General features: G+C 43.6%; 2 protein-coding genes across 7 annotated transcripts in view; both read left to right on the top strand.

The window, feature by feature from the left end:
- The window catches only part of TDP1 (tyrosyl-DNA phosphodiesterase 1), a 120,577-nt gene extending 36,205 nt beyond the window's left edge, over window positions 1–84,372 (top strand). For all 5 annotated transcript variants that reach the window (XM_039535091.1, XM_039535093.1, XM_039535089.1 and 2 more), the window contains 4 exons: window positions 4,171–4,278; window positions 44,281–44,383; window positions 55,541–55,655; window positions 83,831–84,372. In XM_039535091.1, coding sequence (XP_039391025.1) covers window positions 4,171–4,278; window positions 44,281–44,383; window positions 55,541–55,655; window positions 83,831–83,904 — 400 coding nt within the window. In that variant the 3' untranslated portion in view covers window positions 83,905–84,372. The remainder of the gene's footprint in view (window positions 1–4,170; window positions 4,279–44,280; window positions 44,384–55,540; window positions 55,656–83,830) is intronic.
- A 26,525-nt stretch (window positions 84,373–110,897) lies between these two features.
- KCNK13 (potassium two pore domain channel subfamily K member 13) lies at window positions 110,898–256,378 on the top strand. Of its 2 annotated transcripts, XM_039535094.1 has the most exons (3): window positions 110,898–112,586; window positions 242,853–243,741; window positions 254,101–256,378. In XM_039535094.1, the coding sequence occupies exons 1-3, from the start codon at window positions 112,250–112,252 to the stop codon at window positions 254,114–254,116; spliced, it is 1,242 nt and encodes a 413-aa protein (XP_039391028.1). In that variant the 5' UTR covers window positions 110,898–112,249; the 3' UTR covers window positions 254,117–256,378. The 2 variants fall into 2 exon arrangements, with proteins under 2 accessions (XP_039391028.1, XP_039391029.1); XM_039535095.1 differs by lacking the exon at window positions 254,101–256,378 and having other exon boundaries at window positions 242,853–247,088.
- Window positions 256,379–288,358: the final 31,980 nt, after the last annotated feature.

Raw genomic sequence — 288,358 nt, 5'->3', positions numbered from 1 at the left:
TGTGTGTTTTCATATAAAGCCCTTTTGAATTCTCTGTTTGGGTGGTTGCCCTTTCTTCTCATTTTGTTTTTGAAAGCATGAATTCTGAATGGAACAAAAAAAAAAGTTTTATCCAACAAACTTGACGTAAAAGAGCATCAAGTGTTTGAAACCCTGCAGGTGGTTATAACAATTGCAAATGAGGGTTATCACCATGTAACGCAAAGGAGTACATACGTGTTTTCTTCTGTTTTGAAGCAAAGATCTGCATTTTGAAATAACGCTACCTATTATAATATGATTTTGCCTAATTGGCATATCATCTTAAAGACTTTGTTCATTTCCTTGTGTTTAGCTGATGGAGGAATTATCTCATTGGTCTTTGGTAAACTTAGAAGAGCACAAACTTGTATCAGTCTGACCATATTTTATTTTAGGCTATGCATTAGTCAGGTAAGCTATAGTTGTAGTGGAAATGTAGAACACATACGATGTGTGGCTAACCCAGTCACTTTTTCTAAATGGGGTAGAATTAAAATTGCCTTCTTAAGAGTAACTTTTCAAAAATTTAAAGTGGTAGCCAGGAGATGACTTATTGCATTAGACCATAACAGAAAGATTGTCTTGTACTCCAAAATGCATGACACTGTAAAGATGGAGAAGACTAAATAGCCCACATACCAAAACATCACTCGCTCTTTGAACAACATGTACTTTGTCAAGAATTAACATTGTTAATGTGCTACAATATACTTATAATACTTTACAGAAATCTTTAATTTCTTCAGTTGGAGTAGGAAAACAAGCTAGCATTTATTTCCAACATACAAATCAAGCTGAAGATGGAATTATGAAATAAAAGCTGACAAATAAGACAGATGCTGCTGTACTACAAAATCTGTATACAATGGAATTAGCATGAAAAATAAGAAACCTCTACTAGAATCTAGAAATTATGGAGATTAGAATCTAGTGGGCAAAGTAAAATGATGGGATGATTTTCATACAGTACATAGAATGTCAGTAGAGATGGGAAGAAAAGGTGAAAGGGTGATGCTACGTATCACAAGGATTTATAGCACCTCCACAGCAGTGGAGGTGGTGGAGAAATACTTTAGGGAAAGGTACAAGGAATTAAAAACAAAAGTTGACTGTGGCACCTTGTAGTCCATCAGGGTATGAGAAAAGCCAAAATAAAAAAAATTATAAGGCCTACTCTTCAGTCACCTTGTATTGCAGTATGCTGTACTTGTGGGGGAAGGTAGGTAGGTGGTGGGTGGGAAATAGTCACAGACACATCATCATATTGGTTCCTAAATTATATAGAAGGCAGCTTCATAAAGCAGAAAGTAGTGACTCCCAACTGGAGAAAAAACATCCATTATCTGCTTACTGTTTGGGAATCTGGATAAATATGGAATCTGGAAACCAGGAGCTACTTGACTTTAGAATAATAGAGAATGAGATCACGAAATGCACACTATGAGGATATAGCTTTCAGGTAAGCAATTTTTGTGAAGTGAAAAAATAAAGGATGCAATTCTTCAAAAGTGCCTAAGTGAATTAGGAGCATAAATCCAGTTGACTTTCAATTTGTACTCCTGAATCATTTAAAATCTCACCCCTAGTGAGTAAGGAGCAAATGATGCTATTAAAATCTGCTGGCATGGAAAAATGCAGGTGAATCTCAAAAGACACTTAACAGTCTACAATTCTTCAGAAAAAAGATTGTAAGCATTAAGTAGGAGGAAGAATTATTTAGAACCGTATCTAAAAGTAGTGAGATGAAACTGAGCAAAGGAAAAAAAGGCTAAAGTCTGTTGGAGTTAGTCTTCCAAGAGATGTGGTGGAAGCCTCAATTCTCCAGTCATGTAAGACTGGACTGGACAGGATCCTCTGGAATATATTGTAAGAAATCATTCTTGAATGGCACTGAGATGGAATAGCTGGTTAGTGTAGGAAGTATGTATGTCTTCTGTTCTAGGGTTGTTTTGAAGGAGGTCTGTATTGATTGATTGAAATTTTAAAGAACACCTAGGGTTGTGGTGGTGGGGAAGTCTACCCCATTTTAATGCAGCAGTGATAATTTGGCAGTCTGCTAAAATAGCTCTGTTTTATTTATACTTTGTTGATGCAGCATATAATTGAGACACATGTCCCTTAAAGACAGTGTGAATAGCAGACTGCCAAATGAAACAAGTGTTCCCCTACAGAGGTGGAGTAATAATATAATAAATGAGCAATGGGCTGTTAAATGTTGCAAAATCTCAAGAGAAAAGGAAACTGCGATAAAGTATTGGCAAAAGTGACAGGAGGAATGGGTTTCCAGTTTGAAATTAAACTGCTACTCAGGGTTACAAAGAACTCTAGTCTTTTTAAAGAAGGGGATAATAGCAGAAATTGGTTGGTTGTAATGCTGATTACATAATTCCAATAAGCAAAGATGTTCACACAAAGTTCCTTCCTCCCCCTGCCACGCATTCCTCAGCCTTCAGTTCACACCTTAACATAATGTTTTTAACTTTCAACAAAAATAAAACCACAGCTTGAAGTAATTAATTATAATAATCTCTCAAAGCTAGTCCTTTTCAACTTTCCTAATTTAACCCGTAGCACATTGAACAGATCTGAGGTTGTTATGGTGGCACGAGATCAGCCTTTAACCATACTCAGGGCTAACTAAATTGTGATGCAGATGTGTTTATTGCCCTAAGATATTTAACAGGAAGTAACCCTCAGGTTATTGTTATATTGAAATGTACTCTCTGTCTTTTTCTTCCTTTTCAACCTTGCTGCCGAAGAATGATTTCCCCCATCTTCTGCAGTCAGGTTTAGAATTTGTTTTGGCAGGATTTTAAAATATGCCAAAAAACCCCACTGTCAACTTGAAATCTAGTCAATTTCAAACATGAGTTAAACAGATACTACATCTGCCCAGAATCTCTTGCCAATTACTTTGGTTTTACAGTTCTGTTATCCAATTTTTAAAAATGTTTTTCTCCCTTGTTATGTAATATATTTAGGTTGACAGAATTCTTTTTAAGATCCTCTTCCAATCTCCCTTTCCATGTTACTAAACTCTCCAGTGACTTTTTTTTTTTTTTTTTAAAAGTGACTTGAAAAATAAGTTTAAAAGAAAAAATTGAGTGGAGAGTTTGAGACTTCTCCTTCCTCTTCCTTCCCGTCTACCCTCTCCCCACAAAAAAATCTGTGCTGCCCTTTCAAAGGAAATTCTTAGCCATACCAATACATTTCCCTTTCTGATAGCTCTAGTTATTCATTTTTGGAGAAACACCACTATCTATCTAGGTCTCTTGGGCTGTTAAGTGGATTTACTGTAGTTAGATGATTCTGGTGCTTAAATGGAAAATAATTGATGTTCCTCTTGTTAAAATACAATAATTATTTTGTTGGGAGAGGCAGAAGGAAAGTGGACATAGGTGATCAGTCAAAAGGTTAAATATTAGCTCAGTGAACAAGAAGAAGTATGGTCCTCTAGATTTTGGCGGAGGAACAGAAGTCAGGAGATCTGGGTTTCATTCCTGACTCTACCATAAACATCTTGTGTAACTTTGGGAGAATTACTCAATCTCATTCTGCCTTCATTTCACCACTGATTAAAATGGAGATAATGCTTGCCCCACTTAACAGGATTGTGGAGACATAATTCACTAATGTTTTGTAATGTGCTTTGAGGTAATCTTGGAACATGCCAAAGAAATGAAAAGCACTGTTGATGAACTCCTGATTGAATAAGTCCATTTACTAGTTCCAAAGGGCACTTTATCCTCTTCTACTTGGCTAGAAGTTTGGAATCTGTTCTTAAAGTGTTTGGTGGTGGATAACTGGGGTGGAGGAATGGAATGTTTCCTCAAGGCATCCTGAGGCACACAAGAAATTTATCTGTTTGTGTAAAAAATAAAAATAAAAACCTTGTAATATATAAATATGGCCTGACTTCCCACTGTGTTGTGCAGTGGGCTTTAAGCAGTATCTAGATGCGTAATTGAAAGATTTCAAATTATTTGTTTTCAATAACATGCTAATAAGAAAATATATCAAACTTGGACTGCTGGAGCCACGTGCCCAACATAGGTACAGAATTACTTACTTGTTATATGGTACAGTGTCTTTGGGAGCTACAAAACTAAAGCTTATTATTTGAAGTAAATTCCTTTTTTTGTTTTGCAGCAAATGGTCAGCAGAAACCTCAGGCCGCAGCCATGCTATGCCTCACATTAAGACTTACATGAGGCCATCTCCTGACTTCCAGAAGATTGCGTGGTTTTTAGTTACAAGGTAAATGAACTATACATTCATAATTCCTGCAAACAAAGACTGCAGACCATATTTACATGATGAAGGACTCTGTCTTGGGAAGCAATAACTCTGGAAAAAGTTTTGGGGGTTGTGGTAGATAATCAGTTGAATGTGAGCTCCCAGTGCAACCCTGTGGCCAAAAGGGCTAATACAATCCTTGGGTTCATATACAGTATAGAATCTCTAGTAGGAGTAGGGAAGTTATTTTACCTCTGTATTTGGTACACTTCTGGAATACTGTGTCCCATTCTGGTGTCCACAGTTCAAGAAGGATGTTGGTAAATTGGAGAGGGTTCAGAGAAGGCCATCAAGAATGATTAAAGGATTAGAAAACATGCCTCATAGTGATGAACTCAAAGAGCTCAATCTATTTAGCTTAACAAAGAGAAGATTAAGGGGTGATTTGATTACTAGAAGTCCTACATGGGGAACAAATATTTAATAATGGGTTCTTCCATCTAGCAGAGAAAGGTATAACATGATCCAGTGACTGGAAGTTGAAGCTAGACAAATTCAGACTGGAAATAAGTTGTAATTTTTTTAACAGCAAGAGTAATTAACCATTGGACCAACTTACCAAGAGTCATGGTGGATTCTCCAACACTGGCAATTTTAAAATCAAGATTGGATGTTTTTTCTACAAGATAGGCTCTAGGCATTTGATGTGGGAAATTCTATGGCCTGTATTATACAAGAGGTCAGACTAGATGGTTATAATTGTCCCTTTTGGCTTTGGAATCCATATATCTATAATTAAAGCTAATATTAAATGTATGCAGATTTCATTTTTCTTGTAGGGCTGTTTCAACCATCTTTATAATCTTTTTGGGTACTTAAAAAAGCAATAATATGAAAAGTTGTATGTAGAGTCCACCTTGTCTTGATCCATTTAAGATTTCTTCTGTGCATTTATGGAAGACTGTAATCTCTCATAAATCTGTTCTCACTGAGTTCAGTAAGAGTTTTGCTACTGCAATTGTGTGGAAACAGGATCCGGTCCAAAGAGCAGAAATTAATGAGTGGTGATTCATTCATTCAAGAAAAGTACTTTGTAAGAAATTAAGTGTTTAAGTACTAAAAATCAGTAAATTGTACCGTGTGACAACTTACATTAAATCAAAGCATCTTTTATGCATTTATTTTTTGTGGCAAAATGTTTGCATAGTAAGTCATCTCAGATATTTCAAAGTACCGTGTAAAAAAAAGATGTCTAGAGGGATGCTAGAAATGTTTGAAACAATCCCTTGAACAATGTGTAGGCCTATATACAAGCTAATAGAATAAATTCATTGCTATGGTGTACGTCCATGATACTTCCATATAAACATATTTATTATTCATGCATATTACAGTAGTGCCAAAGGGCCAACCAAGAGTGGCACTCCATTGTGGTAGGCCTTGTACAAAAACACACATTCTTGGAAATTTAAATGTCAACTTTAACAATTCATTTTTATTGTGTTACCATTAATTAAATGGAAAATTACTTGCCTTAAAGAGCCACTGATGCCTCTCATGGGTAAATTTTAATCTGTATAGAAACAGTTCTGTTGCAGCTGTATTTTTCTGCCTCTGTCCAGACTGGTAAAAATGGCTAGGTGACTAGGATGCACAGAGGAGCTAGTGTCTTTTCACCCTCTTCTGTAAAAGCCCAGCCTCTCCTCTCCATGAGACAGGTGTCCTGGTTTATAACAGCATGACCGACTCTAACATCCTAAATAGTGATGCAGGGCTCCTATGATATTTAACATCAGTTGTATTGTGTTAGCATATACAGATCCCAATCCAGGTTGGAGACCCATTGTGCTAGGCACTGTACAAACATATAACAAGAAGATTATCCCTGCCCTAAAGAACTTGGAATCTAAGATGAGATAATAGGTGGAGGCAATAAACAGATTAGGGAGGGCTGGGGTGAACAACGTAACAAGAAGACTATTAAGAGTTGTGTATTATTATTTTAATGATCAGAACGAGAAGCAGCTGTGAGTTAGTTTGATATCTGGGGTATGAACCATGCATGTTATGGATCTTCGTGTCACCAAGGCTTTGATCCACAGAATGACCAATATCCAAAGTATTGTCAGTGGAAAATGTGAAAAGAAATACAGTAATTAATTTAACTCCAATGGGAGGAGAGGCAAAATTTTGTGCTGAATTTCTTGCCTGAACAGAAGCATCCTGTTGTAATGTTTGTACAAGGTTTTGAAAATGTTAAGTGCAACAGTCTATGCACTAGGCATCACCCAGGGAAATTCTGAAGTCAGCACTTGCTTTTTTTGTGGTGGCTAGAGCTGAGGGTCTGTTTTTTCCCTTGTGTACATAGTTTACCTGATGAAATGCATAGAAGTCTTCCACCCAAGCTTCTATCTTTCCAGTTTGTTTCAATTATATGTATCTTCTTGAACAGATGACCCTTATAATTACAAGTAAATAATTTCTGTTAGAATAAAAATAGGCTTCCCTGCTGCTCAGAACAAATTTTTGACTTACCTAGGAAAGCAAATGGTGGTATATGAGCGTATGCGGAAGTTGTCAAAAATTCAAGACCTAATAATACTTTGCTCTTCTGTAGCATCTCCTAGCTGCATATATCGACACAATTTACAAACATTAATCTTCACAACACCCCTGGAGGTGAGTACTAGCTTCAGTTTACAGATGGGAAAACAGATGCTAAATGACTTGTCCAAAGTCACATGAGTTAGTAGCAGAGCTCAAATTTTTTAGTTCATTGTATTTGTTAATTCCTTTATGTTCTATATTCAGAGTCGCTAGAAACCCTTCTTAATGTTGATCCAGTGTGGGCTTTGGGTGCTTTATTTTTCTTTCTTCTTCCTTGGATGGTGAGATGTCTGTTAAGCTCTCCCAATGGAAGTGATGAAAGCCGCAACATTTTGGACTTAAAAGCAAACTGGCCAAAGAACTACAAAATGCACTGTTGGGAACAATCCTGCACTAGCAAAGAGATGGACTAGATAGCCCTAACAGGTTTCTTCTAATTTCTGCACCAACAACTTGCAGCTGATTTATGCAAGAACACTAGCTGAAGAACTCTTAATCTTAAAATGGCAAATGGCTGTTAAGCCATGAGCTCATGTAACTTCTACTCTGAGAGTTTATTATTTTCTGCCCGATGACCATGAAAAGTCAGCCATCTCATTCACAGGTAAAGGGAGGCTATTAAACTCTTGGAGTCTCTAACGGCCTTTTCTTTAAATTTCAATGGTTGTGTTGAGAAGTAGTGGTAGTACAGTTCTGTGATAGGAAAATATTCTGAGTTTTTATTTATTTATTTATTTATTCATCTTTAAAGGGATTGCATGAACTCACCACTCCATATGCAATAGTTTATGCAAAAAACTTATTAGCCATGCTCTAACTCCCACTGCAGTATGTTTTGGGAGGCTTTGTGTTGCATAGTTACCATAGCTACTGCATCACTGGGCAGCAAAAAATTCCATAGAGAAACCCTGCCCTTTAAATGAATCTCATTTTAATTGAGTACTTTGATTGTATTGGTTTTTGTTTCTCTCCAGCTGAAAATGGAATGTTATATATTCACAGCAATATAGAAAGTCCCTTAGTTTTATGAATCTTAAGTGGATTATCCCTGTGTAAATACTTATTAATGTGGTATAGAACCTAGGAGTGACTTTGCATTCTCTTTCAGGCCTGTCAAATTGTAGCTAGATCTAGACTCTGGTTTGCCTGTTGATTGCTCTATTTTTTCTAATTTGTGAGTACCTCTGAATAATGGCATTAGTTTGAACCTCTCCTAGTGCAATCGATGTTCTGTGTAAATTTCCTACGCAGCTCTGCCATTGCAATTTAGTCCTGACATACACCCCTTCTCCTGTTCTAATCCTGGATGTCTCTGGAGGCAGCTAATCTTATTCAATTGTTTATCTTTGTGATGCGTACAACTAGAATGAGGATGAGATCATCAAACACCTTTCTGCATGTGAGCCAGGCCTTCACTGACAGACTAGTGCACCGAAATAACTGTCCTGCTGCCTACACTATATAAGAGCCAAATCCTACTTTCTGCTATAGATGTGCAATCAGTTTGAAGTTAGACTGCAGTTTATTCTTTGTGCTAAGGTCCCCGTATCTATTAGAGGTACTGTAGTCTGCTTGCAGCTTGGAGCAGAACTAGAGCTGCCTCCTGAAGTTCCCTCCAATTATTTCTGCAGCCAGCCATGGCTGGTGCAAAGGGAAATTCCAGACTTTTATATCAATGTTTTAGACTAACAGTTCAGATCAATGTCTTATTCCCAGCCATGCCCCAGAACTGCAGTTGGTTTCTGGAGAGTGTCTCTCTGCAGCTCCACTTCCTCTTTGGAGGCATTTTCAGCAGTTGATATTCCTGCAGATTTCAAGGAGCAAACAAAGCTGAGAAAAGTCAGAGGCAAAAGGAAGGGTCCTTGGGTACATCTACACTGCAGCTGGGAGGTGTCATTCCCAGCTCAGGTAGACATACACATATCGCTCTGCTTGAGCTAGAAAGCTAAAAGTAGCAACGCGGCCATGGTGGTGCAGGCAGGTACCCAGCAGATCGGGCATGACTGTACTCAAGTAGCTAAGCCAAGCCTCCACAGCCACACTGCTATTTTTAGTGCATAGGCTAGTGTAGCACTGGCACCGCCCAAGCTGGGAATTACACCTCCCAACTTCAGTGTAGCTTCAGCTTCTCTTCTCTTCCCCCCTCCTCCCCCCCAATCAAATGTTTTGTTGGGGAGCTTGGCTGGCTCTGTGGGCAGAACACAGTTTTCCTTGCAGTCCCATCAGGGCAAGCTCGCCTTGAGGGCAGGAGGCAGGATTGGAAAAGAACTGGCTCCGAGGAAGGCAGCTCACCTTCCCTCTATACCATGAGGGGAGTGAAGCCAGAAGGGCAGTGTGCCAAATGGAAGATCATGCCTGAGTCCCTATAGCCTGCACCAGCAGCCACATCTCTGATCACAGAACTTAGCAGTCTCCTCCTCCTCCCCTTCCCTGTGGGTTGTGGATGGAAGGCACGGGACACAGCATGAACATTTATGGGGGGAGGGATAGCTCATGGGGGGAGGGATAGCTCAGTGGTTTGAGCATTGGCCTGCTAAACCCAGGGTTGTGAGTTCAATCCTTGAGGAGGCCACTTAGGGATCTGGGGCAAAAATTGGTCCTGCTAGTGAAGGCAGGGGGCTGGACTCAATGACCTTTCAAGGTCCCTTCTAGTTCTAGGAGATTGGTATATCTTCAATTATTACCTTATTGCCAGGGCCAGACTCAGGCCTATGGTCAATTTCACAGCAGCCTCCCTCTTCCGTGTCCCTATTGGGGTCCCTGTGGTGTCACACATAGAAGGGGCTCTTTGAAGATAAGGAGACTGCCACTTGAAGTTTATTTGCAGCAGTTCTCTGAGCCCAATTTTACTCCTCCTTCTGAAGCAGGGTTGTGGGGACAAAAGGGGAAATAAATGAATAAGAAAATTGGTGCCTGGTTCCCTTGCTCACTTTCATAGAGTGCAGCATGGGAGAGGAATGCAGAAAAGACCCTGGCCTCTGTTTTATAAGGCAAGATGGTTCCTCGGTGTGCACCAGTCAGAATTTAACCTGATATCACTACTAAAGATAAATGTGACTATTTTCCCTAGTGGTCTGGGAATCAGCATTTCTAACTGGGGGGAGATGTTTTACCTGAAAGAGTGGCCTCTTCACAGGCATTCAAGTCCCAGCAGGCATCATCTCAGCCCCTCCTTTGGGCATAAAAACTCAGGAGGTATCAGGGCAATAAAAATAATTTATGAACTGTCATCTGATACTTGACATGCCTGTACATGATTTCAAAAGCATTGCTACGTGTGGTTCCTCTCAGCCTAAAAATCACAAGGCCTGAGGTCTTGTCCCTCAGGAAGAGGTTAAGGGGAATTGGATTCAGATTGGTTTCATGCAAGTATATGGGGCTTTGGAGTCTGAGATCAGATGCTCATACAAATCAATTCTCAGGTGTATTAGTGATAGAGGGGGAAGTCTTAAGGAAAGCTGAGACTGTTCGGTCATCAAAAAAGTTGTCTTGCATCCTGACTCCTGTCAGATGCTATAGAAAGGAACAGAGGTCATGGAAAGTTGAAGCAGTCTGTGAAATACAGCAGAAGAAAACACCTCTTTGCAAGTGGTAACTAGAGCACATGCGGGACCAGTATCGGCCATCTGTTGCTTCAGAGCTATCTGCAGGTCTCCCAACCAGCCCTATGTGCAGTTAGACTCCCAATTGGTGCCAGGCTGTCTCAACTGAAGAGCAAAAGGGCTGCCGATAGCCTTGATCAAACAAGGTCATGGGACATTGTCAGGTACCCTGTGGAGCTGTGCAGGAATTTCAGGAAGAGATTTGCCCCATTCTCAATCTCAGCAATCCATGGAAAGACATGACATGAATGGAATGAACCATAATCTACTTCAGATCAGAGCATTGCAATCTGCTGCCCATCTTATTTCTGTCCTCAGAATCAGGTACAAGCAGAACAGGCCCATATATGAAACATCTAAATATGCTCTAATGGAGGCTTGTTTTCAAAGTATTCCTACTTTACTATCATCAGACAATTTTTCATGTTTTGCCGATGGATTGCAGCATTTTTTTTCTTTTCCCACCAGTAGGCCACTACCATTTGGTCTCACATGTGCTCCCATGATCTCTTGAGGATTGTGGTAGCAATAATATTGGCTTTAGAAAAGAAAGAAGTTCACCTCTCGCTCTCTTCCTGGGCAATTTTACCAGTGAGGGTTTCTCTACAGAAAGCAAGCCGATGGAAAAACACATACAGTTTCTGGAGTATCATGGATTCAGGACAGACATGTGGTGTCTGATGTCAGTTATGGGCCTGGGCTGGGGATGAATACTATTAAGAACAAGGTCTCATCTCAGAAGAATGTTAACATAAGATGGCCATAATGAAAAACAAGTGGTATCTCAAACAAAAATCCATTTCTTATTGGACTCTATTGGGAATTCTGAACTTCTATACAAGCATGTTTTAATGATCTAATACGTATAACACCTATCCACTAATCCCCTCTGCATTTCACTCTGTCTGATCTGTTGGTAGAGATCTAGCTCCAGTTGTATATTCTCCACTCCCACAAGTGATAAATATGGAGAATCTTGCATTTTCTTTTTTAAGGGATCTTCCTAATTCACTTCAGAAAAAGAGAACACGGCATCCACGAGCTGGAAAACAATCATCCACTGAGGTCTCAGAGCACTGTTCCCTTCGTGGATAACAGACCTCTCTGACTGTCATGACCAGAAATGTGTCTGATAGAATTTTCATAATGCAATCATCCCTAGACCAGAGAGAAATTCTCCTGTCCTGGTCAGAGCAAAGTTTTCTATCTCTATATGCAATGCCTGCCAAATGGAGATGAACACCAAGATTTACGTGGCAGACATCTGATTAGCAGAGTGGAATTTGCATCAAGAAATATTTTGGCTGATCTTAAATCAATTTTGGTGGGTTAGTGATTGATCTTTTTAACATAAGAACATAAGAAAGGCCGTACCGGGTCAGACCAAAGGTCCATCTAGCCCAGTATCTGTCTACCGACAGTGGCCAATGCCAGGTGCCCCAGAGGGAGTGAATCTAACAGGCAATGATCAAGTGATCTCTCTCCTGCCATCCATCTCCATCCTCTGACGAACAGAGGCTAGGGACACCATTCTTACCCATTCTGGCTAATAGCCATTTATGGACTTAGCCACCATGAATTTATCCAGTCCCCTTTTAAACATTGTTATAGTCCTAGCCTTCACAACCTCCTCAGGTAAGGAGTTCCACAAGTTGACTGTGCGCTGCGTGAAGAACAGCTTCCTTTTATTTGTTTTAAACCTGCTGCCTATTAATTTCATTTGGTGACCCCTAGTTCTTGTATTATGGGAATAAGTAAATAACTTTTCCTTATCCACTTTTTCAACATCACTCATGATTTTATATACCTCTATCATATCCCCCCTTAGTCTTCTCTTTTCCAAGCTGAAGAGTCCTAGCCTCTTTAATCTTTCCTCGTATGGGACCCTCTCTAAACCCCTAATCATTTTAGTTGCCCTTTTCTCAACCTTTTCTAGTGCCAGTATATCTTTTTTGAGGTGAGGAGACCACATCTGTACACAGTATTCGAGATGTGGGCGTACCATGGATTTATATAAGGGCAATAATATATTCTCATCCAGAAATGGTAAATAAAGTTACTCCTGGGCGAATTTTGCACCAAAAAGTTCTGTGCAAAATATTTTTAAATTCTGCATATTTTATTTGTCAAAATAACTGTATAATCACATCAGTTTCAATTATTTTGGTAATTTATTTCAAAATACCTGTCAGCAAGTATGTCTGTAATTCCGACACAGAAATAAATTCCCCCAGAAGTAGAGAGTTAAAGAAACCCCTACAACAACACAAGTCTTGTTTCTCTGCCCCTTCCCTCACAGAGCCCAGCAGGGGGGCCAGATACTTACACCTCTTCCTTCCCCCCTCATCCCCCCCCCCAGAGCCCACCTCTGAGTCCCTCCCTGGCCCAGACAATCACATCTTCCTACCCCCAGAAGTCAGCTGCTTCCCCCCCCCACCCCTGGCGGAGACACTCACACTCTCTACCCCCCAGAGGCCAGCTGCAAAGCCCCCACCCCCCCGGCCCACACAGCCGCACCCCTTACCTTCCAGTAGGGTGACCAGACAGCAAGTGTGAAAAATCGGGATGGGGGTGGGGGGTAATAGGAGTCCATATAAGAAAAAGACCCAAAAATCTGGACTGTCCCTATAAAATTGGGACATTTGGTCACCCTACCTTCCAGAGGCCAGGAAGAAACAGCCTGATGCTGGGTCCCTGGCTTGCATGGAGTTTCCTGCTCGCTGCCATCTCTTTCCTTTAGGGCTTGCTGGGAACTGCAGCTGCTGGGAACCGTCCAGTTTCCTCCCGTTCCCCTCATGGCCTTGTCTTCTGTTTGCGAGCTGGGCTCTGCCAGGTCCAGCAGCCCCTAGTGGCAGCCAACATCTCTGAAGCCCATTTCTGGGTTGGGGGGAGGAAATTCTGCACACACAAGATTAATTTCTGCAAAATTCTGCATGGCACAGAATTCCCTCAGGAGTATAAAGTGCCCTGTGTGCCTATGTAGCAGGACCTCACATGTAAAATATTGAATGACGTCTTGCAAATATAGGCAAGGTACCTGCTATGTGTCCTCCTACCATTTTTAGTGCTCCTCAGGGCATCTCAAAAGATAACCAAGAGTGTGGCAGTTTATTCTTTTCTGACTCGAGGCTATGGCTGTCAATCTAGCATTGTAGTTTTGCATGACCTCATCATCGCCTTTTTGGTGGATCAGCACAAAGAGGCTGAGACCCAGGAGCTCAGTAAACAACAGAACACGTATTTATTACTGGAGAGGGTACAGAGGCAATTCCCCTCATGCTAACTCCAAAACACTTTCTTTCCCCAGGCAGGAAGCTACAGCCTCTAGCGGCTGTCTGTTGATGTGCCCCAAACGCAGACCTGGCCAGCAAAGTAACACAGTTATTGTATCTTTGAATGTCTTTATCTGACAGAGTTGGTCTGCTATTGCATGACCAGTCTTCCATCCAGGACCACACATGTTTAAAAATGAATATTTGGATGAAGTGACTTTTGGGGTCCATAAAAGCAATAGGAGAAATCAACAAGTAGAACTTACTCTGCTGGCTGTCCGGTCCATAATTTAGTTACCATTTTAAACCAATTAAACATAGCTTTGAATGATTGTAGCCCCCGAGGGGTTTTTTCATGGATTTGAGTGTCTAAGCAAAAAAAAAGTAGTCTCATCACTGGCTTACAGGGTGACCTTGGGCAACTTACTTCATCTCTCTGTGCCTCAGGTTTTCCATCTGTAAAATGGAGAGAATGATGCAGATGAAAAGCATTATATAAGAGCTGGATGATGATGCTGTTGTTCAATAAGGACTTCCTCCTATTTGAGTCTGCTTCATCAAGGGATCTATAACCCATGCTATCATATAGCAAATGAAATAGAGCTTGTTGCCTGTAAGTAAGGACACCTAAGATGTAATCCTGGCTCTTTCACTGACTTGCTCTGTGACTTCGGGCAAATCACTTCACCTCTGTACACTTAACCTCTGTGCAGTTTCTCCATCTGAATATTGGGTATACTTCCTTGGAACGGTGTTGAGGCTTATTCAGTACATATCAAGTGCTTTGAAATCGATTGAGATACAAAAGGCGCACTTAAAGATGATAAAGTCATTGTGGAGAAACTAAATGAATTCTTTGCTTCAGTCTTCATGGCTGAGGATGTTGGGGAGATTCCCAAACCTGAGCTGTCCTTTGTAGGTGACAAATCTGAGGAATTGTCACAGATTCAAGTGTCACTAGAGGTGGTTTTGGAATTAATTGATAAACTTAACAGTAACAAGTCACTGGGATCAGATGGCATTCACCCAAGAGTTCTGAAAGTACTCAAATGTGAAATTGCGGAACTATTAACTATGGTTTGTAACCTGTCCTTTAAATCAGCTTCTGTACCCAGTGACTGGAAGAAAGCTAATGTAATGCCAATATTTAAAAAGGGCTCTAGAGGTGATCCCGGCAATTACAGACCAGTAAGTCTAATGTCACTACCAGGCAAATTAGTTGAAACAATAGTAAAGAATAAAATTGTCAGACACATAAAAGAACATAAATTATTGGGCAAAAGTCAACATGGTTTCTTTAAAAGGAAATCATGTCTTACTAATTTATTAGACTTCTTTGAAGGGGTCAACAAACAGGTGGATGAGGGGGATCCAGTGGACATAGTGTACTTAGATTTCCAGAAAGCCTTTGACAAGGTCCCTCACCAAAGGCTCTTACATAAAGTAAGTTGTCATGGGATAAGAGGGAAGATCCTTTCATGGATTAAGAACTGGTTAAAAGACAGGGAACAAAGAGTAGGAATAAATGGTAAATTTTCAGAATGCAGAGAGATGAGTGGTGTTCCCCAAGGGTCAGTCCTAGGACTAATCCTATTCAAATTATTCATAAATGATCTGGAGAAAGGGGTAAACAGTGAGATGGCAAAGTTTGCAGATGATACTAAACTGGCTCAAGATAGTTAAGACCAAAGCAGATTGTGAAGAACTTCAAAAAGATCTCACAAAACTAATCGATTGGGCAACAAAATGGCAAATGAAATTTCATGTGGATAAATGTAAAGTAATGCACATTGGGGAAAAAATAACCCCAACTATACATACAATATGATGGGGGGATAATTTAGCTACACCTAATCAGGAAAGAGATCTTGGAGTCATCATGGATAGTTCTCTGAAAATGTCCACGCAGCGTGCAGCAGCAGTCAAAAACCAAACAGGATGTTGGGAATCATTCAAAAAGGGATAGAGAATAAGATGGAGAATATCTTATTGCCCTTATATAAATCCATGGTACGCCCACATCTTGAATGCTGTGTACAGATGTGGTCTCCTCATCTCAAAAAAGATACTGGCATTGGAAAAGGTTCAGAGAAGGGCAACTAAAATGTTTAGGGGTTTGGAACGGGTCCCATATAAGGAGAGATTAAAGAGGCTAGGACTCTTCAGCTTGGAAAAGAGGAGACTAAGGGGGGGATATGATAGAGGTGTATAAAATCACGAGTGGTGTCGAGAAAGTGAATAAGGAAAAGTTATTTACTTGTTCCCATAATATAAGAACTAGAGGCCAACAAATGAAATTGATGGGCAGCAGGTTTAAAACAAATAAAAGGAATTTCTTCATACAGCGCACAGTCAACATGTGGAACTCCTTGCCTGAGGAGGTTGTGAAGGCTAGGACTATAACAGAGTTTAAAAGAGAACTAGGAAAATTCATGGAGATTAAGTCCATTAATGGCTATTAGCCAGGATGGGTAAGGAATGGTGTCCCTAGCCTCTGTTTGTCAGAGGATGGAGATGGATGGCAGGAGAGAGATCACTTGACCATTATCTGTTAGGTTCACTCCCTCTGGGGCACCTGGCATTGGTCACTGTCGGTAGACAGGATACTGGGCTGGATGGACCTTTGGTCTGACCCAGTATGGCTATTCTTATGTTCTCAGATAGAAAACACAACATTAGTGCAAAATATTATTTTTTTTAAAAAGTACAGTGCTAGGATTTCATTTCAGGATCGAGTAGGAATAGAAGCTGGGATGTAGGAGTGTTTTTCTGAACATTGCTAACTCTGGTAATTGGTAAACAAGATAAGTTATGAGAAATCTGTGTGTGTGTGTGAGGGAAGTAACAAAACACTATCATTTACAACTGACTGCATGCATGTGGTGGAACTGTTATGGTTGCCTAGCAATCAGCAGGCTATATATTGTGGAACCAAAGAAATGTGACTGAGCAAAAACATTAATATAGTTTTCAGATGGGTGAGAGAGGTGCATTATCTGTCTAGGTGTTCAGACTCTTGTTGAAGTGCCTTTGTAAAAGGAAAAAGGAATTAAATTAGTTATGGCAGCGCTGTTGCGTGGGCATCAGCTGTGCCCTTGGGTACTATATAGACTGCAGAACAATGTATGAAAATTATTAAATATTGTAATGGAGTTCAGTAGTGCTACTTAAATTAGCCAGATCGGAGGTTCTTACAAGTCTAAATCTAGATTATTTTTTTCTAATTGAAAATTGCTTGATACTGAACAGAAAAAACTGAATTGTATGTATTTCCCTGTCTTGAGATGTTCCCTTTAGGTAATAAGATCCCCTGTTGAAATACTATTTTATCCTTTCTTAAAGCAGCAGTTGGCAAATAACAAGAGGAATGTAAGTCTCTTAGCAAAACAGTTGCCATAGCACAGCCTGAAGGAAAAATGCAATGTTGAGTCCTAAACTATAACAGTAGTCCTACTAGTATCTCATTGTTGGGAAGCTTTTCCTGATATTTAGCCTAAAATGTCCTATTTGCAATTTCTTCCAAAGATTTCTAGTAATACACCCATGTACAATGCTAAATAATGTCTCCCTCTGGGGAGTATTATCTCTTCAAATAGTTGTAGAATTCATCTTAGTCTTTGCAGACCCCAGATCAAGACCTTGTGTGTTCTGTGATTCTGTGCTGCAGTATGTGTAATGGAATTCACCCCATACCACAGAGTTGTGTGTCCGAATATAAGCTTTAATTTAAAATAAATGTTGCTAACTATTGTTGTAAAGAATCTTGAGAATGTGAATCAAGCATAAATCATTACAGGAATATGTGTGGCATCTATACCCTCACTGCATTTTGGGAATCCCATTGCTGCAAAACCATCCACTATGTCCTGCACATTGCTCAGAGTCACAGTTCTTTGAAACAGGATGCAATTAATAGTTCTGCACACTTGCATCACAGCAAAGAATGAGGTTATCTCTAGCTTGCTTCTTGCTTGCTTATATATACCTGCCCCAGGAAATTTCCACCACTTGCATCCGAAGAAGTGGGTATTCACCCACGAAAGCTCATGCTGCAAAACGTCTGTTAGTCTATAAGGTGCCACAGGATTCTTTGCTGCTTTTACAGAACCAGACTAACACGGCTACCCCTCTGATACTTGACGACTTGCATCACAGTGGATTTCCCAGCTCCAAATTGGTTCCCGGCTGATCGGTAGCAATCTGGTCTTGCAAGCTTCCACACAGCGATCACCACTCACTTCTCCACTGTCAGTGCAGCTCCCATTTTGGTGTCACTGTGCCAGAGGGCTAGGGCAGGCTGTGCTCAGACATCCAGGAATGTGGTCTTGCATAGCCGAAGTTCTCCAGCCACTGCTTGTCATCCCATATCTGCATACCAATACAATCCCACCACTCACTGCTTGTTTCTTGGACCCAGAACCAGCTCTCCACCATCTGCAGCTGTTCCGTGAATGCCAACAACCACCTTGAACTGTTTCTATGTCCCACAGTAAGCTAGTCTCCAAAGAATCATCCTCTTCCCTGCGACTTCTCTGTTGGATCTGCAAGTACTGCAGAATCAGCACACAATGCCCACAACACTCATCACAATAATGCAGAGTTGTGCAGGATTCATGCTTCTCAGACAGATGGCGGACACACGTTTTTGCGGGGCTTTTGAAAAGAGATGAAAAAAATTATGGGATGAAGAAAACTGCATCATGTGATATTGAAACTGTGTTCCCAGTCACCTCTGCTTTACTCATTTGCCCCCATTAGGCATTGCGAATGCTTCCCAAAACAGGTTCTTTTGTTGTAAATGATGGTGTTTAAAATAACACTTTATGCTTTGTGTAAAACCAGAACTTTCCTCTTTTTGAAATTGTATTCTTTTAATTGAGGGAGTACTCTTCAGGAAAAGAAACTGCTGAGCAGAAGGCAAAAATCTGTGATCCCTAATGTCTGTAACCCAGCTTGTTTTCCTTAGTCTCCTGCCTATAAATAGGGCAGTGCTGCTACCATCTATTTCTAATGCATCTTGCTTGAAGATAAATGCATCATTGGAAAATTTGCACTGTGGTTTGACATAGTGAATCAAAAGGATTTAATTCAATTCCTAAAAACCTATAAAAAAGTATAAGCACGAACCCTCTGCCTTTGGGGCATGTAGTAACCCAACTGCTTTGGATCAGGAAGAAATTTATTTAAGAACATTGAGGATTGGCACGGAAAGATTGCACTCAGTTCAGGCCCCATTGTGTTGAGTGCAATACAAATGTATGAGAACATACAGTCCCTGACCTGAAGAGCTTAATCTTGATTGATAAAAGATGCAACAAGTGCATATGACAAACATTAGGGAAGAGTCCCAGGGAGAATGAAAGTAACAAAAAGGTCAAACTTGATAACACAACTTGATAGTTTAAGGATAAATAAATGTTAGTAGTGTTCCCCATCTGCCATGCTACCTAGCCTTCTTTGATAGGCTGATTTCTTGTATGCATCACAGCAGAAGTGGGTATTGAGGAAGAATGCTATAGAATTAAGTGAAACAATAAATAAAGTGGGGAAAAACCTTTCAGTACAGCTGCTTGCAAATATTTTTACCAAGATAAAATTGTACATGGTGTTTTTATGGGACTGTAGGAGTGATGGTAAGGAGTTGGACCCATTGCAAATGCATAATTAAGTATTCATGAGAGACAGTGCTAGCAAGTTTATTTAAATCTTTCACAAAATACTAACTGGTAACTACAGTACCTGACATTTATTTTAAACATTATGGTTATTGAATAATCTGCAGCAATGATGCCAAGTTACCTCATTATAAATTACAAATAACTGTGCATTAGACTTGCGAATTAATATGAAAATATGGATTAAAAATTCTATATAATTGCTGGTACTGAGTGCCAGAACTGTGTTTTCTGCCTTTCCCATTCCTGGTTGGCATAATAACCTAAGAGGATGAAATTGCAAGTCATTCAGCTAAGTTAGTGACAGTACTGCTAGCCAGTTAAGTCAGTCCTGCCACCTTAAATTTGCAAGATTGCTACTTAGAGTCCTTTGTGAAGCTTAAAGGGACAATGTCAACGTAGGGCTTTTTTTATTTTTATTTTTATTAATTTCCAGAAGTCCCAGTTTATGGTGTCACCCTTAAATACTATGTCTGTGCTGTTTTGTTGTTTATAAATGCTTTTCTGCTCTCTTGACGACACTTAAAGGGTTTTTTCAACAAAAGAGAAATCTACTATTTGGGGAAATAGTGAAACTGACTATATACAGACAGCTGGGAAGTGCACATAAACTGAAAAAAAAGATGATTTGTTACTAACTTTAAGTTCCAATAAATGTGTGTGTTACTTCTGTTATAGGGAAAGCTGGTCATGACCCCATATTTATAAAATGCTTCCTCATACTTTCCATCATAAAAGATTCTTGCAATTTCTTTTTTGAAAGAAGCTCCAACGTTTCCACTGTTTTGTTGGCAGATCTTTGAGATTTAGCAGGGTCAAAGTCCTGGGGTGAGAGATGCGCCTTTGGCTTGGCTTATAAGATTCCATTCAACTTTTGCTGAGTTGTAAACAGTTTAAAATGGCGGTTTCTGTTCTTTCACATGCGATCTTCAGGGAAGTGTTGGCAACATGCCAAAATAACACTAATGTTCCAAAGAACTGGGCATCTCTCTCCCAAACCAGTCTCTCCCCCCCTCCCAATCCAGCTCATGACCCCAGGGTACCACCATCCCATCTCTGGGGAGACAACACATTTTGCTTTAATTTTGATGACTTTGTAAGGAGGGGGCGGGGAGTGATCACTGAATGAGAAGTTGGTGTTTACCTAGGGGCCAGTGGTTATGACCTGATTCACATTCAGTATAGGTGAACAGAGGCAGTACTAACCAGATATAGATATGTGGTGTTTTCCAAAACTGAGTGAAATTGATGATTTTTTTTTTGTTTAATTATTTTTCCTTCTAATGTAAATTGTGTGTTCTTTAAGAAGTCATCAGATGGTCAAAAAGCCATGCTTCCACATTCAACAAAGAGAAATGCTTTTGGTAAAAGCCTATCCTGTTTATGAGAGGATGGCCACAATTAGAAATAATTTAAACAAATATATAACATGGGAGGGGAAGAGGGAGTAGAGAGCATCAGTATAAACTAGAAGTTGTAAAGTATAGAAAATTTAATAAAGGAAGCTAAAGACATTAGGGAAGAATCCATGTCTGGCAGGACTAAGGTCAATAAGGAGTTTTTTAAGTATGTCTGGAACAAAAGAAATACTAACAGTGGTATAGGCTAATTACTAGATGGAGATGGTTAAATTGTTAATGAGGCAGAAAAGGTAGAAAAGTTTAATAAAATTTCTGATTCTTATATAGAAATAAGCAGGCTGGTGTACTCGTATCACATGAGGTTGATTGATTAATTTCCAGTACATGAGTAACAGGAGGATGTTAAACAACATCTACTAAGGAACAGTTCTAACTCAACAGAACCTCATAATTGACACCCAAGAATCTTAGGAGGTGTCTGAGAAAATATCTGGCTCACTAATGTTAATTTTTAATAAATTGTGGGCTAACAGGGAAAATCCAGAAGACTGGAAGTACACTAGTATTGTGCCAGTATTCAAAAAGAGCAAGCAGGATGAACAAGATTAACTTGACATCAATCCCAGGCAAAAGAATGGTAAAGTTGATACAGATTGAGTCAGTAAAGAATGAAAGGATGAGAATATGCCAGTCAATGTGGTTTTATGGAAAATAGGTCTCATCAAACAAACCTACTTTCATCCTCTGAAGAGATTACAAGTTTGTTTGATAAACTTAACTGCTTAGCTGTAATATACTTAGATCTTTGACTTAGTACTGCATGCGGTGTTGTTATAGCCGTGTTGGTCCCAGGATATTAGAGAGACAAGATGGGTCTTGTATTTAGCTGTGTCACTCTTAGTACCTTTCCCAGACCTGAAGAAGAACTCTGTGTTGCTTGAAAGCTAGTCTCTCACCAACGGAAGTTGGTCCAATAAACAATATTATCTCAAAAAGCAGCAAAGAATCCTGTGGCACCTTATAGACTAACAGACGTTTTGCAGCATGAGCTTTCGTGGGTGAATGCCCACTTTGTCGGATGCAAGAGTGGAAATTTCCAGGGGCAGGTAAATATAAGCAAGCAAGAAGCAAGCTAGAGATAACGAGGTTAGATCAATCAGGGAGGATGAGGCCCTGTTCTAGCAGTTGAGGTGTGAAAACCAAGGGAGGAGAAACTGGTTCTGTAGTTGGCAAGCCATTCACAGTCTTTGTTTAATCCTAAACTGATGGTGTCAAATTTGCAAATGAACTGAAGCTCAGCAGTTTCTCTTAGAAGTCTGGTCCTAAATTTTTTTTGCTGGAGGATGGCCACCTTAAGATCTGCTATTGCGTGGCCAGGGAGGTTGAAGTGTTCTCCTACAGGTTTTTGTATATTGCCATTCCTAATATCTGATTTGTGTCCATTTATCCTTTTCCTTAGAGACTGTCCAGTTTGGCCGATGTACATTAGCAGAAGGGCATTGCTGGCATATGATGGCATATATTACATTGGTGGATGTGCAGGTGAATGAACCGGTGATGGTGTGGCTGATCTGGTTAGGTCCTGTGATGGTGTCGCTGGTGTAGATATGTGGGCAAAGTTGGCATAGAGGTTTGTTGCATGGATTGGTTCCTGAGCTAGAGTTACTATGGTGCGGTGTGCAGTTACTGGTGAGAATATGCTTCAGGTTGGCAGGTTGTCTGTGGGCGAGGACTGGCCTACCACCCAACGCCTGTGAAAGTGTGGGATCATTGTCCAGGATGGGTTGTAGATCCCTGATGATGTGTTGGAGGGGTTTTGCTGGGGACTGTATGTGATGGCCAGTGGAGTCCTGTTGGTTTCTTTCTTGGGTTTGTCTTGCTGTAGGAGGCTTCTGGGTACACATCTGGCTCTGTTGATCTGTTTCCTTATTTCCTCATGTGGGTACTGTAGTTTTGAGAATGCTTGGTGGAGATTTTCTAGGTGTTGGTCTCTGTCTGCGGGGTTAGAGCAGATACGGTTGTACCTCAGTGCTTGGCTGTAGACAATGGATCTCGTGGTGTGTCTGGGATGGAAGCTGGAGGCATGAAGGTAGGCATAGCGGTCGGTAGGTTTTCGGTATAGGGTGGTGTTAATGTGACCATCACTTATTAGCACCGTGGTGTCTAGGAAGTGGACCTCCCGTGTAGATTGGTCCAGGCTGAGGTTGATGGAGGGATGGAAGCTGTTGAAATCGTGGTGGAATTTTTCCAGAGTCTCCTTCCCATGGGTCCAGATGATGAAGATGTAATCAATGTAGCGTAGGTAGAGAAGGGGTGTGAGTGGACGGGAGCTGAGGAAGCGTTGTTCCAGGTCGGCCATAAAAATATTGGCATATTGTGGGGCCATGCGGGTGCTCACAGCGGTGCCACTGATCTGGAGATATATATTGTCATCAAATTTGAAATAGTTGTGTGTGAGGATAAAGGCACAGAGCTCAGCAACCAGTTGTGCTGTGGCATCATCAGGGATACTGTTCCTGACAGCTTGTATTCCATCAGTGTGTGGGATGTTTGTGTAGAGAGCCTCTACATCCATGGTGGCTAGGATGGTATTTTCTGGAAGGTCACCAATGCATTGTAGTTTCCTCAGGAAATCAGTAGTGTCACGGAGATAGCTGGGAGTGCTGGTGGCGTAGGGTCTGAGCAGAGAGTCCACATATCCAGACAGTCCTTCAGTGAGAGTTCCAATGCCCGAGATGATGGGGTGTCCAGGATTTCCGGGTTTGTGGATCTTGGGTAGTAGATAGAATAACCCTGGTCGGGGCTCTAAGGGTATGTTGATTTGTTCCAGTGTTAGTGTAGGGAGTGTCCTGAGTAGATGGTGCAGTTTCTTAGTGTATTCCTCAGTGGGATCTGAGGGAAGTAGCCTGTAAAATTTGGTATTGGAGAGTTGTCTGGCGGCCTCCTTTTGGTAGTCAGACCTGTTCATGATGACAACAGCACCTCCTTTATCAGCCTCTTTGATTATAATGTCAGGATGGTTTCTGAGGCTGTGGATGGCATTGCGTTCTGCTCTGCACGACTTAGGTTGTGAGGCAAGCGATGTTGTTTTTCCACAATTTCTGCCTGTGCACGCCGGAAGCAATCAATGTATAGGTCCAGACTGTCATTTAGACCCTCAGGAGGAGTCCATGTGGAGTTCTTCTTCTTGTGCTGTTGGTGGGAGGGTAACTGTGTATCAGTGCGCTGTTCAGTGTTGTCCTGAAAGTATTCTTTGAGTCGGAGACGGCGAAAGTAGGCTTCCAGATCGCCGCAGAACTGTATCATGTTGGTGGGGGTGGCAGGGCAGAAGGAGAGTCCCCGAGATAGGACAGACTGTTCTTCTGGGCTGAGTGTGTGGTTGGATAGATTGACGATATTGCTGGGTGGGTTAGGGGTACCACGGTTGTGGCCCCATGTGGCAGGTAGGACTTTAGACAGCTTACAGTCCTTTTTCCTTTGTAGAGAGGTGAAGTGAGTAATGTAGATCTCCTGTCTTATTTTAGTGAAGTCCGTTTGTATGGAAGTTTGGTTATAGATGAGAGTCTCCAGGTTGGAGAGCTCTTTTTTGATGTTTTCCTGTTTGCTGTATAGGATGCTGATCAGGTGGTTCTTCAGTTTCTTTGATAGAGTATGGCATAATCTCTCACTGTGGTCTGTGTAGTATGTAGATAGCAGTGGATTTTTTACCTTTAGTCCATTAGGTATGATGTCCATCCATTTGCATTTGGAAAGGAAAATGATATCCGTCTGTATTTGTGCAAGTTTCTTCATGAGGTTGATGGATATTATCTCACTCATCTTGTTTCTCTTAGTACTTCATATGACATTCAGATTAACCATTATACAGTATCAACGAAGCACACGTTAAATGGATTAAGAATCCCCCCCGCTTATCCGCTCCCCGCTTCGCCTGCCGCCCGCCCGCCCGGCCCCGCTTACCCGCTCCCCGCTTCGCCTGCCGCCCGCCCGCCCGGCCCCGCTTACCCGCTCCCCGCTTCGCCTGCCGCCCGGCCCGCTTACCGGGTCCGCTTCTTTGGCTGCCCGGCTCCGGGTCCCCGTCCACGGCCGCCCGGCCCCGCTTCCCCGTCCCGCTTCACTGGATCCAGCCATGTGCAGGCACCGCGGTAAGGGGGCAGGGAGGGGGTGTTGGAGAGAGGGCAGGGGAGTTCAGGGGTGTGGGGGGGTGGATAGGGGTTTATCTCGATCATCGGTTATCTTGACTATTTTTGGCAAACCCCTAGGCCGGCGACATAACAGGGTTCAACTGTAATAGTAAATGTGATTTTTGTTTGTTTGTTTCTGTTCATTCAAATGTTAGATTATTATTTGACATTATATTGTGAATAGAAAATACATCTGTGTGGACTACAGAATCAGGACACTTATTTGTTTCGTTGCTCTAGATTTTTGTCCATTTGCCTCTGTTTTAAAACATTTGACGTAATCCTTTCCTTATGGTCTCTCTTTGTGAGTGCATTGGTCCTAGAAAAAGGTTTGCTCAGGGCTAGCGTTTAATAGCCTATAAAGATGAATGGAGGGTGTTCATATCTCTCATTGCTATTGTTTGAGTTAATATGGCTATAGATTTGAACTGTCTACACTAAATAAAAGCACCACTGCGGGGGAAGGCTGTGAAAATTAATTAAATTTTTGCAGAATTTAAGATTTCAACATAGGAGCTGGAATAATTTTATGCCACTTGGGGATTTAAGACACATACAACTGGTGTGTGCTCTAGTAGGTACAGGAGCAGTAACTGTTACATTAGTAATACTTGGTGATTATAAAGCTGCTTTTATCCAAGGATTTTAACACACCACAAATTTTAATCCTTAGAACATCCTTGTAGTGGTATTCTCATTTTACCAATGGGTAAATTAAGGCAGAGAGTGAGATTGACCTGAGGTCATGCCATGACTATGGCAGATCTGATTTCCTGACACCATGTCCCATACTCTAACCCAGGGGTAGGCAACCTGTGGCACGCATGCCAAAGGCAGCATGCGAGCTGATTTTCAGTGGCACTCATACTGCCTGAGTCCTGGCCACCGGTCTGGGGGGCTCTGCATTTTAATTTAATTTTAAATGATGATTCTTAAGCATTTAAAAAACCTTATTTACTTTACATACAACAATAGTTTAGTTATATATTACAGACTTATAGAAAGAGACCGTCTGAAAACGTTAAAATGTATTACTGGCATGCGAAATCTTAAATCAGAGTGAATAAATGAAGACTCAGCACACCACTTCTGAAAGGTTGCCGACCCCTGCTCTAACCCCTAGCCAACACAGCTATATAATTAGATTAAAGGTTTAGTCACACAAACAAATAAAAGTGCAAATCTCCAATTCTTGTTTTGCCTCCAGTTGTATCCATGGTTGCAGTTTTCCATCTTTAAAAATATATAAACCCTGACGTTTCCCCTACCCCCTAGAATTTCTTCCCTGCTGCTTTTTATTCCAGATCTTCACCTACTGCTCTGAAACTGCCAGCAAGCTACTGCTTTACAGGAACACTTGCTTTCAGCAGAAGCAGTAAAGCAGCAGCTGATTGGAACTGTCTTATTTAAAAAAATAAACAACATTTCTTTACTGGAGTGACATCCATGTGACTTCGATTTTCACTATATTTACCCAAAGTCTTGTGGCTTTTAACTTCTCATTTTTTTAAATTAGAAACAAACAAAAACTATTGATTGGTATAAAGATGTAATGAGGGAAAAGATTTTTGAGCTATAAATTAGCCTGTGTTACAGGGTACTCCTTTTTTTTTATTTTTTTATTTTTTGAGGTATGTCAAATACAGAAGGTAGAGTCAGCTTTTGAAGGGACTAGAAGGTATAGAAACAATCTCAAATACGAACTCACAGATGGGAGTATCTTCCTCTTTAGTGCCTCTTTCAGATTTCCGGTCATGATGCTCCTTTTATTTTTTCTGTGACTATTGTTAAATTTGGAAAGCAAAATAATAGATCATTAGAGTCCTTTGCCCTTGCAGAGTGATAGATAGCGAAGCTTCTGCTCCAACCAACCCCCAGAGAGAATATATCCAGTTAAAGAAACTGATTCTAAAACTCGAGAAATTCATCTGTGTATATATTAGTGTGTAGCTTTTCTGGTCATCCTCATCAAAGGAGGCAAAGGATTCTCCAGTCCTACCACAGGATACAATTGTATGTATCCTTCCCCGATGTCATCCATGTTTCCAAATCTATGTTTGTGTGAGGCAGCATTCAGTTCAGTCTTTTGGACAGTGGCTAATCAGTAGGGTCAATATCCAGTCCTGGTTTATATGAGTGCATGTTCATTGGAGACGGGGGGTAGGATTTTCAGAAGCACTCAGCATTGCCTTAATTCTGTTCCCTTTGGTTTCAGAGAAAACTCTCATTGACACTGGTGAGAATGGAGTTAAACCAATTCTGAGCAAATCTAAACCAGTTTTGTTTATTTGTTTATAGTAATAACTCTCTGGCTGAGCAGTTTAGGATAATTCTGGGATCATATTTAATTGGATGCCGTCTATGAATTTTCTTAAATTGGCTAATTTCAAAAGAGTTAACTTTCCAATATATCAGTAGTTTAAAAATATTATCTTGGTATGAAAAAATTTTCAGTGCTGCTAACTTTTGAGGTTTTATTGTGAGTCTTAAAATTGTTTTCCTTCTCACCTTAGAAGCTGGAGTCTAGGGATTTGATAGTGTTAGCTTTTGGTGTGGTTGTACGTGTGTGAGAAGAGGTAGGAGGTATTTTTAAAAGAAGTTTCTAGCCCTCATGGTTATGGAGAAAACTTGAAAACATTACCTTAGTGTATTCTAAAGACTCAGAAAACAAAAACAACCTAAAATCTATTTAAAATATCTCATGATTTTTCAGCCAATCCAGTGATTTGGGGGGGGCATGACTTATTTTTGGCTTGCTAGCTTTGGCAGTGCTACATATTATAAGAATTTTTCTGCAGACAATAAAATAGATCACTTAACCCCTTAACTATTGCTTTGAGATTATTTTTCTTTTTTAAAAAAAAAAAGATCCATAGGAGCAAACTTGCAACCTCAGAAATGCAGTGTGAGCTTTGACTATTCTCTTATGCAACAGGCCCCTGGAAAAAGTAGAAAAAAAATAGACTAATTTTGGAAATGTCTTATTTAATTGTAGCTTTCATTTAACTTTTGCCTCCTTTGGAGGAGAAACAATAGGTAGGCTTGGAATAATTAGATTTTATTGGTAAATGTTGGTGAATGTCAATTTAATTGTGCATGCACAAATCCACAAAAAAGTCCATTGATAATCAAAATTTACAAACACATGTTAAGTAAGAAAAATACTGCTTGAGAACTTACTAGTTTGATTTATTGATTTGCTTTGTATATTTTGTAGGGCTGTCGATTAATCACAGTTAACTTATGCGATTAACTCAAAGAAATTAATCGTGATTAAAAAATAAATTGCAATTAATTGCAGTTTTAATTGCACTGTTAAACAATAGAATACCAATTGAAATTTATTATATATTTTTGGATGTTTTCTACATTTTCAAATATACTGATTTCAATTACAACACAGAATACAAAGTGTACAGTGCTCACTTTATATTATTTTTATTACAAATATTTGCACTGTAAAAAAGTATTTTTCAATTCACCTCCTAAAAGTACTGTAGTACAATCTCTTTATTGTGAAATTGCAACTTACAAATGTAGGGGTTTTTTTGTTACATAACTGCACTCAAAAACAAAACAATGTAAAACTTTAGAGCTGACAAGTCCACTCAGTCCTACTTCTTGTTCAGCCAATCACTAAGAAAAACAAATTGGTTTACATTTACAGGAGGTAATGCTGCCCGCTTCTTATTTACAGTGTCACCTGAAAGTGAGAACAGATGTTCACATGGCACTTTTGTAGCATTGCAAGGTATTTACATGCCAGATATGCTAAACATTTGTGTGCCCCTTCATGCTTCGGCCACCATTCCTGAGGACATGCTTCTATGCTGATGATGCTTGTTAAAAAAATAATGCATTAATTGATTTGTGACTGAACTCCTTGGGAGAGAATTATGTCGTCGTCTCTGTTTTACCCACATTCTGCCATATATTTCATGTTATAGCAGTCTCGGATGATGACCCAGCACACGTTGTTCATTTTAAGAACACTTTCACGGCAGACTTGGCAAAATGCAAAGAAGGTACCAATGTGAGATTTCTAAGGATAGCTACAGTATTCGACCCAAGGTTTAAGAATCTGAAGCGCCTTCCAAAATCTCAGAGGGATATGGTGTGGCGCATGCTTTCAGAAATCTTAAAAGAGCAACAGTCCGATGAGGAAACTACAGAACCCGAACCACCAAAAAAGAAAATCAACCTTCTGCTGGTGACATCTTACTCACATGATGCAAATGAACATGCATCTGGCCACACTGCTTTGGATCATTATCGAGCAGAACTCACCATCAGCATGGACACATGTCCTCTGGAATGACGGTTGACGCATGAAGGGACATACGAATCTTTACTGCATCTCGCATGTAAATATCTAGTGATGCCGGCTACAACAGCACCATGCAAACACCTGTTCTCACTTTCAGGTGACATTGTAAATAAGAAGTGGGCAGCATTATCTCCTGCAAATGTAAACAAACTTGTTTGTCTTAGCGATTGGCTGAACAAGAAGTAGGACTGAGTAGACTTGTCAGCTCTAAGGTTTTACACTGTATTGTTCTTGAGTGCAGTTATTTTTTGTACATAATTCTACATTTGTAAGTTCAACTTTCATGATAAAGAGATTGCATTACTGTACTTGTGTTAGGTGAATTGAAAAATACTATTTCTTTTTTACAGTGTAAATATTTGTAATAAAAATAAATATAAAGTGAGCACTGTACACTTTGTTTCTGTGTTGTAATTGAAATTAATATATTTGAAAATGTAGAAAATATCCAAAAATATTTAAATAAATGGTATTCTATTATTTAACAGCGAGATTAATTGTGATTAATTGCGATTTAATTTTTTTAATCGCTTGACAGCCCCAGTAGTTTGATGTGATGTTGACAATTTTTGTCTTAATGGTGATAAAGCTTTAACTTTTTGAATCTCAGCATCCACTATCATTAAAAAATTGTCAGGCCTCTCCCCATAATTTCCTGCAACAGTGAAAATTGAGATAAAAATTGAAAAAATGCATGACCTTATGGGTTTTAAGCAATTGTGAATATTTAAATAATCTTTAAAAAATGCTTAAAATAAATATTAGTATTATCCACCAAAATTATTTAAAAAAAGAATTCTTCCACGCTTAACTGTAGTAAGTGTCATTTTGTACATAAGGAAGGCACACAGGTGTTGGGTGTAGCTTTTTAAAGAAAATTTTGTGTTTTGCTACACACAGGGTAGTCATCCCAGAGACTGGATCAATTAAGATAAGGTAGAAAGTAGTTTTATGAATAAAAGTAAGTAAGTTGAAAGGAGCACATTAGGGTAACATAAATAAGAAATCGTGATGTTATTCTGTACCATGATTAAAGTCTTTGGGAATATTAATGTGTCAAGTAGATGAAATCTTTATTTGTTTCGTTTGAAGAGTATATCTCTGCAGCGCATTGGGCTGTATACATGCTGAGTTGCTAATAGCTAGTCATGTCCAAATATTTGTCATTTATGATTTCATTGCTTGGAGTTTAATATTCCAGGCCCTAAGCCCCCACACAAATGTATTTCTGGTGCTTTGTGTGTGTGTGGGGGGGGTGTATTTGGGGAGAGGAGGGTATTCATATTTGTTCAGCTTGTCCTGATTTAAATAGTATGCTCAAAGGGCAATTTTAAAAAGTTTAATGGTGCTCAGTAAAACTGAGAAATGTTAGCTGGTATGTATGTCTCCACTAAAAGTCCAGTATTCCAATGAAAACTTGGTATATTTCAAAGAATGCTGATGAAAGTCACTGCTGCAGAGAGACAGTGACTTAGTTCTGGAGTGAAGTTCAAAATAGTGTACCCTTTTTTAACTAGAACAGAATTTTCATGTGAAATATTGAGGATGTGTGCATGTGTCAGCAATGGTACAAGCTAATATTAGCTAATGCTATGGAGTTGCTACTGTTGTATGTTGTGCTTGCTCCTGATGAGACCCTCTCCTTAGCAAGAGATCCCTATGGAACATCAGCATATTCAAATCTATTAACTCTTGATAGTACACCTCTACCTTGATATAACACTGTCCTTGGGAGCCAAAAAATCTTACCGCGTTATAGGTGAAACTGTGTTATATTGAACTTGCTTTGATCCACCGAAGTGCACTGCCCCACCCCCTGGAGCACTGCTTTACCGCCTGAAATCCAAATTCGTGTTATATCGGGTGGCGTTATATCGAGGTAGCGGTGTATAAACTAATACAGTCAAATAGAATGTGGATTATAACTCTAACTGGTAGTTCAAAAGATTTGCTAGAGACAAGTTCTTATTTTTTTCCTACTGTAGTTTAAATTGGGTGTCATTCTATGATTTTCCTCGCTGTTAACAATTAGAAGTAACTTTTAAACGTAGGTCAAAATTGTGGGCTGGGGGGGGGGGCGGGAAGCTGAGCTGTAAGGCTTGCTGTGTATAGAAAAAGAATATTGAACATCAAACTGTTAAGCTTTGAACACTGATGCTACTGAAAGGGTTGGCTGGCTGTACCTGATGAATAGTCAGATGCAGCCCCTTCATAGTGAGGAATGGACTACGTGAACGGCTGCTCTCTAGTCCCAAATTTCTACATCTTTGTTTACTTCTTGAAAATTACAGTAAGAACTGATAGCTGAACTTGGAATTTGGGATTCCTGGGTCGTGGATCAGTTTTCGCATGTCTGTTCCCTAGGTTGGTGGACAGCAGGGCTGACATGGAACTGATTAAATTGATCTCCTCAGGGGTCTGTCAGCCCTACTGTTAGCCCACCCCTGCCATTCGTGTCATTGCAAAGTGTTGATTGCTGCCTGTGCTGATAGGGAAGCACCTTAAGTGGATTTAAGGTTTGGAAGGGGACGCTGGAGGAGTGGTGGCTGTAGGGGGAAAATAGTCAACAGCATAAGTTTAGGAGTTTTGCCAAAAATATTTAATCTTGTTTTGTTTTTTTTAACTGTTCCTTTCTTCCAGATGCCTCAATTTATTTTTTGCTTGTTCTTCTCCTTCCCATATCAATCCTCTTTAAACCTTAACTTCATTCTCAATTGACTCTCTCTCCTTCTCTTGGTTTCAAAATCTAGGGCTAGTTTTAGGCTGAAAACAAGGATTTCGCTTTTTCAAACATTTACCTTTGGGCTCATTTTCTATGCATTATCTTAACCCAGTACTGAATAGTGCTTTTTACCTGTTATCATACTTGGCTTTTATGTGTCACATTTCAGCTGTAGAGCTCAAAGCACTTTACAAAGAGGGTAAATATGATTATATATTGCATTCCCTCATATAGACCCAATCCTGCGCACACTCTTGCATGCGTAACTTGACTACATGAGAAGAACCATTAGAATCAGTGGGGTTACACATGAGTAAAGTTATACACATGGTAAAGTGCCTTCAGGATAGGGAACATAGCATGTGAGACGTAAAAGCACTGTATAAATGTTAACTTAATTAGACACCCTAGATTAAATACTGTGTTTTTTCCTATACCTTGTACAATCCCACCAGTACAAGTGCAAGGGAATAGGACAGGAGAGAATTTCACCAGTGTCTTTTTGGTTTAACATAATGTATCTAATGTGTCCACTGTCTTTTCTTGAGAGAAATTAAGTTATATCCCAGCTAGTGTGTCTCTTAATGTTACATAATTCCTTTAAAGATATGGTGATGCTTTGAGAGTTCACCCAGAACAATAAGAGGTTGTCCCTGCCTTTTCAGTAAACCTGGTGCTTCTGTGTTTTTGCAGCTTTGGCTCAACACCCTGTTATCAGCATTCTGCTTTTAAGCACAATGGCTTCACCCTGGCTTCCACCAGCATAAGTTAATCATCCATTTAAGAAGTAATTTAGGAATGTAACTGAATGAATATTTAATAAAAATAAAGCATGATGACCATAACCAAAACATTTTTGCAAATGGAAATAACCACTTACAATCAATTAAATGAGGCTTCCCACTATTCAGTGCAGAAATCGGTGAAGGGGAATAACTGGTAGTTAAAATTCTTCATTAATTTTCCCTTACTTAGTACTGTTTTGTACAAAATACATGTCATATTTGGCAAAAAAGAACAGGAGAGAAAATTTGGACAGAACAAATGAATTCCAGTATACCACTATTTTCTTACTCTCTTTATCATTATCTTTGTATCACAAGGGGAAATCAGTAATTTGCCTTATCTTATTTGTTCTTTTAAGAAACAATTTATCTTTCTATTTGATATAGACAGTCATTCCCAGTGCAACAGTGAAAGTAAATATACAAAATACAAGTGTAAGGAGTATTTTCAAGTATCCATACTGTGGTGGGATAAGTTAAGAAATGGAAGTAATGTTCAGTACTTGCTACTGAATGGCTTTTAGACATTTTAGGAGATTTACCATTGAATATAAGGGACTAATTCTTGCTGATTTGGTGATTTTTTTTCCAGATGTTTCTCTGTGATTCTTGGAGATGATGTAAAGGTTGTCCACAGAAGTTGATCAGTATTAATTCATTTCTACCATGCAGGACATTTGTGGGGTTTTTTTTTATAGCTCTGTCACTGTAAAAGGGAAATTTTTCATTAGGAATTTGATGAGGTTGGCTATTTCTGTATCTGTATCAAGATAGATATATGAGGAGATGCTATATATCTAGATCTATCTCCTCATATATCTAACTGGTTTTTCAAGGTATTTCATCCACATAGATCTCATTCTTGGTGCACAGGAACCTGTGTGCATAAGATCAGTGTCTTTTGGCTGCTAGTGTCCACTGGGGCTGCATTCATGCCCTAGATATCCTTTTGCCTCACCCCCCCACCCCCACTCCCAAGGACATTTAATGAAGGGAACATGCCCCAACATCCCATAGGACTTCTTAATAGCAGGGAAGGAAGTGGGCCATGGGAGCCATGTGGACAAAACATCTCAAACCACAGTTACTGTAAGGTATGTAACCATTCCTTCCTCTTTGAGTGATTGTCCACGTGTATCCCACTCTTGGTGAAAGCAGTTATCTGTTTTCTTGGAAACAGGTAGTCCTGTCTAAACAAGGATTATAGGACAGCTCCATCAAAATGGGCATCTGACCTGGAAGCCTCCAGCAAAGAATAGTGTCTAATAAAAGTGTGGACTGAGCTCCACACAGCTGCCCTACAGCCTCTGGAAATAGAGACAGTCACCAAACAGGCAGCTGAGACTGCCTGAGGCTTAGTGAAATGAGCTATTATATGGCTAGGTAGGTCTAACCTGGCTAGCTCAAAATATGTTGTTCTACATTTGAAGGTCCATTTTGTTAATCTCCGTGAGGATATTGCCTGACCCTTAACCATCTCTGCAAAGGCCACGAGCAGCCTAGGTGTGTTCCTGAGTAATTTTGTCCTGTTAAGATAATATGGTAATGCCCTTATTGCATCAAGAGTATGAAGTAGCTTCCCCCAAGGTTGAGTGAGTGTGAGAGAAGACAACTGAGATATTAATTAATTAGTTCATATAGGATTCTGAAACAATTTGGGGCAAAAACTTGGGATGAGGCCTGGAAATAACACTTTCTTTATGAAACGTATATAAGGGGGACTCTCCCCCGCCAGTCAAGCTGATGTAAAGGCTACTAAAAAGTCAGTCTTGATTGATGGTATTGGAAGGTTGCTAAAGTCCCAAAGGTGGGGTGGGTGGTTCTGGAAAACAGATCTTGTCAAACTAACTTGTACTCTCGTCAAAAAAAGATATCAAGTTTGAGAAAGATAATAGAGTTGATGTAATATTCTTAAGCTTCTATAAGGCATTTGACTTGGTACTGCATGACATTTTGATTAAAAAAGTAGAACAATACAAAATTAACATGGCACACTTAAATGAATTAAAAACTGGCTGATGTGCCAAAATGTAACTCTAAATAGGGAATCATCATTGAGTGGTTGTGTTGCTTGTGGGTTTCCACAAAGATTGGTTCTTGGCCCTACGCTATTTAACATTTTTACCAGTGACCTGGAAGAGAACATAAAATCATCAGTGATAGTTTGCACGTGACACAAAGATTGGAGAAGTGATAAATAATGAAGAAGACCAGTTAGTGATACAGAGCGACCTGGATCACTTGCTAAACTGGACTCAGGCAAATGATCATGAATTTTAACATGGCTCAATTTATACACCTAGGAATAAAGAATGTAGGCCATACATACAAGATGGGAGACTTAGGAAGCAGTGACTCTTGACAAAAGATGTGGAGGGGACTGGGGGGTAATCCGCTCAACATGAGCTCTGAGTGTGACAATGTGGACAAAAGGGCTAATGCCATCTCTGGATGCATAAACAGGAATCTCAAGAAAAGAGTAGACAAGTTATTTTACTTCTGTATTTGGTACTGATGCAACCCCTGCTGGAATACTCTGTCCAGTTCTGGTGTCCACAGTTCAAGAAGAATATTGAAAAATTGGAGGGTTCAGAGAAGAGCCACAGGAATGATTAAAGGATGAGAAAACATGTATTTTAGTGACAGACTCTAAGGAGCTCAATCTATTTACCTTAACAAAAAGGAGGTTATAGGGTGACTTGAACACAGTCTGTAAGTGCTTATATGAGGAACCCAAATTAATTATGGGCTCTTCAATCAAGCAGAGGAAGGTATAACATGCTTCAACTTCCAGCCATTGGATCTAGACAAATTCAGTCTGGATATAAGACTTTTTTTTTTTTTTAAACAGTGAGGATTAATTAACTATATGGACAATTTATTGAGACTCATGGTATTTGTAAATCAAGACTTGATATTTTAAAAGACAGTCTCTTGTTCAAAAGGAATTATTTTAGAGAAATGCTATGGCCTGTGTTATATAGGAGATCAGACTTAGGTGATCAGAGAATTATCTGGCTTGGGAATCTGTGAACCCTGTTAGCATTATATTGAGGTCCCAGGAGGGAAGGGCTCCCATTCTGTGAGAAAAATGTTAAGAAATCTTGCCACTGTCAGATGGGAAAAAATGGTGTTACCTTGGATAGGACAGTGATGTGCAGATATTGCTGATAAATTGACCTTTATGGAACTAATAGAAAGTCATGAGTGTTTCAGGGCTAGTTAATAGTCCAATATTGATTAAATGGTGTTATCAAAGGAAACTGCTTGTACTGAGATGCCCATTGGAAAACTTCTTCCACTTAACTATGTATTGGCATAGTTGAGGCTTTCCTGCTTTGTTAAAGAAAGCTCTGAACTTCAGCTGAACATCTTCTTTCAGTGGATGTCAAACAGCCAGTATGTGGGCTGTTAAATGTTCTGGGTATCTGACTCTTGTGCTGTGATACTACATTGAGTAGAGCAGTTAAAGCTAGTGGGGGCTGCGTTGAGACATTCACAAGACCTGAATACCAAACTGTCTGGCACATGCTGGGCTATCATGATCATGGATCCTGCATTTTATTTTAGCTTATTCAGAACTCTCAGTATCATGGGGATTAGCAGAATGACATACATCAGTCCTGGTGTCCATGCAGATGGCCAAGACATTTGACAAGGGAGCCCAACTGGCTTGACACTTGTTCTAATCTGTGTCAAATAGGTGTATGGATGTGTATCCCTCCTTGTGAAAGATATTCTACATCACTGAGTTCTTAATGAATTATTTGCACATCTGAAGTGTGTCTTTGTACGTGTTTAAAGAGGAGAAGACTTCTTGTGGGACCATGACCAGCATGTGGTATTTGTTGGGTAGATATGTTGATTTCAGCCACCTTTGTATGGCACATTGGCAAAGTCTGGTAAACAGTGTCACATAGCTGCATGAGGCTGTGTCTCCCTGAAGTCAGAGGCATGCTCTCATTGAGGTCTTTGGATGAGTTTGAAGGTGGTTGGTTGAGGTTTGCTATAGCTTGGAATCTTTTTCTGTAGAACTTAAGATCTCACTGACCTAAAAATCTAACATGGCTCCTGTGAATTCTTATCTGTTGACTTTGAGATCCATTGTGGCAAAGAGCTTTAAGGTTACTCAAGTCATCTGGTAATGTGAACTCCCCTGGATCAGCCAGTGAGCAAGATACTGGTAAACCTGGATCCCTTGTCTGCTTAGATGAATTTCCGTGACTGCCTAGCGTTTGGTAAACACTCTTGATGCTGTGGAAAAACCATAGAGCAGGACCCTGTACTCAGAGAGAGATGTTCCTACTAGGAATCTGAGGCTTTATAGATAGATGGAAATAGGCATCTTGAAGTGGAGAGCCACAAGCTAGTCTTGATCTAATGAAGGGATTATGAAGACCAGAGTCATCCTGAACTTGAAATGACATATAAACTTGTTGAGACGTCAAAGGGCCAAAATGTGATACCAACCCTTGTTCCTTGGAATGAGAAAATAGTAGGAATAAAAACTCCTACCCCTGAATTCTAAGGGCACTGCCTCTACTTTTGAGCTATTGAAACAAGAGGCTCACTCCCTTTTAGAGAGAGATCCCTGATGAAAAGGGATGAGGAAGGAGGGTAAGATGTAGGAAGGGACTGGAATTGAATTCAGTACCCACTGCTGATAAATGGTAGAACCCATTGGTCTGAGGTGATCCCTTTTCAGACTTCCCAAAAAAGAGATGGTTGCCAAAGGGTGGGGGGAATGGAAATAAAGATCCCCAGGACATTCTGTTGGGCTTGCAAGGCATTAGTTTTACTGCCAGGAGAAAGATGCTGATGGTGCTACAATTTAGAGAGAGGCACAGGGTTGTCTGCACTGAAACCCCTGCTTCTTCCTTGGTGGTTCCAAAGTCCTCTGAGGATTGTAGTAGTATTGAACAGACTGATGCTATCTGAAGGAGCTCTTGGGTCTGTCTTTCTTAGAGCTGGGATGTACAGGCTCAGGGAACGCAGGGTATCCATGGTTCTTCAGTGAGTGGAATGCCTTATTGATCTTTAAAAAGGTCATTGCCCACCAAAAGAAAGTCCTCAACTGTGATTTGGACCTCCTTCCATATTCCCGATGCTTGGAGACAGGATAACCTCCTCATCGCTTCAGATGTGGCAATATTCCATGCTGCTGTACATGATGGATCTAGTGCTGCTTGTAGGGAAGTGTAGGTTATCAGCTGTGAGAGGAATAGTGTGAGTGAGAATACAGACTTTGCACAAATGTTACTTATTTTTATTTTGAATGGGTTTTATCTTGATAAGCTTTAAAAGTAAAATTTACCCTCACAAGATGGAAATTTCCAAAGAGATAAGCTGCATATCTTACGAACCAGTTCTTAGAACTGTTGCCAGATTGTCTTGTCAAACATCTGTCATAAGATGTCCAAATTTATTCTTAACATTACTGATGGATGCATGTTGAATTGCTTCTGTTTTTGCTACCTGTTTTTTTCATAGAATTTTGATGGCCCGTTTTCCATTAATAGTGCCAGATATCAGTGCAAGACCTTCTCATCCTGAGTGGGGGCCTTGTGAACTTCCTCAAAAGTGGTTTTGTGCCTCTTTCATTTTGATTTTTTGTTGAGGATCACAAGTGCGTGCGTGTGTGTGTGTGTATATATAATTTATTTTAAATTGTTGGCTTAAGCATGACTTTTCCAATCCAACACTAATCTAAATATTACCCATCTCTAACCTGACTGGGCAAAGCTGTCTCTATCCAAGTCATACTTCTCACCACTTCTCTGAACTCACTGAAGAGTTCTGAAGGCAGTGCTATAAAGGGGAGCAGTCAAGACTCTAAATGCATAAAAATGAAGGTCCATTATCCCTTGGGTCTACAAGCCATTTGAGTGAAGACTGATGCTACTGATACCCAAGGCTTGCCTCTTTAGGGGAAACAAAGTGAAGATGGCAACCAACAGGCTAAGCCGGTCTGTGACTAGTCTGCCAGCACCTGAAGAGCCCGCTAGCATGAAAGTGCTGTGCCCAGCTATATCTCCTGTTCCCCATGAGCCCAAAGACTAGAAGAACTGAAGAGTTCCAACACCTGTTACCTTATTTTTTTGTCTTTTGTTTTTATTAACTGGGAGATATCTCAGCCTTTTGATTTTTTTTTTTTAGGGTTTGAAAGTATGATTGTATGCGTGCATGTATATATGAGCATCTGTAAAGTCCACATGGGAAAGCACCAGAAAAAGAGTTTGCCAAGTTTAAGCAACCCCTAAACATAGTCTTTTAAAAGATACTCATTGGATGTGTGTTTCTTTCTTTGTGTAGAATCAAACTGTCAACTGTGAATTGTTATGTGAAAATGTCCAAACTTCTGCTCATTAGTGTACTATTCAGGTTTGTATTATCTGTGATGGGGGTTGGGGGAAGTCATGAAATAGTTGGGAATCACATAACCGTGAAATCTAAGGAGGAAGATTTAATTTATTTCAATATTAAAATACTCAACCAGCTAAATTCTGATTGCATTGCTGTGAGTTTCTTACTGGATGTTTTACTCTTGGGGGAATTCTGTGCATCTGCGGGTGCACAGAATTCCCCCATCTTGCATAATTTTGTATTTTCCCTCATAAAATACATTTTGCCTAAGAAGTGCTGCAGTTCTGCCTTTTGCCCACCAGAGGCAGCTGTAGTGCCAGAACACCCAGCTGCGTTCATGCTGGCTGTTCTAGCACTACAGCAGTCTCTGGTGGGCAAAAGATGGAACTGCAGAACTTCTTAGGCAAAATGTATTTTATGTGGGAAAATACAAAATTCTATATCCAGTGTTGCAGAATTCCCCCAGAAGTAGAGTTCATCACAGCTTCTAGCAGACCCAGGTTAGAAGAGAGTGGGCCACACAGGGCTGCTGGGGTGTCACAGGCTGGGGTTAGACTTGAAATTAGGTGAAGGTTTCTAACCATCAGAGGAGTGAAGTTCTGGAACAGCCTTCCAAGGGGAGTAGTGGGGGAAAAAGACATATCTGTCTTCAAGACTAAGTTTATGGAGGGGATGGTATAATGGGGTAGCCTGATTTTGGCAATTAATTCATCTTTGACTACTAGCGGTAAATATGCCCAATGGCTTGTGATGGTACGTTAGATGGGGTGGGATCTGAATTACTACAGAGAATTCTTTCCTTGGTGTCTGGCTGGTGAGTCTTGCCCACATGCTCAGGGTTTAGCTGATCGCCATATTTGGGGTCAGGAAGGAATTTTCCTCCAGGGAAGATTGGCAGAAGCCCTGGGGGGTTTTCACCATCCTCTGCAGCGTGGGGCACGGGTCACTTGCTGGAAGGTTCTCTGCACCTTGAAGTCTTTAAACCATGATTTGAGGAGTTCAGTGGCCCAAACACAGGTTTGATACAGGAGTGGGTGGGTCGCACTGTGCAGGAGGTCAGACTATATGATTATAATGGTTCCTTCTGACTTTGATGTCTATGATTCTATGATTCAGAATGGCTAGTGGGGGGACAGACTAGAGCATGGGCTCAGGAGCTAGTGGGGTGACAGCGTTGAGCCTTGGGATGGGGAAGAGGGGCTGCAGGAACAGAGACAGATGTGCCTGACTCAATGGGAGAGGCTTGGGGTCAGTCAGGGTCTGCATGGGGGAGACTTTCCAACACCCTAACAATCCCCCCTCCAATAGAAAAACCTCCCATCCACACCCAACACCCTCCAGGTTCAATCCTAGGCTCCTTCACTCTCCCTCAGCTCTTCTGTTACCCCGACTCCCCAAAGCCTTTGCACTGCTTCTGACAGGTGCAGGGAATACTGTTCTGAGTTATAATTGAAATGAATTACACAGAGTTCTGTATTAATATGCCTAGTAAGGAATCTATTTGTCAAAATTTTTTTTTTGGTCTGTATTGTTGGACATACTTGCTGACAAATATTTTGAAATAAATTACCAAAATAATTGTAACTGGCATGATTATATTGTGTTATTTTGACAAATACAATATGCAGAATTTTTTGAATTTTTTGGCACAGAATTCCCCCAGTAGTAGTGTTTATAACCAAATAGACAGAACCTCCTTGAGATAGATAGATATCTATTTTTATTTTTAGGATTTATAAAGATTGCTTATCTGTAAATTATAAAAAGGAGTCTGAGTCATCTTTGTTTCAATAAGCAATATGGGTCAGAATCATAGACAATCTGTGTGGATGTGAACCAGTTCACCTAGGAGCCTGATCAGCTCTTTAAATTAACTTTTCATTTTCACACAGCTTCCCTTCGTTCATTATAGATTTTAGTTTTTCCCTGTGTTCCAAAATAAACCTGTTCATAAACTGAGACTAGTGTAAATAATTATATTTTCTGAGAAGCGCTTGGTAATTAGCTACTAGCATCTGGAGACTGTCTGACAAACAGACTTCATCCAAATAGGTCCAGCTTTAAGGTCTTTCTCCCTAAATGTCGATTTGGGAAGCCCTTGTTTAGGATTTGGATCCTTGGAGAGTAGCTACAACAAGAAATCCTTGTTACAGGGGGAGAATAAAAGTACTCAGAACCTTTGGAAGGGCTTGATAACTTTTTGTTAGCACATTTGGATGTGGCTTGAATTGATGCAGGAGGTCTTTTGGAAGCTCCAGTAGTCCCCTTATTTATCAGTATGGCAAACCTACCAAGCAAAGAAGGGAGAGTGCAGAATATCTAGCAGTTTGTGTGGTTTCTCTTGCATCTCCTCCACTGTTATGTCAAGAGCCTCTGCCATGCATTTAATATATTGGAATGCCTTAAAATCATCAACTGGAGAAGACATATGAGGCAATGAACCCCTCATAGGGAAGGATAATGGAATTGTGGCCAGGATTAATTGTTCTCCCTCATCTGCCTGGTATACACTTCTCTCTTCCTCCCATCTCTTTGGTATCTGAGGCTGTATTAATTGACTGAGCTGGAAACATCTATATTGCCTCTTAGGGGAAAGGAGAAGAGGACCTAGCCCTGCAAGTGGGGGGCAGTAGCTACTGGCTTGCAAGTATGGCGGTTGCATACCCCAGGGTGCCTAGTAGGGCCAAGGTTGATAGGCACATGAATCGTGGATTGGTGGAGGCAGAGAAGGATACTGTGGGGCTGGTCTCTGAAGTCCATGCCTTTTCCTGCTGAGAGCAGTCCCTAAAGTCCCTCCTGGATTCCCATTGTGATCCTTGTGAAGAGATAGGAGGGTGAGTGGGAAAGGAACCCTGCTGTGCACTGATGGGAAGTATGAGAAGGAACACACCATCTCCACAGATGAGGCTACCCTTTCAAGCATACATAAGGCACTCTGATGTCACTTATACTCAAGTAGGGGATAGAGTTGGTATTACCTATTTTGTTTGTGTTACCGAGGTCTCATGACCAGGAGTCTGACCAGCACCACCTTCAGCCTGTCCAGCAAGGTGACTCCTGTATTGGGCCCACAGCTAAATCACCCAGTACACACACATGCTCTAGGTGCCAATACGGATGATGCTGAGGAACTGGCTAGTGAGGAGGTCAGTACTAGAAGAAGGATGATCAGAGGTGCAGTGGAGATACTATAGGCATCTGTTTAATAGCTGGTACCAAGGCACCAGAGGGTTCTTTCTCAGGATGCTGGCTGCCCTTTGAGTTTTGAGAAGAGTGAGACCTATGGTGATTTTTATGTCTGTTTTTCATAGGCACTGGGGGAGGGTGACCTGTGTCTCAGCTCAACTCTGGAGCGATGATCTCTCCTGCACCTTTTCAAAGCTATTGTGACAGAGATTGAAGCCCGTGACTGGCGTCCAATGTTTCCCTGGAGCTTGGGGTAGAATCACAGCTCTCCAGGGCACTCATTAAGAGGGACTGGGCAGGAGACTGTGCCTTTGTTAGGTCCTTCCTTTCTGTGACCAAAGAGGCCTTCCTGGAGCACTCCAGAAGGAATAATCCCAGGTGGGCTTCATGGGCCTTTGGAAAATGAGTGGCAGATGGAGCAACATTCTGGAATGTGCCCTTTGCCTAAACAAACAAGCACCTAGAATGCCCATCACTTAGTGGTATAGAAATGTCATACGAGGGGCAAGATTTAATCTCTGGATTTTCAGCACAGTGGTTTAGTTTTTCTTTATTGGTTGCTAGGAGAGCAAGCGGACAGTGCAGCGGTTCAGTCGTGCTGCCATGGGTGGTAAGAAAGAACTGAGAGACCGTAGGGACTGCACCTGCCCTTTTATACTCCGGGGTGATGCGAGGACTTGTAGGGGTGTGGCCCCAATGGACCTTGCTGGCCAAAAGAATCCCGTCTCACATGGATGAGCACCAAGAGAGGGATCCATGTGGACAAATACTCAAAGATGAAACATGATTTACTCATTTCCCAAACTATAAAATTCCTTCTCAAGCCTATCTTCAAGAAAACAGTCTTTATTTTCCCAAAGACAAAAGAATAATAGATTAATAGAAGAAAATAGATTGTTTGTCAGCATATCTTATACATAATATTTATGTCCATATCCTTAGAGGTCAAAATATTAGAGAAGTACTTGTTTTCAGTTTTTGTATAATGGCTTCTAAAATTCCTTCCTTGTTTGGTGAGGATTCTTCAGCTGCCCTTTTCTGTAAACTCCTCATGAAGCTCTGGCACTGCCACTGTCAGACAGATTACTGGGTTAGATAGACTATTGGTTTGACCCTATATGTCAGCTCTTATGTTCCAACCTAGGTACTGATCCAGCCAACTCAGATCACTAATGCAAAATCAATCTCCCTCCTCCCTGCCCAGCTAGAAGGCATCTACTATGTGTTTATCAGTTCAAATTTAATGTGAACAAATTTTGATAATGGAACCGCATATATTTTCTTGATTCAGATTCAATTTGAAAGCTATTCCCTGGCTGATAAGGGAGCAGGGACACTATGGGCTGAAAGTATAATGTAACATTTGCTTTAAAAATAATTTGTTTTATAAAGTAATAAATCTTCATGGAGTTTATCAAAGGAGAAAATGTCAATGAGGGAAAATGCCTTATGCTTTATTAATTTTCCATACATATTCATTGATAAATGTCTCAAGAAATGTAAAATAATCCCAATTAGGAAGAGATCCTTTCATCTCCAAGGATGATAGATAAGGGAAAAAGCCAAACGTGGTTGATTAGTCACGATTCCTTATTCAGGTTCCCAGGTAATAATGCAAAGGCTGAAGTTGGTTATTTGCACATTGTGAATCTGAGAGTATCAACTATCTTAAATTCATATTGAATTTCATAATACGTAATATTTACCCATATATGTTCTGGACGACTGCCCTGTTATGTGGCACTTACACAGTTCCCCACTGCACTGAGGGAATAGTAATGAGGAACAAGGCCCTATTTATTCTCTTTGTGAAAGGACTTTCTGGTTGGGGAAAGGTTTTACTTCTAATTCAAGTACATTGTTGTTGCAGCTGTAGTATTTGAGTGTTTTGCTGCTGTGAAGATTGTGCCACACTGACCTGCTGTCTGTTTCTTTGCAGTGCCAATCTTTCCAAAGCTGCCTGGGGAGCTCTGGAGAAAAACGGCACGCAACTGATGATTCGTTCATATGAGCTTGGAGTCCTTTTCCTGCCTTCAGCATTTGTAAGTTCATAATTCAGCAACGAAAGACTAGATACTGTGACAGTCTGCAGATGCTGATATCTTACAAAAAAGGCATTATTCTATCCCATTGTATACTTGTTTGTTATTTCTTTAGTTTAAATTTTTTTGGGGGGTGGGGAGGTTAGTAGTTTTTTAGAGTTATAGAACTTAGTGCTTTAAAGAAAACCCATATGTTTACCCATACATCAGGCAGGAATTTGGTACCTAAACAGGTTTTCATAGTCTCCTTATGGTAAATACAGTAATATGCAATACTTTATGGATAAGATTCAGAATCTTTTGCTAGCTCTGCTCTGAGATTACTCTCTGAGTCTGGACTGAGACTCTGTGTAACTCAGCAGAAATGTGAGTTGTCATACTTTCAGAGCTAATTAATCTCTACTTTTAAGATCTTTTGCTGCATCCATTTTGTTGAGTACAATGTCCTGTGGGTTCAGAAACAGAGAAGCTTATTTTGCCACACACAAATTGTCATTTGGAGCTGAAAATAAAAATTCTAATTCCCTCTGATCACTCACTTTCCTGAAATCCACTGGTGATGGCCATTGGACAGTTCCATCTTGCCCTTTCCCAGACTCACTGCTTTATAAGTCTAGTTATCAAAGGCAAAATTGGAAAGTTGAAGCATTGCTACTGGATATGCTCAGTAGATAAAATCTCTGTTCTGAGAGATAATATGAGGGGAAAGAATAGAGCAGAGTACTGCGAGTTAGGAGGCCTGGGTTCCTTTCTTACTCTGCTTCTTGGCTCATTGTAGGGCAAATAGGCAAAAATGTTCAAGTATATCCACTAAATTTGTGTGTCTCAGTTTTTAGTTACCTTAACACATAATGGTCTGATTTTTCAGAGAGATTAGGCATGCACAAATCCAGTTGAAGTCAGTAGAAGTTGCATGTACTTATCACCTCTGTCAATCAAGACTTAGCTATGTCTGGTGGGTACCCAAATTTAGAGAACATGTGTTTGAAAATTTTGGCTTTTAACCTGTGTGAGCCTCAGTTTCCTCATGCAAAGCAGGGATAGGTTTGTAAAGTTTCTGAAATCTTCGGGGGGGAAGGATAGCTCAGTGGTTTGAGCATTGGCCTGCTAAACCCAGGGTTGTGAGTTCAGTCCTTGAGGGGGCCACTTAGGGATCTGGGGCAAAATCAGTATTTGGTCCTGCTAGTGAAGGCAGGGGGCTGGACTCAATGACCTTTCAGGGTACCTTCCAGTTCTATGAGATAGGATAGACAGGTAAAAATGCAATATAATTGCAAAGTATTAGTATGTTGTTATTGCTGCTTTGTGTTCTACTTTTTTGTAGATGAGCACGCTAAAAATAATTCCTAGGTAGAAAACAAAACAAATCCTCAAAGGCTGGATAGTGCTACATGAATCTGTTGCTATCACAATGAGAGCAGCATCAACAGTTGGTCTGTGTTCAGAAAGCATTCAAATTCCCTCCTGTGTAAAGGCCTACAAAATTCATCCCTATTCAGGGAGATGATTCTCTGGCTGCCAGAGAAAACAATCTATAGACTAAAAATTCTTAGGTGTATCTTCCATGGGAACAAAATTTCTCTTCATCCCTCGAAGATCATGTCCACCAAGCACATAATTTCATCATTTAATTTGACAGTATATAACTAACCAACAGAGCATTTTTAAAGAATGAGATTTTATGAAAATATTTATGCATAATAATTTGGTAATAGGCAGTAGATTCCTGCTCTGTTTTCTTGCTTTGCCACATATATGCATTTACCAGTCTTAAAAAACATAGTTAAAAAAACACAGGTGGGGACTAGCAGAAGTAAAAGTCCCCTCAGCCTAAGGGACTGTGCTTATTTCAGAATCTGATGACTTGAGTAACAAGTGGAAATAAACTGGTTTCTCCAGGGCCACTCAATAATAATAACTAGCTGACAACCCTATCCGTTGCACATGTGTAATTCGGAAAGTCATGTGTCTCCCTATGCCAATATGTTTGGAACATAACCAGAGCTGGTGGTGTGGGATGGAGCTGGAACCTGTGACTGTGAGGAACCTGGTGTATGGGCTCCCTTTGAGGTGGAGCCTGTGTCTATGGGGGAGCAAAATGGAGGCAGAGACAGGGAGTAGCAGGACCCCGTGTACCAGGTTGTAGCGCAACTCAACTTTGGCCGGCGCATCGTCTGTCCATCATGCCAGCAGGGAAGGGGCTCTGCCATTACACAACCCAGTTCTGCTAGTTACTGTCTCCCCTATTGCAGAGGAGTGTCCTGACTTGCTCGCAACCAGGAAGAGGGAGGGGCTGCCCACAGTCAGTCAGTTTTATTGTGAGAAAGGGGAACCAGTGGGAAGGCAGGACCAAGAGCAGGGGGTGTGGGGCAAACCCCCTCCTTCATGAGTGATGGAGAGAACAATTATAGTGGTATTTAGCAGTGACCACTCAGCTTTTCCAAGCACATACTTTTTACTCTATTAATAAATATATTACAGAGGAAACCTAGTCAAACAAACAAACCAGATTTAAACCCACACTAAACCAACCAGAAATCGCCCGTCTTCCACAGGAGGAGTCTGATAGCCCAACATCCCTTCCAACCCTTCAGTAAAGGTTGGGGCCACCTCCTGTTGCTTGAGAAAAGACAGTCCCGTGAGTTTCCTCAGAATCTGCAAAATCCAAGTGATATCTTGTTTTGAGAAGGCTGTAGCCCTTACGGTTGCAAAGAAAACCCTGCAAATGTGAACATAACACCCAACACTAGTTTCCAATATCTGCTGCAGACACAGGGCTTGAAATAGTAGCTGTAAAATAAGTGTGTTCTCTTTCCACCGGCTGCTTTAATTCATTGCAGAAGGGTAGAAACAATTTATTCACAGGCAGGAGGTTGAGGATATATGAGTCTGTTTCTTCACAGAATAGGAACCCCAAGGAACCCAATAGAAACTCAGATCCTTTGTTTATGCTAGGAAATTTTCCCTAAAATTGCTTACTAATCCTACCATGTAGAAATTTTTGTTTTGTTTTGTTTGTTTTCATGGAGAAAAGAGGAGAATACAGGGGATCATTGACATGAGGTCTGTCTGGACATGAGGGAGTTTCCTTCACTGATGCTAGCAATGGTAGGATGGTCTCCATCCCATCCTGAATTCTAGCTCCAGGCAAGCAGCATGCTTCTCAAGTTTCTCTCTCTCTGCCCAGCTTAGTGCAAACTTGCTGAGGGTGCAATCCATCCCATCATCCAGATCATTAATGAAGATGTTGAACAAAACCAGCCCCAGCACAGACCCCAGGGGCATTCTGCTTGATACCGGCTGCCAACTAGACATTGAACCATTGATCACTACTCATTGAGCCCAACAATCTAACCAGCTTTCTAGCCACCTTATAGTCCATTCATCCAATCCATATGTTTTTAACTTGCTGGCAAGAAAAATCTGGGAGACTGTATCAAAAGCTTTGCTAAAGTAAAGATATATCACATCCACCACTTTCCCCATATCCACAGGGCCATTTATCTCATCATAGAAGGCAATCAGATTGATCAGGCATGACTTGCCCTTGGTGAATCCATGTTGATTGTTCCTGATCACTTTTCTCTCCTCCAAGTGCTTCAGTATGGATTTCTTGAGGACCTGTTCCATGATTTTTTCAGGGAGTGAGATGAGGATGACTGATCTGTAGTTCCCCGGATTCTCCTTCTTCCATTTTTTAAAGATGGTCACTACATTTGCCTTTTTCTAATCGTCCAGGACCTCCCTCAGTCGCCGCGAGTTTTCAAAGATAATGGCCAATTGCTTGCACTCATATCAACCAACTTCCTCAGCACCCTCGGATGCATTGCATCTGGCCCCACGGACTTGTGCGTATCCAGCTTTTCTAATTAGTCCTTAACCTGTTCTTTCACCACTGAGAGCTGCTCACCTCCTCCCCAGACTGTGCTGCCCAGTGCAGCAGTCTGGGAGCTGACCTTGTCTGTGAAGACCAAGGCAAAAAAAGCATTGAGTACTTCAGCTTTTTCCACATCATCTGTCACTAAATTGCCTCCCCCATTCTGTAAGGGTCCCACACTTTCTCTGACCTTGTTGCTTACATACTTGCAGAAATCCTTCTTGTTACCCTTCACATCCCTTGTTAGCTGCAACTCCAGTTGTGCTTTGGCCTTCCTGATTACACCCGTGCATGCTCGAGCAATATTTTTATACTTCTCCCTAGTGATCTGTCCAAGTTTCCACTTCTTGTAAGCTTCCTTTTTGTGTTTAAGCTCACCGAAGATTTCTCTGTTAAGCCAAGCTGGTCGCCTGCCATATTTGCTATTCTTTCTGCACATCAGGTTGGTTTGTTCCTGCACTCTCAATAAGGCTTCTTTAAAATAAACCCAGCTCTCCTGGACTCCTTTTCCTCCCTCATACTAGCCTCCCAGGAGATCCTGCCCATCAGTTTCCTGAGGGAGTCAAAGTCTCTTTTTCAGAAGTCCAGGGTCCGTATTCTGCTGCTCTCCTTCCATCTGTCAGGATCCTGAATTCAACCATCTAATGGTCACTGCAGCCCAGGTTGCCACCCACTTCTACTTTCCCTACCTATTCTTTTTTGTTTGGGAGCAGCAGGTCAAGAGGAGCACTTCCCCTAGTTGGTTCCTCCAGCACTTGTACCAGGAAGTTGTCCCCAACACTCTCCAAAAACATTCCAGATTGTCTGTGCACTGCTGTATTGCTCTCCCAGCAGATGTCAGGTTGATTGAAGTCCCCCATGAGAACCAGGGCCTGTGATCTGGAAACTTTCTGTTAGTTGTCTGAAGAAAGCCTCGTCTACCTCATCCTCTTGGTCTGGTCGTCTATAGCAGACGCCCACCATGACATCAACCTTGTTACTCTCACTTCTAAACTTAATCCAAAGAGACTCAACAGGCTTTTCTCCAGTTTCATACTGGAGCTATAAGCAATCATACTGCTCTCTTACAAATAGTGCAACTCCTTCAGCTTTTCACCCCCGCCTGTCCTTCCTGAACAGTTCATACCCATTCATGACAGTGCTCCAGTCATGTGAGTTACCCCATCAAGTCTCTGTTATTCCAATCACATCATAGTTCCTTGACTGTGCCAGGACTTCCAGTTCTTCCTGCTTGTTTCCCAGGCTTCTTGCATTCGTGTACAGGCATCTAAGATAACTAGAGATTGCCTTATTTTCTCAGTATGAATCAGGAGGCCTCCCCTGTTGCACCCTCCTCCTTTTGTTTCCTTCCGGTATCCCACTTCCCCACTTACCTCTGGGCTTAGGTCGCCATTGCCCGGCGGGCCTAGTTTAAAGCCCACCTCACTAGGTTAGCAAGCCTGCCTGCGAAGATGCTCTTCCCTCTCTTCATTAGGTGGGTTCCATCTCTTCCTAGCAATCCTCCTTCCTGGAATAACATCCTATGGTCGAAGAATCCAAAGCCCTCTCTCCGACACCACCTGCATAACCACACATTTACCCCCACAATTCGATGGCCCCTACCTGGGCCTTTTCCTTCAACAGAGAGGAAGGACGAGAACATGACTTGCACCTCAAACTCCTTTATCCTTCTTCCCAGAGCCACGTAGTCTGCAGTGACCCGCTCAAGGTCATTCTTGGCAGTATCATTGGTGTCCGTGTGAAGAAGTAGGAAGGGGTAGCAATCCGAGGGCTTGATCAGTCTTGGCAGACACTCCATCCCATCCTGAATTCTAGCTCCAGGCAAGCAGCATGCTTCTCAAGTTTCCCGGTCTGGACTGCAGATTGATGACTCCATCCCCCTTAGGAGGGAGTCCCCAACCACCACCACCCATCTCCCCCTCTTGGGGAGTGGTGGTCGTGGAACCCCCTGGGACAATGCATTCCATGCCTTCTGGTCAATGTGGTCTCCTTCTGATCCCTTCCCTCAGATGAGTGTTCCAAACCATTCTCCATTGTAGTACTGTGCAGAGAGCCTGAAAACGGTTTCTTACCTCTATCTGCATTGCTGGTACATGGATACTCCTCTTTCTTCTTCTAGAGGTCACATGCTGCCAATTTTCTTCCCCATTCTGCGCTGCTCTCTCTGATTCTTCAGCAGCTGTGCCTGCCGTACCAAATGCTGACTTCTATCCAGAAAGTCTTCATTTTCTCTGATGCAACGCAGGGTTGATACCTAGGTCTCTAGTCCTTTAACCTTCTCTTCCAATATGGAGACCAGCTTTCACTCCGTACAGACGAAGTCGCTTCTATCCTCTGGGAGAAAGACAAACGTGATACATCCTGTGCAGGTCACAACAGCTGATCGCTCACTATGCATAATGTCTTCCTTCTAAGAATCACCTCAGATGTTGTATTTACTGCTCACAAAAGCCTGAAAGGCCCCCCAAAAAAAATAAAAAAAAAACCCCACTCTGTGGGAACCGCCTGCCTTCCTCTCCCGCCCTTCCCAAGCGAACTCTCAGGCAAACTCCCTCGGTTTGCTTGTGCTTGGTTCACAACCAACTGCTTTTTTATAAGGCTCCTGGCTCGAAGCAGTTGGCCCGGCTCAAAGCCTTCCCTCCAATCAACCACTCAAGGCCCACCTGTAACATGGCAGGTGATATCATGACTCTGAGTTTTTCTCAAGTATTGAGTCAGAGAGAGTTTGGCCTGTTTTATTTTATTTGACAAGAGTAGTGTGCATTGGATTAGTTTGGCTGATGGTCATACTAGGATTATGAGACTATTCACCTAGAGCTAACAGCAACATTAGATATGAAGAGTATCCACTTGAAATACATCATACTTTTCATAAAACGTTCTAGTTTGACTATATGTTGAAAAGCATGGTTAAACTGGATGTAAAACAAAAACATTTCCTATGAGTAAATTCAGAGAGCTTCCTTTTCCATCCTTTTGTTTTGGTTTTCTCTGTGTATATTCTGGCAGAGTGAATATATGGGTATGCAGTCTCACACTCCAGGAGATTTGCTGTGTATTTGTGTGTCAGTGTAGATGCAGCTAGACCTGTAGTCCACTATGAGCATTCTGAGAAGACCAGGCCAAGAAGTACATACATCTAATACTTGCTTCATTATTACAGTAGCTTTATATAAAAGTTCCTGGTTTTAAATGATTTTAATGTTACCTATTTTCATTTCCTTTTCTCTCTCTGAAATGCTAGACATTAAGTGCTAAAATCTGTAGCAATAAGAAAAAAAACTGTAGATTGAACTTTCAAAGCTATTATTTGATCCAAGTTGTGCTTATTCTTAAATAAATGACTCATCAGCTTTCTGAACTGTATGTACTTTTTGTTCTTAAAGTGACATGAGAGAAAATGCATCGTTTACAAATTATACACTTATCTGTTAAGTTAAATGTACCCATAAGGACCTGATATCTATGCTACTGGTTGTGAAACAGCCAGTGGATACATCTGATAAATTCTCAAGAAGCCAACTGACTCCCAACAAGTGAATTATATGTATTTTCTGTTTCTGCTCCTTTCTTGTCCCTGGATTTCCTGCACAGAGCCCTAGAATAAATTGTCTAGATCTGGGGACTCTCAGACTTTTTCATAATGTGGACCACATATTGATAAGAGTATCTCAGCCCTCCTATTCGCAGTTGCGCAACTTCTTAATGGTAACTGCAGCAATTGTTTACATGAGAAACAATTAATTGTTCCATTGGTAGCTCCACTCCCTGAGAACAAATCTCTCCTCTTCTTAGCTGTCCCTAAGGGTACCTAATTATGCCGGTTCTCCCTCCTTTTTTCCAGGTGCTTTTACAGGCATCCAGGTTCATCTATAGAACGAAGATTGACACTTAGAATTTCAGTGGTGAATGCAATAGAATAGTGGTTTTCAATCTTTTTTAGATTTGCGGACCCTAAAAATTTTCAAATGGCATTGTGGACCCCTTTGGAAAACTTAGACATAGTCTGTGGGTCCCCAGCGGTCTGCAGACCATAGGTTGAAAACCACTGTTCTATATTAACAGCAACCTTTCGTGGACCCCTTAGACATAGCCCAGGGACCCCGGGTTGAAAACCACTGATATAGAAGAAACTAAAATAGATAAATAGAGACTCTGTAGAAGCAGCTATGCTCTGCCTGTGATAGCCTTTATGGTGAAACCTCCTCCCTCAGTAATCATGGCCTCTATCTTACCAATATTCATTCTTAATGCAGCGCACTCAAAACCAGGTTGCCACTGTTCATAGTTGGCTTAGTTCATAGAGTCTCACAGTCTTCCACACATATCACTAAGTCATCAGCGAACAGCATGTTTCAAAGCAGCTCTCATTCTGTACTCTCACTTATATCCTTAACAGCAAACAAAAAAAGGCTCTATGCTGATTCCTGATGCAGACCAATGTTCACTGGACATTTTGGCACAAGTCTGTCTCCGGCTCCACCAAACTAGTTCTCATGATACGCTATTGTACACCTTCGGGTCCACAAAGACCATACCCAGTTGCTGTCCATGTTCTCTGAACTTCTCCATGAGAATTTGTAGAGCAAATATGGCATCAGTTGTACTCCTTCCTGGCATGAATCTGTACTGACTCTTCCAAGTTTCAACCATCCTATGCAGTACTTTACTTTTGAGTAATCTTCTCCTGTACTTTCATAGCATGTGGTGTCTGCTTAATTGGGCAATAATTAGCACACAGTGTAGTAAGTGTAAGTAGTCTCTTGCCCTATCCAAGGCCGGGATCAAGTGTCTTGATGTTTTTGGCCTTTTGGCCTCGAGATGAAAACCTTGTCTGTGTCTCTGGGACCTTGAGGTAAAAATATTATCTAAGTTATCTCCATTGTGTTTAAAAATAGGCTCCACAAGACTTTAACAGCATTCATCTGGCATTTTTCCTTTCTTGAGAATACCGTTGTACAGACTTGTAAGATACTTGATGCCTTTCCCTCCCAATTACTTCACCATAACCACTGGTACTTCATTTGGCCCAGGTACTTTCTCTGTTTTCATTTTTCCTAAGTGCCTTCTTCCTATATGCAGTATATCATGCTGTGGTTCAGCTTATGTTCTTAATTCCTCCCTTGGATTCTCCTCATGCATCACTCTTCCAAATAGTCACTCCAAACTTTGTTGATTGATTTACCGTTCATTTGCAATGCACTATATTCATTTCTAATGTTAACAAACTCATTCACATCCCTCATCATTTTCTCTGTTACGTTGATGAGTCTATAGATGGTCTTCTCGCCCTTATGTTCTCCTAGTCCATTATATAACTTGGTCACTGAAACTTCTTCCAGTCAGCATTCCTACATTCCAACTTGCGCATCTCAGCTTACTCACTCACTTCCTTAGCTTTAGTGGCCCTTGCCCAGTTACAACAATATACGTTGCTTGCGGGGAATGCCCTAGCCCTCTGGGGTACATTTGTCATGGACATTGGTTCATGTAAGCATATTTGTTGGACAAACTTTTCAAGTTGGCTTTCCAAGACTGACACCTTCGGTTTGAAATCAGAGTTTTCCTTTTAAATCAAAGCTGCCTATCTGCCCCAAGGGCCTTGTTTTGCCCTCCTTTATTAGATAAAAGTGTCTATCACCACTTAGGCACCATCTCCTACCTTCTTGCCTTCCATCTCCATAGCTCATGGATGCTCATTACTTCCAGTCATGGGACAAAATAGACATCTTCCTCCAAATTAAGTTCTACATTATTTCATGGACTGGCCATCAGGAGCCACCCTAGTGTAACTTTCTTTCCTCCCTTCTATTACTAACTGAGATGAAGTGTCATGAATACCTTCAGAGTTTCCAGAATATCAAGGAAAAAAAAATCAAAGACCACTTTTCTACCTCAGTCTTCCATGTTACAATATAATGCATGGTAATACATACCATTCATTTTTCAAAACAGCAACATTTTGATCAAGCTACTGTCATTTCAACCAATAATTTCAGTTAATTATGCCATAAACAAAGGTTTAACTCAAGGGCTTTTTGACACTGTGCTTGTATTGTTACAGAAACAATAATCCAGGAATCTAGCAAAACTCAGATAATGCCAGATGTCAAAGACTAACAAACAGCACAGCTATGATGGTGTTTGTAGAGGGCTGTGTATGTCAAAAGGATGGAAGTTTATTCTCAGTATTAGAATATTCTCTTCCAAAAGTATTCTTGTTGTTTTTTTTTCAAATATTTAATTTTTTTTAGATTAGTTTCATTTAAAAAAAATAGACTGATGCTATTTTCACACAGCCCAAAGGAGTCTCAATTTCTAAAAAGGTTGGCTTTGAGTAATTTGTTACAAAAGTCTGATGATGGAATTCCATTGACCTGATAGCTAACCTAAGAGCGTCTGCCAAATTTATGTGAAACACTTCAAGGCCACCTTGTCTTCCTTGTACTGCATACACGGATATCTCTTCCCACCCCCAAAATCACTAACCTCTAAGCGTCCGTGCTGTATAGTGATGCCGGTTGCCAAACTTTGTAATACACTTCAGAGGTTTCTTTTTTTCATACCAGAGTTTTCAAAGCTTCAGTGAACTTCACAGCATAACAGTGCTATATTATCCAAAAGTGCCTGGGAGATTTGTCTTTGAAAAGATGTTTGTGTCCTCATTACAAATGTAGTGTGTTTATTTGGATTTTAACTCCATACTGAATAACACACACTTCTGTCATCTAGATGATAAGTTTGTGATAAAATTAAGCAGAGGAAAGAAAGGAGAAGGATTTTCTCCACATTAAATTTTTCATAAGACTTCTATGTCATGTGACCATGACTCGGTTTACATGCAAAACCATCTCTTCAGGCTGTGACTGGATACATTGCCCATCTAGGTCCTACAAGATTCTCAGGCAGTTTGTACGGGGTTTCCCAGGTAAAGACAACTCCCACAGCCTTGTTTTCCCTGCTTGAGTATAGAATTACTGGTAGATTAGTAGAGGCTTACGTAACAAGGTGAGTGGGTGCAGATAGGACTTATTCCACATGCAGGGCCAAGATGGTGGTGATCAAAAGAGGAAGAAAGGACTGGAGCAGGGAAGGGAGACTGGGCTCTCAAGATAGGAGCAGGCTTTGGTACGCTATTTATACCCCAGAAAGAGAAGGAAAACATTTTGTGTTTTAGCTACTCTCTTTGATGGTGAGGGAAATCCACACTGCGATAAATTGAACGTTTTACTTTCATAAAACTAACAAGTCAATCATTTCCTTCTGTGTATTTTTCACAGGGATTGGATACAGGTTACTTCCATGTGAAGAAGAAAATGTTTTCAGGAAGTAATGAGCCAGTGGCATCTTTTCCTGTCCCTTATGATCTGCCCCCAGAGCAATATGGAAGCAAAGGTAAGACGTACCGCTTGAAGAAGGAAAAAATGTGAATGCTACATTGAGGCCAAATTGTTTTGTCCAATTTCAAACCCGGTCACGTGCTCTGCATCGCAAAGCTTCACTCCAACATTACTGTGTTGGCATTTCACTTAGGACAGCCCTCCAACATGTTGCTTTGTGGCTTGAAAGCAAGGGATTAGGAATTTTTTGTGGTGTTACTTGTGAGAAGATAGAGCATGAGGGGGAATATAGCAGGGAGATATAAGCCTGTGGAAGCAGGAAATAAAGTCAGTCTTGTATTCACTTCTAGCATGGTGTTCAAGGCCTCTGTAAACTTCACAGGGGGGTTTGTTTTGTCTTGGCAGATTTGGTGTTTGTTTTTTTCTTTTGTTTGGACAGGTGAGTTAAAAAGTCTTGTGATTCCCCTTCTCATAGTAAGGCTTGGGAAGTAGATTTTGTTCCCATGCAGATACTCTGTTATGATGATTTTGCAATGCTGCCTCAAGAGAGTCTAGGAGTTATGTGAAATCAAAGACTTTGGGAGAAGGAAAACAGAGATATGGAGGAGAGAAACAATTACATGGTGACTGTGAAAAATGATGCACAAAAAAAGTTCAGCGAGAATGTGAAATAAGGAAAAGAAGGTGAGAACTAAAATTCAAAAGAAAAAATAAATCCATAAGTAGGGCTACGTGTCTGTCATGGAGATCACGTAAATCGTGGATTCTGTGACTTTCCACGACCTCTGTGACTTCTACAGTGGCCAGTGTGGCTGACCTGCTCAGTCACCCCCAGGGACAGCCACACTGGCCACTGATGGAGCAGCTCTGGAGCCAGCTGCTCGGACGGCCCTGGGGCCTGCTTGGGTGGCCCCCGGGACTGCCTGAGCAGCAGTCCTGGGGGTGTCTGGAGCAGCCCTAGCTTGGCGGCCCCCAGCAGTGGTCCCAGGGGCAGCCGGAGCAGGGGGACAACTGGCGTAGCCGCTGTTCTGAAGTCCCTGGAAGCTGATGCCTCTGGCCCTGAGCCCACTGGACTCCCCTGAGCAGTGCCTCCCCCAAGAGTAGCAGCCCCCCAGGTAAGTTTTAGTCAGGGGCATTTATAGTACAAGTCATGGACAGGTCAGGGGCTGTGAACTTTTGTTTATTGCCCCTGACCTGTCCATGACTTTTACTAACATACTCATGATTAAATCATAGCCTTATCCATAAGATATATATGCTTGTATCAGCCTCCTTTCAATGCTTTCTTCAGTCTTTCATGTATAGCCCAGGATTTAATTTAGTCAGGAGTAAATTTTTTAAAACATTGAATCTCCCTTCGAAAAAGGGATATAAATTGCAGAGGAGAAAGGGTTATGAACCCCATAATAGTATGAGACACTTTCAAAATCTAAAACTCTACAAGGCTGTGACCCTAAACATAGAACAGATAAAGCAGTAAACTGATATATGCATGATGCTGCAGGGCAGGGATAGTTTGAAAGCTTAGAATATACTGAGAATTATGGTGATGTTTCAGGGAAGCCCACAGAATCTGGTAAAAGGTATTTCTTTGGGTGCTGTCCCTATTTATTCCATTTCTGGATATCCTACAGTCTGTGAGATCCAGTCAGGTTGTGCTCCCGGTAAATGAAGCCATACCAGCAATGGCTGAATGGCACACACTGGCTACCTACCCTGACTCCCAAGAGGGTAGAAAAGTGTTACTCTGTGCCAGGTAAGGGAATGGAATTCATGTTCATCCACCCTGCCCTGAACTCCTTAGTGGTCCAGGCAGCTATGAAAATATCCAGACAGCAACATCCAAGCATCACCCCTGCCGATACGGAAGCCAAAGTCTCTAGATCTTGTGGAGAGGAATGTGTTCACATCTACCAGCCTTCAGTTTAGAATGTGAGACTATTGGGCCCTTATCACAATTTCCTGAATTACTCTTAAGTTCCTGGACTTTAGGGACAAGTTATCTCAGGAGGACAGGGCTCAATTTCGAGCCTTTATTGATGAGGGCAAACTAGTGGCCAAAACTTTATTATAAGCTATGGATGATACAACAAGAAGATTCATGGCAACAACCAGTGGGAGTTGTGCAGTGGGAATCATGGCTGCAGTCTTCAGGGTTTTCCATGGAGATGAAAACATTTTTAGGGACTTGACCTTTGTTTAGGCTCATTCAATGAGAAGAGAAATGAGTCTTTACACTTGGTGAAGGACTCCAGGGCAGCCCTCCGCTCCCTGGGTATATGTACAACTGTCCTCAAAGAGAAAATGCCATGAACAGCCATACAAACCGAGGCACTTACTTCAGTCTTTCTATCACCAGCACTCTTATGAGCCACCTCACAAATGACAGAAAATGCAGAGGCCAAGATATCTTCCACTTCAACCACACACCCCCAACCAAGAGATATTTTTGACTAGATGCCCGAGAGCTGCAATACAATATTGATGACATCTCTACCTGATTCTGAGATCCACTTCGGGGGATGCCTAGCAAAATTTTCACACAATTGGAGGGTGATAACAGGCAAGTGGGTGCTGGATATCATCCATTCCAGCTATGCTATTGAGTTTTGCCTCCCACTTCCTCCAAAACCCCATTCCCTGTCTCTTTTCAGGGACCATTCTTAAGAGGGTATTCTCCTTCAAGAGAGAGAATCTCTTCTCTAAAAGGAGCAATAGAGCAAGTACCCCCTCAACATTGTGGGGAAAGGGTTCTATTCAAACTACTTCCTAGTTCCCAAGGAGAAAGGAAGCTGGAGACCCATTCCCAACTTGGGTTGACTCAACATTGTTATTTTCAAACTGAAATTCCCTGTGCTTACAGTGGCACCAATAATACATCCCTAGAAAGAGACACATGGTTTACCGCTTTCAGTATGAAAGATAAATATTTTCATGCAGATATTCACCCCTTCCACAGATGATTCATCAGGTTTGTGATGGGCTCCCACCACAGCCAATACCGGGTCCTCCCATTTGGGTTAGCTACAGCTTCCAGAGTCTTCACAAAGTGTTTTCAGTAGTAGCAGTGCAACTCAGCTCAGACGAGGCAGCTCCACCATCTTCCCATTCTTGGATGACAGGCTTTTGACTAGCAGGTATTGCATCACCTTCCACCACCTGTGGAAATATGCGTAAACATGGAGAAGTCTACCTGTACTTGGATGCAGACCACGTAATTTATATGAATGATACCAGATTCAATCAGGATAAACCTCTACCTCCCCAAGGACAGATTTCACACTGTGGGCACTCTGATAGACTTAGTTCTGCACAGCCCTCGAACATCAGTTTGGATCTAGCTCACTCTCCTGGGTCATATGGTGCTATATATTTAAATGATGCAATTCACCAGTCTCCACCTTCCTTGCCTACAAGCTTGGCTCCAAACAAATTATATGTTGAATAAGCACAGCACGAACACCATAGTAAGATGAGGGTCTCACTGACATAGTGGAGGAACCCTGGACACATGTGCATGGGAGTTCCCTTTCTATCCCCCACACCTGACAAAACGATAATTACAGATGCCTCCCTGAGAGGCTGGGGAGCCCACATGGACAAGCATACAGTGGAGGTCACTTGGTCTACTTGGGAAGCCAGAATGCACATAAATCTTTTGGAACTGAGAACAGTAGCAGAAGCTTGCAAAGCATTCCCACCATTCATACAATCCCAGCATGCCCAGATAATGTCAGACAATGTAACAACCAAGTAACCATAAACAAGCAGAGCAGGGCAAGATCCATCCCATGAGTTGACTGTTTCTGTAGATGGAGGAACTTGTGTATCCGGAACCATATCACTGTATTGACAATTTACCACCCAGAATTCACTGGCAGACACCTCAGAAGGCATTTCATCACCAATTGTGAGCGAGAGTTACATGATGGTAAACAGCATCTTCACTCAGTGGGGAACCCTCACTTGGGAATTGTTTGTTTCTCAGGCAAAGAGGAAATGCAACATATACTGCTCCAGGGGAGCTCAAGGACAGTACTTCAGAAGCAATTCTCTCCTACTGCCTTGGTCAGATAGCTTGAGCTGTGCCTTCCTTCCCATCCCACTACTACCTCAGGGTCTAGGGAAAATTCAGCTGGGGAGGGCGAAGATGGTAGACTGTAAAAAAAAAATAATAATAATAATAATTTGGGGTCTAAGTGTGTACGAACCAGTATTTTTATAAACTAGCTTCTAGAATTCAGACTAATACAAATATATCTACTTAAAAGAATTATAATGCAAACAGTTATCATGAGCTTCTTGAAATCTTTCAGGAGCCCCTCAGAAATGTAGTGGTGGATTCCTTAATAGTCATGTTCTCCTCCCAGCCTTGTCTTCTTGACTTGCTTGTTTTAATTCACATCCACTGCAGTGTTAATCATCCACAAAACTGTGATCACATCAAATTTGATCCTGCTCCCATTAAATCAATGGAAGTTTTGCCATTGAATTCAGTGAGAGTAGGTTTGAGCCCATCATCCTAACACACACAGGGTTAGAGCATTTCACCCTGTTTGTATAATGTGCTAGGAAAAGCTAAAAGGAAAAAGGGTTGGTCTGCTGTATTAAAGAGCTCTTCAGGACTTCATTTTCCCCACATACTCAGATATGTTCTTAAGTGCCATTTCAATTTCCCTGGTGACAATACAGACTTAAAATAGAAATGCAGATGTAGCCATATCACTAACATTGTATCGAAGAGTAGTATACAGCACATTGTCCATGGTAGTAGTAAATACTACTAAATCCGTTCCTCTTTCAATATAGCGGTAAATTATTAACTGAAAGGTGTAGCATTTATTGTATGATGTTTACCATTAATTAAATCTAATCTCTTCTAATAAATCATTAAATGGCAAATACTAACTGAAGTTCCAGTAGCAACTGCACATGCCTACGCATGCAAACAAATTAAACTCTTATTTGCAGCCAGTTGATGATGTGCTTGGGGAAATCTAGTTGCTGATGCCAAGGACTTAACTGACACCCAGTATATAAAATAATTCATCCAAGCAATGCCTTTCTAAAGATTTCCTTGAAATGTGGTGTTCAGATTTGTCATTTTAAAACAAAGATTCAAATTTAAAATCCAGATATATGTTTAATCATAAACCTACTAGATTTATTTTCCTCCTCTTTAAAAATTCCTAGCTACTTAATTAAGATTTCTCCCTCTCTCTCCCTCGTCTTCCAACTACTATTCTGGCATTTTACCTACCCTTTTAGTGGCATTATATTTAATCAAAATACAGTATATTTTAAAACCTAACCAATGCCAAAAGGACTCTTGCCCTTCTACCTCTGTACACTGTGATTTGTTTCTTTAAAGAATACTAGTTTGACTGGATTCCTATTCTTGTTTCTCAGCTATTTAGTATGAGATGGGCCAGAACTCACCTCTGAAAGATGTGTGGTCTTTGGTGGCAGAGGCAAGCCAATCTCATTCTTAGACCAACTACCAGTACCTCAGTGTGGCCTTCTCTTTCCTCTATCCACTCCAAGAACATTCCATTTCAGTTCCTTGATGGGCTGGAAGTAGAGAGCTCCTTCAGTTCTTATTGGAATAGATGCCCAAAGAATATTTATAGGATGGGATGGAAACATCACCAAAAAAAATCAGTTATTGAGACTGTTACCTCCACTCCCTAACTCTGAGGGGATGTGATTGGGTAAATAGGGATCCATTCAAATGAAATCTTCAGATAAAGTGACATATGAGTGGGTAATTATTCTTCCTCTAAAGAGACTATAGTGACTGGATTCCTACTCCTGGAGGCAAAAAGGCTCAAAAGGATTTTCCTAAGTGGACAGATTATCCAGTCATGGAGAAGCCAAAGACCATACAAGGCACTTTCATATAACCAGAAAAATCCCCATCAATAACAGAAGATGAGGGAACTGAAGGAAATATAGAACACATGGTAAACAGTCAGAAGCACGGCCATATGGCTCCCATATAAGATTGCTGTTAGAAGGTTGATATACAGAAGAAAATACATTCTTTCATATTAGTACAAATTCAGGTCTTGGACCAGATGTGTGCAAAGTGGTCCAGACATCTGGACCCCTCATATCATAAGAACAAATGTGAAAGGATCAGTTTAATAAAGAGTCTGCAAGAACATCCTACCCAAGAAAAAGTAGTTCAGGAAAACTACAGCCTGTTGGAGTATCTTCATCTAGTATATAGGTCAAGCCTCAGACAACTCAACAAACAGAACCTAGACTCCAGTTTAATAACAATTCTGTTAACTTGTGGGAGCTGTGGGCCACTTCCACTATGTATAGTGAAAAGCTCTTCAGCAGATGAGTCCCATAGCAATCTGATTCCATCTACAGTAATATTTGATCGAGCTGCCCTTAAAGCCAATTAAATTCAATAGCAGTAGCATTTTGGTCCCTATTTCCTTTTCTAAAACTATTTTCCCATACATCAGGGATGATAAAAGTGATTATAGCAAATTTCTGTATAATTCTTAACTTGATCACTGAATCTGAAAAATGTGCCTGATACTTCATTATATATAGACTCAACAGACTTCTAGATTCACAGGGAAAACCTGACTATCTGAGGCTTCTGGACTCTTTCATATAATGGATTTCAATGTAAATCCCAAATTCAGACAGATCAGATGACTTCCAGAATGCTTAGAAACTGATCTGTCCTAGCTATGTCTTTTTTTTCCTTCTTTTTCAAGGCTTTCTAAGTAGTACAGATTGCCAGATTCACATGAGACAGATAACTATTTTGTTTCTTATTATTTTACCTCCCACAGAGATTCATTATCCCACTCTGACTGAATAATCATGGATTGAGATGTTGCTTTGTTCGCTGAGAATTGTGTTAATGTGTTTGAGGACACTGATATAGCAATAATGAATGAGTACATTTTTGTATGGCACATAGCAAATTTAAAATACTTCTGTTGCTTTCCCTTAGCTTTCAGCTGTATTTCAGTATGTCTTTTGCTCACTCTTGAATGGAATGGAAGTTAGGTTTTCCAAAGTTGGTGCAGGGTAGTGTAAATTATACCACCTTTTGCTATCCAGGATCCCTGGGAGGATTCCCTTCAAGGGAAGGCAGGATGGTATTGCTCTTGCCTGTGCTCCGTTGTGGTTTGCAACAGTGGAGTGGCTTTAAGTTGAGGTAGGAACTCTATAGGAACCCACCAGTGAAGCCTGATCAAGAATATTTTAATACCAAGTGCTCCAATTACATGGAGTTTCTTTTTGTTGAGAAAACGAGCATAAAAATGGTGGCAATTCTTGAATTTCAAAATTGCTACCAAACAATGGTTATGGAATTGACCAGCACTGGGGCAGGAGATAGGTGAGAGAAAGAGAGGTAACCTAGACCTTGGTTGACCTTTAATTTTAAGAAGCTTGTGTGCTCTATGTTGCTTTATACTTTGTCACACCACTCTTATCTGAAAATCAGCTTGGTTCATTTGTGGATAGAACTGAGTGGATGGAACTGCTCTTGAATGGCTTTGTTTTCTTTCTGAGAGAATGCAAAGGATGGCTGTAGGCAACTGTTCCTCAGCCCCAAGAGCTCCATCTCTTGTAGGGTGTCACCATGATCTGTAGTGTAACCTCTTTTCTTCCCTGTGTTTGTGAGATGGGTAGGAAGGTTGTTGACAGCTAGCTGTATGTCTCCATCACATCTGACTAGCCAGATCAGTGAAATGAATTGCCCACTGCCTAGATAAACTTGGGGCTTGGGTAAGAAATAGCTTAACCAGGTAGCTGCTGTACCAAGACCACATTTTTCTCATCTGCAGCTGGAAAGACATGTCTTTTCTCTCCAATGTTGGGACCTGGCCACCATTACCCACACTTGTACAAGATAACCCACACAAGCTCCTGGACATCTTACAGACCTCTGGCCCTGCCCTTTCCATTATTGAAGCATTGCTGGAATTGGCCCAAACCCTCTGGCAGATGCCAGCCTCTATTCTACCCACTGCCAAATGGATATCTAGGCACTAGCAGGTTCCTCAGCAAGATTTTAACTGTTTCTTTACCCACCAATCCAAGACTCCCTTGTGACTACAGCAGCTAATGAGCATTCCAGGCAGGCTCACCCTAGAGCAGGGGTGGGCAAACTTTTTGGTCCGAGGGCCACATCTGGGTATTGAAATTGTATGGTGAGCCATGAATGCTCATGAAATTGGGGTTGGAGTGAGGGCTCTGGCTGGGGATGTGCACTCTGGGGTGGGGCTGGGGATTAGAGGTTTTGGGTGCAGGATGGTGCCCCAGGCTGGGACCAAGGGGTTCGGAAGGCATGAGGGAGATCAGGGCTGGGGCGGGGGTTAGGACATGGGGTGTTGGCTCAGGGGTGCAGGCTCCAGGCAGTGCTTACCTCAGTTGGCTCCCGGAAGCAGCAGCAAGTCCCCGCTCCGGCTCCTACACAGAGACATGGCCAGGCGGCTCTGCTGCGCGCTGCCCTGGCCGCAGATGCCACCCCTGCAGCTCCCATTGGCCAGGAATCGCGGCCAATGGGAGCTACAGGGGTGGTGCTTGGGGCAGCATGTGGAGTGGAGACCCCTGGCTTCCCCTACGCATAGGAGCTGGAGGGGGATATGCTGCAGCTTCTGGGAGCCATGCGGAGTGGCCCCTGACCCTGCTCTCCGGCTGGAGCGCCAGAGCGGGGCAAGCCCCAGACCCCGCTCCCCAGTAGGAGCTCAGTGACTGGATTAAAACAGCTGGCAGGCCAGATGTGACCCACGGGCCATAGTTTGCCCATCCAGGCCCTAGAGCCGCTCCAAAAGACAAGTTCAAAAGGCTGGATTTATATGGCAGGAAGGCTTATACTACCACCAGCCTTCAAATGAGGGTTTCTAATTACCAGGCTCTGTTGTCTAAATACACACTTATTAATTAGTCAGCAATTTTCAAATCTGCAAACAAGTACTTGAGGAGTAGAGAGAACAGTTCTCAGCCATAATCCCTGAAAGGCACCTCACTGCCTGAACATTGTTTCAAGTGGCTATTGATGCTGCTGATGCTGCCTCATGCTCCGTGGCTACAGCCATCTCGATGAGACACTCCTCTTGGCTGCAGACCTCTGGAATTCTAAGAGAGGTGTATTTTTACAATGGAAGATTTATCCTTCAATCAGTTAGAACTATTTCCCCAGAAAACTGATGATGCCATTCACACTTTAAAAGACTCCTGTGTGACTCTTCATTCACTTGAGGGTCTCCACCTCAGTAACAAACAGTTTAAATCTGTCATGCTACAAAACCTCTTATCAGCAAAGGTTCCAGGATATCTTCAATAGAAGGCCTGGACCTCCTAGATCTTGCCAGACAGTATTATCCACAGGAATCCGTTCTTGTCAGTCTTCAGCTTTCAAGCAGCCATTCTGACGGGATGGACAGCATACCAACCGTATCTCATCTCCCTCCCTCTGGAAAGCATGTATCTCTCTTTTGCAGTGGTTGGAAAGAGATTACATTGAACAAATGGGTGCTCAGCACAGTAAAGGAGGTGCATCCAATTTGCCTCCTTCCCCTTTGCCAACCCACGTTCCCTGTTCCTTTTCAGAGACCCATCTCACAAGACCATATTGCTTCAGAAGCATGATCTCTTTTGGAATTGGAAGTGATAGAGGAAGATTTCTTTACTAACACGGAGGGAAAGGTTTTTATTCCCAGTTTTTCCCAATTCCCAAAAGGACAGATCACCTGCATCTCATTCTAGATCTAAGCAAACGGAACCAATTCACCAAGAAAATCAAGCTCAATATGGTCACCCCTGCTTCCGTTATCCCTTTCCTGGAAATTGGTATGCTGCTGTCACTTTGTAGGACATGTACTTTCTTGTGGCAATACGTCAGTTCATAGCAGGCAACAACCAGTACCAGTCTACGATTCTTCCCTTCAGGTTATCGTCAGTCCCAAGAATGTTCACCAAGTGCATGACAGTGGTAGTAGCCCATCTGTACCTCCTATTTCCTTATGTGGACAATTGGCTAGTTCATGGAAAATCAAGAACCAATATAAAAAACAGCACCCTCGCATCAGACATCTATTGTCTAGACTTGAAACTAAATATGGACAAACTGACATTACAACCAACACAACAAATAACCTTCATAAGAGTGGACCTAGACACAACTGCCATGGCTTACCTCCCTATGGACAGGTTTCAGTCCATAGTGTCTCTCTTGCTCGCTCTCTCTCTCTCTCTCTCTCAAGTCCAGTCTGGCGAGAACAGTTCACTTCTAGCTACAACTACTGCGCCATGGAGCCTCGTACATGTACGTGACTCGTCATGCTAGAATTCACTTCAGCTGTCTACGGGCCTTGTTATATTGACTGAGCAGGCATCCACTGGACATGCTGATTAGCATACCTGCAAGAGTGCTTCAGTCCCTCAAGTGGTGGTTAGACCCTCTCTAAATGTATGTAGAGGGATTCCCTTTCTATAATGAGAACTGGCTATGACTCTCATTACAGACACATCCACCAAAGGTAGGGGGGCCATCTTGATAATTTCAGGAACAGGCTTTTTGGCCATCTCAGGAGGTTTCACTCCATATAAATGTGCTGAATCACTGAACTTTTCATCAGGCCTGCAAGATGCTTATGTCCACCATCAGGAATCAGGTGATTCAAGTCCTCACATACAACACTACTGTTATGTTTTACCTGAACAGGCAGGGAGGTACAAGATTGCCTCCACAGTGGCAAGGAGTGATCTACCTCTGGAATTTCTGTTTAAGGAACAATATCTTGTTAAAAGCTTTTCACCTTCCAGGATTGAAGAACACTATCACAAATTCCCATTGTGATGCTGGCAGACCAGGTACCAGCATATGCCAGGGCCCCTAGACCTCAGCTGAACATTGACCAATACATAACTGGAAACCAGTCTGGCTCAGCTGTGTGTTTAGCATTATTAAAATAGATCTTAAGTTGTTTAGTGTTCTGACTTTATGAAATGCTTATAGGATGCTGCATGTAGTAATCTCACTAAAAACATCTGTACCCTATGTTATAAGGTTATAGTGCATGTTTGATTATTTACACAATTACAGAAATTTATGATGCAAACAGATCAGCAATTGTAAAATGCTGGCTTCCTACAAAAGATGTTAGGTCCTGCCCACCAAGAAAGACCATTGTAACCAAATGAGCCATTGTGAAACATCAAAGAATAAAGACTTTAATTACTCACCTCAACACCCATGAAGATGTCATCCATGTGAAATTGTCCCATCAGCTTGAATTTGGGGGGAAGGGAATAAATATTTATAAATATATCAGAGGGATAAATATCAGGGAGGGAGAGGAATTATTTAAGCTTAGTACCAATGTGGACACAAGAACAAATGGATATAAATTGGCCATCAGGAAGTTTAGACTTGAAATTAGATGAAGGTTTCTAACCATTAGAGGAGTAAAGTTCTGGAACAGCCTTCCAAGGGGAGTAGTGGGGGCAAAAGACATATCTGGCTTCAAGACTAAGCTTGATAAGTTTATGGAAGGGATGGTATGATGGGATAGCCTAATTTTGGCTATTAATTCATCTTTGACTACTAGCAGTAAATATGCCCAATGGCTTGTGATGGGATGTTGGATGGGGTGGGATCTGAGTTACTACAGAGAATTCTTTCCTGGGTGCTGGCTGGTGAGTCTTGCCTGCATGCTCAGGGTTTAACTGATCGCCATATTTGGGGTTGGGAAGGAATTTTCCTCCAGGGCAGATTGGCAGAGGCCCTGGAGATTTTTTGCCTTCCTCTGCAGCGTGGGGCCGGGTCACTTGCTGGAGGATACTCTGCACCTTGAAGTCTTTAAACCATGATTTGAGGAGTTCAGTGGCCCAGACACAGGTTTGATACGGGAGTGGGTGGGTTGCACTGTGCAGGAGGTCAGACTATATGATTATAATGGTCCCTTCTGACCTTAAAGTCTATGAGTGAAAATCCCTGACAAGAAGAAACTGGAACTGTATGCCTGGACTTTGGGAGGGCAAGATTTCCAAGCATAAGCAAAGGATCCCCAGCTGCTTGGCATGCAGGACTTACAGAGCTTACTTATTATAGAAGCCTCTATCACCCTTTGGAACCTAAGACTGTAACTAGTTTATGTGTATGTTTACCTACTTTAACGTTGTAAATAACTCTCATTTCTTTTTCTTAAATTAACTAAGATTTATTGACTATTATAGGATTGGCTACAAGGTAGTCTTTGGTATAGGATCTAAGGTGCAATTGACTGGGGGTAAATCACAAAGGCAAGTTTGCCTGGATGGCAAGATAGACTGGAGTACCCAAGGGGACTGTCTGTGACTCCATGTTAAGGCTGTTATAGTGCTTGAGAAGTTCACACTTGTTATTTGGTTGGTGAAATCTCAGTATAGAATTCACAACCTGTTTGGGGTTTGTGCCCTGGTTTTAAGTCTGCCCTGAGATTGGTACCCATGCTTCTGAGCCATTCCAGACAGTTTGACACCCTAGGCAGGGACTTTCTCGACCACCACGAGTGGACAGTTAGGAAAGACATTCTCCTCCAGATCTTTCACCCCAGTGGAGATACCTGGTAATATATTTATTTGCAGCCAAGCTCAATAGCAAATGTAGGAGGTTTTGCTCCAGTGCAAGCCACTGCCTGGCCTCCGTGACAAATGCCTTTCTCTTTCCCTGGTTGAATCATCTGTTGTGTGTATTCCCTCCTGTCCCTCTCATTCAGAGAGTGCTCAGGAACTGAAGAGGGCCAAGGCAACCTTAAGTCTCATGGCATCGGCTTGGGAAGACAGTATTGGTTCACAGACCTACATCAGCTCTCCGTAACTTTACTCCTAGTTTACCTCCTGTCTCAAAACCAGGACAGGTATCTGCCTCCCAACCTCTAATCACTCCACCTCATGGCATGGATGATTCCTGGTTGAGTTCTCACAAGACATTTACGATCCCAAGTTCTCAGGGCCATCTTGGTGAGCATCAGGAAGGATTCCACCAGAACCACCTATTCAGCAAAATGAAAAGGTTTTAAATTTGGCCGGAACCTTACAAGTTATAATCAAATCCTACTGAGGCTAGACACATACTGGACTACCTATTGCATTTGAAATCCTCTGACCCGTCTGTTAGTTCAGCAAGATTCCACGTGGCTTTCATCTCAGCAATACACCATCCAATGAATGGGTTTTTTGTCTTTTCTTATCCCTTGGTCTCCAGATTTCTAAAAAGTCTCCATATTATCCAACCTGGTACCTTCATGGATCTAAATTTGGTACTATCCCATTTAATAGGTTCCCCCTTGAAACCTCTATTTCAGTTCATTTCACATTCAGTTTTCTGACTCCAATAAGCTTTGCTATAATCTGACTAAAGTTTCTCCTCCACCAAGGATAAAAGCCCACTCCACCAGGCCTCAGTCCACTTCATCAGCTTTCCTGAGCAACATTTCTATAGCGTATATCTGCAAAGCAGCAATGTGGTTGTCTGTACAAACCATCTCCAGACACTACGCCATTACTCATGCTTCCTGAGGTGACACCAACTTTGGTAAATCAGTGTTGCAGTCTCTATTTAAGTAACCCCAAAGTCCTGCCATTTGTAAGGGAACTAGCTACCTGCAGTGGGACATATATTCACACTATAACTCAAAGGAGAAAAATTCTCCCAGTGTCCCTGCTACTTTGGGCATTTATAGACAGTGATGCAAAGGAATGAAGATGGAGACAGTGACCATGTCCCTCATATTCCCTCATCTTAGTACATGAGGAGAGCAGGGGTGCATGAGCTGCTTAGTGGCACTGCTGGCAAAAGTCTTGGCGTCAAGTGCATTGGGCGCACATACACCTACAGTGGAATGTATACATGCACAACACGTGTCGAAGAACAAAAATTACTGTAAAGTTAAGTAACAGTTTTATTTGAAATCTGGAAGTTTATTTTACTGTTGCCTTTATTTACTCCAATAATGTTGTTCTTGCTGTATGAAGTGGCTGTCATTAGTTCTTAGCATCTAATTTACAGATGAGTATGTGACTAAAGCTTATTTGCGAACTCTTTGGAGATAAGTAGCTATTTTTAACAGTACTGAAGTCCTTTTGTGGGCAACAGTTGATGTTGACAAGTTTATCACTAGTTTCCATACACTTGTGCCAAAAACACTTATTACAGAGTTTACAAAAGGAATTCATATTGTAGACATTGCTACTGCTTTAATAACATGAACAGTTCACCTGTCATCTTTGCAGGTATTAGTTACTCACATAACTACGTGTGTTTGTTTTTTAACCAATAGGCCATTTAAACAACAAAAGGACAATATTATAGCATATACAGCATATGAAGTTCTGCATGATGGTACCACTTTGAGAGTCATCCACTCAAAACTCAGATAAGTAATGTAGGCAAAGATCCCCCTGGACATTTAAAAAAAAAAAAGAAAAAAAAAAGATATAGCCTAACTCAATCTGGGAGATGTACACATAAACAATAGGCTGTTATATTTTTTTCATCCATTCTCCTAGTGACATTGATGCTTGATTCTCTTAGGATACTTTCAGATGGATGCCAGATGTTTTATTTTTAAAATGCAACTTCAGTTGCAAACTCTTTGTCATATCTCACCTTCACCCTCTCATAATTCTGTAGACAAAGTGTAGTATCATTGAATACAAGCATTATGAAATCAGCTCTGAACTCACAGGTTTAAACAAATTGGGGAAAAACCTAAGTCTTGCTTCTGCAAAAAAAAAAAAAAAAAAAAGGATTATTTATTCTTCATATAACAAGGTTTCTGTTTCTCTCCAATGAGGAAAGATGCTCTTTCACCATTACTAGTTAACTTCACTTAAGGAGAGAGAATTATCTTGTAGTTAAGGTATAGGACTGGATTTAGGAGATCTAGGCCTTGATTCCCCTATCACACATATTTTACCCCAGTGTAATGTCTGTCATTCCAGTGGACTTATTCCTAATTTACACTAATACAAATAAGAAGATAATCAGGTGCCTGGGTGGAATTCTTGGCTCTGCCACAAGATGCTTTTTATCGTGGGCTGGTCACTTGATTTCTCTGTGACTCATCATAAAATGTGTGATAATTCTCACCTACAGTATCTCAGAGGGGCAGTGTGTGCCCTAATACATGTTTGTAAATGTCTTTCAGCTACTTGGGTGCAGGGCCGGCTCTAGGTTTTTTGCTGCACCAAACAAAAAAAATGTTGGCTGCTCCCCGCCCCCCCACACACACTTTTTTTTTTTGCTTTTACATGTTTGCACTTTGCAGTTTTGTTTTGACTGTTTAAAAATTAAAAAAAAAAAGAAAACAGAGAATTTGTAGTTAGTGAAATAAAACAATTTCCTACTAGTGTAATTTTAACATTTAATTTTAACAAAATCACAATTACAAACAATTTGGGTTCAACTATACACTAATGAAAAATGTTAGTGTCTTCCAGTTTCTCATAAATTAAAAGAATTTATATGAACTGAATTTTTCTGGTTTTTAAAATGCAAGTACTTGCGTAGTCTTTTAATAAGTCAGTGAAATCTAAATTTTTTGCAGTAGTACTTTCAATTGAAATTAGTGTGAGTCCTGACAAACAATTTTGAGACATGGTGGACCTCAAATAATTTTTTAGTAATTTCAGTTTTGAGAAACTGCGCTCACCAGAAGCCACTGATACTGGTAATGTTAAAAGAATGCATAATGCTATAGCAGTGTTTGGAGTGAAAAAATCATTTCTTGCTATAAATTCTAATACTTTTAGAGAAGAAGTTTTAGGACTTATTAGCTCAGATACAGCTGTTAATTCATCATACAATTCTACTGCATCAATGTCAGCAGCATTATCAGTACTGAGTGCTAAATGTAGGTCTTGGCAGTGCTTCATGAGGTCTTCTTTGGAAAACTGATTTTTAATATTTCCAATATCGTATAAAAATTCAAAAGTATCACAAAGACCATGCAACTGACAACATATTTCTTCAATGGAAGTTATAGCTACATCCAAAATACAATAGAAACATTCAACTCTAAACCTTTCGTTTGGATCGAGAATAGGATCATCATGAGCCTTGTAACAAAACTGTCTTGTTTTTTTCTGAGGGCAAATGAATTGTTGAGGTGTGAAAGTCGGTTCAGAATCAAGATCCTCTGCTATTGTTGTTGCTTCTTTGACAGTTTCTTCAAATCCTTCATCTTAACAGTATTTTTTTAAATATTCCAGCGTTTCATTCAAAATTGTCTTTGCCTTGGATATGTCTATGGTTATGTTCTGCATAACTTTGCTGGTCAAATTAATTTAATTTAGAATATTATGCCAAATAACCGTGCAACATGAAAATTGAAACTGCATCATTTTCTGAGCCAATGTTTCAGCTTCATGTCGAAATGAAGGATCATACGACAAGTCCTGGCTTATTTCGAATAGTGCATCGTAAATCTCTCCTGATGAATATCGGAATGATCTAATAGCGTCTATCCTGCTTTCATAATCTAGTTTGACTTAGAGGTTTAAGTGTGAGGTTTTGTTCAAGATGCTTCTTCAAGACTGCCCAACAGTGTGTGGAAGCACTAAAAAAGTTGTAAATTGCTTGCACTGTGGTAAAATATGAAACGGCATCTTTAGATGATTTGGTGGCATCGCTAACAACGAGATTGAGCGAATGCACATGGCAAGGAATGAAAAAAACTCGATTGTTTAAATTCAGTATTCTTTGCTGTACATCCGCATGTCATCCTCGCATGTTTGAGCCATTATTGTACCCTTGGCCGCGCGTATTTTCTAAAGGTATTCCATAGTGTTCCAGTCTCTGTAGAATTACATCTGTGAGGGCTTTCCCAATAGTTTCATTCACTGGTATAAATTCTAGAAAGTGTTCACAAATTTTCATCATTTTTCAGAAATCAGAAAACTATTGACATATGCTCGGTTTTGCTCAGATCTTGAGTACAATCAACTATAATTGAGTAATATTTGGCATATTTCAAATTCGATAAAATTTCATTATGCACTCCATTAGAAATTAATTCTATAATCTTATTTTGTGTATTTTTACCCAAATAATGGGTGTAAACCTCGCCATCTTTCACTCTTCGTACATGCTCAGCCATAACATTATCAAATTTTGCCAATAACTCAACTAATTTTAAGAAATTTCCATTGTTGTTCTCATATAAAATATCTGTGGATCCACGGAATGCAAGGCACTGTTCGGCTAGGAAATTAATGATTGCCAGTAAACGTTCCAACACAGCTTGCCAACGCAGAATTTCTGAATTTAGTTGATGTTGCTGTATCGCATCAATTGTTGTACTGGAATGTAATCTGTTTGACAGCTCAATCCAATTTGTCAATGAGCATAAATGATTTTTTGATGTTTCATGTTCTTTCAAATGCTGATGCAACTTTCGCCAGTCATTAAAACCTGCAGTTGCCAGAAGAATGTCCGAGTTACAGAACAGTTTGCAGCAAAAACAAAAAACTACATCTTTGGTCTGTGAATACACTAACCACGATATATTAACTTGTTCTCCATTTTTCATTTTTTCTTCATGCTGGATGGCATAAATTGACTATTCGACTCAAATGGATATTCAAATGTAAGATCTAGTTTTGAAGGACCTTTTTTCACAATAATCATTCGCATTGCATGAGTAATTATTGTCGGCCATGTACTTGGATCCGATCCTATGTCAGTCTCTCCATCTTCCAATAATTATTCTTCAGTTTTAGATTTGGATAACAGTTCTTCATTTCTGGACTCTTTAGCTGAAGTAGTAAATCTTTGGATGGATTGTGATTGTTCGTCTTTATCAATTAGCGAAGATAATCTTTGGTCAGATTGTTGTTCATGTTTATCAGTTGATAAAGGTAATCTTTGGTTCGATTGGTCTTCATCAGTTGATGAATAATCACCTTCAATGCATTGCTTAGAGCTTTCTCCTTGATTGTCAATTTTGTAAAACACTTTTTTGAAGTACGAGAGAGTTTTTCTAATTCTTTTTGCCATTTCTCTCTTTGTTGCCGGTAGGCAGCACCGGAAAGTCATTTTAGTTTTTGTCCCGGCATTTTAGCCCTATAACCACTGGCACCGAAGCAAAACGGAAATTAGCGTGAATGGCGCGAATAGGGCAGCACAGTACACACACGTAATCGTGATTTGAGTGACCGTGTCACAACGTGACAATATTTTTCACATCACGTTCCTATTGCACTACTGTACTTTCCGTAGGTAAGGCGCTAATCATTGTGGCAAGAGAGCTTCCCACGAGCTTGGATACACACTGGACCCAGCCCTGCTGGCGTTTTCCCAGCGCTGAGGCTGCCCAGCTGGGAGCCCAAGGGGCATGCAATGGAGAGAGCTCTGGGGATGGAGGAGCCAAGGAAGAGGTGCTGGGCTTGCTGGACAGATGCTGCCCCTCTCTGTCAGGTTGGTCGCCCCTTGCAAGGGGGGAGGCAGAAGGAGACTCCAGGCACCGGCGTGCTGTGCGTGGCTGGGGAGGGAGGTGGCAGCCTCTGGGGCTCCTGCAAGCAGAAGCTCCCCAGGGATCCTGGGGACCCTCCTGCCCAGCCTGACTTGCTGCGGATCTGGCCGAGGGTGGTTTCATCTCCTGTCGCCGCTGCTGCTGGATCCCAGGTTGGGGCTGCTGCTGGATCCCATCCCCACTCATCCTCAGTCTTCGCCTTGGCCCCGGCACGAGTTCATTTTAGCCCGGGCTGCCGCTCCGCTCCCCTCCCCTGGCAGGAGGCAGAGGTGGGGACAAGCCGAGGAGGAGCGGCCTGCCCGGGCCCCATGTTCTGCCCGTCCTCTGCAGCCGGGGCAGGGCTGCACTACCGGCTCCCGCAGTGGCCACCCCCCTCCCCAGGCAGGAGCCGATAGCCTGGCCCTGCCCCAGCTGCAGAGGACGGGCAGAACATGGGGCCTGGGCAGGCCGCTCCTCCTCGGCTTGTCCCCACCGCACCCCCTGCACCCCGGGCAGAGGCCTGCCCGGGCCACGTACCGCCCATCCTCTGCAGCCAGGGCAGGGCCGTGCTACCGGCTCCCGCCTGAGGGGGATGGTGGCCGCTGCCCGCAGGAGAGTAGCAAGGACACGCTCCCCACTTAGCCGGCTCTCTGCCTCTCTGTACCCTGGTGGCAGAACAACGCACTGGTTATCGCCCCCTGGGGCGGTCAGGATCCAGCCCAGGACGCTGTCTCAGGTTTGAGCTGGGGCCCCAGCATTATGCCACCCCATATATTTTCCACCCCAAGCACCTGCTTGTTTAGCTGGTGCCTAGAGCCGCCTCTACTTGGGTGGAAGGCCTGATGCAAGTGCAAAGTATTATTTTATTATATAATTTCTGAATGTAGCCAGATTTTACTGCTGCATATTAGCACAACTTGTGGAGAAATGGTTGCATGACAAGTCTTTAAAGGCAAGCTAAGAAAGTTCACCCAGATGTTTAAACGTAGTTTTATATTTTACTATTTTACCAATATAGAATTAGGTTCTACATTGACACAGGTTTGTTAATGATATTTCTTGTTAATGAGCCATTACTGATCTCTTCATTCAAACTCTAACATGAACCAGTTTGTGAGAGGAAACTGTATATCAGTGTCTGACTACACTTTGGATCCTCTGGAGACTAAGCTGCAAAACACACTCTTCTAACTGAGATCATAATGACAGAAGGCTCTGTCTTTCAGAATACAGGGAAACCTGTCACAAGCAAGGCTGGCTCTAGCTTTTTTGCTGCCCCATGCACGGCAGGCAGGCTGCCTTCAGCAGCATGCCTCCAGGAGGTCCCCAGTCCCACGGATTTGGTGGCTTGCCTGCTGGAGGTCCACCGGTCCCGCGGATTTGGCGTACCTCTCACCAAATTGCCGCCGAATCCGCGGGACTGGCAGACCTCCCACAGGCAAGTCACCAAAGGCTGCCTGACTGCCACCCTCACAGGGACCGTCAGGGCGCCCCCCGCGGCTTGCCGCCCCAGGGACACGCTTGGAGCACTGGTGCCTGGAGCCGCCGCTGGTCACAAGCAACACGCTACCAGGGTCTAGTTTATATAAAACAGTCTATATACAAAACTATGCATCTGTGTAGATATATAGAGAGATACATGACAGTCAATTGCTTGTGGGAGTAGCCACTTTATACCCTCTTCCCCCCCCTCCATTTTCCTCCTCGATTTTTCATTTTCTCTTTTCTCCTTCCATATCCCTTGCATTTTTTAATGTCCCTGCTTTCCTCCTTCCTAAAATTGTACCTATGCTAGTGCAGAAAGCATTCCCCCAGTAGCACCCGCAGAAGCAATGTGAAATACATGGCCCTGGTCAGTTTTGTCCTTTGCTAGTGCAGAGCCATTGGGGAGGACTGGTGTAGGAGCAGAAAAGGTATTATTTGTCATTGTTTGTGGGAGGACTCCCATGAAATGGAGAGGAAACAGTGTCTCCTTCTCCCAGCAACAGCTGAAGATAACATCTGTGCTGTTCCTGGACATGTACATCCCCCAAGGTTCCCTAGGAGACGGTGAAACTGACTGGGAAAGTATTTTGTATAAGAACAGCTCTAGAAGTGCAGGTATTTGCCAACAGCAGAATTTTGTACCATATTAATTTACCTACCTAGCTAGAAAGGGATGAACATTTAGTTCAGGTAAAAACAAAGAAACAAAATACAGGGATAATTTAAAACAGTTTAAGATTGGGGTATTTCCTGTCACACTCACCAAACCGAAAACTTTAAAAACAAAAAATCCCACCACAACCAACCCCCCCCCACCTCCATGTACTTTTGTAAAACTGAATACCATTTTATAGAATTTCTGTTATAAGTCACAACTGTGATGCTGAATGCTTAATTGGGATTAATGACCAGCTGGGTGATAATGGCCAGTGACTCCGCTGAGTGCGTCATTTATGCTTAAGTATAAGGTAAATGGAACATTGTAAAGTACGTTGCACAATCCAGTTGACTAATGCGCTATGTATTAATGATACATTTTTGATGAACAGCTTGAGTAGTTGCTCGTATAATGAGAATGAGCAAGCCTGATGCTTTGGAGAAAAGAGATTTTTTTTAATGCTTCGAATAATTAGAGTAATTTTCAGAATAAATGGAAAAAATATTTGATTCATGGCACAGTCACAGAGGCTGATATGCTTAATTCCTTTGAATTAACAAATTATTTAGGGAAAACATTTTAAGATAATTATTTAATCAACAGGGAACTGAGAGCCTCTCATAAGTTATCTATTTCAACTGTCAATTATATGGTTATTTAAACGGTATTTTAAACTTGTACAGCACTATTCTTCCAGAGGGATCACAAAATGCTTTGACTATACATACAGCTATCTCTGAGTGGAGGATAACAGCCAGGTAGCCTGCACTCTACACAATAATAGGCTGAGGGTAAATTTTGGCCAAGGATTTTAGGTCAAACCTGAAAAGCACCACAGCATCTTTATTATCCCAAAGAACAGGAAGGATCTTGGTTTTTAAGGTCTTCCCTCCTTCCCCCAAGCCCCAATAAATTAAAAAACAGACACCTGCAAACTGCTTAAAATTAATTATACCAAGCATGGCAGGATCACAGCTCAGTAGAACCAGTAGGCACTGGAACCTTTGGATTCAGTGACTCTGGGTGTTCCAAACCTAATGCTTAGAAGTATAAGCCATCGCCTTCACTTTTTCTTTTTCACAAAGAAATGCAATGTGTGAGAGTTAAGGTATGCATTTGGGTCTGAGAGAAGTTGAATTGAATTAATTAGCAAAGCAGATAGAAAACTATTTTAACATTCTGTGGAATTTGGATGTTCACTCTGAAAACGTGCTTGTTTATAAATTAGCAGGAAATAAGATCAACTATTATTCAGTTGTGCTCCCGATTTAATCACTCATAGTTTTACAAGGGTCTGGTGCAATGGAAAGAGGACCACAGAGATGCAGTAATTATATTTTGTACTTCATTCTTTCTGAAGCAAGCTCTATTGTTTTGTGTCTTTTCTCTTCTTGGCTGTACATTCTGTACCACCATCTGTCGTGCTTCATGAGAACATGAGGTTTCCAAAAGGTTTCTGCAGGTTTTTGACATATAATACAATGTATCATGTTAGTAAAATAATAAGTAGCAATTTGCAGCAAACTTAACACGTATTATTGTCAGCTCATGTTATCACTTTATAATACAGCATTTCCCAAAGACGTATCCTTTGTTCTCCAGAGTCTCAGCTTTCAGGGATAGCCTGTTACAGTTGTGGAGAGAACCTTCCAAACATGACCCAGTTGTAACTGATGCAGTATCATCTGTCTGAAATTGCAGAGAGCCTTGAACAATAAAGTTGAGGTGGGCACAGCCTCATTCATCTTTATGGCTGCTAACTTAGCAGCCAATGATATTTTCAGTGTCAGTGTTGCTCAATCAAAGCATGAAAGAATTCTAATCAAATTCTAATCAAAGCATGAAAGAAAGGAGAGGAACCATCGAGAGTATGAAGAGCTATACCAGTAATTCCCAAAGTATAGGAGACACTCCCAGCAAGTTGCAGGGAGCTTGGTTCAGGCCTAGGTCTACTCTGCAGTCGCTTTTGTGATAACTGTGAAGGTACCTGTGTTTCACTACAATGTGCCTCAACGTTTCTATTGCATAGTAAGGCTGATGGGAGGCAGCATATGGAAGGCAACAAGGTGGTGTGGAACAGCTATTTTATTCTTAACACTGAAGTAGTGCTGGGTCAGAGTTGTAACTAGGCGTTTTAGCATGCTGGGCAAGCAAGCATATTTGCTCCCTTCACCGTTTTTTTTTAAGATGATATGAGTTAGGATATTATAGTGTAATGATAATGCATTTATTTTTGTGTACATTACACAGACATAAAAGCTATTGTATGATTCTTTTAAATGCCACATTAATTTTCACACAATCCTTTAACATCCCTATAGTATCCTCCTGTATACACCTTTAAGTAAACTCGTTGATAGGTGCTAAAAAAAATTGACTGAAAATAATGGTAAGGTAAATATGGATACTGCACTGACTTAATGGCATTAAACATATTCAGAAAGACATAAAATTGCATTTCTGTTTATTTAAAAAAAAGTGATACTGGTCGTTTTACATCATCCCACAGTGAGACTGTGGCTAGAATAAACAGCCACCTCGCTCAGTGACACAGCGAAGAATAAGTGGGACTCAAGAGTAAGCAAAGAATGAATTTACTGTGGAGGTGGATTATCTAGACATTGAATTACCAACATAGCATCTGACTCTGTATAAGCAGAAGCCACGCTTTCTCTGGCTTTTATAGGAGGGAAACAGACATTTTGGGTGGGGCAGGGGGAGGTTGTAAGATTTCTGGGTTTTACCTTTTGCATTGTGATTTTATTTTTCTAAGAAGAGTATTGATTATTGTTTGCTTCCTGCTACAATATTATGGTTGGCTTATATCTGATCATTTCTCAGGCTGATTCCTGCCAAGCAAATTGCGGTTATGCCCCTTTTAATTATAGCAGTATGGCTTGTTTGTATATGGCCAGTGTGGGAAGTATCATTCAGTTGGGAAAGCTATGTTGTGACAGCTGATAAGCGGCATGACACATCTTGGCAGGAAGTTAGACTAAATGATCCTTGCAGTCCCTTCTGACCCTATGGTTCTATGTTTGACTTCTGGCCAGACAAGTCCCCTGACACCTGTGTGTGGAGACAGAAGAAAGTATATGGCTGTGATGACTGTGAAATCATATTATGCTGTGCTTCAGTGTGAGGCAGTGCCAATGCCATAGTTAAAATGGCTAGATGAACATATCGAGGTGATGGCCCCGGTCTCATAGAGAAGGGTGTCAGGAACAGACTGGCTGGGTCACAGCCCAGAATGCTACAAGCACAGGTCACAGTGGACATGCTTCTTTGCCGGTGCATATCTCACCAGCAGCCCCAAACCAGATCTGCACCCATTGTAGATTTCCCTATTGGTCTCTTCACCTGTACAGTGAATGGCCTGTATTTTTATCTGTCTGGGCACAACTGAAAATTGTCCTTAGCCCAAAATGAGAGGCCTTTTAAAAGAAAAGCCAAGATGTGGTTAGCATTCTGGGCCAGTCTGCCCTGATGGTGTCAATTTCCTGATGCGTGACTGCACCTTGCTGGCCGTTAATGCACCCCTGACCCCGGCTCCTATCCCCACCCCCCCGTTTTGCTCCTTGGCCCCTCTCCTGCCCCTCCCTCCAGCTGTTTGACACCCCTTCACGCAGTCAGTTTCTGCCCCCTGCTCGGATCCTGCCCATCCCTCCCTGATTTGCCCCCCTTTAACTTTTTTAATCCCCAGCAAGGGCAGCAACTTCAGCAGATGTTACTGAGCAATGAGCATGCTCATAGGAGCCAATTAGCACTCAGTGCCCTTCCCGCCTGCCGCCCTGCCAGAGTCCTAGTGCTGTAGAGCCTGCTCCTGGGGGGTCGCTAGACCTGCAACCCTGCTGGGAGCTGGAGGGGTCTGAGCATCCTGGGCTCCGCCTGTGCCCGATCCTGCAGTGGGGGGATGACACTTCTGGGCCCGATCCTGCACGCTGCCCCCATTTTTTTCCACCCCTGGCAGTTCTGCACCCTGGGCATCTGCCCCGCTCGCTCCACACTAGTTACGGCTCTATGCAGGGTTTTCAGGCATAGACTTGATATAGTGGATAAGTGTGTTTAAAAATGGTTGGAGGGGTTAATTGACTCCATTTTTTTGACTGATCCCTTGTACAATCTCTGGATTATCCTTCAACTAACCAATGAGTTCTAGGGAAAGATTTTCAGAGTGCATTGAAAGTTAGGTGCACAACTCACATTGACTTTCACATTGAATGCCTCGCTGCTATTTATGCTTTTGAAAATCACCCTTTCTGCCACCACCACCAGTGCTGCACTGTCTTGTGGCAGATGTAACGCTCCTCAATAGGGCTTCCTAAATTTAAAATGTACAGAAACTTTGTAGTTCAAGAAAAGATTGATTTACATATGGCCTAATCCAATGCCCCTTTAAGTCAATAGAAAGAGTCCTATTGACTTCAGTGGGCATTGGATCTGGCCCATGTTGAAAAAAGATAAAAGTTTGAGCCACAAAGTTTGGATCCAAATGCAAACTTCTGCAAAGTTTTGGGGTGCTCAGATCTAAGGAGTCATTTCTGTCAACAGTATTGACATGTCACCCTCTGAAGTGAAAGTAAGGCAAACAAGATACATTGATATTATTAGACACACATATGAACTTTGCTGCATTTTATATTTCTGTTCTTTTTTCAATCAAATCCCCATTCCCTTCCATTTTCCAGTATGTGCACACTTACTATTTTGCCTTTTACAGAGCCCAAAATAAATACAGAACTACAATTCTCCTCCAATGATTAACTTTTATTCTAGAAGTTTAGGGTTACAGAAGTACTTCATCCAGTTATTTTCCCGCTTTTTTAAATTGGCTTGGCACGTGGTAATCTGGGGTTTCTGAACCCAAAACTTTTGATAATTTTTACTCTTTGAGAGGCGCTGGCAGGAAATAAATCAGTGAGGACACGACCATCCGCTGATGGATGGCTGATACAAGCAGTATAACACAAGAGTGCTCTTATTAAAGCTGTGCTGCTACAGGTTAGTAAAACACTCCAACCCCCCACATTTACCAAGGTCTGGAGTGGTTTTTGAGCGGTACAGTGGCAGCCTTCCGATGACCAATCTTCTGTCTGCCAGAGGGGACCCTCTGATGCGTCCAGGGAGAGAATCCTGAAGAGTTCAACTACCACAAACTTTCTTCCCTTATTTATTTGTTAGTATTACAATGACATGTCAAAGAAAACTTGTTAAGGAAGCAATTTCAAAAGTTAAGCAAGAGGTTTCATTTTGATTATCAATTAGCCAGATGTGTTTTTGCAGAGTCCTCATGCCTTCAGGCCCTGATAAATACATCCTGGAGGGCAAACATAGACAAGCTTCCTTTTTTGTCCCCTAAAACCTATACCTCCACAATTTGGACAAAGTTCTTATCAGGAAGGGTGGGGGGTGGGGGGAGGTGTCAGGCTGTCCTCAATGGGGTCACCCAAACCCCCTCCCCTCCTGACTTTTCATCATGCTAAGACTGCTGCTCAGGTCCACTAAAGTCCTCCTAGTTTGGTTGCTTTTGGCAATAATAGTGATCCAGGCACTTTACTGGTCCTCCAGGATCTGCCTGTACAGTGTCTCAGTTGTTATAAAACATACAAATGACTACCTCCCCTGCTGTTGTCCTACTCTTATTTCTTGCTGTTTAACATTGTTTTTTAAGGGAATCGTAGCTGAATCCCACAAAATTAAACATTACATAGTCATTACTAGAAAATCTACTGATACATCTCAGTGTTATTAGAGTCGTCTCACTTGATTGTCTATTTAGATCTTCCACATCCAACAGCGTCACACATTACTGCACTACTTTAGATACAGAGTTGCACAGAAAAACTACTCATTTAAAACCCCAGATATATAAGTAGATCAGGAAATGTCTAGGAAGACGCGATTAGGTTTATCCCTTTTATTTCGTTATGGCTTTTGGATTCCTCTGTGCTAACCCCAGGTGCTTTTGTTTTGCTTGCAAACTTTAAGCTGGACCTCAAGAAAGCTATTCTTGGTGCTTAATCCTTGTAGTGGCTCTCTTAAAATCTATCAGTAGTCTGAGTTCCCAGATGTATTTTCTTTTTTTTAATTAATAAAATTTACCTTTTTTAAGAACAGAATTGGATTTTTGTGTCTTAAGAGGTTTATGTACATGTTGTTTAATTAGCTGGTGGCAACAGCTGATTTCCTCTTTTTTTAATTTTTTTTTCTCAGCTCTTCCCTGGAGGGTGGGGTGAAAGGGCTTGAGGGTACCCCCCAGGAAGAAATTCCCAAGTGCGCCCTCCTGAGCTCTCAAAGGGATTCTGCACTTGGATGGTGGCAGCATCTACCAATTCAAGGTCAGAGAAAAGCTGTAACCTTGGGAGTTTAATACAAGCCTGGAGTGGCCAGTATTAATTTTTAGAATCTTTGTGGGCCCCCACCTTCTGCACCCGAAGTGCCAGAGTGGGGAATTAGCCTTGACAAGAGGTCTGATAGAAAATCTGTGGGGAGCATGCCATGGATTGTGGCAGCTTCCTGACTCGACCCTTTTTTATCCACGTTCCATCTTAAACTCGTATGGAACCCCAGTCTTTTTGAAAATCTATTGAGGAATTTTGGAGAATTGGAGAGAAACAGAGGAGCATGTTGAAGAGCCAGCATTCCCACGACTCTCCTTTCTATCACTTTACTTTCCTTCCTCCTGCGAGGGTGGGTTCTGATAGGTTTGTCTCCTCTATTTTTGGAAGCGTAGGGAGTGACTGTAAGACTCTGTGTGACTTGCTGGTGGACATACAAAGTATTAATATTAGCAGAGGTGAGACATGAACTCAGGCATTCATGACAGGTTTCAGAGTAGCAGCAGTGTTAGTCTGTATCCGCAGAAAGAACAGGAGTACTTGTGGCACCTTAGAGACTAACACATTTATTTGAGCATAAGCTTTCATGGGCTATAGCCCACTTCATTGGATGCATGCAGTAGGAACACACACACACACACACACACACACACACACACACACACACACACACACACACACACACACCATGAAACAATGGGTGTTACCATACACACTCTAATGAGAGTGATCAGTTAAGGTGAGCTATTACCAGCAGGAGAGAAAAAAAACTCCTGTTCTTTTTTCAGGCATTCATGTCATGCAAGTCCACTCTCAGATCTCTTGACAACATCTTCTCTTCCCAATATAATCATGGCTGCCCCCAGTGAAAAATATTGATATCTCCATGTTGTAATCTTCCTTTTATGCTGCTGTAGGATTAAAATATTTGTGCAATACCTGATTTTCACTGGATGGACCAAAGCAAACTTTGCAATATCGAAATATTTATAAGATCTGTATTAAATGTAATCTCCATCATAGTTAATGGACAATGGTCAGGTTGCAATATCCACATTTAAAAGAACAACCCATGGGGAAAAACAACGGCCTTTTAAAATGTATCTTTGTATCTCACTGCTAGCAATAGCTCAGTAAATTTTATCAGTAAGTTGAACTTCCAGTTGGAATGAACCACAATAAAGTCAATGGGAGTTTTGCCATTGACTTCACTGGGGCCAGCATATTTTTATTTCTTACTTATGTATTTATTTTTGCTTGTTTTGTTTTGCAGATCGCCCATGGATTTGGAATATTCCTTATACCAAAGCACCTGATACACATGGAAACATGTGGGTTCCATCATAAAAGCATCAAACCCACTGTGAGATTTCAGCATCTGACGCTGAGCCTCCTACCATAGCTGTGAGACTAATTATTTCTGATTTTCAGATGTGGAGTTGTGCACTGGATAACTAGCTTCTTATTATGTCACATGTCAATAATACTGAGGAATTGTTTTGGGGAGGAGAGGAAGGGAGAATCCTTGGAGAATATGTAGCCATATTGATCTTTATAGATGTCCTAAAAATATAACACTGTAATTTTAAACTACCATTTTATATACTCTTATTGTAGTGGCCATTGCATTTTGGAAGGTGTTAAAATGACAGTGTAAGCTTATGTTCAGAGGTTCCCACTGTTTTTAGCCAGAATTATATTCAAATCTGTTAGTATTCTTTTGGACTGTTTTCGGGCCCCTCTTGACCATAGTAAGAGATTTGTATGTACATTTTGAAGTTAGAAAGTGAATAAAAGGCAATTTTGTTAATTTTTCATCAACATGAAACCAACGTCTTTGGTAATTACTGTCCTCTCCTGTGAGAGCTTAACAGAGTTGAATTCATTTCCTACCCATTTTTTCCTTCTCGAAAGCCCAAGTTCTGTCCAAAACACTCAGTGCAAGTAGCTGGACTTGAGTGCCAGGGAGCTACATGAGGCAATGAGGTCACATGCATCAGAGCAGTTCTGCAATTGCTACTCCAGTCGAAAAGCCCAACAGTACAGTGCAATTCTTCCTGTACAACCCCCGCCATATCCCAACCAAATCAGGCAGGGTAACTGTTCCAGTTCTGTCATTTAGTCTTTGTGATCCCTTTTGGAGGAGGATGTTGCAGAGTGCACAGGGTAATTTACAGTAGTAATTTAATGTTCCCTTTTCTGCAGAACCAAAAGAAGAGCTGCTACATAAGCCCTCCCCCCACATTCAAGTCCCTTCGTAATACTCACTTCTGCTGTGACACCTACATAAAATTAACCAAGTTAAGGCATCCATTTAGTGAAAACAAACAAAACACCTCTTTGCTAAGGCAAGCCAAGTACCAGCCCTTTGAGTAACCCTGTAAATTGTTACTCCTGTCCTTGCCCTTTCTATTGTCTTGCTTCTCCTTCATTATTCTCTATGTCATTCTGGGATATATTAGCAGTAGTGTAGTAAGCAAGACACAAGAAGTAATTCTTCCTCTCTACTCCACATTGATTAGGCCTCAGCTGGAGTATTGTGTCCAGTTCTGGACGCCACATTTCAGGAAAGATGTGGACAAATTGGAGAAAGTCCAGAGAAGAGCAACAAAAATGGTTAAAGGTCTAGAAAACATGACCTCTGAGGGAAGATTGAAAAAACTGGGTTTATTTAGTCTGGAGAAGAGAAGACTGAGAAGGGGACATGATAACAGTTTTCAAGTATTTAGAAGTTGTTACAAGGAGGGAGAAAAATTGTTCTCCTTAACCTCTGAGGATAGGACAAGAAGCAAATGGGCTTACATTGCAGCAAGGGTGGTTTAGGTTGGACATTAAGAAAAACTTCCTCACTATCAGGGTGATTAAGCACTGGAATAAATTGCCCAGGGAGGTTGTGGAATCTCCATCATTGGAAATTTTTTAAGAGCAGGTTAGACAAACACGTGTCAGGGATGGTCTAGATAATACTTATCCTGCCATGAGTACAGGGGACTGGACTATATGACCGCTTGAGATCCCTTCCTGTCCTGTGGAGTCTGTAAGCTCCTTGGAGCCGTTATGGTGCCCTCTCTGTTCTGTTTTGGATGCCAATGAAAATAATGTCATTTAGGTGCAGGGGGAAGAACTGCACTGGCCAGACCCCTTGAGAGGTGGCTACACAGTGGTGAGGATAACTTCTACAACCTATGTCCATACCACAAGAATTGCCTATTGCTGATAATTGCTGCTAGCAATGGATGCGTTTGAACTGGTTCAAAAGCAGGCATAGCCTGGGACAAAGCATGGCTAACACATACTCAGAGTTGTTAGGAATAAAACATGCTCAACTCCCAATAGCTTTGAAGCACATTCTCTGAAACTGTTCTGAGCACAGTTTGTCCTGGATCCGTACTTGAGGTTGGGTTCAATTATACCCACTGCTGACACCTGTTGTCAGCAATGCATAGTTCCTGTAGTGTTCTGCCACTATCTTCTGGATGACACCACAGAGTTTTCACAGTTTTGTTCTCCACTGTGCACCATGGAGAGAGGAATGTAGGTGTTCAGATCAAGGATCTTGTCCCACAGATCTATTCTCTAGGGCCAAATTGAAGTCAGAGGAGTGCCCTATTGTGCAAACAAGATTTTGACCCTTTTTTACTAGAATCTGACCACTTAAACTTATTTAATGTCCCTAATAAACATGTATCCTATTCTGAGAGTTCTGCAACTAACCTACCCCCGAGCAAGGGGCAATGCATTCGTTGTGCTGTCCCTGGAGCAAGCTCAAAGACAGATCATGATTCAGAGAGTCACAATCTGCCTTCCAGATACCCCCTTGCTCTAAGGGGAAAGTACCATGTGTCAAGTCCATAAATGGTACAGGGTAATTCTGCCCTCCCTCCCCCTGCCCTGGTACACAGACATAGCTACAACAGACAAAAATATAGCATTTGAAGTTGAAACATTCCTACCCAATTTGTAATTTCTTATTTCTACTTGCAGTCTATTGAGAGAGAATTTTAAAATGGCACAATCTGTCTCTAAGCTAATTTTATCTGTGTGCAGTGACTTGACACTTCCACTGTTGGGCCTTTGGAACTACAGATAAAACTTCAGAGGGGTCATTATGTACTAATGGCTTATGACATCCAAAAAGGAAATGCAACGTGACAGATGGTGTATATTGCAGTAATAACTCTGCCCTATGATTGTTTTCCATCTTCTGTTCTTAACTAAATACTGTCACTGAGTTAATTACATTCACTATATACCAAAAGGTAGGAGTGGTTAACATGGAAACAAGCTAATTTATATAAGTAGTTGAACTATTGATTAACAGATAAAGAAGTTATTAAAATGGACTTTGATCAGTGTCTGGCTTCAGTTTTAATTCTGAAAAGTTAATAACAGAACAGCAGGGTCTTTCCATGGTAAATCTCTGGTTTTAAATATGGCCTTGAATGTGTAGTTATAGCCAGTAAATTAATATATTTTTTAAAAGCCACTTGTATATTGTAAATCCTATCTGTTTACTTTGCTGACTAGATTGTTCTAGTCTAACTTAAATTACTGTTTTACTCCAGCTAGCCCTGCAGAGCCAACACAACTTTCAGTGAGTGAATTGGATTTTAGTCTGATTCATACATCATTAGAATTGTTGTCTAAGTTCCATATGTTTAATTTTTACTTCTTATGAAATAAGTGCTAGAAAGAATCCAGTTGCACTCTCACATTCCATGTTGAGTTTGCAGAGATGGAAGTCAGGAAAAAGTCTTGTAAATGGAGCAGATTTGCTCTGAAAATCATTGAGACATAATAAACAAGAAATCTTGCACACACAAAAAGAAATCACCCAACACAAAACCTCTCAACGGTTACTTACCTGTTATGTAGCCGCCATACTTTGAGCTGTGTGTGCAGATGTTTATTCCACTTAGGTGTGTTCGGTGCACCAGAGTCAGTACCTGTTGGGGTAGCGCACGCACCCTACGCATCCTCCTGGCCCCTCCCAAGGCAATATAAGGGCTGCCACTGCCCTAGCCCCCCATCAGTTCCTTCACAACAGAGCAGGTGGATTAAGTCTCCAATATAGAGGGGACGGAGGGCAGGTCATGGAATACATATCTGCATCCACAAGTGGAAGGAAAACAGTTACACAATAGGTAAACAACTGTTTTTTCTTGTTTGCGTTGTTGCAGGCATGTATTCCACTCGGGTGACTCCCAAGCAGTACTGTTTGGAGGTAGGTTCAGAGCCTACTTGAATAATGATTGAAATATGACTTTGCCAAAGTTCACATCCGATCTAGAGGTGGTGGTGACCACATAGTGCAAAGTAAATGTATTTACTGAGGCCCCTACAGATGTCCAGAATGGGAACATCCCCGAAGAAAGTAATGGATGCAGCCTGAGCCCTTGCAGAATGGGCCAAGAGTCTTTGCAGAGGTGGAATATTGACTGCTCTGTATGCCATTGTAATGCAAGAGGTTATCCAATGAGACCTCATGTGTGCTGACACCGCCTTGGCCCTTCATGTGATCTACACAAGACACACAATGACAAGAAGACTGTGTGAAGGACTTGGTCCTATCCTAGTTAAAAGCCAGTGCTCTCCTGACATCTAACTTACGTGGATGTTCCTCATCTCTGTTAATTTGCAGAGTGGGGAAGAAGACGAGAAGTATTGTCTGGTTTAAATGAAAAGCTGACGCAACTGTAGATTAAAAACTTCAGGTGTGGTCATAAGGCTACTTTGTCTTTGAAGAGCACTGTGTAAGGAGGACCTGCCTGTGACACTGGCAGATCAGGTGCCAGCTTATGCCAAGGTCCCCGTGCCTTACTTGAATACTGACAGACAAATAGCTGGACTCAGTCTGTTTCACCTGTGTGTTAGTATTGTTAAAATAGGTATTAGACTTATAAACATGTTTAGTGTTTAGACTTTATTGAATGCTTGTAAATTGCTGCATGCATTAATCCCGCTTGTAACATTTGTATGCCATATTGTAAAGTAATATTTGAGCATTTGCATTGGAAGCCTCTGTAACCATATAAATAACCAGACAGGAGAGAGACATTAAGTGTGAAATACTGTCCTCCAACAGAAGGTGTTATGTCCTGCCCCAAAAGGAAGGCCCATCGACACCAGACAAACTGTTGTGAAACATCAAAAAGGACAAAAGACTTTCTTGTTTGCTCCTGCGCCTCTTCCCTCTCCCCCACAATGAAGAGGAGACGTACAAAAGCATTGTTCCCATCAGCTGAGTTGGCAGTTTGAAGCAGTATGGGGGAAGGGAGGAACACCCCCTAACAAGGAGGAACTGCTTGGACTCTTGAGGACAAGGTTTTCTGGGCATAAGCAAGAGATCCCTGGGTTAGCCCTACAGGACATATAGGGCTTGCTTATTATAGAAGCTGCTATTACGTTTTCAACCTAAAGATTGGAACTCATTTGTGTGCATGTTTATTTACCTGCTTTAATGTTGTAAATAACTCTCGTTTCCTTTTAAATAAAACTTTATATAGTTTATTACCTGATTGGCTACAGACATTGTCTTTGGTGTGAGATCTAAGATCCAGTTAACCTGGGGTAAATGTCTGGGCTTTGGGACTGAAAGTAACCTGAATTATCCTGTAATTCATGGTGTAGGGGACCATCTATCACAAAGGTAAGATTGCCTAGGTGACAAGATCAGAGAACCCAAGGAGACTGTCTGTGGCTCCATGGTTATGCTTTTATAGTGTCTAAGGAGTTTACCCTTGATATATTTGGCTGGTGAAATATAAATATAGATCTCTCAGCCAATCTGGGGTTTTACAAGCATTTCATAGAGTCTAAACATGAAATACATTTTTGTAAGACTAATACCTATTTTGAGCAAAACTAACATATAGGTGAACTGGACAGTTCTCCAGCTATGAGTTTGACAGTTCTTAGTTAATGCCTGAAATCTGGACAAGAGCTGGCATCTGGCTTGCCAGCATCGCAAGCTCTACTTTACAGGTGGGGAGACTGAGGCAGGGACATTAAGTTGACTTGCCCAAGGCTACACAGCAAATCCATGCCAGAACCATGATTAGAAATCAGGTGTGCCTGACTTTTACCCTGGTGCTCCATCCCCTGAACCATAATAATATGCATATTAGCTTGCCTAAACCTTGACTTCTCCTTGCCAGTTTTAGGTCACACACAGCAGTGGGGGCGGGCACAGCAGACTGCACCCCTGCAATCTCTGCCTCGCAGTTTGATTCCCCCAGTCAGCTCACAGGAAGTCGTATCCAGTTCAAAGTTCCTTTGTTCAAGAGTTCCCACACAAAGATCTCCTAAGGTTTCCAACGGGCTACCCCTGATCAAACTGGTTTATCCAGAAAGGCTTGGGGGGTAGTCTCTCAATAATGGATTCACTAACACTGTATTGTCCATTTGAACACCAGGAAACTGAATGAAAGTCAGTGCCAGGTTGTTGGAGACTTTGAGAAAGCTCCAGCTGGAATTTAATCCTTAAATTCCATAGTGCCAACCACATCACAATACTCAAACAGAGATGCACACAGCATTGATAAAAACAATACAGATATATCCACATTATTCACATTTTTGCTCCATGCTGGCTAGTTCTTACACTCCCTACTGAGAGTGTAAAGTGCTCCACTTGTACTGGAAGTTCTGGGTTTGGGACATCTCTCTCTGAAATTCATCTTGTAGGAACCAGTGCTTAAACATTAAAGTGTTGCAATACTCAGAAAAGAGTCTGTAAAAATGGTGGTTCTTTGAGTGGTTGCAGACATGTATTCCACTCAGGTGTGTCTGCTTTGAGAGCACCAGAGTTGGTGACTTGTTTCTTTACATCAGTACCTGTTGGGGTGGCACATGCATCTTATGCCTTGTTGCCCCTTCCAAGTTTTCAGTTCCTTTTTACCAGCAGTAGACTTAGGCCTGATCTACACTGCGGGGGGGCGGGTGTTGATGTAAGATACGCAACTTCAGCTACGGGAATACCGTAGCTGAAATCGAAGTATCTTATTCCGACTTACCTCCTGTCCTCACGGTGCGGGATCGACATCCGCGGCTCCCCCGTCGACTCCACTACCGCCGCTCGCTCCGGTGGAGTTCCGGAGTCGATGGGGACCACGTTCGGGGATCAATATATCGTGTCTAGATGAGACGTGATATATCGATCCCCGATAAATCGATTGCTACCCGCCGATACGGCGGGTAGTCTGGACGTACCCTTAGTCAGAGCTTCTTGTGTGCCAGTTTTCGTTGTTTTTTTTTTCTTTCTGTATCACATTTGCATTGCTGGGACTTGTCTTATAAATATTTTTAATAGTACCCATAATTTAATACAGATTTAGTTAGTTTAGTTATTATAGTAATTTGTGGTGCTTAGCACTATAGGGCATGCAGCATTCGCCAGGCTTCAAACACTGCCCATTGTGTTGTTACCCCCAACACCAGAATTAAGGTTCCCCTAGGATAGTCTACCTCTTGTCCCTCCTGTGTTAACTAAGGAATCCCTCGAATGATTGACACAAGCAGTGTTCCCAAAGAAGGCACCTGTTTATTGGTGCAAACAATCCCATACACAATAATAATCTAAAAACTAGGGCTGTCAAGAGATTTAAAAAATTAATTATGTGATTGATTGTGCTGCTAAACAATAATAGAATACCATTTATTTAAATATTTTGGGTGTTTTCTACATTTTCTACAATGTCAAACTTTAGAGTCTACAAGTCCAATCAGTCCTACTTCTTGTTCAGCCGATCGCTCAAACAGGTTTGTTTACATTTGCAGAAGATAATGCTGCCTGCTTCTTGTTTACAGTGTCACTTAAAAGTGAGAACAGGTGCTTGCATGGCACTGTTGTAGCCGGTGCCACAAGATATTTACATGCCAGATGCCCTAAAGATTATGTCCATTGATGCTTCAACCACCATTCCAGAGGACACGTGTGCATGCTGATGATGGGTTCTGCTTGATAACGATCCAAAGCAGTATGGACTGACGCATGTTCATTTTCATAATCTGAATCAGATGCCATCTTCAAAAGGTTGATTTTCTTTTTTGGTGGTTAGGGTTCTGTAGTTTCCGCATCGGAGTGTTGCTCTTTTAAGACTTCTGAAAGCATGCTCCACACCTCATCCCTCTCAGATTTTGGAAGGCACTTCAGATTCTTAAATCTTCGGTCAAGTGCTGTAGCTATCTTTAGAAATTTCACATTGGTATTTTCCTTGTGTTTTGTCAGATTTGCAGTGAAAGTGTTCTTAAAATGAACATGTGCTGGGTCATCATCTGACACTGCTATATCATGAAATATATGGCAGAATGAGGGTAAAACAGAGGAGAAATACAGTTCTCCAAGGAGTTCAGTCACAAATTTAATTAACGAATTATTTTTTTAACTAGCATCATCAGCATAGAAGCATATCCTCTGGAACAATGGCTGAAGCATGAAGAGGCATATGAATCTTTAGCGTATCTGACATGTAAATATCTTGCAATGTCAGCTACAACAGTGGCATGTGAATGCCTGTTCTCACTTTCAGGTGACACTATAAATAAGAAGTGGGCAGCATTACCTCCCGTAAATGTAAACAAACTTGTTTCTCTTAGTGATTGGCTGAACAAGAAGTAGGACTGAGTGGACTTGTAGTCTCTAAAGTTTTACATTTTTTTTGTTTTCGAGTGCAGTTATGTAACAAAAAAAATTTTAAGTTGCACTTTCATGATAAAGAGATTGCACAACGGTACTTGTATGAGGTGAATTGAAAAATACTATTTTTTACAGAGCAAATATTTGTAATAAAAATAATATAAAGTGATCACTGTACACTTTGTATTCTGTTATGTAACTGAAATTGATATATTTGAAAATGTAGAAAAACATCCAGAAATATTTAATACATTTCAATTGGTATTCTATTGTTTAACAGTGCAATTAATCCTGATGAATTTTTTAATCGTGTATAATTTTGAGTTAATCGCGTGAGTTAACTGTGATTATTTGACAGCCCTACTAAAAACACAAATCCCTTACAAGTTAAAGAGCACTCCAAACCATATTGCCTTATAATTTGAACGGATGCTAAGTGATGTGCCCTGCTTCAGATGGCCAGTCTTCCACAGATCGCTGACAGCAGTTCTTAGATGTTGTTTAGGTCTTAGATATATATAAATTCTTCTTACAATCAACACAACACACACATTCATCTTTACTAATCCCACCCTCCCCCACATATACATGATAATACTATACTATAACTGTGACTATAGCTATAACTATAACTCTGTCTGAATACTTGCTCTGGTGACTATGCTGCACTGTCTCTCCTGTGTTCTCCCTCAGAATCTTGGTTTCTTTCCCTCTTCTCAGCTGTCTCCTCAGCTTGTCTCTTTAACCTGCCAGCTGTTAACTGACACACTCACCTTTATGTTGTTTTTCAATTCTGTATTTAGACACATCATCCTCATCCTACTTGTTTACCTTCTTTTGCTACAGCCAGTTCTATTTTAGACTTGAAACTTACTTACCTCATGTTATGATCTGCAGTGTTGTTTACTACCTTTTCCCCCACCAATTTGGTTTTTCTGCCAAGTTCATATTTAGCGCTACGTGACCTGCAGCTTCCATCTAATGGTGGAGTGACTCTTACTTATTCTCATAGCTGGAGAACAGTCCAGTTCACCTATATGTTAGTTTTGCTCAAAATAGGTATTAGTCTTACAAAAATGTATTTTGTGTTTAGACACTATGAAATGCTTGTAAATTGCTGCATGCATTAATCTCACTTGCAATATCTGTATTCCTGAACTTGTATTCCTGAACTTGTGAACCAAGGCATAGGAATTGTCGTGCCCCCCCACCACACACACACACTCCATGCAGGAGTACTATCAAAACGTAAGTCGGCCATTATAAGACAAAAGGTTTGTTAATTACCCCATCCACCCATGGAGAAGTACATGCAGAAAGCCTCATCCCATTGCTTTGAATGCTGGAAGAGGAAAATAAAAATAGTTGACATGAAGATTTTTCTTCTCATTGCTGTTTGAACTCTCACAGGGTCAGAGAAACCAAACAAGCCAGAGATCCCTAGGGGTTACCTCATGGGTCTGCCCTGAAAGGCACTTTGAATTAACAGATCACTTTAATTCTGTTACTCTTAGGATCCCATTTGTAACTCATTTGTGTGTATATGTTTGCTTGCTTAAAACTGTGAATGATTCTGATTTCTTTTTCCTAGTTAATAAACCTTTAGATAGTTTATTACAGGATTGGCTTCAGATATTGTCTTTGTTGTAAGATCTAGGGTACCAGTTGATCTGGGGTAAGTGACTGGTCTCTTGGGACTGGAAGTAACCTGAATATTATGTCAAGTATCAGGGGGTAGCCAGGTTTTTTACCCATGAAAGCTTATGCCCAAATAAATCTGTTAGTCTTTAAGGTGCCACTGAACTCCTTGTTTTTCTGAATATTATGTGATTTTATGGTGTAAGTGACCATTTATCACTAAGTCCAGTTTGTCTGGGTGGCAAGATAGCTTGCAGAGTCTAAGGGGACTGTCTGTGACTCATGGTAGGACTTGTTATAGCGATCCAGGAGTTTATATTTGTTACTGGCTTGGTAAAATCTAATTAGAGAACATACCACCAGTTCAAGTTTTCTGCTGTGTTTTTGACAATCTGACCTGAGGTGGGCACTCATGGCCTGAACCACTCCAGACAGCGTGACAGGGATAATAATTAAGGATACAAGTTGATCACAGAGGTCACTGATTCCATGACTTGACATGACTCTGCGACTACAGTACTGGGAGCTCGGTCTTCCTGGATTGTTTATTGCCTGTGTCCAGTCTGTAACTTTTACTAAAAAATAGCTGAGACAAAATCTTAATAATACTTACAATTGCCTACCTCATATGGCTGTTGTGAGAATTAACTAATATCTGTGAAGTGCTTTGTAAACCTAAAGAGCTCTCGCATGGCTAGCTAAAGTCCTTGTATTGTTTTAATCTGTTTTTCCTCTCTGTTGGTGACGTTCCTATGGACAGATAAATCACACTTGTTTTGAAGAGGCTGTCCTGAGTCACTGCAATGTCATGCTGCTCACAAGATACCAGTGAGAAGACTATACAACAGGGTCCAAACTTAGATGGGCCTGCTGAGGTGATACCAGAGCTGCTCAGAAATATTCAACAGTATGTTTTTCTGTGGTAAAATGCTGATTCATCAGGAGCAAAACATTCCATAGGAATGCATCTATTTTAATTAAATTTCAGCAGGACCCTGCCTGGTTTCTTGCTAACTCAGCAGCCCAGCTCCTCAGCAGTCCAGCCTGCAGCCTTGGCTCTCAGGTCTTCCAAGGTCCCTGGCTCTTTTACAGCCCAGAAGCCCAGGGAGCCCCAGCTCTGAGGCTACCTGAGCTGGCCAGTTCCCTGCCTGGTAGGCTGACAGGGCCCCAGGCAGCTTGGAAATCTTTGGACATGTCAAAATGAAATGTATTTCAACTTTTTCTAAATGAAATTTTGGAATTCCTATTCCATGAGAAATTTTGGAATTTCATTTTTTGTTCCATTTTGGTTTTTTTTTATTTCATATTTTTCCACAAAATGGGAATTCCAGTTTCCAGACAGCTCTAAATACAGTTGGTAGAAAGGGGGTGTTGTAGCCTGGTCAGTGGGGTGAGGTGCACGTTTCCACTCTGAGAGAAGCATCAGTATAGACCTGTCATTTGGAAGGGGTATGTGCAGAGAGGTTGAGAGAGGGCAAAGGTACAGCTCAGCCTTGCAACAGAAGCTCTCTCCAGGTCAGGTTTAAAACACATTGCTGAGTTTATATGGGGAACTCAGACTGCACTTCCCATACTGTATGTGCTCTGTGGATAATCTGTTATCTATTGCTATCAACCCAACATCTTTCCTCTAACTCTTATAAAAATCACTTTAAAAAAAAGGAAATAAAGCTGTTTCTTTGACCAGTTGTGGAGAAACTATTACTCAGCATAATATTTTTACTTGATAAACTGCAATTGTTTCACCCCTTTTCCCACTTGTAATGAACTAGTTCTTATACTAGTTCAAAATAAAAAATATTTCTGATAACCATGTCAACAAAAGGATTCCTTGCTCCTTATAGTCAGTTTGTGCCACACGGTGGACTGGATCCTTTAAGAGGGCATTTGTCCAGTATACCTGTGCCTCATTAACAGCCTTGTGATGGAGTCTCACAGAGGGCAGCTGATCCTTAGAAAGAGCAGCAGGAAGCTGCAGAGAACAGGGGGGCCTCTCAAGACACCAGTGTGGAATGGAACTCTTAGAGAAACCTGGAAGCTGTGAAGAGTAAGAACATTCCTGCATGCTGTAGAGTCAAGAGGGCTTCAGGACAGATTTGAATACCAGAGGAACAAGACTCCAGCCAGCTCTGGCTGAGAGCGGCCTGGTAAATTGAGTTGGACTTTGTGGACTTTATTTTTGGGACTTTGAATTTTGTTCTGAATTTCCTTTTATGTTAAGAAACCCAACCCTAAGGGGAGGGCTTTTTGCACAGAAAGAAACCTCTGTGGAGTTATTGGGGAGTTTGAAGGGGAAAACTGAGGCAGGCTACCTGTAGAGTGATCTCAGGCCAAGAGGTAGTGCTTGGGAGGCAGCCTACCCTATGACAGCTGCTGTTAATGCATCTACATTCTGCACTGCTGCCTGTTACTGCATTGCTAAGAAAAATAGCAGATGCCGTTTCTAATGACTTAACACAGAAAGCTGAATTTCATAAAAGCTAGATCAGCACTAATCCTGTGTGACAATGCAAGGGAACCTAAGGTTCTCTCTTATTCTCTTGTGTGAGTCACCCATACTACAGATCACAGCATAGGGGACAGAGAGGGAATCAGGCTTTGCAGAACTAGTGCTCTCCTGCAGATGACATAAGCTGTGCAGGGTTTAGATCCAAGACATTGTATCTTCTCCCCAGCGCAGGGGTGAAATTGAGAGAGTGTGATTCTCCAGACTCAGTTTTCTTCCTGGGTGGCTCCTGGGGCAGCACAATTATGCATTGTCACTTAGTTCAGGACATAAGCCCTCTTGAAGGCCCTGATCCAAGGCCCCATGAAGTTGACTGGAGTCTTTCCTTTGCACTTTGAATAGAAGCCAGCAGCACAAAAGAAAAAAGCAAGACCCTAAAGATATAACAAATGTTTCATCCTACATACAAAAATGCCACATATTACAATAACTTCATTGTCTGCTGGTGTTGCTAAATGGCCACTGTGCTTTCTGAGCCAGTGCTTCCAGTCCCACAATACAGTACATTAATTCATTGTATTTTGTGGTGTTGGAACTTTCACTCTATGGAACTTCTACATATTGATGCCTCTGCAGATAAACACAGTAAATATGAACAAAACAACTAGAAGAAATTACTGTACATGGAGTAAGTCTAAATAAAACCAGCAGCAAAATGCAGGTGATCTCAGTTCAGATGGCAAGAGCCTGATTCCAAGCTGAATAAATGAGTGTAATTTAGATCTTACTCCTTTTTCTAGCTGCCCATGTGATACAAATTTAGGACCAGATTCTGATACCCTTGCTCAGGGGGAATAGTACTTTACTCAGTGAATAGTCCCACTGATTTCAGAAGTGTGTGCGGAGTAGGGTACTACTCATTGTGAGTAAGGGTATCAGAATCTGGCCTTGAGACTCTCAGCCACCATCTTTGTGCCCGCTGCATTTGGCCCACTTAAACTGCTGTAACTCTCATCCTGAGGGGCTAAAGACAGGAATGTAGCAAGAAAAGCACTAATGAGGTTGTAAAGTTCTGTGAGTTCAAATAAACTGCCTCACACTTCAATTTACACCTTCTGCCAGCTCCTTGTGTTTTTCCTTTTAGTATGCTACAATTTTGCCACTTCAAATGTCTCACAATTACTGTCTCTCTTCTTTCTCTGTAAATTAATTCCCCAATTACTGCTTTCCATGTGAATGTGTGCAGCTTTCCACAGTGCCATGTACCCTGCATGAGTGAAAAGTAAAAAATTTACCTCTTCAGTTGAAATAAAATATTCTCTGGTGCTTAGAACATAGAAATGAGAGCTAGAACTTCTGGGGTTTATTTTTTACTCTGCCGCAGACTTACTGTGTGACTTAGACAAGTTAACTTTCCTGTGCCTTAGTTTCTCCTTCTAAAATTTGTATCCATATGGACCCCACTCTGTAGAGGCAGAGTTGGGAGCTTAATGAATGTTTGTAAGCCACTTGGAGAGCCTATTCTACTAGGTGCTATATGGACATTATCACTTAAGTGTTTTTTTTCAAATACCAATCATAGGAACTAGCCCAAATTGCTAGCATACAGTGACAGGACTGTTTCAAGAGAACCAAAATGATGCCATGTGACATGCAATTAAATGAATCTCTCTTATACCTGCCTACTATATTTTCCCCTCCATGCATCTGATTAAGTAGGTTTTAGCCCATGAAAGCTTATGCCCAAATAAATTTGTTAGTCTCTAAGGGTGCCACAAGGACTCCTCGTTTTTTCTCTTAAAATAATCCTGTTGCTGTGTGCAAGCAACTTGGGCTTTGTTCCTGTGATTTTCAGTAGAAACCTTACTGACTTTTCACTATTTATGCAAACTTGTTTATATTGGAATGCTCATTCATTAATTCTGCTTTTCTTCCTATTGAATTATTATTAAGAAATGTGTCAGCAATATGTTACCCTGTTGGTTGGTTCTGCTACACAGCTTAATTGATCTACTTGCTACTTTTAATAGTGTATTACTTTCCCATCTAAACACCACTAAAAATTAAAGTTTATTTCTCTACTGTGATAACTCTAGGGAGAAGGTGTCCAGTTGTCCAAGCAAGCGTGGGTACAATTTATTCCCCAAACTATACTCATGCCTTTTGTTCGTGATCTGTTGATGGGTGTTTTTTTCCCCTCTGTTATATAGGTCCCTTGTCTTGGTCTGCCCTCATGGACTCTGCTGTATAACAACTGTTCCTATTATAACAGTCTCAGCTACAGCTGTTTGTACACTGAGACATTCAGCATCTTTTTCTGTCCTGTTACATATTTTCAAGGAAAGCAGTCCATCTTGCAAAAAAATGAATGAAAAGCAGTTTTCCTGACCTTATTTATATTCTAAAAGTGTCAAAAAACGTGACTTTATTCTCACCAAATGCATTGTTTTTCTTAAGCTTTTTAACTTGTGCACTTCATATGGGTGATATTCATGTTCATTCTCCATATTTGCAAACCATTCAGTTCCACAGGGGTGAGTAGTCTGCTCCAGTCTAGTGTGAATAGTAGATGCGGGTTACTCCTCCTTAAGAAGCAAAAGGATATGTAGAAGAAGGAACTTGAAGGATGGCTGTGAACACCGTAGAGAAATCAGCAAAATAAGATGGACACTGTAAAAGCCCTGGAGGAAGGAGGCACATTCAGGATGTCTATTTGGAGCCACTTGGCTACTGGAAATTAAAACAAAACCATTGTACATTGCGTGGTCTTGCTATCTTGAAATGAGAACAAAAATAACTCAACAGCCACTAGATAACACAACACATTTATTGCAGTGATGTAGCTGCTGCACTGTGTCATATCAGTTTCTATGGTATATAATTGCATGGACACAAAAAAAACCCTGCTTTGAATACTCATCAGAAAAGGTTAGAGTTAATCAGTAGATTGATTATTTGCCTTCCAAAAGTGGAGGAACTCTTTTTGAATGTGTTGGTGTCAAAGTCAGAAGGGGCTTTGGTCAAGTAACTTCAGCTCTCTGTATCTGTGCCTCAGTTTCCCCAACTGTAAAACTTCATTTGTAAAACATTTGGAGATCCATCAGTGAAAATGTGCATATACTTTGTTCTAATTATTAAGTAAATATTTGCCCTGATAGACAACTTTCCATGCCTACAAGTATTTTATTGAAGAGATAAATACCACTGACACTGTTTTTAGTAAATGACAAGGAAACATGCAGATCAGTATAGTCACCATTTGCTTAGCATTGGAAATGGAAGATACAGAAAATGTTTACATTTCTCACTTCTGAATCATGCCTATTTTAATTATAAAACAAACAGATCCAAGCTGTACAACTTCTGTGTTCAACTGGCTTTTACTGACTAATAGATGTGTCCACTAGTTATGGGCCAGATGCTGCATCCCTTACTCACGCTAAGTAGTATGTACCCACATGCATAGTCCCTTTGAAGTCAATCGAACTGCACAAATGAGTACTCATCATAAGGGTTGCAGAATCTAGCTGTAAGTTATTCTGGATATCCCAAATATCAGATATTTCAGATAAAATTCATTTTTCAAATTAGTTTGCCAAGAATCAGGGTTATTTTTAAGGTTCAACAGAAGTCTTACTTAACTTCAAAGGGAATGGAATGCTAGCTTGTTTGCTTCTCATGCAAATTATGCATAAACTTTGGGAGTCAGTTGCAGCTCAGAGGTTTAGGCATCTATGTCCCAATTTTGCCTCCCCTGCAATCCACAAAACTCCCACTGAACCCTTTAAGAGCCTAAATTCACTTGGCACCTATGGATATGGCTACACTGCAATTAGATACCCACGTCTGGTCCATGCTAGCTGATATTGGCTTGTGGGGCTTGGGTTAAAAGGGACTGTTTAATTGCAGTGTAGACATTGGGACTCAGGCTGGATCCCAGGCTCTAGAACCCTGCAAGGTGGTAGGGCCCCAGAGCTCAGGCTGGAGCCCAAGCCCGAATGTCTACACCTCAGTTAAACAGCTCTTTAGCCTGAGCCCTGCAAGCCCAGGTCAGCTGCAGGTGTCTAATTCCAGTGGACATACCCTATGTTTCTTTCTCTGGGCATGCGCACTGCTGCCTCCCTCTAGGTGTTTGGAGGCCTATCTCCTGTCTAAGCCCCGGAGGATAAGTCTTCACTTTGGGTCCCAGAGACAGGGCTCCAGCCTGGCCCCAGATTTTCGTGCTGAAGTTTTATAGCCTTGCAGCTTGAGCGCCACAAGCCTGAGTCAGCAAACAGGGCCTGCCACAGGTTTTATTGCAGTCTAGATATAGCCAGAGTGATTCACAAACCAGGAAAGACAGGCGTTCGGCTGCCTAAGTCATATCCAGGGACCAATCCAGTAGGTGTGCTCAAGCAGGAGCACTGGAAGCTCCCTAGAAGGAGGGGGGACGGGGCGCAACAGTGCCCAAACCAGGGCTCCATCCCTGCTCCGCCTTTTCCCCAGAGACCCTGCCTCCCGCTTGCTCCACTCCACCTCCTCCCCTCATCACTTGCCCTTAAAGTATGTTAAAAAGTGGGAAAGCATAGCTCTCCCACTTTTAATAATGATGAGGCAATGGTCCCCTAATCTCCCCTGTTCCAGCATCCCTGGCTCAGAGGCCATCTACCAGATCAGGCACCACTGAAAAATCTGACTGGAGAAGGTGGTGTTACCATCTACGTTATAGCCTTTTGTCCACAGGTTAGAGCACTCATCTGGGACGTGGCAAAAGTGACTGAGGGGGAGAAAGGATTTGAACAGAGGTCTTCCCTACCTACCAGGAAAGTGTGCTAGCCACTAGGCTATAGGATAGTCTGATGTGGGGAATCCCTCAGTCTCTCTTGTTGAACCTGTTCAATTGTGGAGCTATAATTAAAAAGTGGTTGGAACAGGGGTCTCTCAGGTGGGTGCTCCAACCACTGGACTGCAGAATCATCCCCATTCTCTCTCTCTGGCCCTCTGACTATTTAAGTATTTATCTACAGCAGAAGAGCCAGCAGTTTAGACATTTTCCCACCTAATGTGCTGGCTTTTGTGGATCGCATTCTTAGGTGCCTTTCTTCCCCCCATTTTTTGTACAGGGACCCTAGGATCACAGTCCTGTTCTTGTGATTTGTCTAGGTGTCCAGAAGTTAGGCGCTGTGATGCTCAGTGTTGCAATGCTTAATTCCCTTCATAGATCCCACCCAAACTTCCGATTTTGGTTAAAAGAGCACCAGTTTAACTCTTCCAAATGTGATGCTTAATTAAAAATCATCAGTGATACTATCAATGAGACACACTAACTAAATATCCTCAGTGAGATTGTTCCATGTTATCTACTGTGCCCTAATGATGGCATTATTCTGGCAGGACATATTTTTTTGTTGGAAAAATAATAATTGTTAGTATATAAAGGATATTGAATGACTGCATCTCTCCTTAATTAAAGAAAAGGCTTGCCCCTTGACAGTATTAACAAAACTATCTCTGAAATCAAACACTACAGAGCCACTAACATGGTGATTAAACTATTTATAGTTCTACTAAAACCCCCTTCAATCTTTGTTTCTAAGATCAGTGCTAAATATCTGAACGCATAAACACAGTGATGCTTAACTGTTTCGTTGCCCTGAGGATGTAATGTAAGCTCAGTTAATTTGCATCTGTGTGATACTATGAATGAGCGTTCTGTGAAGGTTAATGACACTGCATGGTCCCTCATGGCAGGACCAAATACTGTCTAGACCATCCCTGATAGACATTTATCTAACCTAGTCTTAAATATCTCCAGAGCTTTACGCACCTTTCAATTAATTTACTTGCCAGGAAGAATTTTAAACATATTATTCACTTGATCCAAATTTAAATTTAGATTTTTGTTCTCTGGTTATCTACATTAACATCATCTTTGGCTCTTTGAAACAATCATATCAAATCCAAGCCCTGTGAAAGAGTAAGAGACTGGAATGCTGTGTAGTGTAGAATTTAGGATCATACTAGACTCTGAGAAGAAAGTTAGGTAATAAAGGTAATAATTGGAGATATACCAATCTCCTAGAACTGGAAGGGACCTTGAAAGGTCATCGAGTCCAGCCTCCTGCCTTCACTAGCAGGACCAATTTTTGCCCCAGATCCCTAAGTGTTTCTCTACAAGAAACACTTACATCCCCTGTGTATCACATCAATATACCTTTGGGAAGTAATGTTCTAGCATGGAGAGTGGACAAGATGCAGCTTGGTCACAAACAGAATATTGTGCTATACACACTGACATTGGATACTGATGGGTTCAAAACGACCCATTGGGCCTTTTTGGTAAAATCACATTTAAATGTTCTATGTCACCGTTACCAGGCTAACCTGACCCTTCCTGGCCTCTTCAAGTACACTCTCATCTTGGGCCATCACCTCTCTCAGGGTGCAATTAAAATATGTGATTCTCTCTCTCTCTCTCAGACCAGGTCCTGGGTTGCAGTCCCCTGTGTGTACCAACTGTGATTACCTGAGCAGGTCTAACCTGGGGTCAGTACGTGCAGTTCTGTTCCCTCTGTGAGCTGTGACAGTGGTACCCTGTCACCCAAAGACAGCGTTCTTAAAGCAAAGTATTATTTAAAACAAAAGCACATCAGATAAAAGAAGATCTTAAAACTTTCCTTCCCTGACAGAGAATTTACCTTCCTCCCCCATAGAATTATTATCTATCAGTATTAGATTATCTGTGTGGTGGACATGGAGCTTCTATGTAATAATCTCATTTTATATGTTGATAGCAAACAATTTGAGCATCTCGTGTTAAATTAGCAAAATGGTAACAAGCAAGAGAAGGCTCTTGAGGGGATGGAGGTTTGAGTGAAGGCTGGTGTTTCTCACTGAGGTTCTGGATGTGCTGGGACAACATTGTTCCACAGTCTGTGCTTTGGACTCACATCTGTAGTGAAGGCTAGTGGGGAAGTATGGGCCTTTCCTATTGGAAATTGTCCATATTGCCAGTAAAGGTGTGCTGAGCCTGGGAATGACTTACTCAAGTAATCACTTGGCACTGTCTGGCTAGCTCTCAACCAGCATCTAATTTTCCATTTTTTGGTTAATTAACACTAACTTCTCTCTTCATCACTACCGCTAATTTTACCTGCCACACAGCAGGGTCTGTGCCTAATAGTAAGGATAATAAAGAAAAATTAACACTCTGCAGCACAATTTAACATACTTTTAAAGGAGCTCATGCCATATGGAGATGGTATGAAGTAAAACAACAACAAAACTGGAATACAGGAGATCTGAGTTCTGTGTCAGATTCTGCCACTGGCTTGCTGTGTGACCTTGGGCAAGTCACTTACCTTCCTGTACATCAGTTTCCCCATGTGTAAAATATGGAAAATAAAACTAACTCCCTGCAAAGCACTTTATAGTACCTTTCACTAAAAGAGCTCATAAGTGCAAAAAACTACATTTCAGGGACTCAGCCCAACATCCCAGATCCCAGTAGCCACCAAGCTTTGATGCAAGATAAGAATTTTGCAATTTGCACCCATTTATAATATTTTTAAAAGACCACCTACAGTACGAGTTATTACATTTAGTGGATGATGGGAAAAGTATGTGAAAGATTATTTTTAAACTTTGGTGAGAAAAACAGTAGAAAATTGAAAATATTGCTAAAATATGTTAAAAATCTGATGTCTGATTACATGATATTTTTGATTAAACAAAGATTTATCAAGTTCTATAATATTAAGTTCCTCAATATCTGCTACTAGGCAAAAATATCTTTGACATTTACATCATACTAAGATTTGGGACCTTGTCTTTTTAACAAGTCCCTTAAACTTTTTTAAACTTAAGCCAAAACATCCCCCGACCCCGCCACCCCAATCAAAACAAAACAAGAAAGGAACAAGCTGCAGGTATAAAAAGAGAATGCAGGCAGAAGTCCAGCAACAAAGTGGGGGCTACCCAGTTTATTGTACCCAATGCAGCATGTATGATTACCTGCCCTATGGGCAGGTGGAGTATGTGTGCATTTGGTGCAAGGAGCTCCTGGCCCTCAGAGAACGTGTACGGGCTTTGGAGACCAGGGTGGCTTAGCTGGATGAGCTAAGGGAGACAGAGAAGTACATAGATGAGATTTTCTGGGACATAGTAGAATGGTCCCACCCCTTAACTGACAGCCTCTGTGCTGTTGAGGAGAATTAAAGTCTCAGGGAAGGAAAACATCCAACTGGAGTGGAGGGAAACCATCCCATAGTTGAGACCCTCCTTCCAGATGATGTTGTGGTATCCTCTCACACTGAGGATACCTCTCTGGATATCTCTTCCAGTTATTAGTTAGAGACAGGTATTAGGTGATTCAATCATTAGAAACATAGATAGGTGGAGAGTCCTGTGGCACCTTATAGACTAACAGATGTTTTGGAGCATGAGCTTTCGTGGGTGAATACCCACTTCGTCGGATGCATGCAAACCCACCTATCTATGTATCAGAGGGGTAGCCGTGTTATGCATCCGACGAAGTGGGTATTCACCCACGAAAGCTCATGCTCCAAAACATCTGTTAGTCTATAAGGTGCCACAGGACTCTTTGCTGCTTTTACAGATCCAGACTAACACGGCTACCCCTCTGATACATAGATAGGTGGGTTTGCGATGACCAGGAGAACTGCATGATGACTTGCCTGCTTGGTGCGAAGGTTGCAGATCTCTCGAGACATCTAGATAGACTTATGTGTAGTGCTGCGGAGGGACTGGGGGTCGTGGTATATGTAGGTACCAATGACATAGGGAAGATAGAAGAGAGGTCCTGGAGGCCAAATTTAGGCTGCTAGGTAAGAGATTGAAGTCCAGGACCTCCATGGTAGCATTGTCTGAAATGTTTCCAGTTCCATGTGCAGGGCCAGTTAGACAGGCAGAACTGCAGTCTCAATGCATGGATGAGACGATGGTGTAGGGAGGAGGGATTTAGATTTATTAGAAACTGGGGAAATTTTTGGGCAAGGGGGAGCCTATACAGAAAGGATGGGTTCCACCTAAACCAAAATGGAACCAGACTGCTGGCACTTAAAATTAAAAAGGTTGTAGAGCAGTTTTTAAACTAAGGTCTGGGGGAAAGCTGACAGATGTCGAGGAGCACGTGGTTCCTTAGGGGAGGATCTGCTTATGGAGATTCTCTATATCCTAGTAAGGAGGAGAGAATGGAAGATAATAAAATACAGGTAGGATCTGATGAGAAACAGTCAAACGAAAAGAAGGCTCATTCAATTACATTGTGTAATGGAAGACTGCTAAAAAGTGACACATTTTTAAAGTGCTTATATACCAATGCTAGAAGTCTAAATAATAAGATAGGTGAATTAGAGTGCCTCGTATTAAATGAGGATATTGATATAATAGGCATCACAGAAACTTGGTGGACTGAGGATAATCAATGGGACGCAGTAATACCAGGGTACAAAATATATCGGAAGGACAGAACAGGTCGTGCTGGTGCGGGAGTAGCACTATATGTGAAAGAAAGCGTAGAATCAAATGAAGTAAAAATCTTAAATGAAGCAAATTGTGCAACAGAATCTCTATGAACAGTAATTCCATGCTCGAATAATAAGAATATAGCAGTAGGAATACATTACCGACCACCTGACCAGGATGGTGATAGTGACTGTGAAATGCTCAGGGAGATTATAGAGGCTATTAAAAAATCAGTAATAATGGGGAATTTCAACTATCCCCATATTGACTGGGTACATATCACCTCAGGACGGGATGCAGAGCTAAAGTTTCTTGACACCTTAAATGACTGCTTCTTGGAGCAGCTAGTCCTGGAACCCACAAGAGGAGAGGCAGTTCTTGATTTAGTCCTAAGTGGAGCACAGGATCAGATCCAAGAGGTGAATATAGCTGGACCACTTGGTAATAGTGACTATAATATAATTAAATTTAACATCCCTGTGGTGGGGAAAACACCACAGCAGCCCAACACTGTAGCATTTAATTTCAGAAAGGGGAACTACACAAAAATGAGGAGGTTAGTTAAACAGAAATTAAAAGGTACAGTACCAAAAGTAAAATCCCTGCAAGCTGCATGGAAACTTTTAAAAGACACCATAATAGAGGCTCAACTTAAATGTATACACAAATTAAAAAACATAGTAAGAGAACCAAAAAAGAGCCACCGTGGCTAAACAACCAAGTAAGAGAAGCAGTGAGAGGCAAAGAGGCATCCTTTAAAAGGTGGAAGTTAAATCCTAGTGAGGAAAATAGAAAAGAGCATAAACTCTGGCAAATGAAGTGTAAAAATACAGTTAGGAAGGCCAAAAAAGAATTTGAAGAACAGCTAGCCAAAGACTCAAAAAGTAATACCAACAACATCAGAAGCAAGAAGCCTACTAACAACCAGTGTAGCCACTGGACAATTGAGGCGGAGAAACTAAATGAATTATTTGCATAGGTCTTCACGGTTGAGGATGTGAGGGAGATTCCCAAACCTGAGCCATTCTTTTTAGGTGACAAATCTGAGGAACTGTCCAAGATTGAGGTGTCATTAGAGGAGGTTTTGGAACAAACTGATAAACTAAACAGTAATAAGTCACCAGAACCAGATGGTATTCACCCAAGAGTTCTGAAGGAACTCAAATGTGAAATTGCAGGACTACTAAATCAGATTCTGTATGAAATGACTGAAGGATAGCTAATGTGATGCCAATTTTTAAAAAGGGCTCCAGCAGTGACCCCAGCAATTCCAGGCCAGTAAGCCTGACTTCAGTACCGGGCAAACTGAAACTATAGTAAAGAACAAAATTGTCATACACAGATGAACATAATTTGTTGGGGATGAGTCAACATGGTTTTTGTAAAGTGAAATAATGCCTCACCAATCTACTAGAATTCTTTGAAGGGGTCAACAAGCATGTGGACAAGGGGATCCAGTGGATATAGTATATTTAGATTGTCAGAAAGCCTTTGACAAGGTACCCCACCACAGGTTCTTAAGCAAAGTAAGTAGTCATGAGATAAGAAGGAAGATCCTCTCATGGATTGATAACATTAAAAGATAGGAAACAAAGGGTAGGAATAAATGGTCAGTTTTCAGAATGGAGAGAGAGAAATAGTGTTGTCCCCCAGCGGTCTGTACTGGCCCAGTCCTATTCAACATATTCATAAATGATCTGGAAAAAGGGGTAAACAGGTGGCAAAATTTGAAGATGATACCAAACTACTCAAGATCACAGTCTGCCCGGGACTTAACTAAGAGCTACAAATGGATCTCTCAAAACTGGGTGTCTGGGCAACAAAATGGCAGATGAAATTCAATGTTGATAAATGCAAAGTAATGCACATGGAACACATAATACCAACTATACATATAAAATGATGGAGTCTAAATTAGCTGTTACCACTCAAGAACAAGATCATAGAATTATAGAATCATAGAATATCAGGGTTGGAAGGGACCTCAGGAGGTCATCTAGTCCAACCCCCTGCTCAAAGCAGGACCAATTCGCAACTAAATCATCCCAGCAAGGGCTTTGTCAAGCCTGACCTTAAAAACCTCTAAGGAAGGAGATTCCACAACCTCCCTTGCTCCCTAGGTAACCCATTCCAGTGCTTCACCACTCTCTGAGTGAAAAAGTTTTTCCTAATATCCAACCTATCCTCCTCCACTGCAACTTTAGACCATTACTCCTTGTTCTGTCATCAGGTACCACTGATCTTGGAGTCATTGTGGATAGTTCTCTGAAAACATCCACTCAGTGTGTAGTGGCAGTCAAAAAAAGTGAACAGAATGTTGGGAATCATTAAGAAAGGGATAGATAATAAGACAGAAAATATTACATTGCCTCTATATAAATCCATGGTACGTCCACATCTTGAATACTGCATGCAGATGTGGTTGCCCCATCTCAAAAAAGATATATTGGAATTGGAAAAGGTTCAGAAAAGGGCAACAAAAATTATTAGGGGTATAGAACAGCTTCTGTATGAGGAGAGATTAATAAGACTGGGACTTTTCATCTTGGAAAAGAGACGACTAAGGGGGGATATGATTGAAGTGTAAAATCATGACTGGTGTGGAGAAAGTAAATAAGGAAGTGTTATTTACCCCTTCTCATAACATAAGAACTAGGGGTCACCAAATGAAATTAATAGGCAGCAGGTTTAAAACAAACAAAAGGAAGAATTTTTTCACACAATGCACAGTCAACCTGTGGAACTCCTTCCAGAGGATGTTGTGAAGGCCTAGACTATAACAGGGTTCAAAAAAGAGCTAGATACATTCATGGAGGATAGGTCCATCAATGGCTATTAGCCAGGATGGGCAGGGATGGTGTCCCTAGCCTGTGTTTGCCAGAAGCTGGGAATGGGAGACAAGGAATGTATCACTTGATTACCTGTTCATTCCCTCTGAGGCATCTGGCACTGGCCACTGTCGGAAGACATGATATTGGGCTAGATGGACCTTTGATCTGACCCAGTATGGCCATTCTTATGTTCTTAGAACACTTTTAGTGCAATATGAATAATACATAATAAAATACAGTATGTAAGCATTGTAGTAATATGTCACTGAGCTGCTATTTTAATAAAATACCTGTTATTCCTCCTTCACTGAAAAGGAAAAGCCATCTCTCTTTCTCCGAGTTAATAATGTCTATTATGCATCCAAATTCTAATGGTTTCACCATTTTAAATTATAATTCATCACTATAATAATTCCTGGATATTGCTTGGTTTAGCTCTTTGTTTTTATCTTTTCCTTCACAATTATCTTTCCAAAAGTTATTCTGATAGAGAGCTTTTCAACATGTTACATCTTTAAACCATGTTGAAGTTGCAGAACTGCATCTCACACACAGACCCTCAATTTTTTGTTGCTGGATAGTGAAGGATTTAATAACTTGTTGAGAAAAGAGCAACAAGTTGTACAGTAGAACCACAGAGTTATGAACACCTATGAACTGACCAGTCAACCACATACCTCATTTGGAACCGGAAGTACACAATTAGGCAGCAGCAGAGACAAAAAAAAAGAAAAGAAAAAGGAAAAAGAAAAGAAAAAGGAAAAAGAAAGCAAGTACAGTACAGAACTATGTCAAATGTAAACTACTACAGAAAGGGAAAGCAGCATTTTTCCTCTGCAAAGTAAAGTTTCAAAGCTGCATTAAGTCAATGTTCAGTTGTAAACCTTTGAAAGAATGACCATAATGTTTTGTTCAGAGTTCAGAACATTTCAGAGTTACAAACAATCTCAATACCAGAAGTTTTCCTAATTCTGAGGTTCTACTGTAGTTAGACCTGAAAGAGGTGCCCTTTTCTGGCACAATGGAGTAACGTCACTGTTAGTTGTATATTTGTATTATATTGTGAGTCTAATCAGGCACAGGCTCTCTTGGTGCTGTACAAACACATAATATGCCCTGAAAGAATAACATCAAAGAGATTTATACTGAAAACATATATGCATGTGCATAACTTCACACTTTGAGATCTCCTGAAGAACAAACTTCAAGAGCTAGGTATTATTACTCATGTGAGCAATCCATGGACTTCAGTGGTACTACTGGTGCAGTTAAAGTTAGGCACCTGTGGTTACCTGTTTCCAGGATCAGGACATAATTTAAGACAAGAAGCAAGAGATGAGCATGACAAACAATAGGAGGGAACAGAAGAACCACAGATCAAATTGTAACACTGACCAGACGTGCACAGGGTGATGGTCCCGAATCATTAAAAGTTGTTGCATGCACAGCCTGAGCCGGCCCTCTACCTAGCCATTGTATGCTGACCATCCCCCGCCTTCCAGGAGAAGCCAGTAACACCTAACCTACGGGCCTCTGCAGCCACAGGCTTCTTCTGCCTGCCACTTCTGGACGCCAGGTGTAAAAAGGCCGGTTATTAGAGAAGGACCCGTCCCTTTCCCTGGCTGCCCTGCTCCCCAAGCCAAGGCCTGACGCGCCCCCGGGCAGAGCGCGCTCAGAGCAGAGGTTTTCACGCCTCCCTTCCCCCGCCGCATCCAGCACCGCGCAGACCGCCCACGGAGCCGCGCAAACGCCGCCTGAGCCACTGCGCCGGCCAAACGCCGCGCTCAGCACAGTGCGCAGAGAAAAGCGCGCGCCGCCTCCCCTATAGGAGCGGAGCTGCTGCCCGCGGACGCTCGCGGGTGGCGCCCAGACACGGTGGAGACAGGCGCCCTGGCAGTGCCTGGGACAGCTCATCCGTCCCCTGTCTTCGGCCTCGGGGGGGTGCTCCTGCCTCCTTCCGAGGGGTCTTCCCGCTCCGGCCCCCCTGGCGCTGCCCACAGAGGCGGGGGAGCGCGGGATCGGCAGTTGCTGCTCTCCGCCGGCTGCAGCGCTGTGTGCCGCCGGGGGTGGGGGCTGCCAGGCGCGCTGGGGAGGAAGGCGGCGGCTGGCGGAGGCGCCGCTGTAGCCGGCTGCACTTGGCGAAGAGCGGGAGGGCACCAAGGCGGAGACCGAGCGAGGCAGCGCGCAGCCAGGCTCCCCCAGACGCTGACCCGGCTGCCGCCCGGGCGGGCGCCGCGCACAAACGGGGGCTGCCTGCCCTGGCTCCCGGGCAGGGGGCGGGGCCGTGACTCCCCGAGGAGAAAAGAGCGGCCGCCGGCCGGCAAGGGAGACCGAGGGACCGTCGCAGCCGCATCCTCTGCCTTCTGCGGCTGACACAGGAGCAGGCTGGTCCCGTGTGACACGAGCTACCCTCCGGAGAGGACTGTCAGCACCGGCCTGGCACCCCCCACTGCAGGGCTGACCCTCTAACGCGGGGGGAGGATTAGCCCCCCCCAGCAGATGGAGCTCCCGAGGGGCCCGGCCCAGGGATCAGCTCGGACCCGGGATGTTAACCCCTCGGGCTGGCGAGCGCTACCTTGACTCCGCGTGGTCCGTGCGAGGCGTCGCTCCGCGTTAGCGCATCGGTTACTACCCAGCCGTGTTAGCCACCAGTTTGATTTGAGCTGACGAAGTTTACAAACCCGGCGTTGACAGGGAGCGAAAGCCGATGGGGACTTTCCCTGGGCAGGGAGATACCCCAGGTCTCCAGCTTCAGTATTCGATCTGAACCGAATTGATAACTGTAGGCTCCACTCCACTTTCTTCGGCACAAGTCCCGTCCTGAGGGCCCCAGGCTCGGCTGGGCTCTTTCCCCACTGTTCACACTGTGACCTGCACTGTGCAAGGATTGAGGCTCTGGGGACCGTTTGGTGACCATGGAGGGGGCTGCTCTGATCTCTCCACTGCATTTTAACGTCGAGGGGGGACTCCTGCGCGGCTGCATGCTCGGGAAGTTCCCGCGGCCGCTCTGAAGGCGCAGACATGCCGGGAAAGGTCCGGGACAGGATGGCTCTGACTTGTGTGAGGGAAAGGAAGGAGGTCTCGCTTTGGGGGCATGGAGAGATGAGTTCGCACGTGTGCACCTGAGCGCTCCGGAGACAGCCGCGTCGCATGGAGTTCGGTCCCTCTCACCCCTCGTGGCAAGCTGGAGTTGCGTTGTTGGGGTCCCTTAGCTAAGTGGAGGCGTGTGGGGCGGAGGAAGGAAAGGATCCGAAACTTGACGAGAAGAGCAGAGCGGGCTGTGTCGGGCGCCCCGGAGCACGGGTTGTTTGCCCGCGGACGGAAAGTCACTTTCTGAGCCAGCAGACCCAAGTGGGCGTCTTGAGAAATGGCCCGGAGCGCCCGAGGATGAGCCCCAGCTCCCAGAGCCGACGGAAGGGCGGGAAAGTGGCGATAAAGATTCACGAAGCGCTGCACGCCTCTGTCATCCAAGTGCCCTGGAGAGGCCGCCCAGATCCGCCGGCAGAGATGCGGGGTGGCCATGGATCGCGCTGCTCACGGCCCCTGGCAGCCCTGGCCCCGGGAGTATAACCCAGGACGCAGCTACGCTTGTGGGAGTTTGGGGGAGCTGCGGTCGGGTGCAAACGTCGTGCCGGGCTCCAGCAGCCCCCTCGGCCTGGTCCCCCGGGGCGGAGAATGGCGTGGCGCGGCTGCTGCTGCTCCAGCCTGGGTCACCTGAACGAGGATAACGCCCGCTTCCTGCTGCTGGCCGCGCTCATCATCCTGTACATGCTGTGCGGGGCCGCTGTGTTCTCGGCCATCGAGCTGCCCACCGAGAGGGAAGCCAAGGAGAAGTGGGAGGAGAGGTTCGTGAACTTCAGCCAGAGGCACAACCTGAGCCGGGCAGAGCTGCAAGACTTTCTCCGGGAGTACCAAGAGGCCAGTGTGGCCGGGATCCGGGTCGATGACATCAGACCCCGATGGGATTTTACCGGGGCCTTTTATTTTGTGGGGACTGTGGTTTCAACAATAGGTAAGTCTAAGGGGCAAGAATGTCCCTGGCGATCACAATGAATCCCTACTAGTGTGACCCATGACAATGGAAGGGGAGAGAGATAACTAATGTAGGCATCAGGGGGTGATTCAATCCCCAGGAGCAGCAAAAAGGATGATCTCATCTACCTCTACCTTATTCCCCTGAAAAGTCTGCTTTATCCCACTGCCACAAGATTACACAGCAAACCAGAGGAAAGGGGGACCCCAGTCATACAGAATGAAACCCTAATTACACAATTTCCTTGTTGAGGAGACATGAGAAAATGTCCCCAAACATATTGAGTACAAGTCCCCTCTTCCTTTTTTAAATGCCCTTAAACACCCCAATTGCCTGTTGTGGTTGCTTAAAACACATTTCAGTGTAGTACAGAACAAATGATCACACCTTTCTCCTCATTCATTCAGGGACACTGTCAAGTGAAAAATCACATTTGTAAAACAAAAAGCAAATATCCCTATGTGTATTGACATCAGGCACCTCACATCTTTGAATGGGAAGCAGGCTTAACAATCTCATTGATTTTTCATCATTCATGCTGACTTCTTGGTTTTTGGCATTTTACTCAACTGGGGCAGTGAAAGTAGTCAACTTAGTTTCATTTGAGGTCACCCAGTTCTGTAATGACAAACCTGTAGAGGAACATTTACATCTAAACCAAAAGCTTTGTCTTCACTGATGTTTCTTGATTTTTAGGTTTTGTAAATCTTCTTATAACAAAACCTAACTTGAGGTTTTGTTTGATTTTTTTTAAGGCCGGGAGGGACCATTGTCACCATCTAGTCTTACCTCCTGTATAACATATCCCATATAACACACTTTACAGTATCCCATTAACTGTAGAATATAGTATGTGTAATTGGCTTTACAAATGTTGACTCTTAAATCATGCAAATCCTTTGCTTTCTGTAAGACGATCAACAAGTCAGTGTGTTCTGTACATCTTGTTTTGTCCCTAGACTTTTCAGGGTTGGAGAAGCAGAAGAAAAGCCTGTAGGGGGATATGACTACTGAACAGAAATCACAGGGGGGCTGATGGTGTTGGACTTAGAGGGACAGTAAGTTTACATATAACACATGAAGGCAAGCAACTAAATATTGACAAAATGTGCAAGTGCTTATATACAAATGCTAGAAGTTTAAATACGAACATGGGTGAAGTAGAGTGTCTGGCATTAAATGAGGATATTTATATAACAGGCATTGCGGAAACTTGGTAGAATGAGGATAATCAATGTGACATGGTAACACCAGGTAGGATGACCAGATGTCCCAATTTTATAGGGACAATCCCAATATTTGGGTCTTTTTCTTATATATTACCCCACCCCCTCCCCCCAGTCCTGATTTTTCACACTTACTCTCTAGTCACTCTAACACCAGGATACAATATATATAGGAATGACAGAGTAGGTTGTGCTGTAGGGGAGTGGCATTCTGTGTGAAAGAAAGCATAAAGTCAAATACAGTAAAAATCTTAAATGAATCAAACTATACCATAGAAGCTCTAGGGATAGAATAATGCTGGCATAATAAGAGTATAGCAGTAAGAATATACTATCGACCATCTGACCAGGGTGGTGACAGTGAAATGCACAGGGAAATTAGAGAGGCTGCAAAAGCAGAAAACACAATAATAATGGGAGATTTCAACTATCTCCATATTGACTGGGTACATGTCACCTCAGGACAGGATGCAGAGGTAAAATTTCTTGTCACCATTAATGATTGCATCTTGGGGCAGCTTGTCCAGGAATCCACAAGGGGAGAGGCAAGTCTTGATTTAGTCTGAAGTGAAGCACTGTATCTGGTCCAAGAGGTGAATATAGCTGAGCCACTCATTAACAGCAACCATAATGTAATTAAATTTAACATCCTTGTAGGGGGGAAAATGCCAAAGAAATTCACCACAGTAGCATTTAACTTAAAAAAGAGGACAACATAAAAATGTGGCAGCTAGTTAAACAGAAGTTAAAAGGAACAATTACAAGAGTGAAATGCCTGCATATGCCATGGAGACTATTTAAAAACACCATAATAGAGGGTCAATGTAAAGGTATACAAAGGTATATGTCACCATGGCTAAACAACAGAGTAAAAGAGGCGGTTAGATGCAAAAAGGCATCCTTTAAAAAATTAGAAGTGAGATTCTAGTGAGAAAAGTAGAAAAGAGCATAAACTCTGGCAAATCAATTGTAAAAGTATGATAAGGCAGGTCAGGAAAGAATTTGAAGAACTACTACCTAAGAACACACAAATTAACAACAATTTTTTTAACTACATCAGAAGCTGGAAGCCTGCCAATCAGTGAGTGGGGCCACTGGAGAATCAAGGTGTTAAAGGAGCACTCAAGGAAGACAAGTATAAGAGGGGTAGCTGTGTTAGTCTGGATCTGTAAAAGTAGCAAAGAGTCTGGATCTGTAAAAGCAGCAAAGAGGAAGACAAGGCCATTGTGGAGAAAGCTAAATTAATTTCTTGCACCAGGCTTCACTGCAGAGGATATGGAGGGAGATCCCCACACCCAAATCATTCCTTTTAGGTGACAAATCTGAGGAGCTGTCCCAGATTAAGGCAGCAATAGAAGAGGTTTTTGGAACAAACTGACAAATTAAACATGAATAAGTCATCAGGATCAGATGGTATTCACCCAAGCATTCTGAAGGAACTCAGATATGAAATTGCAGAACCACTAACTGTGGTAGGTAACCTATCACTTAAATCAGCTTCTGTACTAGATTACTGGAGGATAGCTAATGTAATGCCTATTTTTAAAAAAGGCTCCAGAAGCAATCCTGGCAATTACAGACAAGTAAACCTAACTTCAGTACCAGGCAAACTGACTGAAACTAGTAAAGAATGGAATTATCAGACATAGATAAACACAATATATTGGGAAAGAGTCAATATGGCTTTTGTAAAGGGAAATCATACCTCACCAGTCTCCAAGAATTCTTTGAGGAGTCAACAAGCATGTGGACAAGGGTGATCCAGTGGATATAATGTATCTGGACTTTCAGAAAGCCTTTGACAAGCACCCTCACCAAAGGCTGTTAAGCAAAGCGAGCAGTCATGGGATAAGAGGGAAGATCCACATATGGATCAGTAACTAATTAAAAGATAGGAAACAAATAGTAGGAATAAATGGTCAGCTTTCACAATGGAGAGAGGTAAATAGCGAGGTTCCCTCAAAGATCTGTATTGAGGTTTGTGCTGTTCAACATATTTATAAATCTTCTGGAAAAGGGCATGAACAGTGAGGTGGCAAAATTTGCAGACAGTACAAAATGACTCAAGATAGTTAAGTCCAAAGCTGACTGCAAAGAGTTTCAAAGGGATCTCACAAAAGTAGGAGAGTGGGCAACAAAATGGCAGATGAAATCATATTGATAAGTGCAAAGTAATGCACACTGGAAAACATCATCCCAACTATACACACAAAGTGATGGGAGTCTAAATTAGCTGTTACCACTCAAGAAAAAGATCTTAGAGTCATCTTGGATAGTTCTCTGAAAACATCTGCTCAATGTGCAGAAGCAGTCAAAAAAGTGAACAGAATATTGGGAATCGTTAAGAAAGGGATAGATAATAAAACAGAAGATATAATGCTGCTATATAAATTTATGGTACTGCCACACCTTGAATACTGCGTGCAGTTCTGGTCACCCCATCTCAAAAAAGATATATTAGAATTGGAAAAGGTGCAGAGAAGGGCAAGAAAAATGATTAGGGGTATGGAACAGCTTCTATATGAGGAGAGATTAAAAAGAATGGGACTGTTCAGATTAGAAGAGAGATGACTGAGGGGGGATATGATAGAGGTCTATAAAATCATGAATGATATGGGAAAGTGAATAGGGAGGTGTTATTTACTCCTTCACATAACACAAGATATAAGGGTCACCAGATGAAATTAATAGGCAGCAGGTTTAAAACAAACAAAAGGAAGTACTTCTTCACACACTGCACAGTCAACCTGTGGAACTCATTGCCATAGGATGTTGTGAAGGTCAAAAGTTTAACTGGGTTCAAAACAGAATTAGATAAGTTCATGAAGGATAGGTCCATTAAGGACTATTATGCAAGATGGTCTGGGACCTAACCCCATGCTCTAGATGTCTCTAAAGCACCAACTGCCAGAAGCATCTGGCACTGACCACTTTCAGATACAGGTTACTGGACGTGATAGACCATTGGTCTGACCCAGTATGACCATTCTCATGTTTTCAAGTGCTGAAAAGAAGTCCCTAAGGGGTCTAGGGGTGCCAGGAAGAAGGCTTGATTGGGATTGCTTCAGACAGCCAAAAGCTCTAGAGAAATTGAGCTTGCTTTAGTGAGATAAGAAATGCAACAAATGAACACTGTCTTGTGTTCATTTAACTTGTGAAAAATGGGAACACAAAATTTTTCTAAAAGGGTCTCCAGATGAAATTGGTTTCACTTTGTTTTCAGCGTGATCCATTTATTGAGGAGTGATTAATTACATACAGGAATTCTTCATGGAACTCTTCTTTAATACTTTCCCCATATAAAGCAGCTTTGAGCTGCCCTGCTATGTGATGAATGCTTGAGACTTTCAAGGGGTTGTGCTAAGCCTTTTCTAAAGTTAGTTGAGTCTCTTAATTAACTCTTAAGATAAACTTTGGGTAAGATGGACATCATATTTATTTTTGTTCCCTGTTATTTTATAGCATGTAGATTTGGGTGTTTCATGTTCTTTGAACTTGAATCAATGGGATTTAAGAACATACTTAAAGTTAAACATATGCTTAAGTGCTTTGCGGAATTGAATCCTTATAGCAGAATACAATACTGTGATACCTGTTTGTAAAAGTTGTTATGGCGTTTGTTTTTCAGTTTTCTCAATCCTTCCGTGTTACCATTCTTTGTATGGGAGAAACCTGGCAACTTGAAATGAACCCTTTCTTGCTATCCATTCATCTTCCTTAGCAATGCTTGTCTCCGTTGTGGCTACCTTCTTCACTCCTTTTCCTAATAAGCTGGACTGCTTTCCAATTTCCCATAAAATTTGATCTCTTCAATAGAAACGTGGACCAGCTGTTTCTGCTTGCAAGCTGTTTTTCAGGAATAGACTTATTTATGAGCTATTCCTATTAACAGCACCTCCTCACGCAGTATTATGTACCCATGTAGGAAGCTATTGAGTTAGCAGGAAAACAGCCCTAATAAAATGTGGATTTATTTCTCGCGTGAACTTACAATTTGGTATATTGTTCTTACTCTTTTCTGTGCTTTTCCTACCAAACTTCCTTTGCTATAGTACTAGGGCAACATCAAGTAAATGAATTCCACGCCCCTAAATGAAGCAAACCCAAACACTTCACTATATGACTTATGCATTGCTGAAATAATGCTACCCATGGAGTCAGCTGCCTCAAGGTACCGTGTCTGAAAAGATACACTGCCAGATATTTTTGGCTTTGAGAGATAGGAGGAAAAGTCTCACAATACTTAGAAAAGTTTTAATAGGAAACAATGCAGAAAATCTTTTTAATGAAAACATTCAGCTACTGTGTCCATAACCCAGGAATGAGAACTAGAAAGTGAAACTGACCAACCTCCTTCCACTGCCCAAGCTGAATCACGTGTAAAAATAAACAGGCCACAATGAGTGAAAAATAAATTAATTTATTATTTTTTCAGTTTAATCATTTAGAGCCAGATTCTGAAAAGTACTGAGCATCCTCAGTGACCACTGAAGTAAATGGAAGTTCAGCTTTCTCAGCAACTCATAGGATTTGGGCTCTTGTGATGCATTTAGCAACTATTAGGGCCCCATCCACGGCCATCTGAAACCAATAGAGGGACTCGCATTCATTCAATGTGCACTAGATCAAGCCTTTATTTTTTAACCGTATGTTGTTTTTATCTAGACAGTGTCTCCTTATCTTATGTAAATATGCTCTCTCTCTCTCTGGCTAATGTTGCCTGACAGAGTCAAAGGGACATGTTTTCTTTATTTCTTTTAATTTAAAATGTGCCCATCAGAGCCAATGTCATGATCTTGATGAAGAGAAGGAAGCAACTTATCAAGCTAGCATAACAGACATAGAGCTAGCCTCCCATGTCTGTGTGCACTATGTGTGATGGCAACAGGGGGAAGACTTGTGTAATTTTATTCAGAAAAGCGAAGGATCCTTTCCTGAGAAATTATAGAAATTCTGCATCATTCCTGTATGCAAGCAGCTGCAGTACACTGTGTTGTGGACGATGTGAAACCCAAATAGAGGAGTGTAAAAGAGATTTGGCAACAACATACATGATCCAAAGCTCTTGTGAGTAATGTTTCCTTCTGTGGAGGGTGTGTTGCATAATCAAATGAGAGAGCCACTGGCAATCACATCAGCCTGTGGCACAGGAGGGAGTGCAAGGAGCCAAAGCACCTATAGAAGGCAGCCAGAAGGTGCCACTGACAAGGAAACATTATTGTTCACTAAGGGAGAAATCTGTATCAAGCAAAATAGAGATGGAAAATAGCCATATGGAACAATGCTGCAACAGGGTCTATCCAAGAAACAAGGAGGAAGTGCTGATTAATGCCAGAGAAAGGGCCCATTTCCCCTCTCACTCATGCCCAGGTAAAATCAACAGTAATTATTGAATGGAGTTACACCAGTGCAAAACCTTCATAAGCGAGGGGAGATTCATGCCCAGAAAGATAGCTGCCCTTTGCAGCAGAACTAAGCAGAGGGCTTGGGGGAGCTGTACCCAGAACAAGGGGTTGGTCTTGGAGGGATGTTCCCTGGGCAGAGTTAAGACTCACTGGCAGGGAGGCCTGGGTGAGTGGAACACTGCTGGGAGACACTCATGGGAGACCTGACTTGGGGCCCCTGGAGAAGAGTTGCAGGAAAGAAGCGAATCTGGGAGCTCTCAGGTAGATGGTCTGGAGAGTGGAGCCCTGGAACAATGTCAGAAGGAGTCGGGGAACAGATTGGAGATGGACTCTTGAGAGGGTGAATGGGAAATGTTGTCCTGGGAGCGGGTATGGAAAACTGCTGGGAACCCGATCTACTTCAGGGTTTTCAGGAGATTGGTTTTATTACAAGGATTCTGTGGACACGTACAAGAATAAATTATGCCTTGAGGTGGACTTTTGAATTGGACACTGTGAGAGACTAGGGCCCAGATCCATAAAGGGACTCAGTGTCACAATGCTGCATATCATGGTGCTTAATTTTTAGGTGCCTAGAAAATAACAGGAACATCACTGTGATCCACAAAGCTGAGTTAGGCATCTAGGCTCCCTACACAATAAATGGGGAGAGATAGTTGCCTTAGAATGTGATCCACAAAAGCCAGCATGCTAGGCAGGGAGCTGCCTACGCAGGCCAATGGGAGCTGCTGACAAGAAGGGTGTTGATCCACGAACAGGAACCAGCCACCTGGAGTCAGGCAGCTTAGGAACGTAAGGGATTTCTTGGAGAATGAGAATGCATGGGGAAAAAAAATGTCGAGGTGGTTTTGGGTAACTGTCATCATTGAACTGACTGTGTGTGTGCTGTGATCCTGCCCCCCATGTCTGTCTGTACCTGGTAAAGGTGATTGTCCTGTCAAATTACCAACCCCTCCCCCTTCAAACACAGTCTCCTCTCTAAAAAGAAACACACAAAACAGTAATAAAAAAAATTTTTATTTTTATCAACTAGACAGTTAGGGGGATGAAACTGGATGGGGGGCTTGGTGAGCGGGAAGGAAAGGACTTCTCAAAATTAGGGTATGAGAGCTTTTTGGTACTTGAGCACTCTGCTGGGGTGCAGTGACAACCAGGCCTGAGTTAGGTGCTGACTTGCTTCACACAAAACAGCTGGAGGAGGTGGTGGTGGTGGTGGTGATGGTGCCCATCTTATAACTGTTAGCCCAGTGGTTGAAGGGCTCGCCTGAGAGGTGGGAGACTCAGGTTCAAATTCTTTCTCCCTCTCTGGCAAAAAGGGGGTAATTGAACATGGATCCCCACATCCCAAGTGAGTGTTCTACCCACTGTGCTAAAAGGTATAAAATGGGTAGTACCACTGTCTCCTACCGTAGTGGCCAGTTTTTCAGTCTGGTATGTGGCCTCTGAGCATGTCTACTGGATCAGGCTCCGCCCGTGAGATAGGGGCTTCATCAGAAGACAGGTGTCTAGATGCCCAGAGGGAAGCAGCAGTGTGCATGCTCAAAGGCAGAAGTTATAGGCATTTAGGGAATTTTTACCATGAAAATTTAGGCTCTCTGGGAGTTTAGGTTGACTACAGGATTGGGTGGGAATTTTGTGGATTACAGTGAATCTTAAAACTGGGCCTTAGGCACCTAAACCCAGAACATAGGCATTGGAGTCTGAGATTTAGGTGCCTAAGTATCTTTGTAGACCCCACCTGATGTTCCTTTCATGGACAAAAGAAAGGGGAAACTGAGGCAAGTACACTTGTTGTACAGTGGCCTGCTGCAGGAGAGCGCTCTGAGGAGGGGCTGCCTTTGACAATCACCCACTGGACTCCAATTTACCATGAAGGCAAAGAACTCAACAGGACAATGGATTTATCTCACTGGAGCTGGTGGTTTCTCATTCATTGCTTTGTTTAGTTACTAGATATTTTTCTAATTTTAGGTCCTCTGTGTTCTTTCCCAGTCATTCATAGAATCATAGAATATCAGGGTTGGAAGAGACCTCAGGAGGTCATCTAGTCCAGTCCCCTGCTCCAAGCAGGACCAACACCAACTAAATCATCCCAGCCAGGGCTTTGTCAAGCCGGGCCGTAAAAACCTCTAAAGATGGAGATTCCACCACCTTCGTAGGTAACCCATTCTAGTGCTTCACCACCCTCCTAGTGAAATAGTGTTTCCAAATATCCAACCTAGACCTCCCACACTGAAACTTGAGACCATTGCTTCTTGTTCTGTCAAGAAAGATGCACCTCTACACAGCAGAGCAGGATACTGGTTAGAGCAGTACACTGGGAGTCTGACTCCTGGCATCTGTTCCCAGTTCTGTCACTGACTCTAAGTTTAGCCAAGTCACTTAATCCATCTCAGTCTCAGTTCATCCATCTATGTAGTATTTTCCTGTCCCATGGGATAGTAAGATCATTTAATGAGTGTAATATGCTTTGAGGTCCTCGTCCCCTATAAAAGTGCTTATTATTCCCAGCTCCTTTGTGCAGCCCATAATGAGAAAGTGCCTTTTGTTGACATCCCATACTAGACAATAGAGGCCCAAAATAACATATCAAGGCTATCACCTTTGTCTTATAACGGATATTTTTCTGTAGGTTAAGTGTCAGATGTATAGCTTTAGCTTCAAGGAATTCTAGTGGAGGTGGATTCCTCGCAGTTTCTGTGATGTCTCCTAGTTTATGTTGGCCTGAACAGGAGGAGTGCTGAGGCTGTTCCCTGCCCACAGATCCCCTATGTGTCATTATGTGCCATTACCTTAGGGTATGTCTACACTACGGGATTATTCCGATTTTACAGAAACCGGTTTTTTAAAACAGATTGTATAAAGTCGAGTGCACGCGGCCGCACTAAGCACAGTAATTCGGCAGTGTGCATCCATGTACCGAGGCTAGTGTCGATTTCCGGAGCGTTGCACTGTGGGTAGCTATCCCATAGTTATCCCATAGTTCCCGCAGTCTCCCCCGCCCATTGGAATTCTGGGTTGAGATCCCAGTGCCTGATGGGGCAAAAAACATTGTCGCTGGTGCTTCTGGGTACAGTCTCACCCCTCCCTCCGTGAAAGCAGCAGCAGACAACCATTTCGTGCCTTTTTTCCTGGGTGAACTGTGCAGATGCCATACTGGCAAGCATGGACCCTGCTGAGCTCAAGACAGCAATCATGGACATTGTAAACACCTCGCGCATTATCGTGCAGTCTATGCTGAACCGGGACCTGAAAAGCCAGGCGAGGAGGAGGTGGCTATCGCAGAGCGGCAACGAGAGTGATGAGGACATGGACACAGAATTCTCTCAAACCGTGGGCCCCGGCGCGTTGGAGATCCTGCTGGTAATGGGGCAGGTTCTAGCCATGAAACGCTGATTTTGGGCCCGGGAAACAAGCACAGACTGGTGGGACCGCATAGCGTTGCAGGTGTGGGATGATTCCCAGTGGCTGCAAAACTTTCGCATGCATAAGGGCACTTTCATGGAACTTTCTGACTTGCTTTCCCCTGCCCTGAAATGCCAGAATACCAAGATGAGAGCAGCCATCACGGTTGAGAAGCGAGTGGCAATAGCCCTCTGGAAGCTTGCAACGCCAGACAGCTACCGGTCAGTCGGGAATCAATTTGGAGTGGGAAAATCTACTGTGGGGGCTGCTGTGATGCAAGTAGCCAAAGCAATCACTAAAAGCTGCTGCTACGAAAGGTTGTGACTCTGGGAAATGTGCAGGCCATAGTGGATGGCTTTGCTGCAATGGGATTCCCTAACTGTGGTGAGGCGATAGGTGGAACCCATATCCCTATCTTGGCTCCGGAGCACCAGGGCACCCAGTACATAAACCACAAAGGGTACTTTTCAATGGTGCTGCAAGCACTGGTGGATCACAAGGGATGTTTCACTAACATCCATGTGGGATGGCTGGGAAGGGTTCATGACGCTCGCGTCTTCAGGAACACTACTCTGTTTAAACGGCTGCAGCAAGGGAATTACTTCCCAGACCAGAAAATAACAGTTGGGGATGTTGAAATGCCTGTAGTTATCCTGGGGGACCCAGCCTACCCCTTGATGCCATGGCTCATGAAGCCATACACAGGCAGCCTGGACAGTAGTCAGGAGCTGTTCAACTACAGGCTGAGCAAGTGCAGAATGGTGGTAGAATGTGCATTTGGCCGTTTAAAGGCGCGCTGGCGCACATTACTGACTCGCTCAGACCTCAGCCAAACCAATGTCCCTATTGTTATTGCTGCTTGCTGTGTGCTCCACAATCTCTGTGAGAGTAAGGGGGAGACCTTTATGGCGGGGTGGGAGGCTGAGGCAAAACACCTGGCCGCTGATTACGTGCAGCCAGATATCAGGGTGATTAGAAGAGCACACCAGGAAGCGGTGTGCATTAGAGAAGCTTTGAAAACCAGTTTCATCACTGGCCAGGGTACAGTGTGACTGTTGTGTTTGTTTCTCCTTGATGAAACCCACCACCCCTTGATTGACTCATTCCCTGTAAGCCACCCCCTCCTTCAAACACAGCTTGCTGTCTAAGGAAATGAAGTCACTCTCGTTTAAAAATCATGTATTCTTTATTAATTAATTATAAAAAGAGGGAGAGAACTGACAAGGTAGCCCAGGTGGAGTTTGGGACGAGGATAGGAGGGAAGAAAAAGGCCACTAAAAATATTTCATAATAATGACAGCCTTTTGCTTGGGCTGTCCACTGGGGTGGAGTGGGCGGGTGCACGGAGCCTCCCCCCACGTGTTCTTACTTGTCTGGTGGGTGAGGAGGCTAAGGAACATGGTGAGGGAGGAGGGTGATTATATAGGGGCTGCAGCGGCACTCTAAGATCCTGCTGCCGTTCCTGAAGCTCCACCATACGCCGGAGCATCCCGCCACAACTGATCTTCCTGCCGCCACCTCTCATCTCGAGCATCTCTCCTCTCATCTTGAGCGTCTCTCTTCTCACGTTCATCCCTCCTGTCCTCACATTCGTCCCTGCTGTCCTCACGGTCACTGGCTTCTTTCCTGTACTTTGATACCATGTCCTTCGACTCATTCAGATGAGCTCTCTCATTGCGGGTCACTTCCATGATTTCCGAGAACATTTCGTTTCGCGTCTTTTTTTTCCGCTGCCTTATCTGAGATAGCCTTCGGGACAGAGTAAGGAGGCTTGAAAAATTTGCAGCTGCATGAGAGAGGGAAAAAAGGGAGAGAAGTATTTAAAAAGATACATTTTACAGAACAATGGTTATACTCTTTCACGGTGAACAACACTATTCACCTTACATAGCAAATGTGATTTCACTACAAGGTTGCATTTTGCATCTTAATATTGAGTGCCTGCGGCTCTGGTGTTAGAGATCTCACAGATGCAGGTCCGGGCAGCAGAATTCGGCTTGCATGCGGCCATGGTAAGCCATTGTCTTTCGTCTTCTGCAGCCTTCATATATCCAGCGCCCTCCTTTTCCACATAGCAAGCAAAGCCTGTTGAGTGGTGCTTCTTTCCTGTTAACGTGCAGCAGCAGAAACCACCCCCCCCATCCAATTCTCTGGGATGATCGCTTTACCCCTCCCCACACCGCGTGGCTGGTATCATGGAAGATCCCTGCTAGCCAAACGTGAGAAAGCTCAGCATCAATCACCACCCCCCTCTTCCCCCTGCTTGGCTACCTGCAAGGAAGGATTTCTTTTAAGCCACAGGCAAACAGCCCAGTAGGAATGGCCATCTCTGTCTCCTTAATTAAATTCCTGAATTTCAACCAGGTTACCATGAACTATATCACTCTCCTGAGAATAACACAGTGAGATAAAGAACGGATGTTGCTTGAATGCCAGCAAACACTGGGACTATACGCAGCTAGGCTTTGTCATGCAATGATACCAGATTACTTGCTACATGCATGGCGTGGTCAAGTGTGCTACCATGGAGGACGGAATAAGGCTGCCCTGCCCAGAAACCTTCTGCAAAGGCTTTTGGAGTACCTTCAGGAGAGCTTCATGGAGATGTCCCTGGAGGATTTCCGCTCCATCCCCAGACATGTTAAAAGACTTTTCCAGTAACTGTACTGGCTGCAAATGCATCCCAAGTCCTCAGGGCAAATTAATCATTAAAAAACACTTGCTTTTAAACCATGTTTTATATTTACAAAGGTACACTCACCAGAGGTCCCTTCCATGGCTTCATTGTCTGGGATAGTGGCTTGGGAGGGCTGGGAGGGTAATTCCGTCAGGGTGAGAAAAAGCTCCTGGCTGTTGAGGAGAACGGAGTGCTGTGTGCTCTCTGCAAGCTCGTCCTTCTCTTCCTGCTCCTCATCTTCCCCGTCCGCAGAATCCTCGGGCATGGCTAAGATTACCCCCACCTCAGAATCCACGGACAGGGGTGGGGTAGTGGTGGCGGACTCCCCTAGAATTGCATGCAGCTCAGCATAGAAGCGGCATGTTTTCGGCCCTGCCCCGGACCTTCCGTTTGCTTCTTTGGTTTTCTGGTAGGCTTGTCTGAGCTCCTTAACTTTCACACGGCACTGTACTGAGTCCCTGGTGTGGCCTCTCTGCATCATGGCCTTGGAAATTTTTTTTCAAATGTTTTTTCATTTCATCTTTTGGAACGGAGTTCTGTTAGCACGGAATCCTCTCCCCATACAGCGATCAGATCCAGTACCTCCCGTGCAGTCCATGCTGGAGCTCTTTTTCGATTCTCCGGAGACTGCATTGTTACCTGTGCTGATGAGCTCTGCGTGGTCACCTGTGCTGGTGAGCGCTCCACGCTGGCCAAACAGGAAATGAAATTCAAAAGTTCGCGGGGCTTTTCCTGTCTACCTGGCCAGTGCATCCGAGTTCAGATGGCTTTCCAGAACGGTCACAATGGTGCACTGTGGGATACCGCCCGGAGGCCAATACCGTTGAATTGCGGCCACACTAACCCTAATCCGACATGGCAATACCGATTTGAGCGCTAGGAGTACAGAAATTGGTTTTAAGAGCCCTTTATATTGATATAAAGGGCTTCGTTGTGTGGACGGGTGCAGGGTTAAATCGGTTTAACGCTGCTAAATTCGGTTTAAACGTGTAGTGTAGACAAGGCCTTAGAATCAGAGAAAATGTAGGTCCAACCCCCTACTCTGAGGCAGGACCAAATAAACCTAGACCATCCAGCTGTTTGTCCAGACTGTTCTTAAAAACCTCCAGTGACAGGGATTCCATAACCTCAGCTGGATGCCTATTCCAGAGCTTAACTACCCTTATAGTCAGAAAGTGTTTCCTAATATCTAACCTAAATTTCCCTTGCTGAAGAGTAAGCCCATTATTTCTTGTCCTGCCTTCAGTGGACACAGAGAACAACTGATCGCCATCCTCTTTGTAACAGCCCTTAACATATTTGAAAACTGTTATAAAGCCTCCCCTTAGTCTTCTTTTCTCAAGACTAAACACACCCAGTTTTTTAAACTTTTCCTCATAGTCGGGTTTTCTAAACCTTTTATGATTTTTGTTGCTCTCCTCTGGACTCTCTCCAATTTATCCACAGCTTTGCTAAAGTGTGGCATCCAGAATGGGACACAGTACCCCAGCTGAGGCATCACCAGTGCCAAGTAGAGTAGAACAGTTACCTCCTGTATCTTATATACAACACTCCTGTTAAAACACCCCAGAATGATATTAGCCTTTTTTTTGCACCTGCATCACACTGTTGACTCATATTCAATTTGTGATCCAGTATGACCCTTGATCTTTTTCAGCAATACTACCACCTAGCCAGTTATTGCCGATTTTATAGTTATGCATTTGATTTTTCCTTCCTAAGTGTATACTTTGCACTTTTCTTTATTGAATTTCACCTTATTTCAGACCAATTCTCCATTTGTCAAGATTATTTTGAATTCTAATCCTGTCCTCCAAAGTACTAGCAACCCCTCAAAGTTTGCTGTCATCTGCAAATTTTATAAGCATACTGTCCACTCCATTATTCAAATAATTCATGAATATATTGAATAGTACCGGACCCGGGAATGACCCCGGTGGTATCCTACTAGATATTTCCTCCCAGTTTAACAGTGAACATTGAAAACTATTTCTTGAGTATGGTCTCTCAACCAGTTGTGCACCCACCTTGTAGTAATTTCATCTAGACAACATTTCTCTAGTTTGAAAATGTCAAATGTCAAAAGTCTTACTAAAATTGAGATATATCATATCTACTGCTTCCCACTTGTCCACTAAGCTAGTAACCCTGCTGAAGAAGGAAATACAGTTGATTTGGCATGATTTGCTCTTGACTAATTCATGGTGGCTATTCCTTATAACCCTGGTATCCTCTGGGTGCTTACAAATTGATTGCTTAATAGTTTGTTCTAGTATCTTTCCAGGTTTCGAAGTTAGGGTGACTTGTCTTTAATTCCCCAGGCAGCCATTCCTTTTATTTGTTTTGAATCTCCCATACAATGCACTTTGTGATTTGTCTGACCTATTCCCTTGTTCAGGATATTGAATGTACTGTGCATAGTACCTGTCCCTTGGCACACTTTTCAAATGATTAATTTTTGCAATGGCTGCAAATTACTGCAGGTGTTCAGAGATATCACTTTTTCTGCAGAAAATAGAAGAATCCTGACAAATAGAAATAGCAGAGAAGAGACATCAGAAACATGGTAGGAGTAATTAACATTGCATGCATCAGACACTATAGTCAGTTGAGAAACAATGGGTATGTATATGTGAAAAGAGTGGAGTCTAAGAAATGTCTTTGGGTAAGTGAACAATATTGATTAAGGAGCTGAAATTTACAATGAAACATTCTGCCAGGAGAACCTTTCACGAACATAAGAACCAAGAAAGCCCAAAACTATTACACTAAGTAGAAGCCTACTTACTGATAGACAACATGATGGCCTTAATGTAGTTAGTAGAACAGTACAGCTTGTTCAAGAAATGCAGCAATTACATTTATAGAACCACTAAGAGGATGTTAATTAAGAAAACACCTTCTTCAGCAGATGTCTTAAAGACCCTCCCCCCGCCCATAAGAGAGAGTAATGGCAAGGCCTGCACAATGCCAATAAGAGAAAGTAGATGTTAAATAAAGAGGCTGTAATTAGAGGTAGGGAAAGTCAAGGAGGGTGGCATGATGTGCAAACAATTGGCAGAGTGAAAAAGAAGAAAACATCCTCTTTCTGCTTTCTTTCAAACACTGTTAGAATTAAAAATCACAAAGTACTTGCTGGTGTGTCAGTAAAGTACAGTGTCCTGCCTATGTCTTTTATTATGTTTTTTAAAAGTGAATTTAATGCTGCTGAACTAAGAGCCCTGGAGATTTAAGTTCTGTATTTGCAGAGCACAGACAGTGGAATGGTTTCCTACCAGTGTGCTTTAGCCCTATTTCTAGGACTGAAGGTAATTCACTTTCCACAGCCATACTTGGCCTCTCTGCTGAGACTGCCAACAAATGTACCAATTGGGATGTGGACATTTGTCTAGCAACTGGACTGACATCACCAGTTTATGTCCCAGAGGCCACCAAATAGCCATCAACATGGTTACCTCTCAACCACTACCAGCCCGGACCAGAGTTGAAGCAAAGAAGGTCTGTAACCCAATACCAATCCCCTGAGCAACCCTCCACCCCTTTTCTCTCTCTTAGGCCATGTCTACCCTTACTGGTAGATTGACACTGCTGCGATCGATGCAGCGGTGTTGTTTTAGTGGGTCTGGTGAATACCCACTAAATCGATCGCAGAGCGCTCTCTGGTCGACTCCAGTACTCCACTTCCCCAAGGAGAGTAAGGGAATTCAGTGGGAGAGGATCTCCCATTGACCCAGCACAGTGTAGACACCATGGTAAGTTGACCTAAGCTACGTCTACTTCAGTTACGTTATTCACATAACTGAAGTAGCGTAACTTAGGTCGACTTGCCCCGGTAGTATAGACAGTCACTTTTATGAAGGGATCAGAAGCCACTTTAAAGTGCCATTTTCTGCATTGTTCCATGTACGATCTCCTCTTTTTGTCATCACTGCTGGTACTGCCATGGCCTTGGCTTGACTTTGTCCTACCTGTGCTTCATCCTCGTACCTGCATGGGTCTACAGCAAAAGCAAAGTATATGCTGGCTGCATCCTTACTGTGACATTTTGTTTCTGACAGCCCCAGGGCTATCACGTGCCTCCTTGCTTGGTGGCACCAATTTCAGCATTCCCCAGGCAGTAAGGGTTATGTCTGTGAGGCAAATGGCAGACAGCTCCCAAACTTTGAGGGGCTTATTTGCTTGAGCTGCCTGTCAGAGAGTTCACTGCATTCTCTTGCTGAAATGCTTTTATGTCACAGGGCATATCTGCATAAATCAAAGCTGCACTGTGACAAACGTAGAGAGGAACAAATGATCTGTCATAAAACTGCAGTGGCAACAGGGCTGTGTTAGAAACAGAACAAGGCAAGAATGTTCAAGCGAAGCCACACACATAATATAATGTAAGTACTAAATGAGTTAACGCAGGAGGCTCTTTCCAGTTTCATCTATGATAAAGATCCCAGGCAGCATGCGAATGGGGGGCATAGGCACAGGGAGGGGCCAAGGGAGTAAAAGTTACCCCAATGGGATGAGCCACCTGCCTTGTTTGCAAAAATAGGGTCGGGGGCACAAGGGCTTCCACGCGTAGGAGGAAGCGTTCAGACAAGAAAAATGAAGAAGCCTTGAGCTGGTTGTGATTTACAGTTAGGGAAAACAACAGCTGCACTCACACATCAGGAAATTGACATCTTCAAGGCAGACTAGCCCAGGATGCTGAATACATCTTGGCTTTTCTTTTAAAAGGCCTCTAATTTTGGGCTAGGGACAATTTTAAGTTGTGCCCAGACAGATAAAAATAAAGCCCATTCACTGTACAGGTGAAGAGACCATTAGGTAAATCTGCAGATCTGGTTTGGGGCTGCTGGTGAGATATGCACCGGCAAAGAAGCATGTCCACTGTGACCTGTGCTTGTAGCATTCTGGGCTGTGACCCAGCCAGTCTGTTCCTGACACCCTTCTCTATGAGACTGGGACCATCATCTTGGTGATATGTCCATCTAGCCACTATAAGCATAGTATTGGCACTGCCTCACACTGAAGCACAGCATAATATGATTTCACAATCACCACAGGCATATACTTTCTTCTGTCTCCACACATAGGTGTGAGAGGCCTCACTTGGCCAGACGTCAAATGTCATAGAACCGTAGGGTTAAAAGGGACTGCAAGGGTCATCTAGTCAAACCCCCTGCCAGGATGCAGGATGCGTCATGCTTCTTATCAGCTGTCACAACATAGCTTCCCCAACTGAATGATACTTCCCACACTGGCCATATACAAACAAGCCATACTGCTATAATTAAAAGGGACATAATCACAATTTGCTTGGCAGGATTCAGAAGGAGAAATAATCAGGTATAAGTCAATCATAATATTGTACTAGGAAGCAAACAATAATCAATACTCTTCTTAGAAAAATAAAATCACAATGCAAAAGCTAAAAAACCCAGATATCTTACAACCTTTTCCTCCCCTCCCAAAAATGGTGTCTCCCTCAAATAAAAGAGAGCCAGAGTGGCTTCTGCTTATACAGAGTCAGATGCTATGTTGGTAATTCAATTTCTAGATAATCCACCTTCACAGTAAATTCATTCTTTTTTTACTCTTGAGTCCCTTTTATTCTTCAATGTGTCATTGAGAGAGGTGGCTGTTTATTCTAGCCACAGTCTCACTTTTTTAATAATCAGAAATGCAATTTATGTCTTTCTGAATTTGTTTCATGCCGTTAAGTCATTGCAGTATCCATATTTATGTTACGATTATTTTCAGTCCCTGTTTTTTTCCAGACCTATCAATGAGTTTTCTTAAAGTTTATATAGGAAGATACTATAGGGATGTTAAAGGATTGTGTGAAAATTAATGTGGCACCTAATAGAACATAGAGTATCTTTTATTGTCTACATAGTGTACACATGATAGATAGATAAATTACTTCTGCAGTTTCAATTAGATACTATGTTCTTATTCACTTCCTGACCTAAACTGCTGTGTTGACTGTAGCTGTGCACTGTTATACACCTGCCAGGTTCCACCCTTGAGGTGTCTGAATTTCATTGGTTGGTGAAGTAATATCTATTTATGCCTGATAGGGGCATGGTAAGCTCTAGCCTGCCCTGGATCAAGGTTGTGGTAAGCCAAGTGTGCCTGTCCTATCAGTTGTGGAGCTAATACTATTGCACAATGCTCCGGAAGCCATTGAGAGGCCAGCACTACGCTCTCAAAGGGATGAGGAACGTCTCCAGATTGTTATAAGGGCCCATCTTAATTAACTTCACCAGCTCCAGTGGCAGAGCTCCCTGTTGTGGACTGGGCCCTGAGGGGCCTTCCTGTGCAGGGGCAGGCGGTTTTAACAGTAGCAGAAAGTCCCTCTGGAGTTCTTGCTGCTAGAGCACAAGCTCCTTCAGCAGCTGCTGCTGCACTGCTTGGACCTGCTGCTGGGCCATCCGCTGCTTCAACATCTGCTGCTGGAATTAAAGTTGCTGGTTGGCCTGCTGCTGTTGCCACTCCACCATCCACCTGCACCAGCGCTCAGCATCCATCTAAGCTGAAGCCCCCTCTCAAAGGTGCTGGTGCAGAGCCTGGTTTCTGTCTGGGCTTCCTGCCTGCATTCGCCACCAGCTTAGTTGGCCAGCCCTTAGCCTGGGCTCAGCCATAGTCTTGTTGAGTCTGTTGCCCCTAAGTCCTCTGCAGAAGCCCAACTCCTGGACAATCTCAATTATCCAGGCAAGAATTCAGCTCATTCCCAGGATCTTTTCAGAATCCAATTACAGTTCACTTGCCTGTAGTCCCTGGAGGTGCTCCCCAGGTCCTGTCACAGGTTGCTGGCAAGAAGCAGCCCTCTTGGACCTTGTGCTGGTATCAAACTCACACTGTCAGTGTCGGTGTTTGGCCCTAGCCAAAGAGGAGGGTAGGGGGAAAGGCTAGCCATTGCCTTGGGCTGGGCTTACTGAGCTTACTAGCTATCCCTAGCAGCCTCTGTGCTCTTGGACAAACTTCCTCCCCTTCCTATCACTTGTTTCACCTTTTAAAGCTCCTGTTCTCCACATGAAGCATGTTCTGCAGCTGCATCTAATTGGTGCTGCCTGAGTGCAGGGACACTTGCTAGTCTTTCTACCTGGAGATGGGAGCATGTCATCCCAAGCAGAAAAGACAAAATTATGAGGCTCCCTGGAAGGAAAGAGCAGAAGATTTGCCATGATCACTATCATATTCCATGTGGCATTTCATAGAATCATAGAATCATAGAATATCAGGGTTGGAAGGGACCTCAGGAGGTCATCTAGTCCAACCCCCTGCTCAAAGCAGGACCAAACCAAACTAAATCATCCCAGCCAGGGCTTTGTCAAGCCTGACCTTAAAAACCTCTAAGGAAGGAGATTCCACTACGTCCCTAGGTAACCCATTCCAGTTCTTCACCACCTTACTAGTGAAAAAGTTTTTCCTAATGTCCAACCTAAACCTCCCCCTCTGCAACTTGAGACCATTATTCCTTGTTCTGTCATCTTCTACCACTGAGAACAGTCTAGATCCATCCTCTTTGGAACCCCCTTTCAGGTAGTTGAAAGCAGCTATCAAATCCCCCCTCATTCTTCTCTTCTGCAGACTAAACAATCCCTGTTCCCTCAGCCTCTCCTCATAAGTCATGTGCTCCAGCCCCCTAATCATTTTTGTTGCCCTCCGCTGGACTCTCTCCAATTTATCCACATCCTTCTTGTAGTGTGGGGCCCCAAACTGGACACAGTACTCCAAATGAGGCCTCACCAGTGCTGAGTAGAGGGGAATGATCACATCCCTCGATCTGCTGGAAATGCCCCTACTTATACAACCCAAAATGCCATTAGCCTTCTTGGCAACAAGGGCACACTGTTGACTCATATTCAGCTTTTCATCCACCGTAACCCCTAGGTCCTTTTCTGCAGAACTGCTGCCCAGCCATTCGGTCCCTAGTCTGTAGCAGTGCATGGGATTCTTCCGTCCTAAGTGCAGGACTCTGCACTTGTCCTTGTTGAACCTCATCATATTTCTTTTGGCCCAATCCTCTAATTTGTCTAGGTCCCTCTGTATCCTATCCCTACCCTCCAGCGTATCAACCACTCCTCCCAGTTTAGTGTCATCTGCAAACTTGCTAAGGGTGCAGTCCACACCATCCTCCAGATCGTTAATGAAGATATTGAACAAAACCGGCCCCAGCACCGACCCTTGGGGCACTCCACTTGATACCGGCTGCCAACTAGACATGGAACCATTGATCACTACCCGTTGAGCCCGACCATCTAGCCAGTTTTCTATCCACCTTACCGTCCATTCATCCAGCCCATACTTCTTTAACTTGCTGGCAAGAATACTGTGGGAGACTGTATCAAAATCTTTGCTAAAGTCCAGAAATAGCACATCCACTGCTTTCCCCCCATCCACAGAGCCGGTTATCTCATCATAGAAGGCAATTAGGTTAGTCAGGCATGACTTGCCCTTGGTGAATCCATGCTGACTGTTCCTGATCACTTTCCCCTCCTTTAAGTGGTTCAGGATTGATTCCTTGAGGACCTGTTCCATGATTTTTCCAGGGACTGAGGTGAGACTGACTGGCCTGTAGTTCCCTGGATCTTCCTTCTTCCCTTTTTTAAAGATGGGCACTACATTAGCTTTTTTCCAGTCATCCGGGACCTCCCCCGATCGCCATGATTTTTCAAAGATAATGGCCAATGGCTCTGCAATCTCATCGGCCAACTCCTTTAGCACCCTCGGATGCAGCGCATCCGGCCCCATGGACTTGTGCTCGTCCAGCTTTCCTAAATAGTCCCGAACTACTTCTTTCTCCACAGAGAGCTGGTCACCTCCTCCCCATACCGTGCTGCAGAGTGCAGCTGTCTGGGAGCTGACCTTGTCTGTGAAGACAGAGGCAAAAAAAGCATTGAGTACACTAGCTTTCTCCACATCCTCTCACTAGGTTCCCTCCCTCATTCAGCAAGGGGCCCACACTTTCCTTGACTTTCTTCCTGTTGCTAACATACCTGAAGAAACCCTTCTTGTTACTCCTAACATCTCCGGCTAGCTGCAACTCTAAGTGTTCACTTAGTTAGGACCTCCGGGCTGTACTGTGTGTTGGATTTGCCATTCGTATGAAGATGTTGGTTTTCCTGCAGTAATACAATACATGTTGGAATGTTTTACTCGCTATTATTTCCTACAGAAATTAGCCATATCATTAGCTAGACACAATAACACTCATTAAAACATAAAATTACACAGAACTGCTGGGTTGCATGAAGATTATTGTTGCTTCCTCTGGCAGCAACTCATAGGCGCTGGCAGACACTAATGGAAGCAAGGTTCAACAACCCTCCAATGAAAAAAATGTGTTGCGATCCAACCCTTTTTCTTCAAGAGAAAAGGGTCGTCTGGTGAGTAGAGCAGTGGACCAGACATCAGAAAATCTGAGTTCTCTTCCAAGCTCTACCACTGACTTGCTCTGTGTCCTTGGGCAGCTTACTTAGGCAACAATTTTCCAAAAATTGTGCGCCTTCTTTTGTTGGTGCCCAAACTCAGACACAGATGGTCTGGTTTTCAAATATCTATCCTGGTGAAATTTGGGCACGGGGTGTTTGAAGATGGGCACCCAGAAAGACACAACCAAAATTAGAAGAGGGGAGGGATAGCTCAGTGGTTTGAGTATTGGCCTGCTAAACCCAGGGTTGTGCATTCAATCCTTGAGGGGGCCATTTAGAGCAAAAATCAGTATTTGGTCCTGCTAGTGAAGGCAGGGGGCTGGATTTGATGACTTTGCAAGGTCCCTTCCAGTTCTAGGAGATTAGCATATCTCCAATTATTTCTTTCTTATTTCACTACTGGAAATTTTGACCTCAGCCTTTTTGAGCCATCTTTCCCCATCAGCAAAATGACGTTAATACTCACTTTGTGTAAAGCACTTTGAAATCTGTGGATGAAAAGGGCTATACAAGTGTTATATATTCATTACCGTGCATCAATGTAGGAAAGACTTTGGACACTCATAGTGGTAGCATTTTGTTCTCCATTAATTTTTATTTGTTGATTTAGCATGGAGACTGAGGACTGGTCCAAATTACCCTGGGAACTCCATGGCTTTTTTCTTCTGTTTTAAATACTGTACAGTATAGTACAAAGGCATTTTATTGTCAGGATCAAGCAGAATATGACTCGTGATTATACTATCTTGTTAAGTATACATCTCAAGTAAAATAGAATTGATCATGCACTGAGAAGCATATAATTAGGGCAGTGAAAGGAGATATAGCAATAATATCTCAGATGCTGCTGGAGAGTGAAAACCAGGTGGGAAAAGAGTCATCAGAAAGCTACTATATATAATAAAAGGAAGTTTACCTTGAATAACATGCTTCTTTGAGGAGCTGAGCATTTTGCTGGAGGTTCCTAGTTTGACAACTGTTTGGTTTTAAAGCTTTATGATAGTATTACATATACACCTCTACCCTGATATAACACTGTCCTTGGGAGCAAAAAAATCTTATCGCGTTATAAGTGAAATCGCATTATATCGAACTCACTTTGATCCGCCAGAGCATGCAGCCCCGCCCCTTGGTGTGCTGCTTTACCGCGTTGTATCCAGGGCCGGCTCCAGGCACCAGCATTCCAAGCTGGTGCCTGGGGCGGCAATTTGCAAGGGGCGGCAGTCCCTGTTGCTTTGCCCCCAAGCAGTGCGCCGAATTGCTGCCGCGGGCGGGGGGAGGGAGGGCAGTCCATGTGCCCTTAGGGCGGCAGGCGTGTTTCTGCGGTGGCGGCATTTCGGCGGCAGCTTCTATATTTAGCTGTCCAAGGCGGAAACGCACCTGCTGCCCTAAGAGCACACGGACTGCCCCCGCTGTCCGCGGCGGCAATTCGGTGCGCTGCTTGGGGCGGCGAAAACTGTAGAGCTGGCCGTGGTTGTATCTAAATTCATGTTATATCGGGTCATGTTATATCAGGGTAGAGGTGTACTAGTAAATCTCCTTGGTCGTGTTTTGTAAGTGAAGTTGTAAGAAATAACAGACTTCATTGAAAATGGGGTGACAGAAACTTTTTTTGTCACTCAGATACCATGGAGTCACTTGGATTACCACTATTATTTATTTGTATTACAGTAGTACCTAGAGGCCTCAAAAAAGATCAGAACTGCATTGTGGTAGGTTGATTTACAAACACGTAGCAAGGAAGAGTCTCTGCCTCAAAGAAGACAGAAAGAGCGTTGGAGAAAAGTATTATTATCCCCATTTTACAAATGAAGAACTTAGGCCTAGAGAGTAAGTAAAAAATTTGTAAATTTATTTAGGTGTTGCTCCGCTCATTGTTGCGAGGGCTAAGGCTGGATTTGTAAAGGTATCTAGGCACCTAAAGATGCATATTTCAGAGTAGCAACCATGTTAGTCTGTATCCGCAAAAAGAACAGGAGTACTTGTGGCACCTTAGAGACTAACAAATACTAACAAATCAGAACTTCAGCTTTTGTGGGCATTTACCATGGTATCCCAGGTTTTCTAGCACGCTCACCAGCTGAAACTGCTCTATAGCTTGGTTCTTAGTGGTTTGTGGCCAGGGGCGGCTCTAGACATTTTGCCTCCCCAAGCACGGCGTCATGCCGTGGGACCAGCGGACCCTCCGCAGGCATGCCGCCGAAGGCACCCTGCCTGCCGCCCTCCCGGCGACCGGCAGAGCGCCCCCCGCGGCATGCCGCCCCAAGCATGCGCTTGGCTTGCTGGGCCTGGAGCCGCCCCTGTTTGTGGTGGAACTTGTCTGTCTGTCCCATGGGAGTTGGCCAGAAGTATTTTGGGCAATTTTAGCCCACCAACACATCCAGCCAAGCCATTTTGTGTCCACTCGCTCCCAGCGGCTGGAGCCATCAACATGGATCCTGACCTGGTGGAAAAACTTCTGCACCTCATGCTTTCAGTCCTATTTTAGGAATCAGGCAGAGCATCTGCGAGACGCTAGTGGACATTTTGGTAGCAGTTTTTGAACCTCACAGACACCTCTTGAAGGAGGATATTGACATGCCAGATGCGACCCAGCTGATGCTGCTCATGCCTGTTGCCTTAGCTGCAGATTCCCGCTATGTAGACTGGCGCTTCCGGAGCAAGGCCACCAGCACGAAATGGTGGGATCTCATCATCATGTGGACCTGGGATGACCAGCAGTGAGTCCAGAACTTTCACATTAGGAAGAAAACACTCCTGGAGATTTGTGACCAGCTTGCATCTATCCTTCAGCACCAGGATACCCACATGAGGGCAGACATGCCAGTCATAGAATCATAGAATCTCAGGGTGCGAAGGGACCTCAGGAGGTCATCTAGTCCAACCCCCTGCTCAAAGCAGGATCAAACCCAACTAAATCATCCCAGCCAGGGCTTTGTCAAGCCTGACCTTAAAAACCTCTAAGGAAGGAGATTCCACCACCTCCCTAGGTAACCCATTCCAGTGCTTCACCACCCTACTAGTGAAAAAGTTTTTCCTAATGTCCAACCTAAACCTCCCCCTCTGCAAATTGAGACCATTACTCCTTGTTCTGTCATCTTCTACCACTGAGAACAGTCTAGATCCATCCTCTTTGGAACCCCCTTTCAGGTAGTTGAAAGCAGCTATCAAATCCCCCCTCATTCTTCTCTTCTGCAGGCTAAACAATCTCAGTTCCCTGAGCTTCTCCTTGTAAGTCATGTGCTCCAGCCCCCTAATCATTTTTGTTGCCCTCCGCTGGACTCTCTCCAATTTATCCACATCCTTCTTGTAGTGTGGGGCCCAAAACTGGACACAGTACTCCAAATGAGGCCTCACCAGTGCTGAATAGAGGGGAATGATCACATCCCTCGATCTGCTGGAAATGCCCCTACTTATACAACCCAAAATGCCATTAGCCTTCTTGGCAACAAGGGCACACTGTTGACTCATATTCAACTTTTCGTCCACCGTAACCCCTAGGTCCCTTTCTGCAGAACTGCTGCCCAGCCATTCGGTCCCTAGTCTATAGCAGTGCATGGGATTCTTCCGTCCTAAATGCAGGACTCTGCACTTGTCCTTGTTGAACCTCATCATATTTCTTTTGGCCCAATCCTCTAATTTGTCTAGGTCCCTTTGTATCCTATCCCTACCCTCCAGCGTATCAACCACTCCTCCCAGTTTAGTGTCATCTGCAAACTTGCTAAGGGTGCAGTCCACACCACCCTCCAGATCGTTAATGAAGATATTGAACAAAACCGGCCCCAGCACCGACCCTTGGGGCACTCCACTTGATACCAGCTGCCAACTAGACATGGAACCATTGATCACTACCCGTTGAGCCCGACCATCTAGCCAGTTTTCTGTCCACCTTACCGTCCATTCATCCAGCCCATACTTCTTTAACTTGCTGGCAAGAATACTGTGGGAGACTGTATCAAAATCTTTGCTAAAGTCCAGAAATAGCACATCCACTGCTTTCCCCTCATCCACAGAGCCGGTTATCTCATCATAGAAGGCAATTAGGTTAGTCAGGCATGACTTGCCCTTGGTGAATCCATGCTGACTGTTCCTCATCACCTTCCTCCTTTAAGTGGTTCAGAATTGATTCCTTGAGGACCTGTTCCATGATTTTTCCAGGGACTGAGGTGAGACTGACTGGCCTGTAGTTCCCTGGATCTTCCTTCTTCCCTTTTTTAAAGATGGGCACTACATTAGCTTTTTTCCAGTCATCCGGGACCTCCCCCGATCACCATGATTTTTCAAAGATAATGGCCAATGGCTCTGCAATCTCATCGGCCAACTCCTTTAGCACCCTCGGATGCAGTGCATCCGGCCCCATGGACTTGTGCTCGTCCAGCTTTTCTAAATAGTCCCGAACTACTTCTTTCTCCACAGATTGCTGGTCACCTCCTCCCCATACCGTGCTGCAGAGTGCAGCTGTCTGGGAGCTGACCTTGTCTGTGAAGACAGAGGCAAAAAAAGCATTGAGTACACTAGCTTTCTCCACATCCTCTGTCACTAGGTTCCCTCCCTCATTCAGCAAGGGGCCCACACTTTCCTTGACTTTCTTCTTGTTGCTAACATACCTGAAGAAACCCTTCTTGTTACTCCTAACATCTCCGGCTAGCTGCAACTCCAAATGTGGTTTGGCCTTCCTAATTTCACTCCTGCATGCCTGAGCAATACTTTTATACTCCTCCCTGGTTATTTGTCCAATCTTCCACTTCTTGTAAGCTGTTTTTTTGTGTTTAAGACGAGCAAGGATTTCACTGTTAAGCCAAGCTGGTCGCCTGCCATATTTACTTTTCTTCCTACACATCGGGATGGTTTGTTCCTGCAACCTCAATAAGGATTCTTTAAAATACAGCCAGCTTTCCTCAACTCCTTTCCCCGTCATGTTATTCTCCCAGGGGACCTGAGTCCAGAAGTGGGTCACTATAGCCATCTGGGAACTGGCTACCCTAGACTGCTACAGGTCTGTGGCTAACCAATTTGGAGTTGGAAAATCAACTGCAGGGGTTGTTGTGGCAGAGGGGTGAGGCAATCAGTACTGCGATGTATCTAAAAGTGGTAGACTTACAACTGTTCTTGAAATAATTGCAGGCTTTGAGAGAATGAGCTTTCCAGACTATGCCAGGGACATTGATGGGACACGTGCTTGCAGTTTGCCCTGCACAAGGAGCACATGAGTACCATAAACTGCAAATGGTACTACTCCATCATTATGCAGGCCCTGGTTGACCACAGGGGCAGATTCATGGACACTAACATAGAATGCGCTGGCAGGGTGCATGATGCCAGAGCATTCTAGAGATAAGGACTTTATCTTCATGGATAAGCAAGGACATTATTCCCACCAAATGACATTGTTATAAAAAGAATCACTGTCCTCTCTGTTAGGGGACACCATCCTTGTAGTGAGGTGGAGTGGCCTCCCACAGAGCCAGAGTGGGAGGGACCACTCTGTGAACCCTGGTGGGCAGAGCCAGGTAGTGCTCGCCCCTCCTACTGGAAGTCAGAGGACAGAACAGGAAGTATAAAGGGCGAGTCCTGGAGCTCAGTTGAGCTGCAGCCGCCGAAGGAGCCAGATGCCTCCTGCCCACTCCTGAACTGGAGACTTCAGCGGACTCCTGTGAAGCTAAGGACTGGCCAGAGTTGCTGGAGCCACCCGCTGATCAAGCCACGGCGGAGTTGCTGGGACTACCACAGGCCTTCTGTCCCAATGAACTAGAGGACCCCAGCAGATCCAGCTACACCCCGAGGGAAGGGGAGGAAGTGGCCCAGGGCAGCCTACCCTAGTCTGGCTGCATTGCTGCCAGAGACCCGGTCAACATGTTGCAGCTGGAATCTGCACTGATCCAGTGGCAGACTAGTCTGCCACTGTTAGGGCCCTGGGCTGGGACACAGTGGAGTCGTGTGGGCCTGTGTCCACCAACCCCCTGCCACCTCACCCCTGGGGTGGCAGCCCCACTCTTTAGGTCTAGAAGCCTGTGTTCGCTGGCCGTCTGCTGGAGCTAGGAAGCCTGACCCTCTTGTTGCTTGGCCCTGAACGCAGGCCTGAGCCACTGACTCTTTGCTATCCCTGTCCTGACTAAGGGCTTGGGGCTAGTGACTGTTTGTTTGCAACTCAACCCTGAGTACAGGCCCAAGCCCCAGACTCCTCACTGCCCCACCCTGACTGTTTGCTCCTCTGCCCTGATTGAGGGCTAGAGACCCAAACTGACTACTGCTTTGCCCAGGCGGTCAGCCAGACCCACAGGCTGTGTGCTGACCAGCTAATTTCCTAACTGTGGGGGACACCCAACGACGTAGTGAGTTGGAGTGGCCTCCCCTGGACCCAGAGAGGGAGGGACCACTGCTAACCCACTACAGTCCTGCTGCCATAGCTTATGAAACTGAACCCTGATTTCAGAGGACCTGGCACAAGAAGGTTCAGCTGCACGCTCAGTAGCTGTAGGATGGTGGTAGGATGTGCATTTGACAAATTGAAATCCCATTGGTGCGGCCTTCAAAACCATTTGGATGTCAGTGTCGTAACTGTGGTCTGCATTACTGTGGCCTGCTGTGCTCAGCACAATGTCTGCAAGAACAAAGGGGATCCTTGTCACCAGGCATGGACTCAGGATGCTGCTGGATATCTGAACTGGTACACACAGCCAGACAGTGCACCTGTCATGACTGATGCTGGATCCACACACAATGAAAATCATGGATGCTTTATGCACCCATACAATGGCTTTGCACATGACCATGCATGAGAGGGAATGAAATGGTATTTGAGTTTGTGCTATGTAAGGACATGGGGCAACTGGGATTTTTTTAAAAATATGTCGGTGTTATGAATTTTGTAAATACTTTTATGAAATGGAGGACATGTTTTATGGATTTTATCAATACCGGCCATGTTCTGCAAGTCACAGTTTATGGATTACTGTGATGACAGTCTGTTAATTTTTATTATGACATTTATTGAGAATGGGCATGCGATGACATTCCTTATAGTCGGTGCCACTTTTAATGTTACATATAATAAAACTTGATATTGTAGCCAGGTGTGCAAATTTAAACCCTTTATTTTACACAGGTATTTAAAGAAGCAGAAAAGCAGACCAGCTGTCATCAAAATGTACAACAGAATAGCCAAACTCAGGGCCAAAACTGAAGGGTGAATATTCCCAAATGCCCTGTCCAACTATTCCTGGGTATTGCCTGTCCCTCTGTTTTCCATGGCCTTTCTGGTACGTTTTAGATGTACGGGCCGCAATTAGACTGGAGTGGATGAATGCACAGGGTACAATTGTTCATTCCAAGTGCTATTGTTCATTGCCTGTAACATGCTCCAGCCAGCCTCTGAATTGTCCAAAGGCTGCATAATTTGCAGGACTCAGCAGCATGGAGGGGTCTGTCAGAGAAAAACTCAGTTCTCGCTTTTTGTTTGGGTGCAGCAAAATCAAATACTTTATTATTTCTCCAGTAATTACAATGGAGGGAGAGAGTGCCATAGGACACAGGGTCGCCCCAGTCCTGGACAGGTCTCTCAACTGGTAAACAATTACAGCAAGCCTTTATACCTTTGTTACAGACAATTTCTAGCAATAATACAGACGGTAAAAAGAAACAATTGCATTTGTTTATACATAAGCCTTTCTGCTATCTTATTTGTCTCACTCCTAAAAGACGCCAGCCTGCATATTTGCAAGGTCGTAATAACTTTTTACACAGTTCTTGTCCTCTCGCCTCGCACTATCCTTGCTTCTACAAGTCTCACGTCATTAGGGTTACAGTATGGCCTGACTCTTGCTAACTGACTGACATGCATTAAAATCCCCTTCAAATCCTTGTTAATTATTTCCCTGCTTCCACAGGTCTCAGGGCATGGGGCTGGAGCAGGAGCTGAAGGTGTCATGGGCGTCTGCATCTGGTAGCCATGAGTGTGCAAGTAATTGCTCAAACAGCTTCAGCTGTGTTCTGTCTTTCTCCCTCAACCTATGGTCATACTCCATCATTCTGTTTGCCAGTCTTTCCTCACCCTGTGCAGCCTCCATCCTTCTTTCCACCCTTTTTGCATCTTTATCCTTTTTGATACTCCATTTGGTTTCTCTGGAACTCTATCTCTTGATTCCTTTTATGTACAATCTCTCCTATCAGCTCATCTTGGACTCTCTTTTCTTGCAGTCCTCTCCTTGGTCCCACAGGCTCCTGGTGTCATGTGCTTGTCCTACGGAGGTGGAAGGGCCTTGAAAGGAAAAAGAAAGAGCACATTATTGTCTGGCCATGATATCAAAGGGACTGCTTTAAATCCTGGTCAAAAGATAATATTTATTAGTCAATGGGCTTCATTTTATTCACACAAAAAACACTGGCCACTTTAGACATCCTTTGGAGCAGCACTGAAAGCCATCACACATCCTAGTAAGGAAGGACTGGTAAACACAGGCCCAGGGGATTGTGGGATAGAGTTGGCAGACTCTCCAGACCTGAGTCTGGTGATCTAGACTTGAGCTATATCCACGCTACAAAATGCTTGGGCTCTGACCTGTATTACAGTGGGACTAGAGCTCTGACCATCACCCTAGCAAGGTCTGTGGGCCTGAGTCCAGAGGGATTTCTGGCCTGAGACAGACTGATTTCTGTGTGGATGGAAGGCAGGCTTGGGTTTACACCTAAGTCAGAGCTTGGGCTTCGTGTGCTGTGTAGGCATAGCCATCTACAGGTAAGTCCCATTTTCCAAAGTTACTTGGGCAGTTATAATGGGATTTTCAAAAGCACCTAACTCCTAACCTTAGGGACTTTTGAAAATCCCACTATAAATGCTTATCATTTTTTAAAATGGGACTTAATTGTCCATCAGAGATCCAGATTTTTAAAGGTATTTAAGTGCCCAAGTGACTTGCCCAAAGTCACAGAGGCATAGTTTGTGACAGATTCAGGAATCCAAAATCTCTTGAGTTCCAGCCCAGTGCCTTAACCACAAAACCATCCTTTCTGTCCTCACAATACTGGGTACAGTATAAGAACCTAAACAGAATGGAAAATGACAGCAAGACGTTTGTGAAACTTATCAGGTATGCAGATTAGCAAGAATCTGCTGTAGTCTTTTTAGGTTCCGCAGACTTTAACCTCACTTAGGTATTATGGGGACATATATAACATTTCCATAAATTTATATTACCGTGGTTATTGTAGGAACATTATGTTAGATTAGTAAAGAGCTGTGCTGCAATCTTAGATTAATTGTTTAAATCAATGGCATTCAACATACAGTGTTTGCAAAAATGCAACCTGAGAGCAAATGCAATTTACTAATGACCGAGTCACATTGCAATGCATTTGCCCACTGCACTATAAACAATGTTTAGAGGAAGGGACACTGTCAAGATTCCTAATAATTCCTGCTTTGCGAATGAAGAAAAATCCCCCAGATTCAAAAACATCTAACTTTTTTTAAATCTACCACTCCATGAGGAACTGAAATCCCTATACAATCTCCATTCATTTTGTAGAACAGAGCAAAACACCATGTTGTATACTCCCCCTATTAGGAAAAAACAGTTACCTAACAAGCAATGTACCTACATCAATTAGTAATGCAATAAAAAGGTCTTTGGGCAAGACAAGGGCACTCAGATATTGTGGTGATGAGGCCTATGCAATAGTTAAACAGACATGTTCTCCCATTTATAAGTGTCTGTGAGGTTCAGAAGAAAATTAAAGAGTTATTATTTTACTGAGGGTGGTCAATTGGTGGAATGGGCTTCCAGATCAGTTGGTGGAGTCAGAATTATTGTATTTAAGTAAAACTTGGATGACTATATGGAATTTAATAAGTTATAGGGGAATTAGTCAGTTTTATGGCTGAATGTAGCTGACCATCCTTCCTAGGGGTTCTAGAAGGCGTTTTTCTCTGATCATTCTTCTAGCCTGGTGGTGGGTTTGGGGGGAGAAAAAAGTGTTTTGTAGAAGTGGGTCTTTTCCCTCCTCTGGCTCAAAAAATGCACTTTTAAAAACGGTTTTTAAAAGGTTAAAGAAAAATGTTTAGGAACATTTTGAAAAAGTTAAAAAAATACCCTTTTCAATGGCATTGGAGGGAGGTGGCACAGTTGTCACAGACCACCCCAGACAAGGTCTGCTCCTGGTTCTACATGAATTTATAGCTATGGATTAGACCCCATAGGTTTTAAACATTTACAGTTTGTTTCTGAACATGTTCAGAGGTTTTGTTGGCAATGATCTCCTTGTAAAGGGGCTATTGGCATCTACCTAAAGCTACCTCCAAGGAGTGGCCACAGAATTATGCTGTGGAAGTTAGCTCTCCAGAAGGTTAAAGCAAAGTGCTCGAGTATGTAAACAGAGCATCCAAAACCTTAAACTCTATCACTCAGAAAGGACTCCTTTCAAAGGACAAAGCTTAGTATAGGAAGGAACTTATTTTAGATGCTTATAGTGAAGCTTGTGGAATGCATTGACTGCTGTGGGATAGGAGGTGCTGTCAGTTCAAGGATGTTTCTGGTACAGATTGGTTTACTCCAGAGCTACCCTAACCACTTGCTCAAAGCTGTCCTCCCCTGGCATAATTATACCTAGGGGGAGGGATAGCTCAGTGGTTTGAGCATTGACTTACTAACCCCAGGATTGTGAGTTTAATCCTTGAGGGGGGCCACTTAGGAATCTGGGGCAAAATCAGTACTTGGTCCTGGTAGGGAGCTGGACGTGATAACCTTTTGGGGTCCCTTCCAGTTCTATGAGATAGGTATATCTCTGTATATATACCCTGTAATGAATCCACCTTCCACCCAAAGAGATGTGCTGGTTCTCCAATACCACGGTGACAGACTTGTTAAAAACATCAAGAGAAAGAGATGCAATTTGTCAAGCAGGAGTGAATCTGGTCCATTGGCTAAAGAGAGAGAGCGGATGCTTCTTCAGAGATGTGATGCCCTGGGACTGAGCAACACACTTCACAGGCTAATTGTGACTCATCTCTGAATCTTTGCTTAGTCCATTGTGACCTGAAAACTAGATACCAGGACTGTCCTTGTATTGTCTAATTCTAAGGCATCCATCAGTTGCCACGCCCCAGGCATGCTGCCATCTAAGCTGGAGGTTAATGCCACATAATGGAATATACAGTAATACGGCTGTTTTCTGGCTGGAGTTGGTAACATATACGGTACCAAGTTTCCCTATTTCCTGGAGGGAAAATCACTTTTCTAATTGAAAGCAAAAGCCTAATCCGTGCTGAGAACATTAGACGTGCCAGGAAGTGCGAAGAGTTGGACAGAGAAAAGAAAAGCAGTAATTTAATAAAATTGCTTTCTGGTTATAGAAGTAATTGTAATTTGTTCAGTGGATCAGTGTTATTGGCTTAGAGTGTCTTGGTACATGAAATAATAAGACTGTCCTGGAAAAAAAAAGACTATACAAGAGAGGCTATTCTGGCAAATTGCAAAATTATAATCAATTGTTATTTTGATGGGTCTTATACCTGCGTCTCCCTTATGTTTAAATTGGCAAAGAAGGATATTTGGGATAATTGCCAAATATCTTGTAACATAAAATCAAAGATCTGTGGGCATAGGAGTTGCCAAGTGTAGTGTGTTTTCTATTGCATAGGAGAAATGTGTTAGGATTGCAGTATAGTACTGATAGCCATCTGAGAGTTCACTGTTCTCACTGTTGAAAATGTGAGCAATTGCAACTATATCATAAATTTAATTAACTACATTATAAATGTTGTTTTTGTTCAATGCCCTATTTATAGGGTATCTTAATTGAATTTTACAAAACTGATATAGGCAAGAAACAAAATACTTATAATAAAGGCCATAGTAAGCAGATATGTAACATTATTCTCATGAATAATCCCATTGTGGGACTACTGACATGCTTAATGCTAACCATGTTTTAAGTGATTGCAGCATTAAGGGCTAATATTGTATTTTTATTTTAAAAAAATGTTTCTCAGTGACATGAAATCTTTTTCCTTCCAAACAAAATTCCTTGAGTGTTAACCGTAAAAAAATATCTAGACTTTCAATACATTAACAAAGTTAGTTTCAATGGTTATATCTACACAGGCCAACATTTTCAAAAAGCTTAAAGTTAGGCTCCTAAACCCATATTTAGACACCTAAGGCTGGGATTTTCAAGAGTACCTCAGTGACTTAGGAGTCTATGATACATTGCTCGAAGACTGGGTGGTCTAGCAGTTGGTGCACCTGACCTCCAGCCCCTGGTCTCTTGTTAGAGGGGTGGTAGAGGTGCCTGGTTCCTGACTCCAGGCCAGGAGTGTTTAGGCCTCCAACCGCATTTGGGCTTTTGCCCTTAAGGGCAGCATGGTAGGGGGACACAGGCCCTTCCTCTCCACTGGGTCCCTGCCCAGAGCCCTGTGGGATGTAACATCTGCAGGGTCCTCCCTGTGGAGAGTCTAAGTCAGCCACTCTGGGCTACTTCCTACGTATGTGTTCCTTCAGTGTGGGACATGCCCCCTATAGTCCAAACAATCAACAGCTTAATAGGAAATGATACAGCTGCACATCACCCCGAAAAGCAGCTCACCACAGCCAACCCTATTGGAGAACACATCATTTAAGCCAGTGGATAAACTGGCAGACGTGGGAGCCTGACTGCAGATGATGCAGAAGTCTCCATACCAAGGTGGAACAGATGGATGATGAGAAGAAGCACTGAAAGGAGCCAAGCTAAACCAAAACATTGAGAAAGAGGTCTCTTAACTTCAAAGATAGATATTTCAGCTCGTGCCTGCTTGTTTTGGAGAGGAAATGCTCTGCTACTACAGAGACCAATGGGAATGTACTGACATAGAAATACAGGAACAGGAGACAAAGAAACCCTCTCCTTGAGCAGAACAATAGAGGAAGGTCTGAAACAGAACCTGGAAATAGAGAATGTCAAGCATACCTTGGAGCAGCAGGATACCAAGCTGGAAAGGGAGTTGGAAACTGAGGCCTGGTCTACACTCAGGGGCGGCTCTAGGATTTGCGCCACCCCAAGCAGGGCGGCACGCCGCGGGGGGCGTTCTGGCGGTTGCCGGTCCCGCGGCTCTGGTGGACCTCCTGCAGGCACGCCTGCGGATGCTTCACCGGAGCCGCGGGACCAGCGGACCCTCCGCAGGCATGCCTGCAGGAGGTCCACCGGAGCCGCCTGCTGCCCTCCCGCAGGACGCCGCCCCAAGCATGCGCTTGGTGCGCTGGGGTCTGGAGCCGGCCCTGTCTACACTAAAAAGTTAGGTCGAAGGAAGCCACCTTAAGTCGTCCTGTTAATGTATGTGTCTACACTACCGGGTCCTCTACGCTGACCTAAGTCGTCTCTAATGTCAACTTCTTAATCCACCTCTGTGAGAGGCATAGCGCTTAATTCGATTTTCATGGATTGACTGTGAGGTAGTGCAGATGCAGTGTTGTATAATTTGACTTAACTGGCCTCCAGGTGGTGACCGCTCTGGAGATCATTCTCAACTCTGCTGCACTGCAGCCAGGTACACAGGAAACAGACCCTCCCCTGCTAAAGTCCTGGGAATTTGTGTTTTCCCATTTCCTGTTTGATACACATTGGGAGCGTGCCAGCTTGAGCACAGCTGATCATGGAGATTACACGCCCCAAACATGCTCCAGCCTGGTCTGCACAGGAGATGGTGGATCTCATTGCTATGTGGGGAGAAAAGTCTGTGCAGGCAGAGCTCTAATCCAGTAGAAAAATGCTGACATCTATGCAAAGATTGCTCGTGGAATGGGGGAGACGGGCTATATGAGGGACACACAGCAGTGCCGTGTGAAAATAAAAGAACTTTGCCAAGTGTACCAGAAGGCAAGAGTGGTGAACAGTCATTCTGGTGCTGAACCTCACACATGCTGGTTCTACAATGAGCTGCATTTGCTTCTTGGGGGTGACCCTACCAACACCCCCACGTGACATAATCTTTAATTAAAGCTTAATCTTTAATTCCTGGACTCTCCCGGACAATCCTGGAGGGTTGGCAATCCTAGGGAAGTGATGAGAGAACATCTCAATTATAGCTTGGATATGTTGTTCTTTATGCGGTGAGAGCAGGATTCTTGTTTTGCAAATGATCTTTTCATTCAAAGAAATATTCCTTTTGCAGTGTTTTCCCTGCCACTTTCTCAGAGATGAGAGTTATCTCCTGTTTAGTGAGCACTCGAGATAGTGAGTTAACAGGATCACTGTTTACTGCAGAAACTTTGGGTTAGTTCAGGGTCGGTTTAAAAGGATATTTTATAACATACTTCATATTGATCACTAAGTGTTTAGATGCAGTCATAGACAGGCAAATATAGAATACTATTTTCTGAATAAAAGCTCTTATTTACTCCTAAAAGGACATGTTAAGTCTTGAAAAATCTGTTAAACGGAAGTGCTACTAGAAATCTCCATGCTTAATTTGTAATTTTAATGGGACTGTTTGGTGCTAGATGGTGCACATTGTACATCGCCCACATGTAGAGCTGCCCAAGCCCAGAGGGAACATTGGTATGACTATGAATATCCAGAAAACAGATTTGTTGAAGAATTTTTACACAGTCATTTTTCAGAATAGAGCAGCACTTTAAAATCATTGAACCCAAATGATGCGCTCACCCCTGGGAATCCACACAGACACAATATCATTATGTATCAATCATTATTACTATTTTATTCATTTGTTATTTCTAAAGCTCTTTCTCAAGTGTTCTGGGCTCAGTTGTGAGGCATCTAACAAGACCGTGTAAGATGGCAGAAAACACCTGCTTACTCCCCTGCATAGGCTATCAGTGCAGGGCATGCATAAAAGGGAGAGCAAAACCCAGTGCCAATCTGCCTCCCCAAAGCAGGGGGGTGCGGAATGGACAGGCAGGGGTGGGGTAGTAGGTAGCCAACACAGCTGGGCTAGCATGGATGGGAAAAATAAGCTGCACCAGGAAAGGGGCTGGCACAGTTTATATCCGCCATGGAGCAAGTAGGAAGCAGGGAGCACATTTTGATTGTGAATCACAATTCGGTTCTTGCTCAGCCCTAGGAGCAGCACAGCTATGCAGTTCCTTTCTCAGACTGAATTGCAAGTTATTAATTCCAGCTTCTTTGCTTGAGTAGCACTGAACATTATCCATGCTTAATACCTTCTCTTTATCCCTCATTAAAAGAGGATCCAGATGTTACAGAGACACAGGTCTAACTAAAGGGCACATGCAATTTGATTACACTAAACATCACCTTTCAAACAGCAGAGTTGTGCTCTATAAACTCTGCCTTCACATTCTGTCTCTGACTGTAATGAGTCAAGAAGTGGTTCACTTCATATACATGGCAGTGATTACAGTGCACTGATGCTGCTTTTTGCAACATCTCGTTCCTTCATTAGCGACTTACAGCTAGAGACTTCTTTAATAACTGACAAAGCTGTATTTCCTGGAGAGTGAAAAGCTTTAATGTAATTAAAGGCTCTTTTCAGTGCTGCTGAACATCCATTTATTGCATACACAGTGTGCCTGTTTCACTTTTCAGGACATCAGTGTGAAGAGTATGGTCCCTTACAAAGGAAATAGACTAAGATGGAGTTGGCCTTTTCTGTTACTCTGAGCCAAGATTTAAAATATTGCCAGATAGGGCAGGTAGCAAACACCTTGTTGGTGCCCCATACCCCTGGGCTGGAAGTAAAATCACACAAGCCCTTCCAATCCACCCAACACCTCTACACTGCGTAGATCACCGTCACTGAGCTCAACAAACAGGCAAAGCTTCATGTACATGCATGGGCAGAATAGGGTTGACAGGCCGGTTGAAAAGGGATCCTTGTGGCTCTGGTCAGCATTGCTGACTGGAACGCTAAAGGTCCAGTTGGAAGCGTAGCGGGGCTAAGGCAGGCTCCTTGCCTGTCCTGGCTTCGCACGGATCCTGGAAGCAGCGAGCATGTCAGGCTCCTAGGCACAAGAGCGGCCATGGGGGCTGCATGTGCTGCCCCAACCCTGAGTTCCGGCTCTGCAGCTCCCATTGGCCATGGTGCCTGGCCAATGGGAGCTGCGGAGAAGGTGCCTGTGGTCGAGGGCAGAGAGTGGAGCCCCCTAGCCACCCCTGAACCCCTGCACCTAGGAGCCAGACATGCCGGCCACTTCCAGGAGGTACCTGAGATAAGCGCTGCCCAGAGCCTGCACCCCAAACTGCATCTCATACCCCAAATCCCTACCTCACATTGGAACCCCCTTCAGCATTGTAACTTCATCCTGGAGCCTGCTGCCTCACCCCCTCCTGCACCCCAACCCCTTGCCTCAGCCCTGAGCCCCCTCCTGCACCCAAACTCCCTCCTGGAGCCTGCACCCCAAACTGCATCTCATACCCCAAACCCCTACCTCACATTGGAACCCCCTTCTGCATTGTAACTTCATCCTGGAGCCTGCTGCCTCACCCCCTCCTGCACCCCAACCCCTTGCCGCAGCCCTGAGCCCTCCTGCACCCAAACTCCCTCCTGGAGCCTGCACCCCAAACTGCATCTCATACCCCAAACCCCTACCTCACATTGGAACCCCCTTCTGCATTGTAACTTCATCCTGGAGCCTGCTGCCTCACCCCCTCCTGCACCCATACTCCCTCCCGGAGCCTGCACCCCCTGCCGCATTCCCTGCCAGAGCCTGCATCTACTCCCACATCCCAACCCCCAGCCCTGAGCCCCCTTCCATACTCCAAACCCCTCGGCCCCAGGCCGGAGCCCCCTCCTGCACCTGAAACCCCTCATCCCTGGCCCCACCCCAAAGCCCAAACCCCCAGCTGGAGCCCACACCCTCTCCCACACCCCAACCCCTGACCAGATCTCCCTCCTTCACCCTGAACCCCTAATTTGTGGCCCCATCCCAGAGCCCACACCCCAACCCCCGGTGAAAGTGAGTGAGGATGGGGGAGAGTGAGCGATGGAGGGAGGGGGGAATGGAGTGAACAGAGGTAGGGTGGGTCCTCAGAAAAAGAGTGGGGCAGGGCCTCAGGGGTAGGACCAGGGCAGGGTGCAAGGCAAGGGTGTTCGGTTTTGTGCGATTATAAAGTTGGCAACCCTAGGGCAGAAGGAGGCCCTGTCATGTGACAATACTAATGAATCACAGAGGAAGTCACTTTCTTCTAACAAGTAACTTTATTAGAATAAGGAAAACAGTATTAGTCTATCACTGCTCTGTCTTTGCTTCGCCGTGGAACTTCTGTCTAAAACTTTCTCCGGCCCCACTCCTGTCTGGCATCATTTTGCATAGTTAAAGAAACAGTACACATTTCTTCACAGACCCAATCTATAACTATCTAGATCCAGATCCCAACTTTTCCAAAGTTGGGGGTATTTGGATCTGGGATTTGTGTATTCTGGGGATACGTATACTAGAAACCAGTTCGATACACTGGGCTATGTTCGCTCCAGTGGCAGAATGTTCTGGAGGTTGGTCTCATTGGACTGGGGCAGTGGAGCCCATAGCCACACAGCCCCAAAAGTGTGGTGGGTCAGCAGGGGTGGAGTATTGGGGTGCTGTATTGCAGTTGTAAGCTATCATTTTCTGAGTAGGGGCATTCTTCTTGTTCTGCTTGTAGGCTAGGGGGCTCTCTGTAGTGAAGCATATATGGGAGCAGCAGTAGTATGTAATGAGCCTGTTGAAGTAGGGCGGGGTGAGTTATTCCTCTCTTCCTTAGAGAGCAGCCTGTTTTTCCTCTCTGTGTGTGTTTGGGTTCTTCTGTGTAATCATTCTGAGTTTTCAGAAATAAAGTAGTGTTACATTGCAACCTTCCAGCAAGAATATTTGTTTTTATCTGACTTCTCTGGGTGTATGCTCTGAACGTAACAGGTGGGACCATTGCACCAAGCATCAGGGATTCAGCATACCTTCAGGGTATCCTCTCTCAAAGGGACTGTTGTGCATTCCTAGCCAGAATTCAAAGCTGGCCTTCAGTGGGACCCTTGGGTGTCATACTGCTGCCGGCAGTCCCCAGGAGATAACCCTGTGGGCAGAACTATTCCTGCTGTGGGTGCCTGGGGTATAACTGTCCCCAACCTTGTTCTCACTGGGGTGAATCAAGTGATCCATTCCTTATTTGCTGCTGTGGCTGCTGCTGGCTAGAATCCTAAAATATGTTTTTTCTCCTCTTTATTTCTTCCTTTCAGCAGTGCGCTCTATGAGCGACACCTTAAATTGACAACTGATCATTTTTTCTGTGCCAGAGAAAATGTTGCACAAGAAGAAAGTAATGGGCAGTAGCCCAGATCCAGCATGAAAATGAACTAATCTGACATGTGCAAAGACTTCAGCTCAGCTTCTGATGTGTTTTTTCCTGTTAGACCTGTGAGATGCAGCAGGCTCACAGGTAGAATTGCCCATCTTACAGATTAAGGATGGAGCTTTAGCAAAGGCTGTCAACCTGTGAGGCATAAACCTCAGCAGCTGTTGAAATAATAAGGATGATGCTAGAAAGAAACAGCTGGGTAATGGGAAAGGCACTATAGAGCTGTTGGAGATGGGTGGGTATCAGAACCTGACCACCACATTGGGGGAAGGAGAACAGAGCAAGAAGTTTGGATCAGAATCTGAACTTCCCCAAAATTTGCGAGGATTTGGATTTTCAGTTTTGTGTCAGTCTCATTACTAATCTTGGTCAATAATCAGAAATGAACTTGAAACCTACGACTTTGCAATGTTCAGCACTAATTGAGCAGGCTGTCCTCTGCCTACTATTGACATCTGAAATGTCAGCAGTAGGTAAAAATAGCTGCAGGGTAAAGAAATAATTATGGAAGAACATAAACTTACTGGAAGAATCAAAACTAATCCACAGCTTTTTCAGGTGAAGCAGGGGAAAGACGTGTTTGATTGTGCTGAACTATTAAAATAACATCAGCCCCAAGGTGGAGCAGATCATGTGCTAGTTTTTCTTTTGTCTTAAGTGGACTCTGATGTCCAAGTGCAGCACCTAAATTGCTTTGGTTGTTGTCATATATATTAACTGGAAGGGTGTTCTTGAATTATATAACTTGGAAAACTGAATGCTTGCACATTAAGGGATTGATGCAACACCAGGTTTACGAGGTGTAAGATGCCTTCAGTAAAGCAGTATATAAAATCATCTATCTACTGTACAGTCCTTGGCTATTGTAGGATTGTCCTATATATAGGAGTGTAAGATTTGTCTAACTGGCTCAGAGCATTGGTCTATCAAGCCCACTACCCCATCTTGGCACTTGCTAATGTCTGTTACATCAAAGGGAGACTAAAACCTTGAAGGCTTTTTCTGCAAAACTCTATTCATTTTGTTGACCCATCCTCCCATGCTCCTCCACCTATTTGTCTGTTTTGTTGCCCTGTCTGTGGAAGGGCTCTCTTTGTTTGTCTGCACAGTAATTAAGGGGACCCTGATCTTTGATTGCAGTTTCTACCCACTATCATAGTAGTGATAATGCATAAGCCAGTTATACAATTGTGGATATTGAGAGGGCAAAGCTCTTCCTGACCCTGGTAGAAGAATCAGGTTTGATCATTAGTATCTCAGCTTCCATAATTTACAAGGTGTCATTGATTATAAAATCATCCATCTCTTAGTGGTGGGCTTATGTCTGTGGAATATATGTGACAGCCCCAGGCCTTGCTCTGAGTTCTGCAGGGTAGAATTGTTTATCAAACAGATGTTCTACTCTAGCAATAACAGAAATAGAAACTAGAGATGGGCCCAAACCAAATCCCCTGTTCTGAACAATTGTGAACTTTGGTAATATTCCAGATCAGAGCTTTGCAGCTCAGTCACATTTCTGATAGAAAATATTCCAAGCACTAAAACGGAGAATCAGTAAACTGTTTAAAGATCTTGTAACGAGGTGGCTTGCCCTGGGGCTGAACAGCCTGGGGCTAAAAGCCAGCCTCAATGACAAGATAAGCCTTGCCTGAGAGGAATCAGGTAATTCAAATATAAAAGGTGGTGGGGGTTAGGGGAACTGCCAGGAGCAGGAGGCCTGGCAGTAAGCTAGGGAAGCCCAGTAAACAGAAGGAGACTGGGTGGAGCTGGAATTGACTAAATAGTTTCTGTTTTGTGACAATGTACTCTGTTCAGGGGCGGCTCCAGGCCCCAGCACGCCAAGTGCGTGCTTGGGGCAGCAAGCCGCGGGGGACACTCTGCCGGCGCCGCGAGGGCGGCAGACAGGCTGCCTCCGGCGGTTTGCCTGCGGAGGGTCTGCTGGTCCCGCGGCTTCGGTGGGACCAGCAGACCCTCCGCAGGCAAACCGCCGGAGGCAGCCTGCCTGCCGTGCTTGGGGCAGCAAAATCCCTAGAGCCGCCTCTGACTCTGTTGCCAGTCTGCTGAAGAGTGAATTAAAGAACTTGGGGCTGGAAACTGAGTGAGTTCTGGAAGGACCCCTGCTGAAGCAGGAATAGAGGTGGGTTGTGGCCATGGTACTACAGACCTGCTGAGGTCTTGGGGGAGTCCTGCTACTTAGAGATAACTTGTATGTGAGATATTTTCTCTATTTCTGTTTCCTTGTTGTTTGTGTTCTTGGTTTTTTGCTATAGATTTTCTGATTTTTAAATAATCACCAAATCCAATATATGGCAATAAAGAGAGAGAGAAACATCAGAGAGAAAAAATCAAGGCTTTTATCTTGTCAAGCAACAATTATGCAATTTGAGACTCAGTTATTCTATCCTGTGAAATTAAGCTAGGATAGCGAGGCAGTATTTCACGAGAATGCAGAGACAACAAATGTCTTATTCAACAGAGGTTGTCAGAAGACTGCCATTACCACAGAGCCAAATTCAAGCTTGACATAAGTGGCTACCATGCCAAGGAGTATGACCTGCAGGCGAAGAGCTGAATTTGGCCCTCATAGCCCATTCTTGAGGACTGAGGCCAGGTCTACACTACAGATTTATATCGGTATAACTACATCACTCAGGGCTGTGAAAAATCCACAGCCCAGAGCAACATAGTTATACCAACTTACCCTGTCTGTAGACAGCACTATGTTGATGGAAGAGCTTCTCCTGTTGACATAGCTGTAAAGATACGTTTGTAGAAGATTATAATTTAGAGACTCTCCTTCATGAAGAACAGTATTTTGAACATAGGAATTTGGAGATGTGACCTGATGGCGTGGTTGGGAACACCACATGGCTGTGTGAAGCAGTTCACCAGAGATGCTCTCCAGTTTGTTTTATTAAAGTTTTATTCCTTTCTCATTCACTGGTTTGTTATTTAATGAACCCCAATATCATGACATGGTGTCAGAAATGCTGCATGAGAAGGAAACTTTAGTCGTTTTGAAGTTAACTCCTGTGTCTGCAACTGAAAGCAGAGACAAAGGGAGGCACCAGAGAAGCATGTGGAGCACCAGGCACTGAAGCTTTTGCATGTATTTAGTGACCACAATAGTAGCTTTACTAGCTTAAGAAGGGGAAAAAAGCCAAAAATTGATGTGTCACAGCTTCCAGTCAGTCATCAATTTTCAGGCAATGTTGCAGAGAATTGGAAAAAATGTAGACAGTGATTTGAATTATATTTAGCAGCTATAGGGGCTGAAGAGAAAAATGATAAAGTGAAATCAGCAATCTCTTTGCATGCTGTTGGGGAGGAAGCATTGAATATTTATAACAACTTTAAATTTGATGAAGTTGAAAGCATGAAGTCAAGTAAAATACTGACTCAATTTGAGGTACACTGCATGCCAAAAAGGAATGAGACCTTTGAGAGACAATTTTTTTATATGAATGCAAAAAACTGATGACACCATAGAGCAATATGTCACAGAATTAAGGAAACTCAGTAAAACCTGTGACTTTGGTGAGCTGACAGAGTCGCTGGTCAGAGATATAATCATTTGTGGCATTCAAGACAATGTGTTAAGAGAGAGACTGCTCCATGAAGGAGACTTAACTTTAGAAAAAGCTCTGCTGGGCAGCAGAAACTGTGAAAGCACAAGCCAAAAAAATGAATTTATCAGAAGGGGTTATCTATGTACTAAGTACAAAATAATATAGCCAGAATAGGTCAAATCAAAGAGCGGAATCACTCGCTATAAGAACCACTGCTATGGGGATCACTGGGTACAGGTGGTGATGTGGAAGATGTGGATCACAGCATGGCCCTAAACAGTGTGTTGCCTTTGGGAAACCCCATCATAAATGTGGGAAAAGTACACATCTACCCAGATATAACGCGACCTGATATAACGCAGGTTCGCATATAACACGGTAAAGCTCTGACACACTGCTCTGAGCAGCGTGTTAAGGGTGCCGGACCAGGCCGGGGCCGAGGGGATTGATAAGGGGCAGAGGGTCTCAGGGGGTGGTCAGGGGCTTCTTCCCCCAGGGTCTAGGGGGGCAGGAGCTGTGGGAGGGCACTTTGGGGGACCCCGCAGTCCCAGAGTGGCCCAGGGGATTAGCAGGGGGCCGGGAGCAGCCTCTTCTGCTTCCCTCGCCCCAGCCCCAGCTGTGTCACTCGGGGGAGGGGGTTTGGGGGAAGGAATCCCCCCCACACTCACCAGCAGCAGCGGAAGCAGAGCAGCCCGGCCCCAGCCTGCTCCACTCCACCAGCTCCCAGCCGCAGTGCTCCGCTTCCCGCCGCAGGTGAGTATGGGGGGGCATCCTTTCCCCAACCTCCCTGCACTCACCAGCAGCGGGAAGCGGAGCAGCCCAGCCCCAGCCAGCTCCACTCCACCAGCTCCCAACAGTAGCGCTCCACTTCCCGCTGTGCAGGTGAGTGCAGGACTTTTCCCCAGCCGCCCCACAGCGACATGGCTGTGGCCAGGGCAAGGAAAGTGGAGGGGCTGGGGGCCACGTCGCTCCGCTTCCCACTGCAGGTGAGTGTGGGGGGGCATCCTTTCTCAAACCTCCCCGCACTCACTGATGGCGGGAAGCGGAGCGCTGCAGCTGGGAGCTGGCGGAGTGGAGCGGACTGGGACCGCGCTGCTCTGCTTCCCATCGCTGCCGGTGAGTTCCTGTCAGGGGGTGGTGGATAGGGGTCGGAGCAGTCAGGGGACAGGAGGATTGGATAAGGGGTGAGGTCCTGGGAGTGATTAGGGAGGGGGGTCTCTGGAGAGGGCGGTCAGGGAACAAGGAGCGAGGAGGGGCAAAGCAAGTTTGATATAACTTTTGATATAACGCGGTTTCACCTATAACACGGTGAGATTTTTTGTCTCCCGAGGATCATGTTATGTCGGGGTAGAGGTCTAATCATTTTGCAAAATGCTGCAGGTACCAAATGCAGAAAAGTCAAGTGTATTCAGTTAAAGATAATCTGGTTGAGGAGTTTTTCATAGACGTAGTGGGATTTAGCATGACAGATGAGAAGGACTGGATACTGCCTATGACTGTGAATGAAACAATTATTCCACTGAAACGACACAGGAGCTCAGGTTAATATGCTAAACAAAATTATGGGAGACTGAATATAAGATCAAAACTGGGACCAACAAAAATAAACATAAGTGGTTACTCTGGAACAAATGTACCAGTGAAGGAGAGGTGCTTTGCTAGCATCAACCATAAAAATACCATGTATGGGCTCCCTTTAATTGTAGTGCCAAAGGAGGTGACACCAATTTTAGGCCTGGCTGCATGCCGGAAACTCAATCTTATAAAATGGGTGCTCTCACTACAAGATCATACGGAACTTGGCTATAAGGCACTTTTTCAGGAATATGTTTCAACCAGTTTCAAGGGTTGGGTTGCTTGCAGGGTGAACATACAATCCGGATAAACAAGCAAGTCCCTCCAGTTATCATCCATGTAGAAAGATGCCATTTGCACTCTGTGATAAACTAAAGGCTGAGCTTGCTAGAATGGATGCAATGCAAATAAAACAAAAAATTGAGGAGCCAACAGAATGGGTGAGCTCCCTTGTCATTGTGGAGAAAAGTAACAGCCAGCTATGCAAATGCTTAGATCCCAGAGATCTCAAAAAGGCTATAAAAAAGATAGAACATTTCAAACTACCAACCAGAGAAGAGATTATGGCTCAGTTTGCAAATGCTCAATATTTCAGTAAATGATGCATCCTCAGGTTTTTGGCAACTAAAATTAACTGAAGAAAGCTCAATGCTATGCACATTTATTACCCCATTTGGAAGATACAGATTCTTAAACTTACTCTTCGGCATAGCTTCAACACCAGAAGTGTATCACAAAACCAGACATATGTTCTATGAACATATTAATGGTATCGGCACCTCAATGGACAACATCATCATCTGGGGCTCAACGAAAGAGAAGCATGACCATAGACTTCAGGAAGTCCTGGATACAACTAGAGCTGCAAACCTCAAACTAAATAGGGAGCAATATGTTTTAGGGGTTATAGAACTGACTTTTGTTGGCAACATTATTTCCAGTGAAGATATAAAACCTGATAAGAAAAAAATTTCAGCCATTGAAATGATGTCAAGAAAGATGTCCAGTGGTTCTTGGGGATTGTTAATTATCTTAGAAAATTTATACCTAATCTATCTAACAAAGCAGTGGCTTTGAAAAAACTCCTAGAGAATAAAAATGAATGGTACTGGGGTGCAGAACAGGAGGAATCATGGGAAGGTTTAAAACAACAACTGATACAAGAACTAGTATTGAAGTTCTATGCACCAGGAAGGCCTATTAAAATTTCAGCAGATGCTTCATAGTCTGGGTTAGGTGCAGTGATTTTACAGAAGGAAGAGGATTGTTGGCAGCCAGTGACATATGCATCCAAATCTCTGACTGAGGCAAAAACCAGATATGCACAGATCGAAAAGGAGCTTTTAAGAATATTGTTTGACTGTGAGACACTCAATCAGTATATCTGGGGACAGACGGTGGAAGTTGAAATGGACCACAAGCCCCTGATAGCATTATTTAGCAAACTCCTAAATGACTGTACCTTTAAGGATTCAAAGAATGATAAAGCTGCAAAAGTATGATATAAAGTATCAGGGTGTAGCCATGTTAGTCTGTATCCACAAAAACAACAAGGAGTCCAGTGGCACCTTAAAGACTAAGGGGTTTATTTGGGCATAAACTTTTGTGGGTAAAAAAACTCACTTCTTCAGATGCAGTGATATGATATGGTTGTGATCTATATGCCCAGAAAATTCATGTTCACTGTAGATGCACTTTCCAGAGCAGTGGCTCCCATGAAACCAGAGAAGACTTTAGAGACAGATGCAAGCCTATGTTGATCTGATTGTAAAGTCAATTTCCATAGCTAACAGGAAACTGCAACAAATAAGAGAGGAAATGGAGAAAGATGAATCACTGGGAAACCTTAAGGAAGTGATAATTAAAGGGTGGCCTGAAGAAATAAGCAGTTGGTGTCCAAGTATAAGAGATTTTATTGGAACTGCAGGCATGAACTTACTGTGATAGATGGGGTGATTTTCATGGGCAGTAAGGTGGTAATTCCAGTGAACCTCTAAAAAGAAATGTTACAAAAGATTTATGAAGGTCATTTAGGAATTGAGAAGTACAAACAATGAACATGAGAGGTGCTGTATTGGCTGTGGATCAATCATGACATTGCTAATGTGGTAGGGAACTGCTTTTCATGCTTGAAATACAAGCCGTGCCAAGAGGCAGAGCCACTGAAACCTAATCCAGTTCCACAAAGTCCTTATGAGAAGGTAGGCACTGATTTATTTACCTGGCAATCAAAGGATTATTTAACAGTCACAGATTATTATTCTCTGTATCTATAAATGTGCACGTTGCACAGTACTAATAATAAGTCAGTGATAGCTGGCATGAAGGGAATCTTCTCCAGAAATGTAATTCCAAATTAAGTCTTTAGGGTCGCAATTTTCCAGTGCAGATTTTAGGCAATTTGGGATTTTCTTCACAATACATCAAGTCCAAATTACCCCAAATCAAATGGACTTGTGGAAAGGTCTATACAGACAATAAAGAACCTTTATGAAAAAGACTTTTGACAGTGGGATGATTTTTGTATAAAGTGTTACTGGTTTAGCAAAGTACACTCCTGAAGAATGGCTTTTCTCCAGCTCAGCTATTAATGGGAAGACGGATCAGATCTAATTTACCAATTACTGTTTACTTGCAGAAGTCTCATAGTAGTGAAACATTTGGAAGATGAAATAAAATCATAAGTGGAAGTAGAAATATTATTTTGACAAAAGGGCCTGTGATCGCCCATCTCTTAACCCAGGTGACAGAGTGTGCCTAAGGAATCACACCTCTAATATTGGGGCCAAAGAAGTACTATTAAAGAACAGCTGCATCCAAGGTCTTATGTAGTCCAGACAGACTGGGGGACACATTTCGACGTAATCAAAGGGATTTATGAGTTGCCAACAACTTGACAACTGAGAACTATGGCATTTCCTGTCTGATTGATCCTTTATCATCAATACACAAAAGAGAAACTGTCAAAGAACAAGAGAACAACTCGGACTCTAATGAAAGGCTGATACTGAGAAGATTAGAGCAGGAAATTCACTGTCCTGAAAGGCTCATAGAGACTTGCTAACCTGCCTGGAGTAGGGGTATTTGAGGAAAGTGAGAGGTATCAGAGGCAGATTTACAATGAAACATACAGTGCCCTGGCACGGGGCCCTCCAACTAAAGGGGGCCCCAGGGCCAGGCAGCGCAGCACTGTCCAGCACCCCCTGCGCGGGGGACCGCTGCAGGGGCAGAAGCTGTAAGGGAGAGCAGGGAGGAAGCCATTTAAGAGCCGTGCTGGAGGTGCAGCGTGTGGTGCGTTCTCCCAGCCGGTGACCCGGGCTCCTGCTGGCTCCCGGGACTTTTGCTGCAGGCTGGTGCTGGTGGTATTACACACACATTCCAGCTGGCGGGTAATATAATACACACACACCCCAGCCCCCTGCTCTGAGCCACTCACGGCAGGGGGCTGGGGTGGCCCTCCACACACCTGGCCCACCCCCCTGCCCTCACTCCTGCACCTCTGCACAACCCCAGCCCTGACTCCTGCACCCCTCACACCCAGCCTCTCCACACCCTCTGCCCTGACATCTGCACCCCCATCCCCACCCCTGCCCTGAGCACCAAACAGGAGCTCCTGCACCCCCCCCCATCCCCACCTGCACCCCTCGCACCAAACAAAAGCTGCCCCAGGTAGGCGCTCCACATGCCAATCCTCTGCCCCAGCCCTGAGCCCTCTCCCACATCCTAACTCCTGGCCAGACCCCGCAACTCAACCCCCAGCCTGCTCCTGCACCCTAACTTCTTCCCAGACCCCACACCCCAACCCTGAGCCCCTTCCCACATCCCAACTCCTTGCTAGATGCTGCACCCCAATTTTTTTTATGTTTTTTTTTTAATAAAGTGCTCTTATCCAAAGCACTTTACAAGTAGTTAGCTAACCACGCAAACAATATTTGGAAAGATCATTAAGTGGTCTGCCTTGACCCTTAGCAATTTTCAAGTGGTCTGTGATAAAAAAAAGTTAGACTACAAAAACAATCAAGGTATCTCACTTTATTTTCATTTACTTCCTATTACTTATAATATAGGAGGAGGATGAAGAAAAAAATGAATGAAAAACAGGGATGGGGGAGATAAGAGAGCATGTTCTTTTTCTTGGCTGGGTCTTGAGAGGGGAGCCCCAAAAATGAAGCTGAGCACAGGGCCCCACTAACTCTAAATCTGCCACTGAGTGGTATGGATGTTGGTTGCAGTGGCATGTGCCTGGACTCCTAGCTACTTAGGAGACTGAGGCTGGCAGAGCGCTCAGGGGTTCTTGGCTGCTGTGTGCTATGCCAATCAGGTGTCCAGTGTCACTGACAGCCTGGCCAGTGGGTGGCCATAATGGACACTATTATGAACATAGGAATTTGGAGATCTGCCTTGGAAGTGAGGGTTGGCTGGGAACACTGCATGGTTGTGTGCAGCAGTTAACCAGAGATGCTCTCCAGTTTGTTTTATTAAAGTTTTATTGCTTTTTCATTCACTAGTTTGCTATTTAATGAATTCCAAGGTCGCTACAATAGCTACCATCTCTCAGGAAGGTGGATTAACTATGCTAGGAGAAGCTCTCCCGTTGGCATAGGAGCATCTTCAGTTAAGTGCTACAGAGACGTAGCTGTGCTGATGCAATGTTTTAAGTGCAGACCTGCCCTTAAATATTTTGGCCTAAGTGATTTTCCCATGGCAGAGCTGGGAAGTCTCCCTTTCTCAGTCCTGTGCTCAGCAGCAAAATTCTGAAATTACAAATTTTTTTCTTTACTTATCAAGCTGATGAAATCCATATGCAGTGGGAGTGTTTGGATCCATAGGGGATCATTTTACAGGCTGCTTCAATGCTGTATGGCCAAATTAATCTCATCTGATTTCTCTGACTCTTTTTGTTGTTAACTGTACTTTTGTTCTATAAAGGTTCTTATACCATGCTCATCACCATAGTATTTGAGTGCCTCACAGTAGTGCATTAGGCGACATGACTAACATTTGTCGGGTGAAGTTTCTCTCACCTTCTTCCCATGGTGTGTGCAGCGGAATGTTTTGTTTTGTTAGGATTACATATAATCCTACCAAAACATTCCAATGCACATACTTTTCCCACTGGGAAAATATATATAATATGGGGCCCTGAAAAATACTTATGTTTTGGTTGAGTGTGCTCTGGAGTGCAAAAGATGTGGGTCTGTCATTTCTACAGGAATTCCCACCTACTGCACAGCAAAACATCAGTAGTTCCACTGCATTTTGGACCTTCTGCGGCCCCACCACAGCTAGAATAATTTCTCCTTGAGCCATTAATAACAATAAATGTTCTAGCAAGTCATATTAATTAGCAACCCTCACTTTGCTAAAAAGGAATAGCCATCCTGATTAATGCACCAAATAGAGGTAGGGGAAGGTATAAAATAGTCTAGATGTCCACATTGTGATAATATTTGAGAGGAAAGATAAGTGAATATGACAGATGATAACAATATACCTTGTTATATGTAAATTTAATTGGTTGTCAACAGTTCACTGATTAGTAAGTGATCAAAGAGCCTATAGATATAGAGAAGAAAAAGACCCAGTCATATAAAATGTAACTTTTCAATACTGAGAATAACAGCTATTCCAAAGGACTGGAGACTTCTGAACAGTGTTTTATTCAAAAGGAGCCATTGATTCTTCATTGGCAATTTGATCATTAGCACTTTCCCTTTCAGAGTAGAGCCATTTGGTAGTATCAAGGACAAAGAAAGTGACTAACTCTGCAGGATCTCACAAAACTGCGTAGGGTAAAAGAGCTGGACCTATGGGAGCAGATGCGGATATAAACATTGCAAAGTTAATTATAGGGTTGGTTGTATTTGGAAACACATGTATTGGCTTGCCTTTGTTTCATCTGATCATGTACTCCATTTTGGCCAAATATAGAGATAATAGAAGTAATAAAGTGGGATTGTTAATCAGAGATGTTTCTTCTTACAAAGGACAAATGGGTTGCACAGAAATGGTCAATCCAGAGACTTTAAAACCTTTACAGAATCTTAATGTTGTATCACATTTTGTTTCAAAGCTTAGTAAAACATGTCACTTCTAATGGCGAGATGATAGTCAATTGCTGTTGCTAAACACACAATTCATACATTTTTTACTTTTTATAAAACTGCATTGAATGGATTCCAACTTTCCATGAGGATATAATTTTGTTTCTGCAAACTCATGTGTTTTTTGACCACCTAAGTGGGACTGAGGTTATTTTGCTGCCAGTAGGCCTGAGTTGTCCTAACTGAAAAGTGCTGCTCTACAGCAGGATTAAATCATAACTAGTTATCTCAAAGATCCAGCTTCTCCAGAATCCAGAGAGGTCTGTGCCATAATTAGCCTCTTCTAACGAGTCCTGCCTCTGTAAAGCTAAGGGGCTGATAGGATGGGGCTGGTGCCATTAGCAGCTTTCTTAGAAGATTCTTATTTTTTCTTAGGACAAGAGGGAAAGTTGGACCATCCATGGTCTCCATAGACCTGAACCTGTGGAGGACTTCAGATACAATACTCCTCCCTCTTGGTGTAAGTTACTGAAGTTATGTTAGTGTGAAAACAGTGTAAGTCAGAAGAGAACTGGGTAAAAATTTGTTGTGTAATTTTTTTTGTCACTGTTGACCTTAAAATACCCTTTCCACATGCAATGGGATGAGTGAACCCCTCACTGTATCTGGCAGTCGTGGGGTCAAAAGCCTATCCTGGAGCCATAGCTGGACTTATAATGGAAACAACCACCTGGAGTTTTGGCTGGCTTCAGGCCAGCAGCCAACCTCATTGGCAGCAAGAATTCTGTCAGAGAGAGGCTAATGGCCTGGATTGGCAGCATAATATCTGATTTCCCCCAATTGGTAGGGAGATACAAACCAGCCGCAGGGAATGAGCAAAGGTGAGTCAGGTGAATGAGAGGTAGCTTGACTTTCTCTCTTATGGACTGTGTCTGGAGGGAGCTTTGACTTTCTCTTTGGGCTAATCTTTGTAGCATAAGTGCCACTCTCCTGGTTGCATTACTTGGCTACTATGACAGGCCTGTCACAGCTTTGGCTGTGTTGTCATCCAGTAACCAGAATCACAAACTGTTCTAATAAATTCTATCACCACTCTACAGCACTGTCCTGCCAATGCCTTAGCCAGCATTCCTGTTCAGTTTAGGGCTTTAATCCATTTAAAGTCAATGTAGGCCTTGGCCCTCCACAGACTTATGCATATACTTAATTTTAGGTGCTCTAAGTAGTCTCTTTGGCCCAGATCCTGGAAGCTAGGAGCCTAAATACATTTGAGGATCTGGACCTTTGAAGTCAATAGAATTACTTAGTGTGTATCAAATTAAGTACATGAGTAAGTCTTTGAGGAGCAGGGACTTAAATTGTACTTCTGTCTGCAAATGTTTTAACTAGTACAGGTACAAATGACACCTAAAATTACTGTAGCTGAAAGATTAGAAGACAAAACACATTTCTCTATTCTGTCAGCTTCTATCCTCTATGTATTTGATAGGACTCTGTATAGCCAGTTTCTTCTGCCTATGTGGGCCTCTCAGGCAGCAAAAGGAGGCAAACATTTAAAAAAAAAATGCGGAAAAAAAATGTGCTTGTAAGAAAGTACAAAAATTGTCAGATGAAACCAGGAGGAGACTGGGGTTTTGTTGTTGTTGTTTTTAAGAAAGATTGACTAGACTCCAGGTGTCCCTTTACCTTTTGATAATATGGGGCATTGGTTCAATACAGACTCTAAAGGAAGACTGTTGAATCATCTACCTTCATCTTCTGCAGTACCCTGGGTTTTCACGTTGTGAGAATTAAAATGATCACAGCCTGAGCTGGTATGGCTGGAGCTGGAAAAGGCTACATAGGAAAATAAATCATTGCAAGGGGAATGTTGGTCAATACTCCAGAGCCATCACCTATGTTTTTTTGAAAATCTTTACCTTCTTGCTTCAGAGCTTCCATATATGGGTAGGAGGGACCTTGGTTTCATGTCTCATTCTAAGGCCAGCAGGCAATGATGGCGTATTCTGTCGTTCTTTACAAATGAAAGCAGTGTTCATCTTTCTCTGTGGGACTAAGTCAAAATGAAAACAGAGATAAGGGCAGATTGCCTTCAATGAAAGAACAAGATTTGTTTGCTAAATGATTTCTTTGCAAAGAGCATAGGGGCCAATCTGTCTCATCGACCTGTGTTATGTAAGAAAGTGCTGGAGCCACTCTATTTCAGCAACAAGGTTTTATCAATATTTATTTCTGCAGTCAGTCAGACAAAGCAAAGAATAAAGCCTAGCACCCAAACTATTGCACAACATGGATAAATCCCACAGAGAAATGGATTCTCAGTGCTACACATATCGTACAGTACCCTGTCTTGTATGGAGGAGGCCAAATGCTTTCACTGACACTGGTGTAAATTTGGAGCAGCTATTCACTTCAGACGGTGATTGATGATTATATCACATAAAGGGAAGGATCATCATGTGGTTACATATCGGGACTAGGATTCAGGAGATCTGTTTGCCAATATGTAAAATCATATGGATATTTTGATTAGTAATGAAGGATTTAGTCAGATACTGCCTTGTATGCTCTGATGTATAAGAAGGTAAAGGAGAATGGTGCAAAAGGAGAAAAATCAAATATATTACAACCAAATACTACAAAATTCCCACAAAAGGTGGATTAAAGCGGATTGCACTTCAGATATAAGCTATAGTTGAACAGACAAGAGGCATGAATATACTAGGAAAATTACTCGGGAGTTATAAAATAGGGCCAAATTGTGGAATGATTACACTCCATTAGAGTCACTGATACAAAATTTCAGATTTTACCAAAGTGTTAAATAAACTAAGACAGAAGAGTACCAAAGGCTACTGTTGGGAGGAGATGATATTGAGTTGGTAGAGGAAGATGCTATAAAGGCACAACAAAGAAAATTTTGTTAGAAATCAAGCAAAAAAAACATTCTCAGAAACTTGTGAGGTTTGCTCCCGACTTATGGGAAAACTGAAGAAAATAGACCTCTCTGTGGTATTTATATGGCTCATCTAGTAGGTCAGGACCTCACAGTTGTTAAATGTATTTGTCCTCTCAGCACACCTGTGAGGTATGAAAGTGCTATTTATTCTCCTGAGGTAGGGAGACTAAGCAACTTCCCCAAGGTCACAAAGAAAATCTGATAGAATAAGGAATCAAACCCAGCTCTCCTGAACCTTAAATTAGCACCCAAATCATTGGACCATCTTTCTCTTTGTGAATTTTTAGAGATAAGAGACTATAGATTAATTTTGAACATGGTGGTTATGAATCATAATAATAAACATGTTCAAAGAAGGGTAATCCATTTAGAAGAGTTGTGGTGGCCTGCTCCAGTGCAAATTCCTGATCAGAGATGATCTGTGGTTACAGAATAGCTTCACATTGTCAGTGTGTGTGTGTGTGTGTGTGTGTGTGTGTGCACGTGCCTCAGCCTAGTGAAGGAGACAATACAAATATAAAAGACTGAATTTTACCAGCTTGTAAGATCACTTTGAGAATGTAATTGAAAATGAATGGTTCATGAGGCCACATACAGCGGTGGTGTACACTATGGTCCATACATTCTTTTTTTAAATGTAGGCCAGAAGTCATGTTCAAAAATTGGGCATACATATGTTTCACATTTGTGCATCTGGTACCTCACTTGCATATGTGATGGTGCTTTGGGCTTCTAGGCACAACTAAAATACAAATAATAATAATCTAATGTTTCTGTCCCTCCCAGTCCTCTGAAGAGTTCTGCAAAAAGAGGGAAATCAAAGCCTGCTACTTTTCATATAAAAAAACAGCAGGAGAAATACTCTTAAATTTATGAGGCTGTGTTCATGCCGCACAAAGGAACATATTTAAAATTTTATTAGAAAATGTTTAAAAATAAACGATACAGAGCGTTGAAAAGTCAGTTAATAGTCATCGAGGGTACCATACAGAGTATAGGGGGATGTTAATATTTTGACATTGGATAGCGCATAACACATACAGTCTGCAGTATCCCCAATGGGGGGGTTTAAGGTGGATGAATCAAGGTACAGTCAGCAAGCAGTGAGGGTACATCACTCATACAGGAATTACAGGTAATTAATACACAGGGAACAAACATTTTACTTTGCAATTCACCTTTAAGTGACAGTTGGAAGGTTTGTACAGAACACAAGACAACTAGTAAGGAAAAGGACTGGAAACTCTACCATTGAGAATAGGAATATTTTGCTTTCTGCTTGATGAAATCATCATTTGTTAGCTTAAAACATACCGACAGTAGGCAGGTAATAAGAGTGAGAGTATTTGCTAAAAATGATCATGTAGAACTGAACAGGGGAATAAGGAAATTGCAGGAAAATTATTTTGATTCTGTTTTCCCAGAAGAGGCTGGAGATTTCCAACAAACTGATTATATTTCCTGGAGAGACAAGATGGGTGAGGTAGTATCTCTAATTGGATCAACTTCACCCACCCTGTCTCTCTAATATCCTGGGATCAACTTGGCTACAACACCACTGCATAAAACAATGGTATATTTCTGAATAGCTGGATAGGAACAGTGCAGATTACAGCTGGACACAGTTCAGAGAGATTAACTAACTAGGTCCAGATCATATACACATGGGAGATGTAAGGAAAATGGAAATAGAAATTACTAAAAATTAGTGACATCTTCGTGGGCAGTTTTTGGAAGTTGACTAATGACCTGCTTAGTGGCAGACTTTATACCATTATCCATATGCACCACATAAACTAGGAGGCCTGTAACTACTTGCAGTATTAACTTCACTCAAGGACAAAATATTAAATGATAATTCAATTCTCATGAAAGAAAAACTGTGAGACAAGCATAATTGAACTTGCGCTGACCTACTGGTATTTGTGGGAAGGAGATCATGTTTAAATCAGCTGTAATGATTGTTTACAATCAATCATTATTCCCATGATAGGTAAGGGAAATGCAGGAAATACTATACCAAGATTTCTGAAAGCCATTTGGTAGAGTTGCATTTAGGGCTATGTGAAAATAGCAGATATTGATAGTTTCATTCTCAGCTATTTCTCAGAATTTGTGTGAAATGTTCATGAAAAGGTGTTGGCATCAAAATGTGCATTTTGAGATATCACATTTTGATAAGAAGCTAACCTTCATTGGAATGAAAGTTTTGAATTTTGAAATGGAGCTAAAGCCTCAATATTTTCTTAAAATCAGACATTTAAGAGAAAATTGAGATAAGGGGAAGAGTAAAATTTCACTCCTCCCCTCCAACCACCGTACAATAGACTAATTTGATTGAATCAAAATAAAATGGCCCAACCTTAAATTTCAAGGCTTTCATATTTTCTTACTAATATTTTGCATCGCTATAATTGCCTCACTGAAGACTGAAAAAGGTAAGTAGCCTTGAAATGAAGGCTAGAACAGCTGATTTTGAACAGCTGTCAAGTGATAACTAGGGCTTTTTTTGTTTTTTAAAGTAAGGACAGCTCTTGAAGAAATGAATATTTTTTCATCTAGTTTTGAAATGGTACATGACATATTTTTTAATGGAAAATGTTTTGCTTTGGTGGGATGAAAAATCACTCCTCTGTTCCACTAGAAGAAAAAGTGGAAAGGGATTTTAAAACTGAACAGAAGTGTTTTGGTTTTTTCCCACATGGCAATAAAAATAAGTTATGAAAAAAAATGTGAATCAAAATGAAAATTTTCCTGAACATTTTTGTTTTGGTTGAAAAGGCATTCAAAGACAATGAAGATATTTCCTCTGACTTCAATCAGTTTGTATTGAACTATGTTGAATAAAGAACACAGCATGAAGTTCAGGTTGGAGTTGAGCTAGTATCTTTTCTCTACAATCAAGAACAACCATTTTATATTAATAATGGAGCACAGAACTTCATTACAAAACCAGGCACATATACTCACCTCTACTGACTTGCACCAACCATTTTCTTTCCTGTAAGCTGAAAAAAAGTTGGCTTGGAAATAATTGATAGACAAAAATTGGAAGTCCTGAGGTGCCATTTTTACACAGTCACTTCTCAGAGATTTCTGGGACCAAGAGGTCTTAGCCTGTCCAGCAATTTTTAGTTAAGTATAGTCAGTTGATTGGTTAAAAAGAGGAGAAATCTGCAAATATCCCATCACTGTTTGTTTAGAAGCCAGACAATGACAGTTTCAGAATTACAAACACAAACATTGTCCTTTGCATAGCACCAGCCATACAAAAGAAGGATCTGAATGCCTCACTTGCTTCTATGGCCATTTTCTGTTTTGTGAGCTGCAGATTTTTTTCCCCTCTGCACAGAGAGGAAAGTTTTAGCACTGGAAAACCTGTTCATTATACTGCACTAAGTATTTGTATGGACCCTTTAACACTACCAACGAGAGGTACGGAATACTATTACCCCTGTTTTATCCCCAGAGTGCAGTGTGGTATGGCACAGAGACTAAGGCTATGTCTTTGTGCCAAAAAGGCATGCGTCTACAGGGAGATAATTAACATTAGTTCTGTTACGCTAATATCCTAGAGCAGTGTTTCCCAAACTTGGGATGCCACTTGTGTAGGGAAAGCCCCTGGTGGGCTGGGCCAGTATGTTTACCTGCCCCGTCCGCAGGTCCAGCTGATCGCAGCTCCCACTGGCCACGGGTTCGCTGCTCCAGGCCAATGGGAGCTGCTGGAAGCAGCGCGGGCTGAGGGATGTACTGGCTGCCGCTTCCAGCAGCCCCCATTGGCCTGGAGCAGCGAACCCGTGGCCAGTGGGAGTCGCAATCGGCCGGACCTGCGGATGGGGCAGGTAAACAAACCGGCCCGGCTCGCCAGGGGCTTTCCTACACAAGCGGCATCCTGAGTTTGGGAAACACTGTCCTAGAGAGATAAGGCTCTGTAGCTTTTACCATGATGGAGCAAGGTGAGGTCAAACCTAGATGGGGGGCGTGGGAGGGATTAATGTAGACCTCACCTAGTTCCACCATGGTAAAAGCTACGGAGTCAGGATTTTACAGTGAGAACTAATGCACAGTAGTTATCTCTCTTTGTCACTAAGACATAGCCTAAGTGGGGATATCTACACTGCATTGTAACCCTGGGTTTACAGTTGCTGGACCCAATTTTCACAACAGTGCTCACACATCCATTCTTCCCAACAAAGAACTTCTGACTTGGCTCTGTGTCCATGCTGCAAAGTGACAGGGCTTGGAGCCAAGTTTCAGCAGGACTCAGACTTAGACCTGTTCTCCTGGGTGGGTTCTAGGACACTTAGATCTGGAGTGCTTGCTAATCCAAGTCAGACAGTTGTGTGTGGATAGTAGGAAGGCTTGAGCTCAAGCCTAACTCTGAGCCTGGGTTTACAGAGCAGTGTAGACATACCCAAAGACTTCCCCAAAGTTACAGAGCAAACTTGTGGTAGAATAGGAAACTGAACCTGGGTCTCCAGAGACTTGGGCATGCATCCTAACCACTTGACCTACCTTCCTCTCTACAATGCCTTTCGTCCCACTTAGGAACATAAGAATGCCATACCAGATCACACCAATGGCAGCTCTAGTCCTCTCTGACAGCAGCCCCAATAGATGCTTCAGAAGAAGATGCAAGAAATGTTTTACTAGAATAATCTATCCATAAGGGTAGTATCTTCCTAACACACACCATTTGGCTTTTGCCCTGAAGCATGGCAGTTTATATCCCTTTTACATGTTTATCCTGTCTAATGTAATTGCAGATATTCTTTATTTTTAAATATAGATATTAAATGGCAAAGACTTCGATAGTGCAGAGTTAAGGTTGCCTGGCAATATCTCATGCCTTTCCAGAACACTGTGTTCAGCAAAAGTCAAATTTCTGAAAACCAGGAAATAGGGGTTAAGGTAAATGCCCACACAACCTTAACTCTGCCCCCTAGACCTGACAGTGGACCCTGGGAATTATCTGCATGTATTAATAAATTGGAGCAGCTTGGAAGAGTTGTGATATGAGGAGGTCTGAGTCCCCGCAGGTGTGTTAACCAAGGAACGAAGTGCATGTGTACCCTGAGGCTCCAGTCTGCATCATTTAAATATAGAGTTGTGTAGGTTGTGTCAGTAGCAGGGTACTGGGGTCTTCTTGCCATAGTCATTGTCAATAGTGAGGTGGGATATGAGAGCAGTCTGGATTTAATGATGGGTGGGGGAAGTATAGGTTTGGGTGGTATCCTGTTTGAAGGGGTTGTAAAAGGGTATGAATTGATTATTGAATTTAACAAATGGGGTATTCTGTCAGGGAGCAGGTTCAGTGTCTGAACATAGAGCAAGTGCAGTAGTAGGGCCTGTCCATTACAGTTTAAAGGCAGACTGCATGTAATTGTGTTATGGGGCTATTAGGGCAGCTCTCAAGAGGGCAGAGTTAAGGTTGTATGGAAGTTTATCTAATTCAATATTTCCTGGTTTTAGATGTTTTGAATTTTTCTGAACTTGATGTTCTGGAAGGGCATGAGCTATCACCAGGCAACTTTAACTCTGTTAATAAAGGAATTTTTTTTGTCCAATAAATTTCCTAGTTTTTATTTTTTTTAACAGAAAGAAATGTTTGTTGGGATGAGTTAGTGGTTATTTGGATAATTGTAGTTATCACTTAGCCTTGCAGTTGATATTCTGCTGTGGCTAGGTAACAATCAGAAGGCCTACCTTTATACAGTAGAACTCAAAGACTTTACGTCATTATTCCAGCCCCCTACAGTAGTGAGGTGTATTTCACTGTATTTCACTGTGTTTACACTGTATTATCTTCATTTCCTCTACCCTAGATTCCAGGTCATGTGAAGGGCTAGGGAGAGGGCTTCAGATACCCCTAGGGGAGCAGGGACCCCCAGATCCCAGTGGGCAGGAAGAGGGGCTCAGACAGCTGCTCCCCCAGACCCTGGCACCCACACAGAAGGACAGAATTCATGGTTGACAGACCTCCTCCATCCCTAACCCCCCAATTTTCTCTGCAACTCCTCCCACTTATCTCCAGCTATCCCCTTTTCCCTTATTACCCCCTACATTTGCACCCCTAATCTCCCGTCCTCTCCTAGTGAGCATTCTCATGTAATTTATTTTCTTTTCAAAAATAGCTTCAGCACATTCTGAATATTCTGTTGTATTCAGATTGTTACCCTTTGATAGAGGCCGAGTGGAGCAATATGCCTCCTCCTTTTTTACTTCAGATTTCTGCCCTCTGTTGGGAATTTGAACTAATGGTGCTGTGCTCTGATACAATGACTAGCATATGGTCTCTAAACCATCCTTGTCCTGTGAGGTAGAGTTTTCTAGATAGTTGACCTTTCTGCACTTGCAAACTATAATCCATTAATCCCAGGAAGTGTACTGCCTGCCTGGAACCCACACCTGAGACATTACAGAAAAGTTTCTGAGGCTCATCTGTCCCTCGGACCCCTACTCTATGTGGCTCATTCATGTGAGCACTAATAGTGCCAGGTATGACTCTGAATAGATTAGCAAAATCTATGACCCTGAGCATATTAGCAGCGCAAGGGTAAAGGAGTTGGGGGGTGCCAGTTGTGTTCTTATCCATTCTTCTAGTTGACAGTAAAGGCCCAGGCAGCCATACGCATATCCTGGAGATGAATGCATGGCTGTGCAGATGGTGTCTGTTTTGGGCTTCTTTGACCATTGGATCACGTTGTTCTGGGAAGGAGATCTGCTGGGATCCACTTGACCAAGAAGGGGGAAATCATCTTTTGACACCTACTCACAAATCGAGTGAGGAGGGCTTTCAGCTAGTTTCAAAGAAGAAGGTGACAAAAGCCAAAAGGTAAGCATAAAAAAAGGCAATCTAAATAGAAGACTAGATGATGGTAAGAAAGACATGGAAAATTACATTAGGGTCATAGCAGTAACAAGAGGGAAATCAGTGGAGGAATATGCTCAACATCTTAGAAGTCTATACACAAATGCAAGGAACATGGTGAATAAAGAGAAAGAACTGAAAGTATTAGTCCAGGGATTGGCAACCTTTAGCACGCGACCCGCCGGGCCGGTTTGTTTACCTGCCGCATCTGCAGGTTTGGATAATCACGGCTTTCACTGGCTGCAGTTTGCCGCTCCAGGCCAATGGGGGCTGCGGGAAGCAGCATGGGCCGAGGGATGTGCTGCCCGCCACTTCCCGCCCCCCACATTGGCCTGGAGCAGTGAACCGCGGCCAGTGGGAGCCGCGATCAGACGAACCTGCGGGCGTGGCAGGTAAACAAACCGCCCGGCCCACCAGGGTGCTTACCCTGGCGGGCTGCGTGCCAAAGGTTGCCGATCCCTGTATTAGTCATAAAATAAATTATGACTTAATTAGCATCACAAAGAGTTGGCTGGATAAATCTTATGACTGGAACATTGGTATAGAGGCGTACTGCTTATTTAGGAAGCAGAGGCATGGAAAAAAGGGAGGAGGTATTGCATTATACATCAAGAATATAGACACTGTTTTCTGAGGTTCAGAAGAAGGTGAGAGGCAGACCGGTTGAAAGTCTCTGGGAAAAGATGAAAGGGAGACAAACAGGGATGACATACATTATGGTAGGGACTAGTATTATGGTGACCAGATGTTCCGATTTTATAGGGACAGTCCCGATATTCGGGGCTTTTTCTTATATAGGCACCTATTGCCCCCAACCACCTCCTAATTTTTCACACTGGCTATCTGGTCACCCTCTCTAGTAGAGATCATCAAATCAGGAAGAGGAGGTGGCTGAGGCATTTCTGGAATGAGTAACAGAAATATCCAAAACATAAGACCTGCTAGTAATGGGAGACTTTAACTACCCAGACATCTGTTGGAAAAACAATATAGCAAAACAGTACTTCCAGTAAGTTGTTGGAATATATTAGGGACAACTTTTTTCTTTCAGATGGTAGAGGAAATATCCAAGGGTGCATCCATTTTAGACTTGATTGAATTAATAAGGAGTAATTGATTGTGAACATGAAAGTGGAAAGCAGAATGGGCACATGTATCCACTCACACTGGTGTACACACACACACACCAAGGCCTCTTTTCTTCCTTTTTGTTAACCCTTTTTTAACCTTTTTATCTCTTTTTAATTTTTTTTTTTTTTTTAACCACGATGCATCTTTACCTGGTCCGGACCAATACCATGAGGCGGTATGACAACCCCTCTTGAGGCGGTAAAAACCCCTCAGCACCGGTGCATTCTAATGCATTTACCTATGCATTACCTTATGCATTTCCTTGGCCAACTCAGCAGTTCCCAGTACTGCTATAACCTAACCTTATTGGGGCCTCTCCCCAATACCACTTTGCATCTGATCCTGCTGCACAGTCAATAAGTTCAGATGGCGTGAGCCCAACAGAGACAGACGTCCTCACGGAAAGTCCTCCTCCGATACCCCAATAGAGATTTCAAAAGGTCTCATACCTCTCATGTGGCGCCATGGGGTTCGAAGGGGAATGATCCGTAGTAGCCGTCTGTGGGTCCGTGGGCGTTGCCATCCCGGACGAGCCCCCAAATTGTCGAAGAAAAACTCAGTTCTCGCTTTTTGTTTGGGTGCAGCAAAATCAAATACTTTATTATTTCTCCAGTAATTACAATGGAGGGAGAGAGTGCCATAGGACACAGGGTCGCCCCAGTCCTGGACAGGTCTCTCAACTGGTAAACAATCACAGCAAGCCTTTATACCTTTGTTACAGACAATTTCTAGCAATAATACAGACAGTAAAAAGCAACAACTACATTTTGTTTATACATAGCAGAAAGGCTTATCTTATTTGTCTCAGTCCTAAGAAAAAGCAAGCCTGCATTTTGGTTAGTGATTGCAAGGTCGTAATAACTTTGTACACAGTTCTTGTCCTGTCGCCTCACATTATCTTTGCTCCTACAAGTCTCACGTCATTAGGGTTACAGTATGGCCTGACTCTTGCTAACTGACTAACATGCATTAAAATCCCCTTCAAATCCTTATTGAAGCTTTCCCTGCTTCCACAAAGGAAAGATAGCAAGTATAATAAGAGGCCAATATGGCTCCATCAGAAGCACTTTAATGGCCTGAAAATCAAAAAGGAATCCTACAGAAAGCAGAAATACAGAAGAATTTCTAAAGATGAGTACAAAAAGAATAATACAAGCATGTAGGGACAAACTTAGAAAGGCTAAGGCACAAAATGAATTACATCTAGCAAAGGACACAAAAGTCAATAAGAAGAGGCTCTTTAAATACATTAGGAGCAAGAGAAAGATGAAGGGAAGTGTAGGTCGTCTAATTAATGGGGAAGGAGAGCTGCTAATGGACAACACCAAGAAAGCTCAAGTTTTAATGCCCATTTTGTGTGTCTTCACTAAAAAGGTTAATTGTGACCAAATACTTAACACAATATTAACAAAAGCAGGGAAGGTACATGAGCCAGAATAGGGGAAAACAGGTTAAGGAATATTTAGATAAATTAGATTGAGTCAAGTCAGCAGGGCCTGATGAAATCTGTCATAGTATACTTAAGGAACGAACTTGAAGCAAACTTGAGCCATTAGTACCTAGGTTTAGAAAGGAGAACAAAGAGGTCCTGGGAAATTATAGACTAGTCAGCCTAACTTTGATACCTAGAAATCTACTGGAACAAATTATAAAACAATCCATTTGTAAGCATCTAGAGGCAGGGCCGGTGCAAGGATGTTTCGCGCCCTAGGCGAAACTTCCACCTTGCGCCCCCCCACATCCCCGCCCTGAGCCTCCCCCCCCCCCCCGTGGCAGCTCCCCTCCTCCGCCCTGAGGCGCCCCCCTTGCGGCAGCTCCGCACCCCGCACCCTCCACCCTGAGGCACACCCCCGCCCCAGCTCACCCCTGCTCCGCACACGAGCACCCCGAGCACGCCGTCGCTGCTTCACTTCTCCCACCTCCCAGGCTTGCGGCGCCAATCAGCTTAGGCGCCGCAAGCCTGGGAGGTGGGAGAAGTGAAGCAGCCACGGTGTGCTTGGGGAGGAGGCGGGGCAAGGGTGAGCTGGGGCAGGGAGTTCCCCTGCGTGCTGCCTCCCCCCCGTTATTTGCTGCAGGCGGCCCTCCCCGCGCTCCCCTGCCCCAGCTCCCTCCACCTAAATGCCGGCGGCGACCGGGGCGGCCGAAGATCTGTCCGCTGCGGTCACTGCTGAAGAAAATGGTGCCCCCCAAATCCTAGTGCCCTAGGTTGCACTAGGTTGCACCGGCCCTGTCTAGAGGATAATACTGTTAAAGAAATAGCCAACATGGACTTGTCAAGAACAAATCATGTCATACCAACTTAATTGCCTTCTTTGACAGGGTTATGGGCCTAGTAGAGAGTGGGGAAGAGGTAGACATGATATCTTCATTTTAGTAAGGCTTTTGACATAGTCCCCTATGACATTCTCATAAGCAAACTAGGGAAATGTGGTCTAGACGAAATTACTATAAAGTGAGTGCATAACTAAATTGAATGAAACTGTACCGTTGAATTCTATGACTGAATAATGAGTATATCAGTAGGAATACACTACTGACCACCTGCCCAGGGTGGTGACAGTGATTGTTAAATGCCTAGGGAGATTAGAGAGGCTGCAAAAACACAAAACACATTAATAATGGGAGATTTCAACTATCTCCGTATTTACTAGGTATATGTCACCTCAGGACAGGATGCAGAGAGAAAATTTCTAGAGACCATAAATTACTGCTTCTTGGAGCAACTAGTCCTGGAACCCACTGGGGGAGAGGTAATTCTTGGTGTAGGCCTAATTGGAGCACAGGATCTGGTCTAGGAGATGAGTATAACTGAACCACTTGGTAATAGCAACCATAATGTAATTAAATTTAAAATCCTTGTAGGAAGAAAAGTGCCAAAGAAATCCACCATAGTTGCTTTTACTTCAAAAAGGGAAACAGAAAAATGAGGAAGCTAGTTAAACAGAAGTTTAAAAGGACAGTCACAAGGATTAAATGCCTGCCAACTGCATGGAGACTATTTAAAAATGCCATAAGAGGCTCAAACTCTTTATACTCCAAATAAAAAAAATAAGAGGACCAAAAAAATGCCACTGTAGCTAAAGAGCAGAGTAAAAAAGGCAGTTAGAGGCAATACTTTAAAAACTGGAAGTCCAATTCTGGTGCAGAAAATAGAAAGGAGCATAAACTCTGACAAGTCAAGTATGAAAGTATAATAAGACAGGCCAAGAAAGTTTTTGTGTCCTTAACTAGTTGTTCTTCAAATTCTAACAGTACCTTTTTTTAAGTACATCAGAAGCAGGAAGCCTGCCAAACAGTCAGTAGGGTTACTGGACAATCAAAGTGCAAAAGGAGCACTTGAAGACACAGCCGTTGCTGAATTCTTCTCATAGGTCTTCACTGTAGAGGATATGGGGGAAATCTCCACATCTGAGCTATGCTTTTTAGGTGATAAATCTGAGGAACTGACCCAGACTGAAGTGTCAATAGAGAAGGTTTTGGAACACATTTATAAATTAAACAGTAGTAAGTCACCAGGACCAGATGGCATTCACCCAAGAGTTCCAAAGGAACTCAAATATGAAATTGCAGAATACTAACTTTGGTATATAATCTATCGCTTAAATCAGCCTCTGTACCAGATGAGTAGAGGGGAGCTAATGTACTTTTAAAACAAGCTCCAGAGGTGATTCTGGTGATCCAGTGAGCCTCACTTCAGTACCAGACAAATTGGTTGAAACTATAATAAAGAATATAATTATGAGACACACAGCTAAATATGATAGGTTGGGAAAGAGTCAACACAGCTTTTGTAAAGGAAAATCGTGCCTCACCAGTGCGATAGAATTCTTTGAGGGTATCAATAAGCATGTGGACAAGGATGATCTAGTAGATACAGTGTATTTGGACTTTCAGAAAGCCTTTGACAAGGTCCCTCACCAAAGGCTCTTAAGCAAAGTAGGCAGTAATGGGATAAGAGGGACAGTCCTCTCATGGATCAGAAACTGGTTAAAAGATAAGAAACAAAGAGCAGGAATAAATGGTCAGTTTTCACAGTGGAGACAGGTAAATAGCACAGTTCCCCCAAGGATCTGTATGGGGACCTGTGCTGTTCAATATCACCTGGATCAATCGGTCTTCAGCTGTCGTTAAGACTGCACCGATCACAACACATCCGCCATTCTTCTCGCATTCTTGCCTTTCTTCTCCACTTTCATCCGAAACATTTAACAAGTCATCTTCCCATCTTCTTGGAGGCCGACCAGGTGGTCTTTTCTGTTCTCATGGGTACCACTCAGTAATGATTCCTGTTTAATATATTCAGAAATAATCTGGAAAAGTGAGTGAACAGTTAGGTGGCAAAATTTGCAGACAATACAAAATTACTCAAGATAGTTAAGTCCAAAGCTGACTGTGAAGAGTGACAAAGGGATCACACAAAACTGGGAGAGTAGCTGACAAAATGGCAGATGAAAGTCAATGTTAAGTGCAAAGTAATGCACATTGGAAAACATAATCCCTATAGATACAAATGGATGGGGTCTAAATTAGCTGTTACTACTTGTAGTGGGGTTGGCGGTCATTCCTCCCCTTCTGGCTCAGAGGGAAGTCACGCCACCTCACTGGGTCACTGTGGGGTCAACTTGGTCACAGCGGGGAGTTAGCAAATCGAGGGCTGCAGCCTAGGAGGCCCTGGTCCTCAAGCAGGGCAGATCAGCAAACAGTCTAGGGAGCTCAGGCCCTCAGGCAGGGCAGAGCAACAAACCTTCTTTCTCCTGGCTCAGGCAGATGGCAGACAAACGGCCTCTTAGCCTAAGGTGGTTAGGCAGTCACCCCAGTGGTGGTAGGGGGATCCGGACACACTCCACTCCAGCCCAGGGCCCTGACAGTGATAGAGGGCTCCACTACTGCGTTAGCAGGGATTCCCACCAAAACACACTGACCCGAACACCAACGGCAAAACCAGACAAAAGTCTGGTTTCCCCAGGGCTACTTCCTACCACAATCCAGGGAGGCACTCCAGCGTCCTGGGGTCTTGTCTCCTTAGGTTATTCAGCTGTTGCCAAGATCAGCAGTTCCTCTCCAGACAAGGTCTCCTCAGGGGGCAGGGTGTTACGCCGTTCAGTTGGAGGGCTGCAGCAGGCAAGTGGCATCTGTCTCCTTGGCTTCCCCCCAACCAAGCTGGAGGCCCTGCCTCTTACACTTCCTGTCCCATCTCTCAACTTCTGGCGTGAGGGCTGGGCCTGGCCTGGCTCCACCCACCCAGGCACTGAGAGTGGTCCCTCTCCCTCCAGCTCACTACACCACTTAAGAAAGAGATCTTAGATTCATCCTGGATAGTTCTATGAAAACATCTGTTCAATGTGCAGAGACAGTCAAAAAAGCTAACAGAATGTTAGGAACCATTAGGAAAGGGATAGATAATAAAACAAAAGATATCATAATGCTGCTATATAAATTCATAGTACTGCCACACCTTGAATACTGCAAGCAGTTCTGGTCACCCCATCTCAAAAAAGATATATTAGAATTGGAAAAGGTGCAGAGAAGGGCAATGAAAATTATTAGGGGTATGGAACAGCTTCTATATGAGGAAAGATTAAAAAGACTTGGACTGTTCATTTTAGAAGAGAGATGACTAAGGGAGGATATGATAGAGATAGTGTGCCAGGCATTGAACTCACTATGTCACATGAGGGTATGCTATCGATTTAGGGGCCCATCCTGGAAGTTGCTGATTACTCTGACTCCAAATCTGGCAAAGCATTACGCACATGTTTAACTGTAAACATGTATGTAATCCCATTGGCATGGTAATATTTCCAGGATTATTTTCTATCCCATTCTTTACACATCTTAACATTTTGTTGGTTGAGCTCTGAGCAGAGATTTTCATTGAGTTCTCCACACTGACACTGAGTCTTTTAACACGTTATTATTATTTTTACTCTTCTTTTTTATTGGCAATAAAATGCTTTTTGTATGGGTCAATGAGTCAATCTCCCTGTTTATTATGGTTGTCTGTGTGTGGCTATAGAGTGCTGTGACCCTCTTGACATTCTCTCCCAAGGCTGGTATCAGGAAATCCCTGTTCATTAAAACTTGCTGTCCTATTAGTTTGCTTTGTGTCTTCTATTTGGTGTATTTTCTTATTTCTTTCCACAGCCTGCTGACATATTTTGTTTCTTCTGGGGATTCTCTTTTGAACACATCACTACTTTCTAGGTAGAAAATCAGAGACCTTGATTATGATCTCACGTACTGTGGTGTAAATTTGGAGGAGGGCCAATGTACATTGGAGTTACACCAATGTAAAATCAGTGTGAGAGGAGAATCCTACCCAGACTCAGTATAGGAGTTGTCACGAAAGCCTCAAATTGCAGCTGGCCTGCAAGAACATAGGCTTATCAGCATTTATTTTACAGAGGAAAGCTGGAGGTGAGTGTGGAAGTGATCTGTATATTCAAAAGGGGGCTTTCTCCAAAATGGTTTATTTTACACTGTAACTATGGGAATAGCAATGTATGTACTTACAGTATGACATAATTCAGCTTTAAATGAAGTGAATGCTCTTCACACCTGCTGTAATAACTGTTAATTGAAAGTGGTAAAATTGCCACAATGTTCGTATGCTTTTGGATATTTTATTCTTAGCATTAACTATGGTTCTTTCCTGGTTCAGTACAGTGAACCACAGAATCATAGCAATGTACAACTGGAAGTAACCTTGAGAGGTCATCTAGTCGAACCCACCGCAGAGGCAGGATCAAATAGACCTAGACCATTCCAAACAGCTGTTTTGTCTAATCAGTTCTTAAAGACCTCAAATGACAGGGATTCCTCAACCTCCCTTGGAAGCCCATTCCACTGCTTAACTATCCTTATATTTAGCAATGTTTTCCTAATATCTAACAAATCTCCCTGGCTGCAGATTGAGCCCATTACTTCTTGTCCTACTTTCTGTGGACATGGAGAAGAATTTATCACTGTTCTCTTTATAACAGCCCTTAACATATTTGAAGATTGTTATCAGGTCCTCCTGCAGTTTTCTTTTCTCAGGACTAAACCTGTCCAGTTTTTTTAACCTTTCCTCGTAGCTTAGGTTTTCTAAACCTTTTATCATTTTTGTTGATCTCTTCTGGATTATCCCCAATTTGTACACATCTTCCCTAAAGTGTGGCACCGTATACTGGACTCTATTCCAGCTGAGGCCTCACCAGTGCCGAGTAGAATGGGACAATTACCTCCCATGTTTTATATATAACACTCCATTTAATACACCCCAGAATATTAACCTTTTTCATGTCTGCTTCACATTGTTGACTCCTATTCAATTTTTGATCCATTATAACCCCCCAGCTCTTTTTCAGGAGTATTGCCGATTGGCCAGCTATTCCCCATTTTGTAGTTGTGCATTTGATTTTTTCCCCTTCCTACGTATAGGTTTTGCCCTTGTCTTTATTGAATTTCATCTTGTTTATTTTAGACCAATTTGTAGGCTGTTATGAATTCTGATTCTGTCCTCCAAAGCGCTAGCAACCCTTCTCGCAAATTTTATAAGCATACTCTCCACTCCATTATCCAAGTCATAACTGAAAATGTTAAATAGTACCAGATCTAGGATTGACCCGCGCAGTACCTCCACTAGTTACCATCACAGTTTCAAGGCAAATGCACCTGTATTCTCCATCCATGGTCCACCAAGGGCACCAACTACAAGGTTTTCAGCTCCCACAAGGCACCTCTCCTGGGTGGAGACCTGCATTTCACTTCCTTCTGACCAGGCATTTTAAGGCTGCACAGCTCCCTGATTTACAATGTGATATCCCCAGCAAGCTGGACTGCCTAAAAAGGCCAGTGCCTACCCTTTGCTTTCTCTCCTAGGGCAATTATAAGTTACTACACAGTTCCTTCTAAGCAAGCACTGGGCTTAGCAATACTGGGGCTATTATAAAAGCAATACTGAGAAAATATATAAAAAACAATGAAAGGTCCTACATGCATGCTAAAAGCTTACCAGAGATCATTCCCAACTCCATCCTGGGGCTCTGGTAGGTTTTAGTCCATCAAAACCCACAAGTGGGGTTTTCCTGTGGTTGCCACTTCATATCCAACTTAGATCCAGAACAAAGGCTGGGCAGATCAGCTGTTTCTTTATACAGTTCCAGCTATTGATGTTGGCCTTCTGCAACAGGTAGTCAGCAGACAAAGCTCCTCTTCAGGGATTAACGTCAAAAGGCTGGGTTTTCCCATAACGATAGTTGGCTAATTTGCATTCACCTCTTCCTAGGGATTCTCCAGGAAATCTACTTATTGTCGCAAAGTCCCCTGGGTATTGTACCTGTCTGGTACATTTCCAGTATAGTCTTTTGAACTCCCAGGTCTCACATCTGTCATATCCCTCTGTAACAACACGACCTTTGGCAGGACACTACTAAGAGTACCAATTCAGGACAAATTGCTTAGAGCAGGGCAGTCATAGCCCAAGGCTGGGGTTCCTCCACTACTAAGGTACACCAAACCAGCCAAACAGAGAGGACCCACTGGCTAACCAGAAGTCATACAAGCAATACCCTCGGACACTCCAGTTTCCCAGTATCACCACCAGCAGTCACTCCTTATGGTGATGAATGGTTATGAAAACCAATACTCCAGTGAAAGAAAAAGGGTTCTCCTGATCCCAAAGGACCGAGCCCCAGACCCAGATCAATATACAAGTCAGATCTTACCCACAAATCACGCTGTTGCCAATCTAAAATCTAAAGGTTTATTCATAAAAAGAAAGAAATATAGATGAGAGTTAAAATTGGTTAAATGGAATTAATTACATACAGTAATGGCAAAGTTCTTGGTTCCAGCTTGTAGCAGTGATGGAATAAACTGCAGGCTCAAATCAAGTCTCTGGAGTATATTCACAGATTTGGATGGGTCATTCAGTCCATTGTTCAGAGCTTTAGTTTGTAGCAAAGTTCCTCCAGAGGTAAGAAGCAGGACTGAAGACAAAATGGAGGGGTTTCCAGGGCCTTTTACATCCTCTGCCATGTGGAAGGACACCCCTTTGTTCTTACTGTGGAAAATCACAGCAGCAAGATGAAGTTTGGAGTCACATGGGCAAGTCACATGTCCATGCATGACTCAGTTTTTTACAGGTAGAGCAGCCATTGCTCACATGCTACCTTGAACATTCCCAGGAAGGCTCCTCATATGTGGACTGGAGTCTCCCAAGGTCCATTGTAAGTTAAGTGTTTCTTGATTGGGCACTTAATCTGAAGAATTCTTTCTCAAGAAGCTGACCAAATGCTTTACTAATGCTACTTAGAATCAAACACATTGAGATACAAGTACATAGCCAATATTCATAACTTCAAATACAAAAATGATACACACATATAGACAGCATAATCATAACCAGCATATTACAACCTTTTCATAGGACACCTTACTTGACCTCCTTTGTACAAGATTTGTTGCAACTATAGGACCTTGGTTGCAACAATGATCTATACGGTCACAGTTCATGTCAGTAATGTTACACCCTCCCATAGAGATGTTCAGTACACTACTGGCCCACAATAATACATAACCTTAATACAATCAGGTCTTCCAAAGACATTGCCGGAAATTACCATAGCTGCCACAGAAACACCCTCCCAGATTGACAGCGAACCACTGATAATTACTCTTTGTGTTTGGTCATCAACCAGTTGTGCATCCACCTTCTAGTAATTTCATCTAGACCACATTTACCTAGTTTGCTTATGAAAATGTCATGTGGGACTGTGTCAAAAGCCCTACTAAAATCAAGGTATATCATATCTACTGCTTCCCTCCCCCGTCCCCTTTTGCACTAGTCCATTAACCTTTTCAAAGAAGGAAATTAGGTTGGTTTGGCATGATTTGTTCTTGACAAATCCATGAAGGCTGTGACTTATTACTCTATTTTTATCCTCTATGATGGGTGCTTACAAATTGATTGATTAACAGTTTGTCCCAGTATATTTCCAGGTATCAAATTTAGGCTAACTCATCTATAATTCTCCAGGTCCTTTTTGTTCTCCTTTTTAAAGATAGGTACTATGTTTGCCCTTCTCCAGTCCTCTGGGACCTCACACATCCTCCATGAGTTCTCAAAAATAATTACTAATGGTTCCAAGATTGCTTCATGCTAGTTCCTTAAGTATCCAAGGGTGAATTTCATCACGTCCTGCTTACTTGAATATATCTAACTTATCTAAATGTTCTTTAAGCTGTTCTTTCCCTATTCTGGCTTGTGTTCCTTCCTCCTTGTTGTTAATATTAATTGTGTTAATCATCTGCTTACAGTTAACCTTTATAGTGCAGACTGAAACAAATGCTTTGTGCGTGGCCAGGGTATACAATAAAGTGTGGTAGACTAGCCTTGAACAATAGTTGCATTGCATGCACATAAGTTGGTATTAAAGGCAATATGTTTCTGAACCTCCTTCCACTGAAGATGAGTGCTATTCAAAGTTGCTTTAAGAGTTTGCTACGGTTAAACTGTTCAGACCATGATTTCATAGAATTATAGGACAGGAAGGGAACTCGAGAGGTCATCTTGTCCAGTCCCCTGCACTCAAGACAGGACTAAGTATAATCTAGACCATCCCTTACAGGTGTTTGTCTAACCTGTTCTTAAAAATCTCCAGCGATGAAGATTCCACAACCTCCCTATGCAATTTATTCCAGTGCTTAACCACCCATTAGGAAGGCTTTCCTAATGTCCTAAACCACCCTTGCTGCAATTTAAGCCCATTGCTTCTTGTCCTATCATCAGAGGCTAAGGAGAACAATTTTTCTCCCTCCTCCTTGTAACAATCTTTCATTTACTTGAAAACTGTTATCATGTCCCCTCTCAGTCTTCTCTTCTCTAGACTAAACAAACCTATTTTTTTTCAATCTTCCCTCATAGATCATATTTTCTAGACCTTTAATCATTTTTGTTGCTGTTCTCTGGACTTTCTCCAGTTTATCCTACATCTTTCCTGAAATGTTGTGCCCAGAACTGGACACAATACTCCAGCTGAGGCCTAATCAGTGCGGAGTAGAATAGACTAATTACTTTTTGTGTCTTGCTTACAACACTATTGCTAATACATCCCAGAATGATGTTTGCTTTTTTTTTTTGCAACAGTGTTACACTATTGGCTCATATTGAGCTTGTGATCCACTACGACCCCCCAGATCCCTTTCTGCAGTACGCCTTCCTAGGCAGTCATTTCCCATATCTTTTGTTAGCCTGGAAGACAGGTGAATTTCCAAACTCCTTCCCTATTTAACTTTCAGAATCCCAAAGGCAGTTTGTGGCCAGTGTTAGAGTGAAAGCCAACATTAGTATACAGATAGCAAGAGCCTGCCTATAAATATATATATGTAATTGTTTTGAAGCCTTTGTGAGGAACCCAGATGAACTTTGCATGAATCATGTTTTAAAAAACCAACAGTCCTCACTTCTGAGAAACTTCTCCCTTCTGCATGAATTTTCTGTCTGAAAAAAAATTACCTTCCCCTGCCCCAGCCACCTACAGTATAAACAGCCAATATTGTATCTTTACAGCAAATTCTTCTGAGAGAGATGTCAAGGAAAATGTGCTATTGACTGCAAGGATGGGTGGGTACTTGCATTGTACTACTTGTTTCCTGCTCAGTCAGCTATCCTATAACCAACCCTTTGAGTCAAAGGGCCATAGAATTCTCTGGGGTGGAGGAGGCTTCCCAGTCCTTAGGAACCAGAGGAACCACAGAAAAGAAACCTCTCCTCACTCCATGCAGCTTTGCTGACCCCTCTCTACCTTAACAGCCTTGCTACAGTTAGCCTAGTTCCTCTCAAGCAGAATCCACCGAGGGAAACCTATGAATTGATGCTGCTGGAAGTGACATTAGCCCTCACGATAAAATCCTTTGTGGTGTCTTTGGGAGATGGTAATGAAGCACAGCCAGTTCCTTGTGGTAACTCTTCCTGCCTCATAAGCCCTACACTGAGTCCCAGAAGAGGTTGACGGTGTCATGGGGGTGGCATTTGCTTCTCCTTAAAGTAGAGCTGTTTGTGTGAAAGGTCCATTCTGCTGACAGAAGGAAAGGAGACAACCTGGGCCTAAGTATATCAAGCCTGAACCTCAGCTGATATAAATTGTCCAGTTTTGGGCCTTGTGTTGGCAAATTGAAGGGAGTTCAGAGGAGAGCAACAAAAATGATCAAGGGTCTGAAAGAACTGACTGATGAAGAAAGATGAGGAGAGAAATAATATTAACTTGGTATGAGACAGCTAATTAACAGACTGCAAATATTTGGTAATGCAGGATAAACCTGGTAACAATCTACAAATATTTGAAGGATGTAAACACACAGAAAGAAGAGGAATTATTTAGGATAATAATAGGTGTAAGTCTAAATGACTGAAATTAAGGAAGGGAAAATTTAGGATGAGTATCAGGAAAAGCTTCCTGAAACTGAGCTCACTAGATCACGGGCTGTCAAACTGTGGTTTGTGATTTACTGGTGGTCCACTTAACACTTGCGGGTGTGTCCATTTCCCTTTTTTCAAGCAGCTAAATCATATTAAAGGCAGCTAAAAATATTCCCAGTAATTTCTTATTATTACTTTCCAAGTTAACAACTACTGCAGTTGCCACAGTGATAGAATCATAGGATTAAAAGGGACGGCAAGGATGTATTGTGCTTGTGAATGGGAGATGAACTGGTCTGCACAATCATGAATGGGAGGAGAAGTGTCCATGAGTTGTGATCTACATTATGAAAAAATGAGCGCCTCTAATTAGCCCCTTAGGAGTTCTTCATGAGAAGAGGTGTGAGTCCCATTACTTGGTATATGTCAACTTCCTACAATTCCGGGGGAATAGACTTGGAAAGAAGTCCTCTGAATAATAGGTCCTTTGAATCTAGATTCTGTGATGTGATGAATCTTTGATTCTAATGCAAATGTGATACTCAACATTTAGTTTTCAGAAGGCAAAAACTTTTCAGTGGTTCTATGTAAAATCAGAATACACATAGTTGAGGTATTGTGTAACATAACTAATTACTCCTCAAACAGGCAATTAAAAAACCTACTTCAGTTTTTTCCTCAATGTTAGTCATCACTACCAGATAATATTTATTTTGTTTATTACGTTCTGAGTCACTTGTACAAAGTTTTACATCTGTTGTTTACAGCACATTTATGTATCAATGAATTTGCTTTCCTTGGGCGTGCCTCACCACTGCATTATTTTGATTTTATATCTATGTCAATATGGTTATTGCAGTGGAGTTACACAGGCATAAAAATGGAGTAACATGTGGTAACTCAGGCCCTGCTAGGGCAGTAGGTCAGAGCCCAAGTTGCACTGTGATTCAAGTACGAGACCTGTGTCATTTTGCAGTGTGGACATTGGTCAAGCTGCAGACACAAGTCAGAAGGTGTCTATACGGCACTGTGCAGACAATAGCTCACCTGAGAGACCCGGGTCCAGCAACTGTAAGCCCAGGCTTACAATGCAATGTGGATGCTCAAATGTTGTTTGGAAACACCAAGCCCATAAACCTGGGGCCCACCAGCCTGGGTTTACAATACAATGTAGACATACCCTAAGTTCTCTGTGCCTCAGTTTAACCATCTGCAAGAACTCTTGACTACCTCATATGAGTACCATGAGAGTTAAGTTATGGCTGTAAGGTCATGTAATATTTAAGATCTTGGAAGATGATATGTAGAAATAAATACCAGTATTAAAGGTTTGTTGATCAGCCTTTGTTATACTCCCAGAGCAGGGTCAGTTTTAAAACTGGAGTTTTATTAAACGTAGTATCTAAAACAACACACACAGCTTGCACACTCTTGAATACTGAGGAGTCCTTTCCGAATTGGAGTACATTGCACTAAACTCTCCTGTGGCAACCACACCCTGCTCCCCAGAACTGTGCCCTTTGACTTCTTCAGCAGAGCTCCCATCCTTAAAGGGACAGGGTGCGAGTAAATATAACCCTAGTAGTCCCATATAAGTGCTACATATTTCCATTAGCAACCTCAGTTTTAAAGGGCTTCACATCACTAGCTGAGAGTTGGTATGTAATGTTCCAGCATGGAAGAATTTTTTTAAAATGAAATTAGATAAAGATTATATTTTTCAACTATGGAAATAAAATTAAACGTCTCATGCTACTGATAATGGTTTATACTTCTTGGATAGATGAAGACCAACTCTGCTTTCTTCCTAAATCACCATCTATTATTTCTATTGCTGTAGCACACAGGTGCTGCACTAAGGGTAGGTTTACACTTACCGGCCGGGTCGACGCGGTGAGTTCGACTTCTCGGAGTTCGAACTATCGCGTCTGATCTAGACGCGATAGTTCGAACTCCGGAAGCGCTGCGGTCGACTCCGGTACTCCACCACGGCAAACGGCAGTGGCGGAGTTGACGGGGGAGCCGCGGAGTTCGACCCTGCCGCGTCTGGACGGGTGAGTAGTTCGAACTAGGGTACTTCGAATTCAGCTACGCTATTCACGTAGCTGAATTTGCGTACCCTAATTCCAACCCCCTTTTTAGTGTAGACCAGGCCTAACATAACAAAAAGATGGTCCCTGCCCCTTTATCTTATAATTTAAATATATTCTGAGGTGCTTCTTGGCCATTAATCCAGGCAGACAGACATAACTCAAGCTTTTTCTTGTCAAAGGCAGCTCTTACATGAAAAGAGATGCCGAATGCTTTAATTTGACAGCTAGGCTTTTACATTCTTCGATGGTTTATTTTTTTCATATTTTCCTTCCTTTTTAAAGAGACTTATCTCTAATAAACTCACTGACTAGGATAAAACAGAATATATACATTGATAGGTGGATGTACAATGGCATGGAGTATATTTTCAATTGTCAAATAACAATTAGTGCCTATATGTGTGAAATTCTGTCTATTGATCTAATTGACTGGTTGTTAATCTAGGACAATTTGACCCCAGCCAAGCAGCCGCCTATTATCTGAAAATTCTTGCCAAAAGCTATGTCTAAGAGCCGCTGTCATCCATCCAGCTTCAAAAACTGCAACTCAAAAATATACCACACTGTCAGTGGGGCCCTACCAAATTCAAGGTCCATTTTGGTAAATTTCATCATCATAGGTTTTTTAAAATTGTAAATTTCATGATTTCTGCTATTTAAATCTGAAATTTCACAGTGTTGTAATTGTAGGGTCCTGACCCAACAAGGAGTTGTGGTGGGGATTGCAAAGTTATTGTGGGGGAGTTGTGGTACTGCTACCCTTACTTCTGTGCTGCTGCTGATGGCCGCACTGTCTTGAGAGCTGGGCAGCTGAAGAGCAGTGGCTGCTGGCTGGGAGCCTAGCTCTGAAGGCAGAGCCGCCACCAGCAGCAGCGCAGAAATAAGGATGGACTGGTATGGGGTATTGCCACCCTTACTTCTAGGCTGCTGCCTGCAGAGCAGGGCGCTCAGCCAACAGCCACCACTCTCCAGCTGCCACCTGCGTAAAATAACCTTGCGACACCGCCCCCCCGCCCCACAACTCCCTTTTGGGTCAGGACCCCCAATTTGAGAAACGCTGGTCTCCCCCATGAAATCTGTATGGTAGCGGGTAAAAGCACACAAAAGACCAGATTTCACAGAGGGACAGATTTCATGGTCCGTGACGCGTTTTTCATGGCCATGAATTTGGTAGGGTCCTAACTATCAGCCATCAATACTATATTTCTTTTATTAAAAGCACATCTTATATGTACAACTTACTAGCTGCAGATTTACAGCTCTGTCTATATATATATATTCCCCCCATAGTAACTTTCAAATTTTGCATGCAGTTTGACTGCCTGATCCCCATTACAGACAATGTTCTGGCTTTTGTGTATTGTATGGTTTTACTGCATGGAAGGATTACGAGATCAAGGGCCTGATTCAGGAAAGCATATGCTTAAGTCTTATTGACTTCAATGGGATTCAAGCATATGCTTAAAGTTAAACTAGTGTTTAAGCAGCTGTCCTGAATCAAGGCCTAAATAAGATCTGACTCCACTGAAGTAAATGGGATTGGTATTAAATTGGTGTAATTGAAAGGAAAATAAGATCCCAATGGTAAAGCTCCCATTCATAGGCGCCAACTTTCTCTGGCGCCGGTGGGTGCCTGTGCTCCCCTGCCCCTGGCCCTGCTCTGACTCCACCCTTTCCCCCACCCCTGTTCCCACCCCCATTCCAACCCCATCCCCAAAGTCCCCACCCTAACTCTGCCCCCTCCCTGCCCCATTGGATCCCTTCCCCAAATCCCCGCCCTGGCCCTGCCTCTTCCCCCAGCATGCCGCATTCCCCCTTCTCCCCCCTCCCTGCCCTGAGAATCAGCTGTTTTACGGCGCAAGCGCTGGGAGGGAGCGGGGAAAAGCAGGATGCAGCAGCGCACTCGCGGAGGAGGTGAAGGTAAGCTGGAGCAGGGTGGTTGGGGTTAGGAGCTGCTAGTGGGTGCTGAGCACCCACCAATTTTTTTCCGGGGGTGCTCCAGCCCCGGAGCACCCCTGGAGTCGGTGCCTATGCTCCCATTGACTTCACTGGGGTCAGGATTTTACCCCATGTGTTTAGCATCTTCCTGTGCAGGTTCTGCTAATGCAGGGGTGGGCAAATGTTTTGGTCTGAGGGCCACATCTGGGTATGGAAATTATATGGCGGGCCATGAATGCTTATGAAATTGCGGGGTGGGAGGGGGTGAGGGCTCTGGCTGGGGTTGCGGGCCCTGGGGTGGAGCCAGAAATGAGGAGTTCAAAGTGCAGGAGGGGGCTTCAGGCTGGGAAAGGGGGTTGGGGTGGGGGATTGAGGGCTCTGGCTGAGGGTGCAGGCTCTGGGGTGAGGCTGGGGAAGAGGGGTTGGGGGTGCAGAAGGGTGCTCTGGGCTGGGACCGAGGGATTTTGAGAGCAGGAGAGGGATCAGGGATGGGGTAGGGGCCTGGGAGGGTAGCAGGGGTGCAGGGTCCAGGCAGCGCTTACCTCAAGCAGCTCCTGGAAGCAGTGGCATGCCCCCCCTTCAGCTCCTACACGGAGGTTTGGCCAGGCAGCTCTGCATGTTGCCCCATCTGCAGGCGCCGCCCCTTCAGCTCCCATTGGCCATGGTTCCTGACCAATGGGAGCTGCAGGGGCCATGCTTGGGATGGGGTCAGCATGCGTAGGAGCCGGAGGGAGGAAATGCCGCTGCTTCCGGAAGCCATGTGGAGCCACAGCATGTGCGGAGCGGGGCAAGCCCTGGACCCTGCTCCCTGGCAGGAGCTCAAGGACCAGATTAAAAGGTCTGAGGGGCCCCCCGGCCATAGTTTGCCCACCCCTGTACTAGTGTAACACCAACAGACCCCAGTCGTCAGCAGGCAGGATTAAACCTGGGACTTCTGGAGCTTAATGCATGAGCCTCTACTGCATGAGCTAAAAGCCACCTGGCCCTTAGCTAAGGCTGTGGCAGACTCATTAATCTCTAAGCGTTCTCAGTGCCACTACATGGAACAGAGCACCACAGCCAGGAGATGTGGGGGTTACACTAGGACAGTTCTTTCCCTAGCTCATCACTTGAAGGTTTATGTTTATTGAGCTATTCCTGGTGACCTGTGTTGGTAGATAGCAAGCAATAATGAGGTCTATATGATCATCACTATTAAGTTTGTAGCCACCAATTGTTGCAACAACTTGACTCCAAACTTACTCAATTTTTTAAAAATGGGCCTTCTGAGATTTATTAGTAAAACCTCCTCAGGGTTTCTGTCTCTTGGCAAGCCAGTGATGTGTTTCTTGTTTTTAAAAATATATATATTGACAACAGGGGAAAAACTGATTGGGAAAGGAAAACAAGTTATCCCCACAGCAGAGGAAATGTGAGAAATTCTAAAATTAGGTGGAAAAAGTGGCTCCCTGCTGTGTGGGGTGCTCTCATTGAAAGCACACATTATCATTCACTTTCTGATCATGGGGTTGGTACCGTATTAATCTGCTTCAATTTCTGAATAGTTGTACCAGGGATTGTAGCATCCCAAAAGTCTGGCACAGAGCAAAAATGATAGCTGTTCCCAAGCCAGGCAAACCACTGATTGACCCAAAGAGTTACTGATCACTTTCTAGTCTGTTACCCATAAACTGATCGAGAGACTAATCCTGATGCAGATAATGGGGTAGTCAATCCTCAGCTGCCTTGCATTCAGGCTGGATGCGGGAGGGGAAGATACATCCAAGTTTTGTCTGATTCAACGCATAGAAAATGCATTTGAGGCAGTAGAGAAAGTTGCTGCAGTCCTCATTGACCTGACAGCAGCCTACGGCAGTGGGGTACATCAGGCTGACTGCCAAGCTACTGCACATTATTCCTCATAGGCCGATAGTGTAGGTCATCTGAGAAATGATTACTAACCGAAATTTTATTCTGTGAGTTGGGGAGAAAAATTAGTCTCCTTAAATGTCTCTGCAACAGCCTGCCACACATTTTGGCATTTGTTCAGTGTATACACATATGACCTCCTGAAATGCCGGCAGAAAAGTATGTGTAAATTGATATCTGAATTGCCGACACTGGAAATGATTTCCATAGGATTGAAGGGAATCGCAGCCAAGACCTTAATGCTGTGACCACATATTTGTAGCACTGGAGACTAATCCTTAGTGAAACCAAGACAGTAGCAACTACTTTCTAGCTAAACAATTGTCTTGTCAATCAACCCATATTGATTCATGTACAAAGATGATTACTACCATTGCAACTAGTTGTCACATACTTGGGAGTAAAACTGGACAATAGCCAGACATACCAGCCTCATCTGAAAAACCTGAAAATGAAAATCTCTTCCCATACCACCTTGATGCGAAAACTCTCCTGAGAGCAGGCCCTTCAGTCCTTGGTACATCTGTATCAGCCCTGGTGTTTGCACCAGCTGAATATTACTCTATGGTTGGGGGGCGCAGTTGCCACACCCAGCATGGACAAGAAGTTGGCTAGTCATTCACTTATATTATTAGTAGCTGCTTGAATTATACACAAACCTCCAGTTTGTATAGCTCCACTCAGCTTTTGACAAGATGAAATTACTGTTAAGTCTGCTTGAAGAGCTGAGACAGATGAAACCAACTTATTACATCTCCAGTCGACTAATGCCCCATTTTCAGACAGGAAACAACATACAGCACCAACTTGAAGGTCTGCTCCTGTGGATCCCACTCGTATCGATCCAGGTCTGACACCATGGCTGATCTGTCAAGACTCCTTTGCCATGGCATCTCACATACTCATGGACAAGAGGGTTACTGGCCCGTTGCCATGCGTGGATGATCAGCACCGCCAGGAGCTGAAAATTACATTCTTGGAGTGGAAAGAATCTAACACACTAAGTAAATTCAGGAGTCCATCACTGCACTTACCTCCTTATCCACTTGATCGTAGATCCTGAACCACGCTTAACGGATACTTACTCATCCACATATGCTGCAACTGTGCACCGGACTGTCCTGGTTTCCTCTTCAGGCTGTGAGCATAGGACAGCATTGCAGACAATAACTCATCTGGTGAAAGAGTGCTCGGTTCAACATCAGGAGAGCGATTTACAATGGCTTGCCTTCCTTGATACAGAGGCTATCCTCTGGTTACAGAACATGAAAATGGAGGTCTGATGTCCTCATATGAAAATGAAGAGTGTATTACCACACCTACTGTATATACTGCTGGAACTTAACTTTAAAATATTGATGTAAATGTAATGCTTGACAGTCCTGGAGACTGATGTCCTCTGTTCATTTATAAATCAGTTACACTCAGACAGTAGCAGTGCATGGTCCCCCAACATTGCCCATCTTTTGTGCCTCAAAACTGAGACATAGAGACACCATTTTCAGAAATGCAATTAGTTCAGTTTCCATTTTCTATTCACTTCTAGGCCTCTCCACTGAAACTGCCAGCAGGATGCTAGTTAGTGCCCATTGTGGGCATGGGTTTTTTTTGTTAACATGGGCACCCATCCAATGAGATTTGTTGTCTTGGGTGATTTTTAATTGCACGATTGCATGTGTTACCAAATAGCTATCATATTGCAACAGGCTTCACCTGGGGCCAGCACTCCTAGTGTCTCCCAGTCTTGGGATGGCTCTTCTGGGCAGTCCAGAGGGTCAGTGACCAAGGCACAGTTCATTGTGCTCTCCCCCTCCACCCCGCAAAGTCCTCTTGGATCTCTCAGGCAGCCAGGGGAGGAGGGAATGTAGGGGGACCTGGGCCCTCCCTCTCCATAGCTCAAATGGAGAGATGCTGGGAGTGGATTAGTCCCTACTGGCTGCTACTCCAGATCAGTCTCTCCTGGGCCACTTCTTACCTTCCCTGTTTTCTTTTCAGTTCAGGGTGTGGCCCCAGCCTTGCTTCTTACACAGCTGGGGAGAAGGGAAGTTTCCCAGCTCAGTCCCGGAGTCTAGTTGTTCCCACTTGTCAGGGAGAAAAGGATCAGCCCCCAGTCTCCTAGCCAAGTCTTAGCCCTTATCCACAATACAAAGTTTTGTCAGCAAAAGTTATGCCACTTAAATTAAAGCACTTTAATTAAAACCGCTGTTGCATGTCCACACTAGCTCCTTGTGTCGGCAGAATGCATACACACTAGCAGCTCTTGCATCGACACAGAGAGCATTGCACTGTGGTAGCTATCCCATTGTGCAGCTGGCTGCAGGGTGCTTTGGGAAGGGTTTGCAATGCCTCGCAGGGCAGGTACAGTGTCACATGATGTAGGTTTCTCAATCCCATCGTTCCAGGACCATCCTAGTAGATTGTCAGCCACTTTTTCAACTGAAGTGTGTCTGGGATGGGGGAGACAGCAGGCTGGCTGACCTATCCTGAGGCAAGAGGAGGGGGACCCCCCACATCAGCCCCCAGCTCTCCTTGGCACATCAGTCTCTCCCAAAGCAGCCCACTCTGCCTGTCTGCCTATGGTTTTATGATTCCCTCCAAGTTCTCCCACAGCCTTTTCAGCTGCCAGGAGCAGCATCTTGAGCAGCTCTGTGAGCAGGGTGAGCAGATGTCTCAATTTTATAGGGACAGTCCCGATTTTTGGGTCTTTTTCTTATATAGGCGCCTATTACCCCCCACCCCCTGTCCCAATTTTTCACACTTGCTGTCTGGTCTCCCTATCTGTGAGCTCTCCATGCTGAGGCCTCCCACTCCCTGCAGTAGCAGTCTGCCTGCTGCTGTGTTCCTAGTACAGGGCAGAACAGGAGCATTCCACCTTAATGATTTTCTCTTTGTTCCCCAAATGGAGCAACACACTCAGCTGTCAGATACTTCCCCAGCTTTGAACGGGGAAGGGTGCATGCCTGCCTGCAGGGCAACAGAGATCAAAACAGTGAGCAGAGCAGTCATGGTAGGCATTGTGGGATACTGGTGGAAGCCAGTTATGTCAGCAAAGCAAACAACAGTGTCTACACTGATACTTTGTCACTTTAACTTTGCTACAGAGAGCTTTATGCCTCTCATTGAGGTGGTTTTATTTTGTCAGCAAAATAGCAGAGTTTTGCCACCAGAAGTAGATTTGTAGTCTGTACAGCTCCCCTGTTTTGTCAGCAAAAGGCAGCTTGGGAGTAGACGGTTAAGAGGTGATTTGGTCATAGTCTATAGTGAAGGAGTCTCACGTTAATGTACGAGGATTCAGCAAATGCTATAGGTGAACACGTGTACATGAGATCAAAACAACATGAACTACAAACATGGTTACATGTAGGATAGTTCATGTGGGATTGTTCATGACCATTGCAGGCTGTTCTATCCTTGCCTTGCACTGTTCATGTTTTTTACATCGTGTATTAATGCTCATTGCTTCAAAGTGGTTAACAAGCAAGCAACATGACAAATCTGCCATCACTTTGCTATGTTATGGGCTGTTGCTTCCCAGTTGCTGGAGTCAATCTGACATGCTTTCAAGTTTGACTTCAGTCTGTCTTTATATAGTTTTTACTGTCCACCATGAGAACAAGTCCTGTGCTTTAGTTGATAATAAAATAGGGCCTTGAATCTTCTTGAGTTGGCCATACAAATGAGATGCCCAGACCAACACAGCTGAGCTTTTGTGAGCATGCTCTGAATGCCAAACATCCAACAACGATTAAGGATTTTGGTATTGGGAAGTCTTGTCCCACCTTTTGACCATTCAAAGACACTGAAGAGAGAGCATATGAAACTGATCAAGTTTCCCAATGTGGTGGCGATTTGTTGTCCATGTCCCAGAGAGAAGCGTTGTAAGCATGACTGCCTGATAAATATTTAGCTTAGTGCTTATTTTGATGCACTATCATTCCATTGGTGGAATGATACCATTCCAAATGCAGATTTGTCCTTGACTATACGATGGGTAATCTTGGGGTATTCTGTAACACTCCCTAGGTAACAAAATTTCTCCATAGGCTTGAGCAGCTTTGATGATCTTCATAATTGGATAGACATGAGCATCCCCTAACACAGGTTGCTACGCTCCTTCAGTCTTCTTTAAGTTGATTGTGAAACCAAAACAATTGACTGCATGAGCAAAGTGATCAGTTATAAATTGAATGTCAATCAAGTGAACATTCAGTTCACATTCAACAGTAAATAAATTTAAAAGCTCCTTAATGAGAAAATCTGCCATTTTGTGTGAACACAGAAGCATTGCAGATTGAACAACTTCCCATCAGTGTGGAACTGAATAAATACTCTGTCAATATCCTGGCATCCATCCATAAATATAGCTGAAAAAAGGATTGAAGAGAGCATGGGAGCCAGTACGCAACCTTATTTAGTAGCATTGGTGACTGGAAAAAGGTCCAATATCTCACCATTTTCCACCACTCTGGACATCACCATGACAAATGTGGGGCATCCAAAGATCAACAAAAGTTTCTAGAGTCCCTCATAATTCACAGAGTCAAAATAACTAACTACATGAGGAAGAAAAATTTGATAAGAAGGCTCTTCAATCTAGCAGAGTAAAAGATGACAAGATCTAATAGCTGAAGGTTGAAACTAGATAAATTAAGATTAGAAATAAGGCACACAGTTTTAATAGTAAGATTGACTAACTATTGGAATAATTTACCAAGGGTTGTGGTGGATTCTCCATTACTGGAATTTTTTAAATCAAGACTGAATTAGAGAATATCTTGTAGAAAAAGATCCAACTACAGCTATTGGACTTGAAGCAGAAATTAATTCAAGGAGGTCCTGTATGTGTTATGCAGGAGGTCAGACTAAATTATTATAATGGTCCATTCTGGCTACAAACAAACAAACAAACAAACAAACAAACAAACAAACAAACAAACAAAGGAATAAAACTAATATTTGGATTGGTTATAGCACCTTCAGGGCCATTACGCAGCTAGAGATTGCCAGAGCACAGCAGCTCCCTGGCCATGCTCACGTCCTTACCAAACACTGCTTCAGCAGCTGCAGAGAAAGGTGCAGAGCTAGATGCAGAGCCAGCTGATCTGGATCTAGGCCACATGGAGATGCACCAAGCCAGGGGAATTGTGTGCTGTGGAGCTGGGCCACTTTATGGTCCTTTTGTGTTGTCAGAGTGGGGGTCAGAATTTGGCCATCAGCATATATAAGTGAGGATTCTTCCATTTAGAGTTTGATTTTTCAATACGGACTTGCAAAAAATATTTTAATTAACTGCCAATATAGGTTCCACTACTGTTCTATGATAGGGCAGTACTAGCTACAAGCAAATACATAGAAACAGGTGAAGCTAAACAATTAGGCATATGGGCAGATCTACACTTAAAACACTGCAGAAGCAGCAGTGCTATAGCGCTTCTGTGCAGATGTTACCTGTGCTGATAGGATGGCTTCTCCCATCTGCATAGGTACTTCTTCTCCCTGAGAGGCAGTAGTTATGTCAACGGGAGAATTCTCCCATCAATTTATCGCTGTCTACAGTGAGGATAGGTCGGTATAACTGCATTGCTCGGGATGTGGATTTTTCACACCCCATAATGATGTAGTTACACCAATGTAAGTTTCTAGTGTAGACCTGGCCTATGTTTCCTACAAGGTCTCATGTCCTTGTCTGCGTATTCTCTTTAGGATGTATGCAGTGAGGTATCTCACAAAGTTCACAGCTTTTTCCTGCAATGGTTTATTTACCATATTTTGAGTTCTTCAGGCAGGCAAATTTGATGTAATATAGGAAAAAAAGTATGACTCTTCTCTGCATTCTAGGTATGAAAGTGTATGAAAATATGCTGTATAGAAGATTTGTCCCGAGGGACACCGCAAATCCTAATAATGAAGCCAGCATAATGCTTCCTTCAGGGTCCTTTTAACTAAGATTCCATATGTTGATGAATAAATTGTGGCAGTCATAGTGATTAATGGAAACAGTTTTTTTTTTGTTGTTTTTTGTTTTTTTAAATGAGTATTCATCTGCAGTGTTTGTAACCAAAATGTTGCAGGATTGTATTGATACATGAGAACCTATCTACAAGTAAAAGCAAAACTGATGCCTGTTTTCACTGCAAGTTAGGAGAAATGCAGAAAATATACAAAAAGCACAAATAGTGAAAATATATAGGTTTGTTCATTTTTTGCCACAATTGTAATAATCTAATATTTTACTAGTAGCAATGATATAGAAATCGACGTTTTTAAAACAGCTGATTTTTGAAATGATCATTTATTTTAAGCTAAATGGGTTACATTTTTCCCTGGTGTAACTGATGACGACTTCAGTGGAATTGCACCAGGGATGAATTTAGCCCATCATTAAAAAAAAAATCAGTCAAATTGCTTTACCATTAAAATAAAAAAGCCAGGCTATTCTCTGGTAGTTAAGTGTATTGAAAGTAATTACTGATACTGAATAACTGTGTATCATTCAGGCTCCCATCCTGCAAAGACTTACACAGGCATTCAACTTTGACTTGACCTGAAGACAATTGGACTATTCCTAGTCCAAAACATTAAACACATGAAAATCTTTGCCGGATTAAGACCTTCTTATGTTAAATTTGTGTTAGTGACTTTATGTGAAGTATTCTTATATTGTTAAGCAACCTAAATGTAAAAGCTATAATCAGTTATTGTAATTATAGCAGCTGCTACTAAGTGTCCATTAAAGTGAGGCTTACAAAATAGTTTCATTCATTTACCCTTCTGTTTTCAGTGCAATCATAATATTCTCAAGCATTCACCTTTTGAGCTTGCATCCAAGAGGAAGTTGTGCCTGTGTATCTGAGGATCCAATGCATTTTATCTGGATCACAAAGCCAATTATTATCTGAATGTGCAGTCAAACCATTCTTTTTTTTCTTTTTAAAGGCGAAGTCAAATTTCTTATTCTCCTAGTACCCCTGCACGTTGTCACAGGGTTGCTGACCCCTAAGGGTATGTTTATACTATAGCTGGGAACGAGCCTTCCAGCGCAAAATGGACTTGCATTGGGGCTTGAGCAAGTATGCTAAAAATAGCAGGGTGGAGATTGCAGCCTGGTCTCTCAAGCCCACCTGACCCCCTGGGTCTGAGTTCAGCTGGCTAGTCCAGGTCTTTGCCAGAGCTGCAACACCCACACTGCCATTGTTAGCACTCTAACACGCGCCTGTCTGCCGAGGCTGGGAGGCTCATTCCCAGTTGCAGTGTAGACCAGTGGTTTTCACCCTGTGGTCCGCACCCCTGCAGATCAAGACACACATTTCACAGCCGGGGTTATAATTCCTCCTGTCCTGCCAGAAGGAGGTATCTTTTAGCAGGAGTTCAATACAACCACCCTGGGAGTCACCCTGCAGTGCAGAACAATCAGTGTCACAATTCTGAGACGTCAGGAATATACAATAATAAAAGTTTGCTTTGCACAAGGGGGCAAGTTCCAGTTTTCTGAATCTCATTTGTTTAAATTCCCAGTGGCCACGTTGTATTGCTGTAATTTTCTTGCATGGACTAAAATGTGACATGTTAGACATCCTTACCAGAAATTTTCTGTCTTAATTATTCCTTCCCTTCCTCCCTCCCAAGGACTACATCATAGCCAGTGTGCCAAAACCAAATTCTTTCAAAATATAAAAAAGGCAGAGTCTTATTCATGTGCATATTTTTAATTTCTTTTTATTATGTTCCATAGCATCTCTAGCATGCTAGTGAGGAGAAGTTTTAAAACCAAAAGTGTTAACTCTTAAGAAAGTAATAATACTAATCTGCTCCTGCTTCTTATTCTCCAACTAAAGTCATAATCCTCTATGTGTGACATCATGGTTAATTGCTATGCACCTAGGTGGGATGCCATAGAGCAGGGATTGGCAACCTTTGGCATGCGGCCCATCAGGGAAATCCACTGGTGGGCCGGGGCGGTTTGTTTACCTGCAGCAGCTGCAGGTTCAGCTGATCGCAGCTCCCACTGGCCGTGCTTCGCAGCTCCAGGTCAATGAGGGCTGTGGGAAGCGGTGGCCAGCACATCCCTTGGCCTGTGCCACTTCCCACAGCCCCTATTGGCCTGAGATGGCAAACCGCAGCCAGTGGGAGCTGTGATTTGCCAAACCTGCGGATGCTGCAGGTAAACAAACTTGCCCAGGCTGCCAGCGGCTTTCCCTGACAGGCCCCGTGCCAAAGGTTGCCAATCCCTGCCCTAGAGAGAGAGGCTTATGACTTCACGTGACAGGAATAGATGAGCATTTAGGAAACTAGATTATTTTCAAACAAATGTGCTTCTGTTAAAAGAAAGTGAAGAAAGAGGAATGCCGAAAGAAATTGGATTTTGTCTGTAGGCAGAAATATGTCTAATGAGAACATTTCAGTTTTCCATGAGGTTTCAAGTTTTTTAGGTCCCTGTTTAAAGATGCAAGAGAATAAGTGGAGACTTGAAGATGTGGAAGTTGCTGATGTGACATTTGAATTTCTGAAAGTTGAGCTCAGGTAAAAAATGGAGATTCTAGTGGGACACATCCTGTGAGAGAGCTTCACTATATCCCCTAGGAATGTGGGGAAAGAATCAAATGGTGTACATTAAAAAGCTGCTTGGAAACCTCAGGGTAAATTCTTGCATTTCTCAGTCAATGTCCTGTCTTAAAAAGAAGTGTCACAAAGCATGAATGTCAAAGCTGTGAATGAATAGAGACTGGCTGAATGAGAACCTAGTAGATTTTAGTTTAATGTGAATGAGTGTTCAAAAAAGTGAATTTGCTGTATTTGCAAGAAGACTGACTTGGCAAGACTGCTTTAATATATCTCAGATAGGTGGGTAGAATCCAATATGTACAATTCTATGTTCTGGAGAATGAATCCACTGCGATCCATGTGTGTCTGATTGTTGGAGACTCAAAGATGTGACCGATGTTCCCTGTCCTTACATGCCCTGGATTTTAGCTTGCTGCAGTGGGCACATTTTTTGGGAATGTGGGAGTCCCCCAAACATTTTATGCAGTTTGAATGGCCATCTGAGAGAGGGATGGCATCATTGCAGGTAGAGCAGCGCTTAAAGCCTGGAGAGCCAGGCATGTCGGAAGCGGCTGCCACTGACAGGAATGAGAAGTGGGGTTTTTTTGTTTGTTAATTTTTTTAGAGAGAAAAAGATAGAAGAAGTTATATCTAAGTACTACTGGTAAAATATTAACTAACAAGGAAGGTATTTGAACAAAGGGAGAGAAAAGTCTCTAACGAGTCTGCTGAGCTTAGTCTCAGGCTGGGGACGGTAGAGAAGGAACTAAGGGCAGGTCTACACTAAGGGCGGGGGTCGAACTAGGGTACGCAAGTTCAGCTACGTGAATAGCGTAGCTGAATTCGAAGTACCCTAGTTCGAACTACTCACCCGTCCAGACGCCACGGAATCGAAGTCCGCGGCTCCAAGGTCGACTCCGCCACCGCCTTTTGCAGTGGTGGAGTACCGGAGTCAACCGCGGCGCTTCCGGAGTTTGAACTATCGCGTCCAGATTAGACGCGATAGTTCGAACTCCGAGAAGTCAAACTCACCGCGTCGACCCGGCTGGTAAGTGTAGCCCTTAGGAGACTGGTTGCGCACACGTACTATTAAGGTACACTCAGCATGGGGGGGCAGGCTCTGCACATGCACGACTGGTACTAGTACTGCTGTCAAAATCTCCGAGCGAAGGCACAGGGACGCAGCAACACCTGGATGGAGCACCCACAGGGACATCTCTCGAAGAAGAATTCTATGTCCCCGCTACAAGTCCAGTAAGATTCCCATCTAGCATTTAAAGGCATATTAATTGTCTCCATTGCATGACCTTTGCATCTCAAATGGATCCTTCTCAGCTCTCCATACTTTATCAGGTTTTGCTGTAGGGCTGCCACATTTATTTCTCTTCTAGATTTTCATTTGGACATGACATGACATGAGATTTCATTTGGAGATAACAGAAATAATACTCAGCAAAATAATTTGTTTTAATATGAGAGTGAGTTTAATGATTGTAAAAGTGGGAGAAATGGCATTGGCCTGATCCAAGCATAAGGCACATAGGAGCTATGAAAGCTTCCTATCCACAGCTCTGACAGTGCACCATCTTCCTGACTTCAACATGTCTGCTGTTGTAGTTTGTGATCAGAGATCTAATTGAGCCAGGGCCGCCCAGAGGATTCCGGGGGCCCAGGGTCTTCGGCGGCGGGGGGCCCTTCCGTTCCGGGACCCGCCGCCAAAGTGCCCCGAAGACCCGCGGTGGGGGCCCCCCACCGCCGAATTACCGCCGAAGCGGGACCCGCCGCCGAAGTGCAGCTCGGTCTTCGGCGGTAATTCGGCGGCGGGTCCCGGAATGGAAGGGCCCCCCGCCGCTGAATTACCGCCGAAGACCGAGCTGAACTTCGGCGGCGGGACCCGCTCCGTCTTCGGCGGTAATTCGTCAGCAGGGGGTCCTTCCGCCCCGGAGTGGAAGGACCCCCCGCCGGCGAAGACCGGGAGCGAAGAAGCTCCTGCGCCTGGCCCCGCAAGAGTTTTCCGGGCCCCCCGGAGCGAGTGAGGGACCCCGCTCCAGGGGCCCCGAAAAACTCTGGTGGGGGCCCCTTGGGGCTCGGGGCCTGGGGCAAATTGCCCCCCCCCGGGCGGCCCTGAATTGAGCTGAATTGAGCCAAATGCTTGTGGAGGTTTTGCTATGTTAATAAACAGGACTAGTGTCATGTAGAGGATTAATGGGTACATACATGGTCCCATGTAGCTTAACTGGGTATTAGTGGGTGGGTGGGTGGGGAATATGAATAGTGAAGACAGAGGATGTTTGAGGCTAATGTTGAATACAAATGGCCTGAGGCAGAAAATTTAGATCTGGATCCAAACTTACCCCAAGTTTTGAGGTTGTTCAGATCAAGGGCTTTTGGGTCATGCAGCATGCATGGTAGGCTAAGGAACTCTCTCAATGCTGTAGCCCTTGTGGTAGCTCATTTACACCAGTGGCTCTGAACCTTTCCAGACTACTGTACCCCTTTCAGGTGTCTGATTTGTCTCGTGTATTGCCAAGTTTCACCTCACTTAAAAAGTATTTGCTTACAAAATCAAACATAAAAATACAAAAGTGACACCGCACACTATTACTGAAAAATTGCTTACTTTCTCATTTTTATCATATAACTATAAAATAAATCAATTGGAATATAAATGTTGTATTTACATTTCAGTGTATAATATATAGAGCAGTATAAGCAAGTCATTGTATGAAATTTTAGTTTGTCCTGATTTTGCTACTGCTTTTTCTGTAGCCTTTTGTAAAACTATGCAAATATCTAGATGCATTGATGTACCCCCAGAAGACCTCTGTGTAGCCCCAGAGGTACACATACCCCTGGTTGAGAACCACTGATTTATACTGTTGGTCTGCTTTGTACTTTTCACCCAGGACAAGATTTGAACCCAGAGCTGTAGCTACTAACTACCACCCCCTACTGGCTTTGCTTTTCATACCCAGCCTGGTTGGCCTTCCACGTTTGTGTCTCATACCCCTGCTAAATGGTCTTCCATGTTTGGTAACAGTTGCTTTCCAAAGATACATTTCTTTTATGTCCCTACTCACAGGAAAGGTTGAGAAAGCAGAGCTCTTTCTGTAGTTACTGCAGATACTGGCAGAGCTCCACTCTAGAGAAACCTGAAGTGGCATCACTAAATTTCCCCTCAACTGAGTGTTGCTATGGGAAACAATATACAGGAGAACGCATGCTAATGGCAGAGAAAGCCAGAGGGATGAAGGGAGAACAACAGCCCAGCAGGAACAGCTCTCTCAAAGCTAGTATAATTGCTAGCTGGTCTAACATCAGTACAGGCAGACTAGCAGCTGTTGGAGTGAATTGCAGGCAGCACACCATGGCCTTGAAGTCACCACTCAGCCCTAGCAGAAGATTGGGGCACTTGTACTTCCCAATTGCCTAAGCAAATGGGGTTGGTTATTTTTCTGAGGATGGAGAGCAGATGACCCCTTCAGGCGGAAGGTGGTGTGGAGTGAAGGAACAGATAAGCCAGCTCAGCATGTTCCTGTGCTGCTGCCTTTCCTCCTGTGCCTGAGTTTATCTGAGGCAGTGCTGCCTGTGGTGATGAAATGACTATTGCCTCCTTCAAGTCTAGCAGAGCACAATTAAATTTGGTTCATTTTTTACCACCAGAGAGACTCTTTTTTTGTCTCCCAAGGCAATTGCAGAATCTCTGACAGGCCTATACAGATGATGGGACAAACCAGATTAACTTTAGCATTTTATCTTCTGAGAGAAAGGCTACGAATATGGAAAAGAATAAATAACCTTCTATTGATTAGAATCATTTGCGCTTTAACGTTGAAAGAATAAATACAAAACTGAGCGACGTTCATCCCTATGTGGACCAGTCTGTCAGCAATAGTCTACTCTTGTATTTAGAGTTCTAAGATGCAAGCTGGAACCACGCAAGCTTACCTCCTCTCCTCAGTTCTGGGAACCATTCCTCATTCCTGTGCCCACAAGGCTCTGGAACTCCCCTGGATGCATCTGTGAAACTCTGATGCCTTTTGCTTTCTCTGTTCTGCTGGGGACAGTTTAGAGAATTTGCTTTCTCTCCTCAAGCCCCTCTTCCTCTATCTTTGCCCCCACCTATCTAACACAGTGGATGTGGGGATTTTATTCTCTTGCAGAGAGCATGAGCCAGCTGTGTGTAAGTTGGGGAATGGTCCTGCTATCGTGAGGAACTTTCCTGGCTGATATACTACCCTGGTGGAATTGGCTAGCGAAAAGATCTGAGTCCTCGTTCCCACTCCCTTTACCCAAAGGCCTGCCTGACCTCGAGGACTCCCCTTCCACTCACCTGTGTGGCAGTCTGGTGGGAGTCAACCCCCAGTCTTGTCATAGTAACTTAGGACAGGGACTAGGGTGTCCCCACTCCGGGGTGCTCTCTCCGCACTGGATGTGGCCGTGACCCACTGGTCATTACATATAGTTCAAAGCAAATACAATTTATTAAACAGCAACCAATTAAAAACAAGGAAAAAATGTGAAAGATTAAAGGAAACAAGTAATCCCACTCTGTGGGCATGGGGGAAACCACAAACAGCTGTCTCTGGAATGTAAGGGAAGTTCACAGTCTGTTCCTCATACACCCCAGGCCTCCTTCCCAGGCCCTGGCTGTGCTGCAGGGATGCCATGAGTTAGACATTTGCTCTGGTGGTGGTTACATGCCTTCAGGCTCTAGGTGGCAGGACCCTTCTTCCCAGCATTGACCCTCCTGTCGGGGTCATGATCCTGCTCCAAGTTCAGCCTGAAAGACTTCTTGGCCCACTGTGCCCACTGCAGCAAGCTAAAATCCAGGGCATGTAAGGACAGGGAACTGAGATTAAAACTGCTCCTCCTCTAGAAGTCCTTAGGATCAGCTTCAGACCCGGGTGCCGACTCCACTGCATGCTGCAGCCCCTCCCCCATCTCGCCTCAAAGAAAGACAAGAAAACCTTAAAAAAATGGCACCCTCTCTCACCCGCAAAGGGTACTTTATGGGAGAAGACTTCTCTGGGCAGGTCTACAAACTCCCTCCTGGTGCTTCCCCAGCTGAGCACTTTTGATGTGCTGGGCTCCTCCGGTGCCACACGAAACTCACCTGTGGCTGCAGCGATAGCACGGAGCTCCGATGCTGAGGCTTCAGGCTCCCAGTTGCCTGCCTCTCTCACAGTACCGTTCGGCACTGCGACAGAAGCGGTGCCAACATATGTTGACATGCCTGACACCCTGCAGGCTATTATTGCTCTCCCAGCACCATCACCCGCTGAGCTGTCCAGCAGTGAAACAAGGCTCAAGACACCAGAGCAGAGGAACCTTTCTTCATACCAGATTCCTCTTGCACAGCCCTCACCTCACAGAGGGGCTCCGGCACTGCAATTTACGCAGTCACCTGCTGGTGTCCCCTATCCTGCAGTCACCCCTACTTAATACCTACTTCTCTCCAAATGCTCAGTGAGGGTCTGGACAGCCTTCCTCCAGTGATGAGGAATCTGGACTAGAGGGGGAATTTTCACCATTTCAAATCTCCCATCCTCAGACCCCAATCAATAGAGGTCATAGAAAAATTACCTCAGGTCCTACTCTCAGGATCCTGCCCCGTGGTGTGTAAACCCCTGGATGGCATCACCCATGCCCTTCCCATCACCGTGGCAATATTGGGCTCCATGGGCATCTTATCCTCGAGACCACACTCGCTATGCCACCACAGCCAGGCACAACACTTGCCCGGCACTGCCAGTTGACGAACCTGCCACTGACATAAGGCACCAGGCAGCACTGTCACAACTGCAGGATCAATCACGACCTACCTCCAACCCAGTAGACCAGTTGTTACACCTGATGAAGCCTTACTTCCTCCTCCTCCGATATCTTAGGATGACTTCTCAAAATTTCAAGACCTTTTCAAAAGAGTTGCCAGTAAGTTAAGAATTAGCTTGGAGGAGGTTCCTGAGCAGTAGCATGAGTTAACAGACATCCTGCAGCCCTCTTCTTCTTCTAGGATTGCAGTACTGATCAACGCAGCCCTTTTGGAACCTGCTACGGCCATCTGGCAGACTCCCACTACGAGTCTACCTACCTGTAAGTGAGCAAACCAGAAGTACTTCATCCCTTCCAAGGGCTCTGAATTCCTTTTCACTCATCCAGCGCCAAACTCGCTGGTAGTAAACACAGTCAACCAAAAGACCAAACACCAGTTTCCCTGCTCCACCCCATCCAACAAGGACAGTAAGCGATTAGATCTGCTCAGACATAAAGTATATGCATCTTCCACGTTACAATTTCGCATTCCTAATTATACTGCCATTCTGGCAAAATAAGACCACAAAAATTACAATAAATTCATGGACTTTACTGATGACATTCCAGAAGAAAAGAAACAACAATTTAGTTTCCGAGGGACAAATGATCTCACGTACCGCTCTTCAAGTGGCCCTTGATGTAGCCAGTACTGCAGCAAGATCCATTGCTACAGTAGCGGTGATGCACCAAGGTTCATGGCTCTCCTCCTCTTCCTTTCCTCGAGAGGTCCAGAGTACCATTGAAGATTTTACATTCAGTGGTGACAAACTCTTTGTCTCCACGATGAACAAAGTACTTCATTCAATGAAAGATTCAAGGGCAACTCTCCAGTCCCTAGGAATTCAAACCTCTACAACCAGAAGATGACAATATAGATATCAACCTTACCAGCGTCCACACTACCCCGCATACACCCAGCAATTCCATAGATCACATGAGCAACAACGACAACAGCAATGCCAGAGACCCAGATACTAGCACCACCGTCCCAATTCCTCGGCAGTATCTCAACCCCCTCCGGCTAATAAGCAGATTTGAAAACTCGGTCGAGGGTATAGAAAACAACGTTTCCACTTCAGCACTTACACCGCATTCCCCTATATTTGGACACTGCCTACGGCCATTCTCCCATCAATGGCAGAACATTACCACTGACAAGTGGGTTACAGAGGTCATCACAATTGGCTATTCCATCCCTTTCCTATCCTTGCCTCCTCCCACCCACCCTCCCTGTCCTTCTTCAGGGACCCCTCTCACAAGCAACTGCTCCTCCAAGAAGTACAACATCTCCTTCAGTTGGGAGAAGTGGAAGTCGTGCCCAAATAACACAGAGGGAAGGGTTTCTATTCCCATTAGTTCTTAACAGAAAAGAAAACCGGGGGATGGTGACCAATCCTCGACCTCAGGCGGCTCAACAAATTTATCAAAAAGCAAAAGTTCAAAATGGTTACCCTCACCACCACCAGCGCTTGAGCAAGGAGATTGGTTTTCAGCCCTCAACCTACAGGACACCTATTTTCATGTGACTATACATCCGGCCCACAGACATTGCCTTCGTTGTACCCTCGGCTCAACACACTTTTAATATAGGGTGCTACCCTTCGGCCTATCCACCGCCTATCCTAGCTGTAGTCACTGCCTACCTCAGGAAACAAGGGGTCATAATATTTCTTTACCTCGACGATTATGTCCTCAAAGCCTCAACGCTCAATGAAGCTTTTTGATTCACGCAGCTCACTATCACTTGCTTCCTATCCCTCGGCCTACAAATAAACAAAAACAAACCCACATTATCTCCTACCCAGCACCTGGAGTTCATAGGAGCACACCTCAATTCCCGGACGGGAATAGCATCTCTCCTGCCCGACCGCTTCAACGCCATAAAACTCCTGGCCACGAAACTTCGCAACAGTTCTCAGGTCACTGCTCGAGACTGTCTACAACTATTAGGTCACATGGCCTTGTGCACTTTTGTGGTAAAAAATGCACGGCTATACAGGAGGTGCTTCCAAGCTTGGTTGGCCACGGTTTACAGACTGAATGTACATGCTGTAAATAAGCCTCTATCCATACCTTTCAGAGTCAAAGACTCTCTCCTGTGGTGGACAGTTCCCTCCAACCTCTGCTCAGGAGTCCCCTTTCTCCAGGATGCTCCCTCCCTCATAATGACTACTGAGGCATCCCTCACAGGGTGGGGGTGCACACATGTTGCAAGGGGATAGCTCAGTGGTTTGAGCAATGGTCTGTTAAACCCAGGATTGTGAGCTCAGTCCCTGAGGGGGCCATTTAGGGATCTGGGGCAAAATCAGAATTTGGTCCTGCTAGTGAAGGCAGGGGGCTGGGCTCGACTCAATGACCTTTTAGGGTCCCTTCCAGTTCTATGAGATAGATAGATAAGTCCCACCACACAGCCCAGGGGCAATGGTCCTCAACCAAAACCTCCCTACACATAAACATCCTAGAACTCTGAGCCATACGCAACGCATACCATCACGTCCTCCCATTGATCCAGAACCAACATGTATGGATAATGACAGACAACATCACCTGCATGTTCTATGTAAACAGTCAGGGAGGCACTCGCTTTGCACAGAAACTATGAAGCTCTGGAATTGGTGCCTTGCGAACAACATCCAGATATCAGCTGCCTATCTTCCTGGAGCTATGAATACCACAGCAGCTGAATTTAGCAGACTCTTTCTCTGGGATCACAAATGGGAGATAAACAAGATGATCATTCACAACATATTCCACATTTGGGGCTACTCAACCATAGACCTTTTTGCAACTGCAAAAAACACGAAATGTCCTGAATTTTGCTCCAGATCAGGACTGGGCAAACATTCCCTAGGAGATGCATTCATGATCTCATGGGATCAGGACTTACTACATGCATTTCCCCTGATACCAGTTCTCCACAGAGTTCTGATAAAGATACGAACAGATCGTGCCATGGTAATTCTGATTGCCCCATCATGGCCCAGACAACTGTGGTTTCCGTTCCTCACCAGAATGTCAATTTGCCCACCAATTTCATTGCCCTCACTCCAAACCTCCTATTGCAGCAACCTGGCCGATTTCTTCACCCCAACCTATCCATGCTTCACCTCAAAGCTTGGTTCCTACATGGTTCTCCCAAAACAAACTAGCATGCTCTGAGCAAGTTCAAAGAGTGCTCCTACATAGCAGAACACAATCTACTCGCATCACCTATCTCCAAAAGTCGAAGCAATTCACACAATGGTGCTCAACTAAACAAATTCCTCCTACGTCTGCACCTCTTCCATTCATACTTGACTACCTATTAAATCTTAAGCAATTTGGCCTTTCTTTCAACTCCATCAAAGTCCACTTAGCTGCTATTACAACTTTTCATGATAAGATCAATGATACCTTTTTTTTTACTCGTCCAATCACCAAGCGTTTTCTCAAAGGGCTCCAATCCCTATACCCGGACATTAAACCTCCTCCACTCCGTGGGACCTTCACTTAGTATTAACCTGCTTAACTCAACAACCATTCAAGCCACTAGCCACTTGCTCTCTCTTACACCTCTCTATGAAAACAGCATTCTGAGTGGCAATCACCTCCGCCAGACAGGCAGGAGAAATAGCAGCTCTCATGGCAGACCCACCATATACACTATTTTTTAAGGACAAAGTTACCCTCTGACTACACCCCAAATTTCTTCCAAAGGTGCATTTGTCATTCCACATCAATGAGCCGATAAACCTACCACCTTCTTTCCTAAACCACATGCAAACTCTTTTGAATCCACAATGCATATGTTAGATGTATGCAGGGTTCTGTCCTTCTATTTGGATAGAACCAGGCCCTTTAGGAACTCTTCTAGACTCTTTGTCTCCATTGCAGAGTGCCCGAAAGGGACACCTATTTCTACCCAGAGACTTTCAAACTGGATCTCTGAGTGTATCCAACTGTGCTATCAGATAAAGAAAGTTACGTCTCCAGCCGGCATCAGAACTCACTCCACTAGATCTGTGGCTACCTCTGGGGCTTTTCTACGCAAAGTTCCTTTGGCTGACATCTGTAAAGCAGTCACTTGGACTACTGAACACACATTTGTTAAGCATTATGCCCTTACTCAATACATGATTAGGCAGAGTTGTATTATCTACTGCATTCCTACCAGATCCAAAGTCCCTACCCCCTTGAGATATGCTGCTTTTAAGTTACCTGGAATGGAGCACCCACAGGGATGTCTCTCTCTCTCGAAGAGGAGGTTACTCACCTGTACAGTAACTGACATTCTTCGAGATGAGTATCCCTGTGGGTGCTCCACTGCCCACCCTCCTCCCCTTTACTTTGGAGTTAGGGTAGCCTCTGTTGTAGAGAAGGAACTGAGGAGACACAGGGACCACACAGCCCTTGCTTCAGAGCTGGCCCAACTGACGGACAGTGGTGTGTGGCCTGACTGCAGCCACCACCAAGCCTGGGCCACAGTGGAGGGGTGGGGGCACACGGCCTGGGAAGCCTCAAGGGGGGCACACAGCCCCAGCTGCAGCCTCCAGCGAAAGCCACGGGGCTGGGGTGCACGGAACCAGCTGCAGCTCCACCAAGCCCGGGACGCCACAGAACTGGGGCACGCTGTCCACACCAGGCCCGGGACGCTGGAGGGCTGGGGTGCCTGGCCCCCACCTAGGGTGACCAGACAGCAAATGTGAAAAATCAGGACAGGGGTGAGAGGTATTAGGAGCCTATATAAGAAAAAGACCCAAAAATTGAGACTGTCCCTATAAAATTGGGACATCTGGTCACCCCCACACACACCAATCTGGGACTGGGGGGCTGGGGCGCATGGCCCCCATCAAGCCAGGGACACTGTGGGGCTGGGGAACACAGCCCCGGCTGCAGCCCCGGGATGCCACAGGGCTGGGACGCTCAGCTCCCCGCTAAGCCCAGGACACCGCAGGGCTCGGGCACATGGTCCTGGCTGCAGCCCCTGGTGGAAGCCACGAGGCTGAGGCGCGCATCCCCAGCTGCATCCCCCGCCACGCCTGGGATGCTGGAGGGCTCGGGCACATGGCCCCGGGTGCAGCCCCCAGCCCAGCTGCAGCCCCCAGAAGAAGCCGGGAGGGCTGGGGCTGCAGGGTCCTGATTCCAGGCAGCCCTAGATGCAGGGCCAGCTCCAGGCACCAGCTTATCAAGCAATTGCTTGGGGTGGCAACTCTGGAGCGGGGCGGCACTTTCAGATATTCGGCGGCAATTTGGCGGAGGGTCCCTCACTCCCGCTCGGAGCGAAGGACCTCCCGCTGAATTGCCGTAGATCGTGATCGTGATTGTGATCGCGATCGTGGCCTCGGCTTTTTTTTTTTTTTTTGGCTGCTTGGGGCAGCAAAACCCCTGGAGCCAGCCCTGCCTAGATGCAGTGCAGGAACACACAGCCCCGTCTCCTCCTGAACCCTTAGGTGATCTGGCAAAGTCACGGCATCTGTGACTGCCTTGATCTCCATGACGAAATCGTAGCCTGACCTATGATACCAAGGACTGGAACTGAACTGTTCAGGAAGAATTTACAGACCAGGAATTGTTTGCAGAAATCATTCCACAAATAATGTGAATTTGAAAAATATCACCATCTACTCTGAGGCAATTTGCAGACAGGGAAAGAGGCAAAATTAACTCTTGGGTTTGCTCAGTACCCTCAGTATGAGAGCCCCGGCAGAGCAATTAGACTCACTCACTATGACGTCTCTTGCTCCTGAAGTGGGGAAGGAATTTGCTACAGTACTTTCCCGGGTATAGCATACTCCACACCCATCATGTTGACCCAGCTCCGGTAGTCAGCCCAAGTTGGGGGGCAGCTCCCCTCCCCATCCCAACTGTCCCCTTCCTGCCCACCTGCTTGGACAGGAATTCCAAGAGTACAGCTCCTTCTCCCTGTTCCCTCATCCTCTCGCCCATACCTAAGATTGTGGAGCCCTAATGCAGCCACACAGTGGGCTGTGCGGGAGATCTGATCTGAATATTCTATTAACTGTGAATCATTCATTCAGTAATTAGCACTGTTCTGACTCCCATAGAAGCATTGTACCATACACGTCTGGCAGAGGGTAATTAATTACAATGATGGGGACTCCAGTCCTAGGATGTACCAGCTCCTGCCACCAAAACCTAGGGAATGAATAGAGGCCCTTATATTTAGGGCCAGGGCCTGAAGTTGTTACTCATTCACTGGGCATTGTGCTTGCCTAAAGACTTTGTAATGATTTCAAGATTTGCTCCACAGTGAATATCTGTGTCTCATACCAATATTTTTTGAGCTGTATCCAGTGTCCAAGTGGTCTCAACAGCACAGTAACTGGTCTTTCAGCAAATGAATTCTCATCTCCTGTAAATAAAATTCTGTGCTTTCAAGGCAGTGTTGATTAGAAGGTCATGTGGCTTGCTCATTCATTTTGTAGGCAAAGTTGCCAAGCTATACAGTGTTGCTGTATGATCCCGGACAACGCTATGCAAACCTATGGAACCTGTGAGAGAGGTGAATAGTACATTAGAGAATACATGACCCCCAGGCTGCACCACTCCTTTGCTCTTCCTAGTATGGTCCTGCTCCCACTGAAATCAATAGCAAAACTCCCACTAACTTTAATGGTTGCAGGATCAGGCCCTGAGATACCCAGGTGATGGGTGCTGTATAAAACACAAAGGACTCCATAACACTAACTGCATGAAGAATCCATCTTCTAGAGAGTAAGATGCTGGCAGAAAGGACATGTTGACTCATTTTGTTTTTATCGTTTAATATTTGTGTGCTTTGATTGCAGAGATCCATTCATTGTAATGCACAGCTCCACATCTCACATCGTTGCTGTGTGAAACCACATCCTCCATAGTGTATTGAAGACGAAATTTAGTCAAGTCCTGCCTGGTGTTTCAATGTCCATCAGTTACTAAACGAATAAAAAACGGAAAAGAAAGGCTCTTCAAAAACACATGGTATAATCCCAGCTGTGGCACCCAGAGGATGAAATCCGTCTCTGCGCAGAGTGCCAGCACAAGGCCTGTGACATATTTTGAGTGCTTACATGGGCATATAGGCCTTGTGCTGAGCCTTTGCACAGGGATGAATTTCACTAATTATAATAGTTTGCAGTGTTGTAGCCAGTGATGAGCTGCCAAAATATTAACAACCTCCCTCCTCTCCCCCCCCGCCCCCCCCCCACCCCCCACGCCCCCCCCCCCCCGCCCCCCCCCCCCCCCCCCCCCCCCCCCCCCCCCCCCGCCCCCCCCCCCCCCCGCCCCCCCTCCCCACCCTCCCCCCTCCCTCCCTTCCCCTCCCGCCCCCCCCACCCCCACCCCTCTCTTTCCCCCCCCCTCCCCCCCCCCCCCCCCTGACCCCTCTCCCCCCACCCCCCCCCCCCTCCCCCTCCCCCCCCCCGCCCCCCCACCCCCCCCCCCCCCCCCCCGACCTGCCCCCCCCCCCCCCCTGCCCCCCCCCCCACCCACCCCCCCACCCCCCCCCTATCCCCACCCCCTCCTCCCTCCCCCTCTCCCCCCCTCCCCCCTCCCCCTGCCCCTTGGGAGATGGGAGCCCGAGTTGGGACTGGCAGCTGCTGGGCTGGGGGGCTGGGCTGGGGTCGGGTCGGGGGTGGGGGGCGGGTCCCCGCCCGGCGGCGCCGGCGCGCGTCGGGAGCCGAGCGGCGGGCGCGGGGTCCCGGCCGTCCGCCGCCGCCCGGCCGGGTCCCCCGCGTCCCGCCGCCGTCGGGCCCGCAGCCCCGCCCCGCCCGCCGCCGCCCGGGCCCGCCCGCGCCGGCCCGCGCGCCCCGCCGCCGCCCGCCCGCGCCGCCGCCCGCCGGCCGCCGCCCGCCCGCAGCCCGCCGCCGCGTCGCCCGCTGGCCAGCCCGCCTGCCGCTGGGGCCGGGCCGCGGCCCCGCCCGCGCCGCCCGCGCCGCCCGCCGGGGCCGGCCGCCGCCGCGCCGGCCCGGTCGGGTGGGGGCCGGGCCGCCGCGGCCGGGCGAGCCGCCCGCCGGGCGCCCGCGCCCCCGGGGCCCGCCCGCGCCCCGCCCCGCCCGGCCCGGGAGTCCGAGCCGGGCCCGAGGGCCCGGCCGCCGCGGCGCGCCGGCCAGAGTGTCGCCTGTCGGGGTCAGGCCGGGCGCCGCCGGCGCGCCCCCGCCTGCGCCGCCGCGGGGGCCCCCCCACCCCCGGCCCCCCCACCCAGCTGCTGACCTGGCTGGCTGCTGCTTCTCTTCAGCTTCCCAGGCCGCTAACAGCTGATTGGCGGAAGCGAAGCCTGGAGGAGGAGGAGGAGGAGAGAGGAAAAGAGAGCCGTGAGCTAGGAGGGGGGGGGGCAGGGCAGAGGAGAGCTGCTGGTGTGTTAAATAAAAAAAGCCCTTACAACCGGTAAAAAAGTTTCTTTTTTTTTAAAAAACCGTTCGTGCGAACCGGTGCGAACCGGCTGCAGCTCACCACTGGTTGCAGCCATGTTTGGCCCAGGATATTAGAGAGGCAAGGTAGGAACCAGGGAGTGTGACTGGTGTGTTGCTGGCAGTTTGCTAGGGTCAAGGATCCAAGGATGTGCAGCACACAAACACTCAGGGTATGTCTACACAGCAATAAAAACCTGCAGCTACCTTATGCCAGGTGACCTGGGTCATGGGGGTCGGGCTAAGGAGCTGTTTAATTGTGGTGTAGACATTTGGGTTTGGGCTGGAGCCCAGGCTCTAGGATCCTGGGAGGTGGAAGTGTCCCAGAACTCGGGCTGCAGCCCAAGTCCAAATGTCTACACTGCAATTAAACAGACCATTAGACCAAGCTCTGCATGCCTGAGTCAGCTGGCCTGGGCCAGCTGTGGGGGTCTATTTGCAGTGTAGACACAGCCTAAGGGTGTGACCTGCATGCTTATTGCTGGCTGTGAACATCCCAGGTAGAGAGTTACAGTAGCAAAGCTTTTAAGGCACATAAGGGTTACAGCGCAGGTAGTGACACAACCTCTCACTGGTCTCGATTGCACCCCAGAATATGACATTATTATTATTTTATTAATTACATTTGTCAACATTAGGCAATGATTATTGTCAGGGCGGCTCTAGCTTTTTTGCCGTCCCAAGCATGCCAGGCAGGCTGCCTTCGGTGGCTTGCCTGCGGGAGCTCTGCCGGTCCCGTGGCTTCGGCGTACCCGCCGCTGAATTGCCGCTGAATCTGCTGGACCGGCGGACCTCCCACAGGCAAGCCACCGAAGGCTGCCTGACTGCTGCCCTTGCAGGGACCGTCAGGGTGCCCCCCCCCTCCCGCGGCTTGGAGCACTGGTGCCTGGAGCTGCCGCTGATTATTGTTATTGTGACACCTAGAGTTAGTATTGGAAACCCCATTATGGGCCAAATTCTGATCTCACTCACATCACATTAATAGTTGCTTCTTTAAATTGCACTGGCAATTAGGCCTAGACTATTCCCGCTTCCAATGATTTTGTCAGTTGTACTGGTAGGAAAATCCATCTACACTAAAATCAACACCATGTAATTACTGCTTGAAAAACTGGATTCTTCTGCATGAATATATACAGGAATATTCACTCTGCCCATTGGAAATAAACTAATTAGCTACAAAATTCAAACATTTAACATGATTTTAGGAAAAATGACACCCCCCTGAAGCATAGTTAATTAGCTGAACTTTATTGGCTCCAATTCCCTCTGTTTTTCATCATTCTGAAAGGTGTTGGTACAAATGGCCATAGTGTGAAATAAGGAGGACAATCTATTTTTTTTATTAGCATCAAGCAATGAAGCATTTTGGGGGGTTAAATTGTAAGTGCTCCGATCATGAAGTAATTGCAGATTTTAAAGGGAACAACTTCTAAGACGTCTGGATTCTCTTTCTTGTTCTGGTTAGTTAGCATGGAACAAATGTTTACGGTTGAATTTCCACAGGACTTCTTAAGTCTAAAGATGTAACAGGTTTTTAAACTTTATGGGTTTGCACATGAATGGCATAGTACTGGTCCATATTGCATCTTTCTATTTCATTCCCTTAACTTTCTTATTGCATTTATGTTTCTTTTAAATTCATATCTGAGAAATTTGTGCCTATCATATTCTTCCTTTATGTAGAACATAAGAACTATTCAGGGATGACTTTATCTACAGCATTGAAAACACAGATAAGAGTTCAATTGTATTCCTCTGCTTGTTTCTTTGTTGTTGTTTTTTAAATACACTCTTTGAGATAAGATGTAGTGAAGAGGGATTAGGCCTGGTTTACAAAGGAAGAGGAAATGCATTTTTTAAAAACTATGGAAGAGAATGTAAAAATCTCAAAATTACAAATTTTGCCTCTCCTGTTCTATGAGATTACTTGGTGGAGAAGTCATCAAGAGTTTTCTCAGGCTGGGGTTTTATTTAAAAGAATGAGGCAGAAATAAGGATGGTATTCTTGAGCCTGGTCTACACTACGAGTTTATATCGAATTTAGCAGCGTTAAATCGCATTAACCCTGCACCCGTCCACACAACGAAGCCCTTTATATCGATATAAAGGGCTCTTAATATCGATATCTGTACTCCTCCCCGACGAGGGGAGTAGTGCTGAAATCGGTATTGCCATTTCAGATTAGGGTTAGTGTGGCCGCAATTCGATGGTATTGTCCTCCGGGCGCTATTCCGCAATGCACCATTTTGTGACTGCTCTGGACAGCAATCTGAACTCAGATGCACTGGCCAGGTAGACAGGAAAAGCCACGCGAACTTTTGAATTTCATTTCCTGTTTGCCCAGCATGGAGTGCCAATCAGCACAGGTGACCATGCAGTCCCAGAATCAAAAAAGAGCTCCAGCATGGACCGTACGGGAAATACTGAAGCTGATCTCTGTATGGGGAGATGAATCTGTTCTATCAGAACTCCGTTCCAAAAGACAAAATGCCAAAGCATTTGCAAAAATCTCCAAGGCTATGATAGACAGAGGCCATAATAGGGACTCAACACAGTGCTGCGTGAAACTTAAGGAGCTGAGACAAGCGTAATGGAAAGCCAAAGAATCAAATGGACGCTCACGGAGGGAGGGAGAAGGGACTGAGGACTCTAGCTATCCCACAGTTCCCGCACTCTCTGAAAACCATTTGCATTCTTGGCTGAGCTCCCAAAGCCTGAAGGGTCAAAAACATTGTTGTGGGTGGTTCAGGGTATATGTCATCAGCCCTCCCCCCGCCCCGGGAAAGAAAAGAGAAAAAAATCATTTCTCGCCTTTTTTTAATGTCACCGTATGTCTACTGGATGCTGCTGGCAGACGCGGCTCTGCAGCGCTACACAGCAGCATTCCCTTCCCTTCCCGATGGCAGATGGTACAATATGACTGGTATCTGTCATCATCATCCCGTGAGTGCTCCTGGCTGGCCTCGGTGAGGTCGGCCAGGGGCGCCTGGGCAAAAATGGGAATGACTCCCGGTCATTCCCTTCTTTAAGCTTTGTCTAATGGAGATTCAGTCCTGCCTGGAATATCATAGCAGCTGGAGGCTGCCCTCCTCTCCCCCCTTTGATGTCTAATGGAGATTCAGTCCTGCCTGGAATATCATAGCAGCTGGAGGTTGCCTTCCCCCCCACTTTTATCTCTGCTTGCAGAGTCAATAAAGTCAGTGTTGTTTCTTATTCATGCATTCTTTATTACTTCATCACACAAATGGGGGGATAATTGCCACGGTATCCCAGGAGGAGTGGGAGAGGAGGGAAGCAACGGGTGGGGTTGTTGCAGGGGCACCCCCTAAGAATGGCATGCAGCTCATCATTTCTGCGGGATGTCTGGGGCTCTGACCCAGAGCGGCTGTTTGCCTCTCTGGTTCTTTAGTAGACTTGCCTGATATTCTAGGCAGGACTGACTCTCCATTAGACAAAACTTAAAGAAGGGAATGACCTGGGGAGTCATTCCCATTTTTGTCCATGCGCCCCTGGCCGACCTCACCGAGGCCAGCCAGGAGCACCCATGACAGCAGCAGATGGTACAATATGACAGGTAACCGTCTCTGCTAACTTGAAAAGGCAAGGGGATGTTGCTGTGTAGCACTGCAGTACCACATCTGTCAGCAGCATCCAGTAGACAAACGGTGACAGTGAAAAACGGCTAAACGGGCTCCATGGTTGCCGTGCTATGGTGTCTGCCAGGGCAATCCAGGGAAAAGGGTGCAAAATGATTGTCTGTCATTGCTTTCACGGAGGGAAGATTGACTGACGACATTTACCCAGAATCACCCGTGACACTGTTTTTGCCCCATCATGCATTGTGATCTCAACCCAGAATTCCAATGGGTGGGGGAGACTGCGGGAACAATGGGATAGCTATGGGATAGCTACCCACAGTGCAACGCTTCGGAAATCGACGCTAGCCTTGGTACATGGACGCACACGGCCGAATTAATGTGCTTAGTGTGGCTGCGTGCACTTGACTTTATACAATCTGTTTCCAAAAAACAGTTTCTGTAAAATCGGAATAATCCTGTAGTGTAGACATACCCTATGTTCCGTTTGTCAGGCTCCAGTAGGGATTGTACTGGAATAATAGATTCACTCTAGCAATTCAATATTTTTGCTAAATGGAGGGAAAATATTGTCAAATGTATATTTAGAGATCTATGTTTCTTTTAGGGCCTGATCCTGCAAAATATTAATAGCAGATGGGATTTTCAAAGCTGTCTGAGGAATTTGGACAAAATGAATGGAAACTGGATGATCAAATCATTTAGGCAGCTTTCAGAATTGCTGTAAGGGGACTACTCACGTGGAAAAGTGCTTGTTCAATAGAATCTACCTGAATGAATCCTGAGCTTGAATTGTTCAGACTCTTTAAAGCTGAGTGACAATGGGCCAAATCTTGCATCATTACTTATGAAAATATAAGTGTAAGCAGAGTCAGAATGGGCTCTACCCTGACATCTGGTGGTGAGCTGTGGAAAAGGATTTCAGGGGCTGATCTCGTTTGCATGGACACACCAACCCTGCCTAGCATGATGGGACTGCTTCCCCAAATGGTCATTTTGGCTGCTGTGGGATCCCCAGTCTCTTTGTTATTGGGGAAGGAGCAATAAAGTGTTGTTATCCTGGTTATGTGAATCAAGGACAGTAGAATTATACTTGGCATTTTATGATGGAGGGACTCACCCTCAACTAAATAGCACTCACTAGGCAAGAGACATGGGTTCCAAAACCCCAAGAATTAAGAGAGAGGCTGAGGGGCTGGGGCCACGGCCACTTTGACTCCTCCTCTCTCATGGTGTAATAACAGAGCTAATTTTGACTCCATTAAGAGTCTTGTTACATGCTGCAGAGCTGAAATCACTGATATCTAGGTCTAAGTATTAGACCTACTTTGGACTAGTGGTGCACCAGCACTGAGGCTCCCTCACTGAGAGCTGAAATCACTAAAGAGCTGAAGTTACTAAGAGCTGAAATCACTGAGAGCTGTGTTAAGTATTTGGGGGGGGAGGGGCTGAAGACATATTGGTGAGCGGCTAGCAGGACAGCTAGCAGAGAAGAGTGGCTCACGGTGAAGACTGCAGCAGAACCCCATGTAGAGGCGTGGCAATTGGCCATTGACACAAGCAGCGGAGCACATAAGGTTCCCCCAAACCTCCCCGTCCTTCCACCCAGGCTGGGAGGTAAACTCTGCAGATGAACTTCTGAACTGCCGGGGGGAGCTGCACTGACCAGGAACAAAAGCTGTGGGAGGGGTGACTGTGGGTTGCTGGACTCAAGAACCACTCTGGGGCTGCACTGACCAAGGACAGAAACTGTCGGTGGGGTGACTTTTGCATCGCTGGACTCAAAAAACAAAGGGAAAGGACACGGCCCAATCTGCTTGGGGGTGGGTCTTCTGGTTCATGGTTTGTGTTTATGAACCCTAGTTGTGTTTTTCTGATTTAATGCTGAGTTGTTTACATCATGTTATTAAAGATTTTGCTACACTGAGACTCTGTGTTTGCGAGAGGGGAAGTATTGCCTCTTTGAGGCACCCAGGGGTGGGTATGTAATATTCCCAGGTCATGGGGTGGGGGCTCAAGCTGGTTTTGCATTGTATTGTTGAAAGGAAACCCCTATGTACTGAACCTGGCCCTTGCTGCTCTCAACTTGGCCTGGCAGAAGGGTTACATTTCCATGAAAGAGGGGGAAAGATTGGGCCAAGAGGGGGCATTGTCTAGTGGTTAGAGCTGATGACTTGTGAGACCTGGGTTTAATTCTTTGCTCCACCTCAGAATTCCCATGTGACCGTAAGCAAGTTACTTAGCTTTTTGTGTTCCATCTTTAAAATGGTAGCACTTCCCTACCTCACAGGGATGGTGTGAGGATAAAGATATTAAAGGTTGGGAGGTGTTCAGATAACTCAGTAATGGGGGCCGCAAAAAGAGATTCCAGAATTATACTTCCCTTCAGGTGTTGTTTTCCATTATTGTTTGCAACTATATATTTATGTGGCAAGGCTGTGCAAATGATAAATGATCTGAAGAAAGGGGTAAACAGTGAGGTGGTAAAGTTTGCAGATGATACTAAACTTCTCAAGATAGTTAAGACCAAAGCAGACTGTGAAGAACTTCAAAAAGATCTCACAAAACTAAGAGATTGGGCAACAAAATGGCAAATGAAATTTAATGTAGATAAATGTAAAGTAATGGACACTAGAAAAAATAACCCCAATTATACATACAATATGATGGGGGCTAATTTAGCTACAACTAATCAGGAAAGAGATCTTGGAGTCATCGTGGATAGTTCTCTGAAGATGTCCACGCAGTGTGCAGCAGCAGTCAAAAAAGCAAACGGGGTGCTAGGAATCATTAAAAAAGGGATAGAGAATAAGATGGAGAATATCCTATTGCTTTTATATAAATCCATGGTATGCTCACATCTTGAATACTGCCTACAGATGTGGTCTCATCTCAAAAAAGATATACTGACATTAGAAAAAGTTCAGAAAAGGGCAACTAAAATGATTAGGGGTTCGGAATAGGTCCCATATGAGGAGAGATTAAAGAAGCTAGGACTTTTCAGCTTGGAAAAGAGGAGACTAAGGGGGGATATGATAGAGGTATATAAAATCATGAATGGTGTGGAGAAAGTGAATAAGGAAAAGTTATTTACTTGTTCCCACAATATAAGAACTAGAGGCCACCAAATGAAATTAATGGGCAGCAGGTTTAAAACATATAAAATGAAGTTCTTCTTCACACAGCACACAGTCAACCTGTAGAACTCCTTGCCTGAGGAAGCTGTGAAGGCTAGGACTATAACAGGGTTTAAAAGAGAACTAGATAAATTCATGGAGATTAAGTCCATTAATGGCTATTAGCCAGGATGGGTAAGGAATGGTGTCCCTAGCCTCTGTTCGTCAGAGGATGGAGATGGCTGGCAGGAGAGAGATCACTTGATCATTACCTGTTAGGTTCACTTTGGCACCTGGCATTGGTCACTATTGGTAGACAGGGCACTGGGCTGGATGGACCTTTGGTCTGACTCAGTATGGCTGTTCTTAAATGAAGTAGGACATATTTAATGGTTGGAATGAGACCAGTTCTAGCACCGATTAAACATTTGGTTAAAAATAATTATGAGGGAAAGTGCTACCTACTTTATGGTTTGGTCTCCACCTTCTTTAGGAATAATATAACATTGTTGGAGGCAATAGAGACAGTGCTGTCAGCCAGTGAGATGAGAGAGAGACATCTCTAAGCATAAAAAAAGGTTGTGGGGTGGATCTAAGGAGTTTTTTATTATTTCACCAAAACATGTTCTGGCATTAGTTTCAACTTGAATATTGCCTTTTATGAATGGAATTGACCCTGCAGGAGCTTTATGGAGGGTTAAAATCCCTCTAAGCTTGTCTGAACCATTGATATGAAATTACAGATGTGACATTATACAGAATGAAACAGCAACAGAGCCCTGTCGAGGTCAGAGTCACAGTTCACCAAGGAGCCAGGTCACTTGGCGTGGGAGCATATTTATAGTTAGACCCAGCCACAGTATCTCTGGAGAAATTCCTATCATTTACATACAGATCTATATAGCCCTGCAGGGACACAGCTGGATCCCAGGGTGTAAACTGCATAGTCCACTCAGCGAGGCAGATCTGCAGATGGAATAGAATAAAGGGAAAATGAGTGCTGCTATGCATGCCAGCTGCTTCCCAGAGCACTCTGAACATCCTCCTCTGCAGCAGTCCACTAAGATGCCCTATGCACGAGACAGCAGGGAGGACCATCAATGAATTAAATGTCATTGCACACCAGGCAGTCCAATTTTGTTTTAAAATGCATTTTGTCAAACGTTTGTTACAGTAAATGATTCTTCCACCATGTAGTCAAGGAAGAGGACTGGAAACTCTTGGGGTGGGGGTGGGGATCTCACCAAACAATGACTGAGTTCAGAAGTAGGGTCCCACTCCATTCAAATAAAGTGTGTGCACAATGAATCGTGATAGGCAATTTTTTGCTTTGTCAGTTGTACACATCCCATTCTGCTGTTGTCAGGGACATCTTGACATCCTAAACTCTAAATCTTTCAGCAAAGATTTGTCTCTTCCTTCTGTTGTAAGTGGACTTACTGGCATTTGCAACATTAACCTTTTCCCTTCTTACACCAGGTCTACACAATGAACTTTTGTTGGTATAGCTATGTCAGTCAGGGTGTGATTTGTGACCAACAGCTCTGCCAGCTAAAGCCCCTGAGTTTTTGCTAGTACAGTATTATATATTTTGCTTGGGCAGTCTGGAGTTTTGCTGGTATAGACAGTTTTGCTGGTATAGACACACCAACACTGGAGGTAAGTCTACACTACAAGCACTACAGCAGTACAGCTGTGGTTCTGCAGTTATGCTGCTTTAGAGCTGCAGTGTAGACACTTGCTACAGCAATGAAAGGAGTTTTTCCATCACTGTATTAAATCCACCCCCTCAAGAGGTGGTAGCTAGGTTGACGGAAGTCTAAAGTAGTGTCTATATCAGGGATTAGGTCAGTGTAACAACATCTATCAGGGGTGTGTCTAGCTGCCTAGGAATGCTTTTCCAGTAGTTATAGCAGTATAGCTGTACTATCAACGCAGTTCTAGTGTAGCTCAGCTATACCAGAAAAAGAGTACAACAGAGCCCTGTCGAGGTCAGAGAATATCTTTTGCTGGTAAGATTTACAGCAGTTCCCCAAACAAAATAAACTATTCTGGCAAAAGGACATTTTTTGCTGGTATAAGTACTTCTCCTCCAGGGCTTTTGCTAATATAGCTACGTCAGGAGAGTGATGTTTTTAACACTCCAGACAGTCATGCCAGCAAAAATTAAGAGTAGACCAGTTTCCTAGGCATTCTTATGGCCTGATATTACAACACAGAATGTCCGCTCTACTCCTCTATAGAGGACTGGAGAGAGGAAAGTAGAGTAACGGTCCATTTAAATATACAAGACCATAGCTGCAACCACTGGGAGAGAAGAGGGAAATGTTTCCCCTGACGTTTTACTGCTGTGTTGATACCCCCTTGATGCAGTGTAAAGTCTTATGGATGTTTATTCCTGGTCCCCCACAACCAGGGCCAGCTCCAGGCACCAGCGCAGCAAGCAGGTGCTTGGGGTGGCCAATGGACAGGGGAGGCGCATCCGGCTCTTTGGCGGCAATTCGGCGGCAGGTCCCTCAGTCCCTCTCGGAGGGAAGGACCTGCCACTGAGTTGCCACCGAAGAATGAAGCGGCGGCGGTAGAGCTGCCACCGAAGTGCCGCCAATCGCGGCTTTTTTTTTTTTGCGCCGCTTCGGGTGGCAAAAACACTAGAGACAGCCCTGCCCACAACTCAGCTATTTTCATGTTGTTGTATCATTGGATAAGATATGGATTTACCCAACAAGCCATGACATTGTTTATCTGGCTGATCTGGTTATTTCTAACATGAGGATGATGTGAATGCTTTATAAGTTTCCTTCTGATTAAGTGATAAGCTGCAGCATGACAGTTTAGCCTGGCAGGTAGAAGATAGCATAGCAAAGCTGAATGTTTCATGCAGTTAGAACACGAAAAGAGGCAATTTATGGCAATTATAATTATATGGAGCTTTGTAGCCACCTTTTAAAGCAGATCAGGAATAATGAATTATGATTGTAGTTTTAAAACTAAAAAGTTAGTCTTGATTTTGTGCCTTCCCTCCCTCAGTAACTCTAAAGCACTAGAGTCTGCCACCATTGTGACTGGCTCCTTAAGTGCTATTCATTAAAGGAGTAGAATGCTCAGTCACCTTCACAGCTTCATCTAGTCCAACCCCCTGCTCAAAGCAGGATCAACACCAACTAAATCATCCTAGCCAGGGCTTTGTCAAGCCAGGCCTTAAAAACCTCTAAGGTTGAAGATTCTACCACCTCCCTAGGTAACCCATTCCAGTGCTTCACCACCTTCTTAGTGAAATAGTGTTTCCTAATCTCCAACCTAGACCTCCCCCACTGCAACTTGAGACCATTGCTTCTTGTTCTGTCATCTGAGAACAGCCTAGCTCCATTCTCCCTTCAGGTAGCTGAAGGCTGCTATCAAATCCCCCCTCATTCTTCTTTTCTGCAGACTAAGTAAGCCCAGTTCCCTCAGCCTCTCCTCGTAAGTCATGTGCCCCAGCCCCCTAATCATTTTCATTGCCCTCTGCTGGACTCTCTCCAATTTGTGCACATCCCTTTCTGTAGTGAGGGGACCAAAACTTGAGCCAATACTCCAAGGGTGGCCTCACCAGTGCCAAATAGAGGGAAATAATCACTTCCTTCGATCTGCTGGCAATGCTCCTACTAATACAGCCCAATATGCTATTGGCCTTCTTGGCAACCAGGGCACACTGCTGAGTCATATCCAACTTCTCATCCACTGTAATCCCCTGGTCCTTTTCTGCAGAACTGCTGCTTAGCAAGTCAGTCCCCAGCCTGTAGCGGTACATGGGATTCTTCCTTTCTAAGTGCAGGACTCTGCACTTGTCCTTGTTGAACATCATCAGATTTCTTTTGGCCCAATCCTCCAATTTGTCTAAGTCACTCTGGACCCTATCCCTACCCTCCAGCGTATCTACCTCTCCCCACAGCTTAGTGTCATCTGCGAACTTGCTCAGGGTGCAATTCATCCCATCATCCAGATCATTTATGAAGATGTTGAAGAAAACCGGCCCCAGGACCGACCCCGGGGCACTCCGCTTGATACCAGCTGCCAACTAGACATCGAGATGTTGATCACTACCCATTGAGCCCGACAATTTAGCCAGCTTTCTATCCACCTTATAGTCCATTCATCCAATCCACACTTCTTTAACTTGCTGGCAAGAATACTGTGGGAGACTGTATCAAAAACTTTTCTAAAGTCAAGATATATCACATCCACCGCTTTCCCCATATCCACAGAGCCAGTTATTTCATCATAGAAGTCAATCAGGTTGGTCAGGCATGATTTGCCCTTGATGAATCCATGTTGACTGTTCCTGATCACCTTCCTCTCCTCCAAGTGCTTCAAAATGAGTTCCTTGAGGACCTGCTCCATGATTTTGCCAGGGACTGACGTGAGGCTGACCAGTCTGTAGTTCCCTGGGTTCTCTTTCTTCCCTTTTTTAAATATGGGCACTATATTTGCCTTTTTCTAATAGTCCGGGACCTCCTCCAATTGCCATGAATTTTCAGAGATAATGGCCAGTGGCTCTGCAATCACATCAGCCAACTCCCTCATCACCCTCAGATGCATTAGATCTGGACCCATGGACTTGTGCATGTCCAGCTTTTCTAAATAGTCCTTAACCTGTTCTTTCACCATTGAGGGCTGCTCACCTCCTCCCCATACTGTGTTGCCCAGTGCAGCAGTCTGGGAGCTGACCTTGTCGTGAAGACCAAGGCAAAAAAAGCATTGAGTACTTCAGCTTTTTCCACATCATCTGTCACTAGGTTGCCTCCCCCATTCAGTAAGGGTACCACACTTTCTCTGACCTTCTTCTTGTTGTTAACATACCTGTAGAAACTCTTCTTGTTACCCTTCACATTCCATGCTAGCTGCAACTCCAGTTGTGCCTTGGCCTTCCTGATTACACCCCTGCATGCTCGAGCAATATTTTTATACTTCTTCCTAGTCATCTGTCCAAATTTCCACTTCTTGTAAGCTTCCATTTTGAGTTTAAGCTCACCAAAATTTCACTGTTAAGCCAAGCTGGTCGCCTGCCATATTTGCTATTCTTTCTGCACATAGGGCTGGTTTGTTCCTGTGCCCTCAATAAGGCTTCTTTAAAATATAGCCAGCTCTCCTGGACTCCTTTCCCCCTCATATTAGACTCCCAGGGGATCCTGCCCATCAGTTCCCTAAGCAAATCTATGTCTGCTTTTCTGAACTCCAGGGTCTGTATTTTGCTACTTTCCCTTCTTCCTTTTGTCAGGATCCTGAACTCAACCATCTCATGGTCACTGCTGCCTAGGTTGCCACCTACTTCTACTTTCCCTACCAATTCTTCCCTGTTCATGAGCAGCAGCTCAAGAGGAGCGCAGCCCCTAGTCGGTTCCTCCAGCACTTGTACCAGGAAGTTGTCCCCAACACTCTCCAAAAACTTCCTGGATTGTCTGTGCATTGATGTATTGCTCTCCCAGCAGATGTTAGGGTGATTGAAGTCCCCCATTAGAACCAGGGCCTGTGATCTGGAAACTTCTGTTAGAAAAAACCCTCGTTTACCTCATCCTTCTGGTCTATAGCACATGCCCACCACAACATCACCCTTGTTGCTCTCGTCTCTAAGCTTAATCCAAAGACTCTCAACAGGCTTTTCTCCAGTTTTATACTGGAGCTCTGAGCAATTATACCACTCTCTTACATACAATGTATCTCCTCCACCTTTCCTCCCGTATCTGTCCTTCCTGAACAATTTGTACCCATCCATGACAGTGCTCCAGTCATGTGAACTTCCCCACCAAGTTTGTTATTCCATAGTTCCATGACTATGCCAGGACTTCCAGTTCTTCCAGCTCGTTTCCCAGGTTTCTTGCATTTGTGTACATGCACCTAAGATAACTAGCTGATTGCCCTACTTTCTCAGTATGAATCAGGAGGCTTCCCATCTTGTACCTTCCTCCTTGTGTTTTCTCCCGGTATCCCACTTCCCCACTTACCTCTGGGTTTAGGTCACCATCCCCTGGTGAACCTAGTTTAAAGCCCTCCTCACTAGGTTAGCAAGCCTGCCTGCGAAGATGCTCTTCCCACTCTTCGTTAGGTGGATCCCATCTCTCCCTAGCAATCCTTCTTCCTGGAACAATATCCCATGGGAGAAAAATCCAAAGCCCTCTCTACAACACCACCTGCGTAACCATGTATTCACCTCCACAATTCAACAGTCCCTAACTGGGCCTTTTCCTTCAACAGGGAGGATGCATGAGAACATGACTTGCACCTCAGACCTTTAGCCTTCTTCCTAGAGCCACGTAGTCTGCAGTGATCTTCTCAAGGTCGTTCTTGGCAGTATCATTGGTGCCCACATGGAGAAGTAGGAAGGGGTAGCGGTCTGAGGTCTTGATCAGTCTCGGCAAACAGTCCGTCACATCCTGGATTCTAGCTCCAGGCAAGCAGCACACTTCTCGAGTCTCCTGGTCTGGTCAGCAGATGGATGACTCCGTCCCCCTTAAGAGGGAGTTCCCGACCACCACCACCCGTCTCCTCCTCTTAGGAGTGACGGTCATGGAACCTCCATGCCTAGGAAAATGATTCTCATGCCTTCCGGCTGATGGGGTCTCCTTCTGATCTCTTCCTTCAGAGGGCTCTTCCAAATCCTTCTCCGCAGTAGTACCTATGCAGAGAGCGAGCCTGAAAATCTCTATTTGCATTTGGGGTACATAGGTTCTCCTCTTTCTTCTTCTGGAGGTCACATGCTGCCAATATTCTTCCCTGTTCCGCACTGCACTCTCTGATTCTTCAGTATGTTGTGCTTCCAAAACCAAACACTGACTTCTGTCCAGAAAATCTTCATTTTCTCTGATTCAACGCAGGGTTGATACTTGGTCCTCTAGTCCTTTAACCTTCTCTTCCATTATGCAGACCAGCTTGCACTTCATACAGACAAAGTCACTTCTGTCCTCTGGGAGGAAGACAAACATGGCACAGTCTGAACAGGTCACAACAGCTGATCGCTCACTATCCATGTCTTCTTTCTAAGAGGCTCCTCAGTTGTTGTGTGTACTGCTCACAGGAGCCTGAAAGGCAAAAACACTCTATGCAAACTCCTCCCAAGCGAACTCCCTCTGTTTGCCTGTTCTCTGTTTGCTGCTCACTCGGTTCACAACTGGCTGCCTTTTTATAAGATTCAAGGCCCACCTGGAACAAAGCACTCCCAATTCACACTTTTCAATCAAACACCCACTCCGTCAAACAGTCACACGTTCAAATAAACAAGCACACGGTCAAACAAATGGTAACAGCAGACAGACACTCAAATATTCACCCCAGCAGCTCACAACACAGCTCCCCTAATGCAGCACTCACCTTAGCTCCTCTCGGAGGGTTCCCAGGCAAACTTAGCTCAGGGAGGGAGACCTTTGAGTGTGTTTATGAGATGTGCCTTTATTTATAAGGCCTATTCAGTCTAAGGGTTTTATTGTTTTCCTTATCCACTCTCACTGGCTTCAACAGGGCTATTCATGTGAGTAAGGATTACACCACTGCTTTATAAGACACAAACATTGTGACTGGTGTGCTGATTGCTAATGCAGGCCCAGATTGTGGCTCCCCCTGGGCAGGGAATGAGGGAGGGTGTAAACATCAAATCTGTCTCCTCTCCTCCTCTGAACAGGGGCCAGGCACAATCCCACTTCTAGTGGGAGCCAGCCTCCCCAAAGGGGGCCTGGAACAATGATGGAACAAGTTAGATGACACTCCCTATCCCCAACCCTGTTAATTGCTCTTAGGGGTGTAATAGCAGTGTGTTCCCCTGCATGCTGGGTACTTCCAGGTGCCACATGCCTCCAGGTGCCTGACTACAAAGCCATCATTGCGCTCTAAAGAATTGGGTACAACAGGCAATGCATCCTGGGATAGTAATAGGATCCCATAGATGGCAAAATAAGGCTGCCAGGCCAAGGGATTTTTAATCACATCAGAAATACAATAAGAAATTGAACTGATACGTAAAACAAAGGAAAACAATTAAACTCATTGGCTGAAAAGGCATTATAAGTATAAGCACAACATCACAGGCAATCAACGAGCTCTGATTGTAGGTTAAATTGCAAAGCCATTTCAATATTAGCAGCATCATAGTGACTCATTGCTGTTGCTATAGTGTTAGCCCCTCTTTCTGTCCACTTCCTTTTTCTGGGAAAGGACTGGAGTATCTAATTATAACATTGATAGCAAACACACACATATTCGAAAAGGAAATGAAGCTCCTGGAGCAGTAACAAGAAAGAAACTTTGCACCATTATGAAAAAAACACTGCATTCAAGATATAAAATGGATTGAAAAATGTATCGTAATCTCTCCCCTGCGCCTCCACTCACATAAATTCACTGCCTCAAAAGTCACTAATGCAGAGTTGAAGTTGACCAGCTGTGCCTTGTACCCCTCCAGGATATTGAGTGGCTTATACTTTATCTTCTGAAAGCCAGGAAATAAAGAGTTAAGGTATAACAAAGTGGAAATCAGAAAATACAAAGTTAAAATACATACCAGCCCTGCCCTACAGCCTAACACTGCCCCCTGGAGCTGCCAAGAGCCACTAGGGATGTAGAATGTACATTACAACCAGGACTGCCCTATAATATCCAGACATGAGGGATGACCAAGGGCTAGTCTATACTAGAAGCACTACAGTGGCACAATTGTAGCATGTCTGCTGATGACACTGTATGCTGATGGCAGAGAGCACTTCCGTCAGCATAATAAAGCCACCTCCACAAGAGGCAGTAGCTTCTCCCGCCAACATAGCACAGTCCACACCGATGCTTAGGTCAGTGTAACTTACGTCATTTGGGGTGGTGGCTTAGGCCTTGGCTACACTGGTGCTTTACAGCGCTGCAACTTTCTCGCTCAGGGGTGTGAAAAAACACACCCAAGTGCAGCAAGTTACAGCGCTGCAAAGCGCCAGTGTAAACAGCGCGGCTCCCAGCGCTGTAAGCTAATCCCCTCGGGGAGGTGGAGTACCTACAGTGCTGGGAGAGCTCTCTCCCAGTGCTGGCGCCGTGACCACACTCGCACTTCAAAGCGTTGCCGCGGGAGCGCTCCCGCAGCAGCACTTTGGAGTTTTGAGTGTAGCCAAGCCCTCTGTCATATCACTGAGCGACACAAGTTATACTGACATAACCTGTAGTGTAGACAAGCCCTAAGAAAGTGTATCCATTTTATGTGTTGTGTTGCACACAACTGTATTCTTTCATTCATCTGCAAGCACTCCCACAGCCCTGCTCCCAATTTTATTGACTGGCACAGGGATTACTTGCAGCAGTTTGCCCCAACACACACTGAAACAGGAGGAGAGGTTCATTCGCATCCAAAGGGACTGTGAACATCCCATTTCTATGCAGAATTATGTCGGCTGTGCATGCAGAGGTACATGATAGTCTATTCTTGCTCTGGGGATTTGTAGCAGTCTGGTGCCATACATGACAATACAATACAGGGCAGAAGTAAGTGCAGGCAATGCTTCAGAGGGAATCTTTAGGACAAGGATCAAGGAATGGTAACATTTGGCAACTCTGGAGCAGTCTGTGCAGAGCAGATGAAATGCTCGAGTATAAGCCAGGCATAGCCAGCTGGTTTTCACTAAGCCTACCCTAAATGCAGTGTAGACACAGTCTGACATTTTCTCCTGGTGTCCCCATGTGCAGTACCCCCACAGTGTTCTGTATCAACTGGAAGGATAATGTGCTGCGATGTCTATCGGGGCGGGATAGCTGAGAAAGGCACAAGAAGTCCTCCAGTAGGGCTGGAGGGGCATGGAGAGGAAGGAAGGTGGTAACTGATGGCACATTGACCATGTAGAGGCAGCAAGGGGGAATGGAGGAGAGTCTTTTCTGGGGAATAATCTCATTATGCACATGGATTTTGGAGCATTTTGAAAATTAAAGAAAGCTCATAACCGTGGGGAGGGCAGGGGTGTAATATGGGAACCCCCTTGTTCAGACAACCCCAAATTTACATAATAAATTCTACTCTAGGCCCTGTTGTGATTGTTCAAGACAGTCTCCCTAGGCAGGTGGATTTCAGAGCACTTTGAATATTAAAATCAGCTCCTTATGGACAGACTGTAAGAGGCTACCTCTGACCAAATGACCACAATTTGCATCACATACTATTCCCCTGGCCTTATGGTGGCACAGTAACAGTATGTTGGGATGGATGCATTAGAATTTCCATTTTCAGAAAGGTGAAAATGCCTATAAACATTCTGGGTTGTGTTACTTTTTCATTTTAAATATTTATTGAAATGTATGCACTACTTGATTTTTCTATAGCAGTTTGTAGAAAGGGGGACATCATCTGATGTTTGCTCTGACTGTTTTTAAAAGGGCCATGTGACTAAAATTTGTATAGTGTCTGACTTTTTCTTTGGACCCCATTTTCACAGAAACTACAACATGTTGAGGGGTGAAATTGATAGGTCTATTTCCTTTGTGTAGATTGGATGAATTGTTATAGAAAATTGAAATTTGTTCTCTCTTTATTTTTCATGATAAATATAACTTACTGTTTTGACTGAGAAGAATATCTTGATATCACATTAGTCAATGTCAACCTTATGCCAGTCCATACAATAGGGTTTTCTATTAGGGAAGCATTTCCTGATGCTCATCAAACCTTGTGATCATGCTAAAATTGAGAGTCACAAGCTACTTGCTTTTCTTTGGTCACATTCAGTCCCATTGTTCAGGAAATGGGTGAAGCACATGCGACATGATGACATTATCCTAACACTGTGGTTTACTAGAATATTTCATCATTCTGCTCTTTAATTAATGCTGTTTTCCTTGACAATACTTCTAAAGTAAAATCTGAAATATCGGCTCTTAAACCAGAAGCTTAGCTCTCAGGCAAAACTTCCTGAAGGAGCCCATGCAGAATGGACTTTTGTAAGAGTTATGTGGTGCTCTAGTAAAACTCTCATTGACTTTAATGAGAGGTAAAACTCATTGCAGCTCCCTGAAAAATTAGCCCTAGTAGAGTGAAATCATAAATCAGGATGAATATTCAGCAAACCATATTCAATGTTTAACATTAGAGTGCAAAAAGAAAAACATCTGTAATGCTCCCTCACTCTCCCGATCAGAGGGAGGCCACTCAGGCTAGTCCTGTGGGGTCAGGACCAGAGTCTGTAAGACAGGCAAAAGCCCCCAATAGGGCCTTTTGTGGTAAATAGTCAATACCAGGCTTTAGCCTGGACTGGGTAGCTCAGGTAGTCAGCCCTTAACTACAGTCTGTCAGGGCTGGCTATGGCCTGGGTGGAGCTCAGGCAGCCAGTAAACAAAACAGTCTCCAGGTGAGCTGGGCCTGGGCTTGTGTAGGCTCAGGGTGCCAGCAAGCAAACAGTCTTTCAGGGCTGGCTTTGGCCTGGGCGGAGCTCAGGCAACCAGCAAACAAACAGTCTTTCAGGGCTGGCTTTGGCCGGGTCGGAGCTCAGGCAGCCAACAAACAGTCTCCAAAGGTGAGTGGTAAGGGAGCTCCTGTCCTGGGCTAGAGCCTCCTTGCACTGTGTAGGGGGTCAGCCACCCAGGGTGGGGTGGCAGGGGGATGCGGGCCCACCTTACTCCACCACGTCCCAGCCCAGGGCCTGTGTCAGCGGGGATCCAGCCACAACACGCCGACTGAGCCATGCTGGGCTCTGCAGCTGGCTGCTCCGTGGCTGCCCCTGGGCTATTTCCTGCCTCCCCAGGGTTTTGTACCTGAGATCTCCAGGCCTCTTCCAGCTCTTCGGGGTAAACTGCAGCGGGTACTCCAGGCCAGTCGTTTCATTTGGTTTCTTGAATGGAGCTGGAATGCTTCATTTTGAGTCAGTTCAATCTTAAACTACATTTTCCCAGAGTGGTATATTTGCCTCATAGGAGTTGTAGTTCAGGAGCTTAGAAGTATGGGCTGGATGAATGGACTATAAGGTGGATAGAAAGCTGGCTAGATTGTCGGGCTCAATGGGTAGTGATCAATGGCTCCATGTCCAGTTGGCATCCAATATCAAGCAGAGTGCCCCAAGGGTCGGTCCTGTTTGTTCAATATCTTCTTTAATGATCTGGAGGATGGCATGGACTGCACCCTCTGCAAGGTTTGATGACACTTGTTGTGTATTTGGTTGTCATGTTTTTTGTTCCTGTGGCAACTGAGTTAGATTATTAGGGGATAGCCCAGCCAGCTTTGGCCAGTTAGGTGAGTTCCATGTCTGTAAATAAATGGTAGCTTTGTTAGCTGTCTGCTATCTGGCCTCAAATGATTTCTTCCTAAACTGGCTGCCCCCAAGGATACAACAAGTGGCGAGAAGAGTGGGATCCCAGTGCTGCCCCAGCAACAGAAGGAAGTAGAAGTCAAGATAAAGAACAAATAAACAAACAAAAACTGCTTGTTTGCACTGGCTGTGAAAGTGAAACTAAAAATCATGACTACTCTGGCCAGGCCACTGGAACCTTTTGATGAGAATATAGTGCAATGGCATGTGTATACTGAGCGTTTTGAGCTTTTTGTTATTGCAAATGACATTACAGAAGAGAAGAAGGTGCCAATATTCTTAAGTGTTGTAGGGGCTAAAACCTACTCCCTGCTACGCAGCTTACTACACCCTGTTAAGCCTGAGACTAAAACTTACAGTGACATTGTGGAAATCCTGGGGTCCCATTTTTCCCCAAAACCACTGGTAATTGCTGAAAGATATAGGTTCCACAAAAGAGACCAAAAAGAAGATGAAACAGTTGTACAATTTGTAGCAATTTTTAAAAAACTAGCAGAATACTGTGAATTTAAGGAGATGTTAAATGATGCCCTGCGTGACAGGTTAGTGTGTGGCCTCTACAGTGAAGCTATACGGAAGCGCCTACTGACAGAGGCTCAGCTTACCTTACAGAAGGCTGTTGATATTGCTGTCTCCATGGAACTGGCTACAAGGGAGGCACAATACATCGGTGCATCGCCTAAGGTGCAAAAAGTGTCACAAGAACCTACGTACAAACTGTGCAGACTCTGGAATGTTACCGCTGTGGTAAGCCGGGTCACCAGGCATCAGAATGCTGGTGTAAGGACCTGGTGTGTCGACACTGTGGCAAAAAGGGACACATTGAGTGTGCCTGTAAACAAAAGAAAAAGAGGCCTGTGGTCTGGCCGACAAAAAGAGGAACCCTGCATACCCTAGAGCAGACCCAGGATAATCAAGGTGACACCTCATTGCAAGAGGAAGTGCCACTGCATGTTTTGTCTTTGGCAGTGGGCTCACATGAATACTGGGTAACCCCGTTGTTGGATGGCAAACCTATACGCATGGAACTGGACACCAGTGCAGCCGTCTCGCTGGGCTCCGAGACTGTGTATAAAGAAAAGCTACAGCATCTTCCGCTTAAGGCAACAAAAACTGTTCTGAAGACGTATACGGGAGAAGCTGTGCCCATGTTGGGCACTATTGATGTTAAGGTGGAGCTCAATGGACAGGCTGCTAAATTGCCACTGTTTGTGGTGAGAGGTAATTACCCAGCCTTAATGGGTAGGTCTTGGCTTTGGAAGATTCAGCTGAACTTGGCAGAAGTGCACCAGATGACTAAAGAAGAAATCTCCTTACTTAGAGGTTTTTAAGGTCAGGCTTGACAAAGCCCTGGCTGGGATGATTTAGTTGGGGACTGGTTCTGCTTTGAGCAGGGGGTTGGACTAGATGACCTCCTGAGGTCCCTTCCAACCCTGATGTTCTAAGATTCTATGATTCTATGTCCCTATTAGCCAGGCTCCCTAGTCAAACTACATCACCCATAACGCAGCCAGAGTCATGTGACTCCCATGATACATTATGCAGCTCCGTCAGAGGGAAATTCACTTTGTAGTATGGGAGCTGTAGTCTCTAGGGAGCCTGGCCCATATGAGAGAATGAGGGCCCAAAGAACAACTCCCATAAAACAATGTGCTGATAGGGATATTTATTTTAAGTTTTTGTTGACTAATTTGAAATTAATTTTTTGGTCAGTTCAAAACCCCAAAATATTCCAATTCAGGTCAAACCAACCTGAAATGAAATTTCATTTACATTTTCCTGACAGAAAATCAATTTTTTTCAGCAAAATTTAAAATTTCAATTTTGCAGAAGCTGTGTTTTCCAGCAAAAAATCAATTCCACTGGAAAATTCCAGACCAGCTCCATCTAAAAGCTAGATAGCAAACCATGATATCAGAAGACTAAAAGGATAGGAAGCAGATGGGTAAGACAGAAAGCCAAGGTGAAGAATATCCTCTAGACCAGTGCTTCTCCAAGCTGGTCCGCCGCTTGTTCAGGGAAAGCCCCTGGCAGTCCGCGCCGGTTTGTTTACCTGCTGCGTCCGCAGGTTCGGCCGATCACGGCTCCTACTGGCTGCGGTCCGCCGCTCCAGGCCAATGGGGGCTGCGGGAAGGGCAGCCAGCACATCCCTCAGCCCGCACCGCTTCCCGCTATTGGCCAAACCTGCGGACGCAGCAGGTAAACAAACCGGCCCGCCAGGGGCTTTCCCTGAACAAGTGGCGTCCCGACTTTGAGAAGCACTGCTCTAGACTGTTAAGAACAACAAGGGATCAGCTGTGTCAAAAGAAGAACAGATGGGAAATGGTCTACACTTCATGGAACGAGAACCATAGGTGAAATCTTGGTCCTACTGATGAATTCAATGGGGCAAGAATTTCACACCATATTTCACACCTGATTCTTCCTGTATCTAACTTCCAAGAGGGAGAGATGAGATGATGGCTTTGCACACTGAGCTCGTGCCCAGGACAGGGATACTTGATGGCACTGTAATAACTACATCCTGAAGTAGAGATTGTGAGGCTGTAACAAGGACTTGTTACATCCAAATGGAATATTGGAAGTAGCGGTTCAATATACAGAACTATCTGCTTAAATCTGTGAAGAGAAAACAACAGGTCTGACTTAATGTTGATTTTCTTCTCCTTTTCATAACCAAACCCCTCCGTGGTTACCTGATTTTGATGTTATACAGTACTGTTTACACTTGTGTTCTAATTACTAAAACTGGGTATTTGTGTATGGCTTTGTTTAATGACCTTTGCATTTAACTGGCCTCAGAACGGTTTTGAAGAAGATGAATGGAAATACTTTCACTTCTGTTTGTACTAATTTTTCAGTTGTTTTAGATGCAGATTTAACAGCAGAGTAGTGTATTGATTTAGACAGAGAAATCTATTTCTACACCAAATGGGCCAGAGACTTCATTCATGTAAAAGTAAATCTCTGTCACAAGAGAAAACAGACTCTACAGAAAGGTCACAAGCCTGTGGAAGACACAGATTTTCTCTATCAGCAGATTGATACTTCCTTCCACATATGGCAGATCCTTTTTCAAAAGATACCTACAATATTGTCAGATCACAGATGCTTACTCTGTGTGAACTCTCAGCTCATGAGAGTCATTTCTAAACCTTGCTCTTGCACAAACAGAAATTGAGTTAAAGTGAGAAAACTCGTTGATACTACAATCTTTCTTCACTCTCACTGGAAACCTTTGTGTCATGCATTTCTAGCAATATCAACAATACCTAGCCATATCCAGGCAACTGTGGATTGAGGGAATAGAATATTCTTCAATATCTTAAAAACATGTAATTCCCCCACCCCCAACCCAACTGATTTCCACTTGATTACACATAATTCTGTCTTCTGTAGCCTTTCTGTGTATTTTGTCCATCAATAAGTGGGTTTCAAGACATCTGTCACAAAGCAACTTTCAAAGTAAAATGTATTAATCATTCGGATTTCAACATCCTCCACTCATATCATAAATATCTTCATCCATTATTACATGTAATGCTTTTTTTATTCTGAAATTCTCTTCCTTTTATTTCTGCCTCACATAAATATATTCTTTTCATGTATTGCCCACTGTTTTTATTTCCTCACACAGTATCATTCTCTTCATTCCTTTCTCAGTCTGAGGCTTCGCTTCTTGCTCTTTCGCTACCACTCCAGCCTGCTGTTCTAGTTATTCATGTAGCTGTTTCCCTTCTCCTGTTGAATCACCCTTTTCAGTCTAAATTTGGACTGCTTGGTGTCTCTTTTCCACCTGAAATAGATCCCAGTCCTGTTCACTCAGGCTCCAACCAAAGTCCCCAATCTCAATCCAACTGAGATCCCTAATGTTCACTTTTGTGTCCATGCTATTAACTACTCCAAGGTGAGGAACAGGAGAATGGTAATTGTATCTAGTCATGTAACTTCTAGGACCACATTTTCAGAGGTGAAAGTAAGCCAGTACGGTCCTGTATGGCGTACCAGCAAGAGCTGGTATGCCGTGCCAGACTAGACCAGCTTATCTGGTGGTGATTTAAAGGGCTCAGGGCTCCAGCTGCTGTGGGGAGCCCCAGGCCCTTTAAATCACCACCGAAGCTCTGGTAGCTGGGCTAGGGTGGAGATTTAAAGGGCCCAGCGCTCCTGCCCCTGCAGGGAGCCCCAGGCCCTTTGAAGCGCCGCCCGAGCCCCACTGCCAGAGCTCCGGTAGCGCTTTAAAGGGCCTGGGGCTCCCCACAGCGGCCGGAGCCTCTGGCCCTTTAAATCGCTGCCAGGGCCCCAGGGCTCCTGCAGCTGGGCTCGGGCAGGGATTTAAAGGGCCAAGGGCTCCCCGCAGTGGCTGGAGCCCCGGGCCCTTTAAGTCACCAATGGAGCCCTGACACCACTACCCCTTCTGCCCCAGGGTAGTGACAGCAGGGCTCCCGCGATGATTTAAAGGGCCCGGAGCTCCGCGGCGGCTGGAGCCCTGGGCCTTTTAATTCACCCCTGAGCCCCGGGGTTCCCAGCCACCTCTGCAGCTGGGAGCTCTGGGGTGATTTAAAGGCCCTGGGGCTCCCAGCCACAACCGGAGCCCCAGGGCCTTTAAATCTTGAAAGGTCGCACCTCTTCTGGTTGAGGTCATGCCCACACTCAGGACTCCGGCGTACCGGGAAGTCCTTTAAGTTACTTTCACCCCGGCACATTTTTCAAGCAAGTAGGCCGAAGTCTACTCACAAAATGAGAATGCATATTTGTGCACCACATTGACCAATAACAACATTTTGAGATACGTTTTCTGATATATGCACCTGAGTTGCACCTGCCAAAAAACATGTAGATACAATGTGTGAATGATTAGATGCTTAGAATGTGAATGTGAGTTGTAGTTCGGGTGCCACATGCTCCCATTCTGCTCTGTGTGCCAGGCTCCCTGGTAGGACTCTATCTCCTAAGATGTACTACCTTCCCTCGCCAAAAAAAGGGAGCATGCGGTGCATCATGGGAGATGTAGTCCAACCAGGGAGCCCAGCCCATATAGGAGACTTGGGAGCATGAGGCACTGCAGCAGTATTTCAGTTGGTAGCTGAAAATATATATATATATATATATATATATATATATATATATATTTGCCTAAAAGTAGAAATTTTCTGCTGCAGGAGGAAAAAAACATTTTCCAATCAGTTCTATCCAGGATACCTGAAGCTGACAGATGGTGACATAGGTTGCTGTTGCTAGGTTCTCAGTTAGCTTGCTTAGCAAAGGGAGGTTAGACACTAGATGGTCTTTTTTTATTTTGTTCACAGGTACAATAGGTTCCCCACCTAGACACTTTGAAGTTTTAGGGAGAATGTATATGAAAGCAGATGACAGGCAGCAGTGCTGTTTTGTTGCTGTTTGATTGGAAGAGGAAGTTTTGGTTTTAGAACTTTTTCTGGTCTAGCAAAGAGATTGATTTTTGGCAAAGAGCTGCTGTGTTAGCAGAGTATACAAGCATGGGTACTTTTACTTAGACATAAGTTCTATTGATTTGCTCTTTAGTCACTGAATGATCCACACTACCCCTGACGTCACACTAAAGAAAAAACAAGAGAGAAAAAGGAAGCAATTTCACATCATAGAGTATTTGCAGCGACCAGCTAGGCTGTTTGCATGACAGTATCTTTAAATAGAATCATGCACTGAAGTCCATAGAGTGACACCAGGGATCAGTGTGGCCCAAAATATTTCTTCATGAATGGATATACAAGCCATTTAGTATACTGATTTAGCAGTGCAGCTAGCAGCCTACAGTTTAGTTTTTCCACAACCCCCAAAAGACAATATTGTTAGGTTTAGATTAATATCTGTACTGTACAGTGCTTTTAGGTTTTCCAATCTAGCACTACATTAAATTATCATTAGTTTCGATTAACACATTTTGAGATTTATAAGTAGAAAGAAAAAAAAAAGCATTTTCTTTCTCCAAAAAGTCAAAATTGAGCCCCCACTGGGAAAGAAAAAAGGAAAAGGAATAGAGACTGGGCTCACTGGCTTTCTGATTTAATGTCCTGTGTTTTCCATTATTTACAATTCATAATGGATATCCTGTCTTGACTGTTTGGGTGTCTTTGTAGAACCTTTACTGCTAGGCTTCCACCTATGGAAATGTGGACTCAGATAGGAATTTTAAATGACAATGGATATGAATTTTATGGGTTTGGGCTCAGGCTCTAGCCACAAAGTCAATGGCAAAATTCACATTGTTTTAAATGGGTATGGGATTAAGCCTCTAGCAGATGTTACGCCGCATCACTAACATTGACACAATTTAGAATAATCTGCCTTAACTACCTAGGGCCAGCCACAGGTTTTGCTGTACCCTATGGGAATTACCCTGGGCATCCTAACCCTAACCATCTTCCTCTCCACTTGCGATTTGGTCTGCTGTGTATCTACAGATGACCCCCATCCCTTTCAGCCTGCTGTAGATGTAAAAACAGCAGGCTGGAAGGGATGTTCCCAGCTCCCCATCCTGTATTTGTCTCTCCCAGCACAAAAGCAATGCACTTCGAAATACTGAATACATTTCCCTTATATCCAGTTCTCTAGTTCCTTTATTTCATGCAGTTAATATCCTGCATTTACAGACAGAGGAGAACAAATGCAGATGTTTGTCTTATTTAATGTGCTATTTTTTTTGTTCTCTCAGCAAGACTGCTTTAACTTAATTGGACAGTTAATTAATCACTTGTTCAGCTTCTCTAGACCCTGTTCAAACTACAGCAAACATATTCAACATGTATATTACCTCTAATATGCCCATCATATTTAAGACAAATTTATTCATTTTGATTCTTTATAAACATCCCATTTACAGCAATTTTGTCTTTTCAATAAATATTAACCCCAAGCAAAAATGGTATTTTCAGACTGGAAAGAAAAAAAAATCCATGTGGGAATATTTGCAAAGTTGCAAAACATATCTGAGTTGGAAAGCAACACAGCAGAGGACAGGAAAACAGGGATGCTCTGTAATGCTCCAGCACAGATCTGAACTGTGGAGCAGAGCCTGGGCAAGTGGGAAAGAAGGGAAAATCTGGTAATGCGTCAACATAGGTCTGACCGTGAGGATTAATCCATTCATTGACTATTGAAGTAAATGGGAATTTTTTTATAGACTTCACTGGACTTTTTATAGACTTCAGGCCAATGAAGCAGAACAGAGTGGGAGAAGAGGTCAGCGTAGAAATTCATAGGATTAGCTCTGAAACAGGGTTGTGGTAAAGTGAGCTCTACAGCAGACAGCAGCTCAGATCCTCAGTTAAACAGCTCTTTCTTCAAATTTATTTGCTTCCATTTATTTCATTTCATTTCTAATTAGGGGGAAGTGCGCCCACTCTACTTTTGTGATCTCTGCTTACTTTTAGCACTGGAATAATGTGGGTCATAAGCATGTAGAACTTGGAGAGAATTCCCCGCTACTCTTTCAAAGCTAATAGAAGCCATAGTGATTTCCTGCCGGTTGTTTTGGCTTGCATGTGGCAAAACCCTTGATGCTGTAGCTAAGGGGTTATTTTTACTCAACTCTTCTGTTTTGTCTTCCAGGGTTCGGCATGACCACCCCAGCCACCGTTGGAGGAAAAATTTTTCTGATATTTTATGGCCTTATAGGATGTGCAGGGACCATTTTATTCTTTAACCTGTTCCTGGAGCGCTTGATCACGGTCATAGCCTACATCATGAAATCCTGCCATGAGAGACAGCTGAGGAGAAAAGGGGTCCTCCCTCATGACAGCCGGCGAGGCTCAGGGAACTCTGAGGTGGACAGCTTGGCAGGGTGGAAGCCATCCGTGTACTATGTCATGCTCATTTTATGTGTAGCATCACTCATCATTTCCTGTTGTGCCTCTGCAATGTACACACCGATTGAAGGGTGGAGTTACTTTGACTCACTTTACTTTTGCTTCGTGGCCTTCAGCACTATTGGTTTTGGTGACCTGGTCAGTAGCCAAAATGCCCAGTATGAAAGCCAAGGCCTTTACCGATTTGGCAACTTTGTCTTCATACTCATGGGGGTTTGCTGTATCTATTCCTTATTTAATGTGATCTCGATTGTTATCAAACAGTCCATAAACTGGATATTAAAGAAGCTGGATTGCAGGTGCTGCCCCAGATGCCAAAGAAAATTCTTTAGGTCACGGAGGAATGTTGTGATGCCAGGGAATGTGCGGAGCCGGCGGAACATCTCCATTGAGACTGATGGCATCAATGAGAGCGACACAGATGGACGCCGGCTGTCTGGCGAGATGATCTCCATGAAAGATTTCTTAGCCTCCAACAAAGTGTCACTGGCCATCATGCAGAAACAGCTGTCAGAAACTGCCAATGGCTACCCAAGGCAGTTGAACTCTAGTTCTAAACATAATGGATTCTCTGGCGGGGTAGGAGCCCTAGCAATTATGAATAACAGGCTGGCAGAGACAAGCGTGGATAGGTAAAAAAAATCAGAATGATGGGAAATGCATCAACAAGTACAGAAGTAACTAGGGAATGAATGTCATCAGAGAAGCAGAGCTAAATGAGCAGAACACCTTTTGTTAGAAGGTCTCTCACTTTTGGGAGAGGGGCTGTCAGTTAATATCTGTTGTTCTTTGCACTACTCAGATCTCTATCTTCCTTTCTTCCCTTCCATTTGCTCCCTAAACAGGTCACTGAAGGATAAATTTCAAACTAAATATAATGTAACCCCAACACCAATTTTTTATGGCCTGTTGTTCCTGTATTTATGTTAAGTTCAGTTTCAGGAATAAGGAATTGATGGCCTTGGGAAAAATCACCTTTCACAACACTGGACTGAAATTCTGTATTGAACTGATATTTAGTTCAAAGTTGGTATTGGGGTTTTTGTTTGTTTGTTTTTTGTACCATTCTTTTTAGACCTGGTTTCTGAATGTAGCCTATCTGAAACCAAAAGAGGAACCATTATAAGCCTTTCTCTGCACCATCTATACTCTTTCACTCCTGATTTAAGTGAGTGAAAATCAAATAATTTCTCTCTAAATCTAACTTCTCAAAACAGATTCCAGATTCTCAAAACAGCTATTTCGGTAAAGCCAAATCCTGCTGTCAGATACAGTGGTATAAATCTGGAGTAATTTCATCAGAGTCAGTAGAATTACTCTGCTGTTACACTGGTGTAACTAAGAGCAGAAGTTGATCCTGAGAATGTAATTTAGTCTTCCCCTTAGAAGAACATTGTCAAAAATGGTAGAGTCAAAATTAGACCTACTTTTGCTTTCTTTTGTGCATTTGCAAAGTACATTTAATACTTGCTAAGTTAACTTTTCCTCTCAAAATTGAATCAATGAAATTTTCTTTAGAAAAAATATTAAATATGGATAGACATATCTCATGAGCAACCCTACAGTAACAAACAGAGACTGTTTCTAATACTGTGTGTACAGTGCCCCCGCCTGATTGCAGTCAATGAGCACTGACATAACATGAACATTTAATAAGAATGTTTACACAATGAACAGGTTTCATTGCAGAAACAGATTGCAACTGCAACATTTCAAGGCATTATTACAAGTAACCATTAGCACAAGAAATGTAAGAAATGATGAAAAACACTTTTGACAGTGTCCTTTTTTAACATTTGTGTAAGTATCATACTCTTCCTGTTTTCTGGTCTTTGGTGATGATAATGATAGGGTTTTGATTAAGAAAATGGAAAATTTATAACTCACCATTTTGCTAAATGAAAGGATCTGAGTGCTCATTATGAACTGGCTGAAGACCTAAATAAGAACTGTATTAATGGTCAGAAAAACATGGAAACAGGAAATTAGATAAGTTATGGATATAGGGTGGCATTTTGCATTAGGTAACAGTAGAAATAAGGGATTAAATTTAAAGGATATTGCTAAGTAAAAATTCTAAGCCAAATTCTGTTTCCTTTACATCCATGCTATTAAAGTCAGTGAGGGTATGTGGAAGTAAATGAGCAGAATTTGGTGACATAGGGCCTGTTCTAGTGTCTATTGAAGTCAAGGGAATTGGATATAGGCTCATAGAGTTAAACAAAGTCTTACTTGCGGTACCCATAATACCATTTAGATTATTACAATTTAAAGACATTTTAAATATCTAATACACTTTTCACCATTTATGCAATTTCTTTTTTTCATTTCATTTATGTGGAACAATGTAGGTGGACTGGTCTGCTTCATTTCTGTTAGGAATCCCTTTCATATTCTGGTTCTTCTCCCTCGCCAATTGCTCTTGTGTCTGGATTCATAACACTGCTGGGGAATACTTACATACTTTAAATACAAACTGAATTTAAAAATATTATGATGACATCTCATATAGGGTTTTGTAATTCAACACTTTAAAAACAAAACCAACATATTGGTCCTACGCTATTGCACATCAGCACTGTCTATTTAACAATTACATTGTAAAGAATAGTAAGCTGTTTGTAGGATTCCACAGCTAAAGAATCCAAATCCAAGGCCAAGTCCTGCTCATCTTCCTTACACAAGTAGTAGCTCTGTTTGAAGTTGGTGAGCATGATTCTGATCTCACTCCATTTTTTACAGATGGCATCTCCATTGGTTACAATGGGATTTTAGAAGATAATACCCAGCTCCATTACATTGCCATGCGTTATTTTCTGAATTTCCTCTTCTGATTATTATTGCATGTTAAGATACTTGGATGTAAAGAAAATAGTTCTATGTAGGCTGTCGCTTTCTGGATTCTTTCACTGATGCCTCTGTTCAGTGCCTCTCTTCATGGAATTCACCACCATGGAAGCAATTCTGATGTTGTAAATGATCAGAAATGGTTTAGGGCTAGTTCAGGCCTTCAGGTGCAGCCCTCAGAAGAGGTAAAGTAAGTGTGGCCCTTGAAAGGATGCAGCTTGCTTCTCCCCTTGTGCCTGGCCAGCTATTCTTGCCAGTGAGTGGGGCAGGGAAAGCTCTTGCAACTCCCTATCTTCTCCATCCCCTCCCCACCCACTTGCTCATAGGTCAGACCATCTGGAGATCATGGGTCTTGCTTGACACAAGAGCCAGACCCAAGAGCCAGGTAGGTCTTACTCTGCTGAGCAAGATGGGGAAGAGGGGAGACTTTACTCCACTTATTCTCTTTCTCAACCGAGTAAAAACAAAGGCACAATGTGACTGTAAATATATAAGCAAACAATGTATTATTTATTGAATGCCATTATTCCATTCACTGGTCAGTGTTATGTAAACCTAGAGAAAGGCCAGATCTCTGCCTCAAGGAGCTAACAATCTAAATGAAACACAGACAAGATAGTTTAGACATAATGTGGTATCTAAATTAGAAACGAAATAGCTTCTGTTTATAGACATACACGTCTTAGACAGCAGTGATGGGAAAGGAAACAGAAAAAGAATATGAGAGTTGTATGGTAGAGGAGACTGGTAAAGTATTACAATCTGTAGAGTTGAATGAGAGTATGGCAGTGGTTATTTAGCTCATAGAATATGGTGTATCCAAGTGGCAGATCACTAAACTGGCCATTGGATTGTTTCCAATGTTCCCCAAGTATGTGACAATTGCTGTGTTTCTTTTTTGCTAAGGAATCTTATTCTGTGACACTTAGCTCCAGTTATTCATTCTCAAAAAGGAATCTTTACCACCCTTAAAAAACAATGAGAAAATGTCATGGTCGTGAAAGCAAGGCATGCCCATACTGGGTCAGATAAATGGTCCATCTAGCCCACTATCCTGTCTTCCGACAGTGGCCAATGCCAGGTGCTCCAGAGGGAATAAACAGAACAGGCAATCATCAAGTGATCCATCCTCTGTTGTCCACTCCCAGTTTCTGGCAGTTAGAGGGTAGGGACACTCAGAGCATGATGTAGTATCCCTGACCATCTTGGCTAACAGTCATTGATGGACCTATCCTCCATGAAGCTATGTAATTCTTTTTCGAACCCTGTTATAGTACAAGTTCCACAGGTTGACTGTGCGTTGTGAGAAGAAATACTTCCTTTTGTTTGTTTTAAACCTGCTGCCTATTAATTTCATTGGGTGACCCCTGGTTCTTGTGTTACATGAAGGAGCAAAGAATACTTTTTCTCCACACCATTCATGATTTTATAGACTACTATCATATCCCCCCTTAGTCACCTCTTTGCCAAGCTGAAAAGCTTTTAATATCGTCTCATATGGAAGCTGTTCCATACCCCTGATCATTTTTGTTGTCTTGCTCTGTACCTTTTCCAGTTCTAATCTATCTTTTTTTGAGATGGGGCAACCAGAACTGCATTAAGTATTCAAAGTGTGGGCATGTCAAGTAATTTATGTAGTGGCATTATTATATTTTCTGTTTTATTATCTATCCATTTTCTAATGGTTCCTAACATTTTGTTAGCTTATTTGACTGTCGCTGCACATTGAGTGGATGTTTTCAGAGAACTATCCACAATGACTCCAAGATCTCTTTATTGAGTGGTAACAGCTAATGTAGATTCCATCATTTTGTATGTATAGCTGGGATTATGTTTTCCAATGTGCATTACGTTGCATTTATCAACATTGAATTTCATCTGCAATTTTGCTGCCCAGTCACCCAGTCTTACCAGATCCTTTTGTAACTCTTTGCAGTCTGCTTTGGACTTTACTATCTTGAGTAATTTTGTTTCATCTGCAAATTTTGCCATCTCACTGTTTACCCATTTTTCCAGATCATTTATGAATATGTTGAACAGTGCTGGTCCCAGTACAAATCCCTGGGGGACACCACTATTTACCTCTCTCCAGTGTGAAAACTGAGCATTTATTCCTACTGTTTGTTTCCTGTCTTTTAACCATTAACAATCCATGAGAGAACCTTCCCTCTTATCCCATGACTGCTCACATTGCTTAAGAGCCTTTAGTGAGGGGCCTTGTCAAAGGCTTTTTGAAAATCTAAAAACACTATATCCCCCTTGTGTGCGTGTTTGTTGACCCCCTCAAGGAATTCTAGTAGATTGGTGAGGCATGATTTCCCTTTACAAAAACGATGTTGACTCTTCCCCAAGAAATTATGTTCATCTATGTGTCTGACAATTTTGTTCTTTACTATAATTTCAACCAGTTTTCCTGGTACTGAAGTCTGGCTTACCAGCCTGTAATTTCCAGGTCACTTCTGGAGCCCTTTTTAAAAATTGGTGTCACATTAGCTATCCTCCAGTCATTTGTTACAGAAGCTGTTAGTTGTCCTGCAATTTCACATTTGAGTTCCTTCAGAACTCAGATATTAGGAATGGCAATATACAAAAACCTGTAGGAGAACACTTCAATCTCCCTGGACACACAATAGCAGATTTAAAGGTAGCCATCCTGCAGCAAAAAAACTTCAGGACCAGACTTCAAAGAGAAACTGCTGAGCTTCTGTTCATCTGCAAATTTGACACCATCAGCTCAGGATTAAACAAAGACTGTGACTGGCTAGCCAACTACAAAAGCAGTTTCTCCTCCCTTGGTTTTCACACCTCAACTGCTAGAAGAGGGCCTCATCCTCCCTGATTGAACTAACCTCGTTATCTCTAGCCTGCTTCTTGCTTGCATATATATACCTGCCCCTGGAAATTTCCACTACATGCATCTGACAAAGTGGGTATTCACCCACGAAAGCTCATGCTCCAATACATCTGTTAGTCTTTGCTAAGCACAGGACTCTGCTGCTTTTACAGATCCAGACTAACAAGGCTACCCCTCTGATACTGGTTCAGAACTCTTGGGTGATTACCATCTGATCCTGGTGACTTATTACTGTTTAGTTTACCAATTTGTTCCAAAACCTCCTCTAATGACACTTCAATCTGGGACAGTTCCTCAGATTTGTCACCTAAAAAGAATGGCTCAGGTCTGGGAATCTCCCTCACATTCTCAACCATGAAGACTGATGCAAAGAATTCATTTAGTTTCTCCACAATAGCCTTATCGTTCTTGAGTGTCTGAATCGTCCAGTGGCCCCACTGGTTGTTAGTAGGCTTCCTGCTTCTGATGTTGTTGCTATTACTTTTTGAGTCTTTGGCTAGTTGTTCTTCAAATTCTTTTTTGGCCTTCCTTTTATATTTTTGCACTTCATTTGCCAGAGCTTATGCTCCTTTCTATTTTCCTCATTAGGACTTAACTTCCACTTTTTAAAGGATGCCTTTTTGCCTCTTTTATTTTGTTGTTTAGCCACGGTGGCTCTTTTTTGGTTCTTTTACTATGTTTTTTAATTTGGGGTATACATATATATAGTAGTTTTTTGATCTGATCAAATGCCCATTATGTATTAAGATGGGACTATCACACTCATTTTATCTAGTCACCCCAGTCCAGATTTGAATCCAGATCCCAGAGATGAAGGGCTAGTGCATTTACTGTCTCTGCCAATTTATGCTGTTTCCTAGGCTTTAGAAGTCTTGCTGAACAATGACTTTTGGCATGTCTGATTCTAAGAAGAGAAGGATTGTTAGAGAAAACATCTGTAGACAGATGAAATTCAAGGAATTGAAAAGAAAAAACTCAGTCCCCTTTTCAATGATACTACAATAGTTGTTACATTAATAGCACTGGACAGTGAAACCCTCAGCTACAACAGGGCATATTTATACTTCATCAATGGTACTGGTGAGGGCTTAGAACTGCTTGCAAACATCAGCGTCAATGTGCCAAAGCCCGGAACTTAGCATAGAGGTGCCAAATACCTCTCTTGTGAGCCAAATTGTTTCTAGGCTACCACAGAGTGTTTTGAGGTAAATGCAATTTTAAAATAGCAATGAAGAATTAAAAGGACACTCTCAGGTTAAAAATCAGAGCTGAGATTTTCAAAGCCACATAGGAGATTTGGATGCCTAATTCCTTTTAATTTTAATGGGAGCGGGGCCTCTAAATCGCTTAGATAGCTTTGTATGTCTCAGCCCTTAGGTCAAAATTCTGCTCTCGTTTACACTGGTGCTTCACCATTGCTGCAGTGGATTTGCACTGGGGAGAACAGAATTTGGATCATACATTTTAAAAAATACATGTGCCACTTAAGAGAACCTTACAAAAGTGAGGCTCTGACCCTGCAATTGTCAGGTCTTGAACCCATATGTAGTATGACTGAAGGCAATGGATTACACAGTGAACTGCAGGATCAGAGCCTAAAACTGGAAGAGATTTAACAATTTAATTTCCTTTTCATTATTATTCTGGTAGTTTAGTTTTTTGCAGTTCACTCAGCTTGGGAAGTGAAAACAACACTAGCTAATATCTAACCATTTTCACTCTTTTGGTTCTTGTGCTCTAGCATAGTGCTGCAGTGTTAGGGTTATACACACTGAATGCCAGCCAAAAACTAGTTGTCACTAGAATTAACCAAACAATAGTTCTTTGACATTTTTTGATTGATTTGGGGTTTCCTAAAACTTTGTGGCCTGGATCCTCTGCTGACATAAGTAGGTATCAGTGGAGTTCTATTAGTTTACACCAGCTGAGGCTCTCACCCTGTATTTACAAAGGGTGGGATTTGGATTTTCAAAGGCATCTAACTCCTACTAAATCAATTAGCTGAGTAAATCTCATTGACTTTCAGTGGGAGTTGGACCTCTAATTCTCTTAGGCACTTTCAAAAATTCCAGCCAAAACTTAAATTTTAAGTCTAACTTGACCTGGCAATGCCACTGACTATTTGGACCAACGCTTTCAAGTGTTGCAGTGCTGGAGTCATTTATTTAAAAGCCTTTTGTAGTGAAGGTTTCACCTGGACCAAAATAGCATGAGTTACTGTTTCATTCAGTTAATCTTGCCCTCCTCCAATTTTAATTGCATTTGAGATATCTAGAAATTGAATAGCAAGCAGAAGGTGGGGCCCTGGCCATCAGGAGCAGGATGGTTTTATTTTTCATATTTAATTTGTTGGGAGAAGCAGATTACAGTATGGGGTGAGAGCTTTCAGGCAGGCTGATTACATTCCCTTTGAAAGCTCATTTCAAGGTGGAGGATATTGCATTTTTTGGTCTCACTCACCTTCAGTGCCTGTACAAAGGGAAATACAGTCTGCAAATATCACTGTCTTTGTTGAGATAGCAACATAGTGGTTAAAGGGACCTTAGTTCTCATCTCTTGTCAGCATAATTATAGTCCAGGGAAGTGCTGTGTTCCCCACAGATTCCCAGGCTTCTCCAAGGAGTGAAAATTCATTTGTGCAGTTATATTTGAAGCTATGAAGCATCATTAACCTGAGGCTTTTCATTTGGGCAGCAAATACTGTTAAACTGTATCTGTATACTGTCTGTTTGAGGGATCCACTATGGTGCATTGCCTGCACTGCACAATCGGAATGCACCCCCCCACTCCTTTTTCCAGCTCTTTCTTGGTAGCATTGCCTTTATATTCAATTGCATTCTTTTGCCTCACCTACTTCATGCTTACCGCCTGAAAGATTACATTTCATTTGAAGAGCAAAGGTCCCATTCCTGTAAAGCCATTACTCACATGGGTAGACCCATTGTCTTAAGGGCCTGATCCTGTTCCTAGTGAAGCCGATGGCAAAATCGCTATTTGCTTCAACAGGAAGAGGATCAGGTGTGGGGGAGTAAGAATTTGCAGCATCAAGCCCCAGGATGCTGTAGATCCACGTAATCAGAAGTTTCCCACTGCAGCAAAGCAGAGAGTAATGTCTGTAGGCCCACTTGCAGTATATAGACCAAATAGAAGATAAAAGTCTTGTCATTTCAGACATTTTAAACTAATCAATATAAAGCATATATAGGGAATGGAATAGATAAGCCATTTTTTATTTGGGCTTTCTATCATTCTGTTATAATATTTTTTAAAAGTTCTGTTCAGCTGGAATTATTTGCAATACATTTGCAGGATAAATGTGCTTACAAGGATTTGAATGACATACCAGTGGTACTTGTTTAAAATAAAATCTTTTTGTTTCTTACATGGTCTTCCTAGCTTTTTATAAAGAGAAAGTTTCATAAGAGCAGAATAGACAGCCTCGCCTTTTATATCAGATATGTGCCATTATTTAGATTCACCATGGCTTTCTTAGTAAGTCTGCTTGTATGTCTGAGCAGAGGTAAGAGAAACAGACTCAAGGTGGCCCAGTTTTCAAACTTTATCTTTGAAATGCCTTGATAAAAGTGCATCTCTCTTTCACAGTCTTTTAAGCAATCAGACAACACACAGGGTTTCTGTTTGTAGTCTGCACTGGAGATACTTAACATTTCTCTGTTACACTGAAATGAAAATTATGCACGTGGAGAAAATAAAACAAAAATGACATTCTTAGAAAAATGTTTATATTTTGTGCTGCTAAATTGCTCTCCCTTTTTCTAACATGAAGAATTCAGCAACGGGGTTCTCCTTCTGCTGGCTGATAGGGAAAGGTTTTCTGAATGGTCAATTCCAGTTAAAAATAAAGAACCGGAATACTTAAATTTGCACATTTAGGCCCAAATTCCAGGAATCAGTTCACTGCCTGAGTAGTGGAGCTGTTATTAGTGAGCTTTGAGGAGGGTGGGGCTATTGAGAATAGGGCTCATCTTCTCCCAGTCTATGTAATGAACATGAAACCACTCTGGTCGTCATAGCAGCCCTGTGGCTGCCATCCCCAGGCTCCCTGCACCCACACTGCATGGGGAGGGGGGGCACGGAACATCCAGAAGATCCACCAGTCCCTGCCCACCTCACCACCAAACTGCTTGGTATGCAGCTATGCAGGAAGCTCCCTTAGAGCTGGGAATCCAGTGCTAGGGGGTGCGTGGCACCTATGCATTCTCTCCCCACACTGAAATCCTGGCCATACTGTGACACCACAGAGGAGAGAACAGGATTTTCCCTTTGTCCTTCACATTTGGACACCAGTGCAACTCTAAGATAGAGCTGTCTGTAGAAAATGAGAAGGCTTGTTTTCAGTCTAGTGCTTAGCAGACAGGTGTCCCTGTCCCTCATTAGCATCTTTGTTGGCAGTTTTATTAGAGAAGGCAAGGACTGAAAAGGTCAGTCAGCCTAAATTCCCTCTCTTGCCCCTACAGGTGTTCCCTCCAGAATGGGGTTTAGGCACTTTGGCAGGCAAGCTGCAGAACCCTGCACTGGGTCTGCATGTGTGTACTGAAGTTTTGGGTTCAGACTAGGCTGGGGACTAATTTTGCTCCCACTGAAACCAATGGGAGCTTTCTTGTTGGGCTCTTCCTCCAGCACCTTTCACAAGAACTAAATTCACTTTAAAATAATCCACAGAAGCAAAGAACTCTACTGGCCATTGTGGTTTGCCCTCACTGGCAGCTGTTCAGATGCTAAATAGACCTTGCTCACTCCCTGTTGATGAGCTTCGCCTGAGCATAAATACCCTGAGATCTAAGTCTGGGCTACAAAATAATAGGGCTTAGTTCTGGGAAAAACCCATCTTTTAAATTAAAGCTGGTCCTTTTGTAGCACCTGGGTCTTCTAAACTATTATCATCATGAGAAAAAAGGATTTTGTGGCCAATAATTTGGTACGTTTCAACAACTTTGACAAATTAAGGCTTTTTCCTAGCCTCCTAGTGCTATGGCGAGTAGTTTATTATCCTTGAAAGAATGGAACAAAATGGCTTAGATAATGCAGGTATTGTTAACAGCAGCATAGGCCTGGCTGGTTTTAACAGTGGTCCACTTCGCCCAGTAAAGTATAGTTGTGGTCAAAAGAAGTGATTATATGAAAGGGGTGTCTCTGATGTAGATGGTATAGCTGTTACTGTAGCAGTTTTTCAGCCATTGTCTGTTTGAAATTGAATATTCTTTCCCACTTGTAATGACAGCAACAATATGGCATTCTTACTGTGCTTTTTTTTCCCTTCCCTTGGTAGGTCTGCTGGTATGTAGTGATTTTGTAACTACCCGTAATTGTCTTTGGATCAAGAATTTGTTCCACATTGACACGAAGATATTTGTCCTTCTACCAATATGTCACAGAACTGGTAATCCTTGTAAATGAGGGTGAGGACTGTTGCAATAGTCTAACATTGTTAAATTAGGATCCCTTTAATCTGACAGGGTTTTATTATTATTCCAATCAACTTTTTTGCTATTTGCACTGGAATCTCCATTCCCTTATTTGGCTGTAGCAGGCTTGAGGTGGGGGGTACTTAAACTTACCTATTCAAGAGAACAGCTGAAATAAATCACCATATTTGCAAAAGCTCTGGTTTAATTTTGACACCATGTAAATAAGGCTGTGATGTGACAGATGTCAGTATCCACTGACCAATGGCTATTGCTACAAGAATGAGCTAGATTCTGTTCTAGCTTGTGCATCAACAGACTAGTTAATGACAATAAGTTCCAGTTGTAAAATCTTTATTACTGGTGATTAGAGCTGAGCAAATAATGGAATTTTCAGTTTGAGGGCCGAACCAAATAATCTGGGAGGGAAATCTGGTTTGATTTGAACCAAACCAATTTTCTTTTTCCGTCAAATACAAAAACTTGCAAAAATTTTGTTTCCAGTAGACTGAAATGTTTTGGTCGACTCAAAATGTTTTTTCCCCCAAGTTCTTCTTTTCAATTCAGCTCTTTCAGGTGTTTTTTTTTAAAATCTTTTCATTGTTTGGGGAGTGAGGGGGGCTTGGTTGTTTTGTTTTTTAACTGGCCAAATTTTAAATTGAAATGCTGTTTCAAATCAAAATGTTGAAACAAAATGTTTTGAAATGGTCAAAATGAAACATTTAGACTCTTTAAAAAAATATTTTTAACCAAAACTATTAATCAAATTTTTCAATGTATTTTATGAATAGGGTCCCAAAAATGATTTTTTCATTAAAAAATGATGTATTGAAAAAATTTCTCCTGGCTCACTGGTGCTGATGCATGTGCCAGAAAGGCTCAGCCAGACTTTCAACTCTCTGGAGTGAGTTTGCAGTTTGTGCTTGTAAATCCAGCAAATGTGAACTACATTCACTGAGACCCAAACATGGAACTCCATAATGCCATTTTATAGAGTCATTTTGTTTTTTAAATAACTGCACATTAAATGCTGGAAAGGAGGGTGAACTTAGTGGAAAAGTCAAATAGGAGATTTCTGTATCTGGAAGATACATGGATGTTTCTTCACACCAACGATTTCTGTTCTAAAGATAAAGCCCTAAAAACAAGTCATGTGAGAGCAGAGCAGAATGTCACTCTCCATCAACAATATGTTTATGTTCAATGTTTAATTTAACTTTGCCTGTTGAGTGTAATTTTAAGTGTAATTATCTCTCCCTACTCTTTAACCTGATTGGAAAGGACACTGCAGTAGAGGACTGCTATGTCCCTTTGTGACTAAAAGCTTTTTCAATAAGCTCTTTGCCTGTAAGTGGTCTTGAGGCTTCAGACTGTTGATTTTTTTTTAACTGTGGATCTGTGTGGGGGATGAGAAAAGGTATAAGATGATCCAACAGCTAGAAGCTGAAGCTAGACAAATTCAGACTGAACATAAAAAATACGTTTTTAACAGTGAGAGTAATTAACCATTGGAACAATTTACTGAGAGTCATGGAGGATTTTCCATCACTGACAATTTTTAAATCAAGTTTGGATTTTTTTAAAAAGCTACACCCTAGGCATTATTTTGGGGACGTGCTATGGCCTGTGTTATACAGGACGTCAGACGGCTCATGGGGAAAAGAAATGGGGGTAAAAATGCCCTTTGATTCTCTGCTAAATACACATCCCAAGGAAAGTTCAACCAATACCTGTTAATGGTAAACTGCCTTGATTAGTCACAGCACCTGGGAGAGTTAAATATTTATTAAATGTATTAAATGCATTTTCATGATAGTATTTCAATGTACTGGAGGTGTCTGTCCCTCGGGCTCCGTGAATGTGAATACATTTGTACTGCTACATAGCAGCAGGATGTAAACAGCACCTAGTTTAAGGAGGCCCCAGTCCTAAATGGGGGGTCTACATACTACTATAATACAAATAGTTATTAATAATAGCTAATGCAAGGCAGATTAGGGCCCAGTGAGCCAAGGCTCACTCTTAGTTACACCTGTGGCATCACAGGGTATGTCTACACTACGGGATTATTCCAATTTTACAGAAACCGGTTTTTTAAAACAGATTGTATAAAGTCAAGTGCACGTGGCCACACTAAGCACATTAATTCGGCGGTGTGCGTCCATGTACCGAGGCTAGCGTCGATTTCCGGAGCGTTGCACTGTGGGTAGCTATCCCGTAGCTATCCCATAGTTCCCGCAGTCTCCCCCGCCCATTGGAATTCTGGGTTGAGATCCCAATGCATGATGGGGCAAAAACAGTGTCGCGGGTGATTCTGGGTAAATGTCGTAACTCAATCTTTCCTCCGTGAAAGCAACGGCAGACAATCATTTTGCGCCCTTTTTCACCTGGATTGCCCTGGCAGACGCCATAGCATGGCAACCATGGAGCCTGTTTTGCCTTTTGTCACTGTCACCGTATGTGTACTGGATGCTGCTGACAGAGGTGGTACTGCAGTGCTACACAGCAGCATTCATTTGCCTTTGCAAGGTAGCAGAGACGATTACCATCCCAGTGAACACTCCACTCACCCCCATTACAGTCAATGGGGTTGCACAGGGTGTAAATTAGGGCACAATTTAGCCCAGAGAATTGCAGTTCTCCATTTGAATGCAAGGCAAACCTGGAGGTTTCCAGGGCTGCATTTTCAAGTGCCTTCCCCAAATGTGCCAGCAAAAGTCCCCCTTGTATACACAGAGCTGGTAATCCTGCTGGGCTGGTGAACTTTAAACCCTGAGCAGTTGGGGTCCAAAAAGCATTTGTTTTTATTGTGGAAACCTAACATCAAAGCAAAGGACTGTCTCAAACACACCACGCTCCAACTGCAAGGTAAAATTTCCAAAGCACCTAAGTTGCTTAGGAGCCTAAGTCTCATTGAAAGTTAATGGCACTTAAGCTCTGAAGTGCCTCAGTCACTTTTGAAAATGAGACTTAGCCTCCTGAATTGCCTAGGTGCTTTTGAAAATGACATCCATAAACCTCATATCCCTTCCACACAGATAGATAGGAATGCAGGCACTTCCCCAGGAATGCTTTCCTCTGTATTAAACTAGTCACCCCTGATCTCTCCAGTTGTGTAAGTCACGCTCTTGTTAGTTAGCAGGGAGTGACTAGCAGCTCCACACCAAAGGCGGCCATTTTGTACCTGGTAGTTGTAGGCAGCCCTTTCCCTTCAGGGGCGGCTCTAGACATTTCGCCGCCCCAAGCAGGGCAGCATGCCGCGGGGGGCGCTCTGCCGGTCGCCGGTAGGGCAGCAGGCGTCTCCGGTGGACCTCCCGCAGGCATGCCTGCGGGCGGTCCACTGGAGCTGCGGGACCAGCGGACCCTCCGCAGTCACGCATGCAGGAGGTCCACCGGAGCCTCCTGTCGCCCTACCAGCAACCGGCAGAGCGCCCCCCGCGGCATGCCACCCCAAGCACATGCTTGGCGTGCTGGGGCCTGGAGCCGCCCCTGTTTCCCTTGTAGCTGGCAAGTGTTTTCAACTCCTATTACATTTCCTCCTCTCTTAACCCTGTGGAGATAGATCATCAGCTAGGTATGCACATATGCTAGGTCACCAACTCTCAGATGGTTTTGTTTTGGGGAGGCAATTAGAGAATCTTGCCCTTGCAGTTGTGGAGAGGTAAGATCCATTATCCTTGTTCTGCTAATAAAGTAGCTCTAAAACCACCATAAAAATAATTGAGTGTAGCTGATAGTGACCCTTGAGGACTGTTCTTTCCCATCCATACTGAAGGGGCTACAATGAATGCAGTTAAGATGGCAGTCTCTTCTGGATTGTTAATTATTCTAGGCTTCTAATTATAATTAAGAACTGAGGTCCCAATTCAGCAAAGTACTCAGGTACATGCTAAACTTTAAGTGTGTGCTTCATTGCTTTGCTGAATTACGGCCTCAGGACTCACTGTAGCTTCCACTGAAAATAAATGACAGTTTTACCATTAACTTCAGTAGGTGCACAAACAAGCCCGCGGAGTTTCCATGCCATTTTGTAATTCATTGAAATACTCTGCAGTTTTCAATTAAGGCACCGATTCTCAAACTTTAGCAACCCAAGGACCCCTGTTTTGATTTAAAAAATATTTGCAGACCCAAAGCCCCCTGCTCAGTCCCAGGCCCCACCTCAGCTCCATCCCTACCCCTCCTGAGGGAGGGAAGGGGAGGAGTTGATCAGTGGGCCTGCGGACCCCCTGGAATACTCTTGCGGCCCCCCAGGGGTCTGTGGACCCCAGTTGAGAAACGCTGCTTTAAGGGGTAAGCATGCTTTGTGCCAAACCATACTATATAAAAATACACTGGTAATGCTGGTTAAAGAGGAAGAGCACATTTCTGCAAGGTCCTCAGTGCCCATCCTGTGTGGAGCAGAGCATGCTAAACTCGCACGGAATGCAGTGAGAGCTGTGGGTTGTCACCTCCTCCGAGGACTGGGACCATACCCTTATCTAGGCCACTGGTTTTACCTCATCTCATAACATCCCATACTAAAAAAGCCACTGCCATCTGCTGGGTGTTGGCGGCTTATGTGACATGAGCTGATGATGTCCGTCCAGTGTCCAGAAAAATAGGTGCTCGTGTTACATAGCCACCAACATTACTGTCACTCTGTCGCCAGTCTCAGCAGAGAGGCCAAGTATTCAATAGGCATGGCACCCAATTCAGAGCGGCTGAATTTGCTCTGACTTTGGCCTGTGAGTTTAAATTCTTCTCTCTACAATAGAGATTATTCCTCCAAAAGAGGGCTGGCGCAGACTGGTGAGATAATGTGAAAGAGTGCACGTGCTGCCCAAGCAGGGCCTCTTCTGTGGATGGACAAACACAGCTCCTCCTTAGGTGTCAAGCTGGCACTTCTTCACTAGCCCCAGACTCACGTGAGCAATTTATTATTTATTCATTTATTTATTAACAGCAGAAATCACCTCATTTCAAGGGCAAAGCCATCAGACTATTACAACCATATATTTTGGACCACATCCTAGTGAATGCTTCTTGGGAGTACATGGCTTTTGTGTGGGAGCCAGCCTGTTACCACACCACCTTAGGGGTGCCATGTACACCATTCTTGACCAGATACAGTGTAGGAAATGGGGCCATGATCCTCTGTACTACTTTTGGGATGACTAGCAACTTTAGGTGTGCTAATCCCCTGCCGTCTGTGCACTCACCGAGCACAAGGACTGCAGCTGTGGCTCACTTCATGACAGCCCTTGACAGAATGGAGAGGCTCGTTTTGCCCTTCCCGTTCCTCTTGCACATCTCTGCGACCTGCCACCGTGTGGCTCTTGGAGGATTTTGAGGTTCTCCAGAAGCACTGGGTTATTAGGAAATATGGTAGCAGATATAATGCACCAGAGACAAGTGCAGTGTACTGCACATTAAAGAGAAAACATTAAACTACCCACAATAAATTCTGAATTATATGTAAACAGTCAAGAAACAGCTTTATGGTGGGTGTCATTGTGGGCAGTTGAATGAAGACAGCTGCTCAATATCCTACATAAGTCAAAAGAATGTTTAAGATGCTAGACTACATGAAGAAGACTCTGAGTGTCAATACAGAAATTATTGTTATTGCATTATATAGATCAGTGATACCACCACATTGTGGTTACTCAGTTATATTTTTGTCACCACATCTCAAAAAGTACATTGCAGAAATCAAAAAGTCCAGAGACAAAGAAGGACAATGAAAATTATATAGACTTCAGCACAAAGAGGTACATTCAAGGAGAGATTAAAAACAGTAGGACTATTTACAGATCCCACTCACTGAATCAGTGTGAGCTTTGTTTATATAAGAAGTGCAGGGCCTCAGGACCACAGTTTGGACAGGAGAATAGTGAAAAGGGATATCAGAGAGGTCTGTAAATTAATGGAGAAAATATTGTAGAAGACCCAATCATGCAAATTCCCATAGGAAAAGAACAAGGGAGCACTCCTTGAAATTAAAAGGCAAAAACTGAAAACAAATAGAAGGAAATAGCATGTTCCTTACATAATGTGTAGGTAACCCAGAGAACTCTCTCCCACATATTATCCAGGCAAATAATTTAGTAAGATTAAAAAATATTAGACATTTACATAAATAATAGTTGTGTTAGATGGGATAAAATTTTAAGGGCTTTAAATTCTCATGCTTCAGGGCATGAGACGATAATCAGCTTGGGTCAGGAAGATATAACCACCTCCACTCACGGCTATCTTATTGCACAATTAAGTGCATTTCCTCTGAAGCATCTGGCACTGGAGACCGGATACCAGACTAGATAGTCCTCTATTGACATCCTGTAGACTATTTCCTGTGTTTCTAGACTGCACAATAAACAGCAAAAGGACCTTTTAAAGAAACAAATCCACTCAGATATATTTCTGGCAAAATCAATATATATTCAATATCAGAGTAAAATCTTTATGAAAATAGCAAAATAGTATAATTGAGTGTACAACAGATATATCATGCATCAAAAGAGTTTCTACTGTGCTCAAGGTTACTTAATAAGAATGCAGGCTTGTTCTAATTCTATATAAAAATATTGGAATTGTCCTCTTATCTGGGGTGAATCTTATAAAATGTTTAAAATGGCTGTGGTTACGGGACTACATCCTCAGCTGGTGTAAATTGGCATAACTCTACGTACATAGATTTACACCAGATGAGAATCTGGCCTTTTAAGCATTAGCCACCAAGAACTAGTACATTAGGCCAACTCTTTCTTATAAGATTATTATATTGATTTTCTTTAAGATTTCTGGGGTTCCCATATTTCTCACTATACCAGCAATTAAGTATTAGAATAACAATGCTACATCTTCAGTACCGAGACCTCATTTAGCCTATGTGTCCAATATGGAAATAAATAAGTGTGTACAAATTAATACATGTCCCATCATGAATCTTTTGACTGGATTATTAGAAATTGTGTGCAGCTGTCAAATTCTACTCTTAATGGCTATTTACTTCTTACAGTGATTGAGACCATGCACAAAAGCTTAGTGTAGAACATTAAGTTAATGGTAAAGACAGGTGCATACGGTTTATAAAAATAGACATAGCCTAAGACTCAGATTTTATCAAATTCAAATCTTTTGGAATAATTTTGTACCATTGTTAATGACATTTTCTCAGTGAGGTGTCCTGATGACCTGATGATGTTGACTCATTGATCAGATACGAGAAGGATTTGTATAGTATGTTGATAAGCAATAAGATAATGTAAAACCTGTCTCTCTGAAAAAGCCTGGATCATAAAGCTTCAGAGTCTGTCTTCTGAATGTTAGAAGCCGTTGAAAGTATTTGATAGCATGCAATCCATTTATTTTCTTGGCTAAACATGGTTTGTAAGTTATTTAAAAAGTTCATATACTGATGCTATTTTTCTATTCAATAAAAGACCGTGATGATATCATGTATATGATGATTTTTTCCCCTTTTATCACATAATCCAGCCCAAGATGACTATTTGCTTTTGTAACCCACACACCTCCTGGGTGTGGTATTCTGTCCCATCTAGTAGCCCTGAGACTACTTAGAGAGAGGGAGAGAGAGATTAATGAGCAACCTTAGCTAACAGCCATAGGGCTTTTAGCTCATGCAGTAGAGGCTATGCATTTAGCTTCTGAGGTCCCAGGTTCAATCCTGTCTGCTGACAATGGGTGGGTCTGTTGGTGTTACAAAAGATAGGACCTCTGGCACCAAATCCCAGGAGCATCTACTGTATGAGCTAAAAGCCACATGGCTGTTAGATAAGGCTGTAGAGCAAACTCATTAATCTCTCTCTCTCAAAGTGGTTTCGGTGCCACTAGAGGGGACAGAACACCACACCCAAGAGGTCTGTGGGTTCAACTTTGTTTTACTAATGCATACACAGCACAGAACACATTCCTTTACAGATAGGAACATATGTTTGGGACTGGTAGGATCTCCACACCTAGCTGGGAATGGGGCCAGCTGACTGAGTCACAAGACTGCCTTCTGGGAATATAAAGGCAGTTCCCCACTCAGTCAGTGGAGGACTGGAAATAGTGGTGTGGTTCTCCTTTGCTGTTGCCTCCTCATCATGTGGTAAAGTGAGTGTGATGGTGGGTCTAGCGATCTTGCTGCAGGGAGGATGTAGGCTCCTGAAGAATTCCCCTGCAGTGCCCACCCTCCAGCCCTGCCAGCCGGGGAAAGGTTTATATGTGGCACTGGAGTTAAGCTGTTTTGTTTTGAGAGGAACAAACCCACCCTGAAGGAAAAGGGACTGAAAGACTGCCACTGATATGTTGGCCAGTCAGTTACAGAGTGACCCGTGTTTCTTCATACCCCAACTGTACATCCATCAATATTCTCCTTAAATACATACCCTCACTTCCTTCTATCTTGGAAATGTTTGTTTAACTCTCAAATTACACCTATAATAGGCCAGATTTTTGTTCCATTTGAATTTTGCTGCCGAAGTCACTATAATCAGGATTTGGCTAGTTTATAGCTGGGATGGGCAGAAATGAGGCTAGGAGGAGCACCTAATTAATTACTGAGAATATTTGGGTTTGATGGGAAGCTGCAAGCCCTGTGCTGTAGGGAGCCAGTGAGAGTCCCTACAGTCAGGGCCAGCTCCAGACCCCAGCGCGCCAAGCAGGCGCGTGGGGCGGCATTGTCCTGGCAGGGCGGCATTTGGCTCCGGCGGACCTTCCGCAGTCATGCCTGTGGGAGGTCCACCGGAGCCCCGGGATGAGCGGACCTGCCGCAGGCATGACTGCGGAGGGTCCCCTCTTCCCACGGCTCCGCTTGAGCTCCCGCAGGCATGACTGCGGCGAGTACACGGGACCGTCCGCAGGCACTTCTGCCCCGGCCGCGGGACCAGGGAAGGGCGGTGCGAGTAGAATTTCTAGAGCCGCCCCTGCCTACAGTGGGGCCAAAAACACCTTACTATATAAAGCTGGCAGAGCTGGCAACACTGTGTCCCACACACACTGTTGCTGAACAGAGGGGGGTCAAAAATCAAAAGACAGACCAAAAACCATAGTATAACCTTAAAAAACACTTCTTTTTTTTTGGAGTCTGATGCGCGGTTTTTGAGTGTTGGCAATACTGGGACAGTTGCAATTGCTGTGCACAAACATGGTCTCTCTGGGCATGAAGGAGAATGGATGACAGAGCTCTCTGCAAGCTACTCAGCAGGAAAATAGGTGAAAGGGAGAAGAAGGTATGTGATTTATATTGGCCTAAAGTTTCCTCTGAGTTGTTGGGGATTTGAGAGGCTGACGAAGAGGCAAGTTATTCCTGGGTCAACACCTGTGACTGACCTGGTGACTTTTGAGGGGGTACTGGGTTTACAATGGCGCCAGTGGTGCCGGGCCCACACTCAGAAGGGGCCCACATCGGTGCCCAGACCATGGCCCTGTCCCCTGCTCTGCCCTGAGGCCCTGCCCCTGCTCAGCCTCTCCCCCTCCCCCACAAGGCCTCAACCCCTGCTCTGCCTCTTCCCCCGAGACCCCACCCCCACTCTGCCTCTTTCCCTGAGGCACCCCAGCCCGCCACTCACTCATCTCTGCCTCCTTCCCCCATCGCTCGCCTTTAAGTCAGGAAAAAAGTGACGGGGCCATGCCCTCCCCCTGTGCTGGCACCCCTGTTGCCAGGTGTCCGGCTTTCAACAGGAGTAACCGCAATCAGCCTCGCTGCCAGGAAGGCAGGAAGAGCAGCTGCAGCTCAGCTGGAGAGAGAGAGAACTGGCTCCCAAGGACCCAGCTCCTGAAGAAAGAGGTAGGTACTGGCTCTGCGCCACCCCAGAGGGAATCTGTCCCCAGCACCCCACAGTGCTCTTGCACTCAGTCCCTGCCTTGCTCTGACCAGGGACCAACCCCCCCTCCACAACCCCACTGTGCTTGCCAACGGCCCCTGCCTCACTCCGGCCAGAGACTGACGCCCCCCCTGCCCTGCTGTGCTTGCCTCCGGCCCCTGCCTCGCTCCAGCCGTGGACCTTCACCGCCCCACTGTGCTTGCCCCCAGCCCTGCCTCGCTCTGGGGACTGACACCCCTCCACACACACACCCTGCTGTGCTTGCCCCCAGCCCCTACCTCACTCTGGGGATTGACATGAGCAGCCCCCTGCTGGCCTAGCCCTGGGCTCCCACCCAGCTGTGCTCACTTCTGACTCGCAGCCCCCTTCCAGCCCAGCCCAGCCCTGCCCCCCGCCCCCGAAATTAAGCAATAGTGAAGGCAAAAAACAAATAAACCCCAAAACAAAACAACCACCCTCTTCAGGGCAGTGAGAAGAGCATTAGACATGACTTTTCTCCTGTTGTTACTGGAAATTGTGCATTTTATTCTCTGTACAGATATTGAAATCTCAAGGATTTTGATTCTAATCATGCTCTGGTATAAATATATTGCTTTGTTTTATTATTTTACTGTTATGTAGAGTTTGTTGCCATCTCCAGAAGTCTTTGATTTTTGAATGCCAAAGAACTTAACCACTACTCTTCTTTATCAGATTAAGACATTATTTTGTAACAAATGTAATTAAGATCCAGCTTTAGAAAGTGCCATGCACTGAGTGGTCAAAAATTGTGTGGGGTTAGAAAGGACCAAACTAGGCTCATTTATGGGGAAAAGTTTCATGCATGTTTATGCCTGCATTTCTTGGAAGTGGATCGTTGGTCCACGTGATTAAGTTTTCTTGTTTGTCTGAAAGGAAGTATATCGACGTGTAAAGCCAAATCATACAGTGATATCATTCACTTTGCTTAAATCCCGGAGGTGGGCAGGATCGAGCGATGGGAAAGGAGGAAGAGGGATAGGAGTGAGCAGCGGGGCCTCAGGGGAAGGTGAAGGGAGGGGGCAGGGAGGGGGTCTGGTATTCCTGCTGTAGTGTCCCATAGGCACCCACAAATGGTTAATCCATCCCTGTTTTGAGGTGAAAGCCAGTGGCACTGAGCACTACTACCCATAATCCTAGATAGGTGGCAGAGCCATGCTCACACATAGGTGATGCTAGGTTTCAAGCCTGTTGGTCTGGTCCAGTGCAGCAATGATTCACTCTCCAAAACACATGGACAGGGTGCAGAGGGAGACAGAGGCTGCATGACTTTTACCTGAGTCCACTATCTATGATTCAATTCATATTGTATCCTTATAATAGTTTGATGCTACTGTACTCAGCCCACTTTGCAGCCCTAGCACTAGCTTAGCTCTCTCAGTAAGAAGAGACCATCAAGGTTCACTTCTGAAATGAGAGTGTATCAATTAAATGTGGTCTAATTTAATTTGCTTGTTAGTGTCTCAGCTCCTCTTTAGGCTGAGAAACCAGCTTTTGGTGGTTGCTAGTGTGTGTCAAACCGAGCCTATTAGCTTGTTAACGCGGCTTGTCAAAATGCTCTCATGGTTTAAATGAGATGTTGAGGGAATGACAGCAAATAGCTAAATCAGATATTTGTACCTTCTAATGAAACGTATCAAATCTATGCACATAGCTCTCATGCACACCAATCAGGGAAAAGCTGATGCTGCCATTACTGCAGGTATGGAGGGTGAATTTTTAATTTAAGATTATTCTGACATCTTCATTTCTGTCTTATTCTTAGGAAGTTATTTTTGTGATTGCTTTTCCATTCCTGACTAATATGCCACTGATGTGACACACAGAGAATTTTTATTTTCCTGTCTATTTGAAATAAATTATCTACACTGTTTGCAGAGAATAAGCAGAGGTTTCTGTTTTTCAGCCTCTTGATGGTTTGGGTTTTTTTTCTGCAAGCTTACATTGCTAGCATAAGCAAGTAAAAGTGAAGTAAAGTTTATTCCCTGAACACGTGTGTTTGTGTGGGATGAGTATTCTAATTGAGATTTTACATTGGGAAACAAGCCAACAGACGATTTTGTCTTTTCAAGTGCAGTTCAGCTCTATAAAAAGGGCACTTTCTTACTCAACAGACCTGCCTGCTAAGTGTATTCAGTGTCATAGCTGATGACTTTAGTGACAAAAATACGGTTACTATCTTTTACTCCTGTTAGCCCTGCAGAGCCAACACAGCTATGGGAGTGTGAGCAGGATGTCTGTTTCACTGCATTGGGGTGGTGACGCCACACATTCCAAGCAACTTGCTCCAGAAGCTATTGTGCTTTAGGGACAAAATATGCTTCCTTGTGATCCCCATATATTGCTGTTATTTCAGGGGATACTGGCCAGCGCAGAGGCACTGCTGCATAATCAACACCCTTCCACATAGAGTCCATTCTCCATCACACTCACTGGTACAGCAAAAGATGTTAAAGGCGCCATTAGTAAATCATCACCTCCCTCAAGAGACCACTGCTTGCCCTAAAAGTCTGCTTCACAGAGGTGTCACTGTATTTCCCCACAGCATGGATATGGGAAACAAATACACCTATACATGTCTTTAAAAATCCCAAGAATATGATTGGCCAAAGGTTTTGCCAGTTTGACAATTTAAAAAATTGTTCTTACCAATACTTAATGTAATATTGGGCCAGATCCTTTCCTCAGACACATTTGCGCAGTCCCACTGGAGTGACAGAGTGGACTTTGGAGTTTAGGAGTCTTGCTTGGGCATTAACTCTTAGTCAGTGAGAGGGAATGAATTTTCAAGAGCATGCTTCATACCTTTGAGGATAGATCATCATTATTTCCCTCTCTGGGCCTTTCCCCTACACCATCTCTGCACATTGTTTATCTTTTCTGCTGAGCCTTTTTACTTTTCTCAGGATACTTCTTTCCTGACTGACTCAGACTTTCATCATATGCTAGTGCCATTGTGACAATTCAAACCTACTTATTGCTGATGAAAAATAAATGGAAGTGGCTTCATTCATTCTCATGGCCATCATTTTGGTTCAGCATGTCAGAAACCCCATTCAGACAGAAGGCCTTGGGTATGTAGAATGATGGATATTTATGGATATTCATGGAAATTTGCCACTTAGCATGCATTTTCTTAATTCCGTGGCACTTCTACTTTTCTCCCCCATATGCAGCTGATGTAACCCTTACAAGTTAATTATCTGAGGTGCAGCAGCAAAATGAGTTTTCATACCTTCCTGTACCACAGTATGCTTCTTCAAGATTAAAATGTCTGATTGAAACTGAGATGATTGTAGGTTCTGTTCTTCCTGATTGTGGTACACAAGGGTTCTCCGAGACTTTTAAATGGAATTTGTAATGAGACACAGAAATAGTACTTAACTTGTGAAAAAATTACCGCATCTCTCTCTCTCTCTTTCACTTGCAATTAACTTGAATATATTTTGTTACTAGAGAAAGTAACACACAGTAGATCCGAGAGCTAATGCCAAGTGATATTGAATCATAACATCTTCATCTTTGGCCTATTTTTAGCTAGAACAAGACCTATCTATCTTCTGAGTTGTGGGATTCTTCAGATGAAGTTTTGTGTGCATTGCCTGCATTACAGGATCCAGTCCTACAAGGTGCTATGTGCCTCCTGCAACGTGCTGAACACCTTCACTCCCATTCTCTTTTATTGAGAGAGGGGTGCTCAGCAAAGGATGGGGCCCTATACTTCGTCCCAAGAACATCCAAAAGACACTGCTGCACATTGCCTCTGAATGCAGATTTGATATCTTGACATGGAACCAGCAAATGACAGGTGTGTACTGCATGAGCAGTTGAGAGAAAATGATGAACATTCTAAGCGACATCAACATCTCCAGAGCCACTTGGGGCTGTGGTTTAAGCTTCATATCGTTCAAAAGCTCTAGGCATAAGTTTTAAAATTATACCGAGGCAAACAATTCTGCCTGGTGACTATGAAGAAACAGATCTGTAATTACTAATGTTGAGAGAAAAATCCAAAGTGGCCTGCTAAATCAAAACCCTCGGGGAAGAAGAGTTATCCAAACTCACCCTGGTGCAACTCCATTGAAATAAGTGCAGTTATATGGCAACAGTAAGTAACATAATTATCTGTAGGGCTTCACTATGCCCTCCTCCCCTCGCCGAGTGGGCTCTCTGTGAAAAGCTTGGCTGTTGGACTGCATTCGCTAGTGCTGCCAGTTCATTTGCCTACTTTTTCCAAACACTCTAGAGATATTATTCACACTGTGAAGCGATGATCTGTAACACTGCCAAGGACAATGAGACCTAGAGTGGTAATCTCTGTAACACCCAGTCATATACACTATAGCTGCCTAGCAGCTGCTTCCATTCATACAACCTAATTTACCTAGAATTCTGCAAGCCCTATTGAGAATAGGTTTAACCTGCTTATTTGAGTCAATTCTTCCCATGCTTCTATACTGCTCCACCTTTACATTGCATTTCCCCACCACCACCATTTTATCTGTGAATAGTGAAGCTGAATGCAGGTTAAATTGAACAAGTGGAACTTTATTAAACCCTGTGGGCTACTCTATCCATGTGGCTGAGTTGCTTCCAGCCTAATTCCACCAGTTCTCTTTTTCTCTGGTGTCTCTTCAATAACATTCCTCCAGGGAATGTGGTCCCTCTAAGTTCACTTCCAATGATCATGATACATCTTCCCTGTTTTACAAAGATTTTAATATAAACATTAGAAACAAATAATAGATGCCCAGGCCCCCACCCCGTTTCCCTTCAGCGAGAGGCTGCTAGCACATAGCTGATTTGGAGTTTCATCTTTACCACAGACTTGGCTGGTTACACAATCTTGGAGGTAACTTGGTCTCCAACAGTCAACCACACCAGAAGTGATCTGTCTTGTTTCTCTGTCACCTGTTTTAAAGTCTAGCAAATGATCTCTCTGTGGAATCTCTGTGGGGTTGACCTCTGGATGGTTCTCTGTCTCTCCATTCTGTGATGATCCCTGTAGTGCCTGCTTTCACTGATTGTTGGCCATCTCCTCTCAGTGGTGTCCACATCCTCTGGGCCATCCCTAGAGATTGGGGTGCCCTACAGAGCCCCCCTGCAGGGGGGTCAGCCCCAGGCCGCCAGATGGTCTGTGTCCTTGGCCTCTGCAGAGGGTGGGGGGTGTCCCAGGCCTCTGGGGTGGGAGCTGTACCCAAGGGCTTTGGGAGCCAGGAACAGCCAATGCAGGAAGGCAGCAGGGGTTGGGCCTGCCCCCACACTCACGGGGTGGTGGGAAATGGAGTGACCCAGCCTAGCCTGCTCCGCTCTGCTCCCCCACTCCCAGGCTTTGGGGTAAGGGGGGAACCGCCCCCCAGCACTCACTGGCAGCACGGCTGGGAGCTGGCACACCGGAGCAGGCTGGGGCCGGGTAGCTCCACTTCCCGCCGCTCGGTGAGTGCAGGGCGGGCCCAACCCCAAGCCCTGCTGCAGTCCCCCGGGACGCATAGCTATGGGGACAGAGTTAGGAGGGTGGGGGCAGGGCTGGAGTAGGGACAGGAAGAGGTGGGGTGGAGCAGGGGAGGGGGCCGAAGGGAAGGGGTGGGGAAGGGCGGAGGTAGCTTTCCTAGGCTCTGCTGTGCGCAGCCCACGAGGGGCCGGCTCAGCGATCCGGGGGATCGGGCTGGATGCAGCACGTAGCTGCGTAGGGCACCAGGAAATCTGGAGCAATTTGGTGCCCCAAATTTCCTGGTGCCCTATGCAGCTGCGTAGTTTGCGTACGGGTAGGGATGGCCCTGCACATCCTTCTGACTGCAACAGATCTCACCTCATTCGTATTAGCAGCCAGGTTTGTGTGAAGATGGAATGTCTCCATTAACTGGGTTCCATTGCTGGACTAGGTTTGTGTCTGCAAAATCCAGGACTCTGAGTGGCTTCAGACTGACTTCCATGGCTCATGCTGCCAGCTGCTGCATTGCAGAGAACTCAGAGCTCACATGCTTCCAACATGTTTCATTTGCAAAGAGTGAAACTGAATGCAGTTAAGTTGAAAAAGTGGAACTTTATCAAACCCTGTGCAGTGCTCTGTCCTTTTGGCTGAGTTGCCTTCAACCTAACTCTACCAGTTGTTTTCTTGGTGTCCCTTAAGTAACAGTCTCTCTGGGTACATGGGGGTGGGGTGGGGGGCTGACTCCAATTCCACTAATCAAGATACAACCCCTGTAAATTTCCTGAGGTGGATAACCGAATGCTAGAAGGGAGAACCATGGCACTTCACTGCAGGGGGGCTGTGTAGGGCACCACAATCTCTAGGAATGGCCCAGAGGATGTGGACACCACTGAGAGGAGATGGCCAACAATCAGTGAAAGCAGGCACTTCAGGGATCATCACAGCAATTGATGCTGTTTATGTGAAAATCTAGGAAATGAGCTTACATGAAGGTCCTTAGTAAATGCTGACAGCCCATGCTGTTAGCAGGGATAGCAGTGTAGACTCCTCAGGGAAGGCAGGGGGAGAACTTTGCCTACCAGTTCTGACACCGATACAGTATGATTTTTATCCACTGTTGCATATTAGCTCTGAGCAAATCTTAACATGTCAGTTTTGTCTACCCGCTTCCAACTATATCACCAGTCTCCACTGCTATGTAGTTCTCCTCCAGAACGTCAGAATCATTTACCTCTTAAGAACATGGTTGTGGACCAGTTTTACAGTAAAAATATTTTAAACTACTTACTCTCACTGTGTCTTCTGCTGCAGATAAAGGAGCAGGGTAGGTGTATCTCTAGCAAGCCCTCAGCTATTTTTGTCATTTAACAGTAAGTCCTGTAACCTAGAACTTCATGGTTGTCACTACGCAGCACATCATGGTCACTTGGATCTTCAAAGTGACATCAGGAGTAGAAACTGGATGATCCTGCACTCCAAAAGCACTAGTCCCTACCGCTTGAGCTAAAGATAATTCTCAGTTTTAGGAGTAAGGCCCAAAGTTGACCAGTTCTAATTCAAGCCAGTAGAGGGCAGTGATAAACATACATACTTTCACTTACATTGTTCATTACATGTTTTCATTTATACATCTCATAAAACTTGAAATCATATTTGGCCATTAAATATCAAGTTCAATATACTTATTACACCCATAGGATTTCCACTGGATCAGAACTAGTACTAATGTTCCACTAACTCTTGTCTGAAAGCTCTACTCGCCTGGATACATGCCACTCACTATACAAAATGTACAGTTATTTGAAACTGTGCCCTATCTTACATGTGAATTTTGTTAACATGATTTTGATGGTAATAAAATTTCCACAATTTTAATGTTATACTGCAAGGCCACAGGATAATCTGAAGTTATACAATTTAGCAAGAATCAAAGAAAGCTTAGAACTAACTAAGAACTAACATTCTGCAAGTAGTTGCCCTGTGTAGCAAAGGTTGCAAATAAATTTCCCCATTGTCAATAAATCAACTTTTCAGATAAATCTCTTGAAAATGTTGACCTTAACCTTTCTATGCTTCAGTTTTTCTTTCAATAAAATACTTATGAAAACTAACCCATGTTAGTGAAGACCATTGACATCGTCAGATAAAATGTGCTACATACTTAACTGCCAAATCATTAACTATTACTCCTTCCATTCCAGAGTGCCTTGGTCTCAAATTTGGCACATATCATGGAATCACCAAACTGCTCACTCTAATAAGAAAAGAGAAACTGGAGCAAATTCAGCTCTGCTGTAAGCACATGTAACTCTGAACTTGGCCCTTTGTTAGCCTTCACATATATCCTACATAGAGGTCAGAGCTGGAGTTCAGACACTACTTTTCAGACTTGGAGAAATAAAGGTCATGTCTACAGTAGCAAATTTAACAGTGGTATAACAACATCAATGGGGTTGTACCACCCCACATCCATTATGTCAATGTGCTGCACCAATGTACAGCAGGATTTACACCAGTGCAGTTTGCCCTGGGTCTATATTAGTGGCTGGTAGTTACAAGGCTACACATTTCTTTAATGTGGTCAGGGCTACAGTGTTATGTAGTGCCACATACTGTGGCAGCTTTGCCATTCCATGTCTGTGCTGAACACAAAACAACATGCAATTTGCTGCTATAGTTCTTAATAAAATGGATCTCGCAGACCTGCTGTAGAGCTTCCAGCACAGTAGGCTCACTTCGTGCTTATCATAGACTATCAAGATAACTTGCAATTTAAGTTCTTCGTGTATAACAGCTGCACCTCTCCATGATAAGCCTCTGAAACCTCATCAGTCTCAAGTGGCTCTGCTGATTATTTTCTCATCAAAAAAAGAACTAGAGTCCAAGGAAAAGGAAAACTACAATGGTGCTTTGAGACTTTGGAGAGCAGCCTGGCTCTGGCAATTACAAAATTGGAACCTTAAAAAAAAAAAGAGAGACTAATTCCATCTCTCATTAAACCACTGATTTGTATTCCCTGTTCCTCAGACAAACACTTCAGAAGGAAACTGTTAGTTTGAAGATAGATAATAAATTGTACTGTTTCCCTTTTCCTATTGTCAGGATACCAAATGAGCTGTCTATATAGTATCACCATATATTTGAAGAGCACCTATTAGCTGAAATTTTGTGTGACTCACTGTCCAGGCTAAGCTATAGCTCAACACCCCATACCTGAGGCAGGGAGTATGGGCTTACATTTTATTGAACAATAGCCTCCCTCAGTGATGTCACTTGGCAGCACTCTCTCCAACAAACTGTGGCAAAATAGCTACAATCCTGTCTGGTTCAATTAGGTTTTGTTCCAATGAATAGACGACATCCATTCTCCCTTCTCTTTCATTTGTTCGGCTCCTCCACCGGTTGTGGCAATATTTCATAATGGATTGGGAAAGGAGGATTCTCCAGTACTTGGATTTAATAAAGACTGCCTGGACTGACTATTATAAACGGGCAACATTTTTTCCAGCCCAAACAGGTGCAGATTTATACTGCAAAAGCACCATTAATGAACCTACATGATCTGGTAGTTCTGACCATCTCACTCCTTCTTTGAAGCCCTCCACTGGCTCTCCCTTTTTCCACCACATTAAATTTAAGATTCTTGCAGTCACCTTTATGGTCCATCAGAATGCTGCCTCCATAGGTAGGGATGCTGCTGCAACCCTTGGCTTGAAGTGGTTTCCATCATACACAGGGTTTACAGTTTGGTTCAATGGCTCTCAGTCACCCTCACTCTACAAATTGTTCCAGAACCCTTTTTTGCCTCCCTGTTTATCTGCTCTTGTATCTTATCATATCCCCCTCTGCTAGTGAGGCCAGTCTTGATTGTCCATTTGTCCACATCCCTCCTGATGAACGGAATGCTTTCCCTGAACTAGTCATAAAGCCACTACCCTGTCCTCCTCCTTGTCTCTACTCAAAACCAACCCTTGGCATGATAACTATAGTTAATTGGTAAATGGAAGGTGGGTCATAGCAATTACTGATATAAGTTACTTTTTGTTTATATCTTAATGTTTTTTTTTAAAAAGTTGAATAACTTCAAACACTTTAATTTGCACATAGCTAATCCGTGTAACTACATGTTCCAACTGTTGTTACCTTCATACTCCCTCCCCAATGCCCTCTATTTATTGTGTCTTAGCTTAAATGTAATATAAGACCTCTGGGGCAAGAATTATTTATTAATATATATGTACAGTCACTAGCTGGAGGCCCAGATCCTGATTGGGCAGGCTCGGGACTAGATCATTATAAAATTATTATCTATATTGCTAAAGTGTGCACAATCTACCCACTTGAAAATTAGGAACATGGCTCCTCCATCCAACTGAAAGAACATTAACAATGAGGGAAACTCATGTTCTTCACTAGGTCTTTATACAGACTCACAATACAACCTATGTCTGTTTCATTGTCTTAATCCTCCAACTCTAAAACAAAGTCCTTCTTGGTTTACTCTTGCATATCAGTCTGTTGATTTCAGTGGGCCTTCTTCCAGGGTATAAAGAGGAGAGTGGGGTTTAGTTCTGAGGTTGATTACTCAGGCTTTGCTGAGGTAATATTCCAGGGGAGTTTGGTCTGGGTAAAGACTGAGTAAAAACTGAATAAGAATTTCAGGTTTTATCCTAGTGTGAGTTGAAATTCCTTTTCAGGAGCTAGATTGATCAACTCTGGAGTCAAACTAATTCTCCATAATGCTTGTTGGCCAAACCATGGGAAATAAAGCAGAATGTGAGTAAAGTGCATGAAAATAGCTCAGGGCTGAGGAACAGAATCCTCATGTCTAAAAAGCCAGGGTGTCCCCACAGTTAAGCCACCACTACTAAAGGTCATGGAGATGAATAGAAGATGAAATCTGATGTTCCCTTACTTTCCCAACACTGTCCATGAATATACCGTCCAGGTCTCAGTCAGCCTATCTTCCTTTCTCCAAAGGAGAGGGTGGAAGTTCCATTTCTTAGCCATTTAAACCTAGTCTGGGAAAACACTGGAAGATATTATAGAGAACAATCATGAACTGGGTGACCCAGCAGGTCTTTTCCACCACTGAATTCAAGACAGGGACATTGTGTGAGACAGTATCTAGACATTGCCTAACTTTGCACATTAGCACCGGCAAAACTCCATTCTGCATTCCACACCAAACCAAAAAAGCAACGCAATCAACCTTTGGGGCTGGTACTCTCTCCTGTTTTCTCTTAGAAAGTCAACATGTGACAGATCCAGCTCAAGCAACAGCATAAATAATGTGGCCCCCATTGATTGTCCATTCCATCCTGTAAGCTCTATGGGTACTCTGAAGCACTGCTAAGGAATGAACTTCATACTGAATAAGAGTTAGCTCTTAAGTTTGTCAGACTTTGTAATCTCTCTACATTGTTCTTAGCCCAGTCATTGAAAGATGGGCTAAAGCAGATTTACCACCTGTTTTTCTAGTCAAGATAGTAGTGAGGTAATGCTTAGAGGACTGGAATCCAATTCTGGGATCTATTCCCAGTTCTACCACTGTGGGTATGTCTACACAATATTTTGGTGTAAGCCTCCCAGCCTGGGTTGACAGACTCATGCTAGCTCTCTAAAAATAGCTGGATAGACAGCATTTTGAAATTGTGATGTGGGTTCTTAAGCCCACCCCCTTCTTTAGGCTTGAGAGCCTGAGCCCACAACTTCAAAGTGCTGTCTAGTCAGCATTTTTAGACCACTAGCACAAAGCCCACTAGTCTGAGTCTGTCATCCCCGGGCTGGGAAGCTCGCTTCAAAATGCTGTGTAGACATACCCTGAGTGGCTGTTAAACCTATTGGCATTTCAGTCTCCTGTTGGGGATAACACCTCACAACTTTGTTTAAGTAATATTTGTAAAGTGCCTTTGAGATCCTCATATCAATATAAAGAGTGATATAAAAATGCAAAAGTTTCATTGCCACCTGCCCTGACCACTGGTAACTTTTGCCCCAAATTCTATATTACTCAATTCTAACAAACTTCTCAAGACTGCAAGTCTCTCCTGGGTTTGTCAATAGCATTTTTAGTTAATATTATAATGTTTGTCCAAAGGAGAGTTAATTCCTCTGAACTGACATTAGAAATGTCAAATCTTGAAAATGAAGAAGTTATAGAAGGAGACAATGGAGAGTTAATCACTTTAGAAATACAATTTAGTTTCTCCCCAAAAAGTATCTGGGACTTTAATTATAATGCCATAGGAAAATGGACCATTCATCTGATCCAATATTGCAATTCCCATCTAGACTCATGTCTTAAAGTAGCCAGTACCAGGTGTTTCAGAAGAAAGTGCAAAAATTCCATTAATGGACAATTATGAAATAACCAGCTGACAGGGGTAGTGTTTCTTAACCCCTCTCAGATAAAGCCTGGCTTATGTCCAGAAACAAGAGGATTTATACTGCTGATATATTTTTATCCTATCTAATGTAACTTTATGTGTCCATTCTTTTTTAACCCTGTGACGTTAAGCTCTTAGTCCTAAAGGTATATTATGGCAGTGAGTTCCACAGGTTGTTTCTGATTGCTGTAACATTTTAAACACCTGTGCTATGTGAATAAATTACTATGGTGCAAGGCAGTGGAGAATTAGGCCCATAACATCAGAAATGTGCTCAATTTTGTATTTGCTGATGTTCAAAGCTACCTGCTGACTAATACCTCTGCAATTTCTGTACACCTTTCCCATGTGCTCCAGTAACTCTAGGTCGAATGAATGGCCAAAGTCTCCTGCAAGGTCTGAACACAATGGTCAAAGTGGAACATTCCAGTCACAGAGGCACAGATGAAACAGGCTACTCCTTTACTGTACAGACAATGCATCAGTGTACCAGTTAGTTCAAATCACCCTATAGAATTATCCGATTATTTATGAACAATTGTCTAATTGCTGATTGAAAGAGCACTGCACTCAGTCTCTTCAGTCATGCAGATCTTCAATACCCCAGCTCTGGACCTTAGCTTGACTCTCCTGGCTAGTGTCCCCAAACAGACATGATACAACTGTTCAGTTTAACAGGCCTTCCCCTGAATAAGTGACCTTAGTTTCCATTCAGGCCATTCCATCAGGGATTGGGCTTTGGCCAGACCCCTTGCAGCACTAGCAGAGGGGCTATTGCATGGCATCTGTTGGGACAGTGGTTCTCAACCAGAGGTCTGAGGCCCCCTGGGGGGCCACGAGCAGGTTTCAGGGGGACCACCAAGCAGGGCCAGCATAAGACTCACTGGGGCCCAGGGCAGAAACCCAAAGCCTTGCCGCATGGGATTGAAGCCCAGGCACTGAGCCCTGCCACCCGGGGCTGAAGCTGAAGCCAAAGCCTGAGCAATGTAGCTTCATGGGGGCTCCTGTGGCATGAGGTCCCAGGCAATTGCCATGCTTGTTATGCCCTACCACCAGCCCTGGCTTTGATACACAGAAAACCAGTTATTGTGGCACAGGTGGGCCGCAGAGTTTTTATAGCATGTTGCGGGGGGCCTCAGAAAGAAAAAGGTTGAGAACCCCTGTGTTGGGAGAATCTTCTGGAGGTCAATGCCATGTGCGTCTTTACTGCTCTTCCCCCAACCTCTGACGCTCCTGTGGCATTATAACTCCAGTAGGAGCTGTGCTTGCACAGGGTCCCCAGTTGCAGATGTCCCTGAATCTTTCTTTAGGGGGGAGGGGCTTCACAGCACAGATGGGGGAAAACTGGGTCAGTAATAGCGTGCTGGCTGATTTCCCTACAGACGTGGAGCAGGGACAATGACATGGAGAGAGCCCGTCCCCTCCATTCTCTGAACACACTGAAAGGCTTCCACAAGGTCAGGAGGTAAAGGAGGATAATACAAAGGAGACACTTCCCACTTTCATGCTGCCTTCCTCAGGATCCATCGAGTTTGGTCTCCCTCCCCAACTGATGTGGAAGGGGTGATCTGTCTCTAAGAGTGAATGAGTGGCTAGTGTTTGATACATCCTGATGGGTGCAGTATAGGAACCTAAACAGAACAGAAACTGGATTGGGAAGTGTCCATTTCCAGTACCACAACATTCAATTTAAACGGGTATTTGCTTATCTTTGCTGTGTCTTAGTAAATACCTGCCTTCTCTGCTCATTAACTCTGAAGGAGAAGGGAGGGCTAGACAATACTGTGGCAAAAAAGCCTGCCGTACAGCTGCTATTAGTGGAGCTGCACTGGTGGTGAATTTCAGCAAAGCAGCTTGCTAGGGTAGACAAGGCCATGGTGCGGGAGGTTTTGCAAACCTAGTTCAACAACTACAGTTAGGGTGACCAGATGTCCTGATAAAATCGGGACTGTCCCTATATTTAACCCTTTGTCCCACGTCCCAATCAGTGTACGATCGGGATGCCATTTGTTCCAATATTCGGGTAAGGAGGCAAGCGGGAGGGAGGCGCTGACCCCATGGGTGCTCCGGGGCTGGAGCACCCATGGGAAAAAATTGCAGCCAAGCTCCCCACTCCTCGCCTCCTTCTAACCCCTTCCCCTCAGCGCACCGCATCCCTGCTCCTCCCCCGCTCCAACTCCCCGCCTAACAGCTGTTTGGCGGCGCTTAGCGCTTTCCAGGAGGGAGGGGGGAGGAGTGGGGATGTGGCATGCTCAGGGGAGGAGGTGGAGAAGAGGCAGGGCAGGAGCTGGGACTTGGGGGAAGGGGGTGTAATGGGGGAGTGAGGGCGGTGCAGAGGTGGGGGTAGACGAGCACCCACCCGGCAGAGGGGAAGTCGGCTTCAGAGGGGTGAGTGGCAGGCGAGGGGGTGAAGAGGCAAGCGGTGAGTGGGTGAGGAGGCAAGCATGGGTGGGGAACTGAGGAGAGACGCAGCAAACCAGCGGCAGGCTGGGGGATGAGGAAGGGTGTGGTGAGGGGACCAAGCGGGGAGGGGGCAAGACCTGGGGAAGAGTGGGGGCGGAGCCTGGGAGGAGCGGGGGTGGACAGGGCTGATGGCACTCCAATGTGTCCCGATATTTTAGTGTGGTGATCTGATCACCCTAACTACAGTAGTTAAATGTGCAAACATTTCCCCCCTGAACTTTAAACTCATGCATTTTTCTCAAGAAAGGCTAAAGACAGCCCATGCTTTTCTAGCTAAAGGAAAGCCTTTCTTATAAAGAGCCCCCTATGAGGCTGCCACAAGGTAATGACCTATATTACTTGCCTTTACTTTTCATGCCTCTCTACCCCTCTAGTCTCTTCTTTCACATTAACAGTATTTTTCACTTTCTCTTCAATCTGCTCCATTTTTCAATTTATACTTCCATTGGATCATTGTCACAGATCTCTTATGTGGGACACAAACTTACTAAAGTTCAGATCTCCATATGGTACATGTATGGCCCCTATCTCCGTAAGGTCTGAGCACCCCACAGTCTTTAATGTAGCTATCATCACAACACCCCTGTGATGCAGGGAAGTGCTATTATCCCCATTTTACAGATATGGAACTGAGGCACAGAGACTAACAGACTTCTCTGTTATCACACAGGAAAGCTGTGGTGCAGCAGGAACTTGAATGCAGGTCTTCCAGATTCTAAGCCCTACCCACTGGACCATCCTCCTTCTCATCACATATGATATTCAAGTTGGTTCAAAATAAGGCACTGGAGTTTGCCCATCCCTACTTTCCAAAGCCATAGCAGAGAGCCACTTTCACATCTGATAAGCAAACTGCCAATAAAGTTAGGCAGAAGCCTGCATCTGTCATGCACAGATTTTGCAAAATTCTCACTCCCCAGAGCTATTTAAAGGCAAGTCCACAGATAAAATAAGACAAATCTTCCAAAAGGTTAACACAGATATTCAGAGAGAAAAGAGCAATGTGTTTTGTCTCAGCATTGCAGTCTCTATTACAAACAATAACTGTCTAACTTTGATGAAAAGTTTGGTCCAATAAAGATATTACATCCTCTGCCATTTCACTCTCATATTGTGGGATCAACATGGCTACAGCAACACTACAAATAACTTTTATGAACTCTGACTAACTTATTAATCACTCCATCATTATTTCCTTCTCTATACATTGGTCATTTCATTGCTCTGCCTGTAATAAGCTGAATTAACATCCTTTGTTTGAGGGATGATTTTATTACTTTAAAACAGTCCTTTAAGCATTGTCCCATCAAACTTCCACCTCAGCTCACTGAGAGAAGCTGATGGATTTAAAATGAATAATGTGATAAGTGTGAAAGCTGCCATCTTCAAGGTTGGATGGAACCAGGGGCTCTATCTTCAGCAATCAGAGTTGTAAACATAGTGTTGTTATCTCACAAGGGGGCAGGAAGAGTTTGAATTTGATTTTGGTCTGTGGGTGTTTCACAGTCCATCTGCTTTGCAATCAAGTTTGTCCTTTCTATGGCAGTCATGAACATAATATCTGAGAGGTAGGGAGAAGGCTGGATTTCCAATTAGGCATGGTAGGCACATGCCTAGGGGCACCAGCATTCTAGGAGCACCTTACCTGCCTAAAACTGTGTGCAACACAAAGGTCAGCTGTAGACAGGGGGGCACTGAAGATGCTGTGTAAGGTGTAAATCCAGCCCTGGGTAGGGAACCATTATCTTCCCCTTTTAAAAGTGGACAGCTGAGGTTCAGCAAGAGGTGAGTGAGTTGCCCACAGTTACATAGAATGACTGTGGCAGTCAGGAACAGAAGCCACAATTAATCCCAGTCCAGGGCCTTTACCTAAAGACCATCCTTTCTTTAATGCACTGTTGCCCCTTTCGGACCTAAGCAGCTAGTCAAAGACCAGAGCCCTGGTGATGTTCCAATTGGATGTAGAAATTGATAGAGTCTGATGTCTTCTGATGCAATCTTGTTCATTTACAAGAAATGTAAAAAGTTCTGCTCTGAACACCGGAGGAATCAAGAACAAAAGGAGCCGTTTCTTAGTTTACAGCCCCAGGCCTCTTTAACCAACAGATCCAAAAACTATCTTTAGCTTTGTCCAGGGTCATACTATGCTCACTGGCTACTGCTTGGTTTTCTTGCTTGCCTCTGCCTCGCTCTTTTTGTATCTGGTCTTAGTTTCTATGTGTTCTGCCTTCATGTACACACACAAACAATACTCAGCACAACCCCTCAGCTCACTTAGTCCCGACTCCTGAGGGGGTTCACAACGCCTTTTTGTCTTGGGGGGCTTCTGATTAACTCTTCCTGACAGTCATGTATAGTGAAGGGTTCATTCTCCCTCAGTCTCAAAGAGATCTGTGATTCATGCAGTCGCCTGTAGTACCTCCCAGCATAACAGTACCATATGCTTCCCAACCAAAGCCATAAATCAGGTAGCACTGGAAACTTATCCTAGGGGCAAGGGATTGTGTGTGGGCTTCTAGTGACTGGCCCACAGAGATGTTGAAGGACTTACTACTATTAGGAGACCCTTCTTTAGCAGGGCTGGCCTTACCATGAGGCAAACTGAGGCAGCCGCCTCAGGTGCCAGACTGTAGGGGGCGCCACTAGGACCCAGAGTGTAGAAAATTGTGTCTGCTGCTGGTGCATATGTATTCTCTCTGCTCTAGATGCACAGAGATTGTAGAGCGCTGCACTGGAGGAAGGAGGGCACAAGAGACATAACAGGCAGGCAGGAGAAAAGGTGAGAGGGAATAACAGAAAACAGCAGGGGCTGCAGGGAGCGAGAGGAGGAGGAGGAGCCTCCTATGTACCTCTCTAGCATCCCCAGGAGCCTGGACTGATTAACACCAGCTTCTCAGGGAGCTTCCTATTTCCTACTGCTTCCCTGAACTCACTTGAGGAGAACAGGCACTCAGCTGAAGTAGTAAGAGCCAGTTAGGCCCCTAAAATGCTGATATCTTCCCTCACTCAGGCCCTGCTACCAGCCTGCTTATTTGTCCCCTTCAACTGAGTGTTGAGAGCCACGATAGCTGGCACAGAACAGCAGTCATGAGGGAAAGAGGAAAACGCCCCTCTGGGGCAGCATTCAGAAAAAGAAAGAAAGCAAAGGAGGCTTTCCTATCTAAGCAGGAAGGAGCTCTCCTGAGATACATAGACACAAATGTTTACCGTGAGCCTTCCGTCCCCAGTGAGGATGTGAGTGGTGAGGAGATGCCTGATCTTCCAGTTAGTCAGAGTGCAGGTGACCTAGCAGCTACTGCAACATCTATATCTCCATCTCAAATGGATGTAACCATGCACATTCCTGATGAAAAGTGTAGATCACCAAATTGGGAAGATAGATGAGGCCATAGTTACCATTATGGAGGATAATGCTGTGACAGGAATTGTTTGTGGGAGAACAGTGGCAGAGGGAAACTGAATCACCAGAAACATACATAACTTCAAATTTCTGTGTGGCTTAGTGTTGTGGCATGACATACTGTTTGAAATAAATGTTGTAAGCAAGAGACTGCATGGTGTTTACCATGATATATCTGGAGCAATGGAACAACTGGACAAAGCAAAGTCATACCTACAGTCTTACCGGTCAGATGAGGGATTTCAAAACATTCTGAAGAGTTCACAGAAGTTGGCAGAGGAACTTTGCACTGAAGCTATTTTCCCACCCATTCAAGAATACAAGTGTCACAGAAAAAGAAGACATTTTGATTACGAGGCACGGGATAATCCCATAAGAGACCCCAAACAACAATTCAAAGTTGAATTGTTTAACCAGGTGCTAGATTGTACAGTCAGCTGAAGAACATTTCATGCAGCTCAAGGAACACAGCAGTATATTTGGGATGTTGTATGATATTCCAAAACTCCTCACTATACCTGAAGAAGACCTACACCAGCAATGCAGGGTACTAGAGACAGTGTTGACACATGATGACATGCGCGATATTGATGCGAGTGATTTAGGTGATGAACTGAAAACCCTTTTAAAATACATTTTAGCAGGATCAACTCCAAAGGCTGTTCTGGAATATATGTGCACATATAAGATGACCACCATCTTTCCAAATGCTTTTGTTCCTCTGCGCATACTTCTAACACTTCCTGTAACTGTTGCCAGTGGAGAACGCAGCTTCTCCAAGCTGAAGTTAATAAAAACACATCTACACTCCACACTGACACAGGAGAAGCCAGTTGGCCTTGCAACCATCTCAATACAGCATGAGCTGGCCCAGATTGTGGACCTTCTGAAAGCAGTTCAGATCTTTGCAACCAAAAAGGCAGGGAAAGCACCACTTTGATTATTCAAATAGATAAAAATGCCAGTGTTTACTATGCAGACAAGAAAAGTTACATTTGTTGTTCACGTGTTTGAAAGTTAAGTGTTACTTAAAATTTTGGAACAAGGCATTTTAAGTTGTTAGTTCTCCTTTATTGGGGTAGGTAGCAGAGCAGTACCATGAGAGGAGTAGAACAGGAAGAAGGCAGAATTGAGACCTTTCAAAGTTTTGGCCCAAGCGAGGAGGCACGGGGGCATCATTTGAGCTTCCTGCCTCAGGTGCCAAAATGTTGTGGGCCGGCCCAGTTCTTTAGCCAATTGACAGAGGATTTGTTTTTAAGCTGAAGGACCAACATTCTAGTCCAAGCTGCCCAGTTGATTTATCTGCTAATCACAATTGTTGTCTGCAACATGTGTAGTCACTACACAGGTTTGTGCTAAATGTTCGTTAACCTCTACAACCTGAGCTCAGGTTTCAGGTTTGCAACAAATCCTGAATCAGATGAGCTTTACTGGCTTTGTCTTTTGTTCTGAAAAGTTCCCAGCAGCAATATCTTCACATCAATGTGTATCCATTCCATGCTTTGAGTGAGTAACACAGTCCCTATAATAAAGGATTAATATGCGTACACACTGCCAAGCCCTACTCAGACATGATGAACTCAATGGGGTGACCCCTGTGAGCAGGGCTGACCCTGTGTGGTATTCCCTGGGAACAGATTTTTGGTGACGTCATCCGTGTTTTCCTGTAAGCCCGATGAGCTATATGCGTGGTGTTTACCATTGTATGACTGCTTCAGGGTAACATGTGGGAAGAGGGAAGTTTTGGCATTTGTTCATTAAATGAATCCTATGTTTTCAATAGCTCCGAATCTTCTGTAGAGAGACATGGTGGGTGAGGTAATATCATTTATTGCTGAGAGAGGCAAACTTTCAAGCTTACACAGAGCTCTTTTTCAGCTCGGTGTAAATTCTAAAGCTTGTCTCTCTCCCGCAGCAGAAGTTGGTTCAATAAAAGGGATTACCTCACCCAGCTTGTCTCTCTAATATCCTGGGGCCGATATGGCTACAACAACTCTGTATAATCTATTGTAGGCATAATGATGTAGGGAATTATGTTAGTGAGCACCATAATTGTCTGTAGGGTGTTAATCCATACTTTTGCATTCTATTCATGAAAATCCACACTGCCATCTCATTCTGCAAATGTATAAACTGGTCACCTACCTTTTGAAAGAAGCTAGTGGAACATGGTAGCTTTGCTGTGCTCTGAAACTTGGCCCTGTACATGTAGTTTTGTCAGTCATTTACTAGCTACAAACAATAGGCCAAATTCTGCCTACGCACATGTGTGGGTGGTTCCCATTGATTTCACGAATCTGATATTTGTGATTCTTAATAAGGAGACAGTGCAAATTATGGCCACGGGTGTTAACAGCTATTTTAAGAGTTTAACATGAGATTTCCCTTTATACTGACACCATTGTTCACTGGACCTTGATAAATACACTAACATCATTTATGAAAAAGAGGCAACGGCACCAAGCATCTTTCATTCTGCTTATACGACTTATAAGAGCTGTAGTACTCATTTGAAGAAGGACATTTATCTGTAGTGAAAACCGCCTAACAACATTGTGTAGTGAATCAGTCAACTGGGTATAAAAACAACAAAAGAGCCAAAATGGACAATAGAAAACATGATGATGATGAATGGAAAAAATGAAAAAATTAAACAAGAATAATTCATTGCCAACTCAGTTTCATCATCAGTCTTGTGAAACTGTGTATTTTCTGAAGGCCTCAGCTCCTGGGGACAAATGATTATATGAAGATCTGAGCTTTTATTTAAAAAACAAAAAAACACTCACGTTTCTAGTCATCGTGGTTTGGGAGAAAATGTGACTCAAGTGCAACCCAAATGTTCAGAAACCAGAATGTATTATTACCAGAACCCTAAAATTTATTATTTATTTAAATCTCATGATTTTGGGGCGGAGGCTGGCTCATGGTTTTTTTTTAACGCTTGGGCTTGGCAATATTGGTAACTGTTCATGTCATGATTTGTTGTGTTTTTAATTGAGTACAGTTCCCTTTTATTGAGGAAGAATATCATAGTTTGTCCCTTACTCCCCAATAGCTCCATTGGCTTCAGGAGGTGACTTGTGGAGTAAGGCGCTACTCACTGTAGTGGAATCAGAATCTTGCTCTAAGGGCCAGGTTTTTAAAGGTATTCAGGCATCTAGGTGCTCAATGGGATTTTCAAAAGCATCTATCTCCATCTTTAGGCACCTAAATACTTTTTAAAATCTATCCCTACAAGACTGTGTAGATCCAAAAGCCAAATGTTCCCATGGAGAGAAGTAGCAGTGACCACGGAGTTTACTACTGCTCTGAGGAATCCCTGTTATACTGGATTAGGTTTGATCCTAAAAGTAAATAAATTACCAATTAGACATTGGGTTTAAGTACAATCTTTCCATTAAATCATCTGACCTACCTCTTCCACCATACTTTCTGGTTCATAACGTTCATATTTAGTTCACTTTTTAATGTATTTTGATAAGCAGGAACATGCTTAGAAATTACATTTTAAAAGTTTGAATTAAATATACAGGAACCCTCTCCCCACCCCCCAAAAGGTCTAATCCGTGTCTGAAATTCTCTACCCCTTGAGATTCTGGGAGGATCCACTTTACTGGGATTCAAATAACAACATGAATTACTTGGACATTGGCAGTATAAACAGGATTGGATGCAAAATGAATATGACTCTTGGTTATAAGTGCAGGGTTAAACAGATCACTGAATTTGGGGTCAGACAGGAATTCCCTCTCAGAACACATTTTGCTTTAATCTGAAGTACTGAGTGGGAATAAACTGTCAAGCGCAGCAAGCATACCCCACACAGTCAGCCTCCTATGTGGTCAGGGGGCAGTGAACATGTGTGTACCTCATTGCTTTCCAAATGATTTTAAGTTTTCCTACTAAAAGGTTTACAACATCCCTCCTTGTAGAAGAAGGGTGAGAGGATAAGAGGAAGGATGTGCCATTGGTTAGGATGCTAGCTGGGGACCTGGGTTATATATGATTGCTCTCTATAAATATATCAGAGGAATAAATACCAGGGAGGGAGAGGAATTATTTAAGCTCAGTACCAATGTGGACACAAGAACAAATGGATATAAACTGGCCATCAGGAAGTTTAGACTTGAAATTAGACGAAGGTTTCTAACCATCAGAGGAGTGAAGTTCTGGAACAGCCTTCCAAGGGGAACAGTGGGGTCAAAAGACATATCTGGCTTCAAGACTAAGCTTGGTAAGTTTATGGAGGGGATGGTATGATGGGATAGCCTAATTTTGGCAATTAATTGATCTTTGACTATTAGCGGTAAATATGCCCAATAGCCTGTGATGGGATGTTACATAGGGTGGGATCTGAGTTACTACAGAGAATTCTTTCTTGGATGTCTGGCTGGTGAGTCTTGCCCATATGCTCAGGGTTTGGCTGATCGCTATATTTGGGGTCAGGAAGGAATTTTCCTCCAGAGCAGATTGGCAGAGGCCCTGGGGGATTTTCACCTTCCTCTGCAGCGTGGGGCACGGGTCACTTGCCCTGGGGGATTTTCACCTTCCTCTGCAGCGTGGGGCACAGGTCACTTGCTGGAGGATTCTCTGCACCTTGAAGTCTTTAAACCTGTCCACACTGGCAAGTTTCTGTGCAGTAAAACAGCTTTCTGCACTGTAACTCCCGAGCCAAGCTAACTACTGCCAAGCCACTTAGTTTGCAGAAACTGTGCAGTTGTAGCACTTGAAAAAAAACACCCCAACAAGAGGCGTAGAGCTGCACTGGGGCTACAGTGCTGCGGTGCCAGTGTAGACACCGTGGTGATTACAGCACTATGATTGGCCTCCAGGAGGTGTCCCGCAATGCCTGTTCTCACCTCTCTGGTCCTCGGTTTGAACTCTATTGCCCTGCCCTCAGGTGACCAACCATCAACCCCACACCATAAATTCCTTGGAAATTTGAAAGATCCCTTTCTGTTTGCTCTGTGATGTGAGCAAGTGGTCTCAGTGCAGATTTCCAGGTGGCCATGCCTGCTCCACGCACCAGGTGATCCCCCGCTTGGAGCAATGCTGAGCTGCTGGACCTCATCAGCATTTGGGGAGAGGAGGCTGTCCAGTCCCAGCTGCGCTCCAGCCATAGAAATTATGATACCTATGGACAGATTTCATGATGCATGGCAGAAAGGGGCCATGACCGGAACACATTGCAGTGCAGGTCAAAGTGAAGGAGCTGCGGAACGCCTAACACAAGGCGCAGGAGGCAAACTGCTGCTCCGGTGCTGCACCCATGAGCTGCCGGTTCTACAAAGAGCTGGATGTGATACTCAGTGGTGACCCCACTTCCACTGCAAAGACCACAGTGGATACTTCAGTGACTCACGTGCCAGTCGAGAGTGGACCAAGCCAGGAGAAGGAAATCTTGGACGAGGATGTGGAGGGGCAGGGGGATCCAGAGGCAGAGGATGACTCAGAGACCAGAGATGCATGCAGCCAGGAGCTCTTCTCTACCCCGGAGGCTAGCCAGCCACAGCTGTCAGAGATTGGTGAAGCGCAAACAGAAGAGGAGGACCCTAGTAAGTGATCTGATACTGGGAATTGCTGAAGCAAGATGTTGGGGGCAGGAGGGTTGCTGAAAGCAGGCTTGTCTCCCATTGCATGTCTAGTCTGAGCAGCGGAACAGGCTATTGATTGACTACCTCACTTCATGGGAATCTACCTCAGAGGTCTCCAGGAAACTCTCATGGAGATACTGGGCAATCCGCTGCCGCAGGTTCTTCGGCAGAGCTGCCTTGTTTCTTGCTGCATTAACAGTAACTTTCCCACGTCACTGAGCCATCACAGGTTGGGGGACCACTGCTGCACACAGGTGAGCTGCACAGGGGCCAGGACGGAAGCCGCAGGCTTGGAGAAGACCCTCCCTTGATTCCCTTCTCACCCTCAGCAGTGAGATATCTTCATAATGATCACATCCTGTGGGAAGTGTGGGGACTGGAATGATTATAAGGCCCCCTCCACAGTGCTGGCTGTCCCCAAGAGCCACGTGCCCAGTGTACAGCAGGGTCCAGGAAGAGTGATTTACCCTGTCCCTCTGGCTAATCACTATTTTGGGGGTCTTGTGGCTCATGTGTGCTTGCCTGGGGGTCAGCCAATTAGTAACAGGTATGTGAGTACTGGCTGTGTTTTAAAGCACTGAATCAGTGTTGTCTGTGTTGCAAACAATACTGCTTCTGTAAAATGTTGCATTTAAACTTCACAGAGATGACCTTGGGAGCACAGCCTCCCTCTTTGTTATCAGTGGCTGAACGGCTGCACAGAATTAGAAAGCAGCCAAGAAGAACTAAGGAGGACTTTCTACGTGATGTCACGATGCACTCTGCTGCTGAGAAACAGAAATTGAAGGAGTGGTGGGACAGCGAGAGGAAGGACCGAAAGGAGAATGCGGCACGCCAGAATTAAGCTACAGAGTGGCTCTTAAAGGTTGTGGAGCACCAAGTAGACACACTTCAGTTGATACTAGCTCTTCAAACTGAGCAGCTCCATGCCCGCCCTCGCCTGTAGATGCTGTTGCAAAACTCTTTCCCATGTGCCCCCCAGACACTGCCAACACACTCTTATCAACCT

The sequence above is a fragment of the Mauremys reevesii genome, linkage group 4 (assembly GCF_016161935.1).
Source record: "Mauremys reevesii isolate NIE-2019 linkage group 4, ASM1616193v1, whole genome shotgun sequence".
In the NCBI taxonomy this organism is placed as follows: Eukaryota; Metazoa; Chordata; order Testudines; family Geoemydidae; genus Mauremys; species Mauremys reevesii.
This window is presented reverse-complemented; position numbering and strand designations above follow the sequence as displayed.

What these genes read in the sequence shown, in the direction of transcription:
- KCNK13 (XM_039535094.1), top strand. Translation starts at nt 112,250, where the DNA reads ATGGCGTGGCGCGGCTGCTGCTGCTCCAGCCTGGGTCACCTGAACGAG. An exon ending in GACTGTGGTTTCAACAATAG is followed by an intron (nt 112,587 to 242,852) that starts GTAAGTCTAAGG and finishes TTTGTCTTCCAG; the next exon opens with GGTTCGGCATGACCACCCCA.